The sequence below is a fragment of the Diadema setosum genome, chromosome 1, assembly GCF_964275005.1.
Source record: "Diadema setosum chromosome 1, eeDiaSeto1, whole genome shotgun sequence".
In the NCBI taxonomy this organism is placed as follows: domain Eukaryota; kingdom Metazoa; phylum Echinodermata; class Echinoidea; order Diadematoida; family Diadematidae; genus Diadema; species Diadema setosum.
The window spans coordinates 10,781,337-11,043,578 of record NC_092685.1 but is presented as its reverse complement, the minus strand read 5'-3'; the positions used below and the strand labels follow the sequence as shown (position 1 = coordinate 11,043,578).

The 262,242-nt window shown below is 39.2% G+C and overlaps 9 protein-coding genes and 1 non-coding gene across 10 annotated transcripts; 5 read left to right on the top strand and 5 right to left on the bottom strand.

Moving 5' to 3' along the window:
* Positions 1-5,688: 5,688 nt before the first annotated feature.
* Positions 5,689-12,137, top strand: LOC140226796 (uncharacterized). The gene is made up of 2 exons (XM_072307224.1): positions 5,689-5,816; positions 11,371-12,137. The coding sequence occupies exons 1-2, from the start codon at positions 5,771-5,773 to the stop codon at positions 12,135-12,137; spliced, it is 813 nt and encodes a 270-aa protein (XP_072163325.1). The 5' UTR covers positions 5,689-5,770.
* Positions 12,138-20,096: 7,959 nt separating this feature from the next.
* LOC140226785 (selenoprotein N-like) lies at positions 20,097-41,575 on the bottom strand. The gene is made up of 9 exons (XM_072307214.1): positions 41,125-41,575; positions 35,761-35,883; positions 30,905-31,242; positions 29,544-29,695; positions 28,483-28,736; positions 25,845-25,950; positions 24,568-24,739; positions 22,509-22,616; positions 20,097-20,335 (listed from the first exon to the last, which is right to left on the bottom strand). The coding sequence occupies exons 1-9, from the start codon at positions 41,500-41,502 to the stop codon at positions 20,254-20,256; spliced, it is 1,713 nt and encodes a 570-aa protein (XP_072163315.1). The 5' UTR covers positions 41,503-41,575; the 3' UTR covers positions 20,097-20,253.
* Positions 41,576-45,558: 3,983 nt separating this feature from the next.
* Positions 45,559-55,415, top strand: LOC140234111 (AP-5 complex subunit mu-1-like). Its single transcript, XM_072314190.1, has 12 exons — positions 45,559-45,696; positions 47,013-47,151; positions 48,180-48,281; positions 49,068-49,138; positions 49,528-49,606; positions 50,304-50,444; positions 50,817-50,954; positions 51,313-51,439; positions 52,433-52,886; positions 53,439-53,646; positions 54,218-54,314; positions 54,807-55,415. The coding sequence occupies exons 1-12, from the start codon at positions 45,629-45,631 to the stop codon at positions 54,893-54,895; spliced, it is 1,713 nt and encodes a 570-aa protein (XP_072170291.1). The 5' UTR covers positions 45,559-45,628; the 3' UTR covers positions 54,896-55,415.
* Positions 55,224-63,937, bottom strand: LOC140234101 (ATP synthase subunit s, mitochondrial-like). The gene is made up of 5 exons (XM_072314184.1): positions 63,750-63,937; positions 62,298-62,392; positions 60,718-60,926; positions 59,948-60,110; positions 55,224-59,182 (listed from the first exon to the last, which is right to left on the bottom strand). The coding sequence occupies exons 1-5, from the start codon at positions 63,768-63,770 to the stop codon at positions 59,008-59,010; spliced, it is 663 nt and encodes a 220-aa protein (XP_072170285.1). The 5' UTR covers positions 63,771-63,937; the 3' UTR covers positions 55,224-59,007.
* A 4,767-nt stretch (positions 63,938-68,704) lies between these two features.
* LOC140226774 (ras-related protein Rab-32B-like) lies at positions 68,705-91,543 on the top strand. Its single transcript, XM_072307204.1, has 10 exons — positions 68,705-68,774; positions 71,134-71,138; positions 74,479-74,506; positions 75,311-75,407; positions 76,735-76,791; positions 78,023-78,055; positions 79,659-79,686; positions 80,899-80,973; positions 81,884-81,992; positions 90,264-91,543. Exons 1-10 carry the CDS (start codon positions 68,705-68,707, stop codon positions 90,443-90,445), a joined length of 684 nt encoding a protein of 227 aa, XP_072163305.1. The 3' UTR covers positions 90,446-91,543.
* Positions 91,544-100,618: 9,075 nt separating this feature from the next.
* On the bottom strand, positions 100,619-118,872 carry LOC140226762 (mitochondrial import inner membrane translocase subunit Tim9-like). Its single transcript, XM_072307195.1, has 4 exons — positions 118,758-118,872; positions 107,399-107,520; positions 106,423-106,518; positions 100,619-103,500 (listed from the first exon to the last, which is right to left on the bottom strand). Exons 2-4 carry the CDS (start codon positions 107,426-107,428, stop codon positions 103,372-103,374), a joined length of 255 nt encoding a protein of 84 aa, XP_072163296.1. The 5' UTR covers positions 107,429-107,520; positions 118,758-118,872; the 3' UTR covers positions 100,619-103,371.
* On the bottom strand, positions 108,493-109,422 carry LOC140236484 (adenosine receptor A2a-like). Its single transcript, XM_072316408.1, has one exon. It carries the CDS (start codon positions 109,420-109,422, stop codon positions 108,493-108,495), a length of 930 nt encoding a protein of 309 aa, XP_072172509.1.
* A 7,606-nt stretch (positions 118,873-126,478) lies between the features above and the next one.
* LOC140236453 (uncharacterized) lies at positions 126,479-238,083 on the top strand. Its single transcript, XM_072316379.1, has 11 exons — positions 126,479-127,048; positions 127,596-127,675; positions 132,081-132,226; positions 132,801-132,972; positions 133,715-133,933; positions 134,715-135,102; positions 135,154-135,291; positions 138,344-138,464; positions 197,519-197,569; positions 228,174-228,224; positions 238,050-238,083. Exons 1-11 carry the CDS (start codon positions 126,511-126,513, stop codon positions 238,081-238,083), a joined length of 1,938 nt encoding a protein of 645 aa, XP_072172480.1. The 5' UTR covers positions 126,479-126,510.
* Trnaa-agc (transfer RNA alanine (anticodon AGC)) lies at positions 163,638-163,711 on the bottom strand. The gene has a single exon. It is a non-coding gene; the product is annotated as a tRNA-Ala (tRNA).
* LOC140234090 (probable E3 ubiquitin-protein ligase IRF2BPL) lies at positions 209,564-212,676 on the top strand. Its single transcript, XM_072314174.1, has one exon. The coding sequence runs from the start codon at positions 209,904-209,906 to the stop codon at positions 211,875-211,877; it is 1,974 nt and encodes a 657-aa protein (XP_072170275.1). The 5' UTR covers positions 209,564-209,903; the 3' UTR covers positions 211,878-212,676.
* Positions 238,084-262,242: the final 24,159 nt, after the last annotated feature.

The window sequence follows — 262,242 nt, the reverse complement described above, 5'->3', positions numbered from 1 at the left end:
TTGCACCAGTAGGCCTATTATACACTTTCCACAAACAGCACAAGAGTATATGCGATTTCTATGAAATTATCTTAAAATATTATGCACCTTATTATATGTGACATGTATTTACCAAATCCTGTACACCAATAAATATGTAATTTTTACACTTTTTTTTCAACCACTGTTTCAAGCAATTGCTTGTGATTGTCTCGCCATCAATCAGAATTGTACAATATTTTGTTTCTTCAAACAGGCTTTGGGTTTGCTGAATATACACTATTATATAGTTTGTTTATCATAGATAACTTTGTCATTTCTTTAATACATCTTAACTCTTATAATGAAATTATTATAACTATTACTATACTGGTACTATATAATAATAGTAATGATAATAATAATAATAATAATAATAATCATCATCATCATCATCATCATCATCATCATCATCATCATCATCATCATTGCAATGACAATAGTTACTTAGCGCTTTTTAGTGTAAAAAAAGTATCTGCAAACAAAAAACAAACGCGAAACTGTGAAAGATTGTCTTAACTGAGAAAAAAAAAATCCCCGTAAAGCTGTATTCGTGAGATTTCCCCCTAGAAATAGGACCTAAGTGTCATGTGAAGTGCGTTTGAATATACTATATGCAATTAAGTAATTACAATACATCAAATCCGACATTTTTTGACTTTGGGGAAGAATTGGAAGAATTGAACATATCTAGATATGGTCGATACATTTTGGGTAGATTCAAGAAGTAATGTGCCATGAGAGCAATTTGATGTCAGTGAAGTACAATACATGATTATGATAAGCAGCATGGAAGATTAATAGTCGACGTCCAAGTTGTCGTACCTTTCTCGATTACAGGTGATGAAATTTTGCACAAATTGTTTAGTCAAAGTGATTGTTCTCTTTTCATTTCATTTCATTTGTCCGTTACTTCACCATTTATTTTTTTCCCCTGTTTATTCCATTCCATACTTTGCTACTTTGTTGGTTACTCTGGTTTCCCCCCCCCCCCCCCCTCGTTTTCAAGTCGGATTAAAGAAGAAACGGGAACCGCGCCATCAAGTGGCAGAGAAGAATAAGTCACCTCTTGTTAAGTTGCGCTTAGATGGTAAGCTACTACAGTTTTATGGGGTAGGAAGTGATAGTGCGGTGAATATAGATGTAATCCACGTTCTGTAATAGGTGGAAACTGTGTATACCCCTTGCTTCTTGACGTCGACATGAACATAACTCATTTTGACTTGCACTCATGATGAAATATTTCAAGAAAAATTTGATGCGCTGAAGTTACACTTACATGCAAAGTCCTTGGAGCTTCCTCATCTTTTATGAGTCCACTGATCAAGCGATTAATTATATTCCAAGTGTTTTCAAAGTCCTGTCTTTAAGTTACCTTGACAATATGAACGTCATTAATTCAATCAAATTTTTTTTAAACAATTTATATGGTTATTCGGTTGAAACTTCGTGGGTAACCTTTGTGAAGGAATGTGCGGAGCGACGAGTATGATGAATAACGAGAGTCTGATTAGAGGATAAATGCGAAGTCGAAGAGAAGGAATTTCGAACATTCTGATATATAATTATTTATTTGTAAACTCTTTAAGACTGTCTAAACATGTCGTGGGTATGAATTACTCTGAGTTTGATCAGCAAGTAAGGTAAATTTTGTGTTGTGCCTATATAACGCTTTGAGCAGTGAATAAGAAAACCCCCTTCATAGGCTGGATACAAAGTGGTAAAGCACATTTGGTATACTGCTGAGAAGGTAGATCATTTCATCTCTCATATGAGACCAGCGGAAAATCTGCTGGAATCTTCACAAAACTGTACTGAAAACCTTGGGAAACTAGAAGTAAAGTGCCACTATTGTTCTCTGATAAAGTGCTACGAAACACCTCAATTTATGACCGGTGTCATGGCAACGAGACGCTCTTTCCATGGTTACCGGTGAACCCTGACACCAGAAAGTCAAGCTCGCACATACCTCACTCCGTCGAGACGGATTTGAGGTGAGTTTAGTCCCAACGCTATCGAATGTGACGAATGTATTATTAGGACGGAGAAGAGCCATGTATCTGCATGATCTCGAAGAAAGTCGCTTGCGTGGTGCTGGGTTGGGTAAAGTAACCATCCAATCAATGTGAACTGAATTTAAGCGAGGAAACGGAACAAATCTTCGGGAAACATCGCTCAACAAAAATCACGACAACTTCGACTGGCGGGCTCTCGGTCAGTACGTCGGAGAGCGTCCATGGTGAAAAATCAGATCACTGATTGACGTCACGGATGTACCACTTCTGAGCTTCAGAGTACACCGTATAGTATAGTACAAGGACATCCAAGAAGACGCACAGTTGATGAGGAGCACACGTCTTGATCACAAACCGAGGGCAGCTGGAGGTTGCTAGTAAGTTTCGATATCAAGATATCAATATGTCTTAATTTCGCATTGCAGGCTTATAAGAATATACTGTGCAATGTGCCATTTACCAAGGGATTTGGAGATACAGAGAAAGAGAGAGAGAGAGAAGGGGGCGCAAAGGGAGATGACAAGACTCGTTTCTTTCAGCCAGAATATCGCATTGATATCATGAGATAGATCATCATGAGGTTGTTACCATCACTATACATATACTCCGTGAGAAAGGGAAACGCGTTTTTGTTTACATTCTTACCTTTGCTTGGAGAATAATCCTTTATCCCCCACCGAACTCCACCCCACACGTTCTTATAGGTCATTGTATCGACAAATTCTTTCATTTTTCCTCCCCTCGGCATTGAGACTGCTTTTATAGTCGTAATTCAACTGTTACTCACCGATCCGTCTCAGTGTTGAAGATGCTCACGAAGCCATGACGGAAGTAACAAAAGAGCTTAGTTAGATCTCCTTTCATTGTGCCTGTGGATCCTTTTTATCCAAGGATTGTCTGGGCAGAGTCCTTCGTTACTATATAATGGCCTAACACGCGCGTTGTGCAAACGAACAGTAAACTTATATTAAACACACGGGCTTGATGGACTAACCAACTAAGAGGCTGTGAGACAGGAAAAGTAATCATGTGAGTTTTGTTATGTGCATGTTGCATTGTTAGGTCAAGCCCGACATTATTTCATTCGTCTTCCGATCACAGTCACACCACTAAGCGGGACCACCACGCTGATTTCTGAGATGTAACCGGTCAGTGTTGACACTGAAGTCGAATCGAGAAGGCTGCATGGTTGTTTGACATTACCTTTTGTGGAAACGTGGAGTGATATTTATTAGACAGATGTAAGGATCTGGGAAGATGCGTTACATATCATCGGACTGGATGTCTGTTTTAATCGACACATTTATAACGGGTGAGCAAGAGTAAAATTACAAGTATGATATAATAAGGCAAACATGTCAAACATAGCAAGCATGTCATGAAGTGTTCGTCTCGGTGAGTTTAAAGAACCATGCTTGCGGAGTTGCTCTGGGTATGATTTATGTAGGCCTATTTTGTTTTGTATTTTGCCCTCTAATATTTCATCTATCTATTTATAGTCGTAGAATTTAGTTTCGTTTTCAAATCTGTTTTGTTGTAAGATTTGTTCTGACTGCATGGTTTCCTCCTGGCAACGCCATCTTCATCACAGAAGACTATGACATTAATTTGTCAAAACAATTAAAAAAATGTTATCTCAAAAAAATACTTGTAGTGGCACATGATGAATAATTCAAAGGTCTAACGACACGTATCCACGCTGAAATTCAAGGATAAACAGCTGGAATTGAAAACGAGTGCAAGTGCCTCCATTGGGATAACAGGTACGATTTCGTGTCGTCATCATCAGTAGCTGCTAGGGAGTAAGCTATAGTAACCAACCAGGAGGAATGCAATTAGATTGGGTACACTTAATGGACATGCGAATATTAATTAGGCGTTGATGACGCAGAGACAGAGTTTAATTGAAATCTTTTTCCATCACATCAAAACAAATCCACTCTTTATGTTCAGTGAACAGCACCAACGAATTCAGATGATGTCTGTGAACTGTTAGGATGAATACGAGGTATACAGACTCTTTTTTTTTGTGATTTCCACGTGTGCTTTTATTCTAAATTAAGACTGACCATCACTGTGACCATGGGATCAAAATGGCAATCATGGACGCACAATCTGTTCTGTCCACCACGTCACAGTTTTATAGTCTAGACTTCCAACCGATCTCGTATTTGGTAATATAGGTAAAATAAGTTTTTTTTTTTCTTCTTCTTCAACAGAACTGTCCCATTCCAAGTGGTTTTGATATGCGGATGTGTTATTTCAGCAGGTATTTTACCACTCCCTCCCTTTTAGAACGATTATGTTTAGATGGTTTTCCTGTTCGATTGTAAAAAAAGAATAAAAATAAAAGTCTTTTTTTTCTTCAGATATGCGTATATTCTGCATTTGATACGAACGGGTAAGTTACAGAAAAATGTCTGCACACAACACCTTTAACATGTACAAGAACAGATGCAAACGTACGACGGACTAATCCAATGTATGACATGATATAATTGTTTTAAGGCACCCTCTCGTACTCCTTTCTCCCGCTAATGTGATGGGACATAGAGAGAGTGTATTTCCTCTTCCCTGTCAATGACGTTGCTCTGTGCACACTTCCATCATTATAGATGATATACAGTGGATAACATCATGATCCAATCACTGAGTTGGTGGTTATGATACCAGGCTGCGATCATCGTCACCACCTTTCTGATTAAATCTCAGACAGTTTTGTCGACGTAATATACTGGGCGTGATATAATGATATCTTCTTCTCTTTTGTTTTGTCTTTTATCTTTGCTTTGTCTTCATTTCATTTTAGCGCTATCTCCTCTTCAACCACAGTCTCTTGTTAAAGGGATGATAGAGTATTGGTGGAGATGAGTTTTGGGTTTTTAACTTTTTTGTGAGATACCGAGAAATCACTTGTGAAATAGTACAGAGCATACCATCTTAAGAAGAATTCAAAGTTTGTTTGATGAAATTCGGGTTTAGAATGACTGAAACATCCAAAACAAAATAAAACAAAGCGATCGTAACAAAAGGCGGGTCCCATATTATATTAGGATCGCTAGTTTTTGATATCTCAGCCATTTCAAAACCAATTTTCATCAAATAAACGTTGAATTCCTCATGGAATTACACGCTCTTTCATAGGTTTCTCATTATCTCACCAAAATATGTCAGAAACCTGAAGTATAGGTCTCAACCAAATCTATACAATCCCTGCGATTCGTATCCCCTTCCTGTCATACTTTATCTATATCCTGCGATTGTTTGGGCGTATGAGAATGAATGTGAATAACTTGCATTCTACTTGAGCAATAATTATCTTAATGATAACACTATATAACATTCATAAGTGGTATGTTCAAACATTGGGTCACATGGTGTCTCTCTGATACAGAATCGCATACCAGTAAGTAATCTCACTCGGTATTTGTTCATGTGTTATTATGACCTGCTATTTGTGTACTTATCCTTTGGAACCGATTTCTACGATATACTTTTTGTACCCCAATTCCAGGTGGCGTAGTTCGAAGGATGTAGACTGCATGTCAACACTAGAACAAGGGGAGAACTTTGTATGCAGTGGGTTCCGTTCTGCGAAAAAACCCCAAGCAGTCGCTCGTCCTAGAGAAGCCATGGGAGGTATGAATGATGATGATTCCAGGATGTTGAAAATTGGAAGAATCTCCCATCTTCGATTTGATTGATGGTCCTGACCAGGCAGAGCGCAGCAAAGGAAAATGGCTCAAGATAATCGGGATGTTACAGCGACTTCGAAACCAAGAGGTAAGTTATCAGTGAACTGGCTAAAAGGTTTTGCAAAATTTGAATTCCTGTACACTGGCTGAAGATTAATTCATTCAAGTTAAGCTCTTATAGTCGATGTTATATCAATAGCAATCTCGTCAATTACCGGTATTTAGCCAGAATTGATAATGTAATCATCTTATGGCATAATGACATAATTGAGGCCTTTGAAATATTGTTTGACGCGCATACGTGTTATAATATCGTGATTACTATATATTTCACCTTAAATAAAATGTAAAAGTTGATTAATCAATTCCTACAGTGCCTAAAGTGTGGGTCATATTCCGATGTTATGATACAGGGAACAATAAACGTCAACATAGCGTTACTATATCATAACGTATTATCTCAGTGCAGTACGAGAAATTTTCTGTGGTATTATAGAGAAATGCCAAGACAATCTCAACCCACCGCACCCATTTGTTGGGTACAATTATAATTCATGACAGTGTCATTGGAGTAAAAAAAAAAAAAATCTCTCTCTCTTTTTTGTTGTTGATTTTTGTTTGTTTCTCCTGTGAGAACATAAAGTTACATAATTAACAAGTATCAACTTAACCTTTATATCAGCCTGCTGTCAAAGATCATCAGACAGGGACATCAATAAAAATTAATTGCCAACGTGTTCTGCTGCTGTTTTTCGAGAGACTTGAGAAGTCGATTCACGAATGTAAGCAGACAGCCGCTGATGATTAGGTGGATTCGTGATTAAAAAGAAATGTAACTTCAAGCAGGAAAGGAGCAAAGGCCGACATTTTCTTGATTTTATATTATATTTTGCTTGTTATTTTGCTTGGTATATGATTGTGTCTGTGTGTTTATTTGTTTGTTATTCTGTAATGGGAGGGTAGGATAAGAGAATGGCAGACACGATCTATATCATGTTTTCATGGTTAAAGGGAAGGTAAACCCAAAAAGCAATGTGGATTGAGTGAAAGCAGCAACATTAGTAGAACACATCAGTGAAAGTTTGAGGAAAATCGGACAATCGATGCAAAAGTTATGAATTTTTAAAGTTTTGGTGTTGAAACCGCTGGATGAGGAGACTACTAGAGGATATGACGTATGAGTGGACAACAATACAAAGAAAATATAAAGCAAATTCAACAAAAATTCACTTTTCTAGAATTATGAAAGAGCAATGGACCAACCTCTTTCAGAAAGTAGGGGGAATAATTGCTACCCCTAACATATGTCAATATCAAGTTGATGGAATTTGTAATTTTCATGAAAAATGGATTTTTGTAGAATTTTCTGTATATTTTCTTGTTATTGTTGTCCACTCATACGTCATAACCTCTAGTAGTCTCCTCGTCCAGCGGTTCCAACACCAAAACTTTAAAAATTCATAACTTTTGCATCGATTGTCCTATTTTCTTCAAACTTTCTCTGATGTGTTCTACTAATGTTGCTGCTTTCACTCAATCCACATTGCTCTTGGGGTTTATCTTCCCTTTAAGTATTGAGAGCCGAAGGGAGCGTGTATGGTGCTCTATGATTTCGCACTGTAGGGAATGATGTTAAATTTATGAGCCAATGCATTACATGGCTTATATTCGCGCGCCCGTACAAAACTATCACAACAGCGGAGCAAGCTAGCGATATGTACTGGAAGCATATGGCGGTAGTATAATGGACGTTTAAAAACCAGCAATCATTTTACTGTTCGCGAGTGAGAAAAGGTCGCAATCCAATGGGGAGTTATCATTGGTGACGTCGTAAAAAATAGGCTCGTTCCAAAGATCAGAGATGATGAAAAGAGCTCGTTTTGCGGATATGAAAGGATGGAGGATTTATTGTTTTAGTATGCCAGCCGCTTTTTTTTTTCTTTCGAGTGCTTGACGTTTTATTTACGAAATCATTATTCTACGGACAGGTACAGTGTATTGGTCTATGAACTTTTTTTGAATCATTCCAAAGGTTTGGCTATCCCAGTGGAAGAAAAAAAAAAAAAAACAACAACAAAGTAAGCCCCAAACTGGGTGTAATATTTGGACAGTCTACGATTACACTCATCTCTATATTAACTAAAAACGGATACTTGTTTGTCGTCAATACATCGCGGGCGAAGTACAGGTGAACAGTTTCAGGTTTTTCTCTGCTTTCATTGTCATCAATATAATTGGCTTTTTCATAATCTTTCCTATTTCTTATATCAGGCAAAGGCCAGGTGATAAAGTTACGAGGGGACCATAAATTATCCCCATGCTGATAGGGTGGGGAAACGAAAGGTTGCCAAGTGAAAATTAAAAGATGGTGGGGAAGGAGTTGAACGTCGATGAATTAGAACATTGATCACTTTTTTTTTTGCGAAAAAAAAAACTTTCGCAACTGCTAGTACTAATAGCTTATAGAAAGAGTAAACGTCAGTAAGCGCGCACTTCACGCAGAATTGCCTTGCTCGCTGCTTATCAGCAGGGAGGTACTTAGTATTAGTGTCTGGACAATGTATCCCAATACATGCTCTGGTCGTCCACCCACCAGTTAATTCCAATACAAAGACTACTGTTTTCCAACATGGGCAATCATCGATTACTTCACGGTAGAACGCAAGAAGACTGCTGCTCTTAAAGTAATGCCTGATAGCGCTACTATTACTTTCATATGGTGGGCTATACTTGGCTCTGATATGCCTGATTTAATTTTGGTCGCTACAGCAACTGGTGGCATAAGGATGACGTGTGGGCGTACACAATGCAACGTCGGACGCATGCGTACAGTGACAACGAGGGAAGCCAGTCACACGATGTCATGACATTGCCTTTAATAACAAACACTCGCATAATCATTTTGTTTTCTTGATATTTATTGATTTCATTCAAAATAATCATTGAATGAATCCCCTAACCCATTCTGGGTGTAAAATGAACAAAAACAATATAAATACATTTCAAAAGCACAAACAAATCAATTTTCATATTTTACAGCAAATGATCTCTCTCTCTCTCTCTCTCTTCAACACGGATAATAATTCAGTTATAAATCAATCCCACTGGTGATTTCTTCACGAGAAAATATTGACATATGCTAACATATATCCCTTGAATATGTTGGATCATATAAACCATTTCATTTATAAGAACATATACACATTGTACAAATCTGGAATGAAATCATTCATAAAACCCAAATCAGCCCTCCCCCTCCCAACCAAAACAAATCTTCATCTATCCTATAGATATTTAATCCTACCAAAATGTATAATAGGCCTATATATTCTTTTACAATTTATAACTATCCTCCTTCAAATTAAATCCCAATCCCACCACTCCGAATCACCCAAAACCAGAAGCACACCTGCACCCACACCCATCCACCCATACACACACACACACACACACACACACACACACACACACAGAAACGTACCCACACCAGGGCCGATACCGCCTTCCTTCCTGATGAAGACCCTTAATACCAAGTTAATGTATTAATATTACATAAAATATAAAAAGCAGCATCCGCCCGTAAGCGACCGCTCCGAGTCCAAACACAAACCCGTGAAGCAAACCGATCAAGCTTAAAGGGACTGTACAGTACTGGTTGAGGTGGGGATTCATGTTTTAAACATTTCTAAGTGAGATAATGAAAAGCCTCTTATGAAATATGAAAGAACATGTAATTTTAAGAAGGATTCAACGTTTATTTGATGAAAATTGGTTTTCAAATGGCTGAGATATCAAAAAAGTGCTAATTATAAAAGGCGACATGCCACAACTTTATTAGAATCTCTTTGTTTCACCTTGTTTTTGGATATCTCGGCCATTTCAAAACCGATTTTCATCGAATAAACTTTTGATACCCCCTTAGAACTTCATGCTCTTTGACATCTCATAGAGTGGTTTCTGAATATCTCGCAAAACGTTAAAAGCTAAATCCTCACCTCAATCAGAACTGTACACACCCTTTAAGCAATTGACAAAATCCATTTATTACACACACACACACACAAGCACACACACACACACACACACACGATCAGTGAAATACAAGAATTTTAATGTACGCCTTTTAGGGTAATAGTACTTTCAATAATCTCTCAACAAATGGAAGTAGAAAAAAAGTAGCAATGGTAGCTGGCAATTAGTGGGAAGGAATGGTAAATGAGTTGTTGTAAAGCAGAGAATTTGCATAGGTTTATAGTTCAAGTTTTGTGCATAATAATTGTTACAGTATAATGTGATGTTGATGCTGGCGGTGAAAATCAAGCCAATGATGGCACAATAATTATGGACATTTTCATTATCTGTTGAAGCAGCAAAGTGAAAGGTCGAGAACCTATTACAAGCACTGCTCGAATACCAATGCATCCGAATGCGAATGCATATGCATCCGACAATGCGGCAACCTGTATGAAAGTGTCTATTTCGACATAGTTGACGGACTGAAATATACATCGTCATTGTTGACAGTAAATATAGAACAGTAACAGAGTCAAAAACTATCGAATCTACATGTATGACTGCAGAACTACAAATCTGAGCTAAAGCGTCCGTGGCATAATGCGATATTGGGATTTGTTTGGTATTAAAAGGGTTAATGACTAATCACTATTGCGATTCTTATTTGCATTGCTCGGTGTCTTGGTACTGGCCAGTAACTGCCCACTCATGGTATACATAGGATGGCTGCAATCACGATATTGACTCTTCTTGTTAGGAAACCACTCAACGAGGTCGCTGTCTGTCTACATGCCCTTTTTAAAACCATCTTCGATCCGCTACATCGATGCAACTTCCCCTTTTGACACCCAGCCGACGCATTGTTTTCATTGTGCATCCATGTTTACCGATATGTTTGATTTTCACCCTCATTGACTTGGTTTCAAATGACCATTATATGTTTAAGGCATTGATTTGTGTCAAGTGGGCTTTTCTCTCCGCCATTCTACCCTTCTCCGTCTTCTGAATGTACAAGGCCCACTTGATTGGAGTTAAACAAGCTGACTACATCGTTACACTTTGTATTGTCTCCCGTTTCGCTTCTCTTTCTGTATCCTTTTTTCTTTTCTCCTTTAAATTTGAGGCAGTTCACACTTATCAGAGAAACAAGAGATATAAAGAGAATTTAAGTTATGCTCTCGCATAAATCGATGCTTTGTGTAAAATGTACTAGGGGAAACAGGATGATCAGCATATATAACGCGAAAAACTCCTAGACAATAGGAAAAGAGTGATAAATTCATTCGTTTTCTCCCCGACTGCGAGGGAAGAAAACTGATTTGCAGGAGAGACATAAAAGTTAAACCATATGTTATGTGCGATTTCATTTTCATATAATGAATCTCTGGTACACGAGGACAACTGGACCCCATGGAAGACCAGCTTAACATAGCTGAATATGGGCTATCCAGCCATCTTCACAGATGGAAATGTACAAACAAACAAACAAACGTCATATTGCCCGTGGGAAGTCCTTTACTTTGGCACAGTAATAGCACATTGTTAATGATAAACATAGATCCTCTCCAAAATAACGCTATTTAAAACTTAAGAACCCTGACAAGACTAATTTTCTTTATCTTTGACAGGGAGCTACCTGGACCCACTGAAGGCTTGTGCCTTGTCGGGAGAAAATGGCGTACCCGCTGGGAAATCAGAATCGGCCACCTTTGCGAAGTACACAACGATCATTAAACAGTCGAGACGGAACGCGTCGCGGGCTTCGGTGCTCAACGATGTCGAACGCAGCCGATTCGAATCCATCGTCAAGCGAATGGAGAGCGAGCACCTGTACCACACGGCCGTGCTTGATCGTCAGAAAAGACAATTCCGGAAATCACTGGAAGTGTTGGAGAAAGACAGAAGAGCTGTCAAACATTATTTTGATAAAGGTGGGAACTGGGTCGCCACACCCTTAAAACTCGTTGACGGCACGACGGTGAAGAAAAGGCGGGGAGATAAAGGCGAGTCTCTCCTTCCTCCGATTGACCCCCTGGCAGCAGTGCAGGAAGCCAACGCCGGTCAACATGGCGCCCACGCTGGCGAAGACGGCACGACCGTCAACGAAAGCGACGGGAAACGGGCGACCACGGTCGACGACAGCAATCAGACGTCCAAGGGTGACGAGTACGAGAGACAGGTTCCTGATTTCCCCTCCCGTCGACTACAGAGCATGCATTCTATGCCTGCGCTGCGTTCCAATTCTATGCCCAAACCTCCGCAGCGGTTCTACACGGGTGACAATATACAAAAAATGCGTGAAACGCTGATGTCGGGCACTAAGGAGACCCAAACCAACACAGAAATTGATCCAAACAAAGATTCAAATACTAACAAACTGTCGCTGTCCATATGAAATTGTATATTCAAGCTCTGTAAAATCTACGCAAGAGGAACGAGGACTTCAAAATAATGGGCAGCGAAAGTAGCGCTTTATTTACTCTAGCGCGTTTGATTATTTAGATAAATTAAACAACATTGTATTATGTTGTGCTAAATGGTTTATACGAATCGGTGCTCATGATTAGAAACAAATGCTATCTGTGTAGAAATTCAAAATTACTATTTTTTTGATCATATTTCTTTAATATTCATTTAAACCTCGCAACTCATCAGTTCTTCTCCACAAAACCAATTTCGCAAAGCTTGTTTAAAACTGATGTACAGGGACCATCGTAACCACACGGAAAGCCATGTAAAGGACTTGCTGGACAATACTTTCAAGTGGAAACGAACAATTAAAAAATAATTGTTTGTCAGTTTGCTTATTTGGGAAAAAATACGGCATTCAAGGCAGCACGAACATATTTTTCTTCTATTGGTGGTCCAAATTTCCGTGGAACAGCTGCCATTGTAGCTGTAATTACTCTGCTTGTACACTTTTTGGTGGTGTTGTATTTGATGAAATCGTGATAGCCGAATCAGTATGCAATGCCATGTATCATGTTTTTATTCTATTTTTATTCCATTTTTATGGTTTAAAAAAAAATGAAGGCGAAGGACGCAATAATCGATGACGGCAAGCGAAATTAATTGCTTTTGCAAAATATACATGCAAAAGTAATGAACTGGTTAAAACGAATCTTAAAACCATGGGTCCCAATTGAGTCAGGGTTGTTTGTTTTAATTTCCGTACAGAAAAAAAAAAATTACATGGAAAGAAGAAGTAGAACAACAGTAACACTAGCCGATCACCAGAAGTGGGAGCTAATATAATAAATATAAATGTCCGAGGTTATACGTCTGGTCTTCCACGAGGCTCGTCGTGATTGACAGAACAAAATTTGATATTCTGCGCAGTCGGCTCAATCTCGATACATCAGAGTCCTTTTCGTACGCAAGAAACCAATTGTAAGAACAATACCATCATAGTAATGGTATTGATTTTAATGTATAAAAGGTGCATGTTAAAGAATGCTTTGTATATTGCTGCAGGCATATTGAAAAGTCGGGTCACTGAAGTCCACGCTCGTTTATACACAAAACGTAAGCTGTTTACTTCACTTAACATACAGCTTATTTCGAAAATTGGTTTATTGTATACCTATACAGGCTTGGTTTGAAAAGGTGTTAGCATGAGTGCAGTATATCTACAGAAAATAATCTGCGGTGAAATCGACATTTTAACCCCCATTATGCAACGTGTATATCTATATACTAAAGACGCATTGAGTTAAAGTTTATAAGAAGATAGCTATATGATCACATGGGTTGAGTGCTTTTATCTTTATCCGTAAGTGACCAAAATACGATATTATTTTCAATATTTACCAGACAGCTCAATCAAATCTACTGGGTGAAAATTGCGTGAAAACATGTGTCGCCTGCATGGCTGAGCAGGCAACGGTTTCCTGCCAAATTCGAAATTTCATAAGTTTGTATTGTTTCCTTTAAGAAACAGATCACCCTGGGATTGTAAGACTATGAATATCGCTATACATTTCTTGATATCTACAATGAAAAACAAAAATGCGTCTTTGAAGTGCAACCTCAAATTTGTATACTTAGAATAGCGAATATCTATAAGTACAAAGAAAGTTAAAGGCAAATAATCATAAAGTTTTAACAAGCTTTCACAAAGCGGTGTCCCTGGTCACAATTACGTAGCTAGAATTAGGTATACGATATGCAAATGAGATAAACTAATGATGTCATCGCCTGACATCTCTCCCATTGGTTAATACGTTTGTTTCTGCATAATTATATATATATATATATATATATATATATATATATATATATTTATTCGTGATCAATGACTTAGCAGCAACAACGAAATTATTACAGCTTTGAAAATAGTTTAATGAAAGAGCTTCGTTCTTCTTCCTAAATGTGTGCCACACAGAGAAATTCAGCGATTTTTTTTTTTTTTTGTGGCGCAAGCGAATGGAAGGCCATGACGTCATCAACGCATTTGATATGCATGAAATTCGTTTACCGTATATACTTTTATCGTTACATCAATCTGTTGATTGCTGTCAGGTTGAACAGTCAATTCAGTTCAATTTAATAATGGTTACATTCCAGTCACTTACGTTAAAACACGAAGGGGGTATGACTTCAGAATGTATTTGTATCCCCTAATAGCTCCTTATGTAACAGTTATCAAGGTATTTCATATGCCAGTGTTTTTATTTACTTGCTTATACAGTGTATGGGAAAGCACAGAGCTGGTAACAGAAAGTAATGTTTAGATCATGAATGATGTCATATACGTATCGACTTGTGCCAAATTAATTGGGGCTTTAAATATGATTTTTTTTTTTGTCCGTAACACAAACGCCCTCCATATAATGCATCAACACTGGGTTATCAAAACAAGACACTAATTTGATGCAAATAATGAGTGAGGTGTTTTTTCCCACACTTCATGTCCAAACATACGTATGTAGTAAAGATCTGTGATCAGGGCCATGCAAGACTGGTGTGGGGGACGAAATCATCCCCGCATCTGACTTCCATCGGAAGTATTGAAGATAATTGTGGATGATTTGTGAAAATATTTGAAGCTTAAAATCCAACGACTACCTAAATTTTCATGTCAAATGATATGAAATTTTTTATCAATATTTGTTTACTTTTGCATGATGTCAGGACCAAGTTAAACGAGGAGTCGATTGCAACCCAATAAGAACATGAAAATATATAAAGAACCCCACCCTCCGAAGGGGAGAAAAAAATAGAAAAAGATGCGACATTGAGACGAATATGGATGTACAGAGTATTGTGAGTATATGTATCAATACTGCCAAACTGAAATATATAATATGTTATGTACTCCATATGGTAGACATACTGTACATTGCATGCATCAGGTTATATTATGTTTATTAAAGAAACATTGTATCTTTGTGCCATTATACCAGTATAAAACATGAATCTGAATTTGTTGGAGTCATTTTTTGTCCAGCAATTTATCCATCTATTTCTGTCCTCTTTGTCTCTCAAAAATATACATGTATATCTATACAGGGCTTGACATTACTGGTGGCCCAGGGCCATTAAAAATTGATGTTGGGTCACCAAATTTCCAAGAAGGTCATCTTTTGGTGGCCCATTTTTTTGTTTTGTTTTGTGTCAGGTTATTTAGCATTTTCAGATTTTATTGGCCCTAATGGACCACCAGATAAAACGTTGAACCCTGATATATACATGTGTGTGTGTGCATATATATATATTATATATATATATTGGTCTGTCACTTCTTGCTTTTTCCAACAAGGCAAGTGCCAAATTGTGTCTCGCCCATTTGCGTAGAAGAAATTAATGTTTTTCTATCTCCCAGAAGTTCATCTAAAAGTTTGTTGACCCCTGTCTGTGACCTTTGACGTTGTGATGACCTTCAACTCCCCAAGGGACATTTACCATCCAAGCTTGGTCACAAACAGACATAAGGATCAAAAGTTTTCAGCCATAATCAAAACGTGCCATAAAAACTTAACATTGGGCCCTAAAGTTCATTGACCCCTGCCTGTGACATTTGACCTTGAGGTGACCTTCATGTTTGGTAAAATGTGAGACTTTGTTTAACCACTCTTCCCTCCAAGTTTGATTGAAATTGAAGTCCTCGGTAGAGAGTTATTCAAGTTTTTGTAGCGTTACGGACGGACAACGGACGGACAGACGCCGCAGGCTCGACAAAATTGTAAAAAATTGCTCGAGAGGAATGCGATATACAAATTCACACAAGACAACATAATAATTCATCTTTGTACATTCGCATTTCAGGAAGTGCACAGTTTTTTTAATATCCATTCAGCTACACTATTAACAGTTTGGTCATATTCATATTCGAAAGGCAGCCAGTTAACTAGACACCTTGAAGAGCTGGAGCACATCCTCTTCAGCCATATCCTTCTCTCATCTATAAAAAGAAGTAGCAAGTCATTGCATGCCTTACCATTATCCATAAACCTTCATCTTATTTAATTCAGTAACAGGCTTTTGACTAAATTCAACAGCAGACAAGGCAGCATGACACAAAAATGACTTTCATTTAAGTTTATACCTCATAAATAGAATTTGGTAACATTGCGGTCAGATGCACATTAGATTTGATTATGATGACTGAATTGTCATGAAAATTCATTTATGTTGGGCATCTTCCAGCCACCCTGGCTTGAAATAAATATTTTTACAAAAATATTCTGTCTTAGAAGTTGTTGACTGAAATACCCACTGACAATATTTAGGATTTTTTTTCAGCCATGACTCTGAGGCACAAAGTCTATTACTTACATCACATCACCAGAAGAATGGAATACTGTAGTTACCATGAGTTGTTCTTATAATCTTGGAAAACTTACTATTTTGCAATGAACCATTATTAAGGACATGAATTTAATGCAATGCATTTGCCATCTGAATTGTAGTGATAAGTCCTGCACATGTTAAAATCCTCTGAAGGATGTACATTTAAGGATAATAAATATCACAGTCCACTGATAACATATTTGCAACCCCAATATAGATATTGGACCTGTGAAGAAAGTGAAAAATACCAGTGTTTCTTGTTTTCTCCTTTGTAATGAGACAAATAAACATGACGATTTCAATCTATCAAGTTTGATTTTCTACAACAGAAAAGTCTGAATGAAAGCATAATTTTTATCATATACTTAATCACACAGTTATGAATCTGTACTGTCCTTTCAGCCAGGAATAACACTTATCTTTACTCATCATATTTTTGAGGTAATAATTCTTTGGTTTTATCAACACATTTTGAAATTACCTCTTCAGACATTTCAAGCACCATCATCATTATGTGGGTTACACTTGGATCACAAGTCATATTACATAGTTTAGTTCGTAACGGCTCATCAAATGTACATAATCATTAAGAATGACAGAATTATATATAGGTGGCGCCACACACTTTCATTAGAGATGGCAGCAATCGAGTCCCTGACATGAAATCAAGACCTTAGTGAGCTCCAGGCTCCATACATACTATAATTTTTTTTTTTTTCTGTCTGTCAAAGGTTTGTTTCCTCCACAGATTTACAAGCATTGATTTCAGAAACCTTTTTTTTTTTCCTGCATGCTCCATACCATTCGGCAAATTGACACAAACAGTCAAAATACTGATCACAGGAAATCACACATAAGATATAACCCAAGTTCACTTGGAATCATGACCACTTTACTTCACATTTATATCTTCAATACACTGTTATCAAGGTGATGGCTGTCACCTCTCACATGCATCCACGAACAAAATATCCAATATCAAATGAACAATACATCCACATAGCAGTAATACATGAATTCTAATTGCAACTTTTTTAAAGTTCATCACGATTTTTTTTTTTTTTTTGAGAGGAATGGACTAATTTCCTGTACTGCATGGCAGTGTAAAAATCAGATTCTGCCCAGCCAATCAGCTTTCAGACAAAACCATCATAAGCCCATACAGAGGCTATTAGTTCATGCATCATCAAAAAAAAAAAAAAACCAAAAAAAAAAAAATGCAGGTACACCTTGCAAATGTACAGCAAAACATGTACGATGTATCTTAAAAATGATTGTGACCATTATGAAAAAAAAAAAAAAATGTCAGTCTTATAATAATTTCTCTTGCAATGCACCAGCCCTTCTTGCAAGCAACTAAGCCATCAAATTTTCATTTGTGTAACACAGTGGCATGTTTGAGCACAAAAACACGAAGCAAATATTCCAGGCAGTAGGCCTATGTTGTTGCATGTGTATACTTACGAGTAAAACTACACGACAGCATTATCAGCTACAAGCATTTTGTATAAATGGACATAATATACAGATGTGAATGTTATGACGTTAAAACCTTGAGGAGCAAGAGGAGTACTTATCACACACATTCTGAGATAGATAAGTCTACTCTTTTAATAGTTAAATCTAATGCCGGCAGGATGAGTTGACCATGGTCATACAAGTACATCTGCTACAGAAGTCAATTACTTTCAGCCATACAGAATTCACACTTGTCTCTAACCACCCTAAAATGCCTGGCAAATTCAAATACTTTGCATATTTCATAAAAAAACTAGAAATGTCGCTTTGGCGACTGGTATGCCTCCGCCATAATGCATGATTTTCCCAATAGGTCTAGATAGTACATGTGGACAATGTGTGATTACATTTTCACAAAATTGGCAAAATATTGAAATGACAAGTTTGTCACAAATGTGTTGAATGTTCACCTTCCTTGACCTAGGTTTAATTGGATGAATAGGACAGCATGTATCTAGGGATTTAAGGACTTTAATTTGACTTTGACCCATTCATACATTTAGGCATTGAGTAATTTTCAAGGTACAGGTGTGGAGAAAAAGTGCAATTTCTGAATTGAATAGTAAATTGTTACCATTTTCATCTGGCCCTTGACCCTAAAATTCATAAGATAATCACTTTCAGGTAGAACATGCATAATATGTACTAAGTTTCAAGATAACTTGAGCCACTTCGAGATATGGAGGAAAAAGTTAGTTCAGCACTTTCACTTGATCTTTGACCTATTGACCTTTGAGGCAAAAAAAGAAGAAAAAAAAACTTTCCAGAGAATTTCTATTAGGTTACACATGCATACACCAAGTGTAAAAAAATAATAACCCTGCTGGCATTGCATAAATATGAGGGAAATAGTAAAATTTTGAAGTGTTGCACTTGACCTTTGACCCCTGACCTTTGACCCCATGAACCCTACATTCTCTAGATAATCACTTCCAGTCAGTACATGTATATACTATGTTCCATGAAGATACCTTGAACAATTTTCCAAGGCACGGAGAATAAAAAAGAAGTTTTGATATTTTACTTGACCTTTTGACCTTTGACCTCATGACCCAAACTTTCACCAGAGAATCTTAATTGGGTAATACATGTATACACTAAGTTTCAAGAAAATATCTTCAGGCATTCAATAGATATGGCGAAAATAGTGAAATTTCATGTATTTGACCCTGACCTTTTGACCTTTGACCTTTGACCTCATGATTCAAACTTTCACCAGAGAATCTTAATTGGGTAATACATGTATACACTAAGTTTCAAGAAAATATCTTCAGGCATTCAATAGATATGGTGGAAATAGTGAAATTTTATGTATTTGACCTTGACCTTTTGACCTTTGACCTTGAGCATGTGCACCCAAAAGTTGATAGGCACAACTTCACCCCCTAATACACATACATGCCAAGTTTCATTAGGATACCTCAACAGGTTTTGATAGTTACCTTGTCCACAAAATTCATTACGGACGGACGGAAGGACGGACGGACGGACAACCCGAAAACATAATGCCTCCGGCACCACTTCGTGGCGGAGGCATAAAAACAATAACAAAAATAACAACAACAAAATACAACACCTGCAATAGAAGGACAAGAATGTAGAAACACAAAGGATGCTATGAATGAAAAGAAATGGATAGACACATGTCACATCCCAACGGAAAAAAGTGAAGAAAAAAAGTTAACAGGAAATGGGACAAGCAAAATATAGCATACAGCAGCTAGGAACAGCATTGCACTTATCTAAGCATTAAAAATAAAAATATGGAGCCTGATCACTAGATGAACAGTCAGGAAGACATTTAATCTGTTTTGACCAACATTATACTTGTTTATAAAAGTGAATGTCAATGCAATCCACAATGAAAATTCTGCCAACATAGCTCTACCTTTCACAGGTATACATTGGCAAGAATAAGCCCTGACAATAATAAAGTAGAAAATAAACCCCCCCCCCCCCAAAAAAAAAAAAAAAAAAAAAAAAAAAAATCGAAGTCTAATCACATTTAGATATAAAATAAGATAATGAAAATAAATGCTGTTCACATAAAAATTTGGCACATAAAATGATGATATTCATTCTTTCCACATACAACAAAACGAGACATTAAAAAAAAATCATTTGCATACATCTAAACGTGTGGAACTGCTGGTCATCAGTATCGTCCATCTTGTCCACTGATGTGGTCAGTCCTTATGTGGTTAATATCCAACAGCTTTGGCCTTGTTGATGCCATCCTTCAGGAATTTGGCATAGTTGGTCACCAGCGGGTCTGTAAATGTGCTGCAAAAAGACACGGACAGCATACATCCAATGAACTTGTGACTTCAGCTACAAACTCACAACCCTTCTAGTTTGTTTGGCTCAACTTTTCAATGTGCAGCGACATGTGCAACCCATGAGGCTATTCATTCCCTGGGTAGTAAAAACAGGCACTATACTGGAACAGTTTGGTTGATGAAAATAGCTTATCAGAACATGTCACTGTTAGATCCTTACTTTCCCATATGCCCGAAAGCATTAGCAAAGAAGTCCAGCAAGCCTGTTCATTTCTAAAGAGATGGTATAGTATTGGTTGAGGCGAGAATTCAGCTTTTATGTTTTAGTGAGATACTTAGAAATCAATTTGTAAAATGCTGAAAGGGCATACAATTCAAAGAGGAATTAAAAGTTTATTTGCTGAAAATTGGTTTTGAAATGCCTGAGATATCCAAAAACAAAGTAAGACAAAGTGATCCTAATAAAAGGTGGGTCCCATCTACTGCTTGCGGAGACACTAAATTGCCGACATTATAATCTATAGAATATAATTCACAGTACATGCATGCTTATATTAGTCTGACAAGTAACAAAATTGATATGACAAAAATTGGAAGGGCCAAATGATGACCTTTCCTTTGGGATTATTCATCCTTTCTTCAGCTGATTCCCCGTTCCATAGTCTGCATTGTTCACCAACTTCGTTTTTCTCTTTGGTTTCCTGAATCTTCATTTCTCTCTCCTATCTCCATGATTTTCCAACCTTCAACTCCTCCCTTTTCCCCTTCCCTTCTATTTCATCTTTCTCCTCCCAACGATGTCCGAACATCTTACTTGATTCTCACTCTATTCTTCCTTACCACTCTCTCTGTTCCCTTTTCTACCGTCTCCACTAGTGCAACTTCAACTTCCAGCCCATTACTGTCCCCACTCTTCACTTTTTGCCCTCCTTACAACCCCCATGTTTCGCTTCCCTCCTCAATTCTCCTCTCTCTAGGCTCTGCCAAGCAACGATCCGGATAAGGACTACATACACATGGTATTACCGCAAACCTAACAAAACTGTGTTCAGTTGCTAAAGAAGAAAAATTAATATGTTCAAAACATCCTTACTTTCACCCCCCCCCCCCCCCCAACCCTCCAATGTGGGGTTCTGCCATATGCAAATGCCTTCTTGTTTCAGATGCATTATGAGATGACTAGATAGCAAGCTGGATCTGGTCTGGGCTGCATCTAGCTTTCAGGACCAGCAGTGACAACATTCACTAATGTGAACAGGATGGCTAGAGGAAGAAGCAGCACATGCGGCAGAGCATGTCAACCAACTATTAAAGGGGAAGGCTAGTAACTGATCAGTGGGAATCAGTGGAAATGCTGGGAGATGATTGTTCCAATCCTTATGGGATTCATTCAAGAGTTCATTGTATATCTATGGTTGTGTGAAAATGATTTGCTTCAGAACGGTCTCATATTCAAGTAATGTGCAGATTAATGCTCCGTCACTGACCAGGGACGCTAACCTGGAAGCATTAAACTGCACATTACTTGAATATGAGACCATTCTGAAGCAAATCATTTTCACACAACAATAGATATACAATGAACTCTTGAATGAATCCCATAAGGATTGGAACAATCATCTCCCAGCATTTCCACTGATCAGTTACTAGCCTTCCCCTTTAAACCCAGGTCATGTCTTTTATCCAGAAATATTTCTGGAAGGTTTCTTTGTTTATCATCATGTGACCAGCACATTGCAGCGTCACAGCGATGATCCATGACTTGAATGGCTGCAAATCAGTCTAATTGAGAACATGTAAACTCTTTGCATGCCAAATTCAAACTGAGGAAAAGAGTAGTGATGAAAAAAATGCATGCATTAATTGCATTGCATTGCAAACAGAAGCGACAGTGCTACTGAGCTATCCCACAGTGCATCTGTGACAGGGCTAATCAATGGTACCTTGAATACCTACACATATACATACACACAAAGTAAATCAATTATAGTACCATGGTGCACTGGTGATATTTTTGTCAATTAAAGTCCTCTGACTGAGGTGCACCTTCAAGAAAATTAATTCACCAACAGTTCAGATTTTTTGCATGTTTAATAAAATGTGGCTAACAAAAAAAAAGAAAAAAAAAAAGGAAGGAGAAAAAAAACATGTTCCTAAGAAGATGCATGGACACTTACTCCATGATGCCTGCATTATCTGTGTTGCTGGCATCCAGAAGATCATTGGCATTGATGTCGTGGACTACGGTTCCATTTGGAAGCAAGACCAGCATTACCACAGGGAAGCTGTTACATAACAAACACACAAACAACCAATCAAACATGTGACTCTAATGTCCTATGTCTGATGAGTGATAACCAAATACAGGTGCCCTATGCCATTACTCTGCAGGCTTTTAAAATTGTCAGTTATGTGACAGTGATAAACTAGAAATGTCGCTACAGCGACTGGTTATACCCCCGCCAAACAACATTTCATAAGCTTTGGTCAAAAAACTGAGGAAGTAGTTAAATCCGCAAGATCTTTCCTTGATCTTCTGCCATTAATATGCCATTACCATGGCAACATACTTTCGGGTACTGTCGAAAAATGCGTCTTGCACATCTACAACCAAAGGCACACATCTGTACCAAGTTTCATGGAAATTGGGCAAAAACTGAGGAAGTAGTTTGCAACACAAAATTTTCCATCATTTTGGCTCATAATATGTGAGCTGTTACCATGGCAACATACTTTTTGTCACTGTCAAGAAATGTGTCATGCTGACCTATATCCTAAGACAAACATTCAATATGAATTCCATGAGAATTGGAAGAACACTGATGAAGCAGTTTTGCCATGAAGCATTTTGCCCTATATTTTACCAATAACATGCCGTTACCATGGCAACGCACTTTTTGCCACTGCGGAAATATGTGTCTTGCACATTAACATATTCAGATGAACATCTGTACCTAATTTCATAAAAATTGATCAAAAACTGTGGGAGGAGTTCGCGACGCAAGATTTGTACCCATTTTTGCCCATAATATCGTCTGTTGAGAATGAGAAGGGCGTTAAGTTATCTTGAACACTATGGGTTTTGTGACGACTTAACGCCCTTATCATTCTCAACCGACGATATGCCGTTACCATGGCAACGTACTTTTGGGTACTGTCAAAAAATACGTCTTGCACATCTACAACCCAATCTGTGCCAAGTTTTATGGGAATCGGTTGAAAACTGAGGAAGTAGTTCGCGACGCAAGATTTGCAACGGACCGACCGCCCGACCGACCGCCCGACCGTCCGCTGATTCCTATATACCCCCTTCAAACTTCGTTTGGCGAGGGTATAAAGAGTGCCAAAAAAAAAGGAGTTCTAAATCAGCACATATTTTGTTCTGAGAACTGGGTAAACAAAAAGATTTAATTCTTAAAGTTCACCTTTTTCAAAACATCATCCCTCAACCCTGATCACACAAAGCTACCAGGTGGTATTTTCTTCCCACACAAAAGTGTGGTGGCTGCCCTTTAAATGAAACAATGCATCAGCAGGAAAACTGTTTTCCAAAAATGAAATTGAACCTTGATCAATAACAGGAGGCTATGGTCGTTTGAGTGCCGTAAGTACAGGAAAGTAATTAAAATTGGCTCATCATAGTGGGCATTGTGTTTGTGTAACATACGTGACACATGGAATATGTACCTCACTTGTCTGCAGCCTGACATTTTCCTTAGTCAGCATCTCACAAAGAAATAAAAAAAATGACTGTTCTTCTGACTTCAGTGCCAAGAATAATGGACACTACAGTCTTTATACATTTCTTTAGCATTTCATATGATGTACCATTTGCCTTATTTCATATGTATCTAACCCACTGTTATGACATCATAATGCAAACAGTTTTAACAGCCTATTTCAAGACACTCCATTAGACCTGATGAAATATTACCAGGTAGGATTAATCTTTGTATAGGTAAATATAAAGAATTTAAATACCTTCAAGAACTGAGTTTCAATTTGATAGTGGTACGAACTCAAAAAACTCTCAAAATGTCCGAGCCTTAACTTGGCTGGGACATTGAACCACACCTTGGGTACTTTCAGTTTCTGCAAGCCTCATGGGCTGATGTATCCTGTTTCCCTAAGGCATGTGGGACACAGTGTTAGACAACATTTAACTCTCCACAGATCACTGTCTTAAAATTCTAAGACTATCACAAGATCATCTTGCTTTAATGACACTGCACCTACCTGTACTTTTCTAATGACAATGTAGCGAGACGCGCATACTGGGGGTCATACTGGTTTTCCTGGACGGCCTCCAGGTCAGCGACCAGGGACCAGCTGCTGACGAAGTGGTCGCCAAGCAGCTTGAGGACGGGCGGACTTTCGAGAGACGTCTCCCGCAAAGTCCGCCCGGAACCTGGGCAAAAATGAAAGCGTGATGGATAGTTGTATTAAAAAAAAAAAGGACAAGGAAGTAATCACTAGCATCCTGACTAATATTTGTAGCAAAAAATAAAACAAAAACAAAACAAAAGAAATCCTGCTGAAATAGTTTGTAATTACAGGTACAGTCAAACCTGTCTACAGCGACCACCATCTACAGCAACTACCTGCCATATGCGACCACTATTTTAAAACACAATTCGCCCCCAAGAGAAAAGCCATGTTACCAATCCTGTCTATGGCGGCCACCTGTCTACAATGGCCACTCTTTAAACCTCCCTTGGGTGGCCTCTACAAAGACAGGCTTGACTGTACTTTTTATCATGAGGGTAATGGTATCATGATGCTGATAAGGATATCAACTCAGAATGCAAACTGACAATCAAGGCTCCATACTGATTAAGCAGGAAAACTAGAGATCACAGATCTAGAACCTAAAACATAGCTGAATTCCACAATATTGAAAACAGTGTCCAGTACACTACTTTGTAAATTTGTGGTCCCGACCATTTCTCGACTTTAAAAAAACAAACATGAAATCAAGGTGGCCACTGCAGTACTGGGCAGTTTACAGGTGGACTGTGCATTGGGCAACTGGAGAAATGCAACACAAGTCTAGATACTTTGGGAATATAAGATGTCCAACAAAAGCATAATCAAGGTTTTATGATTAAAAAGCTGAATGAATTAGCGTCTGCACTTGCTCCATCTCAAAATGACAACTCAATTATCTTATTAGCCCTATATTTTCATGCTGTTTGAGTTTTCTTCACAACTGACTTTTAATGAAAGTTTTTGAGCTTGCAGCCGCATATTTACATTCAAAAAGATAAATATCCAAACTTTCTCACATTTTTCTGTGAGAAATTAGATGGAAAATAATCTACAGCCATATCCTAACTGCACATGGTGCATGTTGATTTGGCTGTTGACTAGAATAACAGACTTCATCTGACTTATCCCACAGTATATGGGATGCTGTCAAAACTTTGGTGATATCCATGCCAGTGTGATCGATCTATTAACCGTAACCAATGGACGCTCCTGTTAGAAGAGACTTTGATCTCTCTCTCCCTCACCTCAGCAGGACTGGTCATCTAGTGAGCCCCAGAGCATGATGTGATGTACAAGCCTGTTACTGGCCTGAGCCTGCTTGAAAGCTTGGTCAAGTGGCAGGTATTCAATCTGCAGAGGGAGGAATATAGGAAATGAGTAATACAGCAGCAAAAAATAGAAAAGACATCTCTTTAAGGACTTCACGTCAAATAACCCACCACTAGCTACGTACTGTCAGTGAATAAGCTGCTGTGTAAAATCACTGGCAACATCCTGTCATCATGACAAAGTCTGATATTTCAGAAGGGAACCCCCCCCCCAAAAAAAAAAAAAGAAAAAAAAAAAAAGAAACAAATACAGTAAAATTACACTGATTACATTGACTGGACAAACCATTATCTAGTGGGCAAGTTTGACCTCTTTAATGTAATGAAGGGATGAAATTGTTAATCAAATGATGCCCAAAGGGGACAGATATGGCTTTGAGAAGAATGATACCCACTTTTTAACAGCACAAATATACACGGCAAAATTTTGATATACTCATCTACCAGTGCATGTCATACTCTTCTTCTTTTCTTATGTGCCTTTGTGATATGTGAGCCTATATTGTGGCTACCGTTTGTGGAAACAAACCCTGCTGGATGTTTTCAAGAATCGATGACCTTTTCGGGTCAGCCACTGTATATCATGGCACCGATATGCCATTCACTTCGGAACTACGGGAATGTTTGGCACAAGCCCAACTTACACCTGGTGGCATAAAGACCACAAACCAAAACCTACAATCGTACCCCACACATTTTCAAGGACAAAGTGAATCTTAAAGTCAAATGCTGTGATGCAATATCTTCATGCATAATCTTCACTGCCTGGGCCCCATTTCAGAAAACTTGCTGTCAGTGACAACTTCTACATTTCTGTGACAAATTTGCTCTCAGCCAATCAGATGCAAGAATTTCAGTAGCTTGTAACAACTATCACAACTTGTCACAGATAACATGTTTTATGAAACAAGGCCCTGATACCACTAGCTGCAATACATGGTATTTACTGTGATATTGAGCAAAAGAGAAGGCATCACGTTGTGATAGAGAAAATAAGAAAAATCACTTTTAGAATGAGAGCAGAAAATCCTGTTGTACCTACAAAAAAAAAAATACAGAGGGTAAGACTCATCTCGCATTTGCAAATTAATCTCTTTTTAACTTGAACTGTGACATCTGTAAAAGCTCATTACATAATCTATAACAAAAATCTTCCTATTTCACATTTTATAAGCACACCAGTGGGTATGCTGCCCTTACACTTGCATATATTCACACTGCACTGCCCCTGCAGTACTGCATGTCAACATATACCATCTAGTGACACATGTCCCTGTATACTTCACTCAACATTCTGCTGTTTCTCACATCCAGTTTAATCCTAATGCAAACTGGTGTGCCATACGTGCCGTACATGCATAATTACACCACGCTGGTGCCAAAATTAAGCACAGTTCACATACTGTTACAGAATTGCTATGTACAACAACAATTTTGGCCGGTAACATAAACAATTCTGCAAATTGCAGTTACCACAGCAGCGTACCATAATTATAGCAAGTGGATTGTTGTTCATCCAAGGACATCATCTGGGCCCATTACAGAAAAAGATTTGGCAAATTGAAGTTACCATGGCGATCGCTTAAGCGCTAATGGCTAATTGGTCGTTTCCTGGTTCCCTACAGTGACTGCAATTATTACACCATACATACAATGATTGCATGCCTGCTATGACATCAGCCAGGAAACAACCAATGAGTTTCGTCGCAGTAACTGCAATAAATTGTGATTTAAAATAACTGCAAACGTCTAGATGAAGAGGGTCCCTCGTTCACACAATTCCTCCCCCGCCCCCTCGTCGTCTTAGGCACACAATGGTGCACGAAGGAAAGAACCTATCTTTCATGCCTTGACACCTCTGACGGAAGATGCTTCTATCACAGAAGCAGAGGTGACATGAATACCTGTCCCATTTCTACATGCTCCCCGCTGGTGTTGTCTGGCAAGGAAGATGATTAACCCATGCTTTCAGCATACTGATTCAAGCATTGTTTAAAATACATTAAGAACTATTTTTTGATGACTTATGAACTTTGGTTTGGCACCTATAGAAATCCTACACCACAAATTCAAATTGTGTACTACTAATTTGTCAAAGGTATGTGATCTAATTGTATAACTAAGCATAGATTTTGAGAGACGTTGATACCTCTTTTTGTGTGTTTTAGCAATCAGTACGATCAAATGTTTCTATTTAGCATGGTGAGAAGGATTATTATTTTTTGTTTGTTTCTAAGAAGAATTAGACTCAGATGTTTGCAATAGCTACTTTCTTTACAAATAATAACGCAACATGCATGAAATAAAATGACTGTTCGAGTGTGGTTTTACACTGTAACATTTCTTTACTCTACAATGCAATCAGCACGACAGAAGGGAGCTACTAAACAGCTCATGACTACCAGGAAGTCAAAACTCAGTCTCGTGAAGTTCTCCTGAAGTATTTCTTTTTAAATAGAAACATACCTCTCCCTTTCCATCACACCCACACAGATCTATCACGCAATTACAAAAACTTTCTAAGTAAAGTACTGATACAGAAATTCCTCCCCACCTTTTTGAAAGGGTACATCTCCACTTCTAGCAGCCCGAGGGCCTCCTCCATGCTTATTTCCTGATCCCATGCTATGTCCTGCCTTCTGCCGACCGGCTCGATGGGCTTGGAGGGCTGGAAGAGGACATCCCCATTCTCAGCGTAGATGATGACCTGGCTGGACGGCCTTGGGACGGTGAGCTCCATTTGGGGCATGTAGCCGATGTCCACCTCCATGTGCTCCACCTCATTAGGACCATTCATCCACTCCATGTCTGCCAAAGTGACCAATGTCATGATACACACAGACAAAAGTGAAAGAATAACGAATAAAATACCCTCACCATAACAACAAAGAAATATGTGAGCAATGCAAGAGCATTTAATGTGTATTTCTCACATAAATAGATAATACTCACATACAGATGGTGAACTTTCACTTCAAGTTGTAAGCTAACTTCGAGGATAAGCTCTTGTCTTCTTAAATTCTGCATACATCCATACGACGAAGCTTATCAAAGGTAGCTTATCATGTTGACAAGCTCCTGCTCAAGATGTATTTTCTCCTACTCGATATTTAAGTTTCTCCAGGTCAACTTAAATTTTGTCATGTATATCCAAAATTAGGTTTGATGGCACCAGAGAGCATCAATAAACCTAGAGATTCCAGGGCCCTAAAGCCAGCCCTGGATCCTGACCACAGAGGGACCTTGCACCTCGGTATGATGCAATTTTTTGAGTAGACAGAATCTCCAGTCTTCTAGGGGCCTAGTCAGGAGAATCTACGCTTGAGGTCAGTCTTTGATGAGACCAAAGTGTAAAGACCTCTTCACATGTAACCGATCATATTATGTGCATTACTGATACTGCTTTGTGAAACAAATGACTACTATTAAAGGTAAACATATGAAAAGGTGACAAAGAAGAAAAAGAAGCAAAACAGGAAGGATGAGGAGAAGGGAGGTAAAGAAGAAAAAGGTATGAAAAAGGAAAAAAATGATAGAAAGGAGGGACAGGGTGAGAAGGTAGAGAAGGTGAAGAAGAAAAGAAAGAATAGGAAGATGTCTGCTAGCTCCACTCACCAACATTGAGACTCTTGTTGGCAGGCACGTACATGTGAAAGTGCTCAATGTGTGAGGCATCCTTTCTCATGACTATCTGACCAGTGAACTGAGCTGGGGTGAACCAGAATGGATGGTTAGGCGGCTCATTCAACTGGAACTCTGCATGAATTCTGTATGCGTGTATGTGTGAGAACCCCAAAACAGAAAATTTGCATCAAATGGCTTATCACAATCTGGATCTGGAGATGCATGCCAGCGAAGTGATGAATAACAATGAAAAATAAGAATTTCATCACACAAATTTTGTTAATTACTTTTAGACACAGCTGGGAGTGCTGTAGCTCTGGAACTGAGACCTTACCACTTCAATCTCAAACAAACAATAAGTGACCAAATAGGTCTTGTGTCCAAACAACAACTTAAAAATTCTTGGATAATTCCTTAGAAAATAACTAAATATAATCAACTGCTGATCAAAGGAGATATTGCTTTGTAGTCAGTTTGATATTTTTTGTTTCTCTTGCTTACTGGGCATCTTGCACCATGGAGCCCTGAACTTTATTTGATGACAGAATGGCACAGTTAAAATTCTTTTCGTCATTCAATAAAGTAACAATTGCCAGAAAAAAAAAAAAAAAAGAAAAAAAAAACAACAACAAACATATATTATATAAACATACTGTATACACCATATACTTGGTGAGTCTAGTTTTCCATGAATCAGGACTTCCCAACAATTCCAGAAGTTGTTAAATTCATGATGATAGAGTATAGTATCACTGCACACCTTGTTCATGTGCTGTGTATTGCGTACCAACACGCACTTACGTATGTGGTTGCTTTCATGTCAGGCTCAGAGTTAAAGGGATCGTATAGTTAGTTTTGGTTGAGACCTAATTTCAGGTTTCTAACATTTTTTGGTGAGATAATGAAAAACCTCTTATGAAATATGAAAGAGCATGTACTTCTATGAGGAATTCAACATTTATTTGATGAAAATTGGTTTTGAAATGGCTGAGATATCCAAAAAAAAAAAGAGCGATTTAATAAAGTGTGGGACCAACACTTTAGTACGATCACTTTGCGTTACTTTGTTTTTGGATGTTTCAGTCATTCTAAACTCAATTTTCATCAAATAAACTTTGAATTGCTCTTAAAATGGTATGCTCTATACTATATCATAAGTGTTTGCTTGGTACCTCGCAAAAAGTTTAAAGCCCAATTCTCATCTCCACCAATACTGTACCATCCCTTTAATATTTTTGCAAGTTCTTAAATTCGCAAATAGACTGTAGCACCTGACACACATAATTTACAAAAATATATACCCCACAATAGTGTATGTAGTATTTAAAGTCATATCATTCATTCTTACAGACCTGAACACAATGTCCACATAGTCTGCATTCTGAGCTCGAACGAGTGCCACGGTGCCCTGGGGGCCAAAGCGGGAATAGACAAAGGGCCTTGGGTGGAAGAGACTCAGCAAGCGGTGGATGAGAACCGCCTTGCCATTGACCCGCGGCGGATAGTAGCGGTTGCTGGACAGCTGGTTGGTGAACATGTTCAGCTTGGACTTGACGATGAAGTAGGGCTTGCCCACTGCGAAGGCGCTGCTGTCGGGGAGGAAGGAGCGGAAGGTGCTGCTGGGAAAGGCCGTCACTTTCTCCGTCGGCTCCTTCCATCTGTCCAGAGTCGCCAGAGATGACCTGCTGCTCTGTGGGTCAAATTATGCACAAATTTTTGAGCGAGTGAACAAAAGGAACCTGGAAAAGTACACACACCTTTGTCCAACTCTACAAACACTTTATCTGTTTGAAACTATCTTTGAGAGCTAAACCTCCATCTTTGACCAATCGTATACAGTATAGGACTGCGAGATCTACCCTGACAAAATTGCAGGGTTAAATTTTCTATCTACACTTTTAACATAGGGAAGCTATTCAGGTAATGTTATTTCAAGTAAACTAATGGGTACTTACCACTAGATATGATTTGCAGTGAAATGAGGAGAGCAACCAATTCAACGGTACACTGGTATGCAAAATTTCAATATACCTACATGTAAAGGCAAGGCTTAACACAGTGGTGGCTTGATGGGCCAGGACCACAAGGAATAGATGTTGGGCCACCATTACTTAATTTTGTATTTTTTTTTTCTACTTTCTGTTCACAGGATGTTGTATTCAAATTCTTTGATTAATCCTGCTAATTGCTTTAATGTTTGAATAAATAATCTTATTAAAAAAAGTGATATACTGTATAAAATCTTGCCTGACATAACAATAGCATGGAATTTGTCACTCATGTTCATAGGATGAACTTGCGTAGACCACATGACCAGAATGGTCCATCAACTACCTGGTAACACTTGGGGAAAGCACCCATGTTATTATTTTGCATTGAATGTATGAACAGTCTCTTTCTATTTATATTGCCAAATGCCACTTTAACTGTAAGGTGGATGTGCAAGCAAGCACCAAAATAAAGATTAATTTAATCATCACATCACAGATGCTTATCTAAGTGAAATCAATGTGCCTGTTGGTACAAATGACGCCTTTTTGTTTTTTCTTTAATATGCACAGCAGAACAGCAGTCATTTTGAGAAAACCAAATGGGTCCAAAGGAGTTGTCTCATACTGGTCACTCTTTAATTTCATATAGATCTATTTATGACTATTGCCAATGCTCACTTATATGTTTCAACAGGATGAGTTATTCTGCGATCACACATTCTCTTTTTAATTATTATTACATCCCTAAAACATCCATTTACTCCCATCCTGTGTCATAATTAACTACATTGCTGGTAAATGCAGACATGATATGCACAAAAGACTTCACGAAGAATGTACAAAGAGAAGATATTCATTGGGTACTGTACGTAGACTATTTTACAGGATCTCCAGACACTAATATAGGTACACTTCCTGACTATGATGTGCAACTCTCACTTTGACACAATTAACACTGTAAGGGAATCATGGCTCCACTGCCATAACAAGGATATAATGCTTCACAAAAAAAAAAAATAATAAAAAAAATAGACTTGGATTAAGAAGATTTCCTCTGAAAATAAAATATCCACTGATTCATGGAGGTTTTTGGGCAAGTCATCATGATACACTTGTGAGTGTGGTAATTTGTAGCTGCCATCAAATTTACACTACACAGTTTTGCAAACAGGCATGGATTGACAGCAAGTTTAGATATTGTCCATAATATATCTCATGTTTGGAATTATCATGAAATCAATCTAATGGCAACTGCCATAATTTGTACTCAATTATATCAACTGTAATGCTGTACTGTAGATTTACTGTCAACATCTTTTTTGTTCGTTTGTTTGTCTTTATGTGTATGTTGTGTTGATTAAATTCCTAAATATCATTTCAGACCTGTTCTGTCACAAGGAAATTTCTCTTTCCCAACCACTGCATCAAGGGCAAGAGAGAAAGAGAGAAAAGAGGGAGAGATTTCCAATATCTCTAAGAAATAGCTTGGCTTACAGCTGATATACCATACTGTCTTGTAATTGTTAATGCTGCAGTATGTGGTAAACTTATGTGAATTCGGCAATCTCATACAGGAAAAAAAAAGGGGGGGGGGACATGTCACTTGTAATCAAAGAGACAGACTGACAAAGATTTCCAGGTGTACTACCAGGGCACTGTTTTATGAAAGTTGTCAGTCTCTGACAATTTCAGTTAAATCCTTGGAATTGATTGGCTGAGAAGCTCTGGTCACTGACTGTTACTGTTACTATGGTAATTGTCAGAGGCCAACAACTTATCAGGGCTGACAATTTCCATGAAACCGGGCGTGCCCAGGTACTACCATCAGGAAAAACACAAAAACCACACACACACACACACACACACACACACACAAAATGGCACATATCACAGACCTATCATGAAGTGCTGTGGTTATTTTGCTACAGAAAGTATCATCTTTTCATTATTGAATCGACACTGCTGAATTTCACAATATATCGTATATTACTATGAGAGAAAAATATGTTGCCAATTTAGGGATCAGTCATTTAAAGGTAGATATTGAGAATTTTTTGGAAATTCTGCATCCAAAGCAATAACAAGTCATACAAGGATACAGCATTGAACCACAGGTATGTAAGTTAATGTCATAACTGCTCAACATTCACCCTATTCCCTCACTTTTGACATCCATTCCCCTGCCTTCCCCCTTGTCATACTGTACCATGGGACATTTGACACGCAGTGTCAGCCCTGACTCACTGAGAGTCTGTCAATTTTGTCAATCATGATGCACACATGATTGAAGGGGCCTACAAACCTGGTTTTACATCAAAGGCACTTACCTGTTAAATGTACATTGGGCACTCGCATTAGCTGCCCACTCTTAACACTGTAAGGAAATTCCTCGGAACATTCTATTAATAATCTACATCATAAAGAGTTATGTCAGAGAGCTACATTTTCATATTGTTTACATGAAACTGTACTACTCTACATGCAAATTCAACATGTGTAATCTATTTCAATGAAGAGAATTTGTTTTGCAGAGAGAATGCACATGTATATTACAGACATTTCTCTATTTCTTTTTTTTTTTACTCTTTGTTGGCAAGATTGCTTGCACAATCCAAATTATTCTAAACACCAATAGAAACAGAAGGAACCAGTCTGGGATTTGAACCTGTGACCTACTGCTTAATGGGTAGTGGCACTACAAACCGAGGTGAAGCCAGTTCATGGCAAATGGGAACTGTTTTTATGATATACCAGATATGAATTGTCATGATAATGTTGAGTATGATGGTAGATTGCAATTGTTCTTCCCTTTTAAAAAAAAAAAAAATATCTCACCTGGCACCTGGCACATGAAAACATTTTGCATTAACCCATCGTAGACAAACTGATTTCGCAATATGCATTTCCAATTCACCCCAGCCTGAGAATACTCAGGATTAGTCTTCAACGGGTTAAGCTTTGACCATAACAGTTATCAAATGAAATGCTATCACCATCACACAAGACACTTCAAATCACATGAAGGGAGGAGAGATGTGCACCGCATTTAAAGGGTGTGTACAGTTCTGGTCGAGGTGAGGATTTAGCTTTTAACGTTTTGCGGGATATTTAGAAACCACTCTATGAGATGTCAAAGAGCATGCAGTTCTAAGGGGTATCAAACGTTTATTCGATGAAAATCGGTTTTGAAATGGCTGAGATATCCAAAAACAAGGTGAAACAAAGAGATCCTAATAAAGTTGTGGCATGTCGCCTTTTATTATTAGCACTTTTTTGGATATCTCAGCCATTTGAAAACCAATTTTCATCAAATAAACGTTGAATCCTTCTTAAAATTACATGCTCTTTCATATTTCATAAGAGGCTTTTCATTATCTCACTTAGGAATGTTCAAAACATGAATCCCCACCTCAACCAGTACTGTACAGTCCCTTTAATGTACACTTGTATGGAGCATGACAGGATGTTTCTAATTGGTGGAGGCTTCAGAAGTTACATAGTCTACAGGTAGTCGGTGAAGAAATCCTTTGCCTAATTCAATAATATACTTTTAAAAAAAGTTGCAGGTGCACTGTGTTGGCGAGTACTTATCCCTAAAATATTCTAAACGTAGCAAATTTTGGCTTACATACACAGCCCACTCATGAGCTCTCATCCTGTTTTGAATGATATTGATGTATAACAGGAAAGAGGAAATCTTTTACAGTTGAAACAGACATAGCGTAACCGAGAAGTGAAGGAGGAAATAAAGATAACAAAAAAGATCCTATGGGGCTGGAGGCTCACCCGCATGACATGATAACTTCAACCTTCATGCAAGCAACATGACAGCATGTCAACAACAAATCATTGTCTACATTGTGCACAGGGATCCTTGGAACAAACTTTACAAACTCTACACTTCCACTATTTCTGCATTTGAAAGTAATGAAACGGCTAATATTTCTCCGGGGTATATAATAGAGCTACCCTTCAAAGTGCCATGAACAACTGTTAGCTTTCAGTTACTTAAGTTTCTACGCACACTTGTTTAAAATACAAGAAAGACAAAAATTCTAAAAGGTTAGGGATTGACAGGCAATGTGCAATGGACAAAGAGCGATCGCAATAATTGACTTGGCCACATGGCTCAGGTGAGTTAAAACTCAGATAGCCAGCCTACATCTACAAAACAGTGAACGCAGCCGACTATAGAAAAGAAAAGCAAAATATCTCACCAGAAATGACATATCTTTGGTCTTCGACATGGTCTCTTGGCGCAGTGGCTGGAATGCTGTCTCTACAGTCAACACCTCTTCGGCAGGGTCAATGTCCTCATCCCCGTACTTGAAATCTCCCTTCTGGAATTCACAGAAAACAGAGCATTAGCAAAAAAAAAAAAAAAAAAAAAAAAAAAAAAATGAATGTTAGTGGGCACAGTTTGAGAAGTTCACATCCTTTCATGGACATTTTTGTATGGATTCTTCGCATGTACACTACCTTTTGATAATTGTAACATTATGATATATGTAGAGCATGTAACAATTATCAAATGCACAAAATCAGCAGAAAAAATGTACAATACAGACAATACAGAGGTCTGCAAATTCATCATTGTTATAAAATATATTATTCAGTACATCATCTGTTCCTCTATCTTGATACAAAAACAGACCACTGATGGAACATTACTACTTTTGATCATTACAAAATTCCATAACAAAACCAAGGAGGTTTAAGAGATGGAGTTCCAACTGGCTGTAATTATTTAAACAGCTGCTATTTTTCTATTGATGCACAAAAGAACTCCACAGGTGCACTTGTGCCTTTGATGATCAGGGTTCCATGCCGCCGTCTTTTTGAGCAATCTGAAGATTCATTGTAAACTCTAACATTATATCGTCTATATTCTGCTTGTTTATTTGTCAAATAGAATGAATGTTCTCTTAATGATAAAGCATATGAAACAAAAGTAAATCCCGTCCAAGATTACGGTATGTGCAAAAATGTAAACCTGAGCTGTATGTTGTGAAAATATTTGAAACTGTACTCTCACTACAAAGCCGATTTTATCATCTTTCCGATCGCTTCCGACAAATGAAACTGATATGGTATAATTTTCGAGTATAGTTCTTTATTTATTTATGCATTAGATAAGTGTAAAGTCATGTAAAAACAAGTAATCTTGATTTTCATTTCATCAATTTTTGTACAATTTTTATTCGCACATCCCTGTGCCTGTACTGTTAATGTGCTGCTTGCTTTCTAAGGGACGGCGAAAAGGAATGCCATCATAAAGACATATCTTCCTTTGAGAGTGACGAGTCATGATGCAATGCCACATGAATCAATTGTCTTCCTATCTGTGAGGAAGCTCCAGTTTAGCACATACTTCAAATATTTCTGAATGGCGGCATGAAACATGGGATCAAAGGGAATGAGACTGTTGTTACTGTACTCCATTTCTCAAACCTCCTTGATAAAACACATCTCCTATGGCAGTGATAGGTTATCTAGTGACAGTGACCTGAAGGCCTTATCACCTGCACATATCAGCCTGTTATTTTGTTTGACCATTTCACAAGGATTTCTTGTGACTATCTAGAGCCACGTTTTAACAGACCTTACTAGAGGCAACACCCTCTAATCCATATGACCCAGGTTTGATTCCTGTGTAGCTAAGCAATGTGTGTAATCACACTGTCCCCTCTGGTACAGGCAAAACACTCGGGTGCTGTTCGTTATTCCGAAGGTTCGATATTCCGAAGGTTCGTTATTCCGAAGGTTCGTTAATCCGAAACAGGCAAATTCTCTATACCTAAGAGGTTCGTTAATCCGAAAATGAAAAAGGGTTCATTAATCCGAACATTTGTGGCGTTATTCCGAAGGTTCGTTATTTTGAAGATTTGTTCATCCGAAAATGAAATTCGGAAAAACGAACCTTCGGAATAAGGAATCTTCGGACTGAAGAGCCTTCGGAATAACGAACCTTCCGAATAACGAGCTGTAACCAAACACTCAGTCCCTCGAGGACATAATAGAGGTTCTATGAGAGAGTCACAGCCGCGTGTACAGAAGATCCCATTTCATTCAGTCATCGCAAAGAGCTGGGTGCATAACCTGGTAAAGTGGTCTGCCTCTTATCTAACTGGACCCTATGGAAGACCAGCTAGTGCAGCTGAATATGGACTATCCATTAGTGTCCAGCCATCTTCTAGCTCAGATGGAAAATGAAAGAAAACAAGCTAATGTCGGCTGGGACTCAAACCACATGCGTTCATAGAAGCCTGTGGTCTTCATCTTTCTTAACCCATTGAAGACTAGTCCAGAGTATACTCGGGCAGGTATCTAAGGGAAATGTGTTTTATAGCACAGCCAGCTCTTCCTCAACAGGTTAAAGACCCTGTACTGTGGGGATTCATGGTGGGGGAAGGCGAGCCCAGTTTGGATCATAATGTTTGAAAATCCCCGTAACAAATTGTGTACAGCTTCATCAGTGATCTCTATGCAAGTACACACACAGCAGCAAAATCTTGACTGGAGTCGACGGTTAGCGATGAGTGTACACTTTGATGCACGTCATCGCTGACTGGTGCTATTCGTGGTTTTTATATGCACCCCGGTGGGCAGTGAATGAATTGAACCATCCAGGTTTCCCCAAGCTACTCAGCACTGGGTCTTTATCCTTTCTGAAAGAAGACTGAGAAGCTCTGTCAGACTATGTAACATTGAATCACACTACGGTACGTACACAGCAGGTTTGCAATAAAGAGCAGGTTTGCAATAATGAGCATTCTATGCCCATGGATCTGGATTGATGATCATCAACTTCTTGAAGCTAGTATCTTCACTGCCTTTAATATCACATCATGACTGCAAATGAACCCATTGAAGATGAGTCCGAAGAATACTTGGTCAGGTGTCTACGGGAAATGCATGTTACAGCAAAATCAGTCCGTCCTCAACGGGTTATATGATGTTTATGTACAGATTCCAAGTTGCTAAGATGCAATATTTCCATTGCTGAAAGAGGTCTCTTCTTTCTGATGCAAGCCTACTGCATTCCAATGGTAATTCTTCATTGGTGGCTGTGTTCCATGATCGTCAAACAAGAAGTTTAGTCAGTGCTTCATCATCATTTTGCATGACATCAGACTCAGAAAATTCAATAGATTTATCTCCGTCATGACTGTAAACGCATGCATTTTGCACACTCAGAACAGGACAGCGTTTGAAACGACAGACAATACATTGTCAAACTGTGTTCACATGGTTACGTAACATTACATAACTGAAGAGCTGAAAGTGCTACCTGCACGCAGCAGCGTTGGTTGTGTAGGGAGGGGGACAAAATCTGCTCATGCTTGGATGCCCACATAGAAATGTGTGCACAATCATACAGAAAGACCAGCAATGTTTGGCCTAAAATGTAACTATAAAGACTTTGGTATATTGACCTTGTGTAGATTGTGATGAATTTTGAATGTTTCATTCAATAGCCAGTCTCAGCTTGATAAAATGTGATTCTTCAGACTGTGTAGTAAAAGTTGAGGAATTTTGGTGCAACATAGCTGAATAAAGAAAGAGTTTGACCTGCTTCCTGTGTCATCATCTGGCTCATATATAGACCAATTTCTCAAGGAGAATTCCTTATTAAATCATAAATCCTTCACAAATTCATCATGGGGTGATTTCTTGAACACAGACAAAACATCACTGCACAGACGATTTCTTTCTCTACACAAATCAGGGAAAATGCACTTGGGCAAGGTCATTCAGACTTTGCTGGTCTGTGATTCATAGTTAATTAAAACTATCTTACTCTTTTGAGGTTTAAGATGTGATCAAAGCAGATCTCAATCGGCAGCATTTTCCACTGAGCCAAGAATGAGACCTAGCTGGTGGCTATGAATTTGTCTGGGCACCGTCTGTTATGAGTGATATGAATGTGCTCACCTTGGCTTGGGCATGATGATCACCTGTTGCTGTCAAAAGACTAGCCCCTACACAGCATGTGATTCATATTTGGTCATTTACCTCCCACAAGCGTCTGATTTTAACCTATTCACCCAAATCTAACACTTTGTTCCGGTACCTCTAAACATATTGATATCATTCCATTTTTAAAAGTAATTTGTCTAAATAATTGAACTATTAATTGTGAAATAAATTACACTGTATTCCATATGTCCCCTCCCCCCCCCCCCCCCCCCACCCCAGTGACCCCATGGTGCTCCTTGTACACAGTAACTGTGGGAGCTTCGCGTTCCGGCTGTTCGCAGTTAATGGCACTCCTGTGCTGTGTACAGTTGTAAACTGTGCATTATCATATAAAAAAAAAAAAAAAATCTAAAAAAAAAAAACAAAACAAACAACCTAGACCATCTATGACAAGGTGCACGTGCATTCAATCATCATGGCCGGTGGAACCGTGGGGGCTGTGGGGGCGGGGCTTGGGCCCCCACACTTTCTGTGCACCATACACAGGAATACATATGAGGCGTCATCACTTTGGCCCCCACACTTTTTTTTAACCTGGAAGTACTTAAGTGGCACTAAATAGAAATAGATAGAGATCTTCAAGTGTGCAGTGTGCGCATAGGGTTATGTTCTTCCAGTGAAGCCCCCCCCCCCCCCCCTCCCCCCAACCCCGTATGGGTAGCTGCTGCGGTTACCCCCCACTTTTTTTTTTCGCTTGTTAGCTCATGAAATCCGCCAGTCCTGTTTATGTTGTGTCAACATGGTCAATGCAATTGTATTTTGTTTACGGTCATATCAAGGAGGTGCTAGAGAAGGAGAGACAACTACTGCTCCCCTTTGAAGTCATGCGCGGCGCCGCCGAGAAGTTATGCGTTCAACTACAGGTGTTACCCATGTGCTTTGACAAAAGAGAGCATCAATAATCGGGACTAGCGCTCTCACATCTAGAAATACTTGCCCCTACTGCAATTCGCTCTCTCTTTCAATGTGATGGCAACAATGAATTTGTGTAACTTGAATTGGAGCAGCGAACCAAAATGCAGTGTAAAACTAACAATTTTAACAGCAAATAGTTTAAAAGCATGCTGGAATACGCTTTAGCGGAGTACTGTATTTGAAAGATCAAAATATCCCAGATTAAAAGATTAAAAAACTAACATGCACAAATATGCGCACTATAGAAAAATATTAGGATTTTAAGAGGGCCTAATTTTCATTTCATTTCGATTTGCGCATTACGAAGAAACTAGAAATACATGTTTATAATATTGAATTCTTTCCTAAACTATTCTAAATCAATTCGAGTATTTCATTTAAAATCTTACGGTGAAATAAAACTTGTAATTCAACGAAAGGTGAAATGCGTTCTTCGTCTCCGAACTTCGTCTTGCAAACCAGAGCGGTGCCGAGCATGACTTCAAAGCGTAATGGAATGCTAGACATCCCATTGTAACGCCTTGAACCCAAACATGCGTTTGCATGAATTACGAAGAGTTGCCACTCCATCTCTATAACACCTCCCTGGTCATATGAAGTGTTGGGGGCGCCGTGTTGGGTATTGAACCCTATTGAAACTCAAACACATACAAAAATTACAAATAAATGCCCAACTTTAAATTTACCTCTGTCTCATCAATCATGTCCAACCGCTCCAACAGGGGTTCAAATTCAATAACGTTGAGGTACCCATCACCGTCTCTATCGTACGCCCTGAAAACGTTCAAACCTTCCTCGCCAACACTCAGCTGCATATCCTCCATAACATATCTGTTGTGTATCATCCTGCTGACCACACGACCTGCTACCGCCGCCACGACAGCAACCATCAGCGATATCACCACCACGGTCTTCCAGCCGCATCGTGCCCGCTTGTGGCCTGGGGGAAGTAGTGGGTAGTCTGTCTGAGTCGAGGTGTTGACGACGGTTTTCAGAACAGGGCTGCCGTCATTCGCCTCCTGTCCGCCATGATCTGGCGGCCTTTTTCTGCTTGTGAGCGGCATAATAACCAGTCGACTACATCATCGAAGGACATGTAATGACTGAAAAATACAGTTCATACCACAGAGATTTCGAATGGGGCGATGAACAAAGTCGCTCACCGAAAGAATAGATCTGACAAAACTAGCGGTGAGCGTACGTACTCTGATCACACGCTGCTAGCTAGCTAGCTAGCTGCTGCGCTGCTGCACGTTTGCCCCATAAACCCGGAAGTAAGCAAAATCTCTTGTCATGATCTATTCTCGGTTCTCAGACCTATTTCCCCCATCCGCTACGAGAAAGAATTATGAACAATCATGCCTGCGGATGCCACTTTACTATTTTTTTTTTTTAATAGTAGGGCCCTACCTGACGTGACAAAGCATGACGAACAATCATTTCGTAGTTTATTTGTTTGTTTGTTTTTTCAGGGAGGTGGAAATTTCCATTTTATGGTTGTTTCTGCATGCCATTCGGGGGGCCGGGGGTATATGGCTTTTGGTTTACTGTTTTCTTTCTCATTTTTGGTTTCTACAAATGGATTCCAATTCATCATCTGTTGATCGGTCTGACAAGGCTGTTAGGTTTCCTTTTCTTTTAAATTTTATTTTCATCCTGTGTAAGTATATGCCTATAAAATGCAATCACATAATGAATCTTAGTGTTATCAAGTGCGAGCGTTAGGAATATATTTACTTGTATATTATTATAAGCGAAAATAGTAGCGGCCGACGACCACTAAAAACAATTCCTAGTCTCCATGAGAAAGAGCGCGTGTTCCAAAGAACCTGTGAATATAGTGGCCACCAATTTTATTTTTCTTTCGCTTCCCTTGGGTAGCCGCTATAGACAGGTTTGACATACTAGTATTTGTTAATTCATTTATCACTCTTTTTTTTTGGGGGGGGGGGAGGGGTGCAGCTGTGAAACGTGTGCCTAGTAACGCGGCTTGTAAAACCACGTCAGTGGCATGTGACAGGTCGAGCTGACGCCATCGTAACTTTAGGCCCAGTCGGCCTTTGATGGAATGAATATTATACAGATAAAATAGATATAGATTTTCAAAATTACTTATCAATATTCCGCTTCAAATTTTGACTTTTTTTTTTGCCAAAATGAAATTATATCAATACACTTGTAGAAAGGTCTGAATAGAAGACAACATGCGATCATAACCAGTGAACCTCTGGGATGTTTCAGTATCATGCACTAGCTCTCCATCACTCAAAAGAATATGCTTTTAAAGGACAAGTTCACCTTCATACAAGTACATGTGGATTGAGTGAAGGCAACAATATTAGTAGAACACATCAGTGAAAGTTTGAGGAAAATCCGACAATCCGTTCAAAAGTTATGAATTTTTTAAATATCTGTGCAATCACTGCTGGAGGAAAAGACTACTACAGTGTATGATGTCACATGCGTACAACGATATAACGAAAATGAAAAGAGACTTTCACAAAACTTGGGTTGGCTTTTTGAATAAAGTGCACATTTTCTTCGTCGACCTGTTACTGACTTATGTTAGGGGTAATATTATTCCCCCTGACTTCTGAAAGAGAGAAGTCGAGTGTTCTTTTATCATGTGAGAAGAATGAGAATATCTTGAATTTTCTTTATACTTTCTTTATATGACATCACAAGCTATAACAGTCTTCTCCATCCAGCTGTGACTGAGCAGAAACTTCAAAAATTCATAACTTTTGAACGGATTGTCCGATTTTGCTCAAACTCTCACTGATGTGCTCTACTAATATTGCTGCGTTCACTCAATCTACATGTCTGATACGACAACCAACCAAACAAATGAGCGAAATATTGGAAAATGACGTCATTGTTGATAAGAACTGTTATAGGTGCTTTCCTCAATGATGTTGATTTTCTTTATAATTTCTTTATATCGTTCTGCACATGAAGTAACATAACAAGCTGTACAATCTAATATTGCCGCATTCATTCAATCCACATGTCTACGAAGGTGGACTTGTCCTTTTTACTTTTCACTGTCCCTTCTTTTAAGGATGATGGGTACATTGATACTGGTATAGTGGGGATGCGCGAATAGAACTAAAAATCAATATTAGGTTTTTGACCATACATGTCTAATATGACATATAAATGAAAAAAGAACTATAGGGGGCCGACTTGAAGATAATACCATATCAGTTTCATTTTGTCGGCAGTGATAGGAAAATAACAAAATCGGCTTTGCAGTGAGTGTACATTTTCAAATAGGCCGACTTTCACAACATACAACTCAACTTTTGCACATATTTCTTGACGGGATTGTATCGCATGCTTTTTCATTGGATGAAATTTCATTTTCGTTCACAAATTAACAAACACAGTAGTTCATGATAACAGCGTTCAACTTTAATTAACATATTGCTCAGAAAGGCGGCTGCATCGAACCCCGATCATCAAAGGCACAATATTGCACCTGTAGAATTCTCCTGTGCATCAACAGAAAACTGACAGTTGTTTGAATAATTTCAGCAAGGTGGAACTCCATCTCTAAACCTCCTTGGTGTAGCTGATAAATGTGTAAATTGTAAAGTCAGACCTGTCTATAGCGGTCGGCCAAGGGAGACGAAAAAAGTGGCCGTTATAGACAGATGGCCGCTAGAGGCAGTTTTCTTTTTATTTACGCTTTTTTTCTCTCGAGGGAATTGTTTTTAGTGGCCGTAAACGGCAGGTGCCTGCTACAGACAGGTGGTCGCTAAGACAGACTTGACTCTTTTTTTTTTGTATTGTTTGTAATCATGAAAATTAATAAAATATACAAATACAAAAAAAAAAGAGACAGACTTGACTCTATATTACATCATTCAAGGTCAGCGGTTTCCGACGCATAACGATTATGAATATACACACACTGCTGTATGGCCATCTATCGCTGGTCCTCTTCAAATGGGCATCAAGTCCCCACATAAGTAAAATCTGTCTTAGCGGCCACCTGTCTGTAGCGGGCAGCGTTTTTTTTTTTTTTTTTTTTTTTTTTTTTTTTTTTTTTTTTTTTTTTAGACGGCACAGATTGGGGCATGGCGCGTATTAAACCTATGGGAAACACGTTGGGTTAGGGTTAGGGTTAGGGTTAGGTTTAGGGGGTTAGGGTTAGGGTCCCCAATCTGTGCCGTCTAAAAAAAACACGCTAGCGGGCACCTGCCGTATACGGCCACTAAAAACAATTCCCTCTGAGAGAAAAAAAAGTATGGTATGGTATTATGTTAGCGGCCACTTTTTTCGTCTCCCTTGGCTGGCCGGCCGCTATAGACAGGTTTGACCACACAGGTTTGACTACAGGTTTGAAGTACAGTCTTCTTCTTCAGAAGAAGAAGAAGGCGGCGGCTGTACTTTCCAACAGACTCGGGCTCAGCCATCAGCTGGTGGTGCGTACATCACACAGGTTCCCCATCACACATCACAGCAAAGATCATTATCCCGATCCTACACACTGACTGTATTTACGCGTAGAGAATACGTAGGATCTTTACAGCCACCGCACCAAGCCACGCCACGGTCGTCTGCATCGAACGTAGAGGAACTAGAAGAGTTTAGTAATCCTTTGGCTATCATCAAGTCAATGCAGACAGTGAATATAGCTTGATATAATATTCTGCCTGCTGTTTTTACCACGAGGCGTAGCGATAAGGGCCAAGTTCAAGAGACCACGAAAGATAGGGGCCAGCAGGAACACCACCGCCTCTTCCAGTCCCAGTGAACCGGTGCTCTCCCGCCCTCCTCGCCCTGGCGCCCCGATAACAGCGCGACGCGTGACCGGACCGCACACAAGGCTCCACGGGCGTCGGTCGAGAGATGCCCTACTCATCTCAGTCCCTATCATTGCTATTGATGGGTCCATAAAAACGATATCTTAGTTTGACAGTCTAACTCGGCCATTGTGATTCATCATACACCAGTAACCAGTTGTAACACAACATCATTGTTTTGCTTGACATGATATCACTATTATCAGGTCTTGAGGTAGTCGGAAAATTCAATTCCTCTGCAAACGTGACAGATTAAAGACGTCTATCTGTAGTATACCGTAGGCATTTTAGAGCAATTGGAATTTCGAGTTGTAATTTATGTTGGATGGGCATGCTAGAGCTCCGCATCTCTGGGTGCTCAACAAAATAAACAAATGAAATGGCTCTCCGTGCTGTGTGGATCATCCCGCTGCCAGGGAATGGACCAAAAGCAGTTGTATTTTCAAGGTGTGTTCACAACATGCAAAGCTGATCTTTACATCTGTTTTGAAATGTATGACTATGTACAAGTATGATGACTATACTATAGATAATTATTCTATCTTTCTTGGCAAACAGTATCGTGCAGTTGCTTTTGACTACCAATTTCCAAAATGTGGCTGAAAGTTTACCACTCATATACATGTATGTAACTATAAAAGTTTACACAGCCCAGTCACATGGCGTCTGGTCAGGCTACCATTCATGGTCTATAAAGTGTACAGTCAACCTTGCGTAAGTCTAATCTATTTGGACTGAAGAAATAGCTTTGACTTAGAAAAAATTGGACTTATGAGGGATTGAAAGCAATAATAGAATATCAATTATATAAATACTAAAGAGGAGAGGACTTTAAAAGACCTTCGAATTGGGCGATTATTTGTCTTGTGTGAGGCCGACTTAAGCAAGGTGACTGTATGTCACTCTCACAGGCATAAATAAAAAGCAAAAATACACTAGTGGTAGAGAAGGAAAATTTGACTCTGGTTAGAGTTATTTTGGGGGGAGGGGGTACAAACAAAACTTCCCCAAACAAACTGAAAACAGCCAACCAAAATGTCTTTGAAGTTTCATAATCATAAGCAGTTGAAAGCTTTTACAATTCCAATGGTATGTTTCTCCAGAAAGTTACGTTGAAAGAGAATAGTGAAATATGAATAAAACCAGTTAAGACTCGTGATGAGGCCTTTCTATGTGCTGTGAAGTCATTTCATGTTGATATGTGTGGAAGCCCTTGAAAGAGAGCATAAATGTGTTGAAATCTTTTAACATGTTTGCCTTATGAGTTCTGCTATTGAATACCTTCTGGATATATGCCATCATGCTGAGTTAGATGTGTCATAGCATCACTCTAAAATGATTACCAGTACATGGTATCAGAATATCAATGAATATGACATCCAGGCAGCTTACGGTTACATTTCACCCCCTCATCATATGTAAGGGGAAACAAAGAACTTTAAAAATGCTGAGGCACTATTTTTTTGAAAAGTCAAATACTGTTTTTGCAGTATGATTTGTGGTGTTTTTCATTGTTAATTTCATGGGTCAACTGATAATTGCAAAAATTTATGTACAAATATTGCCCCCTGTGTATACATTTTATATCTTCTTTTAATGCATGGAAATATCTTACTTTTTGTCTGAAATGGGAAAATACTCATACCTCACTTTGTCACAGTGGTGGGTCTTGAATGCGAGTTTAATAAATTGTGATATTTTCTCACATGTCCTCATTCGAAGAATATAACTCTGCGATGTATGATATCCATGGATGTTTACAGAAAATATCCCACAGTGGAGAGGAGAGCAAGGATCTTTGCAGTCAGCCGAGAAAACGGTGACTATGTGAGAGTGCCGAATGAGGAGGTTCTCTACCAAAATGTGTTGGATAAACTGGGCTTCAACTATCCCTCCAACAAGGTAGTAGGCATGCAAGCATCATGCTTTGATCAGCATTTGGGCTTTTCTTTCATTTTTGTTACAAACCTAAGTTGTATCCATCTGATCTAGTGTGTTGGTTTGTAATGGCTTTTCCAAGATGAAAATTCCCAAAATGTCAGATTTTTGCCATGATTATGATTTGTGTGTGTATGTGTGTGTGTGTGTGTGTGGGGGGGGGGGGGGTTGGGCATGGGGGTACATTTTAAAGGTAGTTCTCGTACGCCTGCAGAATTGTTGGATTTTGCTCCAAAATGTAAACGTATGCCTAAGAAATTTGTGGAATAATGCTGTAATAGCAAGATATTTGCTGGGTAACAAGGAAAATGTGAAATATCAACCAAAGAGGTTTTGCTGGAGTCGCAGTCTCAGAATGGGGTCAGACTAACTCGGACTCGGGGACAACTCGGCCATGCTTTGACGGCAGGCTGTGTTTTCCCTCTGGATTATACAGTGTTAATTGGACTATGGGAGTGCTTCACGTTATGGCTGGTCGCAGTTTTGGGCTGAGTTGGTACAATGCGCGGCGCATCAAAGAATCTCTTTGGCGCACATACAAAATGAACGTGTAAACTCTCTGAAATAGGGCCGAGTTATCCCTGAGACTGAGTCGGCCTGGATCCTTCTTGAATAAAAGTTGGTATACCAACTTCTATTTTTGATCTCAGAATACTCCAAAACAACTCCTCATCCCAACAAATCGCGTTAGCCAGATAAGTTTCTTGGTAGACTCTTTTGATATATTGCAAGCAAATATGAAATGATGCAAGACGGGTTCTCAAACCCTTACCAGATCTATGTTTTCACTTTAAGTATGAAAGTAAGCAATGATATTGGTAGATTGATATACATTGTGGATGAAAGATAGCATTGAGCAGTGATATATTGTTCTGAGTCTGATTGTGTCAGAAGTGTTCACATGTGTCTTTCTATGATGACATTGTATCGTGATGTTGGGTAAGGACCAGTCACATGTCCATTCTGTGCCTTCTTCATCCTGCCCCTGACAGTTTATAGCTTCACGAGACAGCTGTGACAAAGCCTTCCAGAAGCCTGTCTTTGAGGTGACAACAAAAGAGGGGAAACTCTGGCCTGTCATAATGGTCGAGAAGGTGAGAACTTGAGAAGGGACGAGATTGTCATTGAATACATAATTATGCTTAACGTTTGTACCCTTATAGATACATGTGTATGTACCTTTCCACTTGACTTTTGATGTTTAGTGAAATCTAGTCTGTTGACATACAGGTAAAACACTACAGCTTGAGAGTGAAAACTGTCAATGTATTTACTCTTAATGATCGGCTAGGAAGTGATTGGTAAGAAATCACTTTGAAATTAGGAGCATTCATAAAACTCATGCAGGTGGACAGCATCTAGTGGTGGATTATGAATTATTGAAATCCTTGTGTTGAGACACTACCCCCAGCCTGAAGAATGCGAAGAAGAAGAACCAACTGAACATGCCCATAGACTTTTAGATAGAATTTGCCTTCTCAGTTAAGTTCAAGGATTGTACTTGTAAAAGCTTTAATCACCCTAGTAGCCATCCCTTCAATGGGGTGTGTGTGTGTGGGGGGGGGGGGGGGGGAGGTATGTAGGGACGTACTGGTAGGTTTTACAGGTACATGTACATTCCTTCCCCTTGTGTGTTTGTATGTTAACACAGAAAATCAAGAAGTAACCCTTGAGAACAATTGTTCAGACAATCACTTATCCCATATTGATATGCACTTGAACTTCGCTTTTGCATCTTCTCCTTGGTCAATTCAAGTTTGTGTATAGAATTGTTATTTTCAATGAGCTGGCATCATATTTGATAGCTTTTTCCTAAGTCAGCACACACATGTTGTCTATGAGAACTCTTTTTTTCTTCTCTCTTTCTGACTATTTTACAGTATGGCCTCCTGTTCTGCTGCTTGCCACTCGTTGAATCTTCAACATCCGCAAGGCCACCACTCATTGATATGTAAGTTTTTGATTTCAAGGAAAGAAATCGAAAGTAGTTCTATGCCATGATGTCATTCCTACTCTGTAACGTAATGATAACCGTCGTATGTGGATGGTAGAACCACTTTTGACCCAAGCCCTGCCTTTGTTCTCGGAAACCAGCATAGATGTTTGTTATTGAGCTTCCCATCCGTTTTACAGTGACCCTAGGCTATGGAAGGCATCATCATAATGCTAAAACTTCTTTTCAGACCACAAGTTTTGTTTTGAAAAATCATTATAAATGTAATAATGAATTTATAGTGTGAAGAAACATGAAGCTTGGATGTATTATTGAAAAGAAGCTTTCTATGTTGTTTGTTTGTTTGTTTTATTATTCTAATTGTGTCGTTATTTCATTTTCCGCAGACCTGGTGTCTCTGTAGGCTTCTCTTTGCTATATCAACTGGCAGACATCTTGGGTTCTCTTCCAAGGCACTTAGATGTGGTAATGTAGCCATCTTTGTTTTGACAAAAACCACAAACATCAACTGCTTAACTTTTGAAAATGTCTTTAGGTTCTCCTTTATTGATCGAATGTGTATGTTGAATGGAATAATGTTTTTTTCTTGTGAATTGCTAAACATGTTTATTTTGATTACAATTGTTTTTTTGTTTTTTTGTTTTTTCTTGTTGTTTGTGGTCTGTTCTGCCATAATTTTTTATATATAAAGAGTTGTAATGATTTCCAAGATTCTCTTCAAACAATAGGTACCGGTATTCAAAGAAAGAAATATTTGGCGTAGAATCTTAATGGCAAACATGCTGGTACCATTTTAGCAGAAATTTGTCTCTAAGCTATGATGATTTGTTATTTTATGATATCAATTTAATTTTGACTGTTGCTAGGTGTGCTTGGTTTATAAATATGTTATTATCACTGAATGAGGAAATCAAAATGATTGTCCTGCAGGATTTGAAAGAAAAAAAAGAAGAAGAAGAAATATCACATAATTGTTGGCAGTATTGCCGTCAAGGCCTTTTTTTTAATTGCTTTATGAAGTTAATCCTATGAATCTTTGTGATCAGCAGTTATGGAGAGATACTGTGCTTATGAACATGCAAATAATGTTGTGATTCATTAAAGATTTACATTTGAAATAAATGTGGAGTCTCTGTAGCTATGAATGTTTTTCTCTTTGCAGACCCATCCTAAACTCCAAGAGTTGAACAACTTCCTGAGCCAGGCTGCTCCCTTCGGTACTGTTATAGATTCCAATCCCACCACAGTAAAAGCTGCAGTCAGTGGCAGGGTTTGCAGCCAAGCCATCTCTGCACATTCAAAGGTATGCTGGTTGCCACTCGTTTCCACTATCTTTGGAAATTATAATCTTTGCGACTTTCAGACATCTGTGAATGGGATTAAATGAGTTGGAGAGTTGCATTAATTGGCCACTAAAGAAGCAATTGAATGTTCATACGCAAGCAACCTATATACCGATGCCATCACACATTGTCATTTAGTCGACAGTCTTACTTCAGATTAAGATGCATAGTGATCCAGCAGACATCTTGTTGGCTTTGCAAAGTGTGTTTAATAATTTGTTAGACAGTTTTGAAATGAAGGTTTAGTACTACTTGACTTTAGGTTATGCACTCCTGACATGTCTCGTAAAAGTAACCCTTGGTGGTGTTATCAACACTCTTCTTCAACTAAGCAACCGGCATGGCGCCCAGTTGTCCCAAAGAGCAAACCTCTGCTTCACTTTGCCATCACAGAGGAGATGAGAGCTGTCTTGTACAACAGAGATGACATTGACGATGTGTACCAGTTGTTTGGTGCTATCACATGCAAGGTAAATATCGGTATAATTGCTGCTCATTTGTTCAATGCTGCATACTTACTGTATGATAATTTGACAATGAATTCTATAATGTGGACATTGCATTATTCTGGTCTTTTCCAGCATTTTACTTTGATTAAATGATAGTGTACTGTTTGTTTGTTACAATTCTCAGTGTTTTGGGGATATCATTCGTAACTCAGAAATTAGCCAGGAATACTAGTTCATCACCAAAACCTAGGAACCCCACTTAGGGAGAATGTTGTAAATCGTACGGAAAAGCAAGATTGCATGAGCCACTTTCGTTGGTGGAGTAAGCAACAGTGAATGGGATGATCTGTTAAGAATGGAATGCTTTGCTTTGATACAGGCTGAACTGGAAGGTGCCATGCCAGAGGTGACCGTCAACCTGACAGTCCCCCAGGACTCCACCCCCATTGAGAACCTCGTCATACACCCTTGTGTTGCAGCATCAGATCCCCTGAATGTCCAGCCAGGTCAGTACCACAATGTGCTTGTTCAAAAAGAAAACACTCCACCCCCTGTGTGAGAGAGTTGGCTTGTTAGTGTATGTTTATGTCAAGTACAGAGTATTTTGAAAAGCAAATTTGTGCTGTGCGTTTATTAACTTATAATAGGGAAACCATCTGATTATTTGATAAGAATATTCGATCTGTTTGTGGGTCTGCAAACATTCTGGGGACATTCCACTCATTTCCAGGGACAAGCTGTCTATGGATTTCTACCATCTCTACAGGAGTGGAAGTGTCTGCTAATAAGCCAAGGAATCAGTGACTGTATACGGCATATATTTCGCAAGTCTAAATTTTCATGAATTAGGACTTCCCAACAATTTCGCGAGTGGTTAAAGTCGCAGTCATGGAATCCTGTACTGAACGGAGAAATGTATACGGATACGTCACATTCATATCGGCAGTAGAGTGAATATTTTCACGTTTTTAATTTTGCAAATAGTAGCCGACTCGCAAAATTCGCGAAAATAAAAACCTCGCGAAATATTTGGCGTATACAGTGCACTATCTTTCAATATAACCAGGTGCCTAAATCAGCAGATACTGTGCTGTATTCTGCACACATAACTTATGTCTACAACTGTACATGCACTGCACAGTGAGTGTTAACTCTCTATTTCAAGTGTGCAACATGTGTAGTGTGTTTGTGTTTGTGTGTGTGTGTGTATTATGTACAAGAGAATCCTCCAAGAGCTGTTATGGGAAGCATTTTTCAATCTTCTTGTAATGAACAGATCAAGTAAGGGATAAAATGACAGTTTTACCAGCAAAATCCTCTTGTATGTATGAAATTTCCTTATGTGTTTCTGAAATTCAGCTTGCTATATATAGTGACTTGTGCCATAGATATGCATGTTGAGATATCCATACTTGGAAAAATGCAATAACAATGAAATCTTGTAGCCGTGTTCGTTGTAACAATGATCACAGGTAACATGATTTGGTCCACACTTGCAGGTGAACTTACATCAACCGTGCGCAAGTTTCACTTCAATCCTCCTGCCGAGATGTTCATCCTCTGCCACTACACAGCCACTGCTCCAAAAGAGTCCTCGAGCATGACCTCGCCAGCATCAACTTCTCGACCAGGATCTGTTTCCATGGCAAGATCTGCCACGCCCACTTCCATCACAAGGTCGACAAACTATTCATACAGGGACATACCCCAGGAGACTCCCACAAGAGGGATGACAATCCGTGAAATCACGCCGACTTCGGACAGGTCAGCATCACCTACTCCTTCTCAGTTGTCATTCCAGTCCATGGCCACGCCTTCTGAACTGCCAATCAAGGTGGCGTATGAAATGACAGGTGATGAACAGGAAGTGGAAGTGAAGGTCAAGGTGAAGCTCAGTGGCAATGTCAGGAATTTCTTTGAATACCTGGAGGTACAAATTCCATTTTTCAACAGGTAAGAAACTCTCTGAACTTTATATGTGAGAATGATATTTGAGTCATGTTGATATCTCTTGCATTTGTTTGTTCTCCCCAAAGAAACTTTGAGTAGCTTGATTGCTAGAATGTTGTTTTGTTTTGTTAGTTTTTTTTTTTTCAATATGATTTCTTGCCTGGCATATTCATATGATAATGTGCAATGGATACCATTTTTGGAAAAAGAAGTCCTTTGCACATTTTATGGAACATTTCTTAGAGCAGTTCATGGGCAGTGTAACATTTATATCAAATTTAGTTTTATGCCATTTATGAGATTTGATTTGGGTGGTCAATGCTTTTTTTATGACGGACAAGAAAAACAGTCATAACAACATTTATAGTGGATGTTGATGGCCAAAAAATGATACCTTAAAAATAGACAATAGAACACTTCTTGCATACACTGCATTCAATATTATGCTTGGAATCATGGTATTTGACTGTTCATGTAAAAAATCATATTTCGCAAGAATCAAAGTACCTTGTTTTTCCCCCCTCATACATTTCTCAAACTGTCTTTACCTTACAGGGGTGTGGTCATAGGAGTGGATGTCAACCCAAGCATAGGGAGTGTAGTTTTGTCTCAAGACAGGCACACATTGGCTTGGAACCTGGGCCAAAAGCTGCCTTCCCGTACGCTGGAGGCCAGTCTCAAGGCCAGTGTCCAGTTTGGATCCCGGGATGAGCTGGACGACAAGAAGGACTCTTTCTGCGTGGGACTCAATACCTATGCATTAGTGAGTAGGGTGCCAGATATACTGACTAGTCTTTAGGGTTAAAGGCCTACACACTGGATAGTAAACATTTGGTTGGACCAGGCCCTAGTGTAGACCAAGGGATGGTCCTTGAGCATATTCATTGTGAGCACTAAGCAAGGACTTTGCAGGGTCTTTGACTTTCCATCATGAAGGACAAAGTCATTAGGTTTTGAAAGCCGAGTTACTTTAATAGTGTTTAGAATTTGCCAACAGCCAATGAGAATCACGTACTACAGACAACTTGGACAGAAGCTAACTCAAGCTTAGTGAATAGAACACTCAACTGTCCTGCATGTAATGCAAGTCTCCAACAGCAGTGCTGAATAATTACTTCATATATATGTATGCCATATGAAAGTAACTAGAAATCAATTTGAATTTTTAAACTAAATCTTATAAGACCAATGACATCCAGACATTTTAATAAAAATTTGTAGAGAAATTTGTTCCATGATGCATGATGATCCACCATGTTTGCAGCGATTATAAAGAATATTAAAGTTGATTGACAATAAAACTCTACATCTGTTCTTGTGTTATTTTTCCACAGGTCTACTTCAAGATTTCTGACTACACACACAGTGGATGTAAAGTGGATGTAAAGTCAGTGCAGGTCCAACCAAGCTCAAAAGCCAAGGTGACAGCAGGTAAGCCGAGGTGTCCACTCTGAGACAAACTGGAACATGCTACCCAAAGATCTGGTCAACTGCCCATCTGCTGACCAGTTTGTACAAGAGGTCCAGCACATCCAGCTCCGTAAAGAGGAGATGAGCTTTTTGTCTTGCACCAGTTTTGCACCCGAGTATTTTGGAGATGATTTGATATGGCAGGGCATGCAGTACACTAAGCCTGAAAATCAGTACCTAATACACCACGAGATGGACTGTACTTTCCAAGAACAAGCTCTTGGTTAACTCTCATGAAGTAGGCCTGCATTTTTCTCTCTGGGTGATTATCACAATCATCTTAGATTTCTATAAAACATTGTTCAAATTATTTCAGTAAGATTAGTTTAAATTGTTGACTGCACAAAGTACAGAACACAAGTTCTGTACTAAACATTCTATAATGCGCTTGTCACTTCATGCAGCATTTGTGTAATATTGTGTCTTTCGACTCTTTCTTCATTAAATCCGCAGTTCGCGAGTTCATGACCATGGAATACAAGGTGTGGAACTCACAGGGAGATGTACTTTCTTGCCTTCCCCCAGTACATCAGGAAACATGACTCTCCGAACTCCTTTCTCTTTTGCGTTCCACAGAACAAATTGTACTCCCCAGATGTCTGGCATGGTTTGGCTCTGCATCACAGCGTAGTATCATTTACACGTATTTGATTTTATTTGATCTGGCTATTTGAGTCAATGGTGTAGAAGAGATGTTAGAATCACAAACGTCACAGACACTCAAGCACCCACCACACAGTAGAGCATGCCCAGTACATCTTTCAGAAAAAAAGCAGCCCAGACTGCTGCCTACATCTTCACCAGTTGTAACTGAGGAACAAACTTGTTTTGTGATTTATGATCAGTGTTACATGATAATTGACACCAGTCTTCACAACAGACAGCAAGTGTAAGTGACTGACTTGCAATTGCTTCTGTAATTTTTGCTTAAGTAAATAAGACATTGCTATACACTACAGGTCTTAGGAAAATGACACTACAGTTAAACTCGCATAAGTCGATCTTCTCGGGACTGAGCAAAACACATCGACTCAGGCGAGTTTCGACTTGTGCGTAAGTCGAAAAAAATCGACTTAACAACAGTCACACCACACGTACATTATTGTATAATGTACATGATGTTGTCTACTCTGGAGCCTAGAGCTGGAGAGGTGTGCCGCAGCACGGGTCGCCCGGCAGCGCCGCGGCTAACTTTGTATGGACAGTGCATTAGCATTGGCACAGGTCGGATTACTTTACACCCTCGTTAAACCTTGGGGAAGTGAATATGAACGATATTTGAGCAGTGATTGATTCCAGTTTACCATACCGTGGCTTGAAATGCGTGTAGAGGTGTACTTCTGATTTACCTGTGCCCGTAACTTTCCCCCTACTTTCCGCTTTGAAAACTCAGCAGCTTCATCGATCCACTGCACAGCGCAGACTGCAAACATACACAGACTATACACAGCCCAGTCGCGCTGTACGTACGTACGTAGCGCTAGCGCGACTGGACTGTACCAGCGGACCTCCAAACACGAAGAGAGTTCAACAATCGCATGCGATCGCTTTGAATTTTGATACTTTAGATCATTTTTTTGTCACCTGTCTGGTCGGGCTAGTTCTTATGTAAACACAAACTGGCGTCTCGTGATTTTGACAGTGATTTATTGCACAATAAAATCTTATTCGACTTAGGCACAGTGAATTTAATGGTTTTTCCGTGAAAGTGTTCTTGGAATTTCATCGACTTAGGCGAGTATTCGACTTACAAAATTCGACTTGTGAGTGAATTATTACACGTAAGTCAATGGGGAAAAATCGGGACTTTTTAAAATCATCGACTTGCGCGATTATTTGACATATGCGATGTCGACTTAGGCGAGTTTAACTGTATATTGTTTTGTCAAATTTATTTTAAATTGTTTTATTGTTGATGCTGCTGGCACAGTACTTGAGCACATTTGTGTTTTTCATTCAGTCTCATTATTACATTGTGTAAAAACAATTCTCCATGGAGCTGGGTATGTATTGAGGACATGATGTTATATTCTTGCATTATGCATCGTGAATTTGACACCATCACGAAAATTCAAGAAACATCTTTGTTTTTATATTTTTCTAATGTTTTAAAATGCTGTAGGTAACTTACTTAACAGGCTACTTCCCCTGGCTCTTTGATTTGAACTCATTCTACCAGCTTGCCAGGGGACTCTGATTTAATCAACACCCACACTCACACACAAAAGAGTGAATAATGCATAAATGTGGGCAATAGGTTGGACAGTGCAATTCCATGACTTGTTCTTGTACACAGAATGCAAGATCTATTGTACAGTTATCAGGGATGTGAGAATTAAGTTTAACCTGATCACAGACTTATTTACTCTGCCCAAAGCCTACTTTTCAGACTTTTTGCAGTTCAAGTGCCTTGAAATGTTAATAGTTAAAGGCACTTCAGACTTTAAAAAAAAAAAATAGATTTCAGATTTTTAAAGATGTTTTTCTGCAATTATACCCTCACACCCCTGAGTTATGTGAAAAGGATCTACATTACAGGCGACTCCTGATATAATGAATTCCTCAGGACCGGCAGTTTTCTTTCGCTATACTTGTATTGAAATTTTGTTACAGTTGAACAATAAAGTATATAAAGATATACTAGAAGACAATAATTTAACTTCACATTAATAACTTAATTCTTACAATGAGAGTTTTGTTATAACCACATTCGTTATACCGGGAGGGCACTGTAGAGTAGTACAATTTGTAGTATCAAATCTATATCTTATTTAGAATGGCTGTCTCAATATATTCCTGTCATTTTCTTAAACATGTATTGATGCGGCATACAGGATGGCTTTCTTGTTCCATACAAGGGACTAATACTTATGTCATGTCTGCAACTTAAAATCACAACAGGTAATATTGAATACTCTGAATGACACACACTTTGCAATAGTTGTTGCTGATGCTTTGTAAAAATCAAACCTTGTTAAATCCTATCATACTAGTACCAAGAAATTACCGACGAGCAGGAGGAACAGGCTCTACAGTCAACCTTGCTTAAGTCGACCTCGCATAAGTCAAATAATTACCCAAGTCAAAGGTCTTTTCAAGTCTTCTTCTCTTTATATTCTGTTGATTTTGAATACTCAAAAGTCAAATTTCTTGTAGTACTAAGTTATTTCTTAAGTCCAAACAGACTCGACTTATGCAAGGTTGACTGTATCTTCGCATTTCAAAATGTGAACTGAACTAGCCTTGTTTAACTTGCTGTTCTGTCAGATATGTATAATATGAAAGACAGTTGACCTGATTCATACATATCTACTTCAAGCCATATCTTGGATGCTATGAAAGGACAAAAGAAAACTGATCTATTTTCAGCAAATGCATCTTTATAGACTAAATGCCACTTTAAGCAGAGACCAAGAGCACGGGTAAATACCCAGGCTTCATAGCTAACCTCAAACCAAAACTGATGCTCAAGGTAATGTGACATGCACCTTTTAATACTTCAGGGGAATATCCAACGTCATGGGATGATGCCTTCACCTTTGCACCTCATCTTTAGTATTTACATGAACACTGGATATGTTCCTCTGGCATTATGACTTGAAAGCTTTTTGAACTCAGTTTGAGACAGAGATACTACATACTCCAAAATCGATATAATGATAGCCACGAGACACTGTGCATTCAATGTGACCAAAGAGTGTGTAAAAGCAAACTGGTGTGCATGCAAGAGCATATTAAGATGTATTTTAAAAAAGTCATGAAGAGTTACCCATGATGTAATGTGGTACAAGATACATCGTATCATATCACTGCATGCTGTAAAAGCTTTTAGCTTGTTGACCAACCATTATTCTACAAAATTCTGATTTATATATCTTCTTTGCTGATGACAAATGGATCTTAGATGTACATGATGCAAAAGTGAACTTAAGAAAATTCAGTGCACGCTCTACTTTTATAACTCCAAACAGATTTGATATGCATAAGATGAACAGTCATGTTCTTCACTGTCACTTTTGTGGTTATAAGTGGGTTTCATTTTCATCCATCAAAGATTGACAGGAAATTATTGTGGGGCTTGATGACCATTTACAATCTTTATGTGGGCTACAGTAGGGTGCTTTATGTGTACAAAAAAAAATCAAAGCTGAGGAGTACTTGTTCAGAATATTTAGGACAAGTACTCCCTCGACACATTCTGTGCATATCTAATATTTTATATCATGTTTGTCCTGTCAACAAATCTGTAAGATTTCTCTGATAAAACTCATATTTTTGTTTATCAGCAATAAAGAGAACTGGATACCAGTTACACAAGGAAGTTCAGCTGTTTTTCATAAATGTAACATGCATTTTTTGCTGATGATCGGGTGCTGAAGAATGCGCAAATAGAAACAAGTCTATTCCACCATGGAAGATGTCAAGAGTGTCCCAATTCCCAAATACAGATCACCACTGACATTGGACAAGCAAATAGAAACAAGTCTATTTCACTATGGAAGTTATCAGAAGTGTCCCACTTTCCAAACACAGATCACCACTGACATAGGGCAAGTTTCCCAATCCTAATTATGATCGTGTCGGCCCTTGAACACTTTCATCTCAGACCATGGGGCGTGACAGTTGGACAGGCCCTCCCCAAACTGCAAAGGGACTACGTGTCGGTGTTCTCCCGTATGCCTTCTTTGCCAAGTCTCTTAAGGTCCTTTAGGCCTTCCAGGGACAAGTATCTGATCTCACAATGTGGCAAGGCTGGGCCCAGGATGCCCAGGACACCGTCCATGTCCTTCACGGCTGGCAGGTCACAGAGAAACAGCATCTTCAGTTTGCTGGCATGGGACAGATTGTGATTGGAATACAGAAATTGTAGTAGTTTCTTACTTTTTGGTGCCAGATCTTTCCTCACTTTGCTTGTCATTAGTGTTTAAACCACTCCAAGCTTTCAATACAACTACAAAGAATGAAGGTTGTCTTTATGCACTGCTATTACATTTTTGCTCATTAGGTATTATCTCCTAGACAAAAAGAAAATACGTAAATGTTTTTCACATCAAAACAATCTCAATCAACTTTATTGATTTCTGTGCTCCTTTTTATGCACATTTTTATTCTCAAAGCATTGGAGCAATTAACATCACCTTGTGCAATGACTAGATTTTAAAGATTTTATCACTACATACAACACCAGGAACAAATCAATTTCTTGATATAATACGTGTAGTTCATATAGATGGTTTTCACTCAGAGAATGGTGAAAGTTTATACAGGTTTTTGTTTTGTTTTTGTTTTTTGTTTTTTTTAACAGGGTAGTCAACATAGTGCTTGAAATTTGAATGTCATAATAAGCAAGTAAGGTGACCAACTTTCTCAAGTATGTGTATGAATTCAAGCTATCTTGGCAAGCAGGGAGTATGCAGTGTTGTGTGAACCAAATACCAAACTTTGGATATTACAAAACGTAAGTAAATTTCCAAGTTTCAAGCATGTATGATAAAGAATTTGAACTGTCAGGGTAAGCAGGGAGTATGCAGTGCTGTGCCAAACCACAGACAAAGTGGCACAGATTGGTCCAAATATCGTAGCATGAAACTTACTGGAGATTAATCAGGTTCGTTAAACCCTTGTCTGTGACATCACCACAGCTGCTGATCTGAAGCTCCTCCAAACAGTCTTTTAAATAGATCAGTTTTGACACACATGTATCCTGGAGATATGTGCAGTGATGCAGCTTCAGGTATCTAAGATGGTCAATTCCCTCTGTTGAAGGGGAACAAGAATACAAATGCAGTGATCACTGAGAAGTGAAAAAAGTGGTGGATGCTTCTTCTTCTTTTCTTCTTTTTTTTTTAATCCTAGTACAATCTGTGTGCAGGCCTTGACATAAACTGACATATAATATTCATTCTACAACACACAAACAATTTCTGTAATCACATGATGAGATAAACATCAACAATGTGGTGGTAGTTGTTTTTTTTTTTCAGTTGTCATCCTGTATTAACTTATTTCATACGGTGTTTGGTCAGTTTGACACTAATTTGGGAACCAAATTCTACTGGTACATACCCATTGCTAGCCAGCCAGCTGCACTTTGCTACAAGTAATACATATGTAGTGCTCTTTGCAGGTCTTCACAGTCTCTCTTATTTTCTCAAACAGTCCACATGTCTAGTAATTTAAAATAGCATTTTATGGCATTTACCACTTTAAATATACATAATAAACACAATGACATTACTGGAATATTACAATGTAGTGCTCATATCCCTTGAGAGGTGATGCCATCTGCAATGAGCCTATTTGCCTCCAAGACACCTCCTTTCCTGTGCAAATATGGGTAATCACCTTGAACCCAAGAACTTACTGAAATGCTCGAATCCTATGTGCATGACGCAGGAATCTGTGGCATCGACCTCCACTAGCTTCAACTTATCCTTGCCCCCAGCTGGTAGGAGGTTGTAGTCTTCTGTCCACTTCTCAAAGTCTCTGAACCTCACTGCAGCACCACAACGGAGCAACCACTCGGCAGCAGCCCTGTCCGGGCCAACTTCACGAATTCTCGATCTGTCTACCCTGGGGTCATTGTACAAAAATGACAGGTTATTAACCGAACTAGCTGGCAAAGGCAAAGATTAACTGAACACAACACAAAAATCACAGGTAATTGTTCACTGTATTTAGACACTAGCACTTTTGATAATGTGATTGTGTAAATATATTGTGAACTAAGACACACAAAAAGAAAACCACTAAAATATCCATTATCACCAAAGTATTAGCACACAATTATACAATTGTAATTGAGACTGCCAGTTAGGATTGCACTATGAGGACATGGATTTGCATGCTTTACAACATTCTGCAGAAACCCAAAGGCACATCTTTGGCCTCTGACATTCAATCTATAAAAACCGTCATGAGTGAAGCAAATATATTTGGGATACTCTACTGACAGTTCTTGAGGACTAAGCACAAAACTGTTTTCAGTACTTAAGTTCAGCTGAAGTGCATTTTTAGGACAGGAGTGTGTGTGCTGCAGGGAAGAAACATTTCCATTGTATTGTCCTTCATCTTATGCAGATTATTACACAATAACTAACTTACAATGTGATGGAGTAATACCTCAAACATTTTAGCATCATAACTTTGACTTTATGCCGATGAGAAACTAATTTAATCTTGAGAAGAAACTATCTATTTGCAGATCCTGAAGAGAAGCAGAGAAAGAACTATAGCCACCAATTACTGTAAAACCAGACATTTTTGTAGTCGTGAAACTTTCACAAAAACTTCATGAGGAGCCAAGATTCACAAAAGTAAATACACACAAAAGTTTTTCGCTTTCTATGCCATGCATTGAATGCCAGTGGCAATTTGCAGGTTTCATGCTGTGAAGGTTTCTGGTTTTAGAGTAATTTAATGAATTTTTTAATATGTACACAAAAAAACAGAGAATTAAATTATATTGGAAAGTCACGAATTTGTCTATTATCAAAAGAAATAGGCTTATGATAGCAAGTCATGGTGACTTATTAACACTAATTTGTTTCCATGTATGCCACTTTGTTGTTGTTGTTTTTTTTTTTTGGGGGGGGGTTGTAAACACAAATACAGAAAAAAAAAATGAGTCCATCTATCCATTCCATTACAGTACAGTAAATTGTAAAAAGAAATGGAATGATTGTTGAATTGAACTCTTATGATGATGTTTTCCTTTGATGCACCAAGGAGTTACTACTACTAGCTAGGGTCATCGCCTAGTACCTTCTTGGTCCCTGCTCTTTATAGGCCACATACAAAAAAAAAAAAGATGCTACCTGATGCACAACAGCTGCATTCAGACCTACCAAGTCTTGCACCTATATGTGTGATACTCATGCCTAATCGGGGGTCTTTCTACAATTCCGGTTCTATTATTTTACCACACTGAAAAGTATGACTCACTGGTTGAATACTGCATTCAGCATACCCCAAAGGGACCGGACCCCATACTGCTGATGTGAAGGCAAGCCTTGACAGAGGACACTTCTGACAGGAAGCTTAATGTGAAAAGGAGTGAAAAACAACAACAATTAAAACGTGTCACATGCCTGCATTCTCCAATCCAGTGTGGGCCCTCTTCATGCACTCAGAAATGTAACTTGCATATAAAGTGTAGACCAGTACGGTACCCATAGATGTTGTACACAGGGTTTTCATTTGTACAAAGACCAGTGATACCGTAACCATTTCATGTGATTTCTAATTTCTCATACCGGTATATGACATAGGACTGGGGTAAATAAATACTTTGTAATGTTCTCTTTTTTTTGGGGGGGGGGGCAGTTGTTCAGGCAAAGGTCTCCATAACTATACACAGCCCAGTCGCTTTAAGTATTCGCACAGCGTATCAACAGCGTCTGGTCGGGCTAAGGTCTCCAATACATTGACAAAGGCACAATTGTTGTCAGAGTATATACTGTGCTAGACTTCCATTATTGCGTTTTAGAAAGACCAACCAAAGGCTAAGCTACAGGATGGCCACTTTGAATGCACCTGACATTGCAGAGTGTAAAAGATAGAACGCCTAGACTAGGTTGTTTGCAGTAACCATGGTAATGAAAGTGCAAGTGTGAACATGTCAGGACTGGAGAGATTCCCTTTGTTTGTAGAGAAGACTCTGCTGTCATCTGAGAACTTTCTGTAGAAAAAAAAAGAAAAAAACAAAACAAAACACACAAACACACAAAACAAACAACTAGAATTCCAGCAAGTTGGGTTTGAATCCTGGAATTACAGTGTGGAGAGGAGCGGAGCCCATGAGTTCGGGTCTAGGAAACATTATGGTGCTGTAACTTTGAATCATGATGCCATGAATAATTCAAACATAGGTGTAGATCTAGTTTCAGTTTTTGGTAATACAATCTAATACATTTTCGTGTCATAATGTCAAACTGCCTAACCCTATGTCTTGCAGCCTTGCCCTTTGACTCGACTCTCAATCACCATCTCTTCACTACTACCTGACACTAAATATACTCAGTTGATGCTAAACTGTTTGGTAGTTTTCTAGACTATGGGCTCGCGACAATTCAAAACAAGTAGAGTCTAGGTTTATAAATGTTGACACACACACAGTCAGAAGTAAAGTTTTGATATGAATGGCTCATACGGTCATGAACGAATGTGACGCAGTTTAATTATGGCAACAAGAATTCTATTTTTATTTTTTTTTTGTACCTGACATGAATATATACACGTCGGACTAGAGAAATGGGCACAATCACAATACCTGACCAGAGCTGCAGCTGTTCACTGACTGAGCTGCGTTTGCACAGAAATACTGTGAAAAGAATTCAATGGCAACAAAATGACTGTACAATAAGGAAAATTCAGGGGATTTTTTTTATCACTTACCCGGCTTAGAAGAAATGACATTTTCAGTTGAAAGATACGACTTCGCTCCAACTCCAGAAAGTATTTTACAGAGACTTGTAACACGAGACAAGAGACGTCGACTGCAGTCAGTGTCGCGTCGTCTGCTTTTGCTGGAAGCTCGTTTAGATTTACAGTACATTTCAATCATTCATATGATTGACTCAACCTTAATACTATCTATTTCTTTCCAAAACATCAAATGTGTCTCCTTCGAACAACAGATTGACGCTAGGGCACAGTGTGTGTTAAAACGGTGTCAAAAGTTTGTGGTCTTTTTCTCTGGATTGATCACCATCAGGAGCACGGACCACAGTGGCTGAAGTATCGCAAAAAAAAAAAAAGAAAAAAAAAGAAGTAAAACAGAGTTATTCTTATAAAAGGTGGGTCCCGCCTTTTATTTGGATTGCTCTTTTTTTTTTTTTTTTTTTTTTGGGGGGGGGAGGATATATCAGCTATTTTAAAACCAATTTTCATCAGATAAACTTTAAATTCCTCTTAGAATTGTATGCTCTTCATATTTCATATACAGTGTACTAGTAAGGGGTTTCTCATGTTAGCTGACACACACACACACACACACACACACAAAAGAGAAAAAATGGAAATGCCTCTGAAGCCCATAGATCTCACCCAAAACTATATCATCCCTTTTATTGCAAAACCATAAATTTTCTAACGCGATGAAGGAGCATTGACTTTCTCAGCAGGCTGTATACGGGAATAATCCATTTCAGTAACACCGTAATATACCCTGGATTCTGGAAGATACCAGTAACACAATGAGGGAATGTGTATAGGCCCTAGTTTTCATAACAACTGGGTGAAAATCTCATGTACACTAGACAAGTATGAAAATGCAGGGAGGTGGAAGAAAGATCTTCCACCTCCCTGGTAGGCCTAAACCTTTCTTATCCACCCAGGGCCAGCCATGACGGAACTTGGATTTATGCAAAGACATTATTCTATGCTGAATTGCAGCATTGTTTCGTTGTGCCGGATGATTTCACTATCGTTGTTGACTAATAGTTCTGCATTCACTACGAATCCGATACCGTGACAAAAATGATGTCTTTTCAGTTTTAACTTTGTGTAAGTGCAATGTTTAGGATTGTAAGGTATGACATTGGTATAACTTGAACTATCACATATATAATTACTCCGCTCCAGCAGCTCAGACTTCTATGAAAAAGAAACCAAGGTTTGATAAAGGGTTTGTGTGTGTGTGTGTGTGTGTGTGTGTGTGTGTGTGTGCGTGTGTGCAGTTGCCATGGCAACGCCTTGTCGGGTTCAAACACAAAGAGTGTCCTATATAACTACACCTATAGATCATCATATACAAAATTTGAAATAAAATACAAATTTAGTAAATAATATACTGTGTAAAGAGTTCGCTCCAAAAGGTTTAGTATACATTGTGGTTATACCATGACAACGCTTTGTCTGGCAATTATGAAAATCAGGTCTTCCACATCTATACCTCATTGTCATAATCTTACCAAATTTAGATACCATGCTATTTCAAAATTGCACAAGTATAGAACTTGCCACCTCAGGTGGTACCAATAACCCATTTTCGGGTCTTGGCCCATGGACTATTAATTTCTTTTCATTTCTTGAATAATGAACGTTCGGAGTAATGAACTTTTAATTTCGTATTAACGAACCTTCGCACTAATGGACTTTCTTTCATTTTCGGTATGACGAATCTTAGGAATTCAATAAATTTCGGAATAACGTTACAAAATGTTCCGATTAACCAACATAAAAGTTAAGGGAATTTATGCGTTTCGGAATTGCCAACTGCAACATAACGCGATTTTTGTCTAAAGGTTATGTTCTCAAAATGGTTATCGATCATATATTACGTTCTCTCATTCGTTCTCTCAAAATGCACGTAGACGTCTTTATCATACATCACAAGTATAGCTTAAACAGATTGAAGAATAAAAAAAAAATAACAACAACAACTTTCACAGCAAGTTGAAGGATCAACTCATTTTGTCTTAAAAATCCCATTTTCCACTTTCCTCATCATTTTAATGACCTGGGTAGGCCTTATAATTTGTACAGTGAACTCAAAGGTCCATGGGCAGATATTTTGCTCAGGCATGCCTCATCATAAAATATAGTCTGTTAATGTCGTTATTATGCTGGACGTAATTATGGGCTTAATGGATAACATGGCAATAAGTATATTTGTTTCTCCTTGCCATAATGCTTGTGATGAGGCCCTAATAATCACGAGAACAAAATCTCCTTACCAGTAACCAGGTATGCATCCTTGAAAAAGTCAACTAAACTAAATATCTGACCGCATATCTTTTTTTCCATGTCCCCATCATGAATTCCAAATTCCGTCCGATTTAAGCGCGGGTCATTATGCATGTACAGAGTTTTTGGTTAAAACTATGGGCGGAGGTGACTCAAAAATACAATGTGTACTATTCACTGAGGGATACAGCCCCAAAGTGAATAGCCCTTTCAGAGGCACCGATGCCAATAGCTTTAACCAGAAATATTGGCAGAGTATGTTTGTTTTAAATTTTGGATCAAAAAATTGAACAAAAGAAGAGGAATATGAGGCAAAAAGTCGTGCGTGGTAGATGCGATGTTGTAGATGGATACTACACTGACCGTATACGACTCATTTGAGCAACGCATGATGTCAGACTCCTTGCTTTGTGATGGTAACTAAATTTATTGTTTTGTAATTAATTGTTACATTTGACATTTAATTTGACGGTGTGAAGCTGCGAGAGATGTCAGAATTGCTTTGTGATGTCATAATTGATTTGTGACATTATTTTGCAAAAATTGATAATACAAATGTACATGTATTTGCAAAATGGCGTCATAAAAGTGACGTCATTTTGCAAATAGTACGCCATGGAATGTCAAACATGAGAACATTCTGGCATAGCTGAAAATGCTTTTAATCATGGTGAAGCTCTTTCAACCAATAACTGACGGCGGATAAATTTTTGTCCAAAAATATGAAACAAAATAATAATTAAATAATTGATGTATAAATTTACACTCCCGATTTTTCCTACTAAAAAGATATAATTTAAGGTCCGGACGTTTGAGACTTTTACAAGACTTTTCCAAGACTTTTATGAACCAGATAACGATGTTTCTGTCCAGAGCACATTAGCTTCGCACTCTCCATGTATTTGAGATTATAAGTCCTGTCGTGTACTGCAGTTTTATACATGCCGATTTCTGTAACAGAAAGCTATAGTTCGCCTATCCGGTCCCTTTATACACTTTTCGTCTATAGCTTTTTGCGACATTTTCATGTGACTAGAAAGGTCAGTATCTTCTTTTTCCAAACACTTCAGCTCAGACTTAAAGGAAACCCAAGCCCAATACCGGGACTGAGTGAAAGCAACAATAGTATGAACATGTATCAGTGAAAGGTAACCCCCCCCCCCCAAAAAAAAAACAAAAAAAAAACAAAAAAAAAAACACCCCAAAATCGGACAGTCAGTTCAAAAGTTATGAATCAGTTTTAAATTCAGTTCAATTCAATTCAATTCAATTCAGTCCAATTCAATTCAATTCAATTCAATTCAACAGTTCATTTCCATCCAAAAAAGAGAAAAACATAATTCAAAGCGGTGCAAGTTGTCAATTTGACTTTCATTCATCTGATAAGGACAGTTCATCGAACACATGCACAATATACTCGAGTATATGCACAAATGATATAACCCCCCTCAAAAAAAAAAAAAAAAAAAAGAAGAAGAAGAAGAAGAAGAAGACTACAAAAAGGTGCCGTCACCCTGCCGTCATCGCTGATGGATGAGAAGACCATGAACCAAGACGACATTATATGGATAATGTTCAACATAAGAAAACAAACACACACACACATACACACACACACAAAAAAAAACCTAAACAGAAACTTCGACATATTGTCCGTTATATATAACACCGTCTCAGAACCCGCAGTTACGCATGCATGGTACAAAGGACAATTTAGAAAGTAATGAACCATGTATGCGAGTCCGCGACATATTACTGGACATGTCACTATATATATGGGTCCTTAATAAACGAGAAAAAAGTTTAGAATCCGAAAATATCGACCAGACTTTCACCTCTGGCAAAAGGCAATATCTCTCGCCTGTTTTCACTTTAAAATGGTCCATAAAGGTTTCCCCGGCATACTACTTGTATCACTGGCTCTCATACTCAGATATACGTGCACATACATTATGACAATTTAAGATTAAAAGTAAAACTTCCACGTGATTTACCCGACTTGAAATCCTTGCCCCGGGCTCTGGCATACATGCATAATACTGAGGACAGTGGATAATGTTGGATTTCACCTAAAAATAAAACAACATAATGTCTATATCAATTTTCCTTTAAAAAAATAAAAAAAAGAATAAATAAAAAAAAGGAAAAATGCAAAAATGTCAACTAAAACTCTCACTTGTTTTTTATTTGTTTGTTTGTTGTTTTTCTGTTCCTGATCCAAATAGTGCAAACTTCCTTTTCTTCGATCAGGTTAAAGATAATGCATGATAATTCCAAAGTAACCCACGACATGATGATGAAGATAGCTTCAGAACTACCACCTTATGCCTTCGTTCTATGTCTTCGTTTGCCTAATTTAGCTTACCAAGAAAAGAAAAATTGTCATGCGCAATATCTGTCGCTTGAACAGTAGCATTCCAAGCCAGTTTGTTCTCACACAGTGCCGTGATGCCCCCACAGCAGCCAGTTCCTTTTACTTTCCTAATGCTGTAGTTGTTATTATTGTTGAGAAGTTGTCGTACGCGTACGTGACATCGTTTACTGTTTCAGTTCACTCTGCATGCATTACAACGGGTAATCCGATGGCACTCGACTGATTAGTAATTCCAGTACTGACATCGTGGTGGTAGTATTATTTCAGGTTTACGAAGGTGACAACCAAAATGTCTTCTGTAGAGCGAAACGTTGTGGAACACCTCTACAAAGTTCTTGTTATTGGAGAATTCGGAGTTGGTAGGTAGCCATTGGTTGTGACTAATATCAGTCCCACTCGTAAATATGCATGTCGGCCTATTAAACGTTAGTGTCCCAGCAGAACCCGCACTGTGAGTTAAGTTTCATCGTGTCCAGTATGTATCTCGCCTCCTCGCTTCTCTCTGCTGAAAGGGGATAGGGTAGAATCTCGTTGATCCTACGAATAGCATATGATGGCTCCGCGGAGTTGAATTACTGCCAGAAGATGTATCAGGTGTCCTAATTCGTTTAGTACATTTATGATTTATAGGCTCTAGCTAGTTCATGTTCATGACATCATGTTTTTCCCCCTTTTCTAAAATTGAACTGTGATTAGTGTGGGTATACTGTGAAGTAATGGAGTCGAAAGAGGCCTGAGCTCTCGATCCTAGCACTAGCAGAATCTTCGTCAGAGGCAAAAAGACAAACGGGCAGGGACAGCTACAGCAATCACATTTATATTAAAGGACTTCACACAACAATAGAACAGTCAGGGACAGCTCGACAGGCTAGCTAGGGACACAGAACAAAGAAAACAAAAACATATTTGTGCTTACTATGCCCATTTATGCTTGCTTATATCAATATATATTCTTTCTCTCCCTTGGATTTTGTGCCCCCCCCCCTTCATATGTACTTTAATTATTATTAAAAATTATTTCAATTTCTTTTATCAATATCTTTATCACTATTGAGCACTGTAATATATAAATATTATTACCATTATTATTGTGTATATAATACTTTGATATGTTTGATTAATTGCATTTGTTGGTAGACTCTCACTTTCATTTTGCCTCCACTTGGTTATGGTATACCTTTTTAGGGCTGGCTGTTTGCTCAGACCCCCCTCCCCCTTGCTGTTGCTATTCCACTCTTTTCCTTTCTTTCACTTTGTTGTTCCTTATCTTGTTTGATGTTGCCTCCCTGTTCTTCCTTTTCCTTCAATTGTTGCCCCCATGGTCATGCAGGATCATTACTGACCCTCCTCTGCCTTTTGTCTGTCCACCCTCCTGCTCTAAAATCCCCCTCCTTTTACCTGTTTGGCTTCTTGCCCATGACCTCCTGCCCTCTCCTTTTGTTTTCTTTGTTCTGTATCCCTAGCTGTCCCTGACTTTTCTTCTTGTGTGAAGTCCTTTATAAATGTGATTGCTGTCCCTGCCCGTTTGTCATTTTGCCTCTGATGAAGATTCTGCTAGGATCGAAAGCTCAGGCCCCTTTTGACTCCATTTTACCCCATTGGCTCGCCACTATTGGATAAGCAGTTTTCAGAAGCTTTTTTTACTACATTTAGTGTGAAGTAATTTTAAAGTTCTGAGCGAGCCTATTTCTATTAGGCAATCAATCTCGAGCTGTCTATTTTGTTTTACAGGTAGATCTAGATTCTAGATATGTGGTCTATTTTATGTTTTAAAAAAAGTAGACTAATGGACTAAACTAAATAATTGATGACTTTAGCTAGACTTGAACGTTGGTCAGTACCTTGGCTGACTAGCTCAGCTCAAGTCTAGTGTTTTTCCCCAAACCAGCCAAATTATGTCAGATGAACACTAAGCAGAATGTCACCAATTTGTTTCCAAGCAATCTTTAAATTTTGCCAGAGTATGACTGTGAATGTATGTGAAAACATGATAACATTTAAAGTCTTGAATTAATTTACAAGGAATAATTGCTGATAGTCAAACTGCAAAGTATCTGAAAAAAAATTCTTGTCATTCTGCAAGTTGACAAGTCTATCAAAAGTATTGATAACATGGCTGCATTTAGTTTCTTAACCTGTTGAGGACAAATCCTGAGTATACTCGGGCAGTTGTCTATGGGAAATGCATGTTGTAGCAAAATCAAACCGTCCTCAACGGGTTATCAGCCATTATTGTGACCTATAATACAGCAAATTTATGCATACCGGTACTCTTTAGGTTCTAAGTCATTTGTGAGAAGTCACAAGTTGTAGTCAACCAATGAATTTTAGTGTCATTGGCAAACATCTTGATAGTGGTAGAACATATTTTTATCATATTAATCATTGACATGATAAATACATCAAAAATATATTTTGGCCAATAGTATCATATACCCTTGCTTTGCTACACTTGTGGCTTCTCTCCCTGATTAAATTACATCATGCATGTTCCATAGATTTTGCTGCATAGCCTTTATTCAAAATTGAAAATAAAATAGTTGGATTTAAACAAGAGATGAAATGTCATAGTTTTGTAATGAAAAGTGTGATTAAAAAATTCATAATTTTAGAGCTGTTATGATTTCTCTGTTTCTCTCAATATCATTTTTTCCTTCTTTTTCTTCCTCACCTTTCCCTCTCCTCATCTGCCCTGGCTGATGTGTTTGACATACACAGGAAAGGTAAGATGTTTCATCTTCTTGTATACTTTTAGGGAAGAGCAAGATCGTTAGACACATACATCACAATCAACAGAAGTGACATGGATTGCACATTTGGGCAAAAGCTCAAGAGGGTTAAGCTCTGCAGGTTTCTCAAAATTTGTTGCAGTGGGTAGTCAACCTGGTGCACATTTTCAGGAGCATCCTCTGAACCCTAACAATGGGGCATCTTTGACGTCAGAAAGTGGAGTTCTTTGTGTTTTGAACATCTAAGGATGATTGTTTAGTTGCATATTCAGTGACCAGTCTAGCATGACTTTTCATAATGCTTTGTATCAAGTTGGTATTTGATGTGTAAATTTGCAAAAGTGTGGATGTGAAATGTCCTGTCAGGAATGGCTGAGCACTAGCTGAAAGGGAAGTTTATTCTTTGTATGTTATCAGTCCTGGATGACTCACATATATAGTGTATCAACAGTGTGTGAAATGCCACCTCTGAAAGAAGTTTATATATCAAATAAAATGTGCGACATTGGTAAACTTCGTAGTAATTAAGACACTTTGTATTTCAAATTATCAGGCGGGAGATGTTTTTTATTATTAAGAATGTCAATGTAGCCATCATTCTATATAACATAGGGGAGAAGAAACATAATTGGATTGGAGAGGAAAGCAAGAGAAAATACTTTAGGAGTACTATACTTTAGTATTTGTATTGAATACTGTTTGTTAAATCACATGATTCCAAACTACATGATCAGTGACAATGAATGGAGGTAGGAATTTTCAAAATGTTTGCATGTGTTGTCTGAAAAGTTGGTATGATGTAACAAATAGTGAGAAGCTTATCAAATGTATGGCTTTAGACTTTTTCAAATGAAAGTATGAGGCAATATATCAGTTCTAACAGTCAAATCTGGTACTGACAAGAAGTTTGATATCTGGAGCAGACAATTATGTGGCTTCCATGACAGAAAATAGAATGTTGTATTTATAATGAAAGTCAAAGGTCATAGTTGAATGTTTTTCCTTGTTGTGATTATTGGAGAAACATTTTCTGCTACCATCAGCATTTTACATGGTCATAGTGTGATGGTTAACCTATTGATTAGTACTGAAACAAGATCAAGCAAGTCCAGGTCGTAATCAAGGTTAATTCTGCAATGTTGATATTTGAATTAGTGCTCAGTTTAAATTAAAAAAAAAAATGTTTTGGTATTCTGTTTTTCTTTTAGATGACAGTGGTGCACTAAAGATTTTGGGCTAAATTCAGTGAAACTTAATGGTTAAAGACCATGGTCAAACTGTAATAGTCTGGAGTGTCAAGAACTGAAACTTTGAGTTTGAATTTATATCAGTGTAGGTGTAGCAATTTGATAGTATAGCATGGCAATGAAGAAATTATGAATTGTGTATACATTTTATGTGTACATCACCATAGGTTAATACATTGTATCATACATTGTAGGGTAATTGACTGAACAAATGCATTGCAAAAACTGGTCATTTTTTTTTTTACGTGAGATGCATTATCAAAATAAGATCCTTTAACATGTAATCCAAAGCCTTTGTTACCAGTGCAAAAAGTTGTTGTATAACGTGCAAACTTAAATCTCATCAAACTTGGCATGTTGTTTCACACTCTACAAAACCAGGAGAATCAGGTCATTAGCTTGTCCACGAAAATCCTGTAGATGGCAGTTAAGTTAAGATTGATGTTATCTGTATCCCAGAGCTCATTGAAAGGATTGTTGGTAAATCAGACTTTAGATTGGTAGAGTTCTTCTTTGCATGAATGTACAATGTATGTTCTAAATCCTTCCTTTTTTTTTTGCATTCTTTTTTTGTGCAAAGTTAACTGACAAGAATGTAACTGCCAAGTACATATTACAAACTGTCGTTCATTAAATGGATGGTATAGTGTTGGTTGAGATGGGGGATTACTATCAGGTTTGAGATAATTAGAAATGACATTTATGACATTAAAGAGCATATGAACAATACCAGGAGGAATTCAAAGTTTGTTTGATGAGAATCGGTTTTGAAATGATTGAGATATCCACCCCCCCCCCCCCGCAAAAATCAACAACACAACAACAACAACAACAGAGTGGTCCTAATAAATTTATTACAACCTTTTTGTTTTTAGGCATCTCGGCCATTTCAAAACCAACTATCATCAAATAAGTTTTTATTAAAGATTGTGTGCTCTTTGTAATGTAAGTGGTTTCTTATTATCTTGCCCCCCCCCCCCCAAAAAAAAAAGAAAGAAATTAAAACCTCAATCCCCACCTCAACAAAAACTATGCCATCCTTTTGATGTGTCTTGAAATGTTTTCATCAGTTATTCCTCACTTCATTTTTTGTCGAGGAGACTAAGGGATCACCTGCGGCACTGTCCATCGGTCATCTGTCCATCGTCCATCCATAACGTTACAAAAACTTGAATAACTCTCTATTGTGGACTTTAGTTTCACTCAAACTTGGAGGGAAGAGTGGTTACACAAAGTTATACATTTTACCAAACATGAAGGTCACCTCAAGGTCAAAGGTCACCGGCAGGGGTCAATGAACTTTAGGGCCCAATGTTAAGTTTGTACGGCGCGTTTCGATTAAATGGCTCATAACTTTTGATGTATCTGTCCGTTTGTGACCAAACTTGGATGGTAGATGTCCCTTGGGGAGGTGAAGTTCATCACAAGGTCAATAAACTTTTAGGGCCCATGATGTTAAGTTTTTACGGCGCGTTTCGATTGTGGCTCAACTTTTGATCCATATGTCCATTTGTGACCAAACTTGGCTGATAAATATCCCTTGGGGAGTTGAAGGATACCACAAGGTCAAAGGTCATAGGCGGGGTTAATGAACTTCCGGGATTTAGAAAAACATTAATTTCTTCTACGCGAATGGGTGAGACACATTTTGGCACTTGCCTTGTTTTTCTGTGTTGCAGTTCAGTCTGTATTACTCAAACCATAAAGATACAATTCAACTATGTATTGACAGGAGATGAAACCCAAGTTTTGTTTTGTCCATGATGATTTTGAACTTCATTGTGATGAAAGCGTGTATGACTGATAAAATTGTCACCTCAGATCTATTGAATATTTGTGGTTGTTACCAGTAATGCTATGTGCTTAAAACTTGTGAAACTTTAAGATTCCATAACTTTCTCATTTCTGGTCCCTTTGTGATGACACATCTTACCATTCAGTTGTCTGATTTTACACTATTTATCAAAGACGATTCAATCATAGTATGGAATTGCACTTCTAAGATGAGTAAAGGTGCTGCAAGTGTATGTCATTAAGTTGTTTTTTTTTTCACTGATGTATCTTCTTTGTTGTATTATTGCCAACAGACATCCCTCATTAGGAGATATACAGAAGGTAAGAAGCATGCAGTCAGTTAACTTGTGAAACGTGCAAATGTTGGTAGTCAAAGGATATCTCATCGTCAAATGTTTTCAATGCAAAGGTGAAATACTTGTAAAATCTAGATATTTGGGTTATATAATGAAATTTCTATACAATCCAGTCCGCTCCTGAAGAGACAGATAAAGAAATCTTAATATCACATTTTGCAAAATATTTATATTTGACAACTCTGTTCAGGCATCTTTTTATTCTGTTTTGCTATTCCAGCAGAATAGGCTAAGTGTTGGGCATAAATCTGTGTATCTTAATGGTACATTCTGTGAAATTTTGTATATGTTCGGGTATTTTTGTTAATGCTATTTTGATATTTCAACAGACATAGGCAAACTGTTGGGCATAAGTCTGTGAAGCCTTTCTTTAAAAAAAAAAAATAATGACTCAGACCCACCCTTAGAAAGAATAAACTTCATAAAAGGAAAAATGCAAACAATGTCATGATTATTGTAGCAAATGAGAGAGCTCTCTTACAGCCCCTAAAGATTTGCCATTTTAGACTACTTGCTTTCATTCAAGTTCTTATGGGACTTCATGATGTACATTCAAAACAATTTTCCTCTTAGTAAGAATTTTCCATTTTTGGGATCAAATATTCAATTTTAAGCAGCTACATTACCCATGCTCACATTTTGTACCTTTTCCGATGATGACAAGGGATATACAGGAAAGGGAGTGTCACAACAAACAGAGCATGGTGATTGGTAATTGATTTCTCAGGGTGTAATGTTTTCTATCATCTCCTGATTGGATTGCAAACAGGTTACTTCTCCCCCAATTACAAGCTGACAATAGGCGTGGACTTTGCCCTGAAGTCACTGGATTGGAATGAGAGCACGAGGGTCAATCTTCAGTTGTGGTAATTCAAACAATTCTAGCATTTCCGGTTGCATGGAGGACAACTGTGTGGTGGTGTTACACTGTCATCATTGAGTGTTGGTGCATTTTGGATGTTGATCCAGCATTGAAATTGTAATGTAACCAGATATCAAAGGGACACCCAGACGTCAAAAGGGCATTCCAGATGATTTTCATAATTACACATCATGTAGTACATAGATTGACAGTTTCATGTATAGATTTGTGGAATTCATTGTGGTCCTTGAGCATAGAAACCAATACTCTGAAAAACCTTAGACAAATTACACTGAACAGTGTTGATGACGCAGAAGGCTCACATGTATGTGTAGCAGTGTAATTTCATTACAACTTCGCTTCCTTAACATGTTCACTTGTTTAGAATCTATGCATGCCTTCTTCTTTTGTTCTGCTTCCTTGAGCCTCCAGTCATGCATTTCTTATGGTGAGGCTGCAATGTCATCATACAGTACCTGTTCATTGCAATTTGGTATAAATTTTGAAAACATTCTTATTCCTCATCCACATCACTGTAAATTTTGAAACTCGGTACAGGTACTCAACAGAACCAACTCATACAATGTAGCTGTTCAAACGTAAAAGTCTGAAAATCATCCAGAGGGTCTCCTTTAATGAAGTGAGAACTTAACTTTGTCAGTGTGTGTAGCTTGATGAAGAGAGGCCTCTTAATTTGCAAGACTTGTAGTCTCTTTCAAGGACTTGAACTGTTCCTTTTTAAAGATGCATATGATTGTGAGTGGTTCAAAATTGTACAGGCACTAGTGAATTTGTGAAGTTTTGTGTGAATTCTAAAGATAGAAATCAAAAGATCTACACACAGTGTTGTGCACCATGTCTTGTAGCAAAGAATGAGATGTTGATTGTTTTCTAGACTGTGCATTATGTGCAACAATATTCACGGTGATGATATGGACCTCACTGTACAGGTACAAGGATGTAGAAAGGGCAAGTCTCTGTTTTATTCCACTCTGTTTCAGAACAAAGTAAAATCACGAGTTACACTATACCAAAACTATTCACTGTATTGGCATGTGACAAATAAACAAGTGTTTCCCCCACCCCACCATGAATTTCCTGTGGAAGACCAGTATGTTAACTTTGATGTTTTTTTTATTATTTTTTTACAGTACTAAATGCCCTCGACCTCCAAGGTTCTAAGGATAATAACAGACCATTAATGACAAAACATTTCCCTAATGCACTTTCAAATTCTTTAAAACTGTGCAATTTATTATCTCTTCCCCACCGCCCCCCCCCCCTCCCCAACTGATCAATGCATATTTTTACTTCTGTTGTACTCTACAAAGGGACATTGCAGGTCACGAGAGATTTGGACACATGACCAGGGTGTACTACAAATATGCGTGAGTACAGTTCATGCAACTTTTATTAACCCTCCCTTGACCACCCTTTTAAAATCCTGTTGACATTGTACATAGGCATATTGCCAACAAAATGGAAAGTATTAAAGAGGTCTGATATATTCAAGGGAGAGGATTTCCATTTGCTATCCCTTATCCTTTATAAGCATCATGTCCAAAGAATGTGGGAATGGAAATTATTTGTGTGTTTTTTTTTTTCTCTTGTATGACAAACAATGGGGCAGTGGCGTGAAGCTAGGTTTAGCCGTAATCTTTTCTCTTTTATTTCTGTTTTTAAATGTGCATATAAAATGTACAAGTGTTATCAGCTATGAAATTTGAGTTACAGCATGCCATCATGAAAGTGTGTTCACTATTGTTTTTGTTTTGTTTTGTTAGTTTTTTTCTACTACCTGGCATCGTGTACTCCAGTTCTTGCATTCATCTGGTCTGAATGCCAGACGAGAAGTACTTGATAAGTTTCAATTTGTGAAATGACTTCTGCTTGTATCAAATACCTGCTGGACAAAGCAAATATCAGCCCTTATCTAAAGTCACGATACTGAAAGCAATATGTTCTCGGAGGTTCTCTTGGTGTGCATCCTTTTGATCCAGCTGTAACAATTGAAGGAACTGTGACACCAAAATTAAATGTGATCAGTTTCTGTTTCTCAAATAAAGAAAGATTATCTTTATTACCCACACTGTGCTTCCTTGGTCAGCAGCAAAGTGGTTATGATCATAGTTTCACATTTGAAAGAATGAGTCCATGAACGTTTGATGGAATTCAATCAAACTTGGTACAGTGATATGCTTCGAGAATGTTTAATTCTGGGCTGGAATCGGTGATAGGGTGAAGGTCACATTCAAATTTTTAAATTGAAAAAAAAAATGCTACCAAATTCCTGGATATTCTATAGATTCAATAAAATCTGATTTAATTATATATATATATATATATATATATATAATATTTCAGCAGGTAGGATGATATATCATTTTAATAATGTGGTATGATACAAGAGAATTGGTATGTGCATTGAATTGTACCTGCTTCTATTTGTATTCTTTGTGTAAAGAAGAGTACAAAGTTGCATCTCTTCTTTTCAGCCACTTACAGTTGTAGTTTGTAATTTATCTCCTGCCATTTAGATTATGCTCCTTTTTTCCATTGGATACTTTGAAACTGATCCAAGTGTATGGTATCTTTTTCAAATATCTTTTCTGTCTGTAGAATTGCAGCTGTCATTGTCTTTGACCTATCAAGGTAAGTCGGCAAACTAGCATGAGACTAACATGGGGAATTATGAGTACCAGGTACATGTATACTACATGAATATGCACCATTTATTGGAAAGGTTGTGCCATATATCCAGAAGAGCAGCATTTTGAGTTTTTTTTTTTTTTTTTTAATGATAACATGTGCATGCTGGCATTATGTTTGAATTTTTAAAGTATGCCTTGTGGTAGACACATTTGTTACGCTGTGTAACTCTAGCTGCACTGTGAAAGTAAGTTTTACACACTCCTAACTCTGGGTGTCTTGTCTGTTATAGAGATGTCAAACTGTATCTACTCATGTGAATTTTACACCTTCATGACTGTACAGTGAGACTCTGAAAAAACCCCCCAAAAAACTTGAAAGAAAGTGAATATCGTCGGTTGAGAATGATAAGGGCGTTAAGTTGCCACAAACCGATAGTGTTCAAGACAACTTAATGCCCTTCTCATTTTCAACAGACGATATGTAGAAAGAACATGCTAACATGAGGAATAGTCTAATGCTAATTGTTGGTAAGTATTCTTATTGACTGTAGAATGAATTTACGCCTTTCAACTGTGTTTTTGCCTGGCATGGGGGATATCCAGATTAGAACAGATCAGATTGGTCAGCATTCTTTGCAGATCTTTCATAAAGAAATAGAATTTGAAGTTTGCTGAGAATCAAATATGGAACTGTCATAGCTATGTATGGCCTGCATTGTGCATGTGCGTGCATTCGTCTACTACTCATGTTTAACCAATGTTGACAATCTATTGAATGTGCACGTCATAATCCATGGTTGTAGAATGGATTCTGAGTGGCGGCATGATAGAACACATTTCGAAGTTTGAATTGGGGATCACTCCTGCTGAACCATGATTGATTAAACTTGGGTAAAGATAGCTTCACTGTCTCTATGAAAGAATGTCTGTTTCTTTGGAATATGACATTTAGTCATTCAGAGACCTAGGATTAAATTTACATCATGTTTGTGAAGGAAGAAATTCGTAGTTTGAAAAAGCTTATGTTATTGATGTACAAATCATATGCATTTCTTACAAGTACCCTCGGATTTTCCCCATAAGTGAATTGACTCAGATAGAGATAATGTATCATATACAAAATAATTATCATCTTTACATTAAAGAATAGTAGTATAAAGTATCATAACAGGAGAATCACAAAATGGAATTTAAATCAGGTTTATACCATATGATGTCATTTACAGTATTAGCAGTTTTCCAAGATATCTCTGTTTTTTCTCAAGAGAGGCCATCCATCAGTACTTCAGACTGAAATTAGGATTTCATGTGATGATAACAATTGTGGCTTTATGTGCTGACATAGCAATTTATCTGACTTATTGCATAACCTGTTCAATCAGCTTTTCTTCCCATCTTAGAAGCCCCCCCCCCCCCCCCCATTTTGGCTAACATTTATAAGGTACAGTGTTTTAAAACTGAATAGGTCTATAGGAGAATAACATCAGCACCAGTGAGAATCAAACATTAATCTGGGTTCAACTTCTAGTAATGGACTGAATGTGTATGTTTTCCATACCTTGTGATGGTTTGCATTCTTTCTCAATTCTTTTTCTCCATCGTAGACCTGCCACATTTGACTCAGTACTAAAGGTTGGTATGAATAATGATAAAAGTTTGCTGGATTGCATAGTGGAATGATGCACAAATCTGTTTTATCTGTGATGAATGCATTTTATTATACAGAATGTGTATTGAACAGTAGTGCACACCCTACATCATGCACGCTTTTGTTGATGACAATTAATATTCTGGCACTGAATGTTTTTAGCATTAAAGTGTAGAAGTGGCCATGGAAGCAAGCGTGCATGTTTTTGTGTGTTTTGCATTTTGAGAACACTCCTGTGTGTGAGAATTCCCAATTGCTCTTATAACTTGAAATGCTGTTATAAAGCCTTACATTGTATGTTCACCAAAATATGAACTCACTAGGCTCAAGGTGATAAGATGAAAGAACAGTAAGTAGGAAAGAAAAAAATAATAAGTCTAATTTTCAACTTTTGGTACATCTAGTGGATGTCTTATCAAAACTTCAATATGTTGAATATTCCCCAATGTGACTCCAACAGCTTGAACAACAAATAAAAGTTGACAGATTTCAATTTCTACTGTTTGTCATTTTTTTTTTTCACGCTCCAGCATTGAAGTGAGTAACAAGTGCAGTGATAGCACAGGAAAACAAATAAAAATCCAGTTCAGAGTACTGAATAAAGTAGGATTGTTTAATGATGATGAAGTGTAGGGACAAGACAGCTAGTATCATTGTATAAAAGTGTTGAGGACCTGATGTGAGTAGAGTCACAGGAAGTCATATTCATGAAAAGAGGTTATAAAGTGTGTTTTTATAGCACAAGATATAACATAGTTTTGGAGGATTGATTAGATGTTTCATGCACAGCCACAGCCCACATCCTGTTGCAATATTGTCCCATTGTCAAGAGGAAGGAAGATGTAATTTTTTTTTTTTTTTTTTTGTAGGGTTTCACTCTCGCCAAACTGCCTAATTACGGAATACCTACTGAATATGTATCCTCAGTGAGGACACATTTGCAGAGCAATGTCAGAGCAATTTGTTTTTGCTGTTATTTCACTGTGTGTTAATTGTAACACCTAACAAGTAAACCCTTAACAGATTGCATCACATTCATACTATATCCTCTTTGATGATTTTGTTAGGCCTTTAAAGAGAGCACCCCTGCTATTTAGTTAAGAATTGTTAGAGACGTGTAGCTAAAATTTAAACTGCACATACGGCATAAAGGTTCTGAGCCTTGTTTTGTTTGCCTTTTCCTTCTTCATGTGAAGTGGTCAAAAGATGTCCACGAAAAAGTGATGCTGGCCAATGAACAACCTGTACCAGTCTTGCTCCTAGCCAATAAGGTATGATGAACTATAAAGATGCAAGATGTCTGTCTACCATGTGCTGAATTTTCTCACAAAGATTGATTTTCCCATTACTGTGTCTTTTGTTGATATGATATTGCATTATCAGATCTGTTATTTGTGTTGTCAGATAAGGAAATTTTTTAGTGGAGATTCATGTACAGGTCAATGGGATACTTGTGAAATGATGACATCATCAATTTCTTATTGGTGCTGCTGATATCACCATTTCATTTATAAAAAAAACCAAAAAACATTAAAATTAAATGGCATTCTTTAGGGTATTTCCAATTTTCATGAAACCTCCATGATTCTTCATCATATTTTCTTTGTCTAAGCCAACTTGAACATGATGAGGAGTTGTATGTTCAGCCACAGTGAGCCCTGCTGTTTTTTTAATCTCGACCATGTTCTGCAAATGAGAGCAAAGAAAGAAAGCTTTCTGTGTTAAGTAATACCCTGAACATTTGTAACACTGTCTAAGGCGATCACATTGTAATGGTGTCATTTGCAGCTGTCGTAATAAGTGCTGAACACCTTGCATGCTACACAAGAGCAAAACTTTGGTATGTTTTCCGTGAAATGCAAAAATACTGAGACCGAGCTCCCAAACTACTCTGTGTCTTCCATGTTGAGATAACCATCTCCACTTTTTTCGTGAGTTGTCTCTACTATGAGATCTGAGTGAAATTGAATGAAATCACACACCCTAATCCCTTTTCTGGTGGGTTTGTTTGTAGCATTTTTTTTTTTCTCACTGTGATATGGTCTGTGCTTGTCATATGTGCATTTGCATTATCTTTCTCCTTTCTCTTCCTACCCTGATCCTCCTCTGCCCCCATCTCCACCCCAACCCCGTCTACTTGTCCTCCCCTCCCACCATGCCTTGACTCCTGTTTACTTATAGTGCGATCTACAAGACACGGTGATCGATGCAGATATGCTGGATCAGTTCTGCCGGGCAAATAACTTTATTGGTTGGTTTGCAACATCTGCCAAAGATGACACCAATGTCAGTAAGTAGATCAGAAACCTGAAATCATTCCTAGTTTGAATAGCAGTGTGTGTGTGTGTGTGTGTGTTTCCTAATAAACTGCTCCAATCTGGGATATTTTAGTGTTACACTCCAGTCAACTGAGGATACATTTCACATTTGGCATAAATTCTGCCCATATGTTCAGAATGTTAAAAAAAATATATATACCCTCTTACAGCCCTAGGGGTACCTTAGGAGTATATAATGTACTTGCTTGTTCTGCATATTTACTGAAGGACCTGTATGTAGACATATTGCTTTCACACCATTCAAATGAGGAAATTTGAAAATTCTTACACGTATCCTCGATTGTTGTGTATGCACGTATACACAGCATGAACCCTGATTTTTTTTACTTACTGGACTGAATTTAAGTATTATTTGAGGGTATTCAATTTCATTAGGTCAATTTATCAGCAAAAAAAAAAGAAAAATATTTTTTTAAGGAACTTATGGAATATGCCCAGTTACCTTGAGCAAACTATCGTATCCTGGACTGAAGTGTCTTACGAGAATGTGTGTATGTTTGTGTATGAGAGAGAGAAAGAGAGGGTGAGATGGAGAGAGAGAGAGAGGAAAGAACTGTACAATTATTTTGAATTTTATATACACACCATAAGGCCAATATTGAAAGATTTGCTTGTCAATCAAAACTTTGACACACACTTACATTTAAGAGTTCCATCACCTGTAGCTCTGCAACTAGGGCAAGTCGGAATTTTTGCAATTTTCTGGAAATAGTAACTTCTTGTCTAGCTGTAAACGTAATTGTCCCTATTTTGTGCCCTCTCACATTCTACACTAGAAAAAAAAAAGAAATACTTCCCCAACTCCCCTCCCCCCACCCCCCAAAAAAAAAAACCCAACCAACCAACCAACCAACCAACCAACCAACCAACCAACCAACCAACCAACCAACCAACCAACCAACCAACCAACCAACCAACCAACCAACCAACCAACCAACCAACCAACCAACCAACCAACCAACCAACCAACCAACCAACCAACCAACCAACCAACCAACCAACCAACCAACCAACCAACCAACCAACCAACCAACCAACCAACCAACCAACCAACCAACCAACCAACCAACCAACCAACCAACCAACCAACCAACCAACCAACCAACCAACCAACCAACCAACCAACCAACCAACCAACCAACCAACCAACCAACCAACCAACCAACCAACCAACCAACCAACCAACCAACCAACCAACCAACCAACCAACCAACCAAAACCCTGACAGAACCTCCTAGCACAAAAAAGAGACAAATTTGACAACCATGTATACATTTATTCAAAGTACCAGGGAATGTAGACAGGAATTATGCTATAATGCAAATTGTGATCGGTAGTTTGGTATTAAGGGAGAAACAGTTAATGTCTTTGAATTTCCGGTGGTATGTTTCTACAAGGCATCTTTTAGTGGTCTTCTAGACAGCTGCTGTGCATATATGCATATGTATGACCCGTTTGTATGTCGCACTCAAAACTGATGATAATGAAACAGAAACTAGGTAACGAGATATGAAACTCGTCACGCTGACGAGTTAGGTGATACGCTTGGGGTCATCAGGTGTCGGTCATCTGTGATCGACAAAGAAAAGAATGTGATATAGGCACCTTGAAGTTATATTGAGCGTGCATGCAAAACCGTTTCTCTAACCACTCGGCCACGGGACATCCCCGGACATGGTAAGGCAAAAAAGAAATGTATGGATATTACAGGGGGAAAAAGTCAATGCCCACTCAACAATCGTGGCCGCGTGAACATGTATTGCATTGCTAGACGGAAATGCGGCCTTGTAACGACTGATGTCGCTATGCCATTTCTGGCAACTTGGGAAAAATACGCGCCGTAGACATAAAGCCTATAATCGGCTAGTTTTGATACCTTGCCTTTAATCACAATTTTCAGTGTGATGACGTCATCAAAGTACAAAACAATGACATGGTCTTGAAAGACAATTGTTCAAAGTACAACACCTCCGTCGTCGTCATTACATACTATGATCGGTTTGACAAAGTCAGCCTACAAAATTGTGCAGCAGTCGAAGCAATGTGGTCTCCAACACAAAAAAAAAGGGATATGGTGTGTGTCTGTGTGTGTGTATAGGTGCGTTTATACGAACGTGATTTCTACATGGACGAATATGTAATACAAAATTGAAGAAAAAAAGTAAAATAGCTAAGTGTTTTGTTTCGTGATCTTGTGGGGTTCGAACCCGCAACCTCACGTCTCTGAGACGTCGCCTTTAACCACTCGGCCATACGTCTCGGCGAGAAAATATGAGGAACGTAAACTTATGTATGTGAAAGCTGAATCGGGAATCGTTTTGTCCACATTCCATTCTTATTTTCAGCTTTAAACTGCAAAATTGTCAACCTGATGATAGGATTTCAAAAAATAAAATGCATGATTACTAAAGCTTATTGTCTCAGCTACAACATACTTAAGTTTCAGAAGAAATGAAGCAAAATCAGCTGAGATAAAGGTGCTTAAACGTTGTCAAGTCAATGCATGGTTTGAAAAAAAAATCACCTCCCATTGACATAACACGTAGTATGGTCCGATTTTGCATCTTTACCTTTAATCACAATTTAAGGTATGATGACGTCATCAAATTTCATAACCATGACATGGACTCAAAAGGCAAATGTTCAAAGTACAACATATCTGAATTTGGGATAATATTGAGCTTAAACAACAGAGATACGAGCAAATGAATGTCAGAAACAGTACCTCAAAAAATTAATTCCACTTTTTTGATTTCAGATGATGATATGATGACGTCATAATGTATTTAGGGAAATATTGATACTTGAAACGTTATTTTCAATTCATATGCTTTTGTAATATGCAATAAAAACATAGGGTCACCTGACGTTTTAAAGAGCTATGGCGAAATAAACAAAGACATGTTTTTCGCTATATTTCCACATAGACGCGCACACGAAATTTCAACTTTGACGCCAGCGCATTCCTTTGTTATAGGTCGAAATTGATCGGAAATCAATGGATACTGTTACCTAATGTATCAGGAATCCAAATCTGTCAAAAAATGTGCATTTTCATGTTGCTTACGCGCACTGTGCGCGGAAATGCGCGGACGGACGCGAACGCGCGGAACGCTTAAAATTGTCTGAAACTTCGAGATTTCCCATTGGGAAGTCGTTTTGAGCCTTTTAAAAGTTTGACGCGCGCTAATGCGCGCGTAATGATGTCCTAGGTAATTAGCATTAAAAAGTAAGATAGAGCGTGACCTGAACTTTATGTTCAATGAAAATGATACAGAAATGACCTTTAGTTATGAAGTTATGATCGATCATGTAACATGGTCTGAAAATCACAAAATGGCGCCTAGATGACGTCATAGATATGTTACTGTCATGAAAACCTTATTGTGGCTAGATGTTGTCATGAGACATGTTGACTGAAAATGTCATGTTATTCCGTCATGTCAATGTTGAGATATTCAGGACACAAAATGTGCCAGAAAGAAAGAAGAATAAAAAGAAAGAAAGGAAGATTTTGACAAACACAATAGGTGATACGCTGAAAGCGTATCACCTAATTATAGACCACAGTAAGCCGAGTCCATTGAAGCCAGCTATGAGAATTCCCCAGCACACTCCCTGATTACCAGTTACTATCATTGTGGCCTGTGTAGCCAGCTGTAGGGTTCCCACACACTCACATTAGTCACAAACTCACGATTGCACCTTTCTGTAATGGTGCCAGCCATTTGGAACAAGATTAAATGAGAGTTTGTGTATTCTTCTCCATACTTCTACTACAAAAGTAGGGGATTTGTGATAAAGCGGCATTCGATTGTCGTTGGTTTCCATGGAGCTGGAAACGGACGACAGGTGACGGGCTGCATTTACACTTCGCCTCTTCTACCATTGATCGCCCCCAGTGTACCTATTTTTGTTGCTCCACTGCCTATTAAAGAAGAGTGGTGGTTCCCTTTTCCACTCTTTAATAAATCGTCTGGACGAGATCAATAAATCAGTGCTTGATGGATGAATGCAGGATATGTGTACAGGTGGTTCAAGTCTATAGAGCCATAGGTGTCCATTGACTTGTATCAGCTAGGTCTCATAATTGCCAACGGTACACTCTGCCAGTTGTTGTTGTTGTTTTTTTCTGCAGTTCTTTTGTTTTTGTTTTTGTTTTTTGCCAGGGGGTGAGGAGGGTGGAAGATAAAGCAGAAAACAGGATTATGTCTTTTCAAGTTATATTTATATGCTGTCCTACTCACTTGAAACAAGAGTTTGTTGTTTGTATATGAAAGAAAGGCTGACTCACATGCAGAGATCAACAGAACCTGATTAATGTACAATTGTACCATATGTCCCCCCCAAAAAAAAATTACAACGGGACCCTCTGCAATGGTAACTTTAGAAATAGTCAATCAATCCAAATAAAATTTCAGGATACGAAACTATAACTTATTACCCACATGTTACTGAAAACCCCATCTGATTTACTTCAGTGGTCAAAGATAAATGAGGAGTTTTGTAGAGCATGTCAGGAATCCCTTCCCTCCAAGTTCTGTCCATTGTGTTCACACATTACGCACTACCACCATGAGTGCTAAATTTGGAAGAATCAGACCCATGACATGCTTTACAAAGATCCACATTTCTCTGTGACAACTTAAACACATTTAATGGGGTTTTCTGCAAAATAAAGCTCAGCTGTCATATTTCAAGACCCTGAAGTATCATTTAGACAGTCTAATCATATTGGAAGTTTTCAATGCAAATATTTGATTGTAATTATACCCCCGCCAAACGAAGTTTGAAGGGGGTATTTAGGAATCAGCGGACGGTCGGGCGGTCGGTCGGTCGGGCAGTCGGTCAGGCCGTCGGGCGGTCGGGCGGTCGGTCCGTTGCAAATCTTGCGTCGCGAACTACTTCCTCAGTTTTCAACTGATTCCCATAAAACTTGGCACAGATGTGTGCCTTGGGTTGTAGATGTGCAAGACATATTTTTTGACAGTACCCAAAAGTACGTTGCCATGGTAACGGCATATTATGGGCAAAAATGGGTACAAATCTTGCGTCGCGAACTCCTCCCACAGTTTTTGATCAATTTTTATGAAATTAGGTACAGATGTTCATCTGAATATGTTAATGTGCAAGACACATATTTCCGCAGTGGCAAAAAGTGCGTTGCCATGGTAACGGCATGTTATTGGTAAAATATAGGGCAAAATGCTTCATGGCAAAACTGCTTCATCAGTGTTCTTCCAATTCTCATGGAATTCACACTGAATGTTTGTCTTAGGATATAGGTCAGCATGACACATTTCTTGACAGTGACAAAAAGTATGTTGCCATGGTAACAGCTCACATATTATGAGCCAAAATGATGGAAAATTTTGTGTTGCAAACTACTTCCTCAGTTTTTGCCCAATTTCCATGAAACTTGGTACAGATGTGTGCCTTTGGTTGTAGATGTGCAAGACGCATTTTTTGACAGTACCCGAAAGTATGTTGCCATGGTAACGGCATAGTAATGGCAGAAGATCAAGGAAAGATCTTGCGGATTTAACTACTTCCTCAGTTTTTTGTACAAAGCTTATGAAATGTGGCACACACCTTGATCTTGGTGGGAAGATGTGGAAGACATATTTTTCGGACGTGTCGGAAGCTGCGTTGCCATGATAACGGCATATAAATGGCAGAAGATCAAGGAAAGATCTTGCGGATTGAACTACTTCCTCTGTATTCGACTGAAGCTCATGAAATGTGGCACACACATTGGTCTTGGTGGGAAGATGTGCAAGACATATTTTTTGGACGTGTCGGAAGCTGCGTTGCCATGGTAACGGCATATTAATGGCGGAAGATCAAGGAAAGATCTTGTGGATTAAACTGCTTCCTCAGTTTTTGACAAAAGCTTATGAAATGTGGCACACACAATAGTCTTGGTGGGAAGATGTGCAAGACATATTTTTCGGACGTGTCGGAAGCTGCGTTGCCATTGTAACGGCATTTAAATGGCAGAAGATCAAGGAAAGATCATTCCTTGGGTAAGACTGTCGTCACGGGGCGGGGGTATTAATCACCTTCAGTGATATTTTTTTGGGGGGACATACTCTACAAATTAAATTGCAGCATGCTTGAAACTGTGTAACTGAAGTTATTAATGTGTTGCAGTATAAATTCTCTCTTCAGTACACAGACAGAGGGAGAAGTCTCAGTATTAATGAAAGTTCACAGAGTTACATGTCTTTTGCATAAAAATATGAATGGCACTGGGGACTGAGCATTTTGACACTTGTAATACAGTGCATTAGTGCCATGTCGTAGGTACGTCAGGGAATAATGCTGCTTAGAATGTATATTGATGTGAAATCCGGACCACATTTCCTGTAGGAAACATTGATGAGAGTTTGATTTCACTGTATTTTTTTTTTTTTTTTTTTTTTTTGCACAAACTGTCCTCTTAAAATTAAGTGGTAAAAGTGGGCTGGCAGGAAATAAAATAACACTACTATGGCCTTCGTGTTGTGACTGATATACATGTGATGGTGGAGCAGATGCACTTTGTATGAGACCATCAAACTGTCGGTGTAATCAATTTTGTTAATGGAACACAAAACAAGTCATGTTTCATATAGTCTTGTGAAAGTCTTCATGTTCGATTTTTTGTTTTCTTGTCGCCACTTCTCGTATACATGTATCTTTGTCATAGTTGCTTGTCTGTCCATGTTGGTGTTGTGGTCTGTTGATAAGTTTCCAGGCTGTGTCGTGTGTTGTGCAAATGAATGTTTGTTTGCTGCTGATGAATCATTAGGTAAGCAAGCATCTTTTGTGTGTTACAGCAACACTCCCAGGTTGACTTATCTTTGCCTGCCTATGCCCAACCTTTGTTTATCTCTATCCAGAGCAGCATGGACTGCAATACGAGTATTCATCTGTCATACAAAATACTTGACAGAGAGGACAACTTTTTTGTCCAGGCACTGCATGAATGTGTGCAATGTTGGCTAACGGACAACAAATTTCTGGCACAAAAAGACCGAAAGAAAAACAGAAGAGGCATTAAGTTTGTCATAAGCTTGATTTATTCTGGGGATTAATTGATAATGATAAATAACATAATGGTGCCCAGTGTGAGGTTGCAACCTGGAATTGGTATAGCATCAAGACTAACAAATTGTAGACAGTTGGAGCCATCTGTGGTAAAAATCTCTTAATTGCGTGTTTGGCTGCATTAAGTTAGGAACACTCCCTCTGTGTCTAGAAAAGAGAAAGATCTAGCATGGACAATGATTTACTGTGCACTACCGAACCTGCACTTGCAAAGTGATTTGTCATTGGATAGAGCAACATTACTAGAGTGAGGGACATGGTATTCTGAATCAGGTCTAAGGCAATTAGCCCCTGGGCAGTTACCCCGGACCCTTCCCCTGACCCTAACCCTAATCCTGACCCTAATCCTAACCCTAACCCAAACTCCAAACCCCAAACCCTAATCTTTACTCTAACCTTATCACTAACCAGTATGTAGCTTGGGGGGGGGGGGGGGGTAATTGCCCTGATACGACTGAATCATGGCTTGGGAATGTCTATTTTGAGATATGAAAAAAAATATAATGTGTAAAATCATGCATATTATGTGTTTATGAGCTGTCTTTTTAAAACATAATATATACAGATTACAAGGAAATGTGTATCATTTCTTGATTTTGTGTGTAATAAATCTGCTTTGTATACCTTGTTTGCAATGAATGAAAGAAAAAGTCACCAACGCACAAGATTAATTTAAAAAGTGTAAAAACATGTTGCAATGTGACACAAGGATATTGTATAAAGTCAAGGCTACACTTTGGTTATTCAAACCTCCCTTTCTTCGATACCAGGTAGTTCTTGCTGTAATCTCCATACACCTTTCCTACTATGCACTGTAAAACCAGAAATTTTCGCTTGCATGAAACTTTCGCGAATTTCATGAGGAGCCAAGATTTGTGAAAGTAGATGGATGCGAAAGTGTTTGTCTACACAATGCACTGAATGCCAGTGGTGATTTGCAGAAGCTTCTCGTCATGAAAAAGGCTGTCACATCCAATTTGCAAAAGTTTCATGCCGCAAATGTTTCTAGTTTTACAGTACCCTATGCTGATTGAAGTGAACTGTCGGCAGTGATTATCATCATTCAAGTACCTGTTTGCTGACTTTTTTTTTTTTTTTACTCCCTTCACATTGCTCTTTGCCCCTCTCAGCCGATGCCATGTCATACCTAGTGGAGACCATTCTGCAGCTCACAGCGGAGGGCCAGAAGCCCCAGGAGCACATATCAATCCACCAGGACCAGGACTATCTCAGTGCGGCGCAGGAGAATCAGAACGCCCAGGTGTCGTCGTTCAGGATGCAGCAGGAGAAGAAGGAGTCCAAGTGCTGCTAGCAAGCCCGCCCTCACGTGACGGATTGCCAGTTTGGCACAGGGAGGGGAACCAAGTGAAGCCAAAGTGAATGTTTCCAGGATTGTGTGGATTGGGCAAGAGCTACAGCTTAGGCAGAGGCGAGTTTGGTGAACTTCTGAACAGCTTGAAACATGTGAACTGAAATGTTGAGACGTGACAGCGTGTGGAGATTTTCTCGGTGATGTACAATGGAAAGTCTAAATGTACAAACTTGTGAACAGAGGGGATGTTCTGTCCCTATTCCTAACTCACTGTTACATTGCTAGAGTAGGGGACCCTCTTATGGTGAAGCTCTAAACAGACCCGTAGACCTTTGTCACAAACAAAAGTGCAACTACAAAATTGTAAAATGTCTTGCATGGTTTTGGTGACTTAGCAGTGCAAACTGATATGATATAAAGACTTCTCGGGATGTGGACAGCATTTTACAAAATAAAGAATGCATGGTGCTTGGATGTACATGTATGTTACTTGAATGTGTTTTAGTGTGTGTATGTGTGTGTGTGGTACCTGATGTTAGTTCCTGAAACCTATTGCATGTACAATATTTCAATTCATGAATATCTGATTGTGGCATTACATTGAGTGAATAGCTTGTTCACTCCTTCATACAATGTCATACACACTTTTATGAGGCATTGTGTGTGTAGAAGTTTTGTGACAGTCTAGGCAATATTTAGTATCTCTGTTTGGAACCTAATGGGTTGTGCACCATTTACAACAGGGACAAGCTTCACACTATAAGTTATGTTAACTTTTTAAAAGGCCCTTTTTATGTAACCTACTGATGGTCACAATGTTAATGCTTTAAGACACGATACCCATGCATTGGATTATGTTGTAGATTCTGTACAGTGTTTATTAAGGTTAAGGAATCTGGCACATTAGTACATACTCCTGTGCTAAAATTGTGGAGCGCTATAATATATAATGAACAATAACATTTTGTCTGCATCCAATAAATGCATTGATACAATTGTATTTAGAGGGTGCACGGCAAGTAATTTGGACATGTCCACTCTTTTTTTCATCAGTATTTTCTTTTTTTTAATGGGATGGGAGGTTGTGAGTAAAGTGAAAGATATCATGGTAGATTACTGTATACGCCATATATTTAGCAAGTCTAAATTTTCGCGAATTGGAACTTCCCGATGATTTCATGAGTGGTTAAATTTGTGATCATGGAGTCCCGTACCGAACGGAGAAATGTATACGTGTACGTCACATTCATAGCTTGATCAGTGTCAATATTTTCACGTCTCTAATTCCGCGAATAGCACCTAATTCGTGAAATTCGCAAAGATAAAAACCTCGCAAAATATCCGGTGTATACAGTAATAGCTCACAAAATATGGGATAGTGGATGGGAGATAAGACAGTGTAGATGTCAAAGGGGCATGCAGTTGGGGCAAAAGATAGTTTTGTATGTAATATATTTTTTCATATGCGTGCACAGTACTATCGTGTGTGGAATGTGGACAGGAGAAACATGATAGGCCCATGGGATTATGTGCATGATACATGGCTGTTATCAATGAAATTAAAGCAAGCATGTTGTGCAAAGACCATCATGACATTCTCATAATTATAAAATGCTTGAGAATTCATTACCTCATTCGTGTACATTTTGTTGGGTATTCCAGGAAAGTTGGAAGGATGGAACAGCAGCGGCATCAAAAATGTTTCTGTATTTTTTTTTTTCAAATCCTCTTCCATACTGAATGCTATCTGCTTGTGACACCCAGCCTACCCCTTTGTTTTCATTGTTCTATGTGTGTAACCCTTCATGGATAGCACATGTTATGTTGTTATATGTCTGTAGTTCATATATATTTTATGTATATATGCTTACTTTTTATGCCTCCGCCACGAAGTGGTGCCGGAGGCATTATTATGTTTGTCATTTTGCCCCTGCTGAAGATTCTGCATTTTCTTTTTTAAAGAATAATGATGGAAACTTGCATTCCATATAAATATATGAAGAACCTTGATTGAGAAAAATGGCAAGTGTGATCTACCTAAGCAAACATTTTATTTCAAATATACAAATTTACACATGTTGACATAATCACATATTACATGTAACGATGTTGACTTGGTATTTTGCTCATTAATCGTGGAGGTAGCACCTTGCAAAGTGATGTAACGGTGTAAGCCACCATGTCCTCAACAAATAGGTAGTGCCAGTTATTTAAATAAGCAAGGCAGTTCATTCTTTTCTTTTTTTTTTCTTTTTTTGGCCAACTTCTTCAGAAAGGACTTCAAACCACCAGTCCTAAGGTTGCTCACTGATAAGTGTGTATTTAAAGCTTCCAACTTGATTCAGCATGCAAGACCAGAACTGTAGAAGCTTTTGCACAAATGCAAGTTACAGAATTACCATTACTGCATTGTGGCCACAAGTATTTCACAATATGATTGCAAAACCCTTTATCTATAGTTCAAGCACCTCTGTACTTCTGTGTGTGTGTGTGTGTGTGTGTATTCATTTACTCTATGCACATATCTTGTTACTGATAGATAGAAAGCGGTTTTGTCTATTGGTATTATCCATCAATTTTAGTTGGTGGAAAAGAGTCAATTTTCTATTGACAGGGTTTCTATCATTGACAACACCTTTCTCTTGTATTTTACTTTACAGTATCTCCCCAGTGGTTGTAGCAATCACGTTTCAGGCCATCTTCGGCAAAATGGGATGGATGTGAGACAATAAGGGGGGCACCAAATTTTTAACCTGTCAAACTATTTGCCACAGCAGTCACTGTGTGTGCGGATGAGAAGCCTAGTAGGCCAAAGTAAAATGGGGTGAATGCAACAGAAGGTGGCAGGACGTAGGAGGCAGTCACAAAATGTGATGTTGGTCTGCTCTGGGAAGGGAACAGTGTGTTCCCTGGCATCTCACGGTCGTTTCAATTTTTGTCACATGCTGCTGTGTTTAAGTGCAACTGTTGCCTAATGGTTGCTGCGCATTTCATCATGTTTTGCCACGTTTTGTCACAGTTCTCACAGCTAGCTAGGGTGTATGGTAGCCAGTTTGTTGCATTCAATCATGGCGTTTCATGACGGCATGTGATGGTTACCTGCCTGGCATGCTATGGCATACTGCATGTGGTGTGACATGTGGTGTGGGGAAGCATACAAAAGCAGGGCAGCGAGGAAGCTTTATTTAAGTCGGAGCAATAGAGGTCACATTACTGTATATTGACCAAATTTCCATGGCCAGGATTGCCAACCTTGTAAACAGCATTGCATTATTCTTAGGGCTGAAAAGGCTTCTTTTTTTTTTTTTTTTTTTTTTTTTTGAAGGGGGGGGGGTGGAGGGGAAGAGCAGTATTTTATCTAACTTGTATTAAGCATGTACAGCAATACAGTTTCAGAAAAACAGTATTTTCCTTGAAACCTGCAATGTTTGAGGCATTTTTGCATTACTTTCTGGCAAATGGGGCTGCCATGACTGCCGGAAACATATTGTAAATTCAGCATTATGTGCGATGTCATGTTAGGGAAATATGTCATTATCATATGATCTGTGTCATTTGGATGCCATGGCTTCTGCTGAAACTGTCTTGGAATGCAGTGGCGGATCCAGGGGAGCACACCGGGCGCGTGCCCCCCTTTATTTTTTGTGGAAGTGAAAGCAACAGAAATAAAAAGAAAAATATGGGCGTGCGCTACGACCTCCCTTTAATTTTGTAAAGGCACCCCCTCTTTATGGAATTCCTGGATCCTCCCCAGCAATAGATCATAACATGTCTAAAAACAGCATTTTTGGAGATATTTTGAGAGTGTCCAGATACTCTTGGGTTTACAAAGGCAATAGTAAGGAACAACTGTCAGCAAAGCTTTCAGATGGAATTATAGTCTTTGTGATTTGCTGGGTGCTCATGCCAGCTTGTATGTGAAGGCAGTAACCACTTATGTAAATGGAGAGTAATGGGTCAGTTATGCCAAGCATCAGATGTTCTAATCTGAAAGTCATTCTGTGTAGTAGGAGATACGTATATTTTCAGGAATTCACTTGTATTATGTATTCGCATGTATTTATCTTTCATTGTAAATGACTGACTGACTATTCAAGCGAGGAGGTCAAAATTTTCACCTCCTGCAGACTGTTTGTGTGCCATTTCTTTGTGGCCTATACTCCTGCTCACAGCTACTGTAAAAGCGGATATTTTTCAGCGACAAATTTCTCGTGCTCGACCGGTCAAGAAGAGTTTGTGTTTTTTGATGCCGCAAAATCAAGACATCAACTACAGCAACATATGGCAAGCAAAATATTTGCGTACTTTTATTTTCGTGCTAGTTTCTGGTTGCGCGAAATGCGCGAAAATAGCAACACTGCAAAAATTTCCACTTTTGCAGTACTGGCAGTTGCATTTTTCTTCATTTCTTATTGACTTCTTTTGTAAAGTGGAGTTCATAATTCATCATTTCCTATTTGTTTTCGTGATATATTTTCAGGTTAGATTTTGTTTTCATTGGCAGTACCTTAGAATCATCATATTTTCAGTGTGCAACAGCTATTCAAGTTTTGAACAGATTATTCAGGTTATCTTAGTATGGAAATTGGAGGAAATCACATAGGAAGCAGAAAAATGGGATGCTTTCTCAGTGAGCAGTGAATTGTACTGTGAAAACATGACTGTAACCAATTACTTATAGCATTTTATAAACATCAGAGAAGTTTGAGGGCCCAATGCCTTATTGCTGTTGACAATAATAAGACCTTTTATATAATTTAATCTCAAAATTAAATGTTTATCAAGTCCAAGCACAAATATCATCTTGGAACCGTATCTCCTAGAGATACTGATCTACACAATAACAGCTACAGCTAAATAAAAAGAAGATTTACTTTAAAGCCTGCAAATATGCTAGAGATTTTACACTAAATACAATAATGATTCTTTGGCTAAAAACTTCAAAAAAGAACATCCTGAAAAACAGATATGCCTTCCTTAGTATTCTCTGCAGGCTAATTGTATATATATGCAAAAGAATTACTGGTGGTTTTATTGTCCATGCAGATCTTTAGGGAACCCCTCGTTCCCATCCCCAGAATCTGCCCACCAGTACCACCCCCTCCCCATTCCCAAACGCACTCACACACTCCCACATAAGGACCAAGATATAGGGCTGACTCAAGTCAACGTCCCCCAACACAGCTCTGGAAGTGAACGCCCTTCTCTTGTGCCATAAAACCCAGTGCAATAGCCCAAATAGTGAAATGGACAATCCTTACGTGCGGGGGTTGCATGCTGGGAAGTAATGTTCTTAGGTAGATATGAAAACCTCTAACGCTGCTGTGTATGGGAAATATGATCAGTGTTGTGAAGAATTTTTAGCGTAACATATTTTCAGCTCTGATATTTTCAAAGCTTCACATTTTCGTAACATTAGAGTCTTTAGTGGCACTAGAACCATGCAGGTCAGATTTTTTTTTTTTTTCCCAAACTGGAAACATTGTTGACTGACAGCTTTATTGTAAGAAGAAGAAGAAGGAAAAAAAATCCCATTATCATGCAGAATAGGGCTAGATATCATTGCCACAAATGTAAATCTAGAATACCTTGTGCGAATTCATTGCCCTCTTTCGTGAATTTTCAATAATGAATCGTGTCTCTTCGTCAATCTAGCCTGATTCAATGCTAAGACACCTTTCTAGGTGAGAGCAATCCTTGAATGAGGCAGGTGTCTTTATTTTTGACGCATTGTCCGTCATTCAGTGCATCAGATCTGATCAAACGTCTCAGTGTGCAAGTTGGGTCTTTATTGTGAGCGAGCTGCTTTGATTAATTTTAAACTGCTGTAGGTTTCCCCTACCACCCACTCAGTTTATTCTCATGGGCAGGTGGTGGGGGGGGGGGGGGGGAGAGGAAGGGAAGTAGAGATAGTAGATCTGACTACCAGCAGTAATAGGGTGTAGCAACTAGTGTCTAGTGAGTTGATCATGAAGATTTATCAGTGATGTATTCAAGATTTTGCTTCTCTTTTTTGTTTAATTTTGCTTTTGAAATCATATTCTCTGTGTTTAAGGGCTTTCTCTGGGTCATTCACACCCATAACGTTGTGGTCGAATGTTCACTGTTTCACTTAAAGGGAAAGTCCATCCTGATACTACATTGCTTTGTATGAAAGCAGAAAAATCAGGGAAGTAGATCAAGGAAAATTGGGGAAAAAATCAGACACACCAACAACAGAGTTATGAACTGATAAAGTTTAGAAGGTGAGACAAATCAGCAACTCTGTGTGATGTGTGTGTTGGGCAGCTCTCCATTCCTTTTGTGCTCAAAATTTCACTAATTTTCATATTTCTCAAATATTTGGGCTCAGACAGAACTTATCCACTGAGGACGACATGCAAATACAGATTACTCTTATTGGTTACTAAGAACAGGTCTGAAGAAAATTTCTCTTGAGAGAAAATTGAAATTTAGTGTATAAACTGAATGGAGAGCTGCTAAACTCTTATGTCACATAGAGTTGTCATTTTGTCTTACTCTTTCAACCTTATTATATTTTTTGTGTGTGTGTGTGTGTGTGTGTCTGATTTGTTTCCCAAATTTTCAGGGATTTACTTCTCTGATTTTTATGTTTTCATACAAAGTGACATGATGTTAGGATGGACCTTCCCTTTAACAATCACCACAGGCAGATATCTGCCAAGGGAATATTTTCTTGCACAAATGATTCTTTAACTGTCATTCCCATTGGCCACCTGTGTGTGCACACAGTGTCAGTGGTAAGTTTGCAATATTGTACTGAGAGAATTAACTCATACTGTACGTACATGTATGCTTCCTCGTGTGGAACACAGTTCATCATTTTTTCCTCAAATTGGCAAACTTTTTCAGTAAATTCCTTGTGGTAATGTGTCACTAAAATTGATGTACAGATCAGCGTTGTTTGACAGTCGTCATTGAAGATCAATACCAGTGAAGTGTTGACAGAAACATGTCGCACTGAGTGTCCGTTCCCATTTCGTGTTGGCGCACCAAGATGAGAGATAATGGCATCTAAATCATTCCCAACTCATTCCACCCCTCTCCTCTGTGTTGCAGAGGCAATGGGGTCTGCTAAGCTATCATTTGTACATTATTGTCTCATATTTCCGAGTGCTGTTAGAAGAAAAGTTGTTTTCAAATTGACAGAGCCCCAGTGGGACATATTCATGAACCTTTAGAAGAGACGAGTCTTCTTTCTGTTGAGTGTCACTACCTAACTCTTATTACAGAAGTGAAATATAACATGTTTTCGTGTGTTGTCTGTGTGTATAGATATCAGACCAAATAAGTCCAATATTAATTATGGGATCATTGGTCTTGTGCCCTTCTGAACCGTGTGATGTTACATAGTGTCTCAAAAAAGTGCACCATTATTGTTTCCACTTCTTGTTCACAGATTATGGAAAGTGGATTGCTGTGTGAGACCAAATAGATATGGGTTCTATCATGATATGTGTTGTGAATGTAGTCTACAAGTCACTGTTTTGAAAGCTGATGAATATGGTGTATATATTTAAAAAAAGGATGAAATCAGTGAATTCCAATATATTTTGATACATTATGATTTTGATACATTATGAGTGTGATCTCCAAAAGTACTTCCTGTATAATTTCAGTTCAGCCTTACTCCACCTTTCGTGATCAGATTATTTTTCTATTTCAAATTATAAGATAAATTTGTATTTATAAACTTGTCAAACATCCTATTTTTGTCTTCTCTGTGTTGTTAATCTCAGTAGAATCCTGACTTTTAAGTCAATTAAGTACTGTACTAGCTATCATTTATACATCTTTCTCTTTTCCTATGATTTCATCCACAAAAGTGGTAATGATTCAGCATCTGCTAAGTGTGAGAAAAAAAAGAAGAAGAAGATATCTGTATTTTGGGAAGTGAGATTGATATTTCAAATTGAACTTAAACTGAGAAAGTGATTCCTGGGTTGTCAATACATGTGTGGACAGCTGACCGTAAAACTCATCAAACTGCCCCCCGCAAAGCGGGGGATCATCTGAACGTAGGGTCAGTGGTAGCTACAGTAGGTTGGGCAAGCTTTGTGGTTGTTAAGGGTAACTTTTTACGAACAAAGCATGCATAAAATCTGAATACGTTACAGAACTGGTCTGTTTGATAAGATGATGTTACAATAACCACAGCCATGGAAGGGATTTATGTGTACTTGACCAATGTGGTTTGAGTGTCAGCACCCTTTTTTTCCCCCACTTTAGCACTAAGGTACGAGTGTCAAACTGATACCACCCTCATCAACCCTATAACATCTCAGTATTGTAAGAGAATATTGGGGGATAGAGTGGCCAAATTGTTCTGGGTGCTAGATGTATTAAATGCCCACATTTTCTCCATAATAAAAGATTTTATGAAAGATAGGAAAGTGAGTATTTACAAACCTGCAAGTGTTCAGGTGTATAAAACTGGTACAGTCATTCTTTATTTTATTTTTTTAAAATTTATTTATTTATTTTTCTTGGTGGTGTGAGTGTTCAAAAGGAAATAATGTCAGTGATTTAGGAAATGTGGTCTAATGCTAATTATTCACAATGATATGTGCCCACATGTTCTGTGACTTCTTGCATGTAATCATAAAAAGGAAAATGAAACTTTGCAAAATCTTCCTTGAGAGGTTTTCCAAAATCACTGGTGGGCATTAATGTTATGTGACAGAGGGCAGTATATTCATATAAACGATAGTCATAAATGCAGTTGAATCTATGACACGAGGCAATATAGTAAAGAAAAACATATTTTATGACTCATTTTTTTTTTTTTTTTTTTTTACTCTTTCAACAGGATATTGAGATGTGACTGTGCTAATGCAGAGTTTATGTAGTGGAAGATTAAAAAAAAAAAATGTTGACTACATTTCTCTTTGTCGTGATATGTGCCTTATCATTTTATCTATCTATGGCATTGATGCAATACTGAGTAGATGTACATAGCCGAGTGTATTTCCTCTTCTTCATTCATCTATTCTACATTATGCTTAGTACTAATAGATATTTACCCCTGTATATTTGACTCTTATAAGAGTGTACATAAGAGAATGAAATAAAAGCAACTCTTAATTTAACTTCATCGATTTGCTTTGTCTCCTTTTATTGTGTGCTCAGTTTGTATAGTCATACAGAGTGAACATGTTGCAGATTCTAATTAGTCGCTCTGTAACTGTTGCAGAATGTAGGAATCCTGTTCAAATATGTCACAATTCCCTACGGTGTTAACTTTTTCCCATGAAGTAACATGTTGAATGTAGGTACGCTGTAAATATCAAAGTGTGATTATGTTAGATATGTTCATATGCTTATGTGTGTGTGTGTGTGTGATGCTTCATAATTCTTGACATGTGCTACAGCCTCGCATATTTCAACTTACACGACAGTGTGTACGTACATTATATATATATATATATATATACACACACACAGTCAACCTCACCGAATCTAATTGGACTGAAAAAAAAAAATAGCTTCAACTTGGAGAAAATTCAACTTATGAGGGATTAATAAAATCACTAGAATATAAAGAGAACAAGACTTGAAAAGACCTTCGACTTAGGCAATTGTTTGACTTACGCAAGGTTGACTGTGTATATATGTATCATAATACATGTGTGCATATATGCACATGCATAATGTGCATTTATATACACTGCACAATATATGAATATATGATGTATACATATCAGGACTCGACATTAACGTTATTCTCTGATGGCCCATTCTGAGACCACTAAAATGTTTAAATCTGCAATTTTGGTGGCTCGAAATAAAAGCAAATGTAGTAATCCATTTTGAATCTTAGTTGCCTGGTCCACCCCCCAAAAGATAGCCTTTTTTTTTTTCAATTTGGTGGCCTCAGGTGACCCACTAATGTTGAGCCATGTTTGTATACATTTAAAAATATATTTCGAAAGTTACTGTATTATTCACTACTCACAGCACTTCAACGATACACAGAGCACAGGCAAACTTTTTTTTTTTTTTAAGCTCACTACAGGGATATGCGCAAGTGTCTCTTGTTGACACAGAGATATGAATACAAGCCACACCCATCATTATGCATTACATGAAATCCAAACACAACACACTTTCTTACACTAAAATTTACAGAAGTAAGCTTTTTCTCACAAAATATGCATGAAGGCAAAAAGGTAGTTCGTTTATTACGCATAAGGTGCAAGCCTCTATTTCAAAGTATCAGAATTAGGCCGTGAACAAAGCACAAACGCAAATTGATGAATCACATCAAAGAAGAACAAGAGAAAAAGATTGATCACTGCCAATCATTTTTGAATTGCTGGATGTTCCATTTGTAGTTTCATCTGCTTTCCAGTTTGGCCCAATGCTTTCATTACTTTTCAATTTCATGAAGCATATTCTTAATGGAACTCCCAGGAGAGGCCATGCATGGCCATCTTGAGTAGTAAACATGGCTGGTATCATTACTTGAAGACTTCTACTTTGTGATAATGTAACACTGACAGTGGATAGACTCACACGAGTTAATCATTGTATTTATAGCAGCTGCTTCACGGTTTACTTTAATCGAAGTCAAAAGTTTGGCAAATACTCTACACATCTAATTCCAGTAATGTATATTAGTATCTATCACTTGCACTGATGGCTTTATAAGCTACACAGCACAACACTGTCACTTGAAGTCTAGTGCCGAAGGAAAAAAAAAAAAGAAAAAAAGTCAAAATCCAGTCTCACAACTTAATGAGGAATAATATCATCATGTTAAATGCAGACAGTCATTAATTATATGGCAATATGGATCATCATTAAATGATTGCTAATTGCCAGAGAGTGAATACAGGCACAATGTATGTTACACGTTCATTTTGTCATTCACGCATAGGTTATGATCGGCTGTTTCTCCGCATCAGAGCAAAACAACACGGTATAATTTGGCACACGGGACTGTAATAATGATAATTACTTAATGTACCATCAAATACTGGAAATCCCTGCTACCATGTCATATACAAATGATGTATATCATACATTCAGCCATAAGAAGCAGTATTCTCTTTCTGTACTTATGACATATGCTAAAATGCCCAAATTTGCCTTGGGCAGATCGAACTGCTCGAAATTTTCGTGCACCATTTCTATCAATATTTTTGAACTGCTGCATCGAAATGAATTGATTATTACATATTGTAGCAACACATTTCTCTGATTTAAATGAGCTCTGTCTAATGTATCTGGTGACATTAAAACAGTTCAATTACTCTCACAAAACATATTCTTTGTCCTTCAGCAATGGTTGATAATGTGGTTGCATGTACATGTAATGTCTCAGATTAGGTAAAGTCATGAGATCACTATGATTGGATGCAAATTTTAAGTTTGATCAAACTAAAGTGAAATTATGAAACTAAAGTAAGATTATGAGCAAAATACAAGTACATGTACCAATCAAGCTCAGTGAGACTTTTCAGAACAAGGGAGAAATGGATCAAAAAGAAAAATACTCTGAAATAAAGCAATGCCTTCATTTTGCACCTGAAAAATTACATTTGAGCAATTACTCAGTCATTATACAATGTACATCACAGGGTTTAAATGTTTAATCCACACATTACAAATGCTCAGTTGCATAGTAATTATAATAGAAACATACACTGTACTTTCTGTTTTCTGGTTGCAACACACATTATCACATGTAAGCACTGACCCTGAGATGTGTCACACATATATACCACTCCACACTACCCTTTGGGTGAGAACAGTATTTGGTCTGTAGTTAATGCTGTACTTCAGAGTTTAGCCATTTCATTCAAAGAATGATCTAAGTGTCATTACTTACATTCAATGTAAAAAAAAAAAAAAAAAAGTTGAACCTGTTGGACTGAACCAAAGCTCCAACTGGCTATAATTGATTCTGCGTAAACTGTACTTTATGTAAAAAGATCTTTGCACTTGTAACTTGTGAGTTAGATGAAATTTAATTACCGTCATTCTTGGATGATTAATCAATATTATCAGCTTCTGAGGGGAATGAAAGAATTTAAGACTAAAAATACAATTCAGCAAGAAGAAATGTAGCTTGTGCAAAAACACATTATGTAATCACACTTGCTCCCATTCTTACTAAAATTAACATGTTGGGAATAAACTGAAAATATCCACACACAAGAGAAATACAATCGAAACAGAGCAAAATGTAAGCCAACAGATAACACTCTAATCAAATGAAATCAAATGAAACAGACAAATTCAAACAAGTATGTTTACCCAACCCCCTCCCTCCAAAAAGGAGCTTCATATCTCACATAAAAAAAAAAACACAAACAAACACTAACTTGGTCATATCTATGTAAAATCAAAATATTTTATATAACATATGCTCAACTAAAGTGATGAATTCTGCTATTTTGCTTATTCACATGAACAGACTCTTCTGTAGTGCAAAAGTGTCAATTACACCCACGGTCCAGTATTTTTTCAATGTATGATAACTTCCACCCTTGGCCCTACAGTATTTATGGATGTTTACTGAAGTCACCCACATTCAAAAGAATAACTTCCCAAATGAATCTTTAAATGAACTTGAAATGTGTCTATCACCCTCCACATGTTGTGGTATCTCATGAATGGCTAACGCACAACATACCAATAATGGGAAGAACTTTGTGGCAAATAGTAATGACCTATGTATGTGTGAACATCAAAACATGATGGCAATTAATACGGCCACAGAGCAGAATTCATACTGAACTTACAAATGGTGCCTTGGAGAACTTGTCAGGAAGTATGTGGGAAGGCAAGACATCAAATGCAAACATTCTCACATAAAGAATGCTCACACACACAGTAGTCCTGATTTAAAAAGAAAAAAAAAAATGAGCTGAACTCGCTGGAGGGATGGACAATGGGTACTATCTTCCGTACTTGGCTTGCTGCGCCAACATCCCTTCATTCTGCTGTACCTGGTATTCTTGGAAGCGCAGTGATATCCTTTGGGTCATTTTCAGGTACTTCTCCATGCAGTTGAAGGAGCAACGCTTCTGCAGGTATCAGGGACATAAAGACATAGTAAAGCAAAGTGATTACCTGGTACACTGTACTGTAGCTTCCAGTTTGAAATTGAACAGCTCTATAGGGAGAAAATGCACACATGGGCACTATCCTTTACAAGTCATGTTACAACACTGCAATAAGCATGAATTCTGAAATAAGTCGTGCTTGTCCAGTACTACAAATACTCTAAACAATGTATTTTGTATATCTGCTTTTGGGCAATTCCGCAGTTAGGTGGACATGACATGGATAAAAGAAATGTGCCTCTTTATCTTACCCTTTGATCTAGGTATCAACTAATGCCATGAATGTTCACCAATCATTAGGGTCTTTCAAATTCAGTAGATTTTATTTTTCGTATTTATTGATTTTGCGAGATCTAAAACCATCATTTAAAATGTACATGTGGGACTGGGGATGCTGAAATTCTTTTAAATGCAAATTACAGTCGGTTCCTTTGAAATTTTTTCCTCAAAGTTTTGCTAAAGGGTAAAAGATGAATACATTTAAATACTCCAGAAGTCATGTGACATTTTGTCAATTACAAAAGGGTGAAATGACCTGCGGAATTACTCCGGACAAATGTAACGTTACTAACCGTAACGTTACTAACCATGCTTTTGGGGGTCTAGCTAAAAAATCATTTTGCATGAACATTTGTTATGATGTAATAGTTGAAATTAATGCAACACTTTGTTTGAAGTAACTTGAATTTTTGCACACTTTTTGTTACAAGACATTGATTTTTTTGTCATGTCCTTTTTTCGTAACGTTACTAACCAGCCCTTTAAGTTGCTATAGCAATTCTAATATTTCTTGGATTGTGTTCATTCTTTTCTGTATCATAAACCTGGGAAGGATGAACATGTTTTTGACATAATTTTGACTTGAAATGAATAAATGGTAATTTAGTGGTAAAAACAAATATCTAAATTTGTTCAAATGTAACGTTACTAACCGCGGAATTGCCCTTTTCAATCTACCGTACAAAGTGAGAAATTGTGACATTTACATCCAAGTAATTATTTACCTCTCAAAAAAAGGCCTGATGCTAGACACCTGTTTAATACACCAGGTTCAACACAGTGACTTTCATATGACATAGTGCGTACTGTAGGCCAATTACAAAAGTTAGTATGTACATGTATTGCATTATGAAGTCTTACTGAACTACAAAGTGAAGGACATTTATGCATTCCAGGGAATAATTTTCCAACTCAAATTTGATTAGCAATTTCAGCTGATGAACAATATTTCACATGGTATCCTGTACATTTCTATGGAAGAAAACTGCTACACAAAAGATAGTTTGTGTAGCACTGGTGTAAAAGTGCATAGCAAATTGCGATGCGATACCAGGAAAATTATTCCCTGCATTCATTTCAGTTGCACAATAGATGTAATGACATGTCATCAGACTGGTAGGCCATCTTTTGCCAAGGAACTAATGTACAGAATACATTGACAAGCATGACAGAAAATGTAACAATATGACTAAGAGGTAGTGTCTGGCAAATGAAACCTTTTTTCTTTTCTTTTTTTCACATGACAGTAATTTTTTGTTGGTATACAGTTAAACTCGCCTAAGTCGACGTCGCATATGTCGAATAATCGCGTAAGTCGATGACTTTAAAAAGTCCCGATTTTTCCCCATTGACTTACGTGTATTAATTCACTCACAAGTCGAATTTTGTAGGTCGAATACTCGCCTAAGTCGATGAAATTCCAAGAACACTTTCACAGAAAAACCATTGAATTCACTGTGCTTAAGTCGAATAAGATTTTATTGTGTAATAAATCACTGTCATTTATTATTCATCTATTTATTACTCATCATTATCTTGTTTGTCAGATGAGTTTGAGGTGACAAAAAAAAAATGATCTAAAATCAAAATTCAAAGCGATCGCATGGGATCGTTGAACTCTGTTCGTGTTTGGAAGTCCGCTGGTACAGCCCTGTCAGCTGTCGCGCTACGTACGTACAGCGTTCGTACAGTACACATGCGTTCATTTACATGTACAGTATTGAGCTTGCAGTGTATTTTGGCATTTGCAGCGCTGTGCAGTGGAGTGGTATAATGGATGAAGCTGCTGAGTTTTCAAAGCGGAAAGTAGGGGGAAAGTTACGGGCACGGGTAAATCAGAATTGCACCTCTACACGCATTTCAAGCCACGGTATGGTAAACTGGAATCAATCACTGCTCAAATATCGTTCATATTCACTTCCCCAAGGTTTAACAAAGGTGTAAAGTAATCGGACCTGTGCCAATACTAATGCACTGTCCATACAAAGTTAGCCGCGGCCCTGCCGGGCGACCCGTGCTGCGGTACACCGCTCCAGCTCTCGGCTCCAGAGTAGACAACATACTAAACATAGGGCCTACATGTATGTACGTGTGGTGAAACTGTAAGTCGATTTTTTTCGACTTACGCACAAGTCGAAAATCGCCTAAGTCGATGTGTTTTGCTCAGTCCCGAAAAGATCGACTTATGCGAGTTTAACTGTACTGTGTTAAAAAGGCCACCTCCAACTATAGATATGCATTTAGCAGTATGAATTGCTATATTGTTTGAAGGATAATAAATCCCAAATATATATGTGAATTGAGAGAATGCAGCAATATTAGTACAAAACATCGGCAAAGCTTGAGGAAAATATGACAATCTGTTCAAAAGTTTTGAATTTATAATGATTCTCACATTGAGTTGTCTTTATTGCTATCTATTGACAAATTGACCTCGATTGATGTACAAATACACACTGATCCATTCAGTGTTTTTGAGCAAAAGCCATGATTACAATTTAAAGAAAATAAAATAGGCTTATATACTTATCATCCAAGCAGCTTTTATGTTACCTATTTATTTTTTGTATACTTTTGATTAAATTGATATAGACAGGTACACACCTCGCTGTCTAGCAGTTTTCTACTCGTAAAATCCCCAATGCAGTCTGAGAAGCAGGCTTCTGTCAGCTTGTTGTAGGATTGCAGGAATTCCTTCAGCTATTAAATACAGAAACAAGACATTACAAACGTATGCAATATCTGATAAATTGCACCAAGCAAAGCAATTCACACACAAATGCACACACATACACAGAAATGGCACTTTTTCAATATGTGAACAAGATGCAGGGTCGTATATGGTAGCTCTATCATGACCTTTTTTTTAACCATTCAGATCTATATCTGAACCTGACAGAGCATCTGTATAACAATTTCATACCAAGCACTAACAGCATTGAAAACTTGAGATAAGAGGCATTTCTCAAGGTTATGCCAGTAACGAACCTAGATGTCCTTTAGTGTGTGGCTACAAATGAATGATCAAAACTGAATGTGCATCTGGACCTTACACTAAGTTATAGTTGATGTAATCATCTGATCAAAATCAGATATCAATAAACATAGCAACAAAAACAAAATACAAGTTTTTAAGAATCAATCTTGAGAAACACAAAAATGTACAGTAGCATACATGCATTCATTGTGCATGTACCAGATAATCTAATGCAAAAATTATATATAACATTGAATATCAATTACCATATTGTCGCTGGGGCGACAAGACCTCGTATCTCAAAAATGTCAAATGTTCAGGAGAGCCAAAAAGCATGGCGGCCAAAGCACTATACTGAATGGGATAGCCGTTCCTTTGACATGCCGTGGTGGCTTCATTTTTGGGGTAAGACAGCTGGGATTTGGACAGGACATCACTTAACCGATTATTTGACCACTAATGCAAAAAAGTCATTTTCACCAAAATTTTAGATACAAGGTCTTGTCACCCCAGCGACGTTATATTACTGCGCTGTACAGTACTTCTGTACCCAGTCTGTCCAGAAATAAAGGAAAATATGGCTGGTAACTTTGCAATATTTACCTGCTTAGCATCCATTTGAGGCTGTGCCATGGTAACAGGATTGTTCAGTCTATGGTGTCACTGTCCACTGGTGTTCACTTTGTGAGATCGACCTCTTGTCTATATCGCGATGGATCTTTCCTCTGGATTTTTCAAGCATGAAATGAGAAAAAGATGAAAATATTATAAGTTAACGTTCAAAATTCTATTCAAGTCAACAGCATACATAAAGCACCTTTAAAGGTGTTCTCAATATGTATTCCAATGCCCTGCTTGCAGGTTGTGTGCATAGTTTCTTTGCAAAGAAGATTGAACCCAAACTTGCACAAGACACTAAATCAGAAAAGACAAGATTACTAAAAGCAATTGTGACTAAATGAAACGATAATGCACTTTCTCTCAACCACTGTCCCTGAAACAAAAACTGCATCAGCTTGTAAACATCAAACATTTTGATGAAAGATATGTTGTAAAAGACATCATAAAGCTTTCTTTTTTAATATACATGTATCTAGCTTGTTATCTCCAGTAGAATTCAGATATTACTCTGAACATGAACTGGCAATAAGATTCATTGCACTTGGCTGGTCTTCTGATGTTTGCATTTTAGAAAATGAAAGACAGGCTGAATTACACACTGACAAAAAAACAAACAAAAACAAAACAAAAACAAACAAACAACTTTGGAAGATCTCCTCTGTATATTTGAAAGTGTGTCAGCAACAGCAGCAAGTTCATAGAGCCATAGAAAAATAAACAAACACATCCCATACCTCAGAAAAACTGAACACCATGCACACACAGAAGTCGTACACTGTACAGTACATCTTGGCAGGACAAAAACGAACGAACAAACAAACAAACAAACAAACAAGCAAGCAAACTAACAAACAAACAAACAAAGAAGCAAACAAACTTGCCTTTTAGAAAGAACCTGGATGGATGATGCATACAAGGGGGAAAAACTGTATCCAAGAGTACCGGTATATAATTCCAACAATGAGAAGTGCCATGTACACTGTGCAATGTGCAATACATACACTTGTATGTACCGCTATGCTACATCCAAAACAAAATTGAGGTCTATAGATGATCCTGAATTACATGGCTTACTGTCAGGACTGACATCCAAACATTTTCTTTGACAAATTATACGAACGATGGACAAGCGTTGAAGCTCTCTGTCGAAATCGCTGACTTTTGTATGCATAGATGAATGGATTCACAGCTGTGCTCAGCGCCAGTGTTATATTACAGACCCTGGACAACAGCAAGAATACTTGCAATTCTATCAAATGTGCATTGGAAATGTAAACAAAGTAAACAATGCAGGTTGGAAGGAAGCAAAAAATGAAACTCCCGAGGATGAGACCGACTGTTACAGTGGCCTTGATATCCCTCATGAGGCGCGGCTTACGCCTCACCCCATTCTTGAAGAGTACGGCAACCTCTAGCTGGGCCACCCGCCGTGTTTGCCGTCTGGCCTCGCGGAACATGACCAGGTATAGGAAGACCAGGATGATCAGTGGGAATGCAAAGCACACGGTGAAGAGCAGGATGAAATATTCCTGGGGTAGGAGCAAAAGATAGCTGCAGGATTTGATTGGGGCATCGAGCATGTTGTACCAGCCGAACTGGGGCAGCAGGCCGATAAGGAGACCCATGCCCCATGCAAGGCCGAGGTAGACGTTGACGCGAAGCTCCGACATGATGACAAAATATCGCAGAGGTTGGGTCACGGCCGTGTAGCGATCCATGGCTATCAGGAGGAGATGGAAAATGGACACGGGAAAGTTGACCATCAGGAGAGTCAGGGTCCACATACAATTGCCGTGCTGACTGATATCAAGGGTGTTCGAAAGCGCAAGGCACACAGGAGCAAGAACAACATAAAATAGGTCCGCAAAAGCCAGACTGACAATGTAGGTATTGGCTGGCACTCGCAAAACGGATTCCCTCTGGTACGTGAAGATAACCAAGACATTTCCCACTGCATTTGTCAGGACAATCAAACCAATGATCACATCAATGACCATGTCGGACATCATCGAAACTTAAGGTCCTATCCCTAGGTACCGCAGCTCCCTAGTCCACAACATCCATAACTTTGAGATGTCTCTTTTTCATGCAGCCAAAGACCAATCACAGTGAATGGTGTGGATTCGTTCATGGTTACCACATCATCTGCACATCATCGATCAATTCATCCTCTCAAGACCATACCCTGCAAATTTGACGGCATGGAGGAGAAAGCTGCACGCATCCCACCGTCGCCATGACAACAAGAATTGTGTGTACCCTATCACGGTGAACTAAACTAGGGCTGCAGGTGTTTCTCTCTTTTTTTGACACTCCCCTTGTTTTTGCCTCATCACCTCCCCTTTATGACCAAGAGCGGGAGCTTTTCCTCATCACCTCGTGCCAGGAAGTGATCGGCAGCAGCACAGCTCAGCTGCCGTTGGCAGGAGGTGGAAACTTGACTTGCCTCCAACAATGCCTGCCGGCTACCCTTTGATTGAACCATCACAAGACTGACTGGTGGTTATCCACAATGCAATTACAGACGGTTCAAGGTTTATCAATAGGCATCAATCACCTGGCACACATTACACTTCACCTAGCAATTGTTGCCATGCCACATCACAGAAGTTATTGCTGGGATTGTCACTCTCTTAACAATAGACACACGTCATGATTGTTGTAACATTAGAGAGGGACTAAAACAATAACAACTGAATAATTAGGAAATTATAAATCATGGCATGATAATGTGACCTTTCGTACTATTGATCAACTGTGACATTTCATGCCAAGGACTTGTTTAATGGCATATCGATATTTCACTTTTATTTTACTTGATTCATATATTACCATTTTCTAGACTGCTCTTTGATGTTGCATGGATAATACTATTCCCTTAAGTATCCAAGAATAAACAAATTCTCTGGTAAAATGGCATTTACAAAAACAAGGATTATTTTTTTAATCACAAAACTGAGAAGACTTGTGCAGTCATAAATATATATGTGATTGTCAGGCAACAATGACGACCATTTCAAAGTACCTACAATTGTAGGATACGATACGAAAAATAGTATTCTAAAGAAAAGATCCAAGTTTAACCAGTTTCACAGACTTTCTGTTTGCAAGCAAATTATTACCTTTGCTGGCTGATGTGTGTGAGCATTTTGACAGTAGCTGGGTAAAGTCACATTGATATAAGGTTGTACCTGACCCTCTCTAGCTTCGCCAGCACCGAATCTCACCTGTTGGTATCAGTCTCCACTTAACACCTTGATATAATACGATGAGATATCAGGGTGCTGATTTAGCTCCATCGATAGCATGTCTGTCTCCCATTCCAAATGACCCAGGTTCAATTCCTGAGTCTAGCTGAGGAATGCTGTGAGTAATTAAAACTTTCCCTCTGGTAGAGTGGTATTAGAAGGAAACACTATGTCCCTCAGATACATGTTTGTAGGACATAACATGGAGGTACCATGTGTGAGAGAGTCACAACTCATGCACGTAAAAAATCCCACTTCATTCATTCATCACAAAAGAATAGAGTGCATAACCCTGTGAAGTGGTCCATCTCACATCTGACTGGACCCTATGGAAGACCAGCTAGTGCAGCTGAATATTGGCTATCCAGCCATCTTCTCATATGGAAAATGAATCAAAGAATATTTCACATGCTTACATGTTTACCTCTGACCTTTCAGATAGCCAGATTTTGCTGATCATTGGCAAGAACTGCTTTGTATGCATGCATGTGACTGTCATAGTCCATGGCCTGAATTGAAAATGTTGTGAATAATAATCTTATACATTACAAAAAACTATGACAATGGGTAAAATTTAGAGTCAGAAAAGACAAGTTACACATGAGCAGTAGCTCGTTCTTGGAAAACAATGCTTTCATACTGTCCAGAGGTGCTGTAAGCTCGAGTTTGCTCAAGAAGGGCCATGCCGTATTTTCTTGGCACCATTAACAATGCAAGGCAGAAATGTTCTTAATAATAATAATAATATTATTAATAATAATATCAATAGCACTGCACAACCCCCCCCCCCCAAGAAAAAAAAAAAAGTTTGTTCCATTGTCTCGTTCATTAGGAATGAACACAATGATAGTTCACTACTATGTACATCATGCAGTGATTAAAATTTTTAGTTTCAGTATAGTGTAGTGTTGGGTAGACATGCAGACTGTGTGAACATGTTGTTTTAGGTTGGAGAAACATAAAAACTGTGACTATTACCGGCACTGGTGCAAGTGATCGAGAGAGCTTACCGCCGATTTCCATTAAGCTCTCCAAATATGGGCAGACATTCAACAGAGTGATGTGATGATTTAACACCTGGGTTTATGTGGATGAAGTTCTGCCACAAAGTACCGGTACTTCATATAAAATTTAGCATCACAAGAAGTTGCAAATCGATTCAATTTACAGACACAAAGGTACAGCCTAGTACACCTCATTTGAAATTGCTTTACAGCCCTTGGCACTAACTGATACTGATTTGTTTCCGGAAGAGAACCTCCACGTGAGGATGACCTACAACTGTCAAGTCACAAGATTGACAGAGCTTATACAATATGAGCATGAATTCTTACCTACACACATCACATAATTCTTACCTACACACATCACATCTTGCATAATTTTATATCATTGTACTGTATATGCTCAGAGTAGATAGGCCCTACAGCGCTGTACCCGGCTGCAGTGAGCCACCCACTGGAACAATGATAAACCACCCAGTGAAAGTACTTCAGTTTGAATGGGGAAAAAAAAGAGCAGTCTATACATTTCTGTACAGTACAGTGAAATGACTCAGGAGGAAACTTCTACAAGTTGCAATGTTGACCAACTATTGTGTCTACAGTATCTATAGTTCATCCAGTCCACGGAATGTGACAAATATATTGTACCAGGGTCAGCGGAACCGGCCCTGGAAAGTTTTGGTGTTGGAACCGCTGGATGAGGAGACTACTAGAGCTTATGACGTACGTGTGGACAACAACTTAAAGAAAATATAAAGAAAATTCCACAAAATTCACTTTTCTAGCATAATGAAAGTGCACTTTACTAACTGCTTTCAGAAAGCAGGGGAATAATCGCTACCCTTAAAGGTAGGGGATACCTTTTACAGACCTCCCAAAATGCAGCAAAACATTAAATATGAACCTCAGGAGACTTGTTTAGGCCACTGCTGAGAAATTTGGAAGTCAACAGTTATCTACAATTTGAATAATGCACAAATCTCAACTACTCAGTAGTTCTGTGTGTCAGCCACACTTAAGCCTTTTTGTTGCAGTTGCAGTCTTCTGTATTTTTTTTTATCTATAAACACAAATTTACAAGTATAAGAGCTGATGTAATAACATATACAGTAGAGTGTATGGCATGAATGTGAAATGTTTGTAAGTTTTGATGAACTTTCTTCACAAAATATACATGATGGACACACATGCAGTGCATGGGTCTGCAAAGGTAGCCTACATGTGTAGTAATGTACTGGAATTTACGGTGAGCCCCGAAAAAAATTCAATTCAAAATCTAACGGTCAAGAAAAATGTACTAAGTGTTACCTTCCACTTCCAATACTTTATGGGAGTTTCTAAAATGATACTCTCTTCAACATACCACTGTATTTATACAACTCTTCATTTAAGGCGTGCAAATGGGATTCCCTACCTTTAAAGGGTCTGTACAGTACTGGTTGAGGTGGGGATTCATGTTTTCAACATTCCTAAGTGAGATAATGAGAAACCTCTTATGAGATATGAAAGAGCATGTAATTTTAAGAAGGATTCAACGGTAATTTGATGAAAATTGGTTTTCAAATGGCTGAGATATCAAAAAAGTGCTAATAATAAAAGGCGACATGCCACAACTTTATTAGGATCTCTTTGTTTCACCTTGTTTTTGGATATGTCAGCCATTTCAAAACCGATTTTCATCGAATAAACTTTTGATACCCCTTAGAACTGCATGCTCTTTGACATCTCATAGAGTAGTTTCTGAATATCTCGCAAAACGTTAAAAGCTAAATCCTCACCTCGACCAGAACTGTACACACCCTTTAACATATGTCAGCATCAACTTGATAGAATGTTTAATTTTCATGAAAAAGGAATTTTTGTGGAATTCCCTTTATATTTTCTTTATATTGTTGTACACACATGATGCAATAACCTCTAATAGTCTCCTCATTCAGTGGCTCCAACACCAAAACTTTAAAAATTCATAACTTTTGCATCGATTGTCCGATTTTCCTCCAACTTTCACTGATATGTTCTACTAATGTTGCTGCTCTCACTCGCCCCTACATCTCGGCATTGAAATTTGGATAAATGGATTAACATGCTGAAAGCTGAAACATGTCAAAATACATTTTAACTGTAACTTCAACTATAAAACAATGCACGGCCCCTTAACCCCTGAATTGCTGCCAGTCTAAAGTTATAATAATAATTGCTGGTGAAATAGAGCACTTTTAGAGGTGCCCGAATTTCTGTTTGCTTGTTTGTTTGTTTTTTTTCTCAGCATATGCAACTCAATAGTGTGCCATTCACTCAGGGCACTCCCACAGTGCAGTGGAGACAGTAGTACAGTGGAATGCCCTAGCCTAGGCTTACCACAGAGATGTCACTCAAGGGCAAGGCCAAGGGTTCTCTTTGGTGCTGCAGGCTGCAGTAGAGAATTAGGCCTACTTCCTACTGTAGCCTAGGTAGAAAAGCTGTCAGTCTGGAGGCATCTTTTTTTTTTCCTTTTATAGTTCTCCTACAAAGGGGATTCAGTGAAGATGCAGCATATCCCCGACGATAAATAATAGGCCTACAGACTGATCTTTTGATCAAGACAAGATTCTATGTTGTATGCTACATTGAAACCGACACACCTCTATCTATAGCACTGCACTGCGCGTAAAGAACAAAAATGCATGCACGAGACTACAGTTGTACGCACAGTGTGTGTTTTTTTTTTAACTCTTCACTGGAGATTTAAATACCGGTACATCAAAATATTATTGAAAAAGGTCGATAATAAACAACAACAACAACAACAACAGCAAAACAATGATTGATGATACCATAGATCATGAATTAAGCATTTAATACGAGCACTTCAAATTGTATTGTCAATAGAAGAGTAGGGGTGTCAGTTTCAAAATAACTGCGCAACTGAGTGCGTCAAAATAACAGTTTTCACCAACACGTTTGAAGTCTCAGTTATCTTAGGCTGCGTTCGAGCGCTCTAAAGCGAACCAAAAGCAAACTGTACTACAGTGCACTCCCGTTACAATGAACACGGCTATAACGAAATAACGTTATAATGAAGTCTTTTCCGAGCGCCACTGACAAAGAAAAATAAAAGAAATGTGCTCCGTTATAACAAAATGCCAGTCCCGAGCATTTTGCTATAACGGGAGTGCACAGTACAGCGTACCGTACCGTACGTTGTGCCAGATTTAGAGTGTTCAAGTGCTCTGTTGAGAAAGCGTACCTCATGAGCTATTTTTAGAAGAGGTCAAGCAATTTGTAGCAAAAAGGGTCATTCACCTGGTGCACTTGAACTACATACAGCTGTCCCGAACAAAGAGAATGATGTCTTTGCATTGTGACGTATGCGCATGATACGCTCATGCTTTACAGCAAACTTTTGCTACGCTTTTGGTAAGCTTTTGGAGCACATCAGTGACAGTAAGTGGTCCACTTTTGGCTCAGTACGGTACAGTCAATACGGTACACTTCAGGAACGTTTGAGTGCTCCTCTGGCATGGGTATGACATGCGCATGGGTCAGTAGGTAAACTTACAGTTTGCCTTAGGAGCGCTTGAACACACCCCTTGAGCGTGTACAGGGTACGTCAAATCGCATTTTTAAGATGCGCTTGTGAATTCAGAGTATTTTCTTTACATGTGAATCAAATTTCAGGCAAAGTGCGAGATATTGATAAATCGGTAATCGTGTAGAAATGCACACCTCCCGTTTCCTTCGCCGTTTGTCAATCAAATTTTTTTGCAGCTATTGGAGATGCTAAATTGAATCATATCAGAGAGTTTTCATGGAATTAGAAAGCTGAAAAGGTAAGATAATATGAGAAATTGGAGTTGAAAAGTACGTCGGTCGCGAACATAGTCTCCGACGCAAGTATTGCACCGATTTCGCAGAGCTAGAGAACGATGTCAACGATTATAATCGATTCTGGTAGTCTCTAATTAGCCACTTACTAACAATATCGAACTTGACTCGTGCAATACGTGTAGCCCCTACTTTCATTTTCGCATTTTTTCTAATTGTTAGCTCACCTGAGTCGAAGTCATGACAAAAGTTGATAATAATAATTTTGAATAGTGTTGAAGGGAATAGAATGAGGTTGAAGGAAAAGTGGAAGAAAAGGTTTAGGCTATTAACGAATAAATTCAAACTTGAACTTGAACGTTAGGAGGGAGAAAGAAAGAGAGAGAAAAGAAGATGAGAAGGAAGTTGAATTCAAGGGGGATTTGTTTCTAGTACCGGTAATCTACATAATTTATAGGCCTACATGTAATTTAATGAATTAATGAGAATAGTATTGTATGTTATGTTATAAAACCATGTTTTAAAAATATTGTGGACTTCTCATAAAGTGCTCATTTTATCTAAAAAGAAACAGAATATTGAAATTGAAATGGTAATAATTATGTTTTTAATTGATGTTAATATGTTTTTAATTGATTATAGTAGAAAGTAATTGTCTTTATGATAGTATTTATTTTTCCATTTCATCTTTTTAATTATGTATACAAAAACTACAACCCCAGTATTTGCTTTTGTTTTGTACATAGTAAAAATTCATTTTATTGTGCAATATTCATGATGGACAATTCCCATTTTTTCATATATCTTTACTGTTTTGTACATATATTATCCGTCCATTATTTAGGCCAAGTAAAAAAAGATAGTAGTTTCTCGTCCGGGTTTTTTGAGCAAGGCGATGAGGGAGGTCCTTACTATTTGATATCTTACTATTTTTTCGAGGATTGTCAAAATGAAAGTAATATGTGTTTCTCATCTGGTAATTCTGAGAAAGGTAACGAGAGAGGGCTTTACTATTTTCTTATATCCAATTTATGAAATGAAATATCACTCTGGTAGCTGTGTTATGAGAGACCAGGTCCCAAGTGTATGTCTTGCCTGCACTCTGTGCATTTTCAAACAAATAGATTTGTACCATACTTGAAATGAAACTTCATGCATGCAGAAATACATTTGCTTTTTCTTTCCACTACAGATGTCAAGGGTCAATGACCATCTTGATACTGGTATTATTAGTGTTGTAATGGCATTTCTGATACCAGTGTACTTGCAATTCTGATGTATTGTGCTATTCAGAAACAGGTATAAAACATGTCTTTCAACAAAGAATGTACGACTGAAATAAATTCCATGATATTCAAAACACTGCTTTATTTATCATTGGTGTTTGTGACATTTTGTGTCCACACAGCTGGTATGTATCTGCATTTCTTCACAGTACATTGTAGCACATTTAACTGGAAACTGTTGTACAATTGCAGATGGATGTCAAAATGATACTGATATGGCATTATAGCATTAAACATTTAAAGATGTTTCTTCATGTTCTAAAAAGACATTTGAAAATCACTCATCATTTGGATGATGAATGATTGTAATATTTGTATACCACACTACAGATGATACGACTCACGGCCGTGTCCGTGAATTTACATCGTAAAGAAAAGTATCTCGCAGAAATACGAGACAAACCAGAATGCGTGGAAAAGTTATTTATTTTGTAGATACACCCATTTGATAATTCTACATTTGCTGGAAAAGCGCATTCATTTTCTCTTCAAAATAGAACAATAAATCGCCGTCAGCGATGCAACGTTACAGAGCAGAGTGTACGGGCTTCTACACATTCGAATGTGTTCATGCGTGCGTGCAGACAGCTGACAGAGGATGGTACAAGTACCGGTGACCGACCCTGGACAGACACGCACACTTTGCCAATACGGTGCGCCGGCACCGTACCTTCCGACACTGCACACACATGCACATACAACTGTAGTCACAATGACATGAAAATGTATACAAACTCGATACAATCCTCACAAGCATTTGTACAGTACAATTCATCCGCTTGAAATATGAGAAACGGGGAAAAATACGAACAATGCGCGAAATATGCGTGGAATATCAGCGATAGCAAGATAGCAAATGTTGCCGCTATCGCGTTCACGACGTACCGAGTGCGCTGTTCATCGCAGCTAGCTAGCACAGGCCCGCGCCCATCCAACTACAGTTCGACTGCTTTGTGGGTCATTCCTTCTTGCCGAGCTCGCAGTGTGAAATGCATGCGTTTATACGCACTACAGAAGCTACAGCTGTACTACAGCTAAGTAGAGGACGCAAGGCGTAATTAGAAATGAAACATCACGATTGGTAGGTGAATTGTCGATTTTTTTTTCGGCGGCCGAAAAAATAGTAAATATCAAAAAAGTCGATGCGGCAACTGAAAATCGAGGCGGGCGGGGAGCGGGCTGGGACGAGAATTATGAATTTCTTGGTATTTTCGGCGCCATTTTGAAAATAGTAAATAGTAAAAAAAATCGATGCGGCGGCCAAAATCGATGCGCGCGAGGACGAGAAACTGCTTTCTTTTTTTACTTGGCCTTAGTCAGCAAAAAAAAAAAAAAAATGTTGACAGATATACAGCCACACGCAGGAGAAAATTAACTAAAACAATAATAAACAGACGCATCGATATCACTTTCTTTCTTCCACACTTTACTCCGAGCCGATGTAATCATTGTGGTTAAACACCAAACAAGCGGCTGTATCACAGACTACAACGATCGATTATCGTCGTAATATCGCTCTTCCACATAATCGATCATCCATCATGCTACGCTGACACAGCCGTCGTTCGGCGTACTTTTGAGTCGAAATTAGACACTTTTCTTCTGTAATTGACTGAGATTTTATGAAACCGTCAGATATGGTCCATCTTGACATTAGTGATAGCCACAAGAAGTTTCATTGACAAATTAAGGAAGGAAATGGTAGGTGTGCATGGTGTGCATTTCTACATGATTACCGATAAATCTATTAATAATTCTAACTAATGACCTATTGATAAAAAAAAAACAAAAACATTAGCGTGTCGATGTATTAGACACCCACAACCATACATCCCATCCCTGGCACTGCACTGACTGCTACTGTGGATCCCAATCTCCAATTGTCAATTCCCTCGCTCGTCTTTTTGGCCTGCGCTGCCCGACCAGTCAGTGTTGTAGCATACGCTACTACGTATGCCATGCCAGCTGCAATGGAGGATTAAACTGAAAATTTACTCACATGATAGCAGATTTGCTGTCTCTTTTATCACACACACAAGGTCAGGAGTCAGTCATCTGCTTGGCGACTTTCTCGGACGCGTAGGTAGTGGTACGGTACGGACTACGGTAGGACATGGACAGCTAGCTTGGAGACCGAGAACGTGCATGAGTTACGTAATATGACCACTGCACTCACGACAGTCGGGATCGCTGATGCCCTCAAAAGACTTTCCTCAGTGTTTGTGCGTGCATAGCGCATGCATTCTGTCATGGGCTAGGCTGTAGGAAAGCAGCGAAATAAATTTCTTGCGCTTAATTTCAAGTTCTGCCTCTACAGCAAAGGTTCCTCTGATTCTGGCAATCCGAGCAACATTCATTAATTTATCATACCGCTAAACTTGTCAAGATTTGCACGATAATCGTCTTTAGAAGCTGTACTGGTGGACATGTTGTCATCAAACTGCTACCGGTAAAGTCGCATTCTTACAATCTACTTTTCGTTGTAGATTGATAAGTCCCATATATAGCTTTTGGTGTAGGGTTGTGTGTGAAACTAAATAATGTTTAGACATATCTATTCAACTTCAACTTCACTTCAGCTTCATGCCTGAATCCGAAGTCGATTTTCTAAAAGAGTATAGATCTAAATCTAGATTTACTTCATACTTGTGGGGGAGGGTGCAAGGGACTTGTCGCTAGGGTATTGAATTGTGCTAACGTTAGATAACTTGACCCATAAAACCCATCCTATCTTGCTTGGTTTGCGTGCGTGAAGTCATATTCGATGATACGACAATAGTCATTAGGCAACATTGATCAGTGACAGTGAATAATATATACAGAAAATTAAATGTATTATAATTTCTAGTTTTCTACCACATACTCACATGCATTACTAGCGTAATCAACCTAGTATGCGGCAGGGTGCTTATATATTTCTGCCTGGGGCACGTCCCGGCACTTTCATTCAGCAATAAAACGGCTAATGAACATCGCATCGCCATCGCCATCGGCATTTAGCGCATATAGGCCTACAAATTGTACAATTGTACATTATGCAAGTGCTTTTTAGGTGATACGCTATCAGCGTATCACCTATTGTGATTGTCAAAATCTCTCTTTATTTTTTTTTTATTCTTCTTTCTTTCTGGACAATTTTGTGTCGTCAATATCTCAAGAATGACATTACGAAATAACATGACATTTTCAGTCAACATGTCTCATGACAAAATCTAGCCACAATAAGGTTTTCATGACAGTTACATATCTATGACGTCATCTAGGCGCCATTTTGTGATTTTCGGACCTTGTCACATGATCGATCATAACTTCATAACTAGATGTCATTTCTGTATCATTTTCGGTGGACATGAAGTTCAGGTCACGCTCTATCTTACTTTTTAACGCTAGTTACACAGGTCATCATTACACGCGCGTAAGCGCGCGTCAAAATTTTAAAAGGCTCAAAACGACTTCCCAATGGGAAATCTCGAAGTTTCAGACAATTTTAAGCGTTTCAAACATTTTCTCGCGTGCGCGTCCGTCCGCGCAATTTCGCGCGCAGAGCCCGTAAGCAACATGAAAATGCATTTTTTTTGACTGATATGGATTCCTGATACTTTGAGTAATAATATCCATTGATTTCCGATCGATTACGACCTATAACAAAGGAGTGCACTGGCGTCAAAGTTGAAATTCCGCGTGCGCGTCTTTCTGCAAATATAGTGAAAAAACATGTCTTTGTTTATTTCGCCATAGCTCTTTAAATCGTCCGTTGACCCTATATTTCTATTGCATATTACAAAAGTATATGAATTGTAAGTAACATTCCAAGTATCAGTATTGCCAGGAATACGCGATGACGTCATCATATCGTCATTTTAAATCAAAAAAGTGGAATTGATTTTTTTGAGGTACTGTTTCTGACATTCATTTGCTCGTATCTCTGTTGTGTAAGCGCAATATTACCCCAAATTCAGATATGTTGCACTTTGAACATTTGCCTTTCAAGGCCATGTGATGGTTTTGAAATATGATGACGTCATCATACTAGAAATTGTGATTAAAGGTAAAGACTCAAAATCAGACAAGTTTACGTGTTATGTCTATGGGAGGTGATTTTTTTTTAAACCATGCATTGACTTGACAACGTTTAAGCACCTTTACCTCATCTGATTTTACTCCATTTCCTCTGAAACATAAATATGTTGTAGCTGAGACAACAAGCTTTAGTAATCATGCATTTTATGTTTTCAAATCTCCTCATCAGGTTGACAATTTTGCAATTTAAAACTGAAAATGAGAATGCAATCTGTACGGAACGATTCCCAATTTTTCTTTGCAACTGTATATTGATCGAATCCACGCTGCCACTTGTGGGAAGTTGAATAGCGCCATCACAAGTCAACACTGTCACGATAGTATTTAGATTTAAGTTTCGCACTCGATCTTCAGGACAGCCATGTGGCATAATCGGTTAGCGCGATGGTTGTTCATAACGCCATACCGGAAGGCGAGAGGTTCGACTCCCGCAGGACTTTTATCCGTTCTTTCTTTTTTTTCTCTTTTTTTTTTCGGCAGTTCAGCTTTACTCCGATGTCATTTATCGTATTACTTTATCAAGTGTACGTAACCCGTGAACACGGCTGCTCTATTTCCCTTGTTTTGTATTGGAGTTTGGAGATTGGGTTTGCTTCATTAATTTTGTCACACTTAATGTTGTAAATTGCCCCTTGTTACAGTGTCCCGCTTGCCACCTTTCGTTTGCTCTTTCCTTTTCTCTTCATTGGTTATTGTTATACTGTAACAGAATAGGTAGGAACATGTATGTTTAGATAACTTGCAGGAATGGGAGCTGAATTGATTAACTCTAGTCCAGGTGTATGGCGTCTCGCTCATCTCTTTGAAATTCCAGGTTGTTATTGTTTGACCCAATAACGAAGTTGTAGACAGGTTATATGTTGTTATAGAGGTATCTTGTGCCACATGAATGGAAAGCATCACTGTTTAGTAGTAGTAATGAACTTTTTCATGTTGTATATGGTATAAATATTTAAGATAAATATATATATATATAAATAAAAAAAGATTAAAGATAAATTTCACATCCAATCTTCGGTACAGCCGTGTGGCTTTATAGTCACTTAGCGCGCTGCATGGTCATTATGCACTACCTTAGGACGAGATGTTCGAGACCCGCAGGACGCTATCATTTTTTTCTCTCTCTTTCTTTGTGTTTCTTTTGGCAGTTCAGCTTTATTCCGATCGATGTCATTTATCGTATTATCTTATCAATTATACTACCCCACGACACACAGTCGCTCAAGTTCCTCTTTTTTTTTTGTCGGAGGCTCTAGGTTGGATTTGCTTCATTTATCATACGTATTGTTTAAATTGCACTTGGTACAGTGCCCCGCTTGCCACCTTTCCTTTTCCCTTTCCTTTTCTCTACGTTTGTTCCTGTTATATTGTCACAAGACAGGTCGGAAAATAATTTGCATAACTCAACTGGAGCAGGAATGGCAACTGAATGAATTAACTCTAGGCCAGGTGTATGGCATCTCGCTCATCTCTTTGAAATTCCAGGATGTTATTGTTTGACGCAATAACGGAGTTGTAGACAGGTTTTATGTTGCTATAGAGGTATCTTGTGCCACATGAGTAGAAGGCATCACTGTTCAGTAGTAGTAATGAACTTTTTCATGTCCCTCCATGTCAATTATAGTGTGGTTTAAAGGGGTTGTGTGTCTATCTGCCAAAGAAAAGGAATAACTTATTTTCGTCATGGCTGTTTCTCTATACGTAGCCGTAGGTAATGAGTGTTGTTGGTATCTGAGCAGTGAAGAACAGAGCATCAGGCTAAAATCCCCCTTAGTTATACGCGCTAAGCGTTCAATTTGATATATCTTTCTTTATGAAGTCAATCCCTGCTAATGGAGTTACAGAATTATGTTATGACACGTTTCACTGAAAGTTTGTAAAGCAAAGTTTATGGACAAGGCAAGCAATTGTACATGAATATACCTACCATTGATTTCAGAGGGAAATTATGGTATGCATAAATGTAAGGGTATCATTGCTTTGGAATTGCTGAGACAATATGCTTGGCACGAGGGCTTCCACTTCTAATAACTGATCCCCTTGAAGATGTGTCGGTCACGGGTGATCGTCATGATTCATCTTTCACGTAGAAGCTTGCGTTCCACACTCTTGGTTCAAGAAGACTTACCATCATACTTCAAATTGTTATTAAAGGTAAAGACTCAAAATCAGACAAGTTTACGTGTTATCTCTATGGGAGGTGATTTTTTTTTTTTTATGTGCATTAACTTGACAACGTTTAAGCACCTTTATCTCAGATGATTTTGCTCCATTTCCTCTGTAACTTAAGTGTGTGGTAACTGAGACAATAAGCTGCAGTAATCATGCATGTTATTCTTTGAAATCTCCTTATTAGTTTGACAATTTTGCAGTTTAAAACTGAAAATGAGAATGGAATGTGGACAAAACGATTCCTGATTCATCTTTCACATACATAAGTTTACGTTCCTCTTTTTTTTTTCTCGTCGAGACGTATGGCCGAGTGGTTAAAGGCGACGTCTCAGAGACGTGAGGTTGCACACGTGCGGGTTCGAACCCCACAAGATCACGAAACAAAATACCTAGCTTTTTTACTTTTTTTTTCTTCAATTTTGTATTACATATATCGTCCATGTAGAAATCACATTCGTATATAAACGCACCTATACACACACACAGACACACACACACACACACAATATCCCTCTGTTTTGGGTTGGAGACCACATTGCTTCGACTGCTGCAGAATGTTGCATCCTGACTCTGTCAAATAGTATGTAATGACGACAACGGAGGTGTTGTACTTTGAGCAATTGTCTTTCAAGTCCATGTCATTGTTTTGTACTTTGATGACGTCATCACACTGAAAATTGTGATTAAAGGCAAGGTATCAAAATCAGCCGATTATAGGTTTTATGTCTGCGGGACGTATTTTTCCGAAATTGCCAGAAATGGCACAGCGACCCCTCAGTCGTTACAAGGCCGCATTTCCTTCTAGCAATGCAATACATGTTCACGCGGCCACGATTGTTGAGTGGGCATTGACTTTTTCCCCCTGTAATATCTATACATTTTTTTTTTCGGCCTTACCGTTTCCGGGGATGTCCCGTGGCCGAGTGGTTAGAGAAACCGTTTTGCATGCACGCTCAATACAACTTCAAGGTGCCTATATCACATTCTTTTCTTTGTCGATCACAGATGACCGACATCTGATGACCCCAGGCGTATCACCTAACTCGTCAGTGTGACGAGTTTCATGTCTCGTTACTTTTAGTCCCACTTAAGTTCACCAAGAACAAACAAGTCTCTATCTGGGCAATTCCGCGGTTAGTAAGGTTACATTTAAGCAAATTCAGATATTTATTTTTTACTGCTAAATCACCATTTATTCATTTCAAGTCAAAATCATGTTTAAAACATGTTCACCCTTTCAAGGTTTATGATATAGAAAAGAATGAATACAATCCAACAAATATTAGAATTGTTATGGCAACTAAAAGGGCTGGTTAGTAACGTTACGAAAAAAGGACATGACAAAAAAATCAATGTCTTGTAACAAAAAGTGCGCAAAAATTCAAGTTGCTTCAAACAAAGTGTTGCATTAATTTCAATTATTGCATCATGACAAATGTTCACGCAAATAATTTTAGCAGTTCGACCAATAATCAGTTAGACCCCCAAAAGCATGGTTAGTAACGTTACAGTTAGTAACGTTACATTTGTCTGGAGTAATTCCGCAGGTCATTTCACTCTTTTGTAATTGACAAAATGTCACATGACTTCTGGAGTATTTAAATGTATTCATCTTTTACCCTTTAGCAAAACTTTGAGGAAAAATTTTCAAAGGAACCCACTGTAATTTGCATTTAAGTGAATTTCAGCGTCCCCAGTCCCACATGTACATTTTTAATGATGGTTTTAGATCTCGCAAAACCAATAAGTAAGGAAAATCAAAAATCTACTGAACTTGAAAGACCTTACTGATTGGTGAACATCCATGGCATTAGTTGATACCTAAATTAAAGAGTAAGACAAAGAGGCACATTTCTTTTATCCATGTCGTGTCCACCTAACTGCGGAATTGCCCATCTACTCCAATCACAGATTCTTTTACAATATTTTCAGTATGCATGATGTAAATATGGAACTCTTGCCTAAATGAACTAGAGGTAGAGCGTCTAACCCTAAACTCAGATTGGATCAAAGGGGGGGGGGGGGCATAGATATTGTAGATGTTCATGTTTAACATTGTTGTCACTTCTGTCTGAATATATGATTTCACTCACAATATTCAATAAATTTTGTGTATTGTGTTTAATGTGAATTATCAAGAACTGAAATTAAGTAAATATCAAATATAAAGTCTAGTAAACTCACATACAAATTTGTAGACAAACTAAAATTAAGTATAACTTAGTAGATCTGAAGACATGAAAAATTAATAAGTATTTTCTTATACTGAAGACTACAATGATAGTCCAAACCACCAGAAAACTGAAGTTCTGCAGGAAGATAATGTCCGAAAATTATCCCTCATAATTGCTTGCCTTATGTATATATTTACTAACTTTTTTTTTTTTTTTTAATCTGCACTATCATTTGTGCAAAGTACAGCATTTTGACCTCCTGATATGTCTTGATTTTCCTCATTCACCAAGTGACATGGTTTGGCATGCTCGACGCTGCTTGCATGTGTATGCAGTCAAGCATGCGCACAGCTGCTCTGACTTAGTGTGCCAGCAAAATGTTGCCACAGCAGACCAGCACTTTAGGGAAATTTGCCAAAATTTCATCTGACAAGCTCTCGTTTGTGTGCAAAATTTGAATTGTGTGCCTGACTGTGGTAGAAAATTATTGGTTTAAACAACTTGAAAAAGAACTTAAATTTCATAAAAAATAAGATTTCAAGACTGCTCTCTGCTTTCTGCTGCCAACTTTGAGTAATTTCACAAAATTGATGGGAAAAAAAGTAGCATAAATTGGCATGGCAACAATGATACCAACTTACTGTAATTTTACAACTTTTTCTTGTTTACAGAACCACTGCCAGTGATGGTAAGTTCAGGCGCATTATCTCTTTTACTGAAAAACCAATGCTGCCGTGGTGGAACAGAATTATATTTCAGAAAACAAGGATATCAAATTACCCTTGTTATAGCTAGCTAGCTGTGCAACACCCAAGCCATTTTTCTGGCAAGCCCTGCATGAAAAATAATGGACATGCGTGTGAGTGCCACGTAGTGCCGCGCTGGTCATGACTACTATAATCTATCAATTCAAAATGTAGTTGAACATTCAGATCAAATCCTATAACATATCTTGAACATTTTTTTTTTCATTGTATGAATAATAATAATCATGCACCGATCTGTGTTTAAACTTTATATCTGACCAAAGCAATAATACCATTCATTTTAAGAAATGATTTGCATTTGGCAGATTGGACTACGTAGAGTAAGATGAGGAATACAAATTTTGATCAAGATGTGAACTTCCAGAGTAAACTGGGAAACATGATTCCACACTTAATGTATTACACAGACAAATGAAATACAGTATGTATTGTATGTCTTTCTACTTTGTACATTCTATTTATACATAATAATAATTTGATGAGAAATTATTTTACTCATAATGTTTTCCTCTTCTAGATCAAAAGTGTGAGCATTTGTTATGTTGCTGGTGACTGAGACATGGCAGCTTCAGGTCTTACGGAGAATTCAACTTCACAGACCAAGCCAGAGCAACTACCATCATTCAACCATAGCTTGGGTGCTGGGAGCATTGACACTTCAGGTTCAGGAAGTTCTGTTTCAAGTGAGGTGCTTGAAAAGTCCAGAATCAATGTCTTGCCGCATACCAAGTCCAGGCCATCACTGGATGCGTCGGACTCCAGCCATTCAAGCACTGGCTCGGTACGAGTGAGGATCAAGGCGAAGTACCTCAAAGAGAGAAGATCCCCCTTTGAGAAAGGTGACATCACTGCGGATCAGCCTCAGCTGCCACCTGCCCTGCCAAGTAACCTGCCTGAAGGTTATGAGAGAGGGAAGGACACTGCTGATGTCTATAGCAATGGTTATCAAGCTTCAGACCGTCGTTCTGGCATACCGGGATCGCCAGAAACGAGTTCAAAAGTTAGCAGTAGCCGAATGCAGAGTTTCTCCCAATCAACTCCAGCTGAGAATCACTTAAAGAATCTCAACAAAGTTTCTGGAGAAGCTTCGACATCTGGTAATAATACAGGTAAGCTTGCATGAACTTAATTTGACATGAGGAGGGTTAGTTGACTGTTTGTGTATTTCTTTCAAAGTTGCAAGTTCTCAAGCTTTGTTATGTCCAGAAGGATGTCACTTGTCCACTCTGCAAATCAAGTCAGGGTATACATTGTTATACAGTTGTATGTAGCTTAGAATTGTCCTCTCAGTACATTCTTGAAAAGAGATCTGATTTTGTTTTTAGTTGCATGTGGAGACACAGCGAGTAGGTGATTGAATGTGATCATTGACCTTCCATGTTTGTAGACTGCTACATCTGTTGCAGACACATATCTTTTACATTATAGACAGTTTGCCGTTTACTTTCCATAGCCTTTGCACTTTCATTACACATGGAAAACTGAAGCAGGTTAGAGAGTGATATTTGATTGTGGGGATGGGATATGCAACCGATGAAATTAGCAAAATTAATGTGGAATATCATGTGAAAACTTAATTCAGTTATATGTTTTAGTTCTGTCATAATGCTATTACCCTTTATTCTGTGAATTTCTATATTGCAGATATTGCGCCTCCTTCAAAAGTTCCTTTTCCAGTAAACAAGGAAACCTATCCTTCCACTAAAGTCAAGACCGCAGCCAAGGTATGTTGTGATATCTTCTAAAGATAACAATTTTTGTTTGTAGTAAGTTTACATGATGTGCATGCACAAACGTGATATCCATGTAAATGTATCTCTTTCACTACCTTCGCACTGCATGTACAGTGAAACCCCGTTATAACGAGTTCGGTTATAACGAGGAACCGCTTATAACGAGGTGATCGCGTCGGTCCCGTTTTCCTTTGCGTGTAAACCTATGGCAGAACAAATCGGTTATAACGAGTTCGGTTATAACGAGATTCCGGTTATAACGAGGACAATTCCGGTGCATCATGACAAAGAAAAACATAAGCAATTTGATCGGATATAACGAGGTTCCATTTCTTGACTAAATTGCCGCTTTCAAACACGCGACAAACGAAACATTGAAAACTGAATTCACGCAATCCACGTCTTTTTCCCGTTTTGCAGAGAACCGTTCCCTCCATGTTTTCTTTTAAACCTTGCGATAAGACACAGGAATGCCTTCCGATGTTCCTACTAAATTATTAACATAATCATTCGCTTTTCTTTTTCGCGAGATACGCGTGCGTGATATCAGGTCAGATCACAGCGCATCGAGAAAAAAAAAAGATAACGCATCCAAAAACTTTCCATGTAGCGACACTTGTGGCCAAAAGTGGACAATAATGCGTGTGCAACTCAGCATTATATCCTTTTCATTTGTAGTTCCGACTTCCAGTTCTTTTGCTAGTTAGCAAATATGAGTGTGGATGATTAAAGCCGAAATAATTAATGAAATCATCGCGATCCCGCCGGCTGACAGTAGCGAAAATAGTTGAATAACGCATGATGTTAACGTAATTAATCGGTGTTCAGAAAAAGAAACAAACGCATTTATTACTTTGAGTAGATCTGTATTTGTTCATTATAATTTAACAAATGATGATTTAAATATGAGTGTGTATGATAAAAGCCAAAATAATTCATGAAATCATCGTGATCTCGCCGGGCGACAGTAGCGTAAAAATACTTGAATAACGCATGTAGCCTATACTTCATCGGTCTTCAGAAAAAGAAACAAACGTATCTATTAATCTGGATTTGTTCATTATCATTTAACAAATTATAATTTAAATATGAGTGTGTATGATTAAAGCCGAAATAATTAATGAAATCATCACGATCTCGCCGGGTGACAGTAGCGTAAAGATAGATGAATAACGCATGTTAACCTGCTTAATCGGTGTTCGGAAAAAGAAACAAACGCATTTAACATTTCAAGAACGGATGTACAAAACGCGAAGAGATTTTCGGAAGAAAATAAAGAACGCATTTTAATCCCTTCGGGCGCAACGATAATACATTGTATAAAATTACAGCCGAAATGATTCATGAAATTATTGAATTCCCGCTGGGCACCAACAGCGTAAAATACCTCGCAAGTTAACGGTAAACAACGCATGTTACTCTGAAATCATCGCGATCTCGCCAGGTGTCAGTATCGTAAAAATAGTCGAATGACGCATGTTAACCTAAATCAGAAAAAGAATCAAATACATTTATTAGTTTGAATAAATCTAGGTTTTGTTAATTATCACAATTTTAACACTGCATTTCATAATGAAGATTGTTCTTGCTTTCAGAATGGTCTGCCAGGTACAGATTTGCGTATGAAAGGATCCCAACCTTCCACATTCAATCTTGTCGCATATTTTTCAAGAACGGATGAACAAAACGCGAAGACATTTTCGGAAGAAAATAAAGAACGCATTTTTAATCCCTTCGGGCGCAACGATCACACATTGTACAAGATTACAGCCGAAATGATTCATGAAATCATCGCATTCCCTCTGTGCACCAACAGCGTAAAAATACCCGCAAGTTACGGTAAACAACGCCTGTATGTTACTCTATTTGCGCTGGTGCTAATAGAAAAACTTCAACAAACAAGAATTACAATAAAAAAATAACTCATTTCAACCCCTACGTTTTCTTCTAATTCACAAATAATTTCCCTTTATTCTCTAATGATCCATAATAGTGTAATAACAACGCAAAGGATGTTCTTAAGTTTCATTGATGGGTATATGATGTCGTGCTTATGTTTTTCTTTATTTTTGATGCGTACGGTTATAACGAGGTACCGGTTATAACGAGGTAATATCGCCGGTCCCACGGACCTCGTTATAACGGGGTTTCACTGTATGTCTATATGCCAATCTACCTGTCTATCATATATATATATGTAGGATCCTATAGATATATATCATATGTATCTGTCCCTAACATTTGTATACCTTGGTTTGTGTCTATTCTTTTATTATTCCATCTGGTTGTACAGACAAATTAATCTGAAGAAAACATTAATGTTAAAAGCTAATTTATATGTTATGGTATCAGATGAATTAAAGTTTTGTGAGATTTTTGGTGTGTACAATTTACATATACTGTGTACCGTATATTTAATGATGATTTATATTTGCAAATTGTGGAAGTTGTCTCATATTTGTGATGAAAACAACTTATTCAAATGTTAATATTCAATTTGTAATAGATTTTTAGCTCACCTGAGCCGAAGGCTCAAGTGAGCTATTGCAATCGCTCTTCGTCCGGCGTGCGTCGTGCGTCGTGCGTAAACTTTTTACGTTTTCATCTTCTTCTTGAGAACCCCCTGACCAATTTTCACCAAACTTGGCAGGTAGCATCCCTAGGGGGATAGGATCTCAATTTGTTCAAGTGGGCACCATACCCCACCTGGGGGCCCCCAGAGGGGCCCCAAACCCCCCAAAATGAAGGAATCTTAAAAAATCTTCTTCTCTAGAACCAGAAGTGATAGAGGTAAGTTAATACTATGAATAAGTACATTGATGACTGTAGTTTAAAGTTTGTTCATGGCAGAATCAGGGGAGGGGTCCTAATGGGGCCCAAATTGTACATTTTCATCTTTTTCTTGAAAATGCCATTATGAATTTTCACCAAAGTTGGCAGGTAGCATCCCTAGGGGAAAAGAATCTCATTCCCAACAAATGGCACCATGCCCTATCTGGGGGGCCCCAGGGGGCCTAAATTTCGACCGAAATTGTAAATGTTCATCTTTTTCTTGAAAACCCTATCACAAATTTTCACCAAACTTGTCAGGTAGCATCCCTAGGGGAATAGAATCTCAATTCCATCAAATGGACACCATGCCCCGCCTGGGGGGCCCCAGGGGGCCTAGATTTGGACCGAAATTGTAAATTTTAATCTTTTTCTTAAAAACCCTATCACAAATTTTCACCAAACTTGGCAGGTAGCATCCCTAGGGGGATAGAATCTCAATTCCATCAAATGGGCACCATGCCCCACCTGGGGGGCCCCAGGGGGCCTAAATTTGGACCGAAATTGTAAATTTTCATCTTTTTCTTGAAAACCCTATCACAGATTTTCACCAAATTTGGCAGGTAGTCCCATGGGGATAAGATTTCAAAGTATTTGAATGGGCACCATGCTTTCCTTGGGGGCCCCAGGGGGTCCAAACCTCCTAAATCAATGAATATTCAATAATGTTTTTCTCTAGTTCTAATCAAAATAGGGCTTTAAGTCTTTTTTTTTTTTTTGCCCAAGCTGCATAATCCAACATTCTATAAAGTACAGTGTACTTGGTAGGTATTTTTACCAGTGTGATGGAATATGTAAATGGACACCATGCCCCCACTCTCAAAGCTACCTTCACCATAAGTTTCCAATGTTCTCAGGTAAGAGTCTGCAAGAATGCATGGAAGGTGAAGTTGCGATACTCAGGTGAGCGCGTGACCCCCGGGTCTCTTGTCTATTGCATTTTCTTTGTATTGTTGTCCATGCAAGACATTATGAACTGTAGTAGTCTTATCCATCAATGACAGCACCAAAACTTTACAAATTCATAACTTTTGAATGGGTTGTTTGATTTTCCGCAAACTTTCCTTAAGTGCACTACCAATTTTGCCGCTCTCACTCAGTTATATTTGGGTTTAGGTTTCCTGGAATACCTCTTTTCTTTTTCTTTTTTCCTTTTTTCTGATTACACCAGACATTTTCCAGTCACCTTTATGTCTGATTCTTTAAAAAAAAAAATCAGAACATTGATCTGCCTGTTGTTAAATGTTGACCATGTCATTGATAATTAAAGGGATAATAAGGATTGGTATATCCTTTGTTGTTGTTGGGGTTTTTTGCAGTCATGTCATTTAAGTAGCATGATGTGGCAATACTTGCACAAATTATTAAAGTAGAGTAGGTAACCCTTGATGTTGTCCATTTCTTTTTCCATTTTGTGTTGAAATTACCTATGATGCTGGCTAAACCCTACAGTCAAAATCTACCATTTCTTTTAATGTCTTTAACACCTTCATCATTACATCACGTATGGCATCACTGTGTTAGACTGCCAAATTATAACACAGATTCATTGCACTGTCCTTACCAGGCATCAGGCATTCTACGGCAGGGAGAAGTGACCACTGCAATGGGAGCACAGGGTGCTCAGTTGGGTCAGTCCCTTGACGTGAGGGTCATTCAATATGGTGGCAGAGGAAAACGGCAGCAGGTCATGAGCGAGCAGCTTTTAAAAAGGTCTCTACTTACGGTTTTTCAGAGTTTGCTAGAGGAATATCACATGATATGAGCATATATTCATATCATAAATACCAGTCATAAGCATACTGTTGGTATCATTGCCAAATTTCAATATCTTAATCCTGAATCCATACAAACAGCGTGATATGGAGTCTGGTATTCTGCAAATATTTAAATGGAAACTGTCAATTGGTACGCATTGTAAACAGGATCTGATATTTGCTTTGTAATGATGTCAAGCAAAAGAGCTTTTCCTCAAATCAGAGGGCAGTGTAAGAGCATTTTATAGACAGAATCATAGTGTGTGTTTAATACATCATAGGTACTTATTTCATGCATTGATGACTGGCTGTATAACAATTATGAAATTAAAGATTGGAATGGTAGATTCTGCTGCATAGTTTACTTTTTCATTTTTGACCATGTTCAGGGGACGCAGAAAACCAACTACGACTAGGCATTATAGGTATGCTTGTGTTTGGTCAAACACATTGATTATTCACATCCTCTTTTACAAATAAAGCCACTGTCCTCATAAATTTCCTGTTTCATTTCTTATTTCCCATGGCAGGCATGGCAACACAAGACCAACAACGAGGGTCGTCCAGCCCAAGCTGATAGCGAGCAACAAGCCGACCCCATCTCAGTCTGCCGGCACACACCCTCAGAGTGACTCGGGCAGCATGGTGACAGCATCTGCAGCTGCAGCTGCAGCGGTGGCTGCCACAGTCCCACTGCTCAAGGTCGCTCATTTTTCACTTCTGCAGCTGATGTATTTCTCACTTCATTCCTTGCATAAGCCGTAATTTTGCATCAGATTATACAATGTTAGCTTTTTTTTGGTTTTTTTTTAATGCACCAACTTCTGCACTGAGTTCTGATTTGGTGCAGACAGGGCTGTGTGGAGTTTTTCAGTTGGAATTTTGATTATATTGAAAGAGTAGAACTTATTTCCTTGGGGCAATCAGAAAATGTTGTGACTAATTGAAGCGAAAAAGAAAATTAAACACTGACTTTTTTTTTTTGTACTGCTTCCATCTGAAGTAATTTCAGCTCTTGCCATTTGCCACTTTGAAGCCAATTGCCATAGTGATCATAGTAAATGGAGGAGATAGTAGAAACTGATAAGGGCCTTCAAAAGAGGACATAGGCATCTGGATATTGTTCATCACAAGCTACAATTCTATTTTTTTAATGAGGGTTTGTCATATTCACTGAACCTAGGATTGAATCTGACATGCTTTCAGCATTTGAAGTAGGAGCTTATCATTCAATGGCAAATAAACCTGAAACCTGATATTACTTAGACTGCTAGGTTGCTATAAGGGAGGGAATGTTTGCATATCAGCATGTGCCAAAGTGTATCCATGAACAAAATGGTATCTATGCATTAGTGCTTCTTACTTTATGTCTTTTGTGTATCCCTTGTGAATGATATATAACCAACAATGTGCAGCTGTGTTTCTTAATCTCACCTTCTCACAGACCCAAAGTGACCTTGAGTCCAAGATGAGCCACATCATGGAAAAGCTGTCCATCCTCGAGCATGCTGGCCATGGGCCGCCTCCCCAGCCCACGTGGGCCTACCCGCAGGGTCTGGGATGGGGGGTTGAGGGCCCAGGAGCGCAGTATCGTCTGGAGGAGCTGACCCGACTGCAGCTTGAACATCTGGAGCAGCTTCAGACGAAGCAGCAAGAACTGCAGGTAACGGTCGTGGTAATGATTATCCTGATTTTTTATTTTTTTTTATTTTTTTGCTACAATTCTGTTGCTTGAGATTGTGCATTGGGAAAATGAAAATAATATGATTTGTATGATATCATAATGTGCTCCAATATCTATATCATTCAAACTAGCCTGCTTTCATTTTATTACTGCAGTTTGTGTCTGCCTTGTGGATCAAATGTTCGTACATTCGTAACTCGTCTACTTGCTCGCAGTTTGCTGAATGTTATTGGTAGGTGTCATGTTAGGCATTGTGTGTGAGTATTTCTGTTATTGTTCTCGTTTTCATTCTCATTCTTGATGTGTGTTTAATTGTCATCATCAATGACTATTGAAAATGAAATCAAATCAATAAACAGTCTCTTAAACATGTACCTTCATCTCAGTGTACAATCTTATAACCACTTCTCAACATTATGTTGCTGTGAATATAGTATTGCATCTTTTGAAAATGAAACCAATACTGTATTTATGTAGATCTGTTAGTATACTTGAGAGAGAGCACACACAATGTCATCTTGCTAAATCACTTGCATTTAAAATTTGGTCACATCTCAAGATTAATTGAACAAATTGAGGCGAAACAGAAAGAGTAAGTGCAAGTTGTCTTTCTATTTTCATTGACTATCAAAGCTTTAGACAGGCAGTGCAGCCTGTCTATGTAAACAGTGTGGTTAATGTGCTCACATTGTAGGAAGACCAAGGTAAAGTATTAATGAATAGTGTGTCATTTTCCTTGTATCATCTTTTTCTCTCTCAGGCTGCAATGACAGAACTGTCCAAAGGTAACATTGCCACCAGCACTGTGACTGGACCAAGTTCTGCTACTGGTCCTCTTGCTGGTGCCCAGTCCCCAAATGCCATTATTAAACCATCCTCCCAGAGTCCTTCCAGAGATAGACAACATGCAAGGAGAGAGGCTAGGGTTGCATCAGAACCTTCAGTGACTGCTCCCAGTGAAGGGGCCAATCCAAGTGAGGTGAATGCACTGGTGAACAGGGGTTCACAAATGCATACTATTCCAGCAGCATTTCAACCAGAACTCAATCAGAACAACTTGAACACAGTGGATCCACCGAAGCCAGCCAAGCGTGTCCAGTACACGCCGGCAGTAACCTTTCACGGACTCAGTCAGGGGCGCGAGGCTGGTGTGACGAGCCCTGACAGAAGAGGTGGAGATGATGCACCGCAAGCAGAAGCTCTGAGTCAGGAAGATGTCTTGGCAGCAAGCAACGTGACACAGGGAACCCGTTCATCACCTCTGGACACGCCTGCACCTCGTAGGCATGCCCCAGTGCCACATGCCAGGGGGTCCAGGACCAGGATAACACACCTAGGTGAGTCTGATGAGGAAATTACAACCTCTGCTGTTGCTCCTGTACAAATGATCTGTTAAAGTAGACACAAGATCAAGGGCTTGCAGTAACAACAACAGCAAGATTCCACAAATGTTTAATGTCCCTGCATTGCAATTACAGCCTCTTGGGTATGTATGTAATAGGGCAAGTAGATAATAAAGAAGCTGACCAGGCAAGACAACAGTGACCTACATATGTAGGTATTCTGTTATATGTGTAATTCATAAGTGTCAAAAACGCAGAGAACACCAAACCACTGAGGCAAGTATACATTTTTTTTTTCTTTTTCCATAATTACTGCAAGATCTATTTACAGTAATTTTTTTTTTTCATTTTTACCTTTTTTTTTTTTGGGGGGGGGGGGGTAATGTGGACAAATATCTTTATTGGGTAAGTCACTCTACCTTTTTGTTGTTGTTGCAGTATTGAAAAATACAAATGTACTTGCATAGCATTTAGTTATGGAGTAGTTACAGGTAGAGATGGCCATTTGACCTGATTATACTACAGGTGTAAAACATCATGCCTTGCCTTTGTTTTATGGAAATGAAGAGGAATAACTTTTTTTTTTTCTTTTTTAAGGCACTCTCATAGGGTAACTAATTTTTAAGTTTCATTACATTCAAATGTTTATCTTGATTATATACATTTTTTTTTTTGTGTGTGTGTAAACAGTGCTATGATTTATTTGAATTGCTTAGTCTTTTCCAAGATTTTTATGGAATTTGCATGTTACCATGGATTTTAAGATTTTTCTTGTGAACTATAGAAGTGTCTATCTTTTCTTTGCAAATGTCAATACCAATGTAGTCATCTCTAGAAATATTGCAATCTGGCATAAATTACCTCTGGATTCAGTTTCTGGATAGAGCATCTGAAGAAAACATTCTGATGTGATAATGCAGTGCCTATATCCTGTACATTGCATGATTCTCATATGAACATCCAGAATGTATAATACTATGAGTAGTTTTGCAAGTGATAACGGTCATGTGCCAATTTGTACTTTGTGACCCCAACAAAGTACTGCTCCTCATGGCATTTCTTTCTAACTGTATTAGTTTAAAAGTTGTCATAGATATTTCTATTTACATGAAAACACATATTTGTATAGAACTGGATCTTTAAAGATATGAGTATTGATATTTGCAACAGTCCGGATTTAAACATCTTCTGGTTTGTTAATCTCATATACCATTTTTTTTTTGGAGGTTTCAGTTGTTATCACACAAGTTCATTGGTCAATCATGTGTAAATTATTTGGTGGCCTTTTGTGAACTCTGTCATGACATAACATAAGTATGCCAAATTACTTTGTAAATTCGAAAAAAAAAAAATTAACAAGTAGCAAGAACTTGAGTATATTAATTAGTAATTGAAGGAGAATCATTTCACATTATTGATAGTAAGAATAGGTTTACTGGTATGCTGTTGTTGCTAAGAGCCAGGGTTGACATTCTCAATGCCTTAACACATACATGTTATGCCCTTTTGTAATCACCAACCTATGGGTGATTACAGATGTTCTGCCATTTACTTCTTGCCACAGTAACAATTCAAGTTGTTTTGTGTCTAGGATGGATAAAGTTACTGCAGAAGTTTCCCAGTGGCATTATTTGGTTTTGTGATTCACAAATTTAATTGTTGCAGTCTGTTTTACATGTAATTTGTAAATATTAGACCTTGTTAGGAAGAGTGGAGAGTCATGTTTGTGCATTCTATTATTGGAGTGTAAGCCTGAGTAAACAAACGGTTTTAAAGGGAATCGTTTCTAGCAATTACAGAAAAGGGAATGATTTACGTAATAGGATGCATTTTGTTATTCATGGTTTATTTGTTTGTGCCAATATTCTTTGCATTGTGTGTGTGTGTGTGATGAATCTTGTGCCTCAATGCATGTAAAGAATCATAAAAGCTAACATCTTGTTTTGTTTTTTTTTTCTTTCGTACTGGAAGAATTGTATGCCTCCCTCTGTCTTTACTAATTTCCAAATTTGATAATGAATACTTCATACAGCAGTTGCTCTTTTCACAGTTTTCAGGGAGATGTTGCCAACAGATGAGGTACAGCCCTGTATAACACTTTTTACACCTTGCTTAAATGAAGGCAACACTGCATATGAGATGTACTCCCTCTACTGTCCATATCTGGACATGTTTACCTTTTCATTTCAGATTTGGGAGAAGACCTAGATATTGTATAAGCTCTGAAAGGTCAGATTATTGATTCCTACAAGGATTTTTTTTCCCCCTGCATTTCTTGGAATTCTTCTTCATCTGTAGGGGTTTTGGATGTGAATATGCTCTGTGGGATTGCGTGCTTTTTTCTGTTGAAGATCTCTTGCAGTGAACATGGCATTTGCACAGTTTGTGCCATCAGTGTCATACATGAGTGTCAGTGCAATACATTGCTAATGACAATAGGTACAGTAAATAAAGTGAAATAGAAGAAATCAAATGTAAAAAGGCAGATCAAGCTGAAAAAAGAAAAAAAAAAAAGAGATGATTAAAAAATAGCTAGTGGGTGGAGGGAACTGATTAATACACACAAGCAACTATCACTCTGTGTTAAGGCTAAGGCCGTACTGGTTACAAAACAAACTTGTGTCGTGACATGACTGGGATTGCAAGTACACAGGGACGTGAAGTAAAACAAACCTCAACAGGCCACGAAATGGATTAACTCGTAAACAGCAACATGTGTTACAATGTCGTCACGTATATAAAGGTATAACAGGATGTCATGGGTTCATGTTGACAAGATGATTAAAACATTAAGTGTGTCATTGTCAATGTGATTTTTTTTTAATGAAATGTCTGCCATTGAAAATTATTGCTCTGTTGAGCTACTGAATATGCGTTATACGTCTGGCTTACATGTTTCATTTATGGAGAAAAGTTACAGTATATCCTGAGACGTGAAGATTTTAGAAGCATTGATTATAGTTACAATAACATCACTTACAACAAAATCATCAAAAATTTGTGTGATTCATGCTCTTATGAATGCATATGTTTTGTTTTTCTATAGGAAAAGGGCTGTTGGAAGAGATTCTGTCGAGTCATGATGAAGATGAGCGGACGATTGCCAAGAGACGGGGAGAGAAAGGAACAGCTTCTTCACCACAGATTGGCAACTCATTTGGCTTAAGGTACAACTGTCCTTTAATTCATAGAGATGCATGACATGCACATTGCAGGGTATTACCTGATATGGACACAGGATGGTTTATATATCTCTCACTGATTGGCCTTCCAGAGTCATCTGATCAACTTGTTCTGGCATATCCCAGGAATCAGGACCAGGATTAAGGGTGACGCTCTCAGATCAACCTATTCAGAGCAAATTTTATTGTAAACAAGTGACAGATTTGCACGCTCATATCACAATGTACATTTCACCTCAATTTTTAAGTATGATCAAGGAGCTTGAAGCTCCTTGGTATGACCAATCAAATGCGCTGAACTTTTGGGTGTGGTATCATTTTGGGACATGTCCTTTGATAATTTCGTCACTTGATAACATTTGAAAACCCTTCAGTACTAACCATCATGTTCTCATCCCTTTTTGTCCAGTGGATGTGAGGAGATGTGTAGGGTATATATATATATATATATATATATATATATATATATATATATATTTTTTTTTTTTTTTTTTTGGGGGGGGGGCTGTTTCATGAATCTTGTTGTGATGCTTGTTTATGTGTTAAGAGCAACCAACGAGAGCAGAGGACCTTGGATTGTGTGCCTGCCTTTTGGAATCATAGCTGCATGCCAGCTGTTCAAAAATCCCACCAGACTTTTAGGGGTGCAGATACAATGTCTGTTTGTCATTTCCTTTGAAGGGGCACTATGGGTCCCCCCACGCACAGCTGAATTCTGAAAAGATGGAGAGAGCTCTGTGCGTCTGTTGTACATGTGACCGCACTTCTTCAAATGCGATGAAATAGTGCAAGTGTAAATGCATCTAAGGATGATTTGTGGAAACAAACTGTTAAAAGCCGTCAGTGCACGTATCAGCTGCTTGTAAACTTGCTTCCATGGAGTTACTCTACTCCTTCAGTCCCTTTCTCCACGACTGAGTGTGTTACACAGCTGTACCAAAATCAGTGGGGTTCAATATCCTCTGTAGTATACACTACAAATTGTCATTTTTGCAGTTAGTCTTGCATCACACGTTCTGTACTTTACAACCAGTAGCATCTTTCCATCACACATCATTCCGCTAAGAAACCTGCCCTTCATTGCCAAAGGTTTTGAATACTGTGGAGAAAAGCCTTTTTTCCTTGCTTGCACTTGGCATGTTTCTTGTACTTTTACATGGAGAATATATTATCAGGTACTGTTATCATAGTAGAGAATATGGATGGTTTTCATATACTTGAACACCACATATTCTTACAAAAACATACTTCTCAAAAATGTTTTTCTTCTTTTTTTCTTTAAACAGATGACAGTTTCCATATTTTGCCCAGAGTTTCCCAGAGGGCCTTAGTGTAATGGTCTCTGAATCCCTCTGTCTTCAGTGCTACACTAGTATTGTTTTCACAAAAAAAAAAAAGAAAAAAAGGGGAAAAAAAAGAATTAACTAGTCTGTATTTGTCAATATTTCCCTATTTACTACGGGTATACTCAAGCCTTGTTTTTATTTTGTTGTTATGCATACTACTGATAAAAGACTTTTGTCATATATTTTTTTTTTTCGTGTGAAACACCCCTGCACACTGCTTGAAACAGATGCATACAGGTATGATCAGATACTTGTCAGTGAAATTCTGTAACAGATTTGTTATTTTACCTACTCATTACTCCACCTGTCTCAATGCTTTTCACAACGGTGAAACAAATATTGTAATAGAAAGAAAAAAAAGAAAACCCTCATGAAATGCCAACAGCCCGAGGCAAATTGATAGAAGTGAGAAGTGTTATGATAAATTATGGATACAATGCGTACGTACTGGGAGACAGATGCAGGCACCGGATTTGCATTCTATCACAATCAAAGGCACTGCCAGGCTTTGCCAGGCATTAATGCAGAGAAACTGGGGCATGTGGGATTACACAAAATTCTACCGAAGACACTTTTCCTGCGCAAAATTCCAGAAGTCTGTCCCTAAAAGTCTGATCCCCACCGATAGCTAGCTGGAGGGGCGTGTAGTGAGGTATCAATATCTTGTGACTACACCTCAGAGCCCATCTGCTCACCCATTACCATGGACCTAGTAGTATGCCTGTTTAAATCTGTTTCTATCTGTGACCCTGTGGCCATGCACCTAGTAGTATGCCTGTTTAAATCTGTTTCTATCAGTGGCCAGCATGTCATTTAGCAAACAGAAACAATCTATTTCATCCCATCTTGATGGAGACCTGCACTTTTTGTCATAATTCCAACTCTTATGTCTATTTGATGCTCCTGTGGCAAAGTAAAATTTCATCCAATGACAATCTTGTCTAGATTTTTTTTTTTTTTAAAGCAATAATACGTGCATTGCGCCATCTGTAGTCATATCCACTCTGTCTTTCATGGTCTTTTCTTGTTATAACACTGAGAAAAGGGAGAAATAAAACAAAAAAACCACAACAGCTGCAAGCCAGATACAGTCTGGCAACGAACGATCTTGTGAAATTTGTTATTGAATATGTTTCAGCATTTCCGCGCATCAGTCCAGGGAAAAATCAGGTTACAGATTTGATAAACAGCTAGTGTTTCAGAAACAAGCTTTTGTTTCCAGCCAATCCAAAGGCAATGTCCTCAAACGGCATTCTTCGTGCCCCGTGTCAGGAAAAAAAAGTTTATATTAAATGTGACAGACGGAATACTGTTTCTGATATCGATCCATTTCTTTGGCTTCTACTCTTTCCTCGCTGCCTCGTGTATATCTTGATTTCATGATCATCGTCAGTCTCAAGTCATATTGCCTCAGGTTGAAACCGAAACTAGTACATTGATGGCGAGCAGTGAGCGCTGGCTGGATTTCTACCTCTGACTCCCCCCCCCCCCCCCCCCCTCCATCTCTATCTCTTCTTGTCTGTTCCTTTCTCATACTTTTATATCTCTCCTAAACAAGTTTATTTGTGCAGCTCAAAGAAGAGTCGCCACTCCCGGGTGGCAAAATCCAGAGGCAGCCGCATCTTTCAGAGTATGGTCGCAATAAACTTTTTCTCCTTGCTCTTCGCGGTGGTATTGTGTTTCTAATTTACTCACAATGATAGATGGATGAAAAATGATTGATATAGAGTTAACTTAAATAGCATCATGAAAAGTATTTCAAAAAAAAAATGATAGTGCACTGGCAATGCGGGCAGTGTTCCTGAAGATGAACGATCCCATGAGACCATACGTCGGGCACATTAGACCACTTTTGATTTATCATGCCATGATGGAGGTTTGGACAATGATTGAAATGAATGGTGTCAGAGATGATGAGGCTAGACTGTGTGGCATACTGAAATGAATGGAGAGAAAGAGGAAGAGAAAGAGAGGGGGAATAGATAGAATGATATGACAGAGGGAAGGGGAGTTAAAGGGATTGTATAGTTTTGGTTGAGACCTAACTTCAGCTTTCTAACACTTTTTGGTGAGATTATGAGAAACTTCTTATGAAATGTGAAAGAGCTTGTAATTCCAAGAGGAATTCAATGTTTATTTGATAAAAATTGGTTTTGAAATGGCTGAGATATCCCAAACGGACCGATCCTAGTAAAAGGTGGGACCCACCTTTTATTATGATCGCTTTGTTTTACTTTGTTTTTGGATGTCTCAGCCATTCCAAAACCAATTTTCATCAAATGAACTTTGAATTCCTCTTAGAATGGTATGCCTGTACTCTTTCATAAGTGGTTTCATGGAATCTCGCAAAAAGATAAAACTCCAATCCTCATCTCCACCAATACTACACCATCCCTTTAAGATTTACAGAATGCTCTTTTTTTTTTCTTTTTTTTGAGTAGCATCTCACATAAGCAAAGTATTGCAACCGAGAATGGTAAAAAACAAGAACAAAAACTGTTAGCTAACAGTTATTAGAGCATTTGGTAGTTTTTGATTACATGAAACCAATACACAAAATATTACAGGAAGCTATTTCTAAGCCTCGCAATATCATTCTGTGTATTAAAGCTGCAGCATGATGAGGAGGCCTCATTTATGCCCTCATTTATGATTATGCATACACAGAGATTTGATTTAATAACACAAGGCAACTGTCATTCAGCTGTGAGCATATTACTTGTTCTGTTGCCATTGTCTCAGTTGTTATTGGCAATAATCATTCCCAACTAGGCCAGAATTTTAAAGGTGCATGGTCCCGGTGTTTTAGTCAAATGCCTACGCGGGCGCACGGCGCAAGTTTCCTATAGAGACCTATGCTATCGACTCCTCTTTGGCGCTTACGCTGTGGCCCACTTCCTCGAGTCCGAAGAAGTCCGATCCACTGTAGTCAGTGGTCCGATCACAGTTCGGCTCATGCTTCAGTTGAGGGGGATGACAGCTTTAGCAAACTTCTTTTGTGATGTCATAATAAGAAGCACATATGCACGCACCCTGGCATTACTACAGACTGCGTGATGTGCAGAGAAGACAACGAAGGCAACGTTACTTAGCAACACCTACGCGCTTTACTCTTGATGAAAGTTCAACTTCGGCAATCTTCGTATCAATGCCAACGGTGATCGGCGGTATCATCAACAGCGCCCTCTACACTTCCGGGACTATGCGCCTTTAATGGTTCTCCTCGTATTAACCCTTTCTGTGATGATGAGTCAAATGTTTACAAATCTCACATACATGTGTATGGATGGGAAACAAATGTGGCACACAAAGGGTCAAAAGAACATTGTATGATTCTTTCATTGTGACATATGTGACTCACTTGTCTGCAGCTATGATTTGTTGTTGTTTTTGTTGTTGGAAGTAGATGATTGATAAAAGGGTATAATGTTGTAGACTAGTCGCTTATCTCTGTCACGACTGGCATTTGTGTCAAATGATTTGTTCTGTTTTCATTTTTGTGATTATTTCTTTATTAATTATTATTAGTACATTTAGAGGGAAATTAATTCCAGATTTCTCATTGTAGGTGTGGTATGATGTAGTAGGTTTGCTGAGGAACAGACTAGGTTGTGCAAAAGGAGTGGCCAAAGTGTTTGATATCAACATAACACAGGGTAGAATTACAGGCTGGAATTACACACCATCAACAAACCAAAGCGTCTTATGTCACTTTATCTACATAACTTCCCCCAAGTTTGTTTTGTTCATGTCATGGCCAACTTTACAGTTGCACCCTAGCCCGACCAGACGCTGTTAATACGCTACGCGAATACAGCGTCTGACCAACGAGCGGGCACCTACAAAGTGGGGAACCACAACACAACTACAAAACTTATGAAAATTCATACGTTCTTTATAAACAATGTACACGTTACCAAACGTTACTCACTTTAAGTGCATGCTTGTATTACAGAAGGTTCGTAAGTCCATTGAGAGCCCTCGTGATAAGTCTGTGGAACCAAAAAATGATACTTTCTGGCGGATTCCCTAACACCGTCAGGGGGTTCATCGTTGCAGAATTCAAAATGGCGCCTTGATCTCTGCGGAAATCTTTTGCGTGCGTGCGATGCGCTGCTTGAGTGTTGGTGTAGCAGCACGGTCGACAGCGCGACCTTTTGAAAGGGCATTCAGATCATGTGACCTCCCGGATATTGGAAATGGCCTGGCGTGAAAGACGATGTACCGTTCGTGAACCGTTCACACATGCTGCATATAACCATCATTTTAGGTAAGTTCTTAAATCTAAATTTCAATATTCATAGCATAGATATGAAGACTCATTATCATTTTGTTCGTCAGATGAGTTTGAAGTGACAAAAAAATGATCTAAAGTATCAAAATTCAATCCGATCGCATGCGATCGTTGGACCCTCTTCGTGTTTGGAGCTTCGTTGGTACAGCCCTGTCGCGCTACGTATGTACAGCGGCGACTGGGCTTGTATAGTTAGTTGCACCCATATGATTGGTATGGAGCATTTGAGTTAATATCCTGTTTGATCAGGCTACATGAACTTTTTCCCCCTTTTTGTTCAATTTCCGCAGACCCAGCAGTTGGATTTCAAGAATTTCTGATATTGTAAAACAGGCACAAAATTTCCCCATGTCGTGACTTGACAGTTTTCACACACGCTTTGGCGTGAAAGTTGTTTTGTTGTGAGATATATACAAATATGCAAATATATGCAAATTCATAGCCAGACTGACATCAGAATGCTGCCCCACTCACAGATCGTTCATGGAGACCCAATAAACTAGTGATGCTGGCCAGTAACACCGGCATTTACTTGCCTACATAAACAAATACACTCAGAGAAAATCATGTGAAACCTTGACAACAGTGTCGCAAACAGTTGCCATGCAAAGTACTGAAAACATTGAGAAAAAAAGAAGAGAGTAATGACTAAAGAACTGACAGGCACAGAGGGAAATATGGGGGGGGGAGGGGAGGGAGAGAGAAAGGAAAGGAGAGAGAGAGAGGGAAAGAGAGGGAGAAAGGTCAACCTTATTGTTGATACATCAGATGTCAGGAGACTGGGGCAGTGTGTAAGGGAATCTAGGGGTGCCGATGTCAACATACTCTGCATGCCTTGGAAGCAAGCCTGAGAATTGATGTGGCTGTCTGATCAGATGCTGATGACAAAGCCCACATAGAGGTCATTACCTCTTGCTGTGTGCAAAGCCCTGCTTGTCACCCTTTCCTAACATATCAATTAGAGTCTGGGTAGAATGGCTGGCATGGCAGTTGCACCGTAGCAATGACACCACATACCAACAATCCCCCACGAGTGATACCCTAGACCTTGTTGACACTGATGATACTGAAGATGTATTGATGCTGGCACACACCGACATGTAAAATGCACAAAATGTCTTCTCATTTGAGTGTTTGTTAGTGTGTGTGTGTGTGTGTGTGTGTGTGTGTGTGTGTGTGTGTATGTGCTAACAGATTTATGTGTGTGTGTGTGTGTGTGTGTGTGTGTGTGTGTGTGTGTGTGTGTGTGTGAATGTGGTAAATATTGATTATAGGATTATTTCTTATTAGGGTGGCTCTAATTTCATTGATAGTGCAGCATTGCAGTTTATTTGTATTGAGGGTTTGATGCACTTCCACCAGAAATCCAAGCTATCATAAAATGTGTGTTTCATGTTTGCATGTGTGAATGTGTGTGCTGTTATGTTTGCCATACTTCTTCGAAGAAAGAAGTTATCTCATTAAAGGTTTGTTTTGATTATGACATGGAGCTATGTGTAGCTCCATGCTGTTCAACGGAAAAGCTGATTGGGCAGTTAATAGACATAATTACAGATTTTTTCCCCCTTAAATTGTGTTTGTTTTGATTTAGTGGTATTCTAAAAAAAAACAATTATGAAGAAAATTTCCATTTGCTGTGAGTGATTTATTATTGTCATATCTGTGTTTTATCACAACAATCATGGAGGGATGGTCTTTGGTGGAGTAGAGATGACTGCTGCAAGGTCTTAGCTAGGTTTGGCTAGGTTTGGCTAGGTTTGGCTAGGTTTGTGTAGTGCTGCATAGAATTTCAACAGGAAATGGTTGCTAAGGTGGAGTGTGGCATCTGCAAGAAGAGTGGGAAGTTTGGGAAGAAGAGATGACCACACCCGGCTGAAGGGCATCAGGTGATGGATGGGCAGTACTGATGATGTACAAACCAAAAGTAGGCCTCGATGCTATGTGAGCTTGGCTGGATACCAAGCCTTCTTGTCTTTTCCCCTCCCCATCCTCCCCCCCCCCCTCCTTCCCCTCCCTCCCCACCCTCTGCTTGCCTTCCTAAGCTCTACTCTTACTTTCCTCTTCTTGTCTACATAGATTGGCTTTCAGGTAGTTTTGATTCAAGCCTGAGCTATCCATCACTCTTCAGATGCTGAGGCATTGTTGCTATTTTGTGATGTACCCAACTCCATCAAGGTTCGAGTACAACAGTCCTACATTTAAGTCCTAATAACGTGATTTCTACTGTCATCTATGCTGCATGTCAGTCTGGTCTTCCAGTATTATTTTCTTTTGAAAGGGAATTACTGGCCGCCTGATTTAGTAATATCAGTGTGGCAAAATCATGCATGAAGTGACTATATAGTGTAGTCATTGAGATTTGCTCACCAAACCTGTAAATCCTCACATTAGCTAGCTCATTCTCTCCCTTGTGAGTAAACACACACACACACACACATAAAAGATGCTGCAGATATTGATAGAATTCATTCTGAACTTTAAGGCAATATTCAAGAATTGTGAATGCAGCTTTAATACCACAAACATTATAAGATTATTTTGTAAATGGGTCAGTGTGGGGTAAGTAGTGTGGGGAAACGACACTGTGATGTTTACAGAGGGTCAAAACTCTTGCAAGGAAGTCAATATTGAAAGCAACTGTCAAGCCCATGCCCTGAAGGTGGGGCATACCGTTGAGTTAACGTCGCCTTTAAAATTTGTACCCTCACTCGCTGTCAAGTCCGTGATACCTCTTTAAGGACAGACTCTGGGAAGATGGCCATAAGAGATTTGACGAGCACCCAGGCCAGCTCGCTGCGCTGTGTTGGTTGGATACTGCGCAGTGTCAGCTTACAAATGGATGTGCAACCGCGGCTGAATTTTTTGGACTTGGCGGGAGTGCGGGAAAGTTTGCTCGTCTCAAGTGTCGTGTTTGCCAGCATCGAATGACGACGACTCGTGAGATGTCTACAAACCGCATCGAGTTCCCAATCAGTTGCCCCATCTCCGGCTACGTGATGGGATGAGGGCCGGGTGGGAGAGAAATGGATGGAGAGAATCGAATGAAGCAGTGCTTTATTTCACGCTCTAATTCTAGATTTTCACTTTGCTGCATCTTTTGAGATGGTTCAAACCACTTTTTGGGGTTTCGAATTATAGGGGGGCCTCTGATTCTTCGTGTGCCTTCCCTCGCTCCATCTCACCCAGCTTAGCTTCCCTCTCGTGGGGAAGTCGGCGAAACCAGACTCCCGCCAATTCTCCGCCGCTAATCCTCCGAGGAACCTTGCGCTACATTTGAAACCATTCGCCTTTGCAAACCAATATGACGGTTGTTTTCTCGATGCTGTTTTTGTCGAAATTATGAGCGGTTTCGTATCCGCACACGGCGTAAATCAATACCTCTTTCATCTCACACCAATTACTTCGTGATGCAGACTGACAGGAACGTTATTCGCTTTCATGTGGAGCCTCAAGTTGTCCGCACAGCGTCAAGCATTTTTTCCCTCCCTTATTCTTCTCTCCGTCTTCGAGAGGGACTGTATGGGAGGCTCCTTCCAGAACATTTCAACTTAAATGCGCTTTTCCATCATCGCGTATCGTGATAAAGTGTCATGAGCAACGGGCGCTATATCTTCACCTGATAGCCCCACCGGTGTCATGTCCTATCCCGCTATCGACGGAGTTTCTTCACGGCTCTCTACATCGGTTCTGAAAAGAAACGCGATCTCGCAGTTGATTGCTGGGTCAGTTTTCCTAACAGATGTTTCGATAGCTCTCACGTCTCTCGCTACGCCTTGCATTCTATATCAACCGGGCGAAATAACAAGCTCTCATCTTCCAGAATAGTACCCGGAGGACTGCCGGGCTGGAACATCCTAGCCGAGCGCTCGGGTTCCAGATCGCCGCCAGCAATGTCAGCCACAATGAGGCATTCCTCTCCAGAGTCCTCTAACCTCTTCTATTCGCGATCACCATGACAACAGACATAGGAATTAATCGCACCCCTGCAGGCCAGTTTTTGGCGGCCTGAGATACGCGCTTTGCCGGATATCTCGGCCACTTCTTTATACCGCAAGAATGAGCCAAATCGCTCTCGAATGAAGACTCTTCTTTTTCCATCGAGCTCATCGTTCATCGGCTCTGAGCTGTGCCTCCGAGGCAGCTGTCAAGAATGAAACACGGAATGCCCGCCAGTCGAGTCGTATTTCACCCGAAATATATCGCCTAACGCAAAGCGGAAAAAAAAAATCGCATGAGAGATATTGACACTGTGCAAAATGCCAAATATGACAAGACTGCCACTACACTTGTCACGAATTGAGAAGACAAAAACATGGCATAAATCGAATTTCCCCCAAGAATTGAACGCATTTATTGTGGGTGGTTTAGGATCCCCAGCTTAGTCCAACATGTAGCCGCAAATCGTTTTAATATTATCCGTGTCATGATCGCCTTCATCATCACCATCATCATCATCATCATCATAATTCTCTTCATTTGATATCTATGTACATTTGAACAAATCAGGCCACATGTAAAATGTCCAGAATATCGTAGCGATATGATGCAGTCATATAGAAACTTTACTTGTGTAATGTTTTGAATAACTTCCCGCTTCTCATCCTTCCAGTGATTTGCTTTGTCATGACTGTCGTCTGCCGAATTGCCGTTTTAGAGTATGGCTGAAGATGCCCGTGCGTCACATTTTATTCAGTCACGCCTATAGCGAAATGCTCCAAGATATTCCATTAAGTCAGACAGACTTGACACTATCGAACTCATCAACACTAAAAACATCCGTTTTGTGCGCGCCGTGTTCTCGTGAACCACGATGAACTTGTGTCGTAGTTCTCCCTGCCTTTAGAATCTTACAATGCAACCAACAAAAAAGAAAAATGACGTAAAGTAGGCGCTTGACATCATGATAGTGATTAGATTTTCTCAATCTCCGGGCTATGATATAGCCTTTTCTGAAAAATTATGTACATTTTAGTGTCGAAATGCAGAACTAGCTAATTTATAAAGTGCTAGAATAAACGACATAACCTTTTTTATTGTGACCAACAAGTACTGTATACACATTTTGTATCTCACAAGCCATGAGGATAAGGTACTACAATGTAATAATGTTATTGTCCCACGCGCACGCACAGTATACATCTTTAAAGTTTCCATGCGGGTCAGGGAAGGCGTGCGCGTTTCGCATGCAAATACCGCGGGTCTTTTCTGCTGTCTGTACGTAGACGGATGGCGTCATTACATGAGAATGATAAGGCACCTGAGGGGGAGTTTTATGCTGATCGCAGTGCTCCATCATCTCATGACAGCCGGATTATAATGACCTGCCGTAACAGCGATCCGTGTTTCTCCACCAGAAGGCGCTCCCAGGCATATTGTCGTTTATCAGCGCTACATCTTTCTCTCCTCTCTCCCCTTCTCCATCCTCTCTCTCTCTTTCCTTTTCTCTTCCTCTCCATCTCCCTTTCCGTCTTTTCTCTCCGTCCTGTTTCTTACTCAATTTCGAGAGTTTCTATTTGCTCAACTTGGTAGAGTTTATAGAGAAGATGATGTGGAAAAAAAAAATTGAGAGCAAAACCGACGCGATCATAGCTTGTCTATGCTGTCAACTACCAACGGTATCGATCCTCGCAAATGAGACGCGTGAATTTGATAAAAAGACTTATATGACTAACTAAATTGTATCAAGTCGGTAGCTGATGGTAATTTGAGTGCCGTAATACTCAATAAAGAGCGTTTTGATGTTTTCCTGTTGTGCGTGCGTGTGTCTTCGTCTTTGCGTTGTAGATTTCATCATGGAACTTTGCAAACCAGATCAATCGCACGTCTCTGTTTACATGGTTGATACATGTATTTCTAAGCCACGTTTGTGCTCTAAAGTTATGAAGATTTGAAAGAAATACACACACACACACACACACACACACACACACACACACACACACAACGCGAATCCACTGCAAACGTACTGACATATTCTTTAAATTACAGAATAATCGCAAGACTGGTCATCAAAATATAGAAGGCCTACAGTGGTTACACGAAGATGTGGCTTGATCTACGTAGTATTTCGTGAGTTTATTTTTTGTTCCCTTCGGGGCGAAGATGAATTTACTAGAATTCAACAAACAAAGAAAATACCAACAACAAAATAGCACAGAGCTTACGAGAACACCTGTGGTGAATTGAAGTACATGCGACAGGTACATTAAAATTATACTTTTGTACTCGATTAATGTCTCCGTCCAGTTTATGAAAAAAGAAGAAGAAGAAAGAATATTTGTTCGGAGAGAAATACCATTGACCAGTTTAACGCACAATGATGAAAAATAACGACATGACCAACGAATTTTATAATATAGATAAAAAGTGCCTTCAGAAGATGAAATGAGAGTGAGGGATAACTCATGCTGAGGGGAAAGAAAGCCAAGTGTGTATTTCTTACATCTCATAAGCCGTATAGCATGGCTGGGGAGATGTGTGAGTGTCCACTGTTAATGTTTAGTTTTATGTTTTCGGCTGTATGTAATGAATAACGTGTCTGCCTATAAGCATGTTGATGAGAGATTATTGATAGCTCTTGTTTTTCGCGGTTCTCAAAAGATTTTATGTCTTCGCCCGACATACAGGAAATCGTGTGGGTGTTTTTCATTCTTTTTTTCTCTCTCTTTTAGTTTTTCAATCCTCTTGTGTGGGTTTACTTGGAAACGGCATAATACGATGTTATCCATGTATCGATTGTCTCCTCTTATTTCATCGATCTGAAAACTCGCGTGATGTGTTTACTGGTGTCTTGTCCCGCGAGTGAGCATTAGTTGGTCAGTATGACCAGCAGAAGAGGCGATCAAGGAGTACAAAGACAACAACATATTAATCAGATCCCGGTGCGTCTCAATATGCTATGATGGATTTTGTAATTATTACCCTATTTATGATTGTTTGCGCAGCTATATGACGCGCGTGGAAACACGAGTATGTTATTGAAGCAGAGTTGAGACATTGTTCAGTCACCGCGGCCAAGTGACTTCCAAAGCTGCCATGGTCGTATTATATTATATTATATTATATTATATTATATTATATTATATTAAATCTAATTCAGTTCATGCTGGATATGTAGATCTGAAATGGTCAATCAACATTTAAGCAGTAGCATTTCACTGAGTAAGGGGATACCATACTTGCCAACTCGTAAGATTTTATCAGATTCAGTAAGATTTTTTACATTAAAAGTAGCAAAATCAGATTTTCTGTCAGAGAAATCAGATTTTTAAAAAATATTTAGATATACCTTTCATGTGTATTTTCTGAAGATTTGACCGAAAGTAAGATTTTTAACTTCAGTTTGCATATAAAATAAGATTTTTGCAATCCACGAGTAAGATATTTCATCTTGAAATGTTGGCAGGTATGGGATACACTGGTTCAAAGTTCTGGTCACCAAAATAATGTCAGGTTGCTATATTTTGTTTCTTTGCTATTGGAGAAGTAAGCACTTCAGTTGCACTTAGATTTTAAAGGGATGGCATAGTTTTGGTTGAGATGGAGCTTCAGGTTTCTAACTTCTTCTTTTTTTTGCGAGATAATGGAGAAACCTCATGAAATATGAAAAAGCATATACTAAGAATTCAGAGTTTATTTGATGTCAATTGGTTTTGAAATGACTGAGATATCCGAAACAAAGCAATCCTAATAAAAGATGGGACCCACTTTTCATTAAGATCGCTTTGTTTTGCTTTGTGTTTGGAGATCTCAGCCATTTTAAAAGCGATTTTCATCAAATTAACTTTGAATTCCTTTTGGAATTGTATGCTCTTTCATATTTTATAATTGGTTTCATAATTATCTCTCAAAAAGTTAAAACCTGAATTCTCATCTCAATCAAAGCTATACGATCCCTTCAACGATTGCGTAATGAGAAACGTCAAAGAAAAAGATTTCGCAATGGTATTTCCATTCATCTTACGCGCGCTCCACTGTAACTACACGTGTATGACAGCAGTGTCCTCCCTTATGATTGATCGATTCGTAATCAATCACAGAAATATGAACTGTAAAGTGTATGACAGATTGGGGCGTAACCAGTTAGGTCGTTTCAAGATAGAAACCCAATTACAAACAGAAAGAGAAAAACTGACATGATAAAATTTCGTAATCAAAGTCATGTGATCTACTAAAGATGTTGATGTACCAGTGACAACGTGTATAGCACAGAGTTTCTTATACCAGTGTTCAGTTCATGACAAGGCGGAGTTTGATGGTCGTTAGTTATTTAGTGCCTGTGCCACTTATACGCCTTTTTTTTTTAAAGAAAAAAGAGTCAGTAAAACTTTTACAGTCCAAGTTTATTAGACATTCGTTGAAGAATTAAGGATGACATTTTATATAACTTTATTCACGAACAGCGCGTCTTTTGTATGATTTAATTTTAAGAGGGATAAGATTTTTTTCATGTATCTTTCTCCTACTTTACAGATGAGAAAGAATGCAAACAAGAATGAGATGGCAAATAAGTAGGAGTGAAGGATGAAAAAAAAAGTAATTCTAGATTTTTCCTTGTCTCGTATTATGACGAGACATACCTCTATGATAGGATATGGCACTTGCGTAACCTACACGACCTACTGACCTCTTGCTCCTGTCTTCAAAGAAGCCAGCGAGATGTCACTCGAGGCGATCTCCCGTTAAAGGTCCAATTTACCTTTGGGAGCAGTGACTTTAAAAATGTTCAAGATATCACCTTTAATGCATATGTGTAGATCTGTTGTATCACAAAACATCCTACCATATAAAATGTTCGCAATAAAGCCTAAAATATGAGGAGATATCATTACTTTTCTCAATAAACCATAACTGTAGACGGTTTAGTCTGGAAGCATTCTTTATTATAACTATCGTTCACATTTTGTGTATTTAACAATACATAAAGGGGATTTAACAATACTTAAAGGGGATGGCTAGTAACTGATCAGTGGGAATCAGTGGACATGCTGGGGGAAGATTGTTCCAACCCTTTAACATCGATTATACGGATTCAAATTTTTCAGTGGTTGTTTCTATCCCTATAATAACTCACATTTCAAAACTATTTTAAAGCACTAATGCGGGGTTTTTGTGTCATTTGCAAATGACAAATTATGCCTTTAATCAGCTCTAGAAACAACTCCATCCAGTCGCCACTGATAGAAGGCTACAATCCTTATTATGAATGAATGCTTTCACCACTGATATTATGCTGAGCATCCATCTTCCCGACCATACACAATAAGGCCACCTGTCAGCAATGGCAGGCGAACACTGCATTTTGTCTCCATCACGCAGCACCTGCTCTTTTCTCTCTCTCCCTCTCTGTCTCTTTCTCTCTTTCTTTTTCTTCTTCTATCTCTCCATCGTCCCCCCCCCCCCCGTAACCCAGGCTCTAGTGATCACCTGGTAATGCTGCTAATGAGCGAATGAAAACAAGACTAATCTCTTGAGGGGAAATCCCCCAGCCTCCTTTTTTTTTTTTTTTTTTTTTTGATAAGTTAATGGACTGGTCTATTGTTCTCTTTGCACGACTAAGGAACGAGAAAGAAAAATATACACGCGATGGGAAAAAAATTCTCAAAGCGAGCTGATAGCGGGAGTATCAAAGTTATAAGGGATTATAGTATTTTGGTCAGAACAACTCGTCGTCCATCTGAACAGTCTTTGACACCAATGCCACTCGGTGTAAGTAATTGCTTCGTGCAGTTGTATGCGGAGATGTTAAAGGTTTGCGGAATACAGACTATGATATTCCAGCACCTTCCGCACACGTCTGGGAGCGAGGGGGGACGCGAGAGGAGTTCATCTCGATCAAGCGATCGCGGGAAAACACCATGCCAGGAGGACATGTTTGTTATTCTTTGCGCAGCTTTGGCGATGACTGGTGAATTCTTGATGACACCCGCCCCGGGGCAACTCGCCTGCCAATAACCTCCAATTGGTCCCAACTGCCCTCGGTTAAGGCGCCATTTGGAGCGCGGCAAAGGGATCTATCAAATCAGCGGCAATTGATGGATGGTTCTGTTTCGTTTCTGCGTCGCGCGTAGAGGCGAGTTAGCACTGGGCATGTTTCCTCGAATTGTCAAAATCCCTTTTTTAAGTAAAACATTACGTAAAAACCCATACGCGAGGGAGCTAGTGAGTTTACCGAGGGCGATGAAATTCTATGAAGTAAATGTGACTCATTTCATTTCCCTATAACTTTCTACTCGGATTACAAACGATTGTCATCATGCACGATACACTATGATATACGTATCATGGTTCCATTCGGTTTGTTGTTTTCACAGTAGAACCTTGTATTCTTTATGGATCGTAATGGTGACAGAATTACAATACCCTACCAAAGCATGATGCAGCGTGAGTTTTTAAACACAGTCAGAGAAACCGTACAGGTCAAAGCAAGCTGATTATTGGGGGGGGGGGGGGGGGGGACTACAAGCGGAAACGTCTCTTGCGACGTTGTAATGATTGTGTTTGTTTAGTCTTATTTGGATCCTACCAAGCAGACAAGCTTTAAACTATGTATTGTACTGTAATACAACATCACTTACAATCCCCTCTGGTTTAAATGATTGTGAATCTGCATTTAGTCCTAGGATTATTTGATTCAAGGAGTATTGTTGTCTTTACTGTCTATATACAAATTGGAAGCTGCACGATCTCGAAGATCGTGTTACTGTAATGACTTTGGATATACACTGTTATGTTCCGTTGTGTACTCAACATTCTGGAAACCTTATGAACACCATTACAGAAAGTTGAATACATTATTATGAGCCGTTATGCATTTTCTGTAATGCCACATCAGTGCCAGAAGTTTAATAGTGAATAAAACAACCAAAACTTTAGATCGGGTCATTATAAAAACTTGAAAAACAAAAGTTGGTGCCACTAAATCGACACTCTATTAAAGGAAAGATTCCCCCTTAAAAAAAAGTAGACATCGCTCATGACACATCATAGACCGACCATTGAATGAAAATATTCATGACACATGCATTGACGTTGTGTAAGACTCTTGATCTCGCATTGCCACCTATTTGCGACCTGGGGGTGTTTCATAAAGCTGTTAGTAAAGTTACGAACGACTTACGAGCGACTGGTGATCAGTTCTTTTGCTGAATTATGGAAATTCTGATAAGTGTAGCACATCAGAACTGATCACCAGTCGCTCGTAAGTTGTTCGTAACTTTACGAACAGCTTTATGAAACAGGGCCCTGGTTTTGTTACCTTCAGTTAGCCCGTTCAAATTTAACCCTTCTCGCATCCATGACATGCCTTGTTCGTACAGCTTCCTTGAATCGCAAGTAATTCTGATATGTATGACGTTAAAGTTATAAGCATGATTTAACCCGGATATATTCATCGTAGTTCTCTACTAGTTTCAATTTGCAAGGAATCTGTACCGTCTTACAATTACCACAAGTAGTTGCTTCCCATATCGAAACCGACGAGTTGCTAGAAATCAAATTCTTCTATGCGTATTGACATTGGCCGTTGCTTTTATAATTACCCTGCGCTGCAACCTTAAGTTCGCTTTGTGTTTGTGAAGTGTAACATCAGCGCTATCTGAAATAGCACTTAAAGGACAAGTTCACCTTCATAAACATAAGGATTGAGAGAATGCAGCAATATTAGTAGAACACATCAGTGAAAGTTTGAGGAAAATTGGACAATCGATGCAAAAGTTATGAATTTTTAAAATTTTTGTGTTGGAACCGCTGGATGAGGAGACTGCTAAGGTTCGTAATGTCATATGAGTACAACAGTATAAAGAAAATGTCAAGAAAATTCAACATATTTTCACTTTTTTCGCATAATAAAAGAGCACTTGACTTGCCTCTTTCTAAAGGCACTGGGAATAATATTACCCATAACATATGTCAGTAACGAGTCAAGGGAATGTGTACTTTTTTCAAAAGATGGAATTTTGTGAAATTCTCTTTATATTTTCCTTATATTGTTGTACGCATGTGACATCATACACTGCAGTAGTCTTCTCATCCAGCGGTGACTGCACAAAGACTTCAAAAATTCATAACTTTTGAACGGATTGTCCGATTTTCCTCAAACTTTCAATGATGTGTTCTGCTAATATTGCTACATTCTCTCAATCCTTATGTTAATGAGGGTGAACTTGTCCTTTAACGAAAGAAATATGGCTTTGAGTAGATGATATGAGAGGAAAAGATTTTGCCAGACCCAGTCGACGGGCCTATACATGATACGAGATGTCCGTCTGCCGTGTCGGGACAGTACACATTGTGTATACACGAATTTCCCTCTCGCAGTGCCTATTTATTGCCGCAGAATTGCCCATGATTTTAATGATGTCAGGTTTGTGTCCCGCTTTTGGGAAGTTTGCCGAGAACGACGATGGAAGAAGTCAAACAGGGCTGGGAATGGTCTGGGTATCGATTGCCTCGAGTGAATGAAAAGTACGCAAGGATACGGTTTCTCGAGTGCGTTATATTACACAATGTCCTGATATTGAACCCGATCTTGGAGCCAGGCATACTGCCTGCGATCAGCACTTCGCGCACTCGCCTCTTAAAGATCGAATTGGCGTCTCTCAAGTGTATTTACTATCATCTATATGTGGAGCTAAAAACTCATTCGATAAACTAGACCATGGTTCTTATACTGCACACCACAAAACCACGACTTGCTATTAGGTACATGATACTGATGTGACACAAAAACATATAATCACAATAACCGCACGTTCCACCGATATGCTTTGTCCATTGAACTAGAATGTCTTATTCTTTATAGTGTCACTCGCTCAGTACAACTGCACGAACGCGCATAACATTTTGTGTATGCTGACGATGTTGAGCGTGGAGCATGGGAACGTACAATCAGAAGTCCTATACGCAAACCGTACACATTTTAGGTTACGTCATGTAGGGCCTATGCTCAAACCACAAAAATGCAAAATAAAAGAAAAAAAAATGCTCCAACCGTTCGAAGATTAATACATATTCCCTTTGGTATGAATTTTATTTCCTTAAACTGAAAGAATAGTTCGTAGGTAGCCAACTGTCGTAACTATCGTAGGTAGATGTTAACTTAGTGGGATCAGGATCCAGGTAATCATGTCATGAAAATACGTAGTTTCTGTCTAGTACAATTACCTTTGCAATGTATTTCATACAAAAGTAAATGAATGGTGTCAGTTGAGGAATCTTACACGTTTCCACTTCGAGCGCTCAAACAGTTCATCCGCTACTTCTGGTTATGAAAGAAATATATCTTGACTAGTCGTTTTTAGGAAGTAACTCAAGGATATATAAGAAAGGCTTGAAGACATACACTAAAATGATTCATTTAGAAGACCCAAGTCATAGACTATACGCATCGGTCTTACTTGACAGACTGACACGCCGCCCGCCCTGCGATGTGTACACGCCGATTTCCGAGAGTGTAGCTTTAAGGATGTAGGATGTAGCGGATGATGCTGAGATCCCTTATGTCATGCCATGGAATCACAGAGGGGAATAGTATGCGGCACCTGCCTGGCGCTACAAGAAATCCTCGCCCCTTTTCCTCAATAGATACGCTGTGAAAAAGTAGGGGGGGGGGGGGGAGAAGCGGCGACCAGTTTGGCCGATGGTCATAGGATGATGGGGGGGGGGGGTGGAGGGAAGCTGATGAAGAAGACATTTCCGGAGGATAGTGACCCAGGGAAACTGCTGTAAAAGATTTAAAAAAAGCAGCGCTGTCAAATCTTAGTGCATCATGCCACATCGGTTGGGCTAGCACTATTCTTAAAGCCGTGACGACATTGAAAGAAATTGCTGGGGCCATTTTATTCCGTGGTGTCGGTGATGTTTAGGATTAATGCTTGTTATAGCACACCCGCATGGAGAGGAGCGCTCGACTTCAATATACGAGTAGCAGAATATCGTGGGAAATTTCGAAGTGAAATCGTTCAACCTGTAAATTGAATCGATAACTCAGGAGAGCGTCGTATATAATCCTTCGCTCGCCCATGTTAAAATTTGATAAATAACGTAATGCTTTTTGTCCTACACGAACACGGGAATGTCAAGCATTCAAAGAAATCAAGGAGATATATTTCTACCCATTATCTCTGATAGTCGGTTTCATTTATACTCAGGATGTATTCTGAGCGATTATTATTTTCGAGATCTCTATACACTGAGTTCTGTTGCATGTAAATCCCTTCATATTACGAGACCATGGCGTTGGCCTCTTTGTGATGCGTTGCTTCTCAGAATTCTTTCGACTCATTCTTGTACCATTTAAAATGGGAACACACACACACACACATACACACACACAAATAAACCTTGCAGGTATCGACATCAAGAATATTTGCATGATTCTTCCTACTTGATTTCGTATTTCGGGTTATTGTAGGTTTTCGCGGCCAATTTCATGAAATTGTCATCCATTTTCACATAATATGCATTCAAATTCGTATTGTTTGAAGCGGTGGAGTGACTTTGGTCAAACGATTTCGCATTGAGTGCGTTCAAATTCGTTTTAAGGCACCCAAATCAGTTATAGTCACAATTAATTTTTAATGGACATCGTTTGTGGTTTAATTTGAATGCTCCTTTTGTGAACTTGTTTGCCCATTATGCGAATTTGAATATTCGGAATGAGCTGGCGACAGCTTGAAACGAAGTTAAATGACCATTGCCGAAAATGTATTCACATTGAATGAGAATGCACAAATGCGAAATCGGTCGTCAAATGAACTATAACTATAATTCTATAGATATTGTTAAATAAATATATCCATATTCATTATCGATTAGCACATGACGCTTTGCTATATTATGTTTACCAATCAATTTGATAAAATTCGCTTTGCTTATATAAGGATCTTTTGTAAAAATCGAGAAACCAAAAAAAAAAAAAAAATGCACGGCAACCCGCATAATGTCAATAACAATAACAGACGATCAACAAACTGAGTTGTTTTCAAAAACAATGCCAGCATTTCGGGCAAACATCCAGAATAGTGTATTGGGATGACTCGCATAGTTGTCATGGTGACACGCAAAACCGATAACCATCCCTCTGTATTTGCACGTGTGATGTCCGTATTTCTTTTACTAATTGATTTGGTGTTCGGAACCAAATGCCGCAGTTAAATTCATGAAACAGGTTGCCGTGATCGATGGCTTAGTTTTAAGCCTGAAAGCATCCCAACGGCTCGAATACTGTGTACAAATCACTGGTTCTAATGCTGAGCCTCAATCGCCGTATTGATTCATGAATTCGTCTGTTCCATGCACAGAATTCATGTACCTCGTGGCGTCTGAGCTGGTGATGCGACTTATCCCTTTGCGACCGATTTAGGTGCTTTATATGACGGTGTCCCACATATTATATACTTCGCCCTTCAGCTCGTGAATCGTGATCCGGTTCACGTGCGAGTCCAGAGAAGGAGGCCCGGTTTTCTCTAAAGTGCCAAAAGTTGAGACCACGTTAATATCATACAAACAACGCCTGAATGCGGGACAAAAGAAGGCCGAGTCACGATCACCCGATGCTTATTGAAGGTGTCCCAAGAGAGAGGTGAAGCCCAAAATGTCGAATGAATAAAAGTTCTAGCGAGGAAGCAACAAGAACGAGAGAAGAAGGGAATGGAGGAGAAGAGGTATATAGCCTTCTGCCAAGGCCCTCTCGCATTATGCATTGTGGTGAGCGAATGGGGGAAAACGAAGCGAGCCCAGTAGAGCGCGACAACTCGAGGTGCGCTGTCGCGCCTGCTGGGCTCGCTTCACTTGCCCGTTATAGCTATTATAATAACAGTGAGAGGGCCTTGTCAAAAGGCCAGGAGATGTAGGGCAGGACGGATGATAGCTGAAGAGGAAACATGGATTCAGAACTTCGCGATAAACAAGATAAAAGTGGTTCTCTTGATTTGACATCATTTCAAGGAAAAGAGATTTGTTTTTCATTTCAAAAGGAAAAGAAGTGTTTGTTATAGTGATTCATCCAGATGAACTGGTTTCACATCGTCAGGTGCATTACAAAGCTGTCGGCCGTAAACAGATACAAAACCACACCAAGGTGAACACCTGATGAAAGATTCGCCGTGTTATTAGATACGTTGTATTGTGTGCCTATATTGTGATGACACATTGTTCTATTTTTTTTTCACGCGTATAGATTATAGACTATCCACAAACTTTGCGCCACTGAATATTTTCGTTTAGTTTTTGTGTTCGTGAAAGACTTAAGGTTAGACTTTTTCTTAAAAGTTAAAACCTAGTCGGCAGCCTCTTTGTTGTTGTTGTTGTTTTTTCATTTGTGCGTGTTTCTTTGTCTTCCTGTCATTCCGTCTTTGTTTACATGATAATATAACTTTACGCAGTATCCATGAGGACCGCATGTTGTGATTGCACGCCATAAAGTCTTATTATATTCCTCTTTATTTCATTTGCGTGATTTTATTTCAGATCATTTTACAATGTATTTGTTTAGCTTGCGTTTGCAGGTCTACTGTATCATATCTCCCTTCACGTTCCTCTCACTGCTAATAGTTCAATAAATAATTCTGCGGCATAAAAAAAAAAATACATTACAAACTTTTGCATGGCTGGATATTGCTTGTATATATTAGTGTACCATTTTGATGAATCTTATAATGCATTGTTTATTCAACTCCGGCTTCGATGATGTTTATGATCTTACTGATATCCTCATAGCTTTTGGGGCATCTGTTATGTTTTGTGGGGGGGGGGGGGGGTGGTAGAGGCAGACAAGTCGAGAGAGAGAGGGGGGTGGAGTAAAGGAACTATGTCCTCGATAACTCGAGGTGTGCAACTGACGTCACATGCTGTACCACAAATCTTAGCATGTGTCAACGCTTACATCAGACGCCCTTACGAAGTAACTCGATGCGGAAGGGAGGGCGGGGAGGGATGAGGTTGAGAGGGGTGAGTTACCGTTATATAGGAGGTAAAAGGCTAACTTCACCTTTGATATTATCACTTGACTTCGCATACCTTTGGATCAACACCTCACGGCTCTTCCGATGGGGGCTGTCCCTGCATGTCACTGGTGGTTGTCACTGGTGGTATCTACTGGTGACGCCCTCATACATCGGTATGATGCCAGGCTAGAGAGAAACGCCACAGAGCTGTGCGGACTCGACGATGAGACTTAATAATAATCAGCTGTCGGGTCACTAGCTTTTTTTACCTGCTAAAGGATGTGTCTGTTGGGAGGGGAAGGGGTATATAATTGTGTCAGCCTTGTTAGTGTTTCCAAGAATGAGGCTGTGATGTGCCTCAGTGTATAATAAAGAGTGCATGTATGTGTATGGATACTTGTGTGTTTTATGTGTATATGCGTGCGTGTATTTGCATGATTATGGACGGATTCAATATTGAGGTATTATTATATTTGCATTTGCATTCTGATAATTCTGTCATTCTGGTTTCTCGTCACAGTAAGTTCTGCTGTCGGAAATGTTTTTTTTTTTTTTTTTTCTCTCTCGATGCATTTGGTATCATGATATTTGATATGGGGAAACCGTAGCGTTTTCTTCTTCTTTTTTTGTTTTGTTTCTGTTTTGGAAAAGATAGGTCATAAATGTTGTGAAAATTATGGATGTGAAAATATTGATTTTTCGTTATTAGACTCATGACGCGTATGAAGAATAACAACATTAATATGATGTGATATTCCTACCACGCCCGCTTGCTCATATTTCATTGATACTATTATGTATTCAAAACTCTGCTTTAGAGATATATATCCGTAGATTGATAGCACATGTTACTGGTAGTGGCGGTGTGATGGTTTGATCTCTTCCCAAGTGTATTATAACGTATATGCCAAGCGCACCGCGTATTTTACAGTATCTTTATACTCAGTATGCCACTATGAGACATTTCAATAGTGCTAGACTAGGATTTGAATTGGCTCGGTTCAAGTTCGTTTAAATCGATTGTCGGTTTGGGGAAAAACAGTTGATTGTCGATTATATCTTTATTTCTTAGTTTGCATCCTTAAAAATTCCGAGGCGCCATGAACGTTTTGTAAAGTGAGCAGATCAAAACTAAATACAATCCGACGAAACTGATTATTACTCATGTATATCTAGATCCAGAGGTTACTATTAATGTGTTCATGAGTCATTGGACTTTCACTCACACAACTAAGCTAAACTTGGTGTATTCTTGCACGTTTCCAATCATCACATAATTTTTTTTTTTACTGCCTATCGAGCAACAGAAATTCTCAAAGATAAGTAACGCTTACGGCAACTGTAATCGTTGCACGCTGATATACGCATGAATACTCCCGAGAACCTCCGAGGAACTTTGTTCCAGATAAGTGATCTGCGTGATTCTTGATCCCTTAATAATGTGTAGTTTGATATGGCGTTGTCAACGTAAATATCTAAATTGTGTAATGAAATCAGTGCTACCTGTTTACAGTACTGCAGTACCTGTACTTATAATAATGACGATGAGCCAATATGTGTGTCTTAATGTTTTGATACAACGTCGCGTTTCTTTCTTCATATTGTATCGTCGTTCATTCATTTGAGTTTTCGTTGTTCGCTGTTTAAAATGAAATTAGATGAAACAAAGTACAGTAGTGCGGGATGCTGCGCAAGAGAATGGTCGCCACTTCAACCGAGTGGAAGGAAGCTTTCCGAAAGAGCCCGATATATATCCTGCGGCATATTTCACGCGCGAGCAGAATGAAGCTCTGGGCAATCACCTCGATATGCTGCGAGGGGAAAATCAGGGGCGGCACCCGATCTGGGTTCGACTTTAAGGATTGTAGATTCAGCATGGCCGAGCATGCTTCCGCGGCGCCCGCGCGTGTTTTCTGCTCATCGCATCCAGACCTTCCAACCTCCGTCATATCATGAATATAAGGAAGGACTTCATCCATTGTCATCTGACGTAACATCTGCCTGGATATAATGAATTATTATGTCTGGAAACGTGAGGCTATTTCTAGGATGTACTCGTGCTATGGCAGAAGATAAAAGCGAATGTCTCCTCAAATGACGTCGATTGGAAAAATTACCATAACTATTAAAGTATCAAAAGCAGTAAAGAGACACAAAGAGACAGAGACAGAAGGTGGGGACACAGAAAGAGAGTAGATAGGGAGAGAGAACATGGCAGGATGTCCTGACATTTAACTAGGAATGTTCAACAATGCGGATAATTAAGCTCATTGACTATTGATTATTTGAAATTAACAGAGTAAACTTGGAAACAATCATCACCGGTATGTGCCTGAGTCAGGCAAGGATGTGACGAAAACAAGGACGGGAAATGCTATAAACGTATACACAGTACTCAATTCTCACCAAGTAGGTGTGTGAAAACTGGTTGTTAGCACATGGAGCGACGTTCGCACCGAATGCCTTGTTTGCTCACGACCAAGCTACAGCCAACCCGCAACTTTCCGAATGTGAAATGTCTTTAACTCTTCTTTGTTTGTTTTTATAGTGACAACTTTGAGCAAAGGAAGTGGGTTTCCATCGGGATTCGAACCCGAGACCTCCGGTTTGCTAGACCGGTACTCTACCGACTGAGCTACAGAAAGCCCTAGTTTGGTGTTCGTCCCAGAACACTTGATTCTCTTTGCTTCGTGCGGTCAGAAGCTATAGTGTGTGTATGTGTAACACACACACATTTACCTGACATACACCCAAAGGATGTAATATATATGATATAATGATAATGTAGGAAACAATATATATATATATATATATATATTTATTCATTCATTCATTCATTATTGTGTGTGTGTGTGTGTGTATGTGTGTTTTACTGATTTGTTGTCGTATAACCACCGACGACAGTCTTTGTGCCGAACATGTATTGTATAGAGCCAGATTGCTCCTTTAAACAACTCTACGTCGATTTGCAAACTTGCCGGGAAGTGAGACTGCGCGTCAACACAGCCAAGTGGTCCCCGAGGGAATTAGTCGATAGTCAGACAGATAGACAGACACGGCACGCTGAGAACATGCAAATGAGCGAGAGACAGGCGAAACAACCCCCCGAGTATTGGATTCCTCTAACCGCCAGGATCGAGATCTGCTCCCTTTTCTCTCCTTCCTCTTCCATTTCTCTCTGCTCGAAAGGAATATAGTGGACGGAGAGAGAAAAAAGGATGCACGCCTGTAATGTCGACAATGAAATAAGACAGAAAAGCCACGCTGTTGTTGCTGTCGTTTTAAATGCGCAAGATGTTTTTAGCTGGCCGAGGGAAGAGAGAGAGGGGTAGAAAATAGGTTGATTAATAGTAGTTGTACACAAACGACTTGTGACTGTCCGCCATCGATCAGGCGTAGCACTGAACTGATGCCATCGGAAAGAGAAAGGAGAGAGGGAAAGAATGGGGGGAGAAAAAGAGAGGGATAGAGCGAGACAGGGGGGATGGGACTCTCCATGCCCGCGGCCTGCTCGATCTTTACGCGCATCTCTGGCATCAGTCAGATCTCTAAATAGATGCGATCCATACATCATCCCGACTAGGGCGACGGTTTCCACGTCCTCCGCTCTCGACGCCGGTCAGAAACAAGTGGCGACGACGGAGCGTCTCACTTTACATGAGCTAGATGCATGATCTTTCAAATTAGACATTCTTGGCTCTGATGATGCTGTCGGGTTAAATAAGTCCGGGAATTAACGACTGCAATCTCATGACATGCCGCTTTTTATCTCTTTTATATACTTTCGGCACACCTGTTGTATAGGCACGTTGTTGCAAGACCACGTGACTATACACACAAAAAAAATCATCCATTGGCACTAATGGAAACTTCCATTTCTCTTTCGCATGCGAACAGGATTATATCCATTATAATAAATTAGTGATTTTAAGTGGAAGAGTGCCTCTGTGTAGGCCTACTTACGTTAGAGCATGCATTCTTATGAAATAATTGAATACTACCTCCCCTTGCCTATGTGTATACGATGATAGTGTATATGTGTGCGTGTGTGTATGTATGAATAGATCTCTTATGTACTTGTTATGAGGGGGAGGGGAAACAAACTACAAGTATATTGCATTTATCAATACTTGTTATCTATTACTTATTATCTAGTAAATAAGGGTCCTCGAAGCGACACATCAACTACAATTACACCAACATCTTTCTATTTCATTAGACTTTGATGCAATCTGCAGGCTACATCTATTCATGCGCTACATCCATTCATTTCTTCATTCATTCTGATCGTGCAAAACGTGTTTTGTTTTCGTTGTTTTGTGCTCTCTGAACAATCATGGTCAATCAATCACTAATGCCACGTATAGTCAACGGAAAATGGAGAGGACGACGTGGCAAGTTTCAGCCTTATGGAGAGGTTTGCCACCCAGTCTGCATTAATATTCTATCATATAAAAACCGACCGGAATGGCTAAGTACGGAGCTGCCAACGAGCGTAGCTCCGAGACAATATAAACATATCCCAAAGCAAGTAATCTCACTTCTTACTGCTTTCTCTTAGTCGTCAATGAAGACACGCCATTGCTAAATCTCCGCAGACGAATGCATGAATAATTGAGACCATACAGGTTTATGTGATATCCTGTCCCCGTTTCCACTGTCAAGTTTAATTGTTCCCGCGGGAATGGCCACCATCATCTTCTTTTTTTTTTCGGCAGTGTATTGCACGTGCGCTGCCATATCTTCCCGTCCTTATTTTGTCAAGCATGGGCACACAGCAACGTGTTATGTTATGCGCAAAACGTGATGTTCATGCTACTTGTAAATGAAACACTTTTATCTCGCTGCTCCAGCACCCCTCCTCATTCCTCTCTTCCTTTCTCCTCTCCTCCCCCTTCCCCTATTTCTCTTTCAGCTTCCTCGCATTCATGCGTTCAGAATGTTGATATTCTTTAAAGAACAAGTTCACCTTCATATACATTTGGGTTTTGTGAATGCAGCAATATTAGTAGAACACATCAGTGAGAGTTTGAGGAAAATCTGACAATCCGTTCAAAAGTTATGAATTTTTGATGTTTTTGCTCAGTCACGACTGGATGAGAAGACCACTATAGCTTGTGATGTCACATGAGTACAACGACATAAAGAAAGTATAAAGAAAATTAAACATATTTTTACTTTTCTCGCGTATTAAAAGAACACTCAACTTCTCTCTTTCAGAAGGCAAGGGGAATAATATTACCCTTAACATACGTCAGTAGCACGTCAAAGAAATGTTCACTTTATTCAAAAAGTAAAGTTTTGTGAAATTCTCTTTTTATTTTCCTTATATAGTTGTACGCATGTGACATCATACACTGTGGTAGTCTTCTCATCCAGCAGTGACTGCGCAGATACTTTAAAAATTCATAACTTTTGAACGGATTGTCTGATTTTCCCCAAGCTTTCACTGATGTGTTCTACTAATATTGCTATATTCACAAAACCCACATGTCTATGAAGGTGAACTTGTCCTTTAACGTTATTTTCACCCTTTTTGCCGAATCTTCGACACCTTTAGTTGCTATAGGTATTCATGTTATACTGGAATGCATGAAATACTAATTTAACTCCTAATACGTTAGCTGCACGCCATGATGCTTTTCAGGGTGATGTAGTACGACCAGTGACCACGCGAGAATTAGCAAAGAGAACGTGAATGACATGTTACGTCAACAAAGGCGAGAAACTGACTATAAGTGCGGATGATAGACACAAGTTTATACACATTTTATTTTACCCCATCTCCATAAAACTGATTCCACACTACGATGGATATGGGCTGCCTAGATAAGGAAAACTACGTGTTCATATTCGTGTTTCTTGTACACCAGTAAAATGTGTATGCCTCCTGTGAACATTCTCGTAAGAGATAATACAAATTAAAATGGCGCTATAAGAAGAAGAAGAAGAAGCGAAAACTCAGTATATTTTTTATTTTCATGTGTATTTTCCGATATAGTGTAATCAACGAGTGACGCTTCACTCCTGAAGCAGCAGAAGCATTTCTGTTCAAATTCTACAAAGAGGTACAGTGCATTTCAAGCCACATTGTTTTCTTCTCTCTCTCTCTCTCCCTCTTGTTTTTGTTGTGTTTGTGCAGTTGTTCATTGTAACCAGAAAAGAAGTCATACACATCACAATCATGCACCTTTCGTTTATAAGTTTGGGTGAATCACTTCTTTACATAAGTGCTCTGCTACGAAAATGTGACACCTACACGAATTAATCACATTTTTGTCGAAGTGGTACCTTTAATTCTTTGAAATGATAATGTTGAAATAAGTGAGTTTTGTGCGGCAGCACATTCTTAATATTTGCTCTGAATTTTCATCCGTCGCTTCTTGTTCTGTCGCGTGACACCGTGCTGTTGATATTTTTGTATACTCTGCTTTCCCCGTTTTCCATGAGAAGGGATGCGCGGGGACTTTGTCACAGCCGACATAGATATAATATGCAAATTTACACCTGGACGACGAAACGAAAGATTCGCAGTGTTTGGGCATGGCGAGAGAAATCGAACCTCGCGGTTGCGTGGCGACAGTATGTCGCTTTCAGGAACAGGATTGAAACCGCCAATGTCAGTTTGGGTTTCTACCTACCCGTGATTACGATTCGGGTCCAGTCGCATTAGTAGGAGAGTAAATACAGTTTTTAGTTAGTAATAGGAACGTTTCCAAAGACACGAAGACACGGCTCTTATACACATAATGTTGGAGGAAAAAGTCAGCCTGACAGTACACATTTTACACTCGAGTCTTAATTACATATTGATCCATGTTTGCGTAGCAGACCTGGGCCCCATTTAATAAAAAGCTGATGATATGATAACAACTCTTGCTAGATTGGCAGTTGTCATGGTAACGACAAGAATCTAGCTTCCTGGTTGGCTGTTGCTATGGGAAGTTGCCATTCCAGCAAGAGTTGCCATCCTGACATCTTTTTATGAAATAGAGCCCTGAACGCTTAAATGTATCGAGGAAATTATCATAACCACTGATGTGTAGGGCCTATATACACGCCTATAGGTAAATTCATTCACGCTGATCCGGGAGCACACGTACAGACACAAAAGTTATATGTATATATATATATATATATATATATATATATATATATATATATATATATATATATATATATATATATATATATATATATATATATAATATAATATATGTACATATATATATATATATATATATATATATATATATATATATACAATATACACACACAAAACAAAACATGGACACCACTGTACACAGTTTATAGAACGTCTCTGCTTCCCTGCATTTATTTCAACATGACCTGTTAAATCATGCAGAGTAATGTGCATCTGTGTCGATTTCACTGACTTTTATCATGCTTTCATACGATTTGACACAAACAAACTACATTATCTGTCCACATTTTTATTCAAGACATCACAAGGCCACTTTGGATAATAGCGGCACTAAGCCTACATGATTTGGTTATCAGTTTACTATACACAATTCTATAGGCCTAGCTGTTGTCATGAGTTATTCTATGAAATGTTGTATTGCCACCGTCATCATCATCATCAATAAATTATCGACTTCAACTCTTTGCCATAACGTGATAGAGCACTTGCCGTTCATATTAGCGAGCTTTATGTCTGCAACGCGAACTCTAAAACGACGCTAATTAGGCCAAAAATTGTGTTTTGCACATGCGCGAGAGAGCTGTTTCTTTATTGTCCAACCCGGGAGGCTGCGTTGCCTTGGCGTTGGCGTCGCAGATCTAAAGCTCGCTATTGTTTCAGAGCCGCATATCTTTGGGGGTTTTTGTCATAATTCTTGTGACTTTTAGCAATATTAATTTGTTACGTGAATTCTGTGGAGAATTTCATACTTAACACATTGAATTCATGATTTGATACTGTCACAAGTATCCGTGTTAGCATTAGTGGTCAGTTCGAGACGTTTTCTAACGGAGTATCAGGAATATAGTAAACCACTGCGTAACTTCATACAGAACTGTGCGTGACTCGATGTGTTGTCATGGAAATAACCACGATTCAAACAGTATTATGTGTGTCGGGTAGGCGGCACATAGCGATGTATATATTTCTTTGTTTCTTTTCTTTTTCCATTTGGTATGCTGGTCTTTCATTTGGGGTCCAGTTGGATGCAAGGCGGGACCACTTCAACGGGTTATGCACCCTCCTCTTTGCGATGAATGAATGAAGCGAAATCTTTTTCCGTGTATGAGTTGTGACTCTCTCACACACGGGAACTCTCATTTTTATTTTTTTGTCCTATCCGAGGGACGTGTTACTGTCTGTATGCTGCTCGTGTGTTATGTCCATCCCAAGCTTGCCTTCAATGTCTCTTGACAACTCATAATATTTTAGCTGTGCATATCTCATGTCAAATAAAGACTGGTAAGGAAAGAAGGGATATAACATTATGAGGCTTGTTGAAACGGCAGGATGAGGAGTGAAAACAAGAAAAGTAGCTTGCAGGTATATACGCAATCGAATTGACACATTCTCAGTGCGTGGTAAATGTTTGCGTCATTCAATTGAGCTTAAATCAATTAAGTGGTATTGACATTCATTGGATGCTATTACTGCGTTAAAGGTTAAACTTTGCGCAATCGAAGGTGACTTTAAGTATATGCAGTTTCTAGCATATTGTTTGGTCTAAAAGCTTTAATAACGTGCTTTGCAACTCATTGTGTATTGTGGTATCATTGGAGAATCAGACAAAGAAATTATTGTATTATCGTAATTGTCATGAGTCGTTACTGTGACTTTTCTCAATCTTTTCAACATTCACGTCCGAAGCAACGGAATCTCCTGTACCTTACAGTTCACGTTTCTCTGCGCATGACTCTGCATCATGCAAGTATAGTTGCCCATTTTCGCTTGATGTGATCACAACGTAGGGGAAAACAAGTTTTTAAAGGAATAAATTGGCGACCAGATAATATAATTGCGTATATAGGTTATTGTAAATTATGAGACCTAGTAAACCAAACCCCATGACGTTCTTACAGATCTGACAGTTTTTGTTTCGAAGTCGTAGATCAAGAAGTATCGTATCTGTAGTTTTGTGTCCAACAAATTGCTTATCGCTTTACAAACTCTGCCTTCCTATTCCGGTCATAAAAGAAATAAAAGGAAAAAATATGGGGAGAAATATCATTCAGTAACGCGATCTATTATGTGAAAATCGATAGGGTTAGTGTTTTCGGCACTACAGGTTTCGTGATATTGTGTTACTTCTAATGCGCAGAACCTGACACCCAGAAACATCCGCTGCATAGCTCAACTCGATTGCAGAGTTTCCGAGAGGGAAACGTAACCCAAATGGAGACCGTTTAATTAATGCCACTCATATCGCACCGGCTTTGGCCGCGAGCTAGCTCGACGGCGACCTGTCTCGTAGGCTGTTTCCAGTCGGAGCCCATTCGTCACGATATCTTCCACCGGGAGAGATGGATAGTGGTAATTGCTTCTATTGAATGCTTTTAGAATGCTTCATCACACATTGAATAGAGGGGCGATGGTACATGCGTTTGAACTAAAACTTCCCAAATACATAAGAGCACCACCCACAAAATTAGTTAGAAACCTCATCATCTTCTGATCTTGGTCCAGAATCATACACTGGGCTGTCTAGGTTCTGCCTCCGGATCGCGAGGGACTTACTTTGTGACCTTCATTTTCTGCTTGTTTTGGCGAAAGGATATGCTGTTGTAAAACGAACAGATGGTAAAGAAAAGAAAAGAATAGAAAATAATAGATAGATAGATACAATGTAGGTAGATAGAGATAGAGAGGGGGGGGGGAGGAGGAAGAGCGTTTGAAATCGGTCGATAAGAATGTATATAAGCAGAGTTCATTACCATCAACGTCATATTGTGTCCTTTACTATCAAGAAGTCGCATTGTCACGTTGCTTTATCACCTCCAATGATATCCGTCAGCTTGGCATGTGTGTGACGTCACAGCGCAAAACTGCTTGTCAGTCTTTTCACTCATGTTGTTTGCGAAGGATTTTTAAGAAAGCGTTTCACGTATGCCATTAATTTTTCTCATTAAAGCGCTCTAGTTAAATTACCAGACAGATCTAATATTCATGCTGTAATGGGATGCATGCTTTGGCACGCAATCGTCATAAAGACAGAATATGGCATATCCTTATTCTTCTGCATAGTGCTGTTCAAGTATTGATTACGTTTTTTTTCTCATTTTTTGCGGCCCTAGTTCTATAACTATTACGTTGATGCAATGATTGAAATATCATGCGATAGCACCCCCTCAAAAAGAAAAAAGGGGAAAAACTGTCATCATCATCTTCATCATAATACGTTTGGCTCCCAATACTTTGGTTCATGCATGTTATATCTCAATCCTGAGCGTAGTGTCATTTGGTTGACAACAACAACAACAGCAGCAGCAGCAACAACAACAACAACAACAAAACCAAAAGAAAACATGACAAAACAGATACGCACCCCTCATCAAAGTGTATCTTTCCCCTGTTAGAAAAGTAGATTACTGCAGCGATTTTGCATGAAGATGATTAGTCGAAAAATTTGCAAGTTTCATGACTCGGGCAAATAAAGTACAACGTTATACCGAGTGTTGTGTGAAGCGCCCTCTATAAGGTCAAGCCTCCTGAGCAACTACAAACTCTGGTCCTATCGCCTTGTGCAAAACATTTAATTGTGTAGGGCGTGTTATAGCGGAAATAGTCCTGTCTTCAGTGGTGTAAACATAATATCACAACAGTCCATACACAGTCACATCGCTGCAGCACGCCATAGAGCAGAGCAATTTATTTTCTTTTTTTTTTTTCATGAGGGCAACTGCAAGACATTCAAAGACTTAGCCGAAAGTGAACGGAATTTATGGAATACTAGTACTTGCTTTAGTGCTACATGTAAGAACAGTCTTAGCTGAAATTCACAGGTTCAGATTTGAAGCCAATGTCTATTATAGAGATGAAGCAGAAAACTATGAGAGGCTCCGCACAACAAGACCACTAAGCAAGTTAATCTTCCGGTAAACTTGCTTAGGGGCCACAGCAAAGTTCAGTCCGAGGAAAAGAACCTGATGTTCATATTTAGTCAACTGACGTCGACTTACATTTACAACGGTGTCGCTGGGCCGCAAGATTTGTTCTATACTACACCGTTCTGCTCTACACCGAGCAGCGTTGTAAGGAAAATTATTGTGGCGTCTCCCATATTAATGCAACACTGACTCAACTTTGTTAGAAAACCCATCTTTCAAGGTTTTCAAAGGATATATCATTACTGAGTTCGTACTTTTGTCACCCGGAAACATCTATCAATAAAATAATGCTAATGCTTTACCACGTCGAGATATTGAATCGCTTGTATGGGTATTTGTTGTATATTGACTTGTAAATCTATGTGCAGTTGGTATACTCCCACGATATCCCTGATGTATACTTGCGGTTAATCACCGGCACATTTGCGGCAGACAAAAAGATAGATGTCATGACCACCCCATGACCCATTGACGTCAGTTGTCTATGTCTGCGGTCACACGCGTGAATGCTTGTACAGGGTAGGGCGGGGGTCAAACAGAGCATGACGTTTGCAAATACTTGTATGTCAATTGATGGTCGATTGCCTATTGTGATTATAAATATCTCGTATGTCAAATGTATTATTTTGAAGGAGCATTCTTGTAGAAGTATTTCATAGAACTATTACATGGGTCTCTCGTAAAAAAAAAAAAAAAAAATATATATATATATATATATATATATATATCGGTTGAGAATGATAAGGGCGTTAAGTTGCCTCTAAACCCATAGTGTTCTGGACAACTTAACGCCCTTCTCTTATATATATATATATATATATATATATAGATATTTCTTAAAAATTTTCCTGTCGTATACCATAACGTTAATAAGGTTTCGTCTCACCTCCCTGGTATCACGGATGTTATATTACACTATACACAGAGGATGTTTGCATGACTCTCGTGTGTGTTAGTTTAATGCGACACAACACGCGCGAAATGAATCCGAAGCACGTCCAAATGAATCATGGGGTGTCGAAGGCCGAAATGAGTCCTGTAATTTATGACTCCTCCACCGTCTGCATGCAGGATGCGTTAACCTGGAACAAGCCGGAAGCCACATAAAACGGTAGTCCTCACACAGCGCGTGGAGATGACGACAAAGCCCTTGAAATTTCCAATCATGTTCCGAATATCAACACCATTAATTTAATACGAAGTCAGCAACCGCGTGCACAAACTATGGGCAATTATCATTGACACACAAAAAGCCGATGGTGGTGACGGTTAACGAGGGGCGCAGTCTGGGTCGAGCTGTCATCACCGATCAGTGACGCAACAACCCGTGTACGATGAATCGCCATTCATATTGTCATGAAAAAAACAAACCCGACCGTATTATGGCCACATCCCCAATGAAGTTCATGAGACATTGGTCTTGCTGCTGCGATATATCTTGCTCTTCTTTCAGCATAATGAGAATGACACCTCCATCCGCAAGGTTGATATTATTTGCGTCTAACCATACATAGATTTATATAGGTTAAACGTATTCCATTATTTGACTGTGCTTTTTGAGCATTTTGACCTTTTTTCCCCCTCGAAATAAGCATCAGCTTCTGTGTGGGATATAATATATATATATATATATTTTTTTTTTTTTCCGAATTGAAGTTCCAACTTTAGATTTCACGTGCAGTATAATATATCCGTGCTGTGTGCAAGTATAGACCAATGCAAAGTGCACATGTACCTGACATGTACACATTGGAAGAGGCGTGATCAATTGATCGGAAGTATGAAATGACTATTTTGATTGTTTATTCAGCACTATTTCAACTTCCCTGGTGTGATGTGACCGTCATGGTATAGCTCACGAGAGCACAGAAGTGGTTCATTATTTTGTTGATGACCTCCACCGTTCACCCCTATACTCCTCATCCACATTGCTTCGTCTTTCCTGCTCCCTCCCTCGCTACACCATGCTTTAACCCCCCTCCCCGCCCGAACTATATCTACATAGGGCCTACTTAGGACAATCCGTCAATGCTATGACTGTCCCGCCTTTTCTCACTATCCAAGCTGTAGATTGTGGGTAAGGCGAATCATATCCACCTCTGTTTAATTCATCAAGCCCCAGAGGTCACATTCCTATGGTTTTGATGCTGTATCTGTTTACATGTAGCCTATTATAATTTTACTATCAAGTACTTCATAAGTTAGAGTAGGAAATTTTCTTTATTTTGAGCCCATAATAATTGTTGTTTATGTATAAGTGTTTATTTAGGTTTCAAAATTAACAAAGTCTCTTATTTTCCTCAATTTATAACTTATTCTTAAATTGGTTACATATTCTGGGAGATGTTCCTCTCAATTTGACTTATTTGTAAACAACTGTTTCTGATTTCGTGTAGATCCATTCAATTGTTCTTCAGTATAGGATACACAGTAAAAATCACAGGTAACAATCTAATGATGACGAAAGGGCATTTCTACAGAAAGTTCTTCAGGTTTGGTAGGTAAAAGCCAAATTTCGTGTAAACTCGGATGTAAACAACAATTTTTGTTGTCCTGGTTGAATGTATAGCAGAGGGATATGAACGCATTATGGTAAAATCAGTTCAGAATTGAGGGAACCGCCTTAAACTGTACCATGGCAAAATATGACGTCAGTCACGTTTGTTTACGACCTCTTTCGTACTATCACTCCGGTTGATACTGGATATCGGGATATAGTGTCGCCTGCATGATGATGACTGGATTTGCATAACAGGTTCGTGGTGATACTTGTTGGATACTTGTTGGATTCTGTGTACGGTTTGAGCTTCACAACGCATATCATCGCCAGAGGAAGCGTGTGCTGGTGACTGATATTTAACAGGAAGAGTTAGCACCTCCCCTAGGCCTACCCCCCCCCCCCCCCCACGGCCCCTCCACCTTTCCATGATATAGTGAATACGTATTGAGGATGTTTTGGAGAGGAACGTTTGGGACTTGTTTGCTGTGCCGGATCCGGATACAACATTAAAAGAGAGAGAAAAAAAATTATTCATTTTTGTTGTGTTGTTTATCATTTACGTTCATCTTCTATCTCACTTTGGATGAATCATACGCAAACAATGCAAGAACTGAAATAAACAAGGTATAATGATATGGTTAATGAAGGAGACACAATCCGCTGTGTCATAATTGAAACAAAAGAAAAGGACGGCATTATGCCGTTCCAGCCATGAACAACAGGCTGATGTTCGTTATCCCGAAGGTTCGTTAATCCAAAAATGAATGAAGGTTTGTTATTTCGAAGGTGCGTCATTCCAAAGTTCATTATTCCGAAGGTTCTTTAATCCGAAAATGAGATACGGTTCGTTATTCTGAAGGTGTGTAAATCTGAAAATGGGGAAAAAACCATGTTCGATAACCCGAAAATGAAAAGAAGATGCGTACTAACGAACCTTCGGAATTACGAACCTTATTTAGTTTTCGAATTAACGAACCTTTGGAAGAACGAACCATTGGAATAACTAACCATCGGAATAACGAACTATGTAACCGAACAATCTCGGAGTTTTGCACGCAGGGGACATTCCAATGCAAGGTGAACTAAATATACCTCGCATCACACAAGAATTGGAACAATCATCCCCCAGCATTCCCTCTGATCAGTTACTAGCCATCCCCTTTAAGTACCATTCATAATATAACCACATTCTTGTGCTTGTGCTAATGTGACTCACCATTTTGTTTTATTAGACATCAACGAATCGGTATATCATCACTTTCCGCCATCGCTCTGTCGTGAAACCCCGCCATTGTGTTCATTTACTCATAAAAGTCGTCTTGAACATCCTGTGGAATGGCACTTCAAGCCAATTATTCTCGAATTCTTTTCAGAGGGCTTCCTGTGTCTATTTGATCTTTTGATATGCAGAATGATTCAATTGTCATTATGTGTGACATGTTTTATTATGAATGGACCTCTGAGGTCAAGCAAATTTTCATTTTTTTTTTCAAAATCAAAATGACAACAGTATCGTCACAAGTCATATTCGCATGGTTTGCTTGTTTATGGCTCCCCCTCTAAAAGGTATCGGAATATATTAAGTACCTCAGAAATGAAAATATAACTATATAGGGTCAAACACGAATGGAAAAATAGAGAAGCTATGTAATCATAGCTTATTTTCCTGTCGCTGCGATGTCCAAAATTGTGGCCGTCTCATTATTCGTAGCTTGTTGACATAGTAAATGCAAGCCCGCCCAGCCCGCCTCGTTTGCTGGGTAATGTTTGTCGTTGCTGCACGGGCCTCCAAGCGATGACCGTGTCACCGCGTTGTCAAGTAACTCTGTCTTAAATCACGTACCTGGATGTGGGTCATATTTACTGTGACATCATGTGAGGCAAAAACATGTGACGCTTGATATGCACGGAGTGACATCATATCCAGACAGCTTAGACTCCTCCTCACCTCATCCTAAGGTTCTGTCATCCTTAGCCACCCCCCCCCCCTCCACTCACACACACAGCCGCGCCGTCATAGCGTGTTTGATACTAGGAGTATATGATAACTGATCGCAGGTTTCAATAGCTCGTCTCGAGTAGTAATGATGCTGACAAGTAAAACCATCGCAGTTAGCAAACACGCACTGCAGGATGCTGCTGAGATCTTTATAAGTCCATGAGCCGAAGTCCACATGCAAATTCCATATGATACATACTACATACGACGGGGGTGGCGGTGGGGCACCGTCATTTGACAGTGCGGAGTTTATGTAATCTCCTTTGTTCCTTTGTTATTGTTATTGAATGTTTTGTCGTACCCGGGCTTAAAATGTCAAGTGCAATTATTTGCAGTTTAATACCATGACAACCAGTGATCGATCGAAATCGCGATTCATTACGCCTGCTTTATTTCGTCCACTGGTTGATTTTGAACCCGAGACGAACATTGCTCTCGATCACCGACCTTTTCAGTCTCCTTTATTAGTAAGGATGAATGATGAAAAAAAAAATGAGAAGCACTGACAAAGTTTTAAATAGACCTTCATGTCGGCTTTTGCTGGTGTCGAAGCGACGTATTAGCATTCCCAGTCTGCATGCCATGTTTTGCATTCTTGAACTTTCAGCAAAAGAAGGACATGGCACTGCCACACGATATTCATTTCTGTGTAGAGTATTATATTTTCCTCGAGCAACGGTCTATACTTAGCATCATAATCCTCCGTGTCCGTAGCGCCTTTATCGTCTCAGCAACCCCCCTACGCAGAGATCATTCAACTTTTATCGGTTATAATATGGCAGTCCTCTCTTTCGCGGAAACAAGGTGGCATGGCAAAGAAAAAAAAAAGATAAACATGGCTGCGGAAAGGATTGAGTCGTTAACTCTGCAGTGAGAAAAAGCATGGGAAATGAGCGTCGATAATGTTTCGACGTGACGTTGACACGCTGCTGGGTTTGTGCATGCGTGGATGGGATGTGCCGATTACCGAGAATATTCTTGGCGGGGAAAGGGCGCCCACGTCAACCTCACGACGGGAAGACGTTGGCGGGCGTTAAAGGGGCACAGCGTGGTTTAAGGGTAATATGATCTCATGTTTTATGCCTTACGGAGCATTCACTCCTGTTTAGTTCTGTTTTGTTTTTTGGTTGTTGGTGTTTTTTTTTTTTTTTTTTTTTTTTTTTGAGAGAGAGAGAATTTCATGTAACGGAAAACTATGGCATGAAGCACTATGTAACAGCACACATTGTTGTTGTTTCTTTTTAATCCAATTTTAACTTCAGTATTTTTGAATCATTTATTTACCTTAAATAGATTTCCAAATAGTTTTTTTTTTTTTTTTAAGTTTCGGTAGCTGTTGACATATAATTTACAAAAAGTGTGTTTTTCTTAGTTTTTCCCCAATTTACGTTTTGAATTTAACCCATTGTAATAATTCTAAAAGTCTTAAGATAGTTGGAGAAGTATTAAATCATAAAATATGATGATTGCTGGTGTGTTGTAGCCTTCACCATGACATGGCGTGGTTTCAAGTAGAAGTGGACCAGTGCTATTGTTTGCTAATGACTTTTGCGGTAAAGACATTGGAGTGTTCCGACACGCATAATTTCTTGATGATTTTTTTTTTCGTTTATGTTTTAAAAGCACCCGGCAAAGCATTAATATAGGCATTATAGGAGAATTCGGCATAGAAGAGAGGAAGAGAGAGAGAGAGAGAGAGAGAATGAAGGGGGGGGGGGGGGTATTGCGGAGCCATTGTTCAGTCAGGAGTTATGTGTTATTCACTTCAGTCGACCAAGAAGGTAGGAAGCGCGCTCGCCTTGTACCTCCTTGAATAGACCACAGTAATGATAGGGAGTATGATGGGAATAAGCGTTTCATTACGATGTCGCTTCCCTTGCTCTCTACCACTGAAATGTTGAATGCGTGTCCATATATCAAGATTACAAAGATACCGTAATTATGCGATATTAATGCATCATTATCATTATAATATTCTAACATTAATGCTTGCCATGTCAGTCCTCATTTAAAGCGAAAATAATTATGTCCCTCTTCGTTTTGAGAGCTTCACTTCCCTCTCGTAGTGGCGCCGGTTCCTTTCACAATGTTACAAGTAAAGTATAGTAAAATGCTGCGACCAAGCAATAAAGAGGGATACATTATTGAGCACCTCTTTTGAAATGGTGCAATAAATCCTTACGTATCTGACTAAATGACTAGATTCTTCGTTAAGACTAAAATGTAAACTGCACATAGACGAGAAAATTACACGGCCTTATTTTCCAACATTTTGTAGAAGCCACTGCAAGGCTGCGGTACGCTTATCAGGACCCGACGATTTAATTTAGCATCAAAATACACATGTATAGAGACTCAACACAGTTATGTAATTCCGTACATTAACAGTCGCGAATAGAATAGCACAGATTGTAGTTTGTTTGCTGACACGTTATTTCCTACGTTTTGAGTTGCCTTGAGCTTCATCCTGTTAACCTGCGAAGTCAGAAAGCGGCAGGAAAATGACCAATGCAGATGACACCACGGCTCCAGGAAGTGAGGTAAACTGTACCTGCCAGGTGAATTAGGCGAGGAAAACCAATCCTGCGTGCCTCTAAAATTACATTCTGTGTCGTCTGCTTTCTATGGTCACATTCGAGCAACAGTACCCAGACGCTTACGTCACTTCTGCATGGATGAGATCAGTTTGCAGCATTTATCACGTTACCTTTTTGCCCTGCCGGTACCAGCAGACACTATTGTCTCCAAAAGTCTTCATCACTTCCCCCGTTTGTTTTATCAATCCCCGTCTGACAAGAAGAGCGAGAGAGAGGGGAAGAAACTTTGTTTGAGCTGCAATTATTCTTTTATCTTAATAATAAACCTATAGTTGTCGTTACAATAGAAATCCAGTGCGGGATCTTTATAATACTTGTTGTTGTTGCTGTTGTTGCTGCTGCTGCTGCTGCTGCTGCTGCTGTTGTTGTTGTTGTTGTTGTTGTTGTTATTATTGTTGTTGTCTCTTTCATCTCCCTCCCTCGCACTTGTCCTACATACATGACTAGGGCATGCCTTGTATAAAATGTATTACAGGTACCGGATTATCCACTAAATGAATAAATGAATAGAAAACTAATTCATATTTGTATATATTACATACAGTTATGACAGATTATTGGAGATTTTGTGAGTTGGTATACGATAATGTACGATGATTCTCTTAGCACCTGTGCAGTGCGATATAATTGCTATGTGTCAGTATACTCCTTCCGCGTGAACATGTCGATTTGTTCTCACGAGCCAGACCGAGAGGTGAACGAGGTGAGCTGTGTCGGTCGACTCATGTCCCACAGTATATTAGGTCATCGGCGGTGTCTTCAAGTTGTGTTTTTTTTTTTTTTTTTTTTTTTTTTTGTCTCGACAACCTTACAGATCACTCCAGTCATCATGAAGCGTCTGTCCGTTCACAGTTAACCTCACATAGACACTGCACGCTGTTCGACTCTGATGGTGTATTAGTATCTTTTTGCGGAGTGCCTTCACGTATAGTAATAATCAGACCACACTGATTCCAGTGTAGTAGAATTCATTCCTTTCCTCGAAGGTTGTCCCTCGCTGTCGTCTCGATGGTGATTTTTTTTTTTCAGTTATCTCAGCCATCGCTTGTCATTCAAGTCGCAGTGTAAATATTCAGCCCGTCAATTATGCATGAAAATCTTAGCACATGTACAGTGCAGGTAACGGATCTAAATTTCGAAACAGCTGTTCTAACTTATGTTCTTGCTGGTTGAGTACTCATTATTCATTCATGCCCTTTACGATTTGAACCGGGGAAAAAAAATTAATGAAGCATCGAAAACTTAGCTGAAAATACGCTACAAAATCCTTTCAACGAGAGGAAGAGTGTTGAATTAAAAATATAGTATTACTGTACAGGGAAAACTCCCTGAAGATGTCTGAAATGAATTAAGTTTACCAAAAAAGGTGGACAGTCTACTGAATCTACAGAAGAGTAGCCCCTGCCTCCACCACACAGAGGAAGTGAGGGGGGGGGGTACTGTTGGATGGATGTCGCCTAATAGTTAGATGAAGTCAGGAGAAGTGCTTACTGCCGCAAGGAATACTACCCCACTTCCATTTCATGCCCTACATAAACCCGACTCCCGAGCCAGCCACCTGCCCTTCCCGTACCGTTAGGCCTCCATGCTTTTGGCTCCTCTTCCCTTGACTTGTGTCAGAGATGCTCAGTTTGCATAATCAATTCCAGAAAACGTGAAGCCGAGTCATTCACGATAAACTGTCCGCCGGAAGGGCGGAGGTACCCAAAAATTGGATATACCACTCAGCGCGATATGTGTCAAAATAAGACCGATGCATTCTATGAGCAGGACAGAGTTCTGCAAGGAAGAAAAAAAAAATCTTAGAGCCTGGAAGCCAGACTACTGCAATTCCGCTAGGTGACACCCGATGCCCGGGTAATCTTGTCTCCCTCTATCTCTGTGAACTGTTCTCCCCGCGCGAATCTAGATGACATCGCTAAATGATGCAGCTGAAAACGAGCCCATCATTCGACACGGCGATGGTTTACGGTCTCGTCTAGCAGGCGTGAAGTGCACCCAGAGGTCGAGTGTTTCGAAATACATCCCGGGGCGAACTATAAAGCTGGGATAAATCGCGGTTTTCGAAATGTCACCCGAGTATGTTGGAGGAGTAAGAAGGGGGAATGGAAATGCCAGCCATCGCATCCTGCACGATCAACTGTTCCGTTTTCGGGCTGTCATCCACCGGATTGATGAGACGGAATCGGATCCTGATGTGAATCACTCATGGGAAGCATCGAAAGAGAGCCGTGGAGCGGCAGTCACGTGGTCTCTACTGCGACGTCATATTGTGGACACGTTGCCATACCTGATCAGTCACCATTCTGTAAATATTCAAAGATATCTCTTTTTTTAAAAAGAGAGATAGAAAAAAACTTGAATGTGGTGTATGGGGTGTCATCTTATATACCTTTGTCCAATCACAGACAGTGACTATTGCGTGGTTATGTCACCCATTCAGAGTAGTTAGTTATCTGCTCCAAAGCGATGTGCATAAAAATCGAATGGTCCATCAAAATGCACTGGAAATGAAAATGAAAGATTTATGATTGGTATATTATATTGTGTACAAAGGTTTCCCCAAGTTTGTTATGTCCACTGCACTCGATCAAGATACACTGTCACATCAAACAAGAGACTATCATAGTGATATCATAGGCTGAAACAACTTACTATACATTGTATTTTCAGAGCTGCCAGGTCTGCCTGATCCTCCTTGAGGCTCCCTGAAATCTCCCTCAAATCGTGATTAAAAGATTACAAAGAGCTTCCCTGATTATCAGTTTGTCTATCTAGATGCACTCAACACCAGAGCATCGCCATGATTTTGCTCTTAAAGGATCGCCCCTGATTGTTGTGTGTGAGCGTTTGGTCGGAGAGCTAAGGGATCGACGATGTAATCATTGCATCTGTACAGTCTATTGGTATGATGCAAGGTATATATTTTTTTCTCCTTAATCTTCCTATATACAGCGTGTTGTAGTATTCCAAACTTTATGCATCCCTCGTTAAAGGGGAATGGATAGAAATAGTAAAATTACGAATCCAGGCTGTCATTTCATCAGAGTCCCGCGTGTTACTTCCTTTCTGCGCTCTCTTGTGCAGCTTATCTGCAGTAGATATTAATGTAGTGAAACCGTTCTTTTGTCTTAAATCATGCATGACGCATTGCGCTGATGAAATCAAGATGATTTTAGCCATTCAATAGGCGGTGCGTTCATACTAGATTGTTTGTTGTTTATTTGTTGTTGTTTTTTGTTTTGTATTGCTTTGTTTTGTTTTTGTTCAGATTATGAATGTCGAGAAAAACTGGAAAAAAGTGAGCGGACTTTGGTAGTGCTAAGTAGTGGTATCCCATGGCAATTTATATTTCTTTAATGTGATTTAAAGCAAGGAGACTCTTTATACGATACAGTTGGCAAAGGATATAGAAGGACAGATAAATTTCAAGATGCGTGCCACAGCACATGGATGGTTAGATCCTTTGCCGCCATTAGCTGAAGAAGAACCTGAGTGGTCGTTTCAATATTGCAGAAAACATCACATTTCTTTATTGATCTATGTCGTCTAGGACAACATACCCTTTGTTATTCTGTTAAGTTTTGATAAAACGTCTTTTATGTGATACGTATCGTTTATAGGCCTATATACATATTCAATCTCACCGCATTATGCATTTTTTAAATATTTTTTTTTTAGTGCCAGTTTAGATATAACATAACGTTTTTCTTTTTCCCTATATTTGGCAGAAATTATTAACCTGAATGAGATATATTATCGGGTATGTAGACTTAGTGAATTCATCTGATCATGAAGCGAAGTACAAAATATTGTGTCAGCGTAACATAAATCGAGTTAGGTCAAAGTATATAGGTTATAGGCCACGATTATAGACAACAATGTATAGGCAACAATTCTTACCATTTCCATATCATTGCCCAAGGTGTATGTGATTTTGGTGTGTTTGAAAAGTAATGTCGAAGGGGAATACTAAAGCTGTTTCACGTAGGAAATCGTGTAAACCTATCCAGTGCACATAACAGAGCGGGGCAAGTTATCATCAATTGGGCCTACTTTCCTCAGAGCCTCCTCAGACAGTATTTGAAGTCAAGCCGTCGTCGGCGTATGATTGATCTTGTCTATGAGCCGTCTCCAAGTAGCGTTTCTCTTGTTTTTCCTCAAAGTGTTGAGATGAAAATTAAACAACAGCCGAACAAAATGGATTACCCCTCATTTTCCGCAGAAGATAAGGTTAGAGACGGCGTGAATCAGACAGGCTCCCCGAAATTCCAGGGTGCTCGTGGACGTGAGTTTCCGCGTCTCGACCCCCGTCTGCGCTCCTCATTCATTTCGGGCTTAGGCCTCGTGTCTGAATGGAGAGCCGCCTAAATCCGCTGGCTGATGCAGAACGATGTGACATTATCTACGCCCAGCAATCGGCGAACCTCGTGCCCCTGGCTGATGGCACGGGCGACGAGGCACGGCTGCACACACTCATTTCCCTTCCCATCATGTATGTCTTAGTCTGGCTCTAAACAGCAGTTATCATCAACATCACAACATGGGAATGGGGAAGTGTACATACCATGTTTCTGTAAAGCATGACAAACCGTAGAGTTATCTGCCTTGCTAAATGACATGCTTTTTATTAACAGATGCAACGTAGCATTAAGGCGCGGGGGGGGGGGTGGTGTATGTGAAGATATAATTCAGTGTAATGATCTCCCTCTGTGTTCACAAACTTTGTGTTATCTTCCTTTTTCCTTTCTATGTTATCAAAGCAACAACAAAACATGGCATCGTCTTTTGCACGGAACCGTCTTAGTCAATGAATTATCACACATCTGGGCCCCATTTCATGAAAAGTTGATATGATAACAACTCTTGCTGGAATGACAAATGTCATGGTAACGACAAGAATGCAGCTTCCTGATTTGCTGTTGCTATGGGAAATTGTCATTCTAGCAAGAGTTGACATCCTAACATCTTTCATGAAACAGGGCCCTGTTGTGAAACCTGATACACTGTTATTTGTTTAAACATTTTCCAAGCTTTTAGGAATCAAGTACTGTTAAAAATCGTTGAGCTGCTCATCATCATTACTTTGTTGTTGTTGTTTTCCTATTTTTTTTTCCTTCAAGGAAAATGGCTATAGATATGTGTATTGTATCTTACTCGAGAATATCAACCCGTGATTTTGTCAGCATCTTAAATAATGTAGGAAAAATACGTGCAGTATACACATTGTTTCCAGACCACTTAAATTTCTAACAAAACCTTGGAAGAGTTTTATTCCCACTGTTTTATGAAGAAGGTAAAATGTGCGACGCAGCCACATGCTATACCTGTGTTCAATGTCACTGTGAATGGGCTGGGCCCGCCGAGTTTCCCATGTCTGTGGCTGGGTGCAGATTTAGTGAATTGTTAGCCGCGTAAGCCGTCTTATTCGACGTCGGTAAATGCGATTGCGGATGTGTCACCCACTGTGTGGCTGTATGATGACAAGTGACTGACACATCTCCTGTGCATCTCGCAGAGTCTGTCGAAACCATGGGAGCGAGCGGAAGCGAGAATCTTCTCCCCTTATAATATTCATCACCATATCAGGTTGGTTGTAATTTAAATGTGATTAGCTTCAGGTCACTCACACGCTGTTCAAGGTGCCTCAGAGTTCTTTCTGTGTTTGCTTCGAGTATATTAGAATGTGGGACCGCGAGTACAAATCGAAGACGCATTAAATCGCTTCACTCAATGCCCACCTGCTTGAAATGCAATCCAAATGAACATGATTCATCTTTAAAGAACAAGTTCACCTTCATAAACATAAGAATTGAGAGAATGTAGCTATATTAGTAGAATACATCATTGAAAGTTTGAGGAAAATCAGACAATCCGTTCAAAAATTATGAATTTTTGAAGTTTTTGTGCAGTCACCGCTGGATGAGAAGATTACTGCAGCGTATGATGTCACATGAGTACAACAATATAAGGAAAATATAAAGAGAATTTCACAAAAATTCATCTTTTGAAAAAAAAGTACAAATTCCCTTGACTTGTTACTGACATATTATGTTATGGGTAATATTATTCCCCCTGCCTTTAGAAAAAGACAAGTCAAGTGCTCTTCTGTTATGCGAAAAAAGTGAAAATATGTTGAATTTTCTTTACATTTTCCTTTTACTGATGTACGCATATGACATCACAAGCTGTAGTAGTCTCCTCATCCAGCAGTTCCAACACAAAAAATTAAAAATTCATAACTTTTGTATCGATTGTCTAATTTTCCTCAAACTTTCACTGATGTGTTCTACTAATATTGCTGCATTCTCTCAATCATTATGTTTATGAAGGTGAACTTGTCCTTTAAGTTTATGTGTGTAATTGAAAGAGAAAGAAAGAAAGTTTGTTTGCTTCTCTTGTGATGGGTGCGTTTGGTATACGCTTGTGTGTGAAGATGTGTTTTATTCGCCGTGTGGGTGTCGTGATTGATTTATGCTTGTGTATAATTAGTTTGCTGTACTCAAAACTTTCTGATGGATGTCTTATACTAAAAAATCACACCAAATAAAAATGATAGAGAGTAAAGTTGTAATCACGTTGGGTGCTGTCAGAACTAGACCGAGTAGGGACCGAGTGACAAGCGACGCTGCATGGACGACGGGCAGGATACTGTTAATTGGCACCGTCGACATCCCTTGCATTCATCTCTTCTCCGGTATTCATAACTGTCTCCCGATCCACCGTCTCAGAGCGCGACATCTCAGCAAAACGGACAGTTAGCTCAAATAGGAACCACGTGATGGCCTAATGGTATTAATGAGGAAGGGCCTTCTCACTTCCCCCTTTTTGTCCCATCGAAATGTAAACTAGTACACTACATGCTTGATGGTTAAAGGGATCGTATGGTTCTGGTTGAGACCTTATTTCATGTTTCTAACATTTTTTTTTTTTTGTGAGATAATGAGTAACCTCTTATGGAATATGAAAGAGCAGGTAATTCTATTAGGAATTCGACGTTTATTTGATGAAAATTGGTTTTGAAATGGCTGAGATATCCAAAAAAGAGCGATTCTAATAAAGTGTGGGACCCACACCTTATTACGATCCCTTTGTTTTACCTTGTTTTTGGATGTTTCAGTCATTCCAAACCCCATTTTCATCAAATAAACTTTGAACTTCTCTTAAAATGGTATGCTCTGTACTATATCATAAGTGTTTTCTTGGTATCTCACAAAAAGTTAAAAGCCCAATTCTCATCTCCACCAATACTGTACCAACCCTTTAATATAACGCCGTGTTTGTGATTCTTGTAAATACTAAAATGATAAAGAACATACACTCACGCACACACGCGCACACACACATACACACACACACACACACACACACACACACACAGAGACACACCCTATAGAAACCCCTTGCCAGTTAGGTGGTTGCATGGGGTCATGGATTACGAATTTCAAATATCAACGGAATCATATTTATATACATATTTAAAATTGTATATCAACTTTACTTGCACTTTTGACGATATCTTGTACCATGCATGCCATCACGCCTTTATTAGCAATAAAGACAAACAAACAAACAAACATGTACATACATAGGCCTACATACATACATAGGCCTACATACATACATACATACATACATACATACAGATAACAAGCATGCAAACACACAAACAAGCCTTAGCGAATTTCTTGTTCCCGAAAACATGAAGTTAGATTTGGGGTCTTTAAAGTCTGATATACTCTGGGTAAATAATGTAGCACGTGACTGGAAAAACAAAAAACAAAACAAAAACAACAACAACAACAACAACAACAAAAACAAACAAAAACCGCCTGGATATCGTTTCATTAGATAGGAATCGTAAAGACTATAGCAGTAATGATCATAAGAGAGAGTGGAAAACCCTGCCCAACATGCCTAATTTGCTGTAGGACTAGCAGTGTTACTCGTGTGACATCCTGCCATGAAATGCATGTCAGGAACCTTGAGTGGCTTCAATGCAGACCTGACTGTCACTTTTCCCCGTACTTCACATCATCTTTCGTTGCATCGTGAAACATGATGGAGCGTGGGCTTCAATCAATGAATCATTGCAGAATCAACGCAGAATTTCACAGTCCATGTTACCCTATCCGTCATGTACCAAGGGAAATTATCCATTTTTTTTCTCCTGTACCACTCATCGTCATTTCAGTATTTGTTGTACCTTGAATGAAGTATATTGACGTGTATAGTGTGGAGGCGGCAAAATCTGCCGTTCCTCGTTCAGATTAGATAACTTTCTATTCGTCTAGGTATTTTTGTTATTATTTTCCTTGTTAGCTAATTTTGAACTCTGCACTATCACTGTATTCCGAGTTTACTAACTTGGGCTCTTATCGTCGGAAATCTCCGCAGGAAAAAGAGATGCTCCCGTGGGTTTTGATGCGTTTCTCTTATATCTAGTTTCATCATATACATACATATATTCATGTCAATTTACTCAATGATTATCGAAAAGTCACGTGACTTGGTGCAACCCTGCCAAGTCCCCGAGTGAATGCGCTCGAGGGTAGCACGTGTATAGTGTCACCGTGGAGTCAGCGGGGAAGACAGAATTTAAAGAGGCGAGAAACCAAACATGATTAGGGCCGGATGTAGGTGAGAAACCGTCACGACCATTCACGTCGATGTAAAATTTGGCCATAATGAAATGTTTTGCACTGTCGGCGAGCTCATGGGATCTATAGAGAGGGCGAAGGGTGGCGTGTATGGGCCGAGCCCTCATCGTAGTACTGGGCGAGCCGCGGAAGACCCTATTAGTTTGCCCCCTTATTCTGCACTTGTTGACTGATTCGCTTTCGCTGCTAATCAGTGAGTCAAACACAACTCACTCCCACGTCATTCTTGGTGAAAGCTGCGCGCCAGAGTTCATTTGGATAGAGCGAAGTGAATAGTTCGGGAGAGTTTGAGAGCAATGACCGACATGTCGGGTTGGAAAAAGAGTGAGAGAGGGAGAGGAAGCGATCGAGAGATGGGGGTGAGGGTGGGGTAGTGCTTGAAAAGTCTTAATGTCACACGTTTGAAAATACAAGCGATAAGTTCCATGGGCTTGGTGTCTAGACGAGTAACGTGTGGCTAGGTTATTGACAGAAGAGCAGCAGTGTCAGTCTTCCTCGATGAAAAAAAAAAGAATTAAAGAAGCGTAATCCTCGTGTAATCTATCAATACACACTTGAATATATAGGCCCATGATCTGAACCATTTTCCCCGAGCAAGTCTATAAATCCCAACCTACAGTATACCAGATGACCTTGTCAAAGGTATAGTTTGACAATATCATTCATTCATTCGTCGCAAAGAGCAGGGTGCTAGCCCGGTAAAGTGGTCCACTTGCAAGTAACTACTCACACAAGAAAACGGGCGAAAGATGCCGGCCCCTCGTGGTTCGCCCCAGGTGACTTGTTATGCTGTTCAGTTACAGTATTAGTCACGAAAGGTAACAACCAGGCACATTGTACCATACGCTTTGAACTGAATTGAATTTTCAGTTTGAAAAATCTGAGCTGCCTGACCGTTCATGCTGTCAATGTCTCTGATATCGTTTTACTGTGAAGCTTGGTAAACAAAGTTTGATAATATCAATAGTTACATTCACATGGTGATCCTTAACTTCGAGGATAAGCTCGTAGTCAAGTATGGGACGCTAAGTGTCGCATGCTCTCTTTCGTCACGAAATCGGTCATTTCGTCAACGAAATTGCCATTTCTTCGACGAAATTGTCGATCTTGACGGAATTGTTATTTCGTCGGTCATTTCGTGACGAAATGACCGATTTTGTGACGAAAGAAACCATGCGCACATGGCGCCCATACTTACCTACGAGCTTATCCTCGAAGTGAACGTAACTAGATTTTAAATTTGTTGTTATATTGTGAACAATTATGTATTTAAGCTGTAAAGGGTAACTGTGAAATGCACAGTACCTGACTCATAAGCAACGAGAATGATATATTTTTTCCCATAATAATTCTCTGTATTCGATTACTCTATAAAATGGGACTTCTTTAGCAACAGTTTACAATCAGACTGAGCTGAGAAGATCATGTACAATAGGAGTGTTATCGTGGAGATATTTATTGCACCTAACTTAAACCTTGAATCACAACAATAAAAAGATCACCCCTTTCATTGCCTTTTGTTTTGTCATTATGAAAACGGCCGGCTCATGAGAAAGGAAAATGGTCATGGTCTATAACAGACTAATACATATTTAGCCGACAGGTAAATTTCCATGTGCAGAAACGATTTCTGTTCAGTTAGCTGTCATGTGGAATTGACGGAAAACGAGTCTTTTTCCCCTACGTATTCTAGAGTATTAATTTTGTTATAAAAATGCTTTTTCTTCATCAATGAAACAAATTTTACAAAACAATATACAATATTTTCACATTGATTTCCGTTACTCCTACAATTCGGTAACTTATTTCACAACCATAACTGTGTTATATACCTATAGGGTCAACGTCATACAGAACGGTACACCTCATTGTTTCGTTTTGTTTTGTTTTGTTTTGTTTTTTTCTTTTCGATTACCAAAACGATTAGCACGAAAGAAGTTATTGTCGTTCTGTCGCCAATCCTGAAAAAATAAAAAACAAACAAACAAGCAAACAAAAAAAAAAAAACGAGGAAAGGAAAAGTGCGGTTGAATTCAGTCCTTGATTTCATCGTATACGCAACATATAGACCGAAATGAGATAATGAATCACAACGATTTTAGACTGTACGCGCTGGCTCTCACACTTTTATCAACATCCATAACTATCAAGATTATGCGTGTACTTTCACTAGTAGAAAAAAAAAATATGCATATAGTGACACACAGTCACCAAACTGAGAGCTTAGATGCCTTGCACAACATTCGCCCGTAGTTCAGATCTGTATCGTTCCAGTCATCCGTTGTCATGGAGATATGCCCTCATTTATGCTTTTGTCTACTTCAGTTCCTTCTAAGTGTTAATCTAAAACGTTAGTCTCTTAGGAGATATGTGAATGTGTGTATGTGTGTGTGTGCGTGCGTGTTTGTGGGTGTGTGTGTGTGTGTGCATGTGTGTGTGTGTGTGTGTGTGTGTGAGCGTGTGTTTCCGTTTCTTAGACGCTCTACCAAGTGTGACGTGTCATGAATATCCCTGGTTTGACATGACGGCAATGCTTTTAGTTTTCATGGCTCTCATTTTATAGGTCAAACGTCAAACTGTCCTTTCAAGTCTCCCTGTATCATTGTATCGGGCACATTAAACGTGTTTTTGTTTCATTTGTTCGGGTTTTTTTTTTTTCTCGCTCTCTCTCGCTCAGAAGGAGAATGCTTTCACAGCTATCAACCATTGTGGGCGATTTCCTTTTCTGGGTTAAGTAGCCGGTTTCTATTTTGTAAATGTAATACAAAAAATATGAAATACATGTATAAGGACTTGAAAACGTTCTCTGACGTTTACTTCGAGAAACTTGAAAGCAAGCCTTAGTTCAGTTTTGTTCTCTCTCTTTCTCTCTTTCTGCTTCATTTTCAGTTTCCCTGCTTTTCTCCTCTTGTTTCCTGCATTTCCATGACTTTCATTCGTGTGGAATGAATGGCTTAAAATGCCAAGGTGACTGGTTCACGGTTGAAATGAAGTCGTGAACGAGGGATTGGTCTTATAACCCGAATACGTCGAAAAACGGAGAAAAGAATCCCGGTTTTACGTCATAGCAACACCGTCATTATCACAGAAGGATGAAACGGCTTTCTGCGAGGTATCAACGCTGGAGTGGGAGAAATCTATTCAAAGTACACAGGAAGAGTGAATAGCAATACCGGATATGTAGAGCCCTGATATCGATGTCATTGTATAACTTTGATATAATGATGGCAAGAGCATTCTCCGGAGGTTTCCGTGTAACTCGATAGTCAAAAAACAAAGACAGAAAATAAAACTGTTTGGAAATCAACAGTTCGTGATATAAATGTCTTTTTTTTTTCAGAGTGGGCAGTTTCTTTTTTTTTTTTTTTTTTGAACTAGATTTTCATGCAGGCTCGCACGTGAAAAATCAGATGCATATCTATATTCAACGATAATATATCGTAGTTCCCTTTTCATTTCTTTGCGCAGGGTCCAATAGAATAATGACATGGCTGCAAATTAAGCATAATAAAGTAATGTCAATTCAGAATATAATATATTTTAGTGGATATGTTAACGGTATTTGGATGTAAAAACTAGCCTACTTACATTCATGTGAAATGGTTACATTATTTATGTCGGACCAGTTATGCTGAAAACATAACAAATGAAAAGAAACAATAGATTTATATTATTGATTGGTTACTCATCATCCTGCAGTTCTTAGGCTTTGCGGTTATCTTTTCTTCCGATTCTATGTGCTAAAATGCAGTTTTTTGTTGAGCCCACCGGAGATGTGGGGAGACTAAGGAATCGCCTGCGGCGTCTGTCCGTCCGTCGTCCGTCCGTAACGCTACAAAAACTTGAATAACTCTCTACTGAGGATTTCAATTTTAATCAAACTTGGAGGGAAGAGTGGTTATACAAAGTTACACATTTTACCGAACATGAAGGTCACCTCAAGGTCAAAGGTCACAGGCAGATGTCAATGAACTTTAGTGGCCAATGTTAAGTCTTTACGGTGCCTTTCGATTATGGCTCATAACTTTTGATCCCTAAGTCCGTTTGTGACCAGACTTGGCTGGTATATGTCCCTTGGGAAGTTGAAGGTCATCACAAGGTCAAAAGTCACAGACAGGAGTCAACGAACTTTTAGGGCCCAATGTCAAGTTTTTACGGCGCGTTTCGATTGTGGCTCATAACTCTTGATCCCTTTGTCCGTTTGTTACCAAACTTGGATGTAAAATGTCCCTTGGGAAGTTGAAGGTCACCACCAGGTCAAAGGTCATCACAAGGTCAAAGGTCATAGGCGGGTCAATGAACTTCCGGGAGTTAGAAAAACAATATCTTCTACGCGAATGGACGAGACACAAATTGGCACTCGCCTTGTTCAAATACTTATGTGGTATTATATTGGATGATCTATGTACAGTCAACCTTGCCTCAGTCGAATCTATTTGGACGGAATAAATAGCTTCGACTCTGAGAAAATTCGACTTATTAGATATTAAAATCAATAGAATATAAAGAGAAGAGGACTTCAAAACACCTTCAACTTAGGCAATTATTCGACTTATGCGAGGTTGACTGTAGATAGGTTCAAACGGATGAAGAAACACTCAAGCATGCAAAAAGTTTTGAAAATTTTCGCCGTCACTCAAACTATGAGCAAGTATAGATCACAGCGTGAGTAAACCTATCATACCGAAGTGTGTGTTTTTCCTTTCGCTATACTGTCTGCACATAAAAATCTTAGGACGCTTTATCCAGTGGCTCTTTTGAAGTATTGAGAATTCATCTTCAGTATCGATTTCATCATAGCGTCATTTTGATCACTGCATTGGTATAGCAATATACGGTCCATCAACATTAATATCCACCTAATATTTCATGACAAAGATGCCGTGACTGGTAGTGGTGATGCATTTTAGTCGTAATGTTTTTGAAGAAAATGATGCATAGTATTGTCATGGCTTCACTATTTATCTGTGCATTGGCAGCATTTTGAGCATAATGCTGAGTGTAGAAACGTGATTTTGAGCAATTCAAGCGGAACTCTGCCTCAGTCAATGACCCGGCACTTCCTATTATCAGCTGTTGTGGAAGTCACGGAAATGTGTGGAATTTTGCAAACTGCTGCAGGCAGTGAGTGATGGGGAAAATAAAACTCTTATAAGACAGTTTTTAGCCTTTCCTATATAGAATGCAAATTTTGTTTGCAGACTTAAAGGAAAGATGAAACGTAAGTAAGCATAAATTGTTAGTAAGTGAACACCATATATCGGCAAATCAAAACAATATGGATACATATTAATATTGCCGTGTAATACACGTATCGGCAAATCAAACAATCAGTGAATTTTGCTCGCAGTCCAGCAAGTGAAGAGAAATCTGATAAAAGGATGAATATGTTGATGATGAATGAGATGAAAAGTTCATTTCAATGCGGTGTCCTGTTGTGAAGTAAAAGTTCTTTTTGTATTAAAAACATGACATGATTAAGATTGCACTGGCGACATGAGAGTCTCTTGACCGACACGACTACTTCCAAGTACCCACTTTATGTCCTGTGATGGAACCTAACAGCATTTCAATGCCCTAAATTTCTATGAACTGCATGCTAGCTTTTCTTCCACCTTTTTCATGCGCAAAGCTCTAATAAAAGTAGAATACAATAAAATCTAATTTTTCATAACCCCCCCCCCCAACTCAAGGCATTGTGCTTTCATCTTCACAATTATTTATATGCAGGCCAACTGCTCCTTCTTAGCTATGGCACGGAAGATGGATGGAAGGCGGAGAAACTTCCACAGGCAAAACAGCGATAAAGTGGTTCTTTTGTTTTTATTCACAATCAAGCTTTGCACTTTAATGAGATGTAAATTTGTATAGCTGAAACGATCAGTCATACAGGTTCAGACGATTCGAGCTGCATCTTCAGCTCACTGTCATCAATAGAAATGGTTAGGAATTTTATCATTGTGCAGGTGAAGTTGGAAAGGAGTTGATTATATACAAATGGAATCATGTTTGAATGGGGGCTTACTGAAACAACATTGATCTGGCAACCTTTTTTACGTGAGTAGTCAGAATAGAATTCTCTAGTAAGTGTGATGTGATTAAAAAAAAAACACTTTATATCCTATGCGAATATGAATGTAAATATGTGCTTCCTCATTACTAAGATATCAGACGAGCTCATGAAAGATAAGACGTATTTTTAATCATCCATCTTGTCATCATTGAATTTCGTAAGGCTTCTGATTTCCGACCAAACTATCGATCAGAGCTTTCGATATCATCATCCCTTTAAATGCGCCACGGATGAAAACGTGCTCCCCGCGTGTTATACGCTCCTATCTGGGTATATTATCTCTTTTCTAGGAGATATAACGGAGGGTGCCGAGGCGAGAAAATTAACAATCCGTCACGTGATACGAGCGCCACTGGGTTCGCGAACTTGATATTGCAGCACATGCCGGTAATGGTATATCATAATCCAATTACGGCCGCATGTGCCGCGCAAACACGAATCATTCGAAGGGGTAAACACTAGACTACAGTCATGGCAACGCACTTTTTCCTCGCTCTGCCTGATCATCATCTTAATTTTGAACTTCTGTCAGGCATATGATGTTGTTTTGTTTTTTTCTTGGGAAATATTGCCAACACTCGACTAATCTCTCAAGTATTCCGTTGTGAAGTACGTTCTGTGCTATATTCTCAAGACAAAGGGCCTATTTTTTTTTCATCGTCTGAGAGGCGAAAGTCGACTTCTTCCGATGTAATAATTATAATCACAGTTTCATATTTTAGTCAAAATATGTGCCATTCAACGAGTACAGTCCTTGTCGCGATACTACAGTGGGATGAATCAGAAAGCTCAAAGACCAAAACATTTTTTTTATTGTATTATTTCATTTGTATTTATTTTCATTCATCTTTTAAGTGAATGAGTAAATATATTTTTATCGGAAGGCGTGTAGCACTTGTAACAAAACATATTTTATGTATCCGCCATGAAATTGCGCCGGAGGCATTGTGCTTTCGGATTGTCCGTCCGTAATCGATGTTACCATTTGAGACAATCCAAGCAAAACTTTATGGCATATGATTATGTATAAAGCTTTGAGTGGACGAATCTGTGCCTATCAGCTATTGGGCCCACACGCTCAAGGTCAAAGGCCATAGGTCAAAGTCAAATGCTGAAAGGTCACTATTTACCCTATATCTCTGCATTGCCTCTATCTATTTACATTAAACTCAGTGCATACAATCATCAGATTAAGATTCTCTAGGGAAAATGTGAGTCATAAGGTCAAAGGTTACAGGTCAAGTGAAAATGCAAAGATTAAACTTCTTTGTTCCTCAATATCTAGGAAATGGTTCCAAATATCTTACTGAAACGTAGTGTGAATGTATTGTATTGCCCAATATTGTTTCTCTTTGAAATTTTGGGCCATGATGTCAGAGACCAAGGGCAAAAGATCGGATTAAATGCTGAAATTACACTATTTTCTCCATACCCTATAAATGACTGAAGGTATACACTGAGCAGTGTAATTAAACTTGGTATTATGGCCCTTATTTTCTACATGCATTACCATGTAGTGATTGTGTAATAGGGACAGTTTTTGGCCATAAGGTCAAAGGTCATGTGAAAATGCTAAAATTTCACCTGTTTTCCATATTTTGAAAGTGGCTCAAAGTATTTTTATGGAAATCGGTGTATAATTACCAGATAGTGATTATTTGCCAATCATGTTAAATTGTCTCGTATCGGCAATATGTACGGTAGACCTATATTGGGAGAATAATGCGATATAGCGGAGGTATACTACAGTACCAATCGCCATAGCGACATTTTTAGTTTCATACTTATATCTTGAGCAAAGTCAGGAAAAAAAGTGTGTCCTTGTGTATAGAAAAGAATACGTTATATTTCAGACATGTAATCAACTGCATTGCCTTCCTAATGCCACGTGACAATCTCGTGACCGAATCAATTCTTCTCAAATGCCCATATACAGCACCGTATTAGCTGACTTCTCGATCGTCATACTGGACACAACTTACTTGATGCTTAAATGTCGGATTTCGGTCCTTTAATCACAAATCTGTTTTACTTGCTACAACTGCGCATAAATATCGTGTAAGTATATTATATATATATATATTTATGCCTCCACCACAAAGTGGTGCCGGAGGCATTATGTTTTCGGGTTGTCCGTACGTACGTCCGTCCGCATTCGTTTACGCGATAACTTGAGTAATATTGACTGGGATTTTACCAAACTTGGTCATGTATAAAGTATGATGGGGTAATTACTTGATTAGATTTTGGATGAAATCGGCCTTAGGCCAAAGGTCAAAGGTCAAGGTCAAATGATGAAATTGTATCCGTGTACGCGATAACTCAAGACTGGATCGACCAAATTTCACCAAACTTTGTCCGAGAATGATGTATGATGGGACAATTACTTTATTATTTTTTTTTTTCGTGAAATCGGACAGAGGTCAAAGGTCAAAGATCAAGGTCAAATCCTAAAATTCATCTGTTTACGTGATAACTCAAAACTGGATGAAGCAGCTTTCACCAAACTTGGTCCAAGGATGATGTAATAGGGCAATTAGTTGAGTAGATTTTAGTGACATTGGTATGAGGTCAAAGGTCAAAAGGTCAAGGTCAAATGCTAATGCTTATTTCCCCTATATCTATGCAATGCCCAAATTTATTTTCTTGAAACTGAGAGTAAACATGTACTCCTGCGTAAAGATTCTCCAGAGAGAGTTTCATGTCATAAGGTCAAAAGTCAAAGGTTAGGTGAAAATGTTATAATCACTTTTCTCGCTAATGGTTCAATGTATTTTCATGGAACTTGGTACACACGCATGTACTGACTGGCAGGGATTATCTAGGGAATTTAGGGGTCTTGGGTCAATAGTCAGGGGTCAAAGGTCAAGGTCAACTCCTCAAAATTTTACTATTTCCCTCATATACTAGTATATGCAATGCTTGCATTATTAGTTATAAAACTTAATATATACATGTATTACCTAATGGAGATTCTGTGGGAAATTTCCAGCCAGAATGTCAAAGGTTAAGGGTCAGTCAAAGGCCAGGTTTAAATGCAAAAAAAAAAAAAAAATCTATTTTGTACTGTAATTACACTCTTTCTTCATACCTTGAAAATTACTCAATGCATAAACTTATAAAAGGGTTAATCAGAAGTCAAGTAAAAATCCTCAATTCCCCAATATACGTGTACCTGCACTCTTAGACAATTATAGCAAACCCAGTTCAAGGAAAGTGAAAATTCAAGATATTTCTAACAAACCTGACATTTCAGTATTTTGCCAGTTATGTGAAACTGTCATCGCACATTGTGAAGACATTGTACTATACACCTATTGGGAGAATCATGCATTATGGCGGAGGCATCAGTCGCCATAGCGACATTTCTAGTTTTCTTCTAGGATCTGCTTTCCTTGAAATTGCCATAATTTTTTAGTTGCCTTTGATCGTCTTCATAACTGATAGTTTCCTTTTTTTATGGATGCTCAGCGGCGGATTATGACGGTGGTCCTCAGTAATTTCACTGTTTACACCGCCTCTTTCTTATTTCTCAGATTCCACCGTGATGCTGATAAGCACAGCAGCCACTTTGGACTCGAGACAAGGTAATTACGCGCTTCTTTATAACTCACAACGGCCTGTGTCATGATTTGATGAGGGCCTGCACCTCATAAGCTTTCAGTTTTCCTGGAAGTTTCTTTGCAGGATGACCACACCTTCAAATGCGATGCCACTGACTCTACTAGTATAATTATGTAAGTTAAATTTGATAAGTAGGATGTATCCAACAAACAGAATTACAGACATTTCATGAAGATTGGACGGAAAAATAAGAAACCCTTTGAAGGCTATCGAGTTTCACACGTTTTTACAAAACAGATGGTTATTTAATCGATCTTAACCGAAATGCGAATTTGAAAAGATGATGATGATGATGGCGATGATGTACTAGTAACTGCTTTGCAGGTTTTCGACATCTCTGCACACAACCTAAACTAAATGGCTGTTTATGACATGTGATAAAAAAGTAAACCTCGTCTTCTTCCCACATCAAACGCATTGTGAGTTATAATAAACGCTGAACAAATATGACTTTCAAGAGGAAATAGTTGTATTTAAATTATCGACAAAGAATATGGTTTCATTACTGTTGAAACCAACTGGAGTATAGTGAGGTGATGATACATATCATCATCTTATCTAAGCTGCACGTTGGTTATGCCCACTATCACTAGAGCGTGAAAAGATGTGGATTTGAAATTCCCGAACTCAAATTTGGTTATACCGAAGTTGATACAAAAGACTATACCCAAGTTATAAGATGTATTAGTGAATTTCATATATGTATATATAGGAGAGAGAAAGAGAGAGAATTCTGTGAGATCAATAATTATCTGCAAGACGCGCATGATTGTTGAAGTGGAATTTCCAGCGCATTAATTTTTATTTATCTATATATCTGTATATCTATATGTATTTATTTCTTTATTTATTCATTCATTCATTTATTTCGAATATTTGTACAGATGAGTTCTATCAGATAAAAAAAAAGATTAAACCAACAATACATGCATACAGGGAATAATCACACATCAAAAGAGTTTTCAAAGGAGCACATAAACAAAATGATGGGTTGGTACATTAGAAAAAAAAAACAGTTTTGCTGGTCTTTTCTCAAGGCTCTGTACACATAAATTCATTTCATTTTCTCTAATCATCTGCCGCCTATCCTTCCTCTTACATGCTTTGGTTATGCCTCATGGATTGTTTGTTTGTTCGTTTTGTTTGTTTGTTCATTTCCATCTGAGAAGATGGCTGGATAGCCCATATTCAGCTACGTTAAGCTGGTCTTCCATGGGGTCCAGTTGGATGTGAGGTGGGACCATGCACTTCACCGGGTTAAACACCCTGCTCTTTGCGATGAATGAATAAAGCGGGATCTTTTACGTGCATGAGTTGCTACTCTCTCATACACTGGACCTCCATTTTTATGTCCTACCCGAGGGACAGAGTTTTTGGCCTCTTGCTAGAGGGGACGTAATGATTACACACAACATTGCTCAGTCTAGACTCGGGTTCGAACCCGGGCCCTTAGGATCGTGAGGCAGACGCGCTATCGACTGAGCCAACTCACCGACGAAATTTAATATCCCCCTTTTCATTTTGTTCCAAACAACTTTTCACCCCGTATTTAACTAAGGACTTTGTGTTATGTATATGATATTTATGTATACAATATCAATCCTTGATTTGACGATTTACATTGACACTCGAAGTGACGCGCTGGCTAATTGATGGGGTTTTTTTTAATGTAGTTCATGGCAATGAGGAGTTCATTAATTAAGTTTCATGTGTTTTAGACTCCGTTTACAGTGCGGGGCTGGGCCGAGCCGCGGCCGAGCCCAGCCTCAATTGCGGGGCCGAGCCCCGCAATTTTGTCCGTTTACACTGCCGGGCTCGGCCCAAAGAGATTTTTCTCCAGTCACTGGGGAAAATCTCTTTGGCTCGGCCGCGCTTTTAATTCAAACCTTTCAATATTTTGTCGTAGTGGCGCTCTGCTTGATAAACAAACGCAATTTGGTATAGTCTGGTTTTCAGACCCTTTGCCAACTGGATTCCGTGGCGACGAAGTCGCCGTTCGGGCAAAGGCCTTTGCCGAAGGGAAAATCCTTTGCAGAACAAAACCACCTTAAAGATAATAAAAAGTTTTGGTACGTCAAAAGTTTCCCTGAATTTCCGTGTTTCAGGTTAAAGTATCTATCATATAACTAACACTGTGAGACTTACTCGCCCCAAAGTGCTCTCATTTCTTAGTAATCATGCAATTAACTGCGACCAGCAGCCCCATACGCATAGCGTAATGGGGCTTCGCATTGTAGCATCCAGGATCATGACAGATTTAGTATCTCGGGCAAATATCAACTTAAAATCCACAAAATTCTTCAATTTGAAGACTTACCAATTAAGTTGAAGTCTTGAAAACAGGCTTCGGGCAACGTTTGGTTCTGCCAATAGTCCCTTTCTGTTCGAATTGATGACTGAATGTGACTCTGTCGAGAGGACCGTGGGAGAGCTACATACACTGATTACTACGGCCAGCGCATACGCACACATCACATGCGAACAAATTTCAACTCCATGAACGGATAAGATGTTTGTGTGCGCATGCGCTGGCCGTCAATTCAGTGTACGTAGCTCTCCCAAGGTCCTCTCGACCGAGTCACATTCAGTCATCAATTCGAACAGAAAGGGACTATTGGCAAAACCAAACGTTGCCCAAAGCCTGTTTTCAATACTTGAACTTAACTGGTAAGTCTTTAAATTGAAGAAATTTTCGGATTTTAAGTTGATATTTACCCGCGATACTAAATCTGTCATGATCCTGTAAGCTACAATGCGAAGCCCCATTTAGCTATGCGTATGGGGCTGCTGGTCGCAGTTAGCTACACAGTATGCGTATGGGGCTGCACGCTGCTGGTCGCAGTGATATTCGCACAATACGTGTACTACCTCGCCGCCGCCGTACGGCGGCGGCTCTGGTACGAAACCATTATTGCATGATTACTAAGACATGAGAGCACTTTGGGGCGAGTAAGTCTCACAGTGTTAGTTATATGAAAGGTACTTTAACCTGAAACACAAACTAAGACAAGGAAATTCAGGGAAACTTTTGAGGTAATACCAAAACTTTATATTATCTTTAAACTATACTAGTTTTCGACGTTGAGGGGGTTAACATCTTGAATAGCGAAATAGTACGGACAGAGGGTTTGGAAGCCAGACTAAAATTGGCCGCGCATTCAGCCGCGGCCGAGACCAGCTCCAGAGCGTGACCAAATGCGCGGCCAATTCTAGCCTTTTGTCAAGGCCCTCTCGCTGTATGGTGAAGAGAGTCCAGCTGAGTGGGGTTGCGCGAGGGCCTTTTGAGATCTGCTTCGCATCCTTTTGTTAGCCCTTTGAATCACCGACTTTTGCTCCCCGATTTCGGGAGCAAAAGTCGGGGTCCAATCAGCGTGTCTGTCTGCTCGAACCCGATTTGAATAGAGCGAATGCACGCCGCTGCCGCAGACCTCACAGAACTCTACACACAGAGTGTGTAGAGTTCCGTGGCAGACCTCCTCGGGTGGTCAGTGATGCATGCGAACAGGCATGACCACCAAGGCTGAGGATGCGGGGAGCGCGCCATTCCATTGGTTGACCGGAAGCCATTAAAATGAGTATTCAGAAGGGTTCACGTGTCATGAATAATAATGTGTGAAGCAGATCTCAAAAGGCCCTCGCGCTGGCGCGCTCGGCTGGGCTCGCTTCGCTCGCCCATTACAGCGAGAGGGCCTTGACAAAAGGCTAGGCCAATTCTGGCCCCGCATTTGGCCTTTTGCGCGTTTACACTGAAATGAAGGCGGGCTCGGCCGCGGCCGAGCCTCGCACTGTAAGCGGGGTCTTACGTGCACATGCAGTGTATACCGGTTGTGCCAAAAGCATCATGATTCATGTGTGTGTGGCAAACTGATAATTTGTTATGAGTAGAATCCCATGTGGTTTGCTTGTTTCCCCGTACTATGTGCTGTCTATGGCAATGTAAATTCTCGTGTGCAAGCTAAGCAGTGAACTCGCTTCGATCCAATCGGACGGATGTATATAGCGTCATTTGCAGGTGGCAAAATGTAATGTAGATTCTCGCGCAGACGTCGTGCTGAACCACTTGCTACCTCCCCCCCCCCCCCATCTCTCTCCATCATCCCCCTCTCTGTATGTATGTATGTATGTATGTATAATGTATGTATCTGTCTATCTAACTATCTATCTATCTATCTGTCCCCCCCCCCCCACACCCCTGTAATCCAGAACAAATCATGTGAACGGTGAAGGAAGGTCGATAGTGGCCAAGTAGAAGACCTGGCATAAATAATTGTTATGCACTTATTTTTTTCTGTCAACCGACACTGTAATAACGGCGCGTCATTTTTCGTTTGTTTTGTTTCGTTTGTTGTTGTTGTGTTTTTTTTTTTGTTTTTTTTTTTTTAAGGGGGGTTGTTTTTTAGGGAGATTGTCAGTAAGTAGGGTGCATCGAGAGTTCATTGTGTTGATGCAGTGCCCTACTAAGCGCCCTCATGAATTTGTTTCCCTTATTCTTGAATACGTATAAGGGGCGAAAGTTCATTTCTGTCATGGTCGACATCACAATAAAACATTGGTCGGGAGTTACCCTGGTGAAAATCGTCTCATCATCGTTGCATCATCTTTGCAAACAGTTTCAAGAAAAATCAACAACAGATCAATGAAAGTTAGAACGGTGTAAGACTGAAACTTGCGGTGTTTTAATGTCATTGAATCGTCTAAATGTGGCGTTCTATTGGTTTTTATCCACATTTGGACAGTATAGTACCACCTGAATTTCTTAGAAATTAAAGATAGTTTTAGTTTGTCTTCACACAATGGCAATGTACGCAAACATTGCCTTGTTTTGCCCAGCAAGACACATCACATTTGAAATATATTATTATAGGTCGATGGATGGATGTATCAGGAAAGGCAAGTGGAAAGGGGGAAGTGTTGATGGTGTGTAATATCCCCCACCTTCCGGTATAAAGAGTTCAAGCTGACAAGATGCTCGACAGGACTCGGAAACGCACTTTGAAATTCATTCTGCAGTCACAAAATAGATTGACAACACATACTAACATTAACGAAAAACCGAACTAAATCTTGGCGCTCGCGATGATTACAAAGCAGAACATCACTGAAGCTGCTCTGATAATGATATAGCAAGACGCAGATTCCGATTCGAAAGTTCTGGTTCTGCGAGAAGTTGAAGAAAATGAGCGGAAACTAAAAATGACATGAACCACGGACACTCGCACTATAACGATGTCATGTGAAGGGACATTTTATCAAAATAATGGATCTATCCCAACAAATTCTGCTCTTCCCGCTTCCATCCAGCCTCGATGGGATGCTTTACACGGATCTACGTGGGAGCATTGTTTGACAGCAGCCGAAAATGAAACAAGTTGTCATAACAAGGACTCGAGAGATCACGCACAATGAAGCGGAAACAGTGGGGGAAGTGAGACGTATTGTGGTATCAAAATCTGATGTCGGTATAGAGTTTTACTTTTATCCTTGGATTTTTTCTTTCTTTTTTTAACAACATGTTTTACATTGTCATTTGTCGAAAACCTGCCGTCGCTCAACCACAAAGACATAAACAACACACACGCACACGCACACACACACACACACACACACACACACACACAAAGTGTTGGGGAAGTGCTGAGGAGCGGTAAATGGGGTCAAGAGCATAATGAGGCTTGAAGCCATTAGACGTCATGGACAGTCACTTGAATAAATAAATCGGTACTATGTTGTAGAGACATGAGGAAACAGAGACAGACGGCTGTGGTGAGAACCGAAACATGCATAAACACCCAGGCACATGGCTCGAATTCACGAAAGTGGTACAAATGAAACCATGGTTTAAACCATGGACAAAAACCAAGTGTCCCATGGAATATTTCGTTACGAAATCAGTCGTTTCGTCGATGAAATGATTATTTTGTAACGAAATGACAACATTTTGTAACTAAATGAGTATTTCGTTAACGAAACGGTCATTTTGTTGACGAAATGACCAATTTCGTAACGAAATATTCCGTGCGACACTTGGCGCTCCATGGTTTTTGTCCATGGTTTAAACCGTGTTTTCATTAATTTGTACCACCTTCGTGAATTCGGGTCATTATAGTGTAGGCACGTGGAAAAATAGTATATGGCTCTAAGTAATGAAAGAAAGAAGATCGTATCAACAAAGGAATATCAGGAGAAAGTGAAGTTCTCTTTTTTGTTGTTCGTGCACTTCTTATACAATTTTTGACTGAGACATATTTGTAGGTGAAAATCCGAAAAATATGCTTACAATTCAAATTCGACTTTTTCTTGTAAGATTCGTAACACGTTAAATTTGAAAGCCAAAGAATCTTAAGAACAGAAGAACGTGTTCTTATTAGTTCTCTGTCTTATACATGCTGGTGTGATTTCAATCGTTAGACCTGCATGTAGACTGGTCAGCGTGGTCATTTGTTCTTTGAACAGACGATGATTTCAGGGTTTTATACATTGTTTCATTGGGTATAAGCGCAGAATAATTAGCGGTATAGTGTTGTTGGTACAGGGAGGTGGGAAGAGATCTCCCTGGTTGGTGCGTGACCCACATAAATGATTATTGTAGTGCGTATTTCCTCCAGTTAACGTGAAGTGAAAGGAATGAACACGCATTATGTCAGATGAGTGACACAGAATGGAACAGCGGCAGACCTTAATAATCTATTGTCGTCTGGCCAATAAACAGAATTTACTTCCAATAATGCGTTTGCTTGCACAAAGCAAAGAGAGGTTATGTCTGACATGTTTAAATCATCCCACCAACAAATAACACACCAAACAAAGGAAAAACAAACTTCAGTCTCTATCACCCCGACTAACAGAAAGTCTTGGACATAGTTTTGTGTAATTCATTCATTTCTTGTATAGTTGTTGTTGTTGTTAAACTGGAGAGTGAGTTGCCGAGCGTTTTACAGCCGATCCTCAGCGGAATATATCATCACTTGCAATCACACATGCAGACGTCATACATGACTGCGTGTGGTGCTCTCAGCTGTATACGTCGATGAGAGGCAAGAATAAAACAAAATCTGATCATGCGATTGGCGATGCGCTCCAAAATTAATGGAAATAACCTTTGTCATTTGAAATTATTCCTTTCCTTTCTTATCAATTGGTACATCGCCGAATGGGAATTTATGAATTCGTATGAAGGCGGGACGCTTTGAAAATGAAATTGAACTGTCAAGCTTGCGGGCTCCCAGATGGAACAGATAACAGCGCTGGATGAAATACATCAGATAGTTCTATCATCCACTTAACATGATGACGTGGATCCTTCATAAGCTGGAAGTTTTTCAGAATTCCGAATATAGAAGTTACCAGATTTATAGATTTGTAGATTAATTATCACACATCCATCAGTGCATCTTTTTCTTCTCTTTTAATGATATTCATTATCAAACAAGAAAAGAGTTCGGTTCTGTAACCTCACTCTGAAGACGGATGTTCCTTCGCAGCCGCTCACAGAGTTCAGTGCAGACTGAGGAAATCAAGGGTTGCTAGTAAAAGCGTCCAGTCTCTTTCTGGCTATCTTTCCGGCGTATAAGATTCTGTGATATTATTTCATAATTTTGAATAATGACCGACCGAAGCGTCTTTGAAGTTGTGCCCCAGCAACACTCAGTCACGATATCACGTATCGGCCTCTGCTTCCGCTGCTACTGTGAAAGCTCCAACAGTAGTTTTGCTCGAGCAAACGAGGGATAAATATCATACTTTGATGTGATTTTCTTTTGCGTCCTACTCTGCATTATACCATGAATATTCACTTCATGCTTTTTCTAGTTCAAAAAAGAAACATTTTCTTTGTATCTTCAGCTCAAGGTAGGCCTATTTCAGGCCGAAATGCATGGTGCTATACAAATGAGTTATATTCACTTTTACTCGTTTCTTTTAACTTGGACACGGGTACTTCAAATGCGCTTTCTTGACTTATTTTTGTTTGTTTGTTTGTTTGTATACATACAGTGTTTACAGTGTTGCGTAACGTAGGGGATTACGTCATGGGGATACCCATACAATAAAAAAGGTGTTTGTTTTTTTATGATCCAAAGCTGTTATTGCTGATCCGGGTTGCTGACATGAGTAAACTATATGTTTTCCTTTTGTTTGTGTGTATTTGTTCGCGTTTACATCCTCACATACATGCAGCTGTGAGGATGTAGTATGCATGTTGATCCGATTTTAATCTATTCTACCATTCGATTCATGAGTGATGATCGTCAATCGGATGTGTTCATTCCATTATATACTTCGATAACTCTGTTCTGTTTTTGTTATTTATTTTTCCGCTGACGTACAACGTGCCGCTGCGGGACGGTTAACGGTAAAATGATAGTTATCGCTTTGTGCAACGTTTGTCACTGGAAACTCGACACCAAGGCATCATATCGTACTCCAAGGTAGTGTGTGTTCTTTTCTGTCTCTTCAAAATTCAGTCGAGTCAAGTTACATGACAGATCATGTACGAACTGTATCAAATGACCAACTTTACTAGTCTGACATTTCTAGACGGATGTGGATCTCATTACTACGAGCAACACTCTATATGGGAAAGACTGCCGCATTTCACAACGCGGATTTTCGAACAAGCCCTGTAATTGAGATGAAGAGTTGGTAATGTGGTCAGTTAAATATATAGTTGTACATGAATGAGTATAATTGTGTAAAAGCATTTGCTCGTCATTGCTCGTATTATACCGATCTCACTTTCCGACCCGTTCAGAGAGCACGTGTAGACCCCATCGACGGTGCGGTTCCCGGAAAATCTCCTCTGCTTTGGATGTGACATCATTCGAGTTCGATCTTGTTCGAGCATTTGTTTGCTATTGAGCTAAGGATGTCAATTACTTAGAATACTTTAAAAGAACAAGGAAAACAAAACAAATGAAATGAAATAAAAGATACCATATACATCGCTCTCATGGTATTTATCAAACTATCGGCAACGCTACAATCTTATATCCTGAATATAGAGTAGGTGTTTGTTTTTTTAAATCAATGATAGCCAACTAATTGTTAGCTTGGCTGCGATACGAGCTCTAATTAATTAAAGATGATTCGATTGTTTTCTTTGCACTTAGCAGTGACAACTATGATTTCGCAATATTTTTGGTAACGTCACCATAATCAACTTTATAGTTGCATGGGTTTTACCTGCATCATGCATGCAGTGTGTTCAAGTAGACCTATTTAAAGTGGTCGCTCCTTGTCTAGCTCTTGATGTCCCACTTCTAATTCTTTTTGCCCATATAATGTTTTCACAACCCACATACACTCCGCCAATGATGTCAGATTTCAGGTCATAGTCGTTTCGAGTAATCTTCCTATTCCCCTTGACTGAAAGTGAAATGAGGTAATCATGTATTTTGTTCAAGTTTGATGTGACAGATCCGACCGACGAGAGCTCTCTATACGGATTCTCGACTCTCTCTCTCTCTCTCTCTCTCTGTGTAACACGTGTTTTCTCTGAATTAAAGGAAATCAATTTCATGCCTAAATATACATGAAGATTGAGTGAAAGCAGCCATATAAGTAGACACATCAGTGAAAGTTTGAGGGAATCGCACAATCGGTTAGGAAGTTATGAGATGTTTAAAGGGTGGCTAGTAACTGATCAGTGGGAATGCTGGGGGATGATTGTTCCAATCCTTGTGGGATTCATTTAAGAGTACATTATATATCTATGGTTGTGTGAAAATTATTTGCTTCAGAATGGTCTCATATTCAAGTAATGTGCAGTTTAATGTTTCCAGGTTAGCATGCATGTACAGTGACGGGGCGATCGTTAACGTCAACGATATATAATGTACTCTTAAATGAATCCCACAAGGATTGGGACAATCATCCCCCAGCATTCCCACTGATCAGTTACTAGCCATCCCCTTTGAGTTTCGATGCCATTATCGGTATATCGGTATATCTGGATAACGAGACTATAACGTATACTACATTTCTGGATCTCATGGACAACGGTATAAAGAAAATATACAGAAAAAATCCACAAAATTTCATTTTTCATGAAAAGTACACGATCCATCGACCTGTTACTGAATTATGTTAAGGGATATACCTCCTGCTTTTTGAAAGAGGTATGTTAAGTGCTCTTTAGTCATCCCAGAAAAGTGAAAATAATATGTTGATTTTTTTTGTTTATTTTCTTTACATTGTTATCAATAATGACGTCATGAAGTGAGTAACCTCCTTATATCCAGCAATCACAGCACCGAAAGTTTTAAAATTCATAACTTTAATCGATTGTCCGATTTTCCGCAAACTTTCACTGATGTGCTCTACTAAAACTGTTGCTTTCACTCAATTCACATTTTTATTTTGGTTTCTTAGTGTTACAGGAAGCTCTTTTGTATAATCGAGGGGGGGGGGTAGGGAGGAATGGAGAGATCACATCTCCCTGGTAGAATGAATGTTACGTAAACTGATGTGTAAAGCAATCACTTTTCAATGCTTTCGTTTTCGATGCGGTTCAATAGGGTCGAGATTGTGATACTGGGGAGAAATACAGGCTCTTTCCTAACCAAGGATCCGCAACTTACCATGATATTCGTTATATCTTCACTAAAATATTCTGGGGATCCGCGCCGGCGAAACCGGACATGGCTGATGAAAACCCATATTTCAAGCAACTTTCCTATTATATTACTCAGCCTGTGTATAGCCACTCGAGAAACCAATCATATCGATTACTTCGCGTCACACGCATATGAGTCATATGATCCATGGTTTTATTTACAAGAAGGTTCGGTTGCAATTGTTGCGTTATTTCTCACCTTTTTTACGAGCTGCGGAGAAAGTTTTGTCGTAAAAGCTTCAGTGCAAATTTCTCTCCGTGCAGATCATTGAAGGCAGGACCGCTCAATGTAACATCTGAACATGATTACGCTTTGTTGCTTCGTAATGGTCCCAGTCTAATTATGGTGTTTATTAGCTGAAGAGTTTTATCACATTCAAGGTATGAAGTCATTGGCTATGAAAAAGATTGTGTCACTGCACTAGGTTCCCATGTTTTGTTTTTGAACGAGAATGGCATGAGTGCTCAGGGTTAAGACTTTGTATTCAATTCTTATTGTAATCGATCTGGAAGACAGCGGATCTATGCTGGTCTTGAGAGCGATATCCGAGGCCCGTAAGCCTCGAGCGAAGAGATTATAACCTGGTCCAAGTTAAATCAAGTGTTGAGATCTTTTTTAATGGAGTCTCACGTTACGAGACTACCACATTTTGGCGGCAGTTATTTCCGGATTCGATCTCAAAGCGGTGTCGGATGATGGAGTGATCGACACACTTCAGGTTATCGGAGCAGACAGGATAGGGATTGCGTTACCCAGTTCGATTGCCTTTCCCTAAACTGTGTGCCGCCGCCCTAAGCTTAATTCGTGAGCCGACCACTAGATACAACGATTATATTTTGGCTCTCATTTTTAACTGCGGTGTGACTGATACCGTGCGACAGAAGCTGGCTCAAAGAGCAGTTTCGTCTGCGCGGATTTTGTTACCCGCTGCTACGTGCCCACCGTAACATTGGTTCGGTTTATGTGCAAGGTAAGGCGAGATTTCAGAAATGGAGCGTTGTCTCGATTTTCTCCCACTGGTTTTCAGCAATTCTCAAAACACATCCCTCACGCAGCATGAACGATGCTCTCTAGAATTTCACGTTTGTTTGTTTTGGCTAGGGCCATTCGATATGACTCCACTGATTCGCTCTCCCCTTTGAGCTTTTAGCAGCGCCCTGGGTATGCCCGCAGAAATGACTGTATTTTAATCCAGCGGTGTCGCCCACGCACGAGCATATTTAATAATAGCATGGTAGTGTAGAGGCCCCAGTCTCCGCGCTTCCTGTTGCTAATGAATCAGCCTGGGATTATTTTCCCCGGGCACCGCCGCCATTGCTTGTCTACGGTTGCACATTCCTCTCCTACACGTCATCAGTATGCCTGAAATGCCGTGCCAAGCATACAAGCGCAGTGCGCATGAGCAGGAGAGGTTAAGTGCTGGATGTTTGCTCGCAGTGCACGCTGCATCGACAGATGTGTGACAGTCAACGCAGCTAGCAGACGACGAACCCGCCTCGTTCATTCTTCACCTGCGCTGTGTAACGTCCGCGATAACTCTTCTCCTCTGTGAGTGCATAGTGACGCAATATGCTGAGCGGCTCACTTTCACGGCGATTGTGAATGACTGACTGTTTTGTATTGAATATTACATTCAACTACATGTGATAGACGCGTAGTAGTGAGCAGAAAACTGTCTGGCTGTATGTCGCTGTCTCACTATCATCTCACCATGCATCGACAACACTGCTACCTGTGTGATTTACCACGGGCACCATGGGCTTTACTGCACGATTTTTCAGAGCCGGTGTGCCGTGGATGTGTCAACTACGAGGGAGCTGATCGAATCGAAGGTGTCATCGAAGGTGCACGGCAAATGAAACGGGCACACAGTTTTCAGGAGACAAAATCTTACCCGGGACATAAACCAGGACAAATACCTCTCATGCCGCCCCAATCGGTGAGTGTTCCACCTCGCCCAAGTGCATTGGAAAGTAGCAGTAGCAATGTGAATCATGTTGAACCATCGCCAAGAAATCCACCTGGCTGTGTAACCACACAGATACACGGTGAACGATTTGTTACTCATGAGCCCAGTCGTGCGCGGAGCATTCATGACTTTTCGACAGCACCCAAGTTTGGGTTCCCTCCTTCGGATGAAGGCGAAGGAAAGTTGCTGTCCCGCGGGGGGCTAACTCCTGTCTCTGGTCCCCATATGGCCCCTAATCTTCTCCACCATCTTAGCGCTCCACCTGCATCTAACTCTGTATTTACGCCACGACATACCGTTGCACCCACTGCCGTCGGAAAAGCAGCACCACCAACCACGACCCCGAGCAGCGGGACGAAGCGAAGCTCGGCAGATCGCGAGCGAGAGGACAAGGAAAGCTCGGTGTCGTCCCATTCGGACAACGAGCGACGCGTCACCCCCGTAGCAGACGACCCGTACGGTCAGAAGCCTAGTTCTGTGCGTCAAACTTTGGCGACGCTATCGACATGTACCCCTTTTGAAATTCGATTCAAGAAAGACCATTCACTCCGCGGACGCGTATTTGCTTTCGATGCTGTGTATCGTCCAGGACTTGATTATGAGGTCAAAATCTATATCGAATATCCTAGCGGATCCGGGCAGGTGTATTCTAGTGCGTCAGGAGCTGCCAAGCAGATGTATCAAGACTGTGTAAAGGATGTAGGTAAGAGTCTATCTTCGGGATATAAGTACCTAGAATATGAAAAGAAGCATGGGTCGAGTGACTGGCGACCTTTGTGTGATTTGTTGCCGGAATCTGTTCGCTACTTCAGAGATATGGTGAGCGTGGAAACTTTACCACAGCCGTACATTGATGCGAGCTGCCCTGTTCTGCCCATTATGACTCCCACGCTTCTCTCGTCTCGTTCCTTCAGTCATAAAAGCAAAAAGATAAAATCTTCGCCAGAGCCTGCTGAGCAGGACCCAAGCAAACTAACGGAGGAGCAGCAACAACGACAACAATGGATGCAGAGCCAGGCGGAGGCGCTCAAACTTACCATGAATGCTGGGTTCAGCAGCTCACGCCCACCGAGTACTGCCACATCGCCTATGAGTAACCCCGCATCAGCTGGTACCCCGCCTGATGGCAGTTCCTCCCAAGGTGGTCCTTCGCCTATGGCCGCACTCATGTCAGTCACCGATAATCTGGGAACTCCGACATCGCCGACGAGCAAGAGTGATGCAGGATCAACATCGATGCGACCGCCCAGCAACCCCGCATCGGGTTCGAGCGACAAGTCCCAGCGTAGCCCCCATTCCCCAACCACGGCCCAAAGAAGGGCCATGTACCGCAGCAAGGAGCTTTCCCAAGCGGCAATCCCCCATGGGCAGGAGACCAGTGTCACCCCGAACACAGCCAATCTACCTGACTCCTCTATGCACATGCTGAACATCCTCAAGTGCACTCTTTGTCACGAGCGTCTTGAAGACACTCACTTTGTCCAGTGCCCGTCCGTAAGTAATCATAAATTCTGTTTCCCATGCTCAAGGGATAGCATCAAGAAGCAAGGCTCTGGAGCTGAGGTGTACTGTCCCAGTGGAGCCAAATGTCCACTCGCTGGCACCACCACTCCTTGGGCCTTTATGCAGGGGGAGATCCTCACCATTCTTGGAGAGGAGGTGAAGGTCAAGAAAGAACGGGACTCATAAAACTGATTTTTTTTTCTCATCTCTTGCGATTTTGTCACTGACAAATTACTCGCGTTTCTTTTATTCAGATAATGTGTTTTGTACATAGTGCATCATTAAAAAAAAAAATGCCAAGGAAGTCGCCCATATTTCAAACTGTCACGACGTCACTGCTGGACAGTATCACGTGCTTGTGTATATTTCTGTAAATGCAGCTGTACATGTACATAGCATATATTTTGTGATAATCGGTCTACGCGATGTTATATCACAGGACAAGACACTAACAGAGGAAAATTATCACCTTGCGAAGAATGATGGGTCATTATGTTTTATGTTGCAAGAGTATGAATGCTTATATATACCACATGGAAACCGTTTGTCCTGCTGATGCTGTTGCTTTTCCCAAGTAAATTGTGTATTTCAGCATGTTCACATTGCTCGTATCAGTGGTAAGCAAGATATACATGGATTAGTGTCACTTCTGCACTATTTTTAAAACTGCTGTGTTTCTCTGTGTAATGAACCGGAGACTATTGCGTTCAATTTTGTATTCGATGATATACCCTACTTTTAGAAGTCTATTTGAATTCCCTTATATGCGATGGTGCAATTGTGCGCTTTTGAGATGAACGATAGGCTATTGACAAACCCATCTCCAGTGCTTAAATAATTAGTAGTCCACTGCGAGGAATAATTATGCCGGCGTAGACGTGGAATTATTACTGTTCCAGTTTATGTGAGAACTTGTAACACTTTCTCATCCATTCATTTTGTCAACACATCGTAGAATATATGATACGGAAATGAAGCATGTATAATGGGCTGTTTTCATATTCACATTCGGGGGGGGGGGGGGGGGGCAGAGAGGGAGGGAGGATATTCCCCTTCACACGAATTGTCGCTCATCAAAATGACCCGATGAGCCACGGACCATGCATAGCATGAGGCATACATATTGAATTATATTTTACGTATTAAAAAAAAAAATAGAGATAAAAATCTTTTCATTTCTAGCACTGACGAGAACAAATTGAACACGCCTATTACAGCTTCAGAATTTGGCAAGTGAAAACGTCAATCTAGCTCTGGGATTACTGTCTCTGTCTGAAAGTTTGTTTAAGAACAGTTGAAATAGTTCAAAGAATATTCTGTCTTGGTACATTTTACGCTCTTGAAACAATGTTCAGTTCCGTGAATTAAATCACCACACTGTGCACACGTGAATGTAGAACTTGAAGCCAATTATTCTTCTTTCTATAGTGTAGTCATGTCACAATGTTCGCAAATTCTTGTAAACGATGTCTATCTGTATACTTTGTGATGTGACTTTTGTAATGTGATTGTACATCTAGTACATTAAAACTGAAAGAAATACTTAAAAAAGTGAGAAACCGTGTTAGTCTATGTGTGTATGTGTGTGTGTGTATGTGCATGGCCGTGTGTGCGGATGTGCCTAGTACGTTAAATACCTGTATAAGGTGTACTCATCATTAGTTTGCACACAATATATTCGTATAGATAGGCCCTATGTTGGTATATGTGAGTGAATATTATGTACACGTGTATGTATGTATACATATACATGTATATATATATATATATTATATATATATACATATATTTATTTATATATACATGTATGTATATACTTTATATTACCTTAATTCCGTAAGAAACTATGCTGTATAATAATTATAGAGTCACTCACAATGTGTCCTTATTTATCATGTTTAAATTCTTAAACGTACAGAGATGGCGATGTACGTTAAATTGGGGGCTGCAAGAGGAGTTAGAGTGATTAAAGGGTGGGCTGTGTGTGTACACATACAGATCATGAATATTGTCAAAAAAAGTTTGGCATCTTTTTATCATGAGAACAGTAATTTGCTCGTGTGTTTGATTTCTCAACAAGAGATAGTACAGAAACAGGGTCAGTGCTGCAGTTTGTACTCCGTATCGCGGATGGTATTAAAGGTGTCACGTATCGTTATTGTAACCCCCTGCACTTTGAAAATCATGTTATTGCTCGCACAGGTTTAGGAAGTCGTACAAAGGCGTAGGCTTCTGTAACATAATGGGATTTTATTTGGCAAATATGTCGGTTCCAGAAAAGCAGAATATTCCCTTTCTAATCAACAGGCAGTCAACGATATATCATACACCCTGCCCAGCCCTCTCTGGTCTGTCGTACGATACACATTATGACGCATGGTAGTGTGCTTTGCCGAAATAGTAACTCGGCAGTGAAAACTAATCTCACTAACACATGCGGCAGCAGGGGCACATGTTTGCACACACACGTACACACACACACACACACACACACACATACATAATTATACACACAACAGGCTACGTACTTCCTCGGCGTCACCTTTTGTTGTTGTTGTTTGGTAAAACGTAATATGATCAGTAGATTGTATTTGGCGGGCTAGCCTGCTGATACTGAAATTCAAAGCCATGACAGATTGCATGGAAACAACTCCCTTCGGCCGAAGTTAATATTAAACCAGGCCTCCGATGGCGATGGAACTCACGCAAAGCGAACCTTATCTAAACGTTAGTCACCTGTAATGTTTCATATTATACATCCTGATCAAAGATTTAAACAGAAAACTGATTAGGGTCGGTTTCATTTCATAAAGACCCCCCCCCCCCCCCCCCGATAAAAAAAAATAAAAAATAAAAAAGTGATGAATTTTCTGCCTTGTGATTACCGTCTTGTTCGTTCTAACATTAGTAATTCCTGCGTAGAACGTGCATAGCGGAAATATGCATTTGCAGTTCAATACCTATGATATTCGTAACAACTTAGGAACAACACTTTACCTTTCAACAAGATATCTTATTGGCATTTGATAATTACAATCTACATTATCAACACATTGTCCTCATTAATGTCATTAACTTGTCATACATGATATCAAACTGACAGATCAATCGGTTTACTGAACTGAGATTGACAGTATGGGAGGAATGCTAAAAAAAAAAGAAATACTTTTTTTCGGGTTTCCCCCCTAGCTGCTCAACTGCCATTCATCAATCGAAGTAACAACCAAGGTTGCGAGACAACCCATTGCAGCTTGCATGACGAAGGGACAGCAATGGCATGTGAAACAAATTGCAGATTGTAGCGAAAAGATTGATACTGTACATGTAGGCCCTACTAGGTTATCTGCAGGGAATTATCGGTCAGTGAGAATGCATGAGCAAGTGCATAGATCTTTTATGATACTGAATGATCAATATAAACACAGTGGACCGACCTCTGCTTGTCAACATGCAGTCACTCCTATACCGACAGCATGACGTGGCAAGTGGACAATGCAAACACCACTTCACAAATAGACGCCGATACTATAACACACTTGATTCGTGCCGTAATAGCGCTGTATATAAAGACGAATTATGATTCATGCCAATGGAATGCTTCTACGTCATTCACTCGTTCCGAGAATCAATTCAATGTGAGTTGCCTTTCGATTGACTTTGACACTTCCCGCAAGGTAAAAATCGACCACACCTGGTCCCGCTCGACTTGTTCGAAATAAACGAAATGTGAAAAAGGCTCGACATGGATATATCAATGCAGAAATAGTGTAAATATGACTAAATATAGTAATCCTTGACAATTAGTTCTCATGAGATTGGCAGTCCTTGTTTTGCACATGTTTTTGTGTTGAATTTACTTCAAAGCATTTTTCAATGCTTTGAAGAACAAAACACTTCAAGGTGTTTTGTTGAATGGTCTTGGTAACGAGCTGTACAGAACGTATTTAAAGCGGAAGACTTTAAAGATCACCTGCCTAGTTTCTGTTTTTCCCATTAATCGTAATTCCATGTCTGCGCTTCTGACGCAATACTATAAATATTGAGGGGAATAGTTTGGAGTAAATTTGTCTTCTAGGAGTATCACTGCTGAACTTATAATAAATAAGCCAACCATTTGCGCTGACAGAGAACTAAAGCGAAAAAAATAGTTGCGTTATTACACCGTAGTGCAAGTCATATACCATAAATACGTTTTTCATAATTTTCCACTAGAGTTGAAGAGCAGGGTTGTCCCGCGACGCACATTGAAGTACTGTATAGTGTAACCATGGAGCTACATGGAGCTGTTGTATCTCCATGGTGTAACCCTGATGTAGGCTCTCCTACGCACTGAAACTCTACCATGTCTTACATGTATGTACAACTGAAACTGTCCCGATGTAGTCAGTGATGAGTAAACATTCTAATCTTGACCTTTCGAAGCCGAGGGACGAGGGAGGTGCGGCGGTGCCGAGCAGAGACTCCTTTATTCCCTTCCCAGCAGCGATGGCCAAAGGAATGCCAGAAAACAAACTCCGTGAATCATACTCTTCCCGCCAATTACTTTTGGCCCCTTATTCTCCTTGAGCGGTATCCATTGAGGCACATCTGCTCTGCTGGGCGTCGTCTGCGTCCCTTACTTCCAAGGTTAAATCTGAAATCATAATAATAATAGATAACACGTTTTCGAACGCGATGACTGAGATACGAACACGTCATAATCCTGGAGAATACATGTACACATGTATTCCGTTTTCTCATAGTAGTCTCGTTTCCAGATGTCAGGACTTTCCACTCATCTTTGTCCCTTCTGCTCACATCGATCACTCTTGATAGAACATTTGCGTGTTTTTGAATCATTTAATTTGTTTATGCTTTCACTGCTGAATAACTATTTTATGGCCCTTTTCGTTACATAAGCCAAGGGGTCTCGTCTCGTTTAGACTCGAAAACCTGTAGGCCATTGGCGAATCAGTGGCCATTCTGCGAAGAAACTGTTGACATCATACAAGGTGGGAAAAACTCTGGAAAAAATATCACGAACAACAATACACTTTAAACGTACGTTCTTCAAAGCAAACAGTATTTTCTCTTACTCGACAGGAAGAAGGGGTTCATTATTGACAGTGAACACGTAATTATGTCTCGATACTGACTTTGATACAATCAAGCATTATTTTGTCAAGCCAAGATTTTTTTTTTTCGTAATGAATATCACAACTTTTTTTTTTTTTTAATGCACGTCACAATCGCAATCACAATCACAGTCACTCTCTCGCCCACACAAGGTTAGTGTGCATGAATAATGCACGGCCGCTTCGTGGTCTGTTAAATCGTCATTCATTCATTCTTGCTGCTGGGAGGAAGCTGTATTAAAGGCTCACCGATTCAGACGGATGCAAACCCGAACATAATGAAGTATCTATCGCTCGGCGAAAGCGGGGCGCCTTTCAATATGGAGGATACACATCCGCTTCGATATAATCGTTGAGCAAATAGCCATGGAGAATTCGGAGAAGGACACGAAATGGATGTGTGTAATATGTGCATGTGTGTGTGTGTGTCTGTGTCTGTTTGTCTGTATGTGTGTGGGTGAGTGAGAGAGATAGACAGAGATGGAAAGATATAGAGGGAGGGGGGGGGGGGGAGGGAGAGCAGACAGACCTGGATACTCTCTGAGTCGTATATGTCAACATTTACTCTCGTTTTTACTGCTGTCAGCTTTCCCTGGTACTCCTCCACCCCCCCCCCCCCACGATGTGTATAAAAATCCCGGATGTCGATTTTGCGAGGATTTCTTTCCGCTTCGATACAAAGAGAATAATGGTCTGCGGTTCATTTCTGTATGATTTGAGTAACGTGTAATTTATACGATGAGAAGTGAATGATCTTGTTGCGTATTTATCGGCTAATAAACCGAGCAATGGAATTTCATTTAGTTATTAATGCCGGCATGCCCGCAATGTTCAGAAAATCATCCAGACATCGTAACTTGATTTAATGATGTCTCATAAAAACAACACAGAAGTCTTCTGAAAACTTATTGAGAATGTGATCGAGAAGGGCTTCGCAAACTATTTGTGGATGTAGCTAGTCGTATTGATAAAAATGACATCCTTCCGAAGCTGAAGTTCGTCCTCGCAATACAGAGAAACGAGAAGGTCAAACGATTTTTATTTTCTCCTCCAACTGTCGCCTCATCGACTGTATAAAGCTGTGATCATGATGATGAAAGATGTAAACCGAATCGACGTGGACATCATTCCTCGAAACACAGAGAAACAGAGGGCCTTTGCGATGTATCTTTATGCTGTTGTTGTTGCGTGTGCTTTTTTTTTTCGTTTATCCTGCGTCTGTCGTTCGATCATTCTGTGTATCAAAATGTCACTCGATATTTTTCTTCGGAAGTGGATTCGACCGTAAATTGCATGCGATCAACACGCCACGCCTCGTAAGTGAACTGTGCTCTGGGTAGAGAGAATCGAGGAGCGGAAGAAAAGGTAAGCAGCCATCCATCAATGCAGGACTCTCCCTCGTTAAACGGTAGAATCCATCCTTGGACCGGAGACTCTTCCCCCTTTTGTCAGCTCGTGTCCAAGTCCGACGCGCCATCGATCAAGCTGATCGGAATCAGATAATGAGAACTTAATTCCTCCGCAGTCTCCTCCTCATCCGTCCACTGAAGTCAGGCTCTAATGAGGTTGATGAAGTAGGCTGCACTCGACCAACTTTAGGGGACGCTGCATCTCCTAGTTTAAACCCCTACACGATGTTTGCCTCCTTTCTTTAAGACTTTTTAACCTTTTAAGGCATTATTGTTTAAGGGAGTACATCAGTGTATTAAAGAGAAAAAGGAAGTAGGGCAGGTGATGTGTGCACACAATAGTGGATGAAAATACGACGGATACCGAATTCCTGAAGATCTACAGGAATAAGAACGTACAAATCTGCATTGACTAAATTCCAATGATAGATTTCTTCTTCTTTTTTTTTTCTTCGTTTGCATAGCTTAAGTGAGACATATGCGTCACTTTTCCCTCGTAGTTGTCGGCTATTATGAGCTATGAACACTAAACTCACGCCACAGGTGCATAACCTAAAAATGCCGGTCAATTTGAAAGACTGATTAAATTTAAAGATTGAATTGAATTGAATTTCGAATACGGGTGAAGTCCGACAAGGTCAAAGGCCAAAAGGTCAATGAACTTGCCCTGATACAACTTTACAGTATTTTGGTGTACTCTCAATAACTTTCCATGTATTTGAGCTATATGACCACCATATTCACACCACAGGTATAACATGAAGATGCTGGTCAAGTTTCGTGGATGAAGGCCGACAAGTTCAAAGGTGAACGGTCAATGATCTTTACGTAATAAGCACTGTATATAATATAATAGTATTGCAGTGTACTCTCAATAACTCTCCACATCTTTGAGCTATGACCACCAAATTCATAGGCCAGGTACACAATAACTTAGAGATGCCGGTTGACTCCGAATAGTGATGATTTCCGACAAGGTCAAAGGTCAAATGGTCAGCGAACCTTACCTGACGTAATATACACAAGATGTAGTATTGTGGTATTCTCTCAATAATTTTCCACAACAGTGAGCTATGACCACCAAATTCACACCACAGATACATCACCTAAAGATGCCGGTCAGGCTCGAGTCTTTGTGAATTCTGAAAAGGTCAGAGGTCAAAATGTCAATGAACTTTCCCTGATAAGCAACACTAAGCTATTATCTTGTGCTCTCGATATCTTTCCACAGCTTTGAGCTATGACCACAAAACTCACACCACAGATACGTCACCTAAAGATGCCGGTCAAGTTCGAATATTGGTGACGTCAGACAAGGTCAAAAGCCCAATGTCCATGAACTTACATCGAAAAACACTGTAATCACAAATTGCATTGTACGGGTGAGCTATCACTTGGCGTTTGCCATGCTTTATCACATCATTCCTCCAAATCAGAGTGAGAGTGGCACACGTGGGACTGTATGGACAGGAAATATTTACTTTTGTTTATTTGTTTATTTATTTCAATACAGTTAAAAGATTCGTTGTTTGTTTGTTTTTTAAGCTGCCACTGTCTTATGCGAGCTCCTATTATGACTCTGATGTACTTGGTCTGGAACATAATTTCGATTCCGCGTGAAATGACGGTTTGTGACGCCGGTTTCATGGTTATCCATTTCTTTGCAGAGTGAAATCCTGCAGCATCTGCTCTGTTCCTGAAACCTAAATTCTTTTTAAAACAAATACGAATATTATAGGCGTTTGTAACCATTTTCTATTGACTGTCCTTGATTAACATCAGCTGCATGCTTCTTGTCTACAGTTATGACACACATTCCTGTCAATTTCATTTTAGGAAATCAACTTTGTAGAGCAGTTATGAAAATCACAGTAAGCACTGCACGTAAACTCGTAAATGTATTATGATTGAATATGACTTAATTTTTATGTGTAATGATTTACATACTGTATTCAAATATCACGGGACTGTTGCCGTTTATATGACAAGAACAGAATTAATATCCTCTGCAAGTTTGCAAAAGCTGAACGTCACTGAAAGCCTTTCAGTGTAAAAATTAATATTTCTTATGCGGGCAAGACTTTCAGAGGAACTATGCTGTAAAGGAAGAAAACGGGCCTACTGCAATTTCAGTTCGTGGATGACTTTAATACAAAGCCTTTCTGGGATATTAAAGTGAACACCGACGAACTGGAAAGATAGAGAGGTTGGACCCTGCGCCCCCAAGTGCCCTAGAAGAGATCGAGGTCAACGGTGAACTATGCCCGTTTTCTTCATCTACCGTCGCATACATATCCCCCAAATCCTACTCTCATCCCTCCCCTCTCACCCCCTCTCCCTGTTCCCGCTCCCATAGTCATGATTCTTCGAGATTGAGTAGGGAAAAAAAAAACCGTTCTGCTATTATCGTCATTCGATGTGTTGTCGTGCTCTACATACCTTACTAAAAATACAATACACGGAGCCCCCTTTTTAAATGTCTAATATTGTAACAATCACGGTGATATTGCACGCTGAAGAAGGCGAGTGTAGAGGTAGGCTATGTGTACTGATGAAGGCAAAGATTTTTTTTTCGGTTTTTCTGAGGGTGGTAGTCCAGTGCGATCAACTGGTATTACGACTATAATTTTTCGTGTGTACATTGGTGAGTGTTTGTTTGCTTGTAAATCAACGTATTTGTTGTGGAACTGCTCTATTTCCTACTCGCGTGTGTGTTGATATTGCATCTTTTAAATATCCTAAGACTTTAATACTGGACAAGATCCCAAGCGATGTTATAGCACGTAGAGGCCTACGAGAGCAGTCAGAAACAAAGAGGGGAACAATGGACCTAAGAAGCGAGTGAGATTGAGGAGCACGCCTCTCCTTACAGGAGAGGAGGAACGCCCCGTCGACAAAATGCAGTTTGCGCTGCCCTGTTATGCTGTACGAGACTCTGTGCTGCCACATGTGTGCCTACATCCAGCCACTCACAAGTTTCCTGCTATCACCCACTGCCCTCACTGACCTTTACCGTTTACTGCTCATGATTTATTGCCCGCTTTCAGCCATCGATCACAAGAATGCTATATTTTTAGCCACCGCACGGATTCATTTTTTTTTCCCATTCCCTCCCTCCCTCTCCCTCGAAATACGAAACTTCACTGCTGGAGTTCGGTTGCCGTGACAACTGCCATGAATCTTCCATTTGGGGTGTTTTCATGCCGCACTGGTTATGTTTTGGGGGCATAAAAGAGAGTGGAGCAAAGGTTCCGCTGTGCGTGAGGTCGATGCATCAGCGTGGATTTCGCGAGGGTCATCAATGTCTTCTCCGAAATTTGTCGATTGCTCGTAACTCGGACGAAAGCCCCTCGGGATCGTCTCGCAGTTCAGCTCTTCTTTTCTCATCGTGTTCGCGTCTTCAAGTGAGCGTTCTTCGATTCTTCTTTGTTTATCGAATTCATTCTATATTTCAAGCCATCCTCAACATGCATTAGATATATGACTCCGTAGCTCCAGCATCATGTATAATGTGGTCTCAGTTATGACGATGATGGTGATGACGACAGCAAAAATATAATGAAAATCATGACTACTGCAAATCAACAGTTTACCCTAGAACTGAACAGTCACGCCGGGGAACTATAGCACTACCTCGATGATAGTTACAGTGCAGTCTTACTGGTCCACTTATGCATCGGCTCCCAGTGGCATTTCAAGCTGTGGGATTCATCATCCCTTTTGCACAGCAAATTTAGTCAAAGATTATGTATTCATACCTTCACGTGGAATCGCCGTTCTAAATACGTGCATGCGATATCATTGTCCAATTTATTTTCCTCCCGCATCCGTAACCTCTGACCTCGGGTCTACTGGCTAACACAGCATGGAGAGAGAGACTCCAGTATAAACCCAGTGGGATTTTTTTTTTTCTTTCAAATATCCCCATAAACCGGCCCAAAATGTCGGGTTGCTAGGGGCTCAAGACAAACAGCTGGGTAGTTTCTCCCGCGCAATGCCACTTACAGTTTCCTTCCTGAGGACACCATCAGGACAGCCCCCCAGGGGTTGTAAACCGAAACCTGTCTTCGGAACCAGACACATTCCAAACTCTGTCCTTGCGAACCCTCCCCATTGATCCTTAGTCTTCTTCTCCAGTCTCCCCATGACAATTATACATCTCAGACAGCCTTTTTCTTCTCTCTCGCTTGCAAATGGATTTCTTTCTTTCTTTCTTTCTTTCTTTCTTTTTTCTTTCTTTGTTTCCGCTTTTCCTGGCTGCGGTTTTGTCTACATTCCGTCCACGAGCGCTCAAGGCAAAGTAAACCTTGGATTGATATCGAAAGTCAAGTCTGAGGAGGAAAGAGAAAGATAGTTTTACACATTGAAGCGATCACATGATATCCTCGGATGTTAAATGATGCTAGTGACAGCCATACCCGCCACGTTTGGCAAAGCAAAAGACATGACATGCAAGATTTGCTGTCTTATATTGAGGGACATCAATCATCTTAACTCTTCTGATCACAGCAATGCAAACGCACATGAAGGGAGCAGTCTAAAAATCCTCGTTATACCAAGGAGGTGCCAGGCGCCCGTATGTACCTCCTTGGTTTTTCCGGGGAGATGGTGATACCAGCTGCAGTAACCGACCACCTGTTATTTTCGTCTCCGGTTCTCTATTTCATGGTACTTTCTCGTTCTACTACACGACATAACAAACGAACACACAAATACACACATGCAGTGTACACGAATCGATACTTTGTTTGTATAAGCAATACACAAGCTCACATTCACAGTGAAAACAATGATTAAGCCTACATCTCGCAAATAACAAAATATGCAAATCGTGTCTAGGGTTGAGACTAAACACTTTTCTTCTCCCCTTCCCTCACCCCCCCCCCCCCCCCGTCTCTCTCTCTCTCTCGCTCTCTCTCTCCCTCTGTGCTTGTTGATCGTGCGTCGAGGAATGCGACTTTTGACAGACAGATGGTGGAGGTGGAAGAATGTGGAAAACAGAAGAAGAAAAAAAAAATCAGCCAAAGTTTTGGAATGGGTCTGAGGAGGTGCTAACGTGAACCACGTGCTTGACCTCACCTGAGGTCACCTTTTGCTGCTGAGAAGCATCCGCAAAAAGTGGAAGTTTCTGTTGAAGACAACGAAATCTCCTTTTCGTTCCTGTTTTTTCTTATCAAAAGGAGTCTGCTTTCGCTCACTAGAAAGGGGGAAAAATAAAGAGATCTCGGCTAGCTTTTCCAACGGGCTCGGTTTTGTTTGCATGGCATTAGATATCGGACATCAGATACCCAGATTAGTTGCCAATTTTCACACCCTTACACCGCGCTCTTTTTCATGGGATAAGGTAACAATTTGAATTTCAAAAACACGCGATCACTTTCACCCCGCCAAATGTGCGAGACGAGGAAGGAAAGCAACACGCTATACCCACGCTGGAGGCGATGCCAAAAGTCGGCAAACAAAATTTTATCAAATCAATTTCTCCCCGTCCTACCTCCCCGTGTGTGTCCCTTCCCTCGCCTGGAAAACTCTCGGAGTTCCCTATTTCCTACACTCTCAGATGTCTTGGCAGCATGATTGAATTACCAGCGACCCGTTGATTGCTTTCCGGGAAAAGTCTTCCGAAGGAGATGAAATACAGAAGAAACGGGTTAAGAAATGTGCTCACTCCAGGCACATGATTGCTACCAAAGACTCCAATGATGTCGATATCACGGCGCCCCCTATCCTGTTTCTCAAGATACAGCCCGCGCCTCACACACACACACACACACACATTCACACACACACACACACACACACACACGCACACACACACACACACACACACTCAGGCGGCTCCTCTCTTTCATCTACTCCCTATCTATAACATCAATGGTCGAAAATCACATTTACATTACTCAGTGATTTGTTCAAATGTGATGTTTCAATATACAGTTGAGTTAGTAGTACCAACGCCATCTCCACGATGTAGACAATCCCCCAAAAGATTCCTTGTTTTTTCGTATTGGTCCAAATATAAAGCATTCATTTGAAGTGCAGTGTTCTGCTGTTAATTATGATTTAAACAAGTGTGTGTTTTTTTTAATTGGATATTGATAATTCCATCTATCGACACGCATCACTATGATGCCATTTCAAACAGAAATTACATTTTTTAGTCAATGTGATGAAATTCGGACGACCTTTTCTTTGTTTTGTGGTGGTGTTGTGATCGTTTACACTTTGCTGTCCGATGATACGTTGATCCGAAAATGAAATACATGTACGGTTCATTTTTCCTAAGGTTCGTTTTTTTCTTCTTTTTTATTCGAAGGTTCGTTCTTCCGAAGGTTCGTAATTCCGAAGATGAAATAAGGTTCATTATAAGGTTCGTTAATCCCAAATGTAATAAGGTTTGTTATTCCGAAGGTTCGTTAGTCCGAAAAAAAAAAGTTCGTTGTTTCGAAGGTTTGTGAATCCGAAAACGAAAAAAGGTTTGTTAGTACACACATTCCTTTCATTTTCAGGTTCACAAACCTTATTTCATTGTCGGAATTACGAACCTTATTTCAGTGTCGGAATACGAACCTTTAGAATAACGAACCTTCGGAAATATGAACCTTCCGGATAATGCCACAATGTTCGGATTTAGAGAAACCTTTTTCATTTTCGGATCAACGAGCATCTATTGTAGGGAATTTGTGGGTTTCGGAGTAACGGACCTTCGGAATAACGAACATCCATCATCCGTTGTGATCAACCAGCTAGGATGGACCAGGAAGACTAACCCACTGGTTGTCGTTCCCCAAATCCTTATCACGCTCGTTGATGCTGTTGCAAGTCCCCGTCTTTTAACGATGACGTTTTCCTATCTGACTGGCTCCAATTCGCTGCTGATCATAATTCTCCTGATGGCGGATTGTTTGCAAGCGACCGAGACGGCGTCGGCAGGAATTAGAGCCACCTTTGACGGGCAACTCTGCCGAAGGCATTCCAGCCCCGCCCTTCTCTAAACTAAACCTATATCCTCTCTTTCTCTCCTCCTCCATCCCCCCCCCCCCTGCTCTCATTCTCTCTATATAATTATTTCTCTCTATTTATTTATACTTCTGGATTTCCAGCTGTAATGTCAATGTGAAGATATGCTTATTGATGCGTGTGTCTATTTCAGTTGTAGTTTACGTTATGCCGTAATCGTCGGTCGTAACATTACGTGAATAGCGAGTTTGTTCCCTTCAAAACCTTGTTCTCTTTCCTACACACTAAAAATCATTGATATGCAGGTTTTGCAATTAAGTGTAATTTGTGCAAATTTATACTTCTGATCAACTTCCATCATTTCTTGTAAAATCATACAAATTTGTACACATACTTAACATTATGCCTATTGCTTATCACTTTTTAACTAGATACGGTTAATAAGAAAGTATCTGTAAGAGCAGCATGACTTAAATATTCCGCTCAAGAATGGAAGGCTTTCAAGACATCTTACGTATCTTATTAGTGTTACACTCAAACATGATTGCAATATTCAATCGTCTTTCTGACAATCCATGCATCTTCACAAATATCAATATTGGCCACATTATGACATTGCTAAAATGTAAGGGTAACTGGAAGATGCTTTAAATATTTTTGTAAAGCCAGTATCAAATAAATTTTGCATTGAAACTATGATTCAAGTCAACAAAAAAGATCTTGCAAGGATACTGCAAAAGTTTATTTTGTAAACTTGCCAGAAAAAAAAAGAAAGATATGTTTAAATTCTCTGAGAACAACTTTACTGTGGAAAAAAAGAAGAACCAACATGGATAACATGAGTGGAAAGTTTAGATTAAAAGCACAAAAAACAAAACAAAACAAAACAAACAAACAAAAAGCAAGAAACCTGATATATGACATAAGTTACATCTTGTTGAGCTGAGACTCAGAATGTCATTTTTGTCGAGCGCACCGGAGGTGTGGGGAGACTAAGGGATCGCCTGCGGCGTCTTTCCGTCCGTCGTCCGTCCGTCCGTCCGTCGTCCGTCCGTAACGCTACAGAAACTTGAATAACTCTCTACTGAGAACTTCAATTTGAATCAAACTTGGAGGGAAGAGTAGTTATACAAAGTTACACATTTTGCCAAACATGAAGGTCACCTCAAGGTCAAAGGTCACAGGTAGAGGTCAATGAACTTCAGGGTCCAATGTTCAGTTATTACGACGCGTTTTGATTATGACTCATAACTTTTGATATATATATGTCCGTTTGTGACCAAACTTGGCTGGTAGAAGTCCCTTGGGAAGTTGAAGGTCACCACAAGGTCAAAGGACACAGACGGGTCAACAAACTTTTAGGGCCCAATGTTAAGTTTTTACGGCGCGTTTCGATTATGGCTCATAACTTTAGATGTGTATGTCCGCTTGTGACCAAACTTGGATGGTAGATGTCTCTTGGGGAGTTGAAGGTCACCACAAGGTCAAAGGTCACAGACAGGGGTAAACAAACTGTTAGGGCCCAATGTTAAGTTTTTATGGCGCGTTTTGCTATATGGCTCATAACGTTTGATCCCTTTGTCCGTTTGTGACCACACTTGGATGGTAAATGTCCCTTGGGGGGTTGAAGGTCACCACAAGGGTAAAGGTCATAGGCAGGTCAATGAACTTCCAGGAGTTAGAAAAACATTAATTTCTTCTATGCGAATGGGCGAGACACAATTTTGCACTTGCCTTGTTTTTTGTATAATTCTCTCCTATGTTGTGCCAATTTGATAAATGACAAATGTTTTTGTATTTCTCTCCAATGTTTTGCCAATTTAATGAGCATAATCAGTTCGAATATAAGACATTCTCCAGTAGAAGATTTGTATTGACATTCACAAATGCTTATTTGATGATGACAGGATGATGATTTCTGTGGCAAATTCCCCAAGGATATTATCTCGTTAAAGCATGACAAGTCAAGAGTTCCAGCTTTCATGTAAAACATAAGTAAATCATTTTCATTTGGTCTTTTTTAAGCTGCACCTGGGGCAGAGGAATGACATTTTGACAATATTTTCCAGTTCACCACTTTTTAAGAAGAATGATTTTAATTTGCCTGCACTTCTCCCTTCAAAAGTGGTGAACAACATGATATCACAATATATATATGAATAAACAAATCAATTGATTTTTTTGTCCCCGCCGAACGAGTTCGAGCAGGGGACTATGAAACGGGCTCCGTACGTGTGTGTGTCCGTCCGTCCGTGTGTCCGTCCGTGTGTCCGTGTGTGCGTCCGTGTGTGATCAAAATCTTCAATTTGCTACTTCTCTGTCATTTATGAGCCAATTTTGATTCTGTTTGCTTTATATGATAGCACTACATGGGAGCTTTGAAACTTCTACACAGAATTTCAGTGGTGACCTTTGACCTTGACCTTTGACCTATATTGTACATTTTGCTACAAAATGCTACTCCTTCGCCATTTCTAACCTGATTTCGATTCCGTTTGCTTTAAATGATGGCACTAGGTGAGGGCTTCAAAACTTCTACACAGAATTTTGACCTTTGACTTCTTTGACCTTTGACCTTGATTTTTGACCTATATTGTACATTGGCTACAAAATGCTACTCCTTCGCCATTTCTAACCCGATTTCGATTCCGTTTGCTTTATGTGATGGCACTAGGTGAGGGCTTCAAAACTTCTACACAGAATTTTGACCTTTGACTTCTTTGACCTTTGACCTTGATTTTTGACCTGTATTGTACATTGGCTATAAAATGCTACTCCTTCGCCATTTCTAACCCAATTTCGATTCCGTTTGCTTTATGTGATGGCACTAGGTGAGGGCTTCAAAACTTGTACACAGAATTTTGACCTTTGACTTCTTTGACCTTTGACCTTGATTTTTTACCTATATTGCACATTTTGCTACAAAATGCTACTTCCGGCGGGGACATATATTGCGCACCGCGTAATTTCTACTTTTCCTTGTTTTCTTTCCTCTGCAGATCCAAATGGCCAAGTCAAACACTTCCTGTTGCTGAGAAAAATGATTCAAGGTAAGTTTCTGCTTGCTTTTCTCTGTTGCTTTTGCCAAATAGTTTCTTGACAATTACAAGGAACTTTGCAACTTACTATACCCCCGTTTAGCCTACAGACTTCTTGATCAATATACAGTGTATGGATACCTGATGGCACTGCTTGTCTTTATGGTCGCATACTGACATTATAGGAGTATATACTACAGTGATGGTTTGGGCCTCATTTCAGATGAGTATTGTTTTAGGGATGTTTTTTATGTTTTAATGCTCTCATATCCATAGGTCGTATAAGTAGGTGATAGGGCTTATACAGTGCATGTAATGCAGCTCCCACTGCTATGTGATGAAGCACAAGATCTGAAAGCAGCCATCAGATTGTATTTTTTCGTCGTCGCCTTTTTCTGTGAAAGTGTTCATTGATGTGTCATATGTCTACATGTTGCACGATAAACATAAAAACACTGGGTGTCTTAAAGGGTTTTTGTCATCCTGCTTTGATGTTATCTTTGAATGAATGATACTTCAGGTGTTTTTGCACCATCAACAGGGCAACAACAGAAAAAGTGAAGTTCACAGGCACACACCCATACCCATACACACACAGACACACACGTGCACACACGCACGGGCGCACACACACACACAAACATATTTCTAGATTGTAATTGAATATCCCCTGCTTTCAAAATGGGAATTTTCTTATCATTATTTCATTAGTTAATTTCACCCTTATTCTGTGTGGTCTAGTTTCTGGAGTTAATTACAGCTGAAGAAGAGCAGTAACAGAAGAAGACAACTCAATATATCTAGGCAAGGTAATCTAAACGAAGTTCCTTGGCTGTGTCATGAGCGTGTGTGTATTATACTTTGTTTTGCATGTCATTGCTGCCATATCCCTAGGTCTGCCTTTAATCACCTTGCTTGTGCTGCAGCCAAGATGTACAAACTGATATTATGGGCCATGGCATGATATATGAGAGCTGGCTGGATCCATTACCACTGAGGATAGGGTTGCTGCCAATTTGCAGCTTGTTTTCCATTCTCCCCAGGAAAGTTCATATTACTCTTCTAATCCCCCATCCAGCACTTTTCTCTTCTGTTCTCAAAGACACGCACTCTCTTACTTTAGCTGAGATGGCTGCCGTGGTGCAGTAGTGCCGAGTTTTTGTGGATCGGGTTGACTGATCGCCTTTCAGCCTCCTAGCTCCTGGTCTCATGACCAATGAGTGGAGAAAGGACGGAGGTGTTTGGAACAAAGGGAGGGGAACATCCGATACTGGCGGTCGGCTTTCGCGCGTGATGGCAAGCAGCTTCTTCCCAGCAGTATTGAATTCCAGGCGTTGAATAACTGTCCGTGGTCAGACCATGTGTGAGCACATGCCTAAATCAAATAGGTCGCCCCGCAATCATGACCAACATTCAAATTTGGAATTTTTCCTTGTCGCAGAAAAGGGATGGTCTATCACTTCCCTTTTCTGCAAAGCTCACTACTATTTGTCCATAGTTCTCATCAAGGTGAGAAACAGACAGAACTTTTGCTCTGTTTTCATTGATTAAAAAAAAAAGGTAGTTACAGTTTGATCAGTAATAAAAAAAAATGGACAAAGGAAAAACATAGTATGGAGCAATTGATACAAAGTGTAAAGTGTGATATATCATGTATTGTTTTGTTCTTGTTTGTATGTTATGCTTTTTCTTCAGTAAATACATTAAAAAAAAACCTAAAGGTCAAATCACTTGTCAAACCTCCATTTACTGGAATGTAACCTTCATTTCCCTTTTCCCACTCTATGTTCTGTCTCCTTACTGATGTTCAGATGATTTTTAAAACCTTGAAAATCTATGATTTTTTTTTCTGAAATTTACAAACGTAAACATGATACTTTAGACAGAGCATCAGGATAAGAGAATCATTTTGTTAAAGTGCTCAAGAGTTACTCATTCTGAAACTCTGGAGAAATACTGTAACTGACAACCTGCACTTTTATTTTTCTCTGTTGACAGTTGTGGTCACTTGACAATTGTGGCCACTAATGTGGCAGGACAATTCAATTTCTCCAACCGAAAATATCTATATCACAGTTCTTGTTGAGGTACACTAGATTTTTTTTTTTGGGGGGGGGGGGGGGGGGTGGGGGGATCAGAGTTCCTGAAAGACCATGCTCTTTCATTTTATTGCATAATTTCCCTACCGTTTTTTCAAGTATAATGCATAAGTGGGGAAAATATTGTCTTCATTTTCATTTGCCTCTCGTGTCAGTGTTCCCACTATTACATGATAGGTTAATGACAGTGATGTGTCAATGCGATGTGATCAGACACCAAATGTGAACTAGAAGGATGTTACACTGCAATATTTTGTAGAATTAACAGTCTCTGGCTCTTTGCTGGTCAAATGGATGGGAACATATACAATGTCCACTTTTGAGTTTTAGAAGAATCTTCAGACAATTTATATTTTCACCAAAAAAAAAATCATATAGTTGTATTCTTGAGATTCAGTACATACATCACACATACTGACCAAAAAAGAAAAAAAAAAGAAGAAAAAAGGTTGTTGTGGCTATCATTTGATCTCTTATTTCCTTGTCGCACAATGGTATCGTGTCCAGTCATTATTGACGGACATCTTGAGTCTGTTATGGTACTAGTATTAAGAAGTTATGAGCATTTTCTCCATCATGGCTCAATGAAGACACGGTTTCACCTATAAACGGTATTGCAAAAGATACCAGATATGTTGGTGTGAGTAATCTTAGGTGGGTGATTGTTTATTTTTTTATGATTTTGTCATAGAATAAACAAAATTAATATGCATAATGATAAGCATCACCAAAAACTACCCTGACCATCAGAGATGGAAAAAGAAATTCACTGAGATCAAGCGTATTTTACTTTAGATGCAGATTTTTATCTAAGTATCACAAATTTCCTTATTGTGTTTCCTTCTCTCGCAAAAGATAAGGATCATAATATTGACAATGATGATGGTAGAGGTATTTTCTTACCGTAATGATGGCAAGGAATACTTTTATTGCAATGATAGTAAGTATTGTTATCATTGCTACTTTAGTTGCAATTTAGTTGCAATTGTTTTTATTATGTAGTGTTTATAGTATATTTCTACATCAAACATGGCACTTTCTTTCTCAAACTAACAAAGGAGAAGGTCATACAAGCGGCAAGAGAAATACAGGTGACTCCCATTATAACTAAGTCCTTGTGACCAGAACTTTTCTTTTATTTTATCAAAATTTCATTATAGCTGAACAATAAAGTACATGAATATAATATATAGGTGATAATTTTGGGACCTGAATTTTTACTTTTTGTAATGAGGTTTGTTATTACTGTATTTGCACTGTATACTACTGCTTTAGAAAATCACATGCCTCCATCCAGGCACACTTTGCCAGAAACTTTGCATCATTTGTCAATAGAGGCATAGATATGATGCTTCTCACTAAACCGGGGGATGTTTCGTAAAGCTGTTCGTAATGTTACGAACAACATACAAGCGACTGGTGATCAGTTCTGGTGTGCTATACTTATCAGAATTTCCACAATTCAGCACAAGAACTGTTTCTCAATATATTTTTACCTCAAACTGAAAAGTTCTGGTCGTAAGGACTTAGTTATAATGGGAGTAACCTGTATTTCTCTTGCCGCTCGTATGATCTTCTCCTTTGTTAGTTTGAGAAAGAAAGTGCCATGTTTGATGTAAAAAATATATTGAGAAACAGTAGATGATAAAAAACAATTCCAACAAAAGTAGCAATAATAACAATACTTACTATCATTGCAATAAAAATATTCATTGCCATTATTACAGTAAAAAAAATACCTTTACCATCATCACTGTCAATATTATGATCCATTTGTCATTCGTGAGACAAGGTAAACACAATTAGGAAATTTATGATACTTTGATAAAAATCTGCATCCAAAGTAAAATATGCTTGATCTCAATGAATTTTCTTTTTCCAACTCTGATGGTCAAAGCAATTTGTGGTGATGCTTATCATTTTGCATATTAATTTTGGTTTATTCTATGACAAAATCATGAAAAAACAAACAATCACCCACCTTAAAGATCACTCACACCAACATTATGTGTGGTATTGCCTTTGAATGGCAAGAACGAAAAAGACAAGAAAGAGCCAAGCCCGATGAACTTTCCGAGCAGCAAAGATGATATGGGGCAATATAAGCTGACCCAGCTCCTGTTTCCCTTCCCCTGTCTGTGCTGCTATTTTTAAACATCTTGGGGATCATCTGCATGATTAAGGGGAAAATGAAAGGGAACACTTATATTGAATGACTGTCAACGATTTTAGGATTAGACCCTAGAATAGATTGTCTGCCTACCTGAACACAATTCTTTTTCCTTCTTCCTTAAAAGGTGAAACAAGTTATGAAGTTTTACCTTTAGTTATTTTAGGCTGCTACAGTGTATGAGCTTCTATGGTATTACCTTAATCAGAAACAAACCAACCAACAAACAAATATTGACACATCTTAATGGAATTTGTTAACAATCTGATGAGTACGAATTTCCATACGATATTAATATATTGTGATGACTTACAAGGATTAGAACCAACACTTGCTGTCGGGCGAAAGCTCGGTGATCTAGTGGAGATGAGGCCTGTCCGGTGATCAGGAGGTCGTAGGATCGAATCCTGCTCGAGTATGTACACCCATGATTTTTTTATATTTTTATCATGGCTACTACTAAAACACTGATCAATTCGGTGCTTATTTACATCGATGTAGGGCAATTTAATAGTAATACAAGTGTTATAGCTTTATGGCACAAATTATAAGTGAAATTGTTTTTAATTTGTTACAGATGAATGGTTTGATTACTCTGTTGTTCGGATCTGAGTTTTGGAGCGACTCCTGTTGAAACCTTATTTCGACGCATATGTTGATGAATATTATGAGGCACATACAATGAAAAGGTGGAAAATTAGCTGTGATTTGCAAATAGCTTCACAAATCATGTGCATGCATTCTAATAAGATAACAATTCAGTTCTTTTTTTTTTCCTGTAAAAGTTTGGTTGAAAAATACATGCTGAGGAAGGAATCATTCCACTCATGTTTCTCTGCGTAAGCAAGCGTAAATTTGCATACCGTTTAGACCGTTGTCGTTGGTTCATCGGGTCTACTCTGACTCATCCGTCAGGTCTCATTCCTGTCCCCCTGCAATGATGACACAGCCTCTTTTTTTTTTTTCTTCTTCTTCTTTTTTTGCGTGGCAGCAGAAATTACCACTTCCTGACTTGGCCGTATTCTTTGAGGCGGGAGCAATGGGGTGACATTGGCAGGTCAAGGTACTGTCGGCTGCTTCCCCTCCAAGACAACAAGAGCTGTTGCCACGGCAACCGACCCAATGCGAGGTGATAATGCACGTGACGTGTCACATCCTCCCTTCTCTTCCATCCTCGCCGACCCGTACCGGTGACAGTTGTTAGTCTGCCTCAACCACAACACACAATTGCTCGCTGATTATATACAGCCATATTTGGGCAAAGCGTTTGTACAAAGACGTGATATGAATTTTGCGTAGAATTATCAAAGAATGCACTGAGTGAACACTGGCATGTTCTCAGACCGTGATAATGTTTTTGAGGTGATATAAAGTTGACAATTTAGAAACTGATAGATTAGAATGTTTGAATTCAAATCCTCATGTGGGGCTTGGCCTTTCAAAAAGTGTTGTGCCATTCCATTTTTGAGCTGTCTTTGATAAATGGGGTAAAAGCAGATGAACAGAATGCTACAGGTTTCTTAAAATGAAATATATAAACTAAGAAAGATATGGAATATTATACTTTCAAATTCTGCCATGCAGATTACTTATTTTGAAAGGCAACATTACCTCACGCCATTGTTATTGGTGAGTAAGAAGATTTTTTTTTAAAGCTTCTTGTCTGTAAATTACCATTTACAACCCTCCTCCCCCCCCTATGGACATGTGGTTGCAATTTAATTTCTTCGTATTTACTTCATACATATCTCTCTTACACACACACATATACACCCAGTTTTAAATCTAGTATATTTTACAAATGCAAATTTGTGCATGATGATTTAGATATGTTTCAGAGAACACATCAGTAATATACATATATTCTACTTTTGATCGTTTATAACCTCCATAATCATTGCTTATGGTATTTGTTTAAGGTATTGTTGTTGTTGTTTTATTTGTATGTGTACATGTGAATGTTGATTCTCTGTACAGTGTCATTGAATGTTGCGTGGAGAAGACTTTTTTCAGGATCCCGTTCCCCAAAGTAAGAGTGACAGCAGCCCATGGATGCCTCGCGATAACTGACTTGTTGTTGCCTTGTAAAGGTGTTTCCTTCGGCCTGTCAAGTTTGTCAACACAATGGTTAGTTTACTTGTGACTCACACCGTTCCTCTTTGACTGGCCTTCACGCATTCCTTGTGAGCTACATAGTCACATGACTGCCGAGCCTGTCTCAATGGGGGGGGGGGGGGCGCTTATACTTTCAAAGAACTGTTTGCAAGTCAAATTGTTTGTGTAAGTCTGAATGCAGACTTAATCATATTTCTCCCAGACATGTTTCCCTGAAATTCTTTTTTTGACCAATTTTTGTTGTAGAGTTGTTTACCAATTGAGTTTTTACCAATTGAGTTTTATCAAGTCTTGATGCATGCTGGCTTTCTGAATGGTTTGACCACTCAAATATGACAAAAGAGGTAGAGCCAATTCAACTTGACTTTGTTTTTCACCTCTGCTGTGGTATATGCACATGTGCACATACTTTTTAATTTCTAGCAAAATTCTATAGAGACATACATATTGAATTCACAAGCCAGGGTGTTGTGACACAGCTCTTGTATGGTAGGTAAGTTGCTCGCAGATTGCAGTCAGCTAAAAACATCATTATTACCATATCTGAACACTAAGTGGTCACAACTATATGAAGTAATGCATTTCAGGCAGTATCAAAAGCAAATTCTTTTTTGGTGAGTGGGAAAACCTGTCAGAGTAGCTAAGATGGTTTAGGCAGTGAGATTCATAAGTTTTAAACGAGATTCTAGAGAGAGCAAATGTGGGAATAATACTTTAAATGTTTTTTTGTTTGTTTGTTTGTTTGTTTGTTTTTTTGCTTGAAAAAAGTTACCCTGAAAACTCGCACAAGTACCAGTTGTGTAATGATGCCCTGTGTTGTCATCAACCGCCCTACAGCATGGCTAACTTTTCGTGAAGGCTTTATACTCTCTCACTGACTTGAAGGGAGAGGTGTCAGGCAGAGCAGAGTAGTTCTCCTATACAAACAACTGATAGTTCTCCTTTATCTTACCTCCTGTGTGAAATGTATGATGACAGCTCCTTCCATCTCCTTCTCTTGTCTGCAAAAAAATTGAGTCACGTGTCCCCACGGGGTTTTGATGTCTCTACTGATGTGGGTCAAACAGGACCAAAAGGTGTTTGGCCTGGCCAACTGTCTGTCAGTTATTTCTGGGGCTCCTCTATCCCAAAGATCTCGGTCAGCGGTTCCCGGAGGACCGAACCATACATAGATTGATTAGACGCCAGGTAGATTTCAGACTGACATTCTTGGATGATTTCTGCCAATCTGAAAGTCTGTATTGATACTGTTTGATTTTTTTTCCCCTTCTTCTTTAATACCTTTCAAGATTGTGCATCAGTGCTAGAATTGGGTGTTCACTGTTCTACAGCTGTCTACATGAGAACAGTACATAGATATAAAGCAATACTACTGAATATACACTGTTTGATGGCATTTGCCCATGTGGTACCTAAACATGTAGTTGTTATGAAGTCTGTAGCATTTAAACTTTGTTGCTTAACATGTTTTCGTGAACCAGTGGTTTTGTTTTTCACAGTCCAGACTATAGATGATAATGCTATTACCTCACAAGTACTCTGCTTGTCCTTTCTACAGATTTTCATTAAATTTCATCTTGTTTATGAGAAAAAAGTAGAATATTATGCACTTTGTAGAAAATTATCCTTTAGTTGTCATGTCACGTCATTAAATTAATAGAATACATGCAAAATAAAAGAAATGGAAGTGCTATCAAATCTCTTATATACAAACCATAGAATTATGGCATTATTTCATCATTTGTATACAAATTATGCAATCTTTTAATTATCATGTATCAGGAGGTTAAATTAATAGAATACATGCAAAATAAAAGAAACGGAACTGCTATCAAATCTCTAATGTACAAACCATAAAATTATGGCATTATTACATCATTCGTATACAAATTATGCAATTTTAACTGATATCACTGTGAAAACATAAATGTTGCGAAATTTCATATTTTTTTCTTTTTATAACTCTTTGTCCAAACTTGAATTAAACACTTGCTCTATAACTTACAACTTTTCTACTCTGCTTTATGTTTGACTTCATTCTTCATTTGATAAATTCAACAGGAATAGACGAGTGGCGGTCCCCCTTTAAAGTGAAGCACGCAGATTGTGGAGAGTGGCAAGCCACGTCAGCATGCGTGCAATGAAAGCCTGTTCCAAACCATCAAATTAACATTGTTGACTGTTTCATATGGGGGGTGAAATGTTCAAAATGCTGCCTCATTCCACAGACTAAGCCAAAAATCTTGCCTCGGGCAATATGCTACTGCAGTAGTGAGAAACTGTCAGGGGTCATTAGAATTGATTGGGGAGAGTCACATGTTTTTTGTGTAGCTGCTCATCAAATATCTATTTGGGGAAAAGTGACCAACGAACAAGATGTCATTTTTGTCTTCATTTGCTCGCCCTGTTACCGTACTGTGTGACCATGCCACTCTACTGACAGAAATTCGTGCCAGGATTAGAATGCTGCCATTAGATCCTAAACGTGTCCATTTACCCGATCATAACTTGCCAGGCTCTTCTCTTGCCTCTTGAGTAAATTCCCATTTAAAAAAAAAATGATGATAATAATAATAATAATGATAATAATAATAATAATAATAATAATAATAATAACAATAATAATAATGATAATAGTAATAATAATGATAATGATAATGATAATAATGATAATAATATCATTATTATTATTATTAACATAAACAAAATACAAATCAGTTGTAATATAAGTCTCACCAGCCCAAGTGTGCATAAGAATGTGACTGTCTGATGTGAACATTACTGTGATGCAATGTGGACCATGGCTCACTAATGTACCCCACTTTAGAGTTTTAGAGTTTTCTGGCTTAGCAGGATCCTGATCGTGTGAGGAAATAAGTGGGGAATCCTGAGAGGCTGTGATGTCATCATTGAGCGGTTACTTGTTTTTTCTTTTAACACTCTTTTCCACCACCCCCCCCCCCCCCCCCCCCCGGGAAATACAGCTATAGGGGCATTGTCCGGAAATCTGATGGATGTTACATTGCATCCTCGTCAGACTCTATGCATTTAGGTTTGATCTAAAGTCGTCATCATACAAAATGGACAAATAAGTATAGTTTTAAGATCTAGTAAATTGTATTTGTGCTCTATTATTGCCGTTTCCTCCAAATTCAGTGCCCCAGGTGCGGGTGTCTTGCGAGGATGCCGCAGGAGTTGTTCTAGACCAGCCCCCCAGTCCCACTGCCTATGTGATGCTGTTTACAACACAAGTATGAGCTCACAGCAAGTACTCAGTAAACAATTTCTGCAATGCTTCAGGAGCTTAGGTCTTGGCTCAAAATAATAAAGGGGGCTCCCATCATGTCCTACAGTGAGGAGAGAATGCCAAGACATCCGCAGGAGGGCTACAGTACCCTTGTCGCTGCTGTGAGAATTTGCCAATTTTCCCCCAAATTTGGTGCCCCCACGCAGGCACCTTATCCTGAACCTAGCTGTGGATGTGTGATTGTTGCATGCCATGTATCTTTTTTGTCATCTGAAGCAGGACATCTGTGTCACTCTGCAAAGAAAGCACACATGAGCAAATGTGCAGATGGATCTAGACAGACGGAGTAGAGCAAGGGTTAAAGTCGTGTTTCTTGCCCTTTGGAGTATTGCTTGGCACAAAACCCAGCAATGTGTGTTCCCCCATACAGTAGCCTTATGACTGGAGTGCCCAAATGGGTAATCAATTACATAATCCTCCTGGCCTTGCATATGTCTCATCTTATTTCCAGCCTCATGTGCCATGATTTTGTTCCCGCCAAAATTAGTAGTATTGAACTGATATGTGCAAGGTCCCTATTCAGATCTACTGAAGACAACCTCACTGTCTCCAGCCAATATTTGCAAACATACCCATCACCAGCTCCTAGGATCCTTCTCAGCAGAACTTAGAATTCCCAGGTCCCCTGAGCCAGTGGTTTAGTTGTGGCATCAGCAGTCACTGTTCACTTACTATTGATATTTGTTGTACATTGTGCATACATGCCTAGATTTCTGTGTCTCTCTACAGATACTTGTATTTTTAAAAAGATATATATATTTTTAGAAAAAAGAAAAAAAAAAAGATGTCTCCATGAATACAAAGCTGCTTTTGGCCTTTAAGCTGTAGAAAGAATTGGTGAAACGATCTTCACCCTTCATACATCTACAACTATCATAAACACAAGGTGCAAAGGATAACCCCTTGTGTGTTCTGAGTAACGAATCACACAGAAAACCCCATAGTATGGTAATCACTGTCCAAAGTCCATGGCGCAGAAAGAGTTAAAATGTTGACAAATGTATTTTTCTTCCCCCCCCCCCCCAAAAAAAAAACACAAACAAACAAACAAAAAAACAACCCTGTAGACACATTTGCATTCATTCACCTACCCTCTCCGTCATACTAGAAGGATACTCCCTGTGGTACTTGTAAATCCATAGCCATCAATGATAGCAGTTTACTGTATCCATGTGCATGTGGAGCTGCCTTTTGCTGCATGGAACAAATGCTCAAATATTTTGAAATTGCAAATTACACAGATATAGCCTTAAGTTTATTTTCATACATTTTCATGGTTGGGACTGGTTAACATTATGAACAGGATGGCTGCTCCATAGACTATATCATTCTGCTTTGATTGAAGAAGTGGTTGTGTTTTGTTATACCCGATTCACGATGAGCACTCGATTGCGTACATGCTGGTTTGAAGTGTGCGTATCCTGCTCTCAAGATTTGAGATTTGCACCACGGCAATAGAAAGTTGTCCAACTGTTTATCATAGGGGCAGTGATTACTGTGACATGAGAAAGTGATTTCCCATTGTCACTCCAGCGACACTTTTGCTTGGAGAGTCCAAAGGCCGACCGATCTACTCACAATGCTGGGAAGTGACCCTTATCTCCACTGGCTCTTTATCCCATTAATTACATCACAACCTATATCTGGGTATGCATTGATTACACACGGTCTGACACATCTCCAGTTTGACAATACAATCGGTCAGTCATCGAGGAATGCGGTGTCTTGGAAGAATAGAGCAATTACTTAATATATGATGACTAATCTGTAGGCTGTTCATTGTGTCTGCCAAATGAATCTATCAAGGGCATTATTTGTATTTATGTTGCTACTTGTCATAATACCTATTTATATCAGACCATACGTGTCAACAAGGACTCCCACTATAGAGCTGGATGGCTTAACAGAGTCATGTAGCTATGTATAGTGCATGCAGGAGTTATCAACTCCCTGTGTGAATGTCCTGCAGTACATTGTTCACTTCATTTGAGTGAACAAAAAGGAAATGTTTGATATTGTACAATTTTTGTAGCTGTGGTACTTTAATCCAAAGATTTTATCTGAATCATTTGAATCAATTATGTATCTTGATCAAGTAAAACTGAATATAATTGACCTCTTTGATTAATGAATGATAGGACCTAATATAACAACAACAAAAGAGATAGGTATTCCTGATTTTGGCTGAATATCCCTTTTTGTTTCATTTCTGCGAGTTCTGTATGTATCTGTTTTGTGTTTTCTTTTTAAACGTTTTTTTTTTTTTTTTCAAGGATAGGCTGTGAGTGAGAAAAAGTGGGTTGAGCTACTGCATGGCTATCTACTGAGAAAACTATGTGAATAACTTAAGGATATTAATAGTGGCTCTTGCTAGACATAAAACTTCATGTTTTGATGGGGGGAAAAAAGAATTATATGGGACATTCAAACTACTCTTCAGGAAGCACAATATCAGAAAAATCGCATCAGTTTGGTAAAATTTGTGAGGCGGCGGTGCCAGAAGCTGCTTGCACTATCATCAGAAATACTTGCACACCCAGTGTGCAAACTTTGTGATGGGAAGTTCTCTGTCATGATTTACAGCGTGAAACATAACCACAGAAAACTTCATGAGTTTTGTTACATGATTTCCGCCTCATGTTAAGATTACTCCCCGCGGCCACACATGCAACGTGCAGTGAGCCGGCCAGGCTATTGTTGCATATTCTGTTGTTTGCGGTAGGCTGCCGAGTTGATTGCGCTTGCACCAAACAGCAACAATATGATTCTCCTGTGCCTATCCTTAGACAAGTATCACTTTACCCCTCCTCTTCCTTCCTGTGTAAAAGTCAAAGAAATTTGTTTGACTCAAAGACATTTTTTTTTTAAAGTAAAGGACCTAGGAAACAAAGGAGTGAAAGGGGGTGACTTTGACCCTGTGATAAAATTGGCGTAATTCCTGTTCTGCTTGAGGGTAAAAATTTCCAAGGGTCTTTTTTCCTGTGGGCTTCACGTGGTCGTGATAACAATCAAAGTTGTTGCAACCGCATAAACCCCTTTTTATCTTCGCAGAAAACAGCAGTATTGATTCCAATCTGCCTCAGCAGTTGCTGGTCCTTCCCTGGAAATGGCAAAGATTACGTTGTTGGAGTTGACTAGCCCCCCTTTTCCAGCCCCTTTAGGTGCAGCACAGGGAGGTTAAGGGGGGAGGTTCAACTCTGTTTTCGCAACCTTTGAGCAGAGGAAGACATTGGTTTCCTCGCAGGATATGAACACTCAATGTCACAATACCTTTAAGTCATGGCATGTATACAGAGAGGGAAATGGGGATGGGGGTGGCTGAAGCAGGAGGAGGAGTTCTGCTCACCATGAGAGCATCAAGAACCCTGAGGGGCAAGGATGGTGGGGGTGGGATAGGGAAGGGGAAGGGGGGAGAAATTGCTGGAGGGAGGCGTGGTGATAGGAACTGGCCATGCAGGGCTGCCAAGCAGTCTGGGGATCAGACATTGATGAAAGAGGTCAGTGAATTGCCCCAGGAGTGGGTGGTGTACCAACAAGTTGAAGGCCATTTTCGAAGATGGGACTAATGAACAACATCACAAGATTTGCAACACAAGATCACAAGTTTTATCACAAGGTTTCTTTTCCAACTGAATATCTTTCCCTCTAATGAGATATCATCCTTTAAGAACAGATCAAACAGGCAGTTTTGCCGACAAAAAAAAAAGAAAAAGAAAGGAAAACCCATCCCAAATCACTACATTAGCTAGTGTGAAACACTATGAGCATTGACGAAAATGGGGAATGATTAACCTTGAAATAAAAGCTGATTGAAAAAGTGACAGAAAATCTGACAAAGCAGTGTTTTTATTTATTCCTTGAATATGTCTTTAATTGATTACTATAGTGAAGGAGCTGAGCCACTTACAATACATTCTAGTTCCTTTGCACTATTTCAAGACTGAAATAATGTTCACTACACTGACAACCTCTTCCCTCGTACCAGAGCACCCTGTCTGGTATGGACCTTTTCTATTTTTGTTCAGCATGCAGACACAGGATGCTAAAGGCTCATGGAAAGGAACCTGTATTCAGGGCATGTTTTTTCTATTTTCTCTCCCTTCCTCTTTCCCTTTCCTCCCAAAGACATCAAACAGACTAGAGAGAGAGAATTTTATGACTTGCCTTACTGCAGACACCTGCATTCTTTCAAACCAAGGTACTCAAAGCCAATCTTAAGCAAAGTATCCTCTGAGTTGTTTGAACAAAAACATTCCCGTTGCTGGGACTACGGTAAAATGTCTTGGAAGCACTGCCATATTCACTTCTTCACAATGAATAGAATATTGTTGAAATTTCCTCAAAGAGATTGGAAAATGGGACAAGCAAGGAAAGAGAGTAGATGGATATGAAGTTGTATAAATTGCTTTTGAAGCCATTTGATGTCATATTGTGCTGTTGTTCTTGTGTTCAGGTACTGTAGCTGTTTCAGTGATAGAAACGGCATGCCTCAGAAGGTTGTTTGTTACCTCAAGTAATGACACATTCTCATCAAGACACCACATGAAGTCAGTTTAATCAACAGCTTGAGACGAGGACATGGATCTATTTGCTGTATAATTTTGATGTCACAGGTGGTAACCAGCTTCAAGAATGCCCTCATTTTTGCCACTGATTTGTCCTCTTGTAGACTCTGTGTGTAGGACTAGGATTGTTGCATTGACATTGATATAGGCCTAGAGCATGTCATTTCTCTGCGTTGGGCTTTATGTTGTGCCTGTCATTAGTTATCCTGGCATGAAGAAAGGGGGGGGGGGGGTGGATCTATTTAATGTCAGCCTTGTGTCCTTGCGGTCCTAACTAACCATTTGTCTGGCGCTTCACCAAAATACTGACATCCAGTGGGCCGTAGAATCACAGAATCGAGGAGGATCGCAGAGACAGGATCCTGCACGAGGTTTTTTCTGGCTGGCTGGAGGAGTTCTTCAGCCCTGCCTGCTCATGTTTCCCTCTATCTGTCAACACTGCCAATCATTGGCTGGAGTACAGGGGTCTGCTTGCCTTCCCCTCATTCCCCCCATAACACTTTTCACCACCTCACTGCTCTCCCTTTCTCTCCTTCTCTCTTCCAGATCCGCTTTTCCTGCGTGCTACTGCTGCTATTTCTGTTTTCATGCCAACTTGCTTTGGCTTGACAGCCTACAGCTCGTCTGTCTTGGCTCTTACACCCACGCACATCCACCCACCCACACACACGTACACACATACACTTTTTTTTCTTCAATATCTTTATTCAGTAATCTTCAAATGATACAAATATGATAGGCTGGCAATGCTGTACAGATTAACAAAATGATCACATATTTTTGACATGGATAACAAAAGTAGTTTTATATCTTTCCTGCCTGTGTACTGCTGTGTAGGCCTACATACTACTAAAAATCAAATCTTCATATTTAACACCAAGCATTACTGCATCCATCGAATTGATAACAAAGTGAAAAAGAAAGTTAAAGTAAAAACACACATACACACATACATACAATTAAAAAACCAGAGCAAACCACAAAGAAACCACCTGATATGTAAACACTACATAATGATGAATTTGCATTGTATTCATGATTACTTCCAACATGCTGAAATAATGTCCATCCTCCCCTTCCCCCCCCCCAAAAAAAAAAAGAAGCAAAACACAGTTTTACTGATATCCCTCAATGATAACACACTCAGTGAAAAGAAATCGCTGTGAGACAAATAGAAAAATGTATTAGTTTAATTGCAAAGATATTGTTTGCTTTAAAAAACAACAACCTGCTATCATCATGCCATATACCTCCATATTTCTGTTGGTCCTTCATGTGATATCAAGTAGGTTCAAGAGATTTAGTCACAACAGTCTCATTCCCTTTGATCCCATGTTTGATGCCGCCACTCACAAATATTTATAATGAATATACAGATAATGATGAATCTACAGATTGCTCAGAAAGATGACGGCATCACACCCCAATCATCAAAGGGACAAACGCACCTGTGAAATTCTTTCGTGCATCCATAGAAAAATTGACAGCTGTTTAAGTAATCATAACCAGTTGGAACTCCATCTCTTGAACCTCCTTGTTAATGTGTTATGTTCAGTGTTAGTAATCTGTCCGTACACAGACACACACTCATGCATACACATGATAAGGAAAACTGCCAGTGCGAACTATTCTAAATAACCTTTCCATTGTCAAATCCACATTTACATCATTGACTGTCAACCCTGGAGTGAGAATTTAGAGTGAGACACAGTGTGGGAGTGCAGCGACCAAGCCTGATGGAGCGAAGAGACAAGGGGTGGGTGGGGTGGTGCAGAAGAGGGGTTTCCGCTTTTCCAGGGCACGATTAAGGGAGCTCTGACGATTTTACATTTTAAATGGTAAAATCTGGTGTAATTTAACCATGATTTCAACACATCCACAGAAGCAGCACTAATGTACTATTTTTTCCCCCTTAAAGGTAGGGAATCCCATTTGCATGCCTTAAATGAAGAGTTGTATAAACACAGTGGTATGATGAACAGAGTATCATTTTAGAAACTCCCATAAAGTATTGAAAGTGGAAGGTAACATTAAGTACATTTTTATTGACCGTTAGATTTTGAATTGAATTTTTTTCGGGGCTCACCGTAAATTCCAGTACATTACTAGGCTACCTTTGCAGACCCATGCACTGCATGTGTGTCCATCATGTATATTTTGTGAATAAAGTTCATCAAAACTTACAAACATTTCTATATACATTCTTACCACACACTCTATATGTTATTACATCAGCTCTTATACTTTATAGATTATTTTTTATAGATAAAAAATACAGAAGACTGCAACAAAAAGGCTTAAGTGTGGCTGACACACAGAACTACTGAGTAGTTGAGTTTTGTGCATTATTCAAATTGTAGATAACTGTTGACTTCCAAATTTCTAAGCAGTGGCCTAAACAAGTCCCCTGAGGTTCATATTTAATGTTTTGCTGCATTTTGGGAGTTCTGTAAAAGGTATCCCCTACCTTTAAACTGTATATTTTTAGCGTTCAGCATGGGAATTGTTTGTTTGAATGAGACAGTTGGAAGTGGTCGACTTTCGTGAGTTTTTCACTGACTGCGTGAGAGTTGGCAGCCCTGGTGAGAACAAGTCCATGCTGATTGCTTGATTGCCTACTTGTAGGCCTACATACAAGTTACGTCTATCTAACGGTCAGTCATGGATGAAAATGTAGCATCATGTTGCTATTGATTTGGGATACATTTCTGTACGTTGCATCTGTTTCGGTGCTACTCTCTAAAAAAAAAAAAATCGAGTGAAAATATTCACAAAAAAAGAGTGAATTTAGAGTGGAATTGGAGTGAATTTTGAGTGAAAATGTTCATTTTCACTCATTTTGGAGTGATCTCAGGGATCACTCAAAGATTTTTGAGTGATCCCTAAGGTCACTCTAAAACGAGTGAAATGAACATTTTCACTCCAATTTCACTCCAATTTTCACTCCATTTTCACTCCAATTTCACTCCAATTTCACTCTTTTTTGTATTTTTTTTTTTTTTTTTTTTTTTTTACAGAGTACTTTTCTCCATTCCATCCTTCTTAGATCCTGTATTGGTAGAGAATGAAAACAAAATTGAGATGAATAAAAAAAAAAGAAAAAAAAGAAAATCCCTGGCCATGATACAATATTATGAGCTAGTGCATTGTCCCACTGTATGGACTGTGTGATGATACTCTATTAAACCCTCTGCATGCCACATGATATTACCTGCTCATAGGTTTGTGTGTAAGAGTTGTGCACATTGGACTCATTGGCACAGAATGGCTTAAAGAGAATCTAGACTACTGATCCAGAGGCTTAGATCTCTTCATGCTCTCTTCACAAATTTGTTTCAAAGATCTTTTAGGCACCAATTAGTCCTCTTCTCTCCCCCCCCCCAAAAAAAAAAAACTCTAACTGCCCTTTCCACCTTCTCCTATTCCAGGAAAGTGCAGTCTCCTTTCCTACTTTTTTTTTATTATTGCAGGTGTAACCATAGGAACAGATAAAATCAGGAAAAGGTAGTGTTACATTCCACTATTTTACTGCTAAGTTGATATGACATATGATGATAACACTTCACCCGTTGAAGACTAGTCCCAAGTATGCTCGGGCAGGTATCTTTGGGAAATGCGTGATACATCAAAATCAACTTATCCTCAGTGGGTTAAGCAAAAGATATGTCCTTATCTTGTCTCCAGAATGAGCAGCTTTTCCTGTGAAAGAATGTACTTTGCTGCTATTAGTAACAAACTTGTTTGCAAGGAGAACAACAGTCACTTCACACCATTGTTGCATGTTGTGTTGTTATGCTTCAGACTTCTTGAAGACTGCTTCTGTTGTTGTTTGGAAAACAATCTTAAATTACTGTAAAAGTGGATATTTTCACTCGACTAACTTTTCGCGCTTGGCCAGGCAAGAAGAGTTTCACGTGTTTTTAATTCGGCCGAATCAAGACATCAACTATCAACATACGGCAAGCAAAAATATTTGCATGCTTATATTTTCGTGCTAGTTTCTGGTTGTGCAAAATGCAAAAATATCCAGTGTTGCAGTAATATAGAATGCCATATATTTTTAGATGCCCCCCCCCCCTTCTCTGTATCCAGCTCTCCAAAGCCATATACTGGCAAATCCCCAATGGCAAAAGAAGATCCCTTTGCAACATGAATTCTTGACAATTGATGACAATACCTGGTACATATTAAAGGCATAATTTACCATTTGCAGATGAAACAAAATCCCACCATTAGTGCTTTAAAAAAGCTCTAAAATTTGAGTTAGGGATAGAAACAACCACTGTAAAAATGTGAATCAGTTTTATCGATGTTAAGTATTGCTAAATACACAAACTGTAAACAATAGTTATAATAAAAATGTCTCCAGACTACACCGTCTACAGTTACGGTTTATTAAGAAAAATACTGATATCTCCTTATATTTTAGGCTTTATTGGGAAAATTTCATATGGTAGGATGTTTTGTGATACAACAGACCTACACATATGCATCAAATCACTGCTCCCAAAGGTAAACCAGACCTTTAACCAACACATACATTTTGAGAAATTCTTGAGTGTTTGGAAAACCAATAGAGGAAAGTCCATCACCACTAACCACTCCCCCATCCCCTCCCCCTCCCCTTTCTGTAAGAAAAATGTGACTGAGGATAATGTGACTTTAGATATTCAGACATCCTTCTAACCTCAAAACTTTGTAACTTCTTCTTGTGTTTGAAATGCAGCCACTCTTCTGCAGACATTTTTTTTTTTTTAAGTGTATAATGTTCTGTAACTTCTGTTCATTTTTCTTTGCAGATCATTGCATTCCACATGTGGCGTCCTAACTTGTGCCTCAGAGGTGAATTCAGTTAAAGTTACTCCACTTCCCATGCAATCAAATTATTTGTTCTTCACAGAGATTACTGTATAAGCTGTTATTTTCGCGAGGGTTTAATTTTCGCGAATTTCGCGAATCACTCTTGGACCGCAAATTTAACAACACGCGAAAATGCCGCTATATGCGCCAGGTAAATACACGTGTAGTACACTTACGATAGCCAAGGTTTCCATTCGCGAAAACAACATCTCGCGAAAATGTCCGAGACCTCATTCGCGAAAATATCTGTACGCGAAAATAACAGCTTATACAGTATACAATGAATTGGCTTAAAGTAAGATGACTTTCTGTGCAGGTCATTTCAAATGTAGAGAAGGTTCTGAGGAACCCTAGACAGATAGCCACATTGAAATGATACTCACCATGAGACTATGACCTAAACACATGGAATATACAAAAGGATACATAAAAATTGATAGTTGGTGTCTCCGACAAGTCGCTTTCACTGGTACAAAAGTGTCTCTTGGAGCTTACATTGCACCCTTTCTCCTTCCCCTGCTCTCCATATTCCCCCTTCCATGTCTCACAGCGCTGCCCTCACACAGAGGAAGCATGTTAAATTGACCAAGTTTTGTCGTATGGAATCAAGTGTCACTATTCTTAGAAGGTCCAATATAATCTCTCGTTCTTGGCAATTCATTGCAGTTCATTTTTGTCTCAGATTGTCAAACTTTCTTTTTTAAAATTTTTTTTAGCATGTACTCTGCTGTTGCCAAGGGGCATCAACCCTTAGTCTGTAACTTTTCCCTTACACGATATCTACTATTCTGGTTGATTCCACTTAACTCTTATGTGCCACATTCGCACGCCCGACTCAGTTGACGGCTTGCCAAGTTTGCATATTTTGCTCAAACATACAATCCCGCCCAAGCCGATCGATAAATCGCCAAATGCCGCATAACAATGGAAGTTCCACTCATGATTCTGTTCCTCTTATCTGCAGCTTGCATTGTTTGGCGAATATTAATTGAATACCAAGCAGTGTTTCCTTTTGGATTTTTGTATAAATTATAAGTTTCTGTCATTGTTTTGTGTACAAAAGTCATGCCTCCACAATATTATGGCTACTGGTCATTTGAAAGAAAATCAATCATAAATTTGTCATAGAATTTTACATCATAGCAGAGCTTGGGTTTTCTCTGCAGCTTTGCTCATTGCATGTCCGGCATAGGTAAAAATTTATAGAAAGTTACGTGGATTTGAAAAAACAATGTTTTCCCCAAAGCATACCTGCATTGCGGTCTCAGAATAATGTGGCACACAGGGGCTTTACAGTGTGGCACACTGAGTTAACTTTACTCTTTTAAATCGTCTGTTCAACCCCTTTTACTCTATGCAGCCGCCCCCCCCCCCCCCTTACTCTATTCACATCCTTTCAGGCAACGTGAACATTGAGTGGTATGTATGTCATGCTTAGACGCCATGCATGAATCTATCCAATGATATTTCAAAGTGAAAAAAAAAGTTCTAGTTACTAGAATTAATTTTACACTTTGAAAACCGAACTATTCTGTTGAGTGTGTATTCAGTTTCACTCTGTTTCTCTGTGTTATTAATCTCTCTTGGTTATATCTGTACATGCTCTAAATCACGTACTTATAAGTGGGCAGTACATAAATATTATCCCTGTATTATGATATCTGTCATCTAACATCTGACATGTAATATGGCATCTAATCACACTACATTTCACATTGAAAGTCAGTTTCATGTTCTTATTATTACTAATGCTTTTTATCTGCAAAAGGTATTTCATGCTCTAATTATTTTGCTTTCACATGTGAAACTTGTTATTTCAGACCTGCAAATGGGATGTGCATTTGTTTACTGTATTCTTGATTCAAACTGTTAAAAACTTGTTAACTGTTTGAATTTGTGTGTGTATACACACACACACACACACACACACACACACGCACACACACACACACACACACACACGCACACACAGATTGATCCGTTGATGATAGAATATGAAATCATGTCTTATTCAGTTTTGCTGTAGTCTAGGCACACTATCTGCAGGTTGGAGTCATTGTGATGTTTTATATGATACATATGGATGGACCTGGTTTATGTAATCTGCTTACTGTTCTTAGAATGTCTTGTTTAGTAATACTTGAATTAAAAATTTTACTACGCTTGTTGTCATGTATTCCAATATTCAGGCCATGATCCAAATTAGGACTGACAGACATTAACATGTCTTGCAGGAGAAATATCCCGTGAGAAAAAGTTATATGTCGTATGAGATAAGAAGATAACCCACTAGATGTAGAGTTAACGTGGCAGAAGTGGCAGAAGAGTACGGGGGACAGTAATTTGCGCTTCTCGCCGAAAGCCAGCACCTTTTCTGAATCCCACCCTCAGCCTACTACATTCACCTAGTTAGATAATCACGACTGTTCATGAAAATAGGTATCGAATGTAGCGAAAGGCCAGCAACCAGGAAGAGCGTCTCTGCTTACAGGACGGTACATCCCATGTGATCGAATGTCAAACAGGCCCGACCAGCTCCTGATATTAGCCAAATATCCCCTATCACGGCCCACGTCTCCGGTTTCCTTCATCAATTAGTACCAACCGAAACGTAATACAGTTAAGGGGATGATGCAGACGTAACAGAATCCGGGCATGAAAAACTGCGGCACATTGCAGTGCTTGTGGTTTAGTAATTCAAACCCAATGTAGTGAGTCTGCCTTTTGTGTTCCAGTCTTTATGACTAAGTTTGTGCTCACTCTTAGACCGTCTGTCCTCGTATCATGCAAGACATTATGCATACTTTCTATTGAACATTTCAGAGTCTTTAGATGATACAAGACTTTGGAGTAAAAACATGGAGCATTTTGTTTTTAATGCATCAAATCTCTCTACTTTCGTTCGTTTGTGAAGCAACGAACCATTACTGAAATGCATGTATTCTTCCTTGTTATTGAGGAGGTGGGGGAGGAGGGGGTTAAACAAAAATAGCTCACTACCATCATTAATTGTTTCTCACACCTTCACCTATGTGAGAGTCTGCCAAAGTACATGGTCTTCTGCCATTTTATGAAGGTTTGATTCTATCGTATTACAGACCACTGCTTGATATGCTTACATCTGCTTGATATTGTAATATTTAAACACATTTCTAGGCAGCCTTTTATAACAAAAAGAACCTGGCAGTTATGGTGAATACAGCTTTAAGTTGTATTGAATAAAAACAGAGAGATAGAGAAAGAAAAAAAAAAGCTTTATAGATAGGTTCGTAAATAGTGATGAGCAGTAGTATGTATGCAAGGAACAGTACATAATTATACATAGCCTATGTAACTGCTTCACTTGCTGTGTATGATGGGTTGGCTTCTAAATTTGTATTTATTGTTTTATTCTGAGTTATACAGATATTCATGCTTGTTAATGCTCAAACATTACTGAAAACCTATTTACTTGACTATTTGTTCATTTATCCAATTATGCAAGACAATTTCTACCCGTATCTCTCGATAGGTTACACTGTTATTTCAGTTGTGCGGTTGGTGATTGTTGAATTTGTTGAACGAAGTCAAGTAGGAGTCCAGATAAACTGAGTGGTGTGTCCAAGACAAAATCTGCCTGTAATTCAACTGTAGTTTAATAGAGATCTCTTCCCACACCCCATTCAGGACAGTGCTACACACATGCCTCCCAGGGGTCATCCCAGTAGACCAACACCCACGAGTCATACGGCCCACGAGTTCGACATTGAAAACAGGTCCATGAGTCATACAGCTCGCGAGTCATACATCCCGTGAGTTTGACGTTAGGCAAATAAAGCCCATGAGTTTGACACTAGGTAAAAACAGTCCATGAGTTCGACAGATACAACACGGGGCTTAATGTGTCGGTCTCATGGGCCTTGCTAGCCTTGTGTCGAACTAATGGGCTGTATAACTCATGGGCTGTGTGACTTGTGAGCTGTAAGACTCCGTGGGCTGCATGACTCGTGGGTGTCGGTCTTGTGACGTGCACCTGCCTCCCATACCGTGTATAGCAAAGTGAGTGCAATAACAGCTTGAAAACAGTGGAGTGATGAGCTGAAGTAATCTGTCAGATTTGTCAGTCACAATGAATAAAGAATCAGCACAGTGGATGATAATGGCCTTGCAGTATAAGCAATGTAGTCTGAAACACAGGCAACTTTTGTAAAACCAAACAAGCAAAACAAAACCAAAAAACAAAAATTTGCTTGGTTTGGTATATCCCTTAGATTATTTATTTCTTTCTTTTTTTCTCTCTCTCTGTGAGAATATAACAAAGTCATATATAACAAAGTCATATATAACATTACGTTTTTATACTTTCCTAAATGACATTAAAACTTTTGCTAGTGTTTCAATAATTTTTCTTATAGAGTGATAATGATTACATTCATAACCACAAGGATATTGGTGGAATGGTCATTATTATCATTACTGTTACTATTTGTAGAAAGAAGAGTAATCTTGTAAGCTTGGTATCATGAAAGATAACTGTTCATTTTTGTAATTTTCTGTACAAAATTGAAGACATTCACATTAAAGACAAAATACCCGGCCATTCTTCGTTTTCTCTCACTGATATTATGGTTCAAATATAAATTAAACATGAAAATCATATATCATTTTCTAAACTGTGAGGTAGGGAAGGGATACATATAGTACTAGAATGAGATCATATTAGCATATAAAAATGCAGACTCTTTATGGTATTTTTAATTTTACAAATGTATAGGGTTGTTTTGTTTTGTTTTGTTTGTTTGTTTGTTTGTTTTTGCTTTAAACATGGATGCCTTTTATCAAACTTTTGTTGCTGCATATTCAATAATTCTTTACCACTTTTTCTCAAAAGTCAGGAATTCATAATCTTTATTTTCTTTTGCATTACAATACAACTGCAATAATTACATTTGTATGGCTCTCTTACAAACTATTCAATTGTTTCACAGTGATATACATCATGTTGCACTGTATTGTTATACAAACATATATAATATGTATGTGTGTGTTTTTTTATTTGTATATGGGCCTAAATCTTGTATATTGTACATATAATGTACGTATAATCTACGCATTTACTGAAAAAGCACTTCCATGCATAGTATCCCCATTGATACAAGTTGAGTATGGATGTGCGCTGGCCTCTGCCAGTTACTAATTGTGTCACTGTCATGGGGTGACCATTGAGTGACTGCCTGCCTCTTTTTACTGGTCCAATACCGAGGACTGACTGACTGACCACATCAACTTGTGGACGTGTGCCACCCGTCCCAGCAGTGCACTGTCACGCAATAGGAAGTCTTGAGTTAAGCCCCGTGTGCGGAATAGTCTCCCTGTTCTAGACTCCTCCCCTTTCCCGTGTAGAAGAGGTCAGGCTGTAGTAGTAGTAGCAGAGACTCCAACCCCAAGCACCTTCTGATCTGGAGATTCTCCCACCTGAAACCCCTAGCAAACGGGAGACTCCAACTTGATGTGCGTGAAGCGCACATCACGAGCGCAGAGTCCCTTGCGGTCTAAGGTTTTAGATGCTCTCTCGCGCTATCTAAGACTTATTTTTCAACATACAATGAAATTAAGTAAGAAATCATTTCAAGCGGGAGAAATTAAATCTCAAGCGGGAGAACTGGAGATTCTGCAAAAATGGGCTTTCGGCGGGAGATCTCCCGTCGAAAGCGGGAGAGTTGGAGTCTCTGTAGTAGTAGTAGTATATAGTAGCCTGCGTTGATGCCACATGTTTGTGTGTGTGTGTGTGTGTGTGTGTGTGTGTGTGTGGAGGGGGGATGGGGTGGGGCAAGGAGGGGTTCTAGCAGAAGTATGTGTTTCGATGAGCAGGGCAATGACTCATGTGGTGGACTTGGAGATGAAAGAAGGGGTGGGGCATGACATAATATTAATACTTGATAAACGAGGGAGCCTTGTCATATATTGAACTCGGCATTCTGGGAAAAATAGATATATAAATAAATTTATTCAAAATTGGGATCCACGACAGTCCCATCTGCAATTTGGCAGAAAATTGAGATATCAGTGCATAAGGAGGTACTAGTAATGGCTGAAGGATTCTGGATTTGATTTGAATTGTCAATGTTTTTATGATTGACGTCAGTCATTGTTGTTTCGACAGATAGCTGTCAAGGTTCCTATGCGACAGAAATCATCAAAGAAGGCACCGAGTGTAGAAACTATTTTTAGGTGCTAGATTTGGGGAAAGCATTGATGTGACTTGCATATGGTCTTTTATGACAGCTGTCTTTTGTATCTGACAGCAATGTGATTACATGAACAAAATAGCATCATATGATTGGGGGGGGGGGAGCAGGGAGAGGTAGGAGGACCATTTTGTGAGATGTTTGTGAAGGGAAATGAAGAGTGATGGTTGTCATGGTTACCCTCCTACTCATAGGATTAGCCTTAATATGATGCAGCATTATCTAAGTTGCTTGTACATCCCTTCAAAATTAGATTAATGACAATTAATGACATAGGGTTATACTTAAAGTATTAAACAGGAGAGAGAATAGTTCCCTTTACTGTATCTAAAAAAATTGATTCATTTGAGGTCAAATTCTACAATATAAGAGGCAAACATTGTATGTTTATCTCGAAATTGTTTCTTCTTTTTTTTCAAGCATTAGAAAATAGGGTAGGCCTATACAGAGCAAAATATATCCTGTTCTGGTATTAAAGAAAAACAACATCTCATTTTGAAAAGTAAGTCTAGGTGCTTTTTCTGACACTAAAAAAAAACAAAACCAATATTTCCTCATATATGTTTTGATAAGAGGTATTGTTTATGGATCAAATATCAACTAAAAAATGAAAAGTGACGTGAGAAAGTTTGCTTCTGTTTGCTAGCAATTGTCTGAGTGTATCAAGACTGCTGCTGTCTTGTCATGAGTGATGTGTAAGCCACCATTTGCTGCACTATGGATCAAAGTTGTTTGAACTCCTTTGTAACCTCAAAAATATGGAATATGAACAGCAGTCTTAACTGATAAACTTCTGCCCAGTTATTCAAGTAGCATGGGATGGGATGCTTTTATCTAAAATTTTTCTGAGGCTTAATCACCATTCTAAACATGTTTGAGGCATATTCTGGCAGCAGACAGACACAACTGTGTTTTCATCCATGGTTAGAAATGCCGATTTGAAATGCCAATAAAGGGCGATTTGAAACGCATTTGAGCCACAAATGCCTTTGCCTAACAGATCTGATAAACACAAAACGTTTTGAAATGTGTTTATATTATACTGCTTGATAGTTGACTTCTACTTCTGGGATCAAACGGCATAAAGCAGCTGTGCAGTAACCAAGCAATCATATAATTTTTAGACAAATGTGGCATCTGTAGAAACACGTTTCAGACCACTTTTCGCATGCTCGATTTTAAACGTGGCTCTATTTTCTGCGTTCGATAAAGACGGCCATTAGTTGTCAAATGAGTCATGATGGTTATCACTCAGTATGTGAATGCCCAGATGAACTCTGCCATATGATGCTGTTCTTTGAGCAGAGTCGTGTCTGCTTTTGTCAGGCTAGCACCCATGACCTGGTGGGGATTGTGGGAATATGATCATAAAGAAATTACCCCCAGCTTCCTTACAGCATCACAAGCCTGTCACACCTGACCCGCCAAATAATCAAGCCGCCAAGGTATCGCTTCCACTTTCAGATTAGCTGTGTAATTGATTTAAGTCTGCTGTGAAGGGTGTCTATCTACTCCCCCTCCCCCCCCCCCCACCAAAAAAAAAAAAAGTAGACTTTATTAGCTTTGTCACACAACCCTTTCAATACCACACTTTAGCAAATGATGCTGAAGGTTTATTAAATTCACAAGTGTTCATGATGTGTGTCCACATTATATAAAGACAGCTGCTATGATTTTTTTTTTCCTTTCGTTCACTCAACAAAATTCAAGTGTTGTCATGTTCATGATCTATCTCTGATGCTTGCGCTGGATGCTTGGAAACACATTTTAGTTTGATCAGAATGACAATTGGTAATTAATGCACTTATTTTGAAAGCAGGGGCACAGCAACCCATCCCTCACTGTCATGTTTTACATTGTGTTGTCATAAACCTGACTTTAAAACTGGAGTCATCAACAAGATCTACCATGCTTTCACACGTACTGAGAGTATTTAATTTGAATGCTGATTTACAAACACGGCTGCAATTACAATTCAAATCTTCATTTGTTCACACGACCCAGGAATACTTCACAAATTCTGTGATTTTGAACTTCAGAGTGAAAAGGGGAGGTTTGGATTTTTTTGAAGTTCTCGTCAATCACTCTTGTGCTGTCTTTCTGCTGAAGTGGTTAAAAGATTACCATAATCTCCACCCCCCAAAAACGTGATTGGAGTTCAATTACTTAATTCTGGCGAAACATAATTGAAAAACACCTCCAGACCATCATTTAAAACACAAGTGTCCAGTTTGCACTCACACGGCAAGAATGCTCAATTTGAAACACAATTCTAGTGATGTGTCTTTACAATCCTGTTGGTAGGTGTGAAAGATAGGTCAGTGAGGTCTGAGTTGATGCTTGTAAAATCCTTTCCCCTCTATACAGTGATTTATTCCTCATTCAACTTTCCCTTACTATGTCTGCCTCTATTTCTCTCCTTCTCTGGCTTTCTGTCTTTCTTTATCATTCTCTCTCTCTCTCTCACTCCGGCTCTTGGTCATCGCTCACTGTCATTCCAGAATCCAGGCAGAAATAGCAGAAGGGCTGAAGTCAAATGACAGAATCCAGGCAGAAGGGCTTAAGTCAAAACCCCTGACACTTGTTTTCTTTTCATGCTCATAGTGATATATTCCTCTTTTCTCCTCTGCACCTCTCTGATGTGCTTGCAGCCTTTTATTCCTCCCCATCTCTCCCCACCCCCACCTCCACCCCCAAGTGCAGTTGAGTCCCTCATCATTATTAGGTTGATTGACAGGCTCAAGACATACATCAGTATGTAAGTAAGATGGCCGGTGGTGGAGCTGCTTGCATTCATCAAATGCCTGGCATTCCTAGACGCCTGCCTCTCACTTGGAGGTTGTCACACTCCTTAAAGGAGACCTCCCGATGATTTCCAGATTTGTACATTTGAACAACGATAAATTACTTACACTGAGTACAGAGTTTCAGAATTTATCGTGATTGGGATGAGGAATAAGAATGTTTTCAAAATTTATAACAAATTGCAATGAACAAGAATGATGACATGGCAGCCGTACCATAAGAATTCATGAGTTGGGGCTCAAGGAAGCAGAATAAAAGATGAAAGTATGCATACATCTACACAGGTGAACTTGTCAATCAAGTGTTATTGTAATGGAATTGCACTGCTACATTTCTGAAATATGTGAGGCTCCTATGTCATCAACACTAGCCATGTTCAGACATATTTCTAGTCAGAGTAAGATTTTATGGTGCAGCAATTAGAATTCAAATTTACGCTTATCTTACCACAACCCTGTGTCCACAGGACGGTCGTGGGAAAAAACTTTGACCAATTTACCACAGCCCTCCTGAAAAACTCAGAAGTATCTTGGTCCAGGAAGGTGGGAAGAGCACCTCCCTGCTTGGTCGGAGGAAGAGGTCGTGGTAAGTTCCCCAATGGAGGAAGTTACCACGACCTTGTTCAGACGGGCACTACTCCCACCTTTCCTCCGACCTTCCTCCGACCAAGCTTCCTCCAACCCTTCCTCCGTAGTTATTCCAACCAAAACTGCCTCCGTCTGAACGCAGCTACTGTTCAGTGTAATTTGTATAAGATTTTTCGGAGTATTGCTTTCTCTGCTCAAAGACCACAATAAATTTCACAAATCTATACATGGAGCTGTTGATTTATGTACTACATGATGTGAAATTATGGACATCGTCTGGAATGCCCCCTTAAAGTGTTGGGTGCAGTTCCAATACAACATGCGCTTTTAGACTTCAGGCAGGTACGGTAAAGAATTGATGTAACAATACCAACAAACATGATCATCAAAGATTACAGGAGGAGACATATTTTTACAATACTACTCTTATTCAAAGCCTATAGAAATTCTTTGAACTGACTGCATGCTGGGAAGTTGCTCCTTTCATCATATTCCGAAGTCACCAACTCTCCATGACTCCATGTGCAGAAGGCTCCCTGAAAAAATAGGCACCACTTCATGTCCTGACACCAGAATGTAAAAATCTCCCTGGTTTGCGAATCATTCTTGCACACTGAAATGTATGTAAAACGCAAGTATCTCTGTAATTGCTTGATGGAGACTTCTTGGAATTGATGTGCGAATAAAGGCATGATATTCCTAAAATAATTCATGGTAAGCCTGTGTAACTACTTTTGAGTTTCACCACAAAGTGCTTCTCTGTTTCAAGTGAAGCATTTTATTGTTATTGTGCCGGAAGGAGTTTCTGTAGTATTATGAGTATGTCAAAGTGACTTTGGGGGGGGGGATACTCTATGCTGTTTGTGGGGAAAATACTGTGTTGGCTTGTAACTCAGCATCGTAGTTTACAATTTGTATTGACATTGAGTTTAGATGAATTGATTGTACATAGAATTTTAGAAGAATTGTGATAAACTGCATTATTAGTATGTTTGCAAAGGAACTGAACAAAAAAAAAAGTCTTACAAGTGCATTGTTCAGTGTCCTGCTGAATCTTTTCATGCAGTGACAGAGCTTTGCAAATTGAGGTCTATATCTGGGATGGGGAGAATGGCTCTGTGTGAGAACGGAACACCCCCTTCGAATGGCATCCCTGGCCCTCCTGCCCATTTCGTGACAGGGATGAAACGCTAGACGTCACACTGCATTCATTCTGGAGCACTCCACCTTCTCGCATTTGGCACTTAAGAACCTAGATCGCATTCATGAGGAGTGACCATTGAATTGGCAGCCTTCTTAGAGAAATTAAAATTTCATCAGTAAACTCTTTGCTCTCCGTCTCCCGTTTCCTCCAACCCCACCTGCTCTGATTTCACTTTAGAGGTTACAGGCTGCTAGAGTTACCAGCCACATATGTAAATGCACTTTGCTGAAGCGAAAGAGCGACAGCCAAAGATTCTCACCACGGTGCAATGTGCGGACTCTTCTTTTTTTTTTTGGGGGGGGGGGGGAGTGGAAGATATATTTCCATCAATACTTTGAAAAGGAATCTTTGGAAAGAAAGAAAAGATGCTTCTTAAAGAAGGAGTGTTTGGAGAGAAAAAACAAGAGACATGAGATGAATTTCAGTGCCCCCGAGTTCCTCATGTCTGGTTTCATTAATCCCAATAATCTGCCCAGATTTCTGGATCCAGCATCATGTTTTAAGGATCCGACATTCGGGAGCTGAAGAGAGGTATACTCTGTAGTCAGAGAGTTTCCCCAAACTAGTCTCTTTTCAGGACCACAATATATGTTGCGATCCTGGCAAATCATCACACAGAAATGCCATGTGTCAAAGCTTTTTCTTCTTTGTCTTCTTCTTCTTCTCCTTCTTCTTCTTCTTCTTCTTCTTCTTCTTCTTCTTCTTCTTCTTCTTTATCCCCTAGTTTTAGATTCTTAACAGCTCTGATACTCACAATGTGAGACATCAAATAAGATAATGTACTTGTAAATTAGACAAAGAAAATGCAAGGCCTGACAGCCATAGCAACAGTGTAGACAAAATAGTAAGGTTATGACAAAATGTAAGCTGTGTCAAGAATGCTAAATTTGTGTGTGTTTGCATTGTGTGATATTGATATCTTAACACCATGAATTCAGCATTACGTCTGCAATTAAGGATTGCACATTGGGTTAGTACAGAAAAATGGCAATTTCTTTCTTTAAAAAGCAAATGTAAATGAATGAAAAAGGGAAAATTGGATATACTTGAGTTTTCTCTGCATAACACAAAAGAACTGACATCATAATTACTGTCTTTGTTGGTAGTGTCTTAATAGCACTTTGTAAACTTAAATACTTCTGGTAATGGATGTTGCAAATGGTAAAGCATGAAACGCATCAGTTTTCATGTGGACATTTTACACTTATGACATCTGAATACCAAGTGTGTCTCCAATATGATTGTAATTTTGCAAGAGAATTGAAGGAGACAAAAAACAATGCATGATCTGCTAGAGAAGATCTTGAAGACAAGACCAAAAATCTGGCAATAACATTGTAACATTGCTATTTCATATGGTCGAAACCACTTCACTCAGTAACTACCAGTCCCACATATTCACATCCTTGTTGACAGGTTTGGGTGTAAGTATTTTGCAGTAAACTTATGTTGTATAATATGAAGATTGATAGTTTGTATGAAAGAGACTGCCTGGGAATCGGCACAATCTAATATGCAGAGCATAATGCAGGCAGTTTCTCTTTGAATATCATTTGTGCATCACCAAACCTTTTCCTATATATGCACAAACTGCAGAATGTGTGAGGTATTCTATGGTAATTGGAAATATTGAATTACCCTGAATAGCTCAAATTTTCTCTGTATAGGCCACAGAGCATTTTGCGAGGTTTCCGCTTTCCCCCCTGGATATCTGGGCCTCAGTAGGCGTATGACTTGATTGTCCCCGCATCTCTGCACTCCCGGCAGAACTCGAAAGGAATACGAGAGGAAAATTGCCCCACTGCCCGGCAACCCGCTCTAGACATTTATCACCCTACAGAACTTTAGGGACACTGCCCAATGCAACCGTGCCTAAATATTGACACACAATTTGTTTGAAAGCTCCGAATCGTTTGGCATTTGTCGGCTGCCCCGCAGCTTCACATAGCTACGTCAACAGAGACTGGTTTCTGGGCAATGCCCCATGTGCCTTGTTGCTTTCTTTTAGTCTTTCTCTTCTCTTTTCTTTATTTTTTCCCTCTTTATCTATGTCTCTAATGCCTGTGATCCTGGTTCTGTTCATCAAGTTTCCTTTGTTCTTGTTTTCTGTTTATAGGGGGGGGGGAGCAGTTTTTATAGATGTGTATAGTTGACAACAAGTATTAGCATTAGACAAATAAGTTTGGTATTCAACACTGTGAGTTTGTATCTTCTTTTTTTTTTTATTCTTCTTATTCTGGTCCCTGTAATTAGCTCTGGTTGGTTGCATCAATTCAAAGAAATGCAAATTGACAATAAGCTGGCCTAAGGAGCTGTCCATCATTCCAGATCATCACTGGATGGTAATGATACACTCTTTCTGTAAAGATCCACAGATGAATTCCCTCAGAAATCAGGAATTAGCAGTATTTGGCCCAGTGTGAATTTATGAATTGTATGTTGTTGCTGGGTTTTTTTTTTAAAGGACAAGGACAAGGAGAAGACTACTGCAGTGTATGATGTCACATGCATACAAGAATATAAGGAAAATATACAGAGAATTTCACAAAATTTCATCTTTTCAAAAAAAGTACACATTCCCTTGACTCGTTACTGACATATGTTATGGGCAATATTATTCCCACTGCCTTTAGAAAGAGGCAAGTCAAGTGCTCTTTTATTATGCAAAAAAAAAGTGAAAATATGTTGAATTTTCTTTACATTTTCTTTATACTGTTGTACTCATATGACATCACGAGCCTTAGTAGTCTCCTCATCCAGCGGTTCCAACACAAAAATTTTAAAAATTCATAACTTTTGCATTGATTGTCCAATTTTCCTCAAACTTTCACTGATGTGTTCTACTAATATTGCTGCATTCTCTCAATCCTTATGTTTATGAAGGTGAACTTGTCCTTTAATGTTTATGAAGGTGAACTTGTCCTTTAATGTTTATGAAGGTGAACTTGTCCTTTAATGTTTTGGGAGCTTCAACTTTCTCTACATCCACAAACTTTTTTCTGTTTTCAGGCCCTGTTGCATATAAGTTGCAATCAAACATTGTCAGAAAATCGGACATAAGTCTTTGTATACTAAATTCTAATTGGCTGATAAAGTGTTTAGATGCATGTCTGTTTTGTTGCTTCATGCAGCACTTATTGTTATACATTTTATGACACAACGACCACAAATTTCAGATGTTGAAATCATCAAAGAATGAATGCACACATTCAGCTGAGCAAAAGTATTGATTGGGAAACATCTCTTGAATTTTATTTATCAGACATGACATGATTTGAAAATAAGAAATGCTCAGAACCCATGTAGTCATTTAATACTCTGTCACCCAAAAGGTGAGTGTATTACTTCCATTTGTAAAGGGCTAGTCTCCCACCTGTAAAGAGAGTCACAAATGATCCCAGTGTTTGTATAACACATAATTAGCAATTGAAATAATGTTCAGTATGAATTTCAATTTTTCAATTTTCATTCATACATTATTCAGGAATAAAGATTTTTTTTTCCATATAAGATGTTTACAAAATGTAGCAGGTACTGTTCAGAGAAAGCCAGAGACTTGTTAAGATAGAATGTAGTACCTTGAAAACAAATCATAGCCATATTGCAAATTACACTTTAAAATACCAAAATTTTCAAATCAAATCAAATAAAAAATTTTAGCATCAAAGTCACTAAGTTTTCTGAATTCAAAGCCCTTGTCTCATTCTTTTTTCCCCCAAAATTAGCTTGTGGTGGAATGTTCATGTCTCGTGTAAGGGCTTGTGACTCTCTCTCCTGATTTTGCTTCACCCCACACCAGTATTAAGTACCTTTTGCATATCATTATCACTCTTATCGGTCTAACATCGAAACTCTGCCAACCCCTTTCTATCCATCTTTCCCTTTTTTTTTCAATGCTCTATCTCTGTCTGTCTTTCTGTATGTCTGTCTGTCTGTCTGTCATATATACCATATCTCTTGACCTATCTCTCCGTCTAGTACATTTCAAGTAATTACAACAAGTCATTAGTCAGATGTGCTTGATAGATCTGCTATGTAATGGAAAACAACATCCCGTCTTGTCCTAGTTTACATCGTGCTGCTGAGCCATC

Coding starts and splice junctions, on each gene's coding strand:
- LOC140226796 (XM_072307224.1), top strand. CDS start 5,771: ATGGCTCAAGATAATCGGGATGTTACAGCGACTTCGAAACCAAGAG. Junction 5,817..11,370: donor AGCGACTTCGAAACCAAGAG/GTAAGTTATCAG, acceptor TATCTTTGACAG/GGAGCTACCTGGACCCACTG.
- LOC140234111 (XM_072314190.1), top strand. CDS start 45,629: ATGGCTCTCCGTGCTGTGTGGATCATCCCGCTGCCAGGGAATGGACCA. Junction 47,152..48,179: donor TCAACTATCCCTCCAACAAG/GTAGTAGGCATG, acceptor TGCCCCTGACAG/TTTATAGCTTCACGAGACAG. Junction 53,647..54,217: donor GACTCAATACCTATGCATTA/GTGAGTAGGGTG, acceptor ATTTTTCCACAG/GTCTACTTCAAGATTTCTGA.
- LOC140234101 (XM_072314184.1), bottom strand. CDS start 63,770: ATGTCATTTCTTCTAAGCCGG. Junction 60,927..62,297: donor CTGAATGCAGTATTCAACCA/GTGAGTCATACT, acceptor CAATGACCCCAG/GGTAGACAGATCGAGAATTC. Junction 60,111..60,717: donor CATAGGATTCGAGCATTTCA/GTAAGTTCTTGG, acceptor CCCCTTCAACAG/AGGGAATTGACCATCTTAGA.
- LOC140226774 (XM_072307204.1), top strand. CDS start 68,705: ATGTCTTCTGTAGAGCGAAACGTTGTGGAACACCTCTACAAAGTTCTT. Junction 76,792..78,022: donor AGGGTGTACTACAAATATGC/GTGAGTACAGTT, acceptor TTCTGTCTGTAG/AATTGCAGCTGTCATTGTCT. Junction 79,687..80,898: donor CATTTGACTCAGTACTAAAG/GTTGGTATGAAT, acceptor CTTCATGTGAAG/TGGTCAAAAGATGTCCACGA.
- LOC140226762 (XM_072307195.1), bottom strand. CDS start 107,428: ATGGCACAGCCTCAAATGGATGCTAAGCAG. Junction 106,519..107,398: donor CTCAAATGGATGCTAAGCAG/GTAAATATTGCA, acceptor TGTATTTAATAG/CTGAAGGAATTCCTGCAATC. Junction 103,501..106,422: donor GAAAACTGCTAGACAGCGAG/GTGTGTACCTGT, acceptor TGATACCTGCAG/AAGCGTTGCTCCTTCAACTG.
- LOC140236484 (XM_072316408.1), bottom strand. CDS start 109,422: ATGTCCGACATGGTCATTGATGTGATCATTGGTTTGATTGTCCTGACA.
- LOC140236453 (XM_072316379.1), top strand. CDS start 126,511: ATGGCAGCTTCAGGTCTTACGGAGAATTCAACTTCACAGACCAAGCCA. Junction 135,103..135,153: donor CAGTCAGGGGCGCGAGGCTG/GTGTGACGAGCC, acceptor CGCAAGCAGAAG/CTCTGAGTCAGGAAGATGTC. Junction 197,570..228,173: donor CACTTTGGACTCGAGACAAG/GTAATTACGCGC, acceptor TTTCCTCTGCAG/ATCCAAATGGCCAAGTCAAA.
- LOC140234090 (XM_072314174.1), top strand. CDS start 209,904: ATGTCGCTGTCTCACTATCATCTCACCATGCATCGACAACACTGCTAC.